Below are 238,079 nucleotides of genomic sequence, written 5' to 3'. Positions count from 1 at the left end.
GGGAATCGAACCCGGGGCCTCCAGGTAAGAGGCAGGCACGCTACCTCTACACTGTGGGGCTGCCAACTTGGGCATTCAGATCATCCATAATTATGATGTTCTCCCTTCATTAATAATTCTTCAAGTTCAGTAAGGAATTCTTCTTTTTCATCTCTGTTACATCCTGTTTGAGGTGCATATACTTGAAATAAAGTGTGATACACATTTCCATCTCATAATCTCATCTGGATGATCCTATCATTCACATAGGTGACATGTGTCCGTACATCTAAATCTTTGCGAAGGAGGAGACTAACTCCATTTTTGGATTCACTCCATGTTCCAAATCTAGTATAACATATAACCATTTCTTAGAGAATTATTTCCACAGCCTTTCCACTTTGTCTCACTCAGCATGAATATCTGAAGCTTGCACCTACGAGTTCTTCACATTTGTTAGTGAGAGTGAGGATGTTGAGGGTTCCAAATCTGAGCTGTTTCTTGGGTAACATCTGCCTCTTGCTGCACCATCGATGTGCTTTGGGTTGTTGGCCATCGTAATTTTGTAAGCTGCTTGAACATTTATCATGTCCGGTAATTTACCGGACGAGTTGGCCATGCGGTTAGGAGCGCGCAGCTGTGAGCTTGCATCCAGAAGATAGTGGGTTCGAACACCTCTGTCGGCAGCCCTGAAGATGGTTTTCCATGGTTTCCCATTTTCACACCAGGCAATGTTGGGGCTGTACCTTAATTAAGACCACGGCCTCTTCCTTCCAATTCCTAGGCCTTCCTGTCCCATCATCGCCATAAGACCTGTCTGTGTCGGTGCAACGTAAAGCAACTAGCATGTCCAGTAATTTTAACATTTTTACATCCGAGGCTTCTTTTAGTATCTATGGGGTTTAAATGAGAGTTAGTAAATAATCATTTCTACAAAACCATTTCATGTACAAATTGAGGGTGAATTTTATATGCTAGCCGACAGTGAACTCTTGAAAATTTAAAACTTTGAAAGATATCTTCCAATTTAAAACCAGAGCAAAACAAGGGTACGTTACTTGTACTTTATAAGAGAAAACTGAAAAGCCATTGGGACCAATATATCTAGCCAGTACATATCTCTAATGCGATCAATTATGTGTTTACTTGTACCTCAATGTGAAACCTAAATCTGGTAAAAAGCAGAATAAAAAATGAAGTTTCATACTTCAGTCTAAACCCCTTAATATTTTTTGTAGGAATGAATTCAGATTTATTTATGGAAAGAGTGAAATCTGGAATCAGAACAAAATTAATTATCAGATTATATGAATTTAACATTGTAATAAACAGGCATGAGAACTTACGAGACATTATTAATGTCTGCTTTAACAATGACTTGCAGCACTGTCGTTCTCAAGGGGGCAATTATGTATGGATTAAATATTTATTGTATCATTTCATGATACGTACTTCATTTGTTTCACTGCCAATACCCATTTTTTGTCTTCTTTCTTTTTTGTATTCCTTCCATGGGAATGTGAAAAACTTAACATTTGGTTTGCTATAACATTCTGAATTATGGCAGTTCACGACACAACAGTTCGTTTAGGACGATTGAGGATGTTCCATATTTCTTCTATATGTAAATTACATGTTACAATATACTTCTTCTTCTTCTTCTTCTTTTATGACCACATAGGATCACTTTAGTCAGTCCGTCGTTCAGGTCTCTTTGAAGGGATTGTTCGGGCTTTGCGGTCCTCCCAGTACTTCTTCAGACGCTCCGATCTTCGTGCCCTTTCCTCAGTTGAAAATGTGCGTGTTGTTGGTTTGTTTTGTGTAAGGGTAAAGCGGAGGTGTGTATTCTTGAGTTTTGTATTCAATTTTATCTTATTTTTGGTGTCTTCTGTTGTAAGGCCTATTTCCTTCAGATCCTCTCTTACTTCTCTGATCCATTTACATCCTGTTGTGGTATTTTTTGAGACGAGATTGTGTTGTACTAGTTGTTTCAGAAGTCTTGAGTCCTGCATCCTCATGATATGTCCAAAGAATCCCAGTCTCCTCTTACGCATAGTATCTGTAATGGGTTCTAGCTCTTTGTACACGACTTTGTTAGGTATTAACCGCCACTGTCCATCTTTCTGATATTTTTTGTTGATACAGGTTCTTCCAATCCTCCTTTCAATTTTCTGAAGTCTGTCAGTCTTTGATTGTTTATTCAGGTAAAAGAGTGTTTCTGCTGCATATGTAGCTTCCGGTTTTATAACTGTGTTGTAGTGTTTTATTTTTGAATTTATTGATAGACATTTCTTTTTGTAGATATCCCATGTTAATTTTTGTGCTTTAGCTAATCTATTTGTTCTTACTTGGATTGAGATTTTTTCATTTAAGTTATGTGTTATTACTTCTCCAAGATATTTAAACTGAGTTACTATTTTGATTTTATTACCATTTATGGTGACTTCTTTTAGCTGTGTTGGTTTTTGGGGCATAATTTCTGTTTTTTCAAATGATATTTTGAGGCCAATTTTATTTGCAATGTTTTGAAGTTCTGATATCTGGGTTTTTGCTTCTTTTATGTCCACTGCTAGTAATGCTAAATCGTCAGCAAAACCCAGGCAATTTGTTTTGATTTTTCGGCCAATCTTTATTTTGGGGGGACATTTTCTAAACCATTCCCTCATTACCATTTCTAGAGCACAGTTAAATAATAGTGGTGAGAGCCCATCTCCCTGCCGTAGTCCAGTTTTAATTTCAAATGTCTCTGATGTTTCACCCCTAAACTTCACTTTTGACTTGGTATTGGTGAGAGTCAATTTTATCATGTTTATTAATTTGGGGTGTAGTCCAAGGTGTCTTAAAATTTTAAAGAGAGATTCTCTATGGATGCAATCATAAGCTTTCTTGAAATCTACAAATGTTATCACCATATCTCTGTTTCTTCTCCTGTTATAGTCCATTATCAACTTAAGACTCATGATCTGATCAGGACAGCTCCTCCAGGGTCTGAAACCTCCTTGATATTCTCCTAGTTCTTTCTCAAGTTGTAAACTTATCCTATTAAGGATGATTATTGAAAATATTTTGTATGTTATGTCTAGGAGAGAGATTCCCCTGTAGTTATTAGGGTCGGTTTTGTCCCCTTTTTTGTGCAGAGGATGAATGAGGGCTGTTGTCCAGTGTTCTGGTAGTTCTTCTTTAATCCAGATAGAGACAAGTTGTTGATGGAGGGCAACTTTTGCTGAGGTTCCTGCATATTTCCAGATTTCCGCAAAGGTCTGATCTTCTCCTGGCGCTTTGTAGTTTTTTAATTTATTCAGAGCTTGGTAGACTTCCTTTATTGTGGGGGGATTGATGTTTTCTGGTGATGTTTTTATCGGGGTGTTGGTGTCCAAATGAAGGAGTTCTGTAGGTTCCTCACAATTTAAAAGCTTGTTGAAATGTTTAGCCAGAATTTCTGCATTGTCTTTATTGTTATGGGCCAGCTTACCATCTTCATCCTTCATCAGTAGGGTCGGGGGTTCATATTTTTGGAGCTGCTTTCTGAAGGTTTTGTAGTAGTCCCTTGATTTAGTTTTACTGAACTGTTCTTCAATTAACTGCAGGGTGTCCTTATGATGTTGTCTTTTTATTCTTCTTAAGACTTGGGTAGTTTCTTTTCTCTGTTTTACTAGCTTTTGATAGGATATTTCTGTCTTTTGGGACTGATGTAATAGCCATGCCTGATGTCTTTTCTCCACTGTTTCATCACATTCACTGTTCCACCATTGGTGTTTTTTACGTGGTTTAATTGGAGCTAGGTCTTCTGCAATTTGTTTAAGGTTGTGTACTAAGTCTTCAAGTTTGTCTGTGATTTTTATTTTTTCAGTTGCTTTCTGGTAATTTTTGTTGTTGATTAGCTGGGTAGGATCTATTTTTCTTTTAGTTTTAAGGGCTTGCTTTTGTTGTCTCCTCTGGGGAGTGAGTTTAATTTTAATTTTAACTACGTAGTGATCTGAACCTGTGTCTATTCCTCGGAGGACTTTGACGTTATAGATCTCTTTGTGGTGGTATTTGTCCATGCAGACGTGGTCCAGTTGCCATTCTCCTTTAGTGTAGTCAGGGTGTTTCCATGTTTTGAGTTTTTGGTTACAATATACTATTATACAGACAAATAACAATTACAGTGATGATTAAAAATAGTGCCTTGTTGCACTCCCTTAGTTGTGGAAAACCAATCCACTCCCTATTTGGACACAGCTCTAGAGCATTTTCACTCTCGTGATAAGAGATTCTGGTACTTTTCTTGTTAGAAATTCCCAAATCTTGTTCCTAAGCAAGCTGTCATAAGAATTTTCTATATCCAAATAAACAAAGATGATATCCCTTCCTTTTTCCCAGGATTTCTGCATAATCATCCTAATAGCTAGAAGAAGTCTGTGGTTGTTCTGTTACCCCGGAATCCAAATTGTTCTTCTAGCTGAGGTTCAATACTCCCTAACCGTTTGTCCATGCTTTTCTCCATGAACATGAAAGAACATGAACATGAAAGAAAATTCCAAGGCATTTCCAGAAAATAATTGGTATCATAAGTAAAACTAACTAATGATATGTCTTTCAATTGTCTAAATATATAATTTGACTGGAATTAATTTTGTTTTACCTATGTCATGGTGCCTTCAAACAGCAGTAAAATAAGTAAAGATATAACCTCACAAAATCCACATCTTAAATCCATTTTCTGTCATCATAATTTCTGCTAGAAGGCTCATAAGGCAGAAATATACCAATATGTTCTGCTCTATACATACAGTGGAACCTCGATATCCCGGATCACCTCGGGAGCTAAATTTTATTTCGAGTTATCAAAATTTTGAGATGGAGAATACTGTTTTCGAGCATGTATAGCGCATAATTGAATCGTATATAACTATGGGTTTATATTGACACATTATTTTTAACATTATTTTAAAATATACAATTTCTATTTTACGGCATCACTTTAATTATAACAGTTATTTTGTTTAGATGACATGATACAGTAATGAAACAAGAAACATACCTCGTCTAACACCTTAGTCTCTTCTGTTTGTTACTGTTAAGGCAATGTATCGGTGAAATTTGGTGAAAATTGTGAAAAAAATCCATTTTTAGTTTTTTACGTTCCCGTAATGTTTATACCTTGTACTTTCTTTTTGAGCTTTGTTTTATTTAAATATCAGCCATGTAAAGCCCTTTGTGGCCATATAAATGACCCGGTGCAAGTGGGCGTTGCCGCCCATCGACACTATTCTCATGAATATCTTTCGTTTTGTTTTTTGAAGATTTTGAATTGAGCGCGTGGGTTGAATGTAAGAAATTTTATTGCTGTAGGTCTTTATGTTGGCTATTCTGATGGACTATCGATATAGTGAGTGGAATTGGCGCTTATTTCATTGATGGAGCTTGTCCATGTGTTGAATGTAAACAAAGAGTTGTGATCTCACGTTTTGTGTTTATCATTCGTATTTTAGGCCTACTCTGCTTTTCTGTAATTTCTTAATTGTTACATTTGTAATAAGTGTATTATAAATGATCCATAAACAATAACAGTATCTACTTAGTGCAAGCAGCTTAGTTTTTGAGGTTGGGATTTGTGAGGTTTTGTAATTATCAGTGTACATAATGGGCAGAAGAATTGAGACTTGTCGTCGCCGGAAGAAACCACCTAGTAAAGTGTTGGATAAAGTGAAAAAATGCCATTTCTAACAGGAATAAAAATGTAAGTACTATTTTACAAGATCAAGTTGGGGAAGTTAAAATCCCCACACCAAATATTGTGCCTGGGGAATGCATAATGTAATTTAGGCTAAGTGTCTGAAGAAAGTGTTTATGTCAAATAAAGAACTGGAGATTGCTGTAACATCAGCAATTGCTGAATTCAACATGGGTTGTGAAGCAAGTGAGAAAAAGGTAGTGTTAGGGGTGTTAAAGTTAGCAGCTCAGGACAGAAAATTAGTGTAATGAGAGACAAGCGTAGAATTGACCACAGTAGAGTGTCTGGGCACGAAGGGTTCAAAACAGCCCAAGGAAACTAAAACTCTCAAAACTGCTAATGAGGCCAGGAAGAAGGCAGCAGAGGGTCCAACATATGGTGCTGGGGAGTTTTAAGTCAACTAGATTCAGATACTGGACTATTGTTCATCTCTAAAATTTCAATCTCAAATTTCAATCCAGCACTTTTCAAGATTCAAAATGCTCTTCATGCCACAGTTTTCAATCACTATACTTGAAACTTTTAGAATAGTTTCAGATACAACATAATAACAAACTGATGTGCGAATTTTAAAATACATGCAATAGTTCAGTGACAATCTAGTTTTATCTCATTATGATCATCATAAAATATATTTAAAAAGTTAAGCCTATGTGAAATAATTTGTTCCTTTCAGTGTAATTAAAATTTGTCAAAACCCACACATCACTTCTTTTATATTGGTCTTTTAAAACCAAGATTTAATTTTATGCCAGATCTGTTGAGCCGTTTGGCATGAGGAGCATTTTATAAATACATCGAAAATTGTTAAAAATATTGATAAATTTATGAATATCTCAAAAACTATTATTGACAGAAACTTGAAACTTTGTATGTTGTATCATGCTGATACTGACATTAAATGATCAAAATTCTAAGGTGATAGAATGAAAACTGTAGATTTTAGGATTTTCAGAGATTCATTGCCTTAACCTTTCCTCCCTTCACGTTGAAACTTCTCGTCACTACCACTCAGCTGAGATTCGTAAATGGAGCTTGTCATCCGCGACTTACGTGACTAGTAATGAATTCACACCCGAGAAACAGCGAGGTTTCGCCGATTTTCCGATCATTAGAAGTTTTAGTTTATCGCTTTCCGTCATATTAGCTCCCAGTATCTCGGTAAACCTTTCTTTACTTGTTAACTGTTCCTCACAGACCACAAATGTTGTGTTGCATAGTTAATGTTGCACAAAATTTGAGTTATAGAGTATTTTTTGCTTCAAGGGAGGAAATATTTGCTTCGAGAATTTGAGAAAAATGTGTAACCAGATTTTTAATAATAGAGAAATAAATACACATGAAGAATAGGACAAACAGCCGTGAACTTTAAGTTACTTCGGCATACTGAAGATTAGAGTATCGGAGGTTCGAGATATCGAGGTTCGTCTGTATTTTTAATAAAGCTTTCTTACTAGTTCAGATCATTCACTGAAATTCCTTCTGTAAAGACAGAGATTATGTTCTATTTTAGGAGTCCATTCCATTGATTTACAACCATTCAGTTTCAGTTCATATATATGAACGAATTTGATTGGCCTTTAAATTCTTTCTTCCAAGGTTATTGAACTAGCAAGTGTATGGCATGGTTGCTGTGATCCTCAGGGCAAATCGAAAGAGTCGTCTATGATGGGAGCATCACCGGGTGATGTGGCTGCCTTGTCTGCGTCTTATGGCGATGGTGATATGGGGGCCGATACCCTTAGTCTGAGTGGCGGCCTGGGACAGAAAGGTGACTTTGATCGCAGAAAAAAGAAGAAGTAAGTATATACTGTTATTTTTGGAATGTGTGTTACCTGTAACTCCCACCTTTTGTCTGTGGCCCATGATCTTCCTTTAACCCTTATGTGGTCGCATGAAAAAACCAACACATTTGGTCATGCACGGTCTAAAAGACTGGGCGTTATTAAAATTAGAGTAGAGGTACTGAAACTGCTTTTTTTTTTTTTTTTTTTTCTTGTGGCCCATTATATAAGAACAGATGAGACAATAAAGTTTAGTTATGAAAGACATTTAGGTAGAAAACTGTAATCAGAAAGTAAATTAAATAATATAACCCTCTTAAGCTTCAATTACTACAAGTGGAATAATATGATAAGTAGTGTTGAGAAATATATGCATTCAAAATCCCAGAATATTTATATAGATATGCACTTACATATATAGGCCTACTCTAAAAACTTGAGTCTGAATGTGTACTGTTGTAGGATGTGAGAAAAGACCATCAACATATCATAAAATATGTTTTCACAGTATTGCTTAAACACTCAAAACACATTATTCCAGTTAAAAAAACTTTTCAACCAAAATTGGTTTGGTTAAACTCCGAGATACTATAGTTTCCTCCATATTTTCTGTATCAGGTTATTTCTCCTGTCTGTAAAAATATACTTGTGTTCAGAAAATGACCTTTCGATCCACAAGAAGTGAAGGTACAAAACTTAATATTGGGCAATAAACTAACGTTAATTTCCATGTCGCCATCAGAACTTTAAAGATTTTGCTAATTTTCCGTAGCTTGTTTACTTTTTGCAAGGATGTTTGTCATTTTCTGCTTCACATCACCGCTAGCTGCATCCACTCTTTTGATGGCAGACTTCGTTTTGTTATTTCCTGTTGTTTCATTACGTTGTACTGAATTTGTTGTTCTTGATGCGTTAGGACAATTTTCTTTATTCCGGGTTATTTTATATACGTTTCTTTTTTCTTTCCTTGAATATTTTTTTAAATATCTTGTGATAGTACATACGAGGGCCATCCGGAAAGTAGTACGCGTTAGCGCCGCATGAAGCGCTGACGACTTGGGTAGCCGCTGAGCAAGGTTAGACCGCGTCAGTGGCTTGTCTGCCTGCTCTGTGCGAGATTGCGTGATGCTAGCATTGCCTGTGTTATGTCTGTGATCGTTTAAAATGTTTAAACAAATTGAGAACCCTGCCAGTCGTGAAGTGAGGGCTATGATTAAATTTCTTAATGCACGATACGTTCGACCTTGTGATATTCATCGCCAATTAACGGAGGTGTATGGGGACAATGTGATGGACGAGTCGTCTGTTCGGCACTGGTGTCGCAACTTCAACCTGGGGAGGGGGAATGCACACGACGAGGAGCGTTTAGGGAGACCATCTGTCATTACAGACCAACTGCTAAGTGCAGTAGACGAATGCATGAGGAACGATCAGCGCGTCAAAATTGATGAACTCTGTGAACATTTTTCTAGTGTGTGTTGAACAATTGTTCATGAAATTGTCAAAGGCCATCTGCATTATTAAAAAATCTGTGCAAGGTGGGTCCCTCGCACTGCAGCCCTGACGTTTCTGGAACATTATTCCGATGAAGGAGACTCTTTCCTGACTTGCATCATTACTGGGGACGTAACATGGGTTTGTTATGCATCACCTGAGAGTAAACGACAGTCAGTGGAGTGACATCATGCTCATTCACCAACCAAACCAAAAAAATTCAAGACAGTTCTGTCCACCAGGCAACCGTTTTCTGGGATCGCTGAGGTGTGCTGCTCATTGATTGTATGGCCCATGGAGACACAATTAATGCTAATGCGTATTGCGAAACATTAAAGAAATTACAGCGACCAATACAAAATGGACGGCGAGGTCTATTGTCTACAGGCGTCATTCTCCTTCATGACAATGCCAGGCCTCATGCAGCTGCGATAACACAACTTCTTTTGCTGCAATTCAAGTGGGAAACCTTCGACCATCCCCCGTATAGTCCGGACTTTGCCCCTTCGGATTTTCATCTCTTTACGAAGCTTAAAGACTTTCTGGCGGGAAAAAGATTTGACAGTGGTGAAGAACTCAAAATGAGCCGTGACTACGTATCTCAATTCTCTGGCGGCGGAGGACTATCACGCTGGAATACAAAAACTCTTCCCACGTTACGACAAATGCCTAAATTTGCTTGGAGATTATGTGGAGAAGTAGTGTAAAGTATGCTCTTTCCAATAAAAATGTGTATATTTGTTAATATTTACTCCTGTGTCTTTATTGCACAAACAGGTACCACTTTCTGGATGGTCTTCGTATATCACACCCTTGCATTGTATTAAGAAGTAAGAGATATTATTGTCAGTATTTGATTTTTATTATTATTATTATTATTATTATTATTATTATTATTATTATTATTATTATTATTATTATTATTATTATTATTATTATTATTATTATTATTATTATTATTATTATTTCAGTTGTATATTTTGTTCTTAATATTTTATGCTGGAAAGTCTCCATGTATGATATGAGTAATTTGTTTTGTACAAATGGATGGGGAAACTGTTATTTTCAACTTGAGTCAAATACAAGGAAACCCTTAGCGAGATTGGTCAAAGATTGTTGTGTCCATGATGCAGCAGCTCTCTGATCATCATGAACTTACTCAAGTTAGAAAGATTTACTTCTATGATAAATTTAAATCATGAGAAAAATAGGGATTTCTTTACAGATTTATTTGCTGAGGGATCTTTAGACAAAAGGAAAGCATGTGTAGTGCACTTTGCCCATTTCTGGTTCTTCTCAAAACATTTGGTTTAATATTTTCAATGTGTTAATGCCAGTAACCTCCAGACGTGGTACTGACAACTGCAGTGTGTATCCAAATGTTTTTTGTGTAACACATTATGTTAAAAATTATCGAAGATACACAATTTTTTAAAAATTATTTTAAATGAAGTATTTTGGCACTTAGCCTATTTAGAATTTCCACTCTATGATTGTCTCTTATTTATTGACTATCCTACTGTATGTGTTACTGTTTACAAAGTATTTTTATGATTGTTCTGTTGGTTGGTAAAGTTCCAAGTTAAATACGCAGAATAGTGGAAATTTCAGGCATGAGCTGCTTGCGGAAGCCATGAAGGCTGGTACACCGTTTGCCCTGTGGAATGGTCCCACCATCGTGGCATGGTTGGAGCTGTGGGTTGGGATGCCAGCTTGGTACGTAGCTGCCTGCAGAGCGAACGTGAAGTCTGGAGCCATAATGAGTGCCCTGAGCGATACAGAGATCCAGCGAGAAATAGGGATCAGGTAAGCAAAATCCTGTTCTTTTTATTAAAGGGCCATTCCATGTCAAAGGACCCCCTTCATCTTCTTCCATCATCCTTGCTCATGGAGCTCCTAGGTTGGGCACTGGATCATTGACCCCACCCCTTCCTGATCCACTTTGACGCTTCATATAGGTGGGCATTTTATGACTGACTGTCATGACAAATATATGCAAATATAGTTGTTGTTGTTTGAGTCATCAGTCCATAGACTGGTTTGATGCAGCTGTCCATGCCACCCTATCCTGTGCTAACCTTTTCATTTCTACGTAGCTATTGCATCCTACATCTGCTCTAATCTGTTTGTCATATTCATACCTTGGTCTACCCCTACCGTTCTTGCCACCTACACTTCCTTCAAAAACCAACTGAACAAGTCCTGGGTGTCTTAAGATGTGTCCTATCATTCTATTTCTTCTTCTCGTCAAATTTAGCCAAATCGATCTCCTCTCACCAATTCGATTCAGTACCTCTTCATTCGTGATTCGATCTATCCATCTCACCTTCAGCATTCTTCTGTAACACCACATTTCAAAAGCTTCTATTCTCTTTCTTTCTGAGCTAGTTATCGTCCATGTTTCACTTCCATACAATGCCACGCTCCACACAAAAGTCTGTTTGAAGTGAGCAAATTTCTTTTCTTAAGAAAGCTCTTCCTTGCTTGTGCTAGTCTGCATTGTATGTCCTCCTTACTTCTGCCATCGTTGGTTATTTTACTACCCAAATAACAATATTCATCTACTTCCTTTAAGACTTCGTTTCCTAATCTAATATTCCCTACATCACCTGCCTTCGTTCGACTGCACTCCATTACTTTTGTTTTGGACTTATTTATTTTCATCTTGTACTCCTTACCTAAGACTTCATCCATACCATTCAGCAACTTCTCGAGATCTTCTGCAGTCTCAGATAAAATAACAATATCATCGGCAAATCTCAAGGTTTTGATTTCCTCTCCTTGGACTGTGATTCCCTTTCCAAATTTCTCTTTGATTTCCTTTACTGCCTGTTCTATGTAAACATTGAAAAGGAGAGGGGACAAACTGCAGCCTTGCCTCACTCCTTTCTGGATTGCTGCTTCTTTTTCAAAGCCCTCGATTCTTATCACTGCAGACTGATTTTTATACAGGTTGTAGATAATTCTTCGTTCTCGGTATCTGATCCTTATCATCTTCAGAATCATAAATAGCCTGGTCCAATCCACATTATCGAATGCCTTTTCTAGATCTACGAATGCCATGTACGTGGGCTTGTCCTTCTTGATTCGATCCTCTAAGATCAGACGTAAAGTCAGGATTGCTTCACGTGTTCCTACATTTCTTCTGAAGCCAAATTGATCTTCCCCCAACTCAGCTTCAACTTGTTTTTCCATTCTTCTGTAAATAATACGTGTTAAAATTTTGCAGGCATGAGATACTAAACTAATAGTGCGGTAGTTTTCACACCTGTCAGCACCGGCTTTCTTGGGAATAGGTATAACAACATTCTGCTGAAAATCGGATGGGACTTCTCCAGTCTCATACATCTTGCACACTAAATGAAATAACCTTACCATGCTGGTTTCTCCTAAGGCAGTCAGTAATTCAGCGGGAATATCATCAATTCCAGGTGCCTTGTTCCTATTTAGGTCACTCACAGCTCTGTCAAACTCTGACCTCAAAATTGGGTCTCCCATTTCATCAGCATCAACAGCCTCTTCATGTTCCAAAACGAAATTATCTACATCGTTACCTTGATACAACTGTTGGATATGCTCCTGCCATCTTTCTGCTTTGTCTTCTTTCCCTAGAAGTGGCTTTCCATCTGAGCTCTTAATATTCATGCACCTAGATTTCCTTTCTCCCAAGGTTTCCTTGCTTTTCCTGTATGCAGCATCTACCTTTCCCAGGGCCATACAGCCTTCGACATCCTTGCACTTCTCCTTCAGCCATTCTTCCTTAGCTACCTTGCACTTTCTATCCACTTCATTCTTTAATCGCCTGTATTCTTTTCTGCCCTCTTCATTTCTAGCATTCTTGTATTTTCGTCGTTCATCAATCAGGTCTAGTATCTCCTGAGTTATCCACTGATTCTTAGTTGATCTTTTCTTCCTTCCTAACATTTCTTCAGCAGCCCTACTGACTTCATTTTTCATGACTCTCCACTCTTCCTCTACTGTGTTTCCTTCGGCCTTTTCATTTAGTCCTTGTGCAACATGTTCCTTGAAACAATCCATCACACTCTTTTCTTTCAACTTGTCTAGATCCCATCTTTTGCATTCTTTCCTTTCTTCAATTTCTTCAATTTCAGATGGCATTTCATGACCAACAAGTTGTGGTCAGAGTCCATGTCTGCTCCTGGGAAAGTTTTGCAATCCAACACCTGGTTTCTGAATCTCTGCCTAATCATAATGAAGTCTATTTGATACCTTCCAGTGTCTCCAGGTCTCGTCCACGTATACAGCCGTCGTTTGTGGTGTTTGAACCAAGTATTGGTGAGGACTAAATTATGGTCAGTGCAGAATTCAACCAGCCGACTTCCTCTTTCGTTCCTTTGCCCCAATCCAAATTCTCCTACTGTACTACCTTCTCTTCCTTGGCCTACCACACTATTCCAGTCTCCCATCACAATTAGATTCTCGTCACCTTTTACATATTGTATTAAATCCTCTATCTCCTCATATATTCTTTTGATTTCTTCATCATCCGCTGAACTAGTAGGCATATAGACCTGCACTATTGTGGTGGGCATTGGTTTGGTGTCTATCTTGGCGACAGTAATTCTTTCACTATGCTGGTCGTAGTAGCTTATCCGCTGCCCTATTTTCTTATTCATTATTAAACCAACTCCTGCATTACCCCTGTTTGATTTCGTGTTGATAATTCGGTAGTTGCCTGACCGAAAATCCTGTTCTTCCTGCCAACGTACTTCACTTATACCAGCTACATCCAACTTTAGCCTATCCATCTCCCTTTTCAGATTCTCTAACCTACCACAACGATTCAAACTTCTAACATTCCACGCTCCGACTCGCAGAATGTCAGTATCCATCTTCCTGATGATCGCCCCCTCTCGTGTAGTCCCCACCCGGAGATCCGAATGGGGGACTATGTTTACCTCCGGAATATTTTACCCGGGAGGAAGCCATCATCAGTACATCATTCATACAGAGAGAGCTGCATGTCCTCGGGAGGTGGTTACGGCTGTAGTTTCCCGTTGCTTTCAGCCGTGTAGCAGTATCAACACAGCTAAGCCATGTTGAGTATTATTACAAGGCCGTATCAGTCAATCATCTAGACTGCCGCCCTTGCAACTACCGAAAGGCTGCTACCCCCCTTTCGATGAACCATTCGTTAGTCTGGTCTCTCAACAGATACCCATCCGATATGGTTGCACCTGCGGCTCGGCTATCTGCATCATTGGGACACGCAAGCCTCCCAGGACCTGCATATTTTTAAAACAGAAGAAAATAATACAGAATTTGTCACAGAATGCATATGAACAATTCAGGTTGTTAACACTAGTAAGAAAATCTAAAATACTTCCTACGAGTTGGCTTGGCTTTTCAACTGTTTTGCAACTGCTCAAGTGTCCTGTTTCCTACTGTAAAATGTTTAAGCAAATCAGTAGAGTTTGCCAGGTGTCTCGGCTAAATGGTTAGTGTGCTGTCCTTTGGTTCATGGTGTCCCAGGTTCAATTCCCAGCCAAGCCAGGAATTTTAAGCCTCATTGGTTAATTCCTCTGGCTCGGAGACTGGGCGTGTGTGCCATCTTCACCATTAGAATTCATCGCAGGTAGGGCCCCATCATCACAGACACAATGGTCACTTGTTTGTAATAGATGTATAGAGCGTTCCAACCTTAAATTGCAGTACAGCGTAGATGGAGCGCGCTGTTGCGAAATCGACTCGTGAAGATCACGCTCGAGTGTGACCCAAACAGGGCGTCACAGTTCCACATATTTCGTTTTGTAATTTTGTAATTTTAAGTTCATTCATTCATAAATTAACATTTTTAGGATGGTAGAATAAATACAGCATACCTTAATCACTGGCGTTGCTCTCAGACATTGGACGTACACCTATAATTTCTGCAAGGCCTGATGTTCCAGCTTTGGACGAACCGGGTTCGGGAGATGAACTTGAGGATGATCCGGACGATGAAGAAAGTCGTATTAAAAACTTTTCATCGTCGACATCGTCCTGTAATTCGTCTGCTTTCCACAAATCTCTTTCATTTTTCTTGACTTCGTTCACGTAATTTGCCCAATTTCTTATTTTTTTATGGCATAAAAATATTAGTTCAGCATTTGGAACAAAACCATGTTCATTACCCGCGTGGACTACGGCAAATCACGGTCCTCGGCTTTTCGGTGGCCTAAGTCCCAAACTCATCCCTTCAATGGTAGCCTGCTGTGCACTTTTCACTGTCGTATCCATCCATCCTTTTGTCACTGTCTGCCCAATATTTACCCACGATTCATCTGTGTAAATTATAGCTTTAATTTGTGCCCTCAAACGTTTTATCTCCCTGAGATATCTGTGCCTCCAATTAATAATTTCATTGGTTTCAGTGAAAGCTGCTTTATTACACCGTCTTAAATAACGGAAGCCTATATCATGTAAGAAGCGATACAAAGTAGTTTTGGAAAATCGTGGCAAAGAATCTTCTCCATTTACCCAACTCAAAATCACGTTCAATGTCGGTGGTATATTAGCAAATGAGAGAGAGTGAACTACCCGACGCACTCCACTTCGCACAATTTCATCATATTTAATTTTCCTTGCATTTTTCTGCTGTCCTTCTCTTTTTTGCCTTTTTTTTTGCGGGAGTTCGCAAATGACCACGTGTGTGTTCCTTCCTTATAGCATAGATTGTTCTTTCGGAACAACCTGTAGCTTTAGCTGTTTCACTGACTGCGCTGCTAATATTCATAGTCTGTAAAAAATAATCCAGGACACTCATTATAATATTGCGTTATTTTCCCATGAGTTTACCTACGGAACGTTTCTTTTTAATTTGACGATCCATTGCACATCCTTCTGCACTTTTTCTTCGAACTAAGAACCCCCCGCACGAGCACGAGCACGAACTGACAACTACACGGACTACACAAACACAACAAACACAATCCAATTGTCCTCAAAAACTATACATTTATCACTGAACTTGTCCGGCTCCATTGCTAAATGGTCAGCGCGCTGGTCTTTGGTCCAGAGGGCCTCGAGTTCGATTCCCGGACGGGTCGGGGATTTTAACTTTCATTGGTTAATTCCAATGGCTCGGGAGCTGGGTGTGTGTGTGCTGTCTTCAGCATTGGAATTCATCACAGGTAGGGCCCCATTCTTGTAGACGCGCAGGTCGCTTATGCGGCGTCAACTCGAAAGACCTGCACTCGGCCTCTTAAATATTATATATATATCACTGATCTTTATTTAATCAGTCTTATAATACTGATTAAATGAACACCACTGCACACGGCTGTCAGTATATTTAAAAGCTCGGCCAGCCGAGTTACTCGTGAAACGTAAACAAACGAGACGTTCTCCCATCATAAATTAAGAGGTAACGAGATAAGGACTCCAGGTATGATTTAAAAATAACCTCCATATCCGAAGACCGTTTGCTTTGCTTTAACCACACCATGATCCTTCTGCACTTTTTCTTCGAAATTAGATCCCCAGGCACGAGCACGAACTCACGAACCACACAAACGAAATACACTTTCCCTCAAGAATTGTAGCCTACATATGTCACTGATATGTATTTAATCACTGTTATACATACTACTACCGGGCGAGTTGGCCGTGCGCGTAGAGGTGCGCTGCTGTGAGCTTGCATCCGGGAGATAGTAGGTTCGAATCCCACTATCGGCAGCCCTAAAAATGGTTTTCCGTGGTTTCCCATTTTCACACCAGGCAAATGCTGGGGCTGTACCTTAATTAAGGCCACGGCCGCTTCCTTCCAACTCCTAGGCCTTTCCCATCCCATTGTCGCCATAAGACCTATCTGTGTCGGTGCGACGTAAAGCCCCTAGCAAAAAAAAATACATACTACTGACGAAATGAGCACTGCACTGCATGCGTCTGTCAGGAAATGTTAAAAGCGCATGTTTGGGAGATCACTACCGGTACTTCAACCAGCCACACAGCCAGCCAGCCGAGTCACGCGCGAAACCAAAATTCAAGGAGATATTCTTCCTATCACAAATTAAGAACTAAGCAAGATAAGAACTTTGAGATTGTTTTAAAAATAACTTCCATATCTGAAGACTCTTTGCCTCGCTTTGACCCCCCATATAAATTCAGTAGGAAAGACGCTGGCCAGCGGCTGACTTTTTCGTGCCTGCACATAAAATTGCCTGAACATGACTGAAAATAAACGCATGTACTGCATTTTGTTATCATTTAAATTTAAAGATAAACTTATCTACATCGAGCTGAAATGTTTCTTTACCAGCAGTGAAAAAATTAGGAAAATAATGAATATAAAACAGGGGTTATGACATAAGTGCTATGCAGTGAAGATTTTGCATTTGGCGAAACTTTCCATTATATTACGATTTTCACACTAAATTACTTTTTTTACATTTTTTTTGTTAACGGCATCAAATGCGCCTTAAAATTCTGTACATAACACGATATTCACCCATTTTAACCGATAACATTCTGATTTACGGATATTTGGCAAACCCGCTGGATTAGAGTAGGACAGCGCTACCCGCAAAACATGGAAGAAGGAAAGAGACGGAATTATCCCATTACTGCTGTACTGCAATTTAAGGTTGGAACGCTCTATAGCTTATAAATGCTGAAGGAGAAGGAGGAGGTTATTATGAAAGGCACTCTATTTCTTAAGGCTACGTCCGCATTGGAGGTGGTTTGCATGGGTAGGTGCCTAGATAGGTATGTAGATAGGAACGTACGTAGGATATATGGTGGCCACACTGCCCGGAGCTGTGTTAGTTGCTCTCAAGGCTAAAAACTTCTCTGTTGAAGTTAGGAAGAAAATGACTTCTTATTGAGAATTCTAGTTTGAAGTACAAACCATTTTACTTGCATTCTTCTTCTTGTTAGGTACACAAAGTAAATGAGCCTAGGTCTGTGAATGGGTCATTTAATCTTCTCTACAAACAGATACAAATTCATCTGGAGACATTTTTTTGAGTATTTACGAATGACTACAGAAACGTTCAATATTCTGCTTACTAAAATTCAAGATACACTGCAAAAGCAGGACACCAGCTATAGGAAATGCATATCACCCAAATAATGACTCATCATCACTTTGAGGCAAGTAAAAGACCAAGGTATCCTTTTGTTTGTAATACACACTTTAATTTTCATTTAAAGACGCAAGTCCAGTGAAAAGTGAACAAAAGTTAGGTAAAAGGTACGGCGAGTACAAAAAAAGTTCACATTTCTGCCTAGATGGAAGAACAGCCCAGTTCATTCACGCTTCGTGACTACTCAGGGAACCGGGCCATTCCATTCGCTTGGATGAATCCTATTACATACAGTAGAGTCTCGCTCAACCGACCTTCGCTTATCCGACACTCCGTGTTATCCGACACTGATAGTCTTAATTTGATCTTTAGGTAGATGCAATTCTGGGACACGGGGTGTAGAGGGTGCGACTGTGGGACAAGCCCTGGCAGTCATGCGGTAGGATTGTTCAGTGTAGTATTGGTTGGGTGCGGATGTTATAGTTTTCATATCCTCTGTGAGTATGGCGAGTAAACATAAGAAAGTGATTGTTTCTGTGGAAGACAAGTAAAGTGGGTTAAAGAGACTGGACAAAGGGGAAACTCTTTAACAAATGGCTTCAGATTATGGTGTTGGACGTGTTACAGTGGGAGACTGGAAACATACGAGGGAATAAATTGAAAAGTGGTGCTCTACCAGAGCAACAAGTGATGCACTGAAAATTAGAAAGAAAAAAAAAACAATGAAAAAAGTGAGTACGAAAAAGTAAGTGAAGCACTATTTCTTTGGTTCACTAAAAACCAGGAAAAGGGCTTGTCAATATCTGGCCCCATTCTGCAAGAAATGGCGGTGTATATCCAGAAGGAGTTTAATAAAGGGACCCTAATTTTACTGCTAGTGCTGGGTAGCTTGATCGGTGGAAAAAAACGGTACGGCCTTGGGCAGCTTAATATCTGTGGAGGAAAACTGTCAGCTAAATCCGATGAGGTTGTGAAATTTAAAAGACAATTTCAAGAAATAATTCTTGCTGAAGGATTAACCGGTGATCAGATTTTTAATTGTGTTGAGACTGGGCTGAATTTCAAGATGCTGACATCAAAACTCTTGTAGCCCAAGCCAAGACGTCTGCACATGGCTACAGGCGTAGTAAGAAAAGAGTACTGCATCTACTGTACAATTGAATTAATAAGTCAATAAATAGAGTCCCGTAAAACATAGTACATAATACACTAGCCTTCCTGTTTGTTTTAGTTCATTTTCAAAGTTATTCCGTATTATCCGACATTTTCGGTGATCCGACGCACTCCAGGTCCCGTTTAAGTCGGATAATCGAGACTCTACTGTACTATCCACTTCATTCTGTATCGATATTGTATAACAGTGTGCAAGAGCATTAACAGAAAACTGTCGAACTTAATAATGAACCAGTGCAAGTGACAACGAATTAAATCAAAGATGTTTTAGTTTAGAATAGTTTTTAATTTGTACAACTTTAATCTTAACTAACAAACACCCCCCTCCCCCATTCATCCTCCCTCACCACTTAAACGTCCCTTACTAACACATTTTAATTTTAATTATGAAATGTTTTATGCGTTTTCACCTAAGCTTTAAGCGAAACAGCTGATGATGATTGCTAAGCAATCGAAACATGTTCTGTAAGTTTTTAAGGCTAAATAATTAAAAAAATGTATCGATCAGGTGGAACCTTTTACTTAATTGTTATCTTGATGGATGAATCCTAGCGACTATCCACCATCTATCTTGATTTACAAGTTTCATTTCCGTATTGATAGTTCACTAATATATAGATAAGATAAGGTTCCACCTTATCAATACAATTTTATTATTAACTACAGGACCAGTTTCGACCCTAAACAGTCATCATCAGCTGTACATTGATACCTTTACATATGTCAAATAATACTTAATGTGCCTTTCTAAATGGAGAAGCCATGGGGAAGCATCATGTCCTTTATAATTATGCCTATAAAACACTTTTGTTGAAATGAATTTATACATCTTGCGTAAATCGATGTTCGAGTCCAGTATAGTTATAGAATAAATCAGTGCTTGCGTTCATAGGCAGTGTGCTCTCTTAGGATGTCCTATTTTGTGTTAAAATGTCTCCACATGTACTGTGTATTTTAATATGCGATTTTAACAAGCATTATGTATTTTAAAGTGTTTAATGTACTTGTAATTTAGAATTAAGTTTAAGTTAAGTTCCACAAACGAATTTTAGGCCTAAAAGATAACTCCACACCTAAGTACCTGATTTGTATTATATTAACCATTTTACTCTCAAACATGCCCAATTTGGACGCTTGGACATAATGCTTCCCCATGGCTTCTCCATTTAGAAAAGCACATTAACTATTATTTGACATATGTAAAGGTATCAACGTACAGCTGACGATGACTGTTTAGGGTCGAAACCAGTCCTGTAGTTAATAATAAAATTGTGTTGATAAGGTGGAACCTTTTCTTATCTATATATTATCCACCATCTAGGTGATAAGCAAGCCACCTCTGTGATGCAGATGTAGCCTAAGCCCTTTAGAAATGAACTTTCTGTTAAAAATATTTGCATAAATCCCTAGAATGTCCCTGAAGAGAGTAACTAATTGCTTCAATCCTCTGCGGTTGGGGAAGAGGTGCCTAAAAGGGGAACCGGGAGTGTGAGTCTCCTTGTGAGGTTTGCGAGGTGTATGAAATTTTTCATTTTCACACCCCTTTTGGCCCTACCCATTCTTTTGCCAATATTTTCCTCCTGATAGTGTTGTACTTTCTCTTAAAACAGTCACTACTGCCATCTATTGCTTCATTATGTTATTTGTCAGAGTATAAGATGTATTCCATTGTATGAGATGCATGCAAAAGAATGGAAGATTTTCTTGGGGGGAGAAATTAAAAAATTAAAGAAAAATATACATAACTGAGGATAAGAATAGTTTACTGACCTTAAGGAGTCTACTTCCTTTGCTGTCTTCAGAAGTTCCTTCCTCATTTAATGCATTAGAAATGGAATCCTCAGATTCACAGAGATGACGACCCTCGCTTCCATCTAGGATGTTTCTGATATCACACTTCAAAAGACACTTCACAACTGAATTCTCATTGATCTTAGACCAGGACGTTTGTCCCATTCACAAAGTTGAGTAATGGTTGGCCATTTACTTGAGATGGATGCAAAAACAAAATGCTCTTTAATTGTTAACTTGGAGGCATCCCAAATCAAATAAGGTTGTTCCTTACCACTTTTTTATCTGAAGGTTTTGCAAGTTGTTAGTTATGTGACAAACTATGACATAAGTCTAGTAATGTGCTACTGTTGGTGGTGCCACCTCATTGCTTATTATTGTTCGTGATTTACTTATGTTAACACTGATGCTTTCACGGCCATGACGTGGGCTTATGCCGTGTCAATCAAACAAGGTGGAGCTCTGTACAGAGAACGTTGCTCCGCATCTTCAGAAGAAAATCTCGACTGTTCACAAGGAAGTCTTCTACAATAATGAGAATTTGTGTTTCACCGTTGGAACTGTAGTGGTACGCTCATTGGTCACCAGATGGCTCATGCTGGCACAGCGGGAAGCTCCAGTTAAGCGTGTGTGCGAGTAACAGAGAGGTTGGATGTGCATTGTATGGAAAAACCTGCACCAGGCGAAGCAAACTTGAGCACGAAAGGTCATGTGATAAATTAAATAAAAACTGAGACATTAACCAATCATGTGTCTGTCACCACAATTCTATTGTTTTTGAGTTATCACTTTAATTTTATGTGCACTTATTTGTATATAAATAATCAGAATAGCCACTGACCCTCTGTGGGTGGAGAATCCAGATGAAGAATACACCCACTGTATCCCCTGCTTGTCGTAAGAGGTGACTAAAAGGGATGACTGAGGGATGATGATTTTAGAACCATGAGACTACTTGGGATTAATACCATTATGTGAGGAACACCATAGCTCGATGTTACTTGCGATTAGTACCATCCTGTGAGAAGCACCATGGATCTACGTTGCCTGTGCTGCTTTAGTAGTTATAACGGGCCGGTGACCTGGATATTGGATGCCTTTAGATAATAAGCATTAACCCAGTACTGTAATTAAGGCAGTGTAAATTGGATCCACTGATTTTTTTGTTTCACTATCATTTTTCATCATCATCATTCATTTTAGATTCTAGTCAGTGGATACATTTTTAAGTTTTAATTTTAATTTAGTTGCACCTCATACCATTAGAGACCGATGACCTAGCTGTTAGGGCCCTTTGAAAAACAATCAGCATCATCGTCATCATGTCCGGCTCCATGGCTAAATGGTTAGCGTGCTGGCCTGTGGTCACAGGGGTCCAGGGTTCGATTCCCGGCAGGGTCAGGAATTTTAACCATCATTGGTTAATTTCGCTGGCATGGGGGCCGGGTGTATGTGTTGTCTTCATCATCATTTCATCCTCATCACGGTGCGCAGGTCGCCTACGGGAGTCAAATCAAAAGACCTGCACCTGGTAGGCCGAACCCGTCCTGGGATATCTCGGCACTAAAAAAGCCATACGCCATTTCAATTTTTTTCATCATCATCATCAGTAGCACACTGAAACAGTTTCAGTGATACATGGACCACACTGTGTTGTTCTGATGAAGCTGACACTCCAGCACAAAGACCATGCTGAAAGTTTTATTAGGAATACGTCTGTGTTTCATTTGTTTCATTTATTCTTTAACTTTTGTAGTTACTTGTTAAATAGTCATAATAATTACAACTCCACGCTTCAGGTGTCTCTAGAAAAAAATCTGGTGCTCTCATTAACTCATTGCGGACCGTGGACGGCGTAAGACGTTTAAGCTTGCTCCTATGTTACGGGCCGTGGACGGCGTAAGACGTTTAATGTTCCGCGCGAAGCAATGCTGTTTATATTCGTCATCTATGCATTCTTACACCTTAGTTAGCGTTACTGGTTGTAGCAGGAAGTTGGTTGACCTTTTTGAGATAACCCTCGCGTTGAGTGGGATTATAGCTGTTTTAGCGGGAATATCTCAGCACTTCCTCGCGTGTCAAGACGGTACTTCAGATTCCAAAGCAGTGCGTGTCGTTCTTACCGAGTGTACTATAATGGCTTATAAAACAAAGTTTCTTACGGAAGATTAATTATTAGATATTGTTCACAACGAGTATTCTGGTGATGAACTTATTCCTGAAATAGACTCAGATAGTGAAAGTGAGAGTGATGAGGAAATTCCGATTCCCGAATCCAATAGGCCTATAAAGGAAAGTGAAGTGCCTGATACATATCATCCTAGTTATTGTCCACCTGTTCCATCGTTTAGAGAGAATTCAGGTATAAACGTTCAAACAGAAAATGAGCAGGATATTTTGAGTTAGGTGAGTATTTTCATGAATGACGTATTTTATCACTGTGTGTGTGAGCAGACCAATCTATACGCGAGTCAAGTGATAGGCGCGGTGTCCCGGTCTTTCACGAAGAATTCGTTCATGCAATTGTGGAAACCGATTATTCCAAAATCCTGATATAACAATGAAGACCCTGTTTTTCATACCCCGATATTTTCTAAAACAGTGTTCCGAATACGCTTCCTTCATATTCTTTCCTTTCTTCACTACAGTGACAGTAATCATTATGCCAAAAGTACAGATAGGCTGTATAAAATTAGACATATTTTGGAACCTGTGACACCTGATATCACACCCTAAATATTTACTAGAGGTTAGCACAAAGTATCATGTTTCTAACGTTTATAGTTCAGGAGTAATGGTCAATTTTATTAAGTAATGCACGTTAAGGCATTCAAGTGTCCCTCTCAGAAACAGGTAGTGAACATGTTATTACTTTACACGATTCTCTATTATTAGTCAAAACTGCCTTCGACAAACATTTTTATTTTGGTAACTGATGAATGTGATATTTATTTACTTGAGTCAGAACCTATGTATATAAATTTTAACATTTTATGATTGTGTGAAATAATAGAATATTTCAGAATAACAATTAAGGAATTCCGTCTTTAAGGGAAAAAATTAAATAATCTTCACCCAGAATCAGGAATTAACTCTCCATCACTGCATGATTCAGGACAGAGTGGGCATTGTCTGTTCTCCTCCACAGTCAAATTGTGTTGGTTCTTTGCAATAGCCTGACCAGTTGAGTAGGTAAACATTCAGCAGGTTTCATCCATGTTTGAAGGAGGTCACAACGAGGAACCCACACCTGTTCTCTGGTTCTTTGTGGAAACATAGTCGGACTGAGGAAACTTTATCTGGATTTCAACCTAGATCTTAGTGGAGTGGGTGAAACGGATTTATTTCCGCCTTCTTTTCTCTCAGCATCTACAACCACTTTCTGCCATAAATAAACCTTGTCTATAGGTAAATAAAACCAAAATTGTGGTTCATGACTACTGTGTCTCTGTACTGTATCTCTTTATTTCTTAAATTAAATTGCGTAAGACTTTTTTTTTTTTTTTGCTAGTTGCTTTACGTTGCGCAAACACAGATAGGTCTTATGGCGACGATGGGACAGGAAAGGAAGGAAGCGGGCGTGGCCTTAATTAAGGTACAGCCCCAGCATTTGCCTGGTGTGAAAATGGGAAACCACGGAAAACCATTTTCAGGGCTGCCGACAGTGGGGTTCGAACCTACTATCTCCCAAATACTCGATACTGGCCGCACTTAAGTGACTGCAGCTATCGAGCTCGGTCATAAGACTTATTACCATTCTAATCTTCAACATTTTTGCTAAGAATCAAATGCTTCCTGGCACTGTAGTATAAATATTAAATATTTATAAATGCAGTATTTCTTTCCTTTTTTTCTTTTTTTAATCACTGGTTAGTCAGATTATAAAAGTAGTTTTTCATGGAGCTACATTATTTGCTTTATTTTTATCCATGTCAAATGCTGCAAAATGTATGTTTATTCTTAGTTTGATTTATTTTGTTGCAGCAATCCTCTACATCGACTGAAGCTACGACTAGCAATACAGGAAATGGTATCCCTCACCAGCCCCTCGGCACCAAAGACATCGCGCACCACATTAGCTTTTGGAGACATGAACCATGAGTGGATCGGTAACTCGTGGTTGCCATCGTTAGGCCTGCCGCAGTACCGTACTACATTCATGGAATGTCTGGTGGACGCTAGAATGTTGGATCACTTGAATAAGAAGGATCTTCGAGGTCAGCTCAAAATGGTGGACAGCTTTCATCGGTATGTTGATCTCTAATGAAATAATAATGATGATAAGATTATTGTATACACTATCAGCATATTCCCAAGTACAAAGAATGAAACTATTTAAAAATGATAATCTCAGACCTATATTTTCTGAGTTAAATATTAAAATTAAAAATGAATTATTAAAATTATTAACAAATTACTTGTGTGTACTGGCCACCATTGCTGCTCTTCTTGATTGAGTCCTTGTTTTCTTCCTTCAATCATAGCCTCAATCACCCACCTCAGTATTGTTTCCTCATCCATCTTGTACATGTACAAACCACCTCATTTTATTTCTCTCCAGTTTGTCTGAAAGCATTTCTGTTTTGGTTTCCATCCTGACATTCTCATTTCTTACTCTGTCCTTTCTTGTCTTACCTATTATACTTCTCAAAATTTCATTTCCCTGGCCTGGATTTTACTCTCCTGTCTTTTCTGTTAGTATCCAGCTCGCAGTATGGGCTTGTAATATATCTTATACATCACCTCTTGGTACTTTCTTCTTCCATATCAAGTTCCTCACACGCTGATGAAATGCATGGCAAAAGTCCAGACACAGACATCCAGGTACGATTTCACTGTCATTTGTTTCTTTCTCACGGTCGATGTGATTGAGCGGTGTACAAGGCTGCCAACTTTTGAATTTATGAACTAGTGGTACATTGTTAGGTGAAAGCATGCTGGCTGGTGACAAAACTATTGGTCTGGATTTTGTTAGGTGTGGCTAGTGAGAAAATCATCGGTCTGGATAGGTCAGATCTGGCTAGTGAGAAAACCATCGGTCTGGATAGGTCAGGTCTGGCTAGTGAGAAAACCATCGGTCTGGATAGATTAAGTCCAGCTGGTGACAAAACCATGGGATTGTGGTTAAGCAAAGGGTGTCTAAGGGCATAAGCTTTAGGCTTTTGGCATTCTGTAAGGGATTACAGGTTGCATTTAGTTGTTTTTATTGTGCATGGGTTGGTAATGGAATGTATTTGTTTTGAGTGCTAGGACTGATGTCATATCCAATTATGTCACAGCCAATGGAAATGCTAGTGCGTGCTTCAGCAATGGAGATTGGTGTGTGCTAAATGAAATTACTGTACTTCTGGGAGCTGCTCTCCTCTACAAGGTGTTCCACATAAGATTTGTACTATTTCAAATTCCTTATAATGCTATAAAACTTAGGCTGCACTTAGTGAATTTCTACCAAACGCATTTCCCTGTTGTGTCCTCATACCGATGTCTATTCCTGCAGCCTGCATCAGTACTCAAAGCTTTCCACAATTTCAAGGTTTTTTCCTCTAGTCAACACCCCTCAATTTGCCCCCAACATCACCACCTTCAGTTTTCTATTACAATATTTTTTATTTCTCTCCTCTATGATTTTCATTATAAATGAAAAACAGAGGTGGGAAGTAATTTCTCCTTTAAGTGAATGATTTCCTTGTTTTCTTTCGCATGTAATGATTCTAAAATGAAAACAGAAAAAGTGTACTGAAAACATGTCAAGCTACAGTTGTCATTGATGATAGAGGTGCTTAGGTAAAAAAATTCAATGGTACTTTTCATTTACAGGACCAGCCTACAGTATGGTATCTCCTGTCTGAAGAGGTTGAACTACGACCGAAAGCAGCTAGAGGAGAGACGGAAAGCAGCAGAAAATGAACTCGTGGATGTTCTAGTGTGGTCAAATGAGCGAGTTATACGTTGGATAATTTCCATTGGACTGAAGGTAATTTCATATTAATAATTGGTGGAAAATTAAAAAGAACACCTGAATGCTCAAGAATTGTGAATTACGGTACAAGTTGGTTGATCATCAGGTACAGTATTAGCAAATAACTGTTCACATTGCAAACACAAATATTGATATGTGAAACACACTTCATTCTGGGTGATAATTCTGTCCTTTATGTTGCATGAAATTTGGCCTTAAGGCTTCGCAAGTCAGTCTTGCCACGTACATACATACATACATACATACATACATACATACATACATACATACATACATACATACATGACTAGATGCATATCACCCAAAATATTCACCCTTTGCCCCGACACACATTTCTCTCTGAAACAACTTTGATGGCTGCTGGCGTTACAGATCACCTCCAGTCTTATCACTGACGGAGCAAGTCTTAGTGTATCACTTAATGACTCCATGCACAAATTTACTTGTTATTTACAGCCTCCACTTGTAGTCTTGGATGATGCGATCACATCGATCTCTCCATTCCACATTGACTGTGTTGCGACTGACTCTTAATAAGTGAGTTGGTCGTGCAGCTGTGAGCAGTTTGCATTCGACAGATGGTGGGGTTGAACCCTACTGTTTGCAACGCTTAAATTGGTTTCCCCATGGTTTACCATTTTCACACTAGGCTGTATTTTAATTAAGGCCATGGCTGCTTCCTTGGTCTTTCCCATCTCATTGCCTCCAAAAGACCTAACTGAGTCAGTGGAACATTAAAATCACTTTCAAAGGTGAAGAGAGAGAGGGAAGCTCGGAAGATAATATTGCTTTGTTGCAAATATCACAGCAGGGGTACCAATCTAATATATTATAGTTATCTCTGTAAACTATTACGGCACAACTAAGTACGTACATAGTGCTTACAGACTGCTTTGCCTTTTGGTATTGAATCTTGCAGCTTCTGTGAATAAACTCAGCACCTCCTTTTGATTCTGTGTCTCTTAGTTGGGCTGCGTAGCTTAGACGGTAGAGCAGTGCTCTTCTGGACCCAACTTGGCAGAGGAGTAAGAGAAGGGAAAGGAATTATAGAAATAAAGGGACATTATGCTGAAATTGTGGAGAGCTGGGGAAGTGAACTGATGCAGGAGAGATCAGTAACAGGGAAATACATTAAACCAGAGTGTGAGAAACCTGGTGTGCCAGTGAAGTATAAAGAGGTGATGTACAAGGTGTACTACTGCCCAATATTGACATATGCAGTAGAGACCTGGACACTAACAAAAGGCAGGAGAATAAAATCCAGGCCAGTGAAATGAAACTGTGATACAAGAAACAAGAAAGGACAGAGTAGAAAATGAGGACGGGCATATTGCGAAATCTTTACGACAGAATGGAGAGGGATAAACTTTAGTGGTTTGGACATGTTGAGAGGTTGGAAGAGGGAAGGATGCCAAAGCAGTTGATAAGAACCCAGATAGACGGACTAAGGCAGTTGAAAATGATAAAGAATACTATTATTAGAAGAAATCTGAATTGCAGCACAGTTAGGGAGGAAAAATGGTGGTTGGATAGAGGAAGATGGAAAGGTGCCAGGAACTTGCCAACCTGGTGGGAACGGAAGAGGGAAATGGTTGATGGTGATGGTGAAGACAATGCAAGCATCTTAAATTATTCACCATATTCTTATACTTATTTTCCTACTACGTGATGCAATTCTGCTTCGTACTATTAAGGCATGTGATTACTACCACTTCACTTAAGTTCACTTTGCTGCTCTGTCAGTGTACAAGCTGTTAGAAGTTAGGGTAAGGTGAAATACACTGAAAATACTAGCCTAGTAACTTAGTTCTTACTACTCGAATATGAAAGAAGGCACTAAACTAGGATGTTCTATGCAAAAGCTGTGGATACATAATGCTAAGATACTAATTAATGTACTGCTTAACTGAGCACAGTTTCAAGTATTTAGGATCCACCATGTCTGTTGATGATAATCTGGATTTAGAAATTTCCTGTCAAAATCAGGCTGCATGGTCTAACTGGAGAAGATTGTCTGGTGTCCTCCATGACAGGAGACTAAATATCCAAACAAAGGGGAAAGCCTATAAATGTGTACCAAGACCTGCAATGCTGTATGCTGTAGAAACTTGGTCAACGGTGCAGCTAAAAGTAGGCTGTATGGGGTTACAAGGAAAGACCGCATCGAGAATTCCTTTGTACGAGGCAGTGCTAAAGTGACTGAAATATCTAGGAAGGTCCAAGAAAGACGATTGGTCTGATGTGACCATATTGCAATGAAACCTTGATTTTCCGTGTTTGGATCGACCATAAAACAAAACTTACAACACGGGAAATCGGAAAATCCAGTAATGAATGAAAACCATAAAAAATTTGACTAGACATCACAAAAATGAAATATGTATAATTATAATCTTACAAATACTCCTAAACCAAACCAAACTACAGCTCAAATGGTCCTTAGTCCACTGAGGGACCGCTGCTAAGCCCGAAGATTATGAGGTAATGCATGGTCAATGTGACTAATCCTTCTGGCTGTTATTCCTGGCTCTCTAGATCGGAGTCGCCATCTCGCCATTAGATACCTGGTCAATTGAAGGTAATTACGTAGGCTGAGTGGAGCTGGAACCACCACTCATATCCAGATAAAAATGCCTGACCTGGCCGGAAATCGAACCTGGGCCCTCTGGGTGAGAGCCAGGCAATTTAGACCGTGGGACCGGCTTCAAACATTACCGGTATGCGAGTTAAAAATCTCGATCCTTTATATTCAATTAACGGGGAAACTGCGTCATTTTCCCATTGAAACTTCTTTCAGTTCAGCAACTTTGATCAGCCAAACTCTTCGAAAAATCTAATAACGGCAAACTAAACAACAATCGACTGCAAGTAGTTTTTAATTCTGTAATTTAATAAAATAAAGCACATTAGATACAAAAGCACCTGCACTTCTTTTCGTAATCTCCCATTGTTATTTGGTCACTGGTGTACTGTTCATAGTCAGTTTTGAAATCAGGTACCATGTAAATTAGGCCTACAGCGAATTTCAAAGGTTATGTTGAACTTGAGAATACTGTTTAGAATTTAGGTATTGATTCTCAAAAGTTCTCGATTGCATTACAGGTATATTCAGCTCTGCTAGTCACTTATCACAATCAAATTGGAAAGAGAAAAAATATCATCAAAACTTCAGAAATTACAGTTATTCGTGACCTTGAGCTCAGCTGGAAAGTGCGCTGCTGCACAAGTCAGTACGAGTGCGACACGATACTGTACAAACTTTTTAAATGCAACATGTGCAAATAAAACTACTGTGGCTTTTAACACATTTTAATACAAAAAAAGTAAAATTCCCAGTCTTATATTAGGACCTGGCAATCTCGAGACCTTCTGTGGCTTTATATATTTAAGGTGCAACATCCATTCTGGTTTCGATAACATAATTGTATACGATAATATTAAAATACTAGGTTTGTGTTAAGAAGGAGCAGTTTCGATTTGTGCCTGAAAGCCCAGTGCCCTGAGGAAAGTGCCAAAAACCTGTTTGACAATACAATTGAAAAAAGTAAAAATATAAACACGTAATCCTGGACATAATGTGGACATTTTACAAGTATGAACATTTGACAAAACACGTTCCGTCTTCAAGTAGAGCTGTCGTAATGCACTCAGTCTCCTTCCAATTGTGGCCACTCTCTGCTTTATGATTTTTGAGGTTTCTCTAAACAGTACCACCCAAATTCAATGTTAAGATGATCCCTTGTACATGTTCACCACCGCTCGCTTTTCCGGTACAGTACTTGCTCTAGTTATCGCAATGAAGGGGCATTAACGCCAAACCGTGCGAGTTGGCCATGTGGTTAGGAGCTCGCATCCGGGAGATAGTGGCTTCGTACCCCACTGTTGGCAGCCCTGAAGATGGTTTTCCATGGTTTCCCATTTCCCATTTTCACACCAGGCAAATGTTAGGGCTGTACCTTAATTAAAGCCACGGCCGCTTCCTTCCCCTAGGCCTTTCCTATCCCATCATTGCCATAAGACCTATCTGTGTCAGTGCGACGTAAAGCAACTAGCATTAATCCCAAGATTCACAAGTACACCGTAGCCGTTCTTTTGTGATAGACAGTTTGTTGAAAAACGCTTGATCGAGGATTTAGCATTGATGTGACTGAAATTTCTGGACGGTTGATCTGGGAAATCATTTCTTCGAGGAACGGATAATGCAGGATTTTTACAACATGGTTTAATTAGGAGCTTGCCGGACCACGTAATTTGAATGGATATTCCGAGAAAATGTAGTTTCCGGAAATGGATAGTCAAGGTTCCACTGTAAGTGCAGGGATGAGAACTATGTGGGAAGGAGAACACTTTTCTTGGACTGGAAAGTAGAAGGGAGAGAGATGGACTCAGAAGAAGATGGATGGATGGCGTGCGGGAAGATCTCGAGGAGAGGAGATTAACCCCTATGCACCCGTAAGTGGACTGGTACATGCTCGAGCGGCTGGGCCAGGAACCCACAAGCAGACTGATACACCGGGATTCAAGGTCGGATATTGGAGACATTTGTGACATCTGTTGGCTTTTTCTGGAAACATTTCTAATTGAAATCTGTTCTTGGTGTCTCAAAATGTCACCAGAGTGCTCTGGTATGCTTCTTTGGCAAAGAGAATTGATTAAAATATTGATCGAGAAATCTGTATTCTGTTGTTGTGAGGATGGCTGAGAAGGAAGTTGCTTGCTCGCGCGAATGCTCAGTAATAGCGAAATTCAAAGCATATTTGATTTTTTAGGCTCTGATTTCAGCAGTCTTAGTGAGGAAGAAGTTATTAGTGATCCTGTGCACGAATGAACACGAAATATATCACCAGAGATCTTTCGCGTAGTAATATTGAACGACATGGAATGCCGAATGAACTTTCTCCCGCCCCTCATGATCCGATTGCGACTGCCGGATTTGAACCTATGATCTTGGTACCTGGATATGAACACTTTACCACTGATCCTCAGACTGAATAATAATAATAATAATAATAATAATAATAATAATAATAATAATAATAATACACCGAGTGAGACATACAGCTGTAAGTTCGTATTTGGGATATAGGTTCGAATCTCATCATTCGCTTACTCGTGATTTGTTTCCTATTAGTTCCTTATTTCCAAATCAGGCAAATGTTAGGCTTAGGTCATATTGGTATTCTATTATTTCCTTATTTCAAAATCATGCAAATGTTAGGCTCGTGTCGTATAATTAAGGCCATAACACGCACTAAAGAACTTCTGAGGTGAGATAAGTTAATGAAAAATGTAAGATTTCAAAGGAATTTTTTTATGTGTTATATTTCTGGATTGTTCCGTTTTTTGTGTCATGAGCAATAGCGTGGAATTTCTCAGTAATATAAAACAGGTCCCGTGATAATACGCGCACTTGATCACCCACTATACAGTTTTAACCAAAAGCTTGCAACACCCAGGTTGCACACTAAAAAGTTGGCGGATTCCTAGCAATGTCAGAGCAAAGGGCGGGTGGGTGCATATGGGTTAACAGAAAATGTAATTTGGAACCATGGGAAATGGAAACAACTTATCAGAAATGTCGAGCCTGCATGATCGGGAAAAGATGATGATGATAATGATACAGTGGAACCTCAATTCCTCTTTTTTGGAGGGACCACGGAAAAAAACGTACAACATGGGAAAACGGAAAATCCGGGAATGAATGAACCGTCAACAATTTGGCTAAACATCACAAAAATGAAATATGTAGATACACTTATAATCTTACATACGCCCTTAAACCAAACCAAGCTACAGCCCCAATGGGCCTTCCGCCTACCAAGCGACCACCCTCGGTCCGAAGGCCTGCAGATTACGAGGTGGTGCATGGTCAGTGTGACGAATCCTCTCGGCCATTATTCCTGGCTCTCTAGACTGGGGTCGCCAAATCACGATTAAATAGCTCCTCAATTAAAGGTAATTGTAGAATGACTGAACCAGCCCCCATATCCAGGTAAAAATGCCTGACCTGGCCAGTAATCGAACCCGGGCCCTCCGGGCAAGAGGCAGGCAAGTTAGACCGCGGGGCTGGCTTCAAACGTTAATTACTGGTACGCGACTTAAAAATCCTGAAACTTTACATTCAGTTTTACCGGGAAATTTTGTCATATTCCTTTGAAAACTTCTTTCAGTTCAGCAACTTTGATCAGCCAAACTCTTCGAAAAATCTAATTAATAACCGTAACGCAAAGCCAAACAACAATCAAGCATAAGTAGTTTTTCATTCTCTAATCTAATAAAATAAAGCACATTAGATACAATAGCGTCCAACATGATGCCAAAATCCTTCCTTTTTAAATCTTCCATTGTAATTTGGTCACCGGTATACTGTTCCTAGTCAGTTTATGGAAATCTTGTACCACGTAAATTAGGCCTACATCGACTTTTAAAGGTTATGTTGAACTCGAGAATATGGTTTCGAAAGTATCAATCCTCAAGTTCTCGAATGCATTACCATACCTATATTTAGTTCTGCCCATTACTAATCACAATCAAACTGGAAAGAGAAAAAATATCATTAACACTTCCGAAATTACAATTATTCGCCACCTTGAGTTCAGCTGGAAAGAGCGCTCACTGTACAAGTCGGTACAAGTGCGAAATGATACTAAGTTTTTAAATGTAACGTGTGCATATAAAACGACTGCGGTTTTTATAACATATTAACAGAAAAATGTGAAATTCCCAGTCTTATATTAGGACAAAAACAGTAATAGGCAATCCCAAAACCTCCCATGGCTTTATGTATCGGTATGTAAGGTGCAACGTCTGTTCTGGTCTCGATAACATAATCATATACAATAATATTAAAATACTACTGTAAATTTGTGTTACTTAAGAAGGAGCAGTTTCGATTCCTGCCTGAAAGCCCAGTGACTATACAGTGCCCTGAGCGAAATGCCAAAAACCTGTTCAGTGATACACTCGAAGAAAGTTAAAAAAAAATCTAACCCTGGACATGTAGACGTTTTGCAAGTACAAACATTTGATGAAACTCGTTCCGTCTTCAAATAGAGCTGTTGAAATGCACTCTGTCTCCTTCCAATTGTCGTGGGCACTCTTTTCTTTACGATCTTCAAATTACCACACTGATGGGATGTCAACACCAAGATCCGTAAGTATGCCGTAGCCATCCTTTCATATGATCCAGTTTCTTGAGAAACGTGTGATCGAGAATGTAGCGTTGATGGGACTGAAATTTCTGGACGGTTGAGCCGGGAAATCGTTTGTACGAGGAACGGATAATGTGGGATTTTTACAACATGATTTAATTAGGATGCTCTCGGGACCACGTAATTTGAATGAATAATACGGGAAAACGTAGTTTCCAGGAACGTATAATCGAGGTTCTACTGTAATGATTTAACTGAGCACAAATATATATAACCAATATGGCTGCACAACAATCAGCTTCCTGCAAAATTAGCAAATGACAGTAAAGAAGGAAAGAAAGACTTACAAATAGAGAAGTATGGTGTGGTCGTTAGTGAGCTTATTGAAGGTGTCTAGAATTGTTCGCCGTTTGGAGGACTGTGAAAGAGGCACATCTGTTTACTATCTGCGTCTGACGAGAAGGTGCGGCACAAGTAACAAGCATTATTGCAGTACATATAATGTGTAACTAAGCAGTACCACTTTGAAACTTCTCAACAGCACTTCACCGCAGACTTATTGTCGGGCCTTGAGACTTAAGATACGTGCATGCGTCCATGCGAATTCTTGTTAGAGGACCATTGTACAGGGGTTCGTGAGATAGACAATCGGGGGAAAATGAAACCAAAGGGTGGAATTCCTTATAATCCATGTCCATGATTTAAAAAAACCTCATGGTATTATCCAAGAGTTTGAAATGTATAAACAAAAAGACAATTTTACAGTATATACAAATGATTCATCTCTTTACTTATGTTAATTTATTAATTTAACTAGGTCTAAATTAAATGTTTAAATGTTAGAATTTAGCCAACCATCCAGAAGGCTATTTACTGAAGTAATGATATTGCTTTCTCCAATTTAGGAGTACGCTAATAACCTGCTGGAATCAGGTGTGCACGGGGCACTTCTTGCTCTGGACGAGAGTTTTGACTCCAACAGCATGGCTCTGGCATTGCAGATACCTACACAAAACACTCAGGTATGATAATACGATGTCTTAAAATAAGTTGTGTGCAAGTGTTTTTTTGTTCATGCTACCGGGCGAGTTGGCCGTGCGATTAGGGGCACGCAGCTGTGAGCTCACATCCAGGAGATGGTGGGTTCGAACCCCACTGTCGGCAGCCCTGAAGAAAAAGAAGATGGTTATCTGTGGCTTCCCATTTTTCACCAGGCAAATGCTGGGGCTGTACCGTAATTAAGGCCATGGCCCTTTCCTTTCCATTTCTAGGCTTTTCCTGTCCCATCGTTGCTATAAGACCTATCTGTGTCGGTGCAACGTAAAGCCAATTTAAAAAAAAGAAAAAAAGTTGTTGTACATTACTGGTGTAAGGTAAAAAATGATTCCTGAGTGATGATCTTTTTTAAAATGTATTTTTAAGGGGTCGGATTGTTTGTGGTTTCTCAGGTCTTATTTATTTGAAACATAAATATCACCTACATTCATTATACTACATGTTGCAAATTACAAAATCATTTAAGACAGTAGAAATTACTTGAATACTCTTCCATTTATCCTTGATAGTCCTTTCAAAATATCCTATCTTGAGGTGTATTATATTCTTACTTAGTTCCAGTCACATAGCATTAAAATTAAGTGATCGTTTACCTCAGCCTTTATTTGTAATGAATTAACAACTGCTACTGGCCACGTTATTTACGCATTTCTTATCGAAGCATGCTCTTCTCTTTCATTTCAAATTTTGTGTACAGTCCACCAGCCGACAGGTATTACTAATCAACTCCAACATGGCCTTCGAATGTCGACGAGAGGGCTCGCTAGTGCACATCGCGAGAAAATGATACTGAAGATGATAGATCGCATTCAGTATAATCGCTGGAGTACATAAATATCTATAACAGGAAAATAATGCATGCTTAATCACTCGTAATAATAGATTCGCCAGTATCCAGTATTCGGGAGATAGTAGGTTCGAACCCCACTGTCGGCAGCTGTGAAAATGGTTTTCCGTGGTTTCCCATTTTCACACCAGGCAAATGCTGGGGCTGTACCTTAATTAAGGCCACGGCCGCTTCCTTCCCACTCCTAGTCCTTCCCTGCCCCATCGTCGCCATAAGACCTATCTGTGTCGGTGCGACGTAAAGCAACTAGGAAAAAAAATATAAAAAAATAAATAGATTCATCAGTGACAGGGTTCTCGCTGTAACCGCAGTTTAATGTAGGAATTTTCAAGGGACAGAAAAAAACCTGCCATTACAGCAGGGTTTTTGCAGTAGCGGATATCTGTTGTACATTCCTAACTGGTAGTTTAACTTCAGAAACTTTGTTCCTTTCCAATACTTGCATTAATCCTGTTCGGATTCTCTTCTCCTTTTGTGTTGTGTTCATACTATGTTCTTAATATTTTACCGCCTGTATTCATCTATGTCTTATGTTTCCTCCCATTTCTTGCATTTGTCTGGCTCTTCTTATCCTGCACTACCTACTTCAAGACTGAAGATCGTTGAGGGGACGTCTCGACAGATCCTCAGTCTAGATGCGGGAAACACTGTGATTGATGAGGGGAATGACCCTCTATTTGAAGGTTGTCCTTGACCTTTTGTGTCCTCTTACTATTGTTACAGAGAAAGTGGCTGTGCGGTGTGAGCTTGCATTTGAACCCCACTGTCGGCAGCCCTGAAGGTAGTTTTCCATGGTTTCCCATTTTCACACCAGGTTGTACTTTAATTAAGGCCACGGCTGCTTCCATCTCGCTCCTATCCTTTTCCTATCTCATCCTCACCATAATACCTATCCATGTCAGTGCAACATAAAGCAAAATTATGAAATTGTTACTGTTGCTGTACCTTGTACACTGACCCCACAGTGTGTTCATCCTCTTCATGCCTCTACAAATGACTTGATTTGTATAAATATTCTTGCCATGTCTTTCAATATGTTCAATTCCAATTTGGTTTTACAGGCACGTCAGATGTTGGACGTGGAGTTCAACAATCTTCTGGCCATCGCCACAGAACGGAGAGTAGAATCGGAGCTACCCAAGTCTTGATATTACACCACTCGACATCCTCACACCTAAGCTCTCGGTCGGACAAGTGATGCAGCCTACGCATGGCGGCCAGTACTTGGAGACTTGTATACTACGATATCGGTTGATGTTTTATTCCATTGTGCGTTCATATTTTTTTTGTAATTCATTTTGATTTTCAGCCAGCGCTGAATCTCTATTCCCCTAGTCTATGTCGTGTCCAGGTGTCGAAGACAGTCGAGTGAAACAAACCCCACGCTACCTCCATCCTCAAAGAATGTGAAGTTTGTAAGTTGTGTATGATGAATAGAATGAAAATAGTGATGTGTTTCGTCGACAACAAAGAGCTTTAAGAATATTAATAAGTAAAATATAACTGCATAATTGTATCAGCCAGTGCCATTACGAGACACACCTGCGGAACATGAAGTCAATATCTCCGCTTACCGTATTGTGTATCGTGTAAGTAATTTGCTCCTAAATATTATATACCAATTCCAGTAGTTCTTAAATGAGTCCTTTCTTTCTGTGTCATCAACCATCCAAGCCCCTGTCCTGTACTTTAAGAAACTGGTGCTGTATTTTAAGAAAGCATACAATTCTTAAATAAAATAGTAATAATAATCAATAATAATAGATTATTATTATTATTATTATTATTATTATTATTATTATTATTATTATTATTATTATTATTATTATTATTATTATTATTTCATGAATTAAATGGGATTGAACATGTTGGAACTTAGAGAAAATTTATGAGCCTAGATACTGTACAAAGTGAAACTGTAATCAGAGACGATATGCATGGCTTACTAATATGATACTATGATACTAGTTGAATGCAATGGTTACCAAAGTTGTTGGCAAATGTATAAAAGTTGAAAAATATTAAAAAAGACATGTACAAAAGTGTTGGCAAAGGATGCTACTTGTCTTAAACCTGTCTAGTATTCCAGTATTATTTTATATTCTGATAATAATGTCCCTCAAAATAAGATATTCCAGACATAGAACTATGTGTTGTTCTCTTTCATGCTACACATCATTAGGTACAGTGATGCAGTAAAATGGACCAAGAAAATTGTGGATGGACTAGCTTATGTAGTGAGCACATTCACTACAGGCCTAATTAACGTGGAACAGTCCGTAAGCTATGTCCGGTGTACAGGGAACAGTGTTTTTCTATGAGCAGCTTTGTTTTATTGATATTTCAAGGCTGATATAGCAGTTTTTAAGAAAATAACTTTACATATTTTTTTAAGTGTCTTTATCATTGAGTTTTACCTCGTAACAGAGGGAATAGTGTCATAGACTATCGTAATTTTATGCTGAATTTTTGTAAACCCCTGCAAAGTACAAGATCTAACTTGTAAACATGACCTGGAAACTATGACATACTACTAAATATCTTTAAGGGAACTTGGATGTCAGTATGTTACCATACGAGAGGTTTAACTGATGGTAGTGGTGATTATTGTTTTAAGAGGAAGAACAAGTAGGCAACCATCCTCTATATAACACTAATCAGAGAAAAACTGGAAGGGATCCGACGCTTCGAAAAATGAAGGTATCGGCCAATGAAGACGCGGGCCACGAAGGGCATGAAAATGAAAGCCTCGAGTGCTCTAATACCATTGGGGTTTGGAAAAGAACAAGAGTTGACCAAGGGAGGTCGGATATGATAGATGAACGTGAGGAGTCTGACACAAGTAAGTGGAAAGAATGCCAGGACTCAGCTAAGGGCCCTGTGGTCGCCAACTCACGCTCCAAAGTTAAGAGCCCCAGGGGCGCTTAACTGATGAGGTGTACATTTGAAAGCAGTTCTCTCAGCAATGGTCAGGTGATTTTATAACTAACTAGCAGTACGCATTGAACTGAGAGTTAGAAATTGGATTTGAACACTGCAATTAACAATTAGCAATAGTAAACAGTCCTCTGAGCCATCTATCTCCAAGTAGTGGAACATTACTTGTACTTCTAACCCTATCCCACCTGAAAAATTTTGTTTGTTTTTTCATATTTGAATTACATTTTTGGGATGGGTGTAAGACCCAAAGGAGAGAAAAATGCTAAACAAATTTAATCTGTCATAGTTTTTTTGGAATGGTACTGGTACAACCGTCATGCTGATTAGGTGTTTAATTAAGCTTGTTTCCCCATTAGATGACACAAAATGTATGAAAATGAAAGTGCCTCTCGGGATGCAGTTCGCCAACGCCCATCGAAACTGAACTGTGAAGCGGTGGATCTCAGTGGTGTTCATGGATGAATCCAGATTCTGTTTGAGGGCACTTAATGCAAGGGAGAGCGTTGGAGTAAGTCCAGGGAATGTTATTCGCCTTGTACTTTCTCTGCAAGGACATCGTTCAGTGGAGGTTCTGTGATGATCTGGACTGGGATTACCACTGATGAGCGCACAGAGCCTTTGTTCGTCGAGAATGGAAGTCTCGACAGCCCACTGGCACATCGAGCAGATTTTAGTGGATCACATGGTGCCTTTTGCACCTGTCACCAGCGAGAACTTTATTCTGATGCTTGACAATGCTTGCCCACACGTCGCCGTTTGTGTATGTGAGTACCTGGAGGAAGTCAGATTTGAGCGCATGGTGTGGCCTGCTCGTAGTCCCGACCTAAACCCGATAGAGCTTGTCTGGGATATGCTTCGGAGACATGCTAGGAGTCATTCCCCTCACACACTGGCTCAACTTCGGGCTGCGCTCGATGAAGAATGGGAACTCGTACCACAAGAGACCATTAGAGATTGCATCCTGAGCATGCGTGATCAAATCACAGCTGTAACTGTGGCTAGAGATGATAATACCCGTTGCTGAGACTGTACTAGCTGAGTACAAATTGGGGAAGGTTGATCACCATGATTTGAGACCAAGAGTGGAGTTCAGGAAGGAAGTGCACTGTCCCCATTATTGTTCATCACTGTTATGGACAATATAATGAAGAACGTCAAGGAAAAGTTAGGTGAACTGAATGCAGTGGCCTTTGCTGATGATATCATGATTTGGGGTGAAACAGACCAGACTTAACGTATGGAAATCCCAGTTCCAGGAATATAACCCTAACATCAGCGAGACCAAGACAGTGGTGATGGCAGTCAACAGAGAAGGGCGTCCAGCAAGTGTTAAACTAGGAGACCACCAGCTAGAGTGTGTGGATAGTTTTCCTTACCTTATCTCCAGTGATAATTTGGTCAGAAAGGAAATTACAAACAGGGTGCAAAAGGGATCAGAATTCTACCAACAAGTAAGAACACTTATGGGATGACATGATTTCAAAACCGGCCAAACTGATGATGTTTAACAGCTATTTCATACCAATATTAACCTATGGTATTGAAGCGTGCACCCTCACAAAAAGAGATTCATCAAGACTGCAAGCATCAGAATGAAATTGCTTAGATCCACCATCCAGAAGACCAAGATGGACAAGCCGGAATAATGACCTCCCTATTAGATCGAATTGGCACATCCAGACAATGGTGGTAAGGGCATGTGACGAGGATGGAGCCTACAAGAACAGCCCGAATAAATTTGGAAAGACAGGTGGAGGGGAAAAGACCTGCAGGAAGAACTAAAACCTGATGGATGGACATGATCAAGGTTGATCTAGTTACCAGAGGATGGACAGTAGATGATGTTCTCCATGACAAGTTGTGTATGGACAGGAAGAAGTGGAAGAGGCTCATTAACAGTACCCAGGAAACTGGAACTGTACAGTGATGATGATGATGACTAAGGCAATGGAAATGTGTTGAAAACATGTGGACAAATGGACTGCATATGAAACTGTGCAGAGCTCCAGGTTTCGACATTTCTAAATTCATGTTGGTGGACTGTTGTGATTGTCACAGTGAACAATCTTTATCAATCATTGCGCTGAAACTTCTCAATTGGGCTAATTAACATACGGTCCATTGCCATAATATTAATAATAGAAGAAATAAATACAATATCATACATTGCTCATTCACTGCAAAATGAGGTCAACGATGTTGTTCTTTCCGTACACTCCCGAAGATGGTACCGATCGCATTGTTTCTTGCACAATTTGCAAGTACAGTCATTAGTGGGGTCGCGATGTCTTGTCTTGTCGCATATTTTGTGATGGAATCCATGCACTGCGAATTGCGTCATGATATGTCGCAGGTCGTAAATTGGACGTTACCAGTCTAGTCATCATAGCATCCGTTGTGCAAAACGTGCTTCATATTTCTTTCTTCTTGTTGTGTAGTTCTTTTAACTCGCTGTGATACACAGGTGTAGAATGTTATAGCATCCATTCTCGAAGATCCTCTATAAAGAACCTTTCTCTCGCCAGCTCATATACCAACCATGAGGGGGTAAATTTAGATATGCTGAGTACTCTTTTTAGATAAATTGCCTTGATCTCTTCCAATTCCAGAAGATTGCTCTTAGAGAGATGGTCCCATATTAGATGATATCCAAAACTCACAATGGGCGAAATCTTTACTCTGCACAGCTTTATCTCTGCATCCACTGAGAGTTTCCTCATGTGTAAGATGCATTGTTATTATCGCAGTTGTGACCTTGTCCTTGATGTGAAGTGTGAATGTGGTTCCTGTAGTTTGTAGCGTTATTCAAAGGTATTTAAAGGATGTGACCGTCGTTAATCTTTCGTTCTTTTAATAAATTATGTCATGTGAATTGCCATAATGTTGTAATGTCATAATATTTTTGTTTTTACCATATTTCAAATGGACTAACATTAAATTTTGTCTGAAATACGTAGTAGTTTTTTGTTGTTGTTTTTTTTCCGTTGAGTGTTCTTATAAAAAGGAAGAGTCTTGCCAGCCTAAGTAGTTCGGATGGTGGAGCAATGGCCTTCTGAGCCCAGCTTGGCTGCTTTGATCCTGGCTCAGTTGAGTGATATTTGAAGGTGCTCAGATACGTCAGCCTCATGTCAGTAGATTTACTGGCACGAAAAAGAACTCCTGTGAGACAAAATTCCGGCACCTCTGCATCTTCGGAAACCGTAAAAGTAGTTAGTGAAACGTAAAAACCAATAACATTACTTATTAAATTGTACCTTAATTAATTTCAGTTAATCATTAGGTGTTAAAATATACACGATATTTCATACTATAATGTGTAGTAAAATCATAATTATGAAAGCTCTTGGCACATACCGGCCAACCACAGCAACAAACAAATAGAAACATGCTGAGCAACACCTGCATAATTGTTGTAATTCGGGTTGACGCAAAAAAAAAAAAACCCAACTCGTTAGTGTGACAGATTGTGTAAAAGTTAACCTGCATAATCGTGCTGGTTAGGTGGGAACGATGTACATTTCTTTTACCTTTTCACCTTATCAAACTTTCTTTCACAAAATAAAGAAGTAATGTAATATTTTACCACAAATGAATACAAATAATGATTTTAACCTAATTCGACCAGCAGTAGCATGAAATACTCCCTTAACACGTAAGAACATAATTACTTGGCAAACTGTTAGCAGATGCATGTGGACAATTTTGTGGGGAAATTTAATTCTAAATCCTACTTGCATACTCCTTTTATGGTATCACTGGTTTGCTTTTTCATTGGATAAAGCCTGCACAGAAATATATAACTGCTAGTGTTATGATGAAAATGTATATGAACATTTTTGTAGAAAATTGGATTCTAAGTAGACTTCACTCTTCGATGGGACTAACAGGGTATTCACTTTTTGTTTTTATTTGGGGGGGGGGGGTTCTGGATGCTCAATTTTTCTGACTTCTTGTACTTAATAATAATCTGGAAGAAGTAAGCTTTCCAATGGTGAGAGTATTATTGAAATCAGTTGAGTGGTTCCCACAAACAAGCAGACACTCAAACTTTCTCCATGTTTTGACTTCACACAAGTTAATATGAATTTTGGAGTTAGTAAGTTTATTTCTTTTCTGTGCTCTTTCCTTAAACCTTTATCTTACTACATGTTTCTTGCCTTCAGTTTTTGTTGCAGACTGTGTTATGTTGCCATACACAAAAGCTGACATTTGGCTATGACAGGTTTTCAATTGGCAGCTGAAGTATGGTACTAGTTACTCAAACATTGTTCTCTACTCGCATGATTCCACTAAAAGGTTTGTGTGCTGTGATCTGCCATGAACTGGAGAATTCATTCCCTAATTTTTACCAGCATTGAAAGTCAGAAGGTTTGAAACTTACCATCTTCAGTAATAAATTTAAGGAAACTTCACCCTTTGGCAGTCTTATTCCTGTCCTTACATCTGTCAGGTTGTTTCCCCTTGTTTTCATTCATCATTGTACTTCATTGTCCATTTATTATAATATTTTCATTTTAGTTTAACCGAGCTCAATAGCTGCAGTCGCTTAAGTGCGGCCAGTATCGAGTATTCGACTCCACTGTCAGCAGCCCTGAAGATGGTTTTCCGTGGTTTTCCATTTTCACAACAGCAAATGCTGGGGCTGTACCTTAATTAAGGCCACAGATGCTTCCTTCCCAGTTCTAGCCCTTTCCTGTCCAATCGTCACCATAAGACCTATCTTTGTCGGTGCGACGTAAAGCCAATAGAAAAAAAAAAAAAAAATCAATTTAAAGTATTCCCCTTTCTTTCAGCATTCACATTTTCTGTGTTTTCCTCTTTTCTGATCTTGTCTCTCCCTTAATATGGTTTAAGATAAAATGACACTCATGAGTCTTCTGTGTTTTCAAGCCAATATTTAGTCATATAGTAAGAAATAATTGGCTGGTATGCAGTCTACTTCTTGTTTCTCTAAGCAGTTTTCAGTCCTTGTGATGAGGACAAGGATGACATCAATGGAAAATTGATGTTTGTTAGCAGAAATTTCAGTGTGTTTCCTGCTAATCTCTCTACCCTTTCATGACAATGTAGTTCACATTTTTGGAGAGCATGAACAGTAGGAAGGTGGTGGTGGTGATTATTGTTTTAATAGGAAGTACAACTAGGTAACCATCCTCTATATAACACTAATCAGAGGAGAAAAGAATGGAAGGGGTCCAACACTTCAAAAAATGAAGGTATCGGCCATAGGAAGACAAAGGCCACGAAGGGCGTGAAAATGAAAGACTCCGTAGGCCTCGAGTGCTCTAATACCACCAGGGTCAGAAAAGAACAAGAATTGACCAAGGGAGGTCGGATAGGATAGATGAAATTGAGGAGCCTGGCACAAGTAAGTGGAAGTAATGCCAGGACTCGGCTAAGGGCCCTGTGGTCGTCAACCCACGCTCCAAAGTTCAGAGCCCCTAGGGCCCATTTAGTCGCCTCTTATGACAGGCAGGGGATACTGCGGGTGTTATTCTACCGCCCCCACCCACAGGGGGATGAACAATAGTAACGTTGAGGTCTTGTATAGCACCTAAGGAAGATAGAAGGGCCTGACCCCCTGTGACGTTATCAACAACTATTGTTATCTTGAACGAGTCAGATCTCTTGGCAGTATATCCATTATAACTTTTATTATAATTTGACTCCATCTTATTCAATACATAAAAAGTGTTGCTTAGATGTAAATTACAACATATATTTCAATCAGAACTAGTTTCGATGCCCCTGTGTGTCATCAGCTGATATAAATTTGTGGAAAAATTGACAATCATATAAGTTTATCTACTTCAAATTGATCACAATTTAAAACCATATTAACAACATGAAACTGTGTTAAAATTATACTATATTTTCTACAAGTCCAAGACTTGCGAGTCTTAAGCCATAAACCGATAAAAACATATGCAAACTGGTTTGCTCACTTATGAAATAACACGGATTTAAGAGAACAACTTAAAAGTAAAATAGTCTTGAAGTACTTTGTGCTTAATTTATCGTGCTTCTTAAAACTTGACGTAAAATCGTAGTAGAAATGATTCAATAAAAACTACAGTGTCCCTTTAATGGAGCAATCCTAGTGAGGTGGAAACGAGCCATAAGTCCTTGGAGATGTTATTAAGGACAACGTTCCCAGTTCAATGCAGACCTCAAAAGATTGCCGTCCATGCGAAGTGCAATGAAGCACAGCAAGCAGTGTTGAGGTCCTCTTTGAACTGGGAACGTTGTCCTTAATAACATCTCAAAGGACTTCTGGCTCGTTTCCACCTCACTAGGATTGCTCCATTAAAGGGACACTGTAGTTTTTATTGAATCATTTCTACAACGATTTTACGTCAAGTTTTAAGAAGCGCGATAAATTAAGCACAAAGTACTTCAAGACTATTTTACTTTTAAGTTGTTGTTCTCTTAAATCCGTGTTATTTCATAAGTGAGCAAACCAGTTTGCATATGTTTTTATCGGTTTATGGCTTACGACTCACAAGTCTTGGACTTGTAGAAAATATAGTATAATTTTAACACAGTTTCATGTTGTTAATATGGTTTTAAATTGTGATCAATTTGAAGTAGATAAACTTATATGATTGTCAATTTTTCCACAAACTTATGTCAGCTGATGATGACGCAGAGGGGCATCGAAACTAGTTCTGATTGAAATATATGTTGTAATTTACATCTAAGCAACATATTTTATGTATTGACTAAGGTGGACTTGAATTACAATAAAAGTTGTAATCTTGGTTCAATACAGACAAAATATGTAGTTTATTAATTTAACTGAATATATCCATTCATCAGCTGGTGGTGTACATACAAGAAGCTGCACCAAAGTTCAGCTCTCTTTTGATTGTCACTAATATAAATACTTTTAGAAATTTGAAGCATCAAACTCTGAAATATAAAGTTCTGCTTCATTTTCATAAGTATAACCCTGCATCTGTGGATGGTCTGTGCAAAAGAAATGTAGAACTGTTTCTCTAATACAACTGTCACCAGGATGTAAAACTATATTCGTTACATATAAATGTTAAACATATTACTTCATGAAACCGAGAGAATGGTGTTTATTAAGATTTTGTACTGCAGCAATGACATACGGTACCAAGTTCCCATAAATGCCAGTATTTTGTCTTTGGCTTTCCATTTCATCTACCTCTAGTACTTTTCAGGGAAAGGAAGAACTACTTTTCTCTCAGAAGATTTCTTGTCATAAAGTATAAAATTACCATAGTCTTTTTAACATATAAATTGTGAAAGAAATGAAAATAGCTGTGGATGATTTTTATATATTACCCTTGTGTAGTTTATGGATATAATATTTATGCTCAAAAATGGTATGTTAATGAAAGAAAACAGAACAAGTGTGCTAAAATAGCCTTAACATGTGTTCCTCCTTATTCATTATATTTCTTTGAACAGTTCTCGCTGTCTCCACTTGTCTACAGTAGTTGCTTGTCGGCTATCTCGTCTTGAGGGTGGTTGATCATACCAGCTTCTTTTCTGATTATCAAACTTTTTATTCCATGTCCTGGCTGTGGTCAGCTTGCACTCCATATATAATTTGCAGTTTATAGCTTGGATAAACAAGAGATATTGACCATAAATGTATTCTCCATTATGTAACCAGTAGGACTTAACGTTTATTTTTGTTAGTATGGCGATGATTTCAGTTTGTTTATTGTCCCAGTGTGTCTTTGTGCTGTTAACAGAGGCAAGATAATCACCAATGTGTTCCCACGGGCAAGTTGGTTCCACACATTGTGTTAGTTAAACTGTTCCACTGTACATGTACCATGTTGACTTGATGTGTTATAAGAGGACTTGTGTATTTGTTTAAAACAAGCTGTGCATCATGGCAGATGATATATACTAGAAATAATCCATGTTGTTAAAAGCCAAATATATATAAATATATATTCCTGTTGACATTAATTTAAGAAATCTGTCCATTAATTTGTTAGTTATTTACCCCCCAGTGTGCGTTGTATGATACTGCAATGTGTGATATCGAGTACTGGGTTTTGTATGAAGTATCCAGGTAAAATGCATTTCATGGGTCTTGCTGTAGTTGACGCGGGGCAACCAGTTATTGAACATGAAATGCGGACTAGTCTTTTCAATGCACAACTTGTTTGTACAGACATCATCACCATCATAATCATCATAACATCACTATTGTATCTAGTTATACACGATGTCATATCATCATCATCATCATTACAGTTATTTATTTACATGCCAAATAATCAGTTACATTAACAATGAGGATTTCATACTAGTAAGACACAATTCTATTTTTGTGGGACTTTGTGCATTACTGGTAGAATATCCTCCAGTATAATCCCTCATTTTTGTTATTGAACTTAATAAAGTTTTTGAATCGCCCGTTGCTTTTTAAATTTTTTTTTCAAATCATTGTGTTAAGAATCAGTCGGGACAAGTATATGTATGTTAGCATTCCATTGGCACAGATGTGGAAGTACAGACTGCCTGGATCCAACTTGTATCTTGATTACTACTGTTTTGCTCCCATTGTACAGATTGTATAGACCTAGCAATAAACTGTACATAATTCAGTATGAATATGCCTATTTTCTTTATTTCTTTGAAACTTGTGTTGAAATAACTTGTGTAGATCTAATTTCTGAATGTATGTTGAGCCTGAAAGCTGATTTGATCTTCAATAGTTCCTCCATCAGCTTATATAGATGGTCTAGGCATCACGGTAGAGGCACACAAGTGAAATTAGCAGTGAGGTAGTTTCCCGTTCCCTTCCACACTGAGCCAGAAGTTGCTGTTCCATATTAGTGCCAAGCCCCCTGAAATGAATGCACCAACCGACCCTATGAGTGATATTTTCACACCATTTGTAACAGGAACTGGCTACGTGAGGAATGGCTTTCTACCTCATACCGTAGTCAAAGCCAATGATAAGACTGAGACAGGACAATGAAAGTAACAAATTTGATCTAGTGCATACCAGAACACATAGTGCACTGTTTCTCACCGGCAAAGGCATTCATTTCTGAAAGGAATGAGAAAGTTCAAATTTTTTATCTTGACATTTTTGTAGTTTTCTTGCTGAAGTGAAGTTATAGTGCAGCGAACTTTTTGATATCAGTCAACAGATTATGGAGTATGGTTAAAATAATAATAATAATTAGAGCTGTCGATCAATTAAAAACTTAGATCGGTTAACGGAATGCCTTTAATCGATTAAAAGATCAGTGAATCAAATTTTAATCGGGTTCACACAGCACCTTTGATAGCTTGTAGAGTGTAGGCTGCACTCCAAAAATTGTCATACTTTACTCTCTCAACCCCTAGAATGCTATTTCTTGCATTTTTTGTCAGTGGAAACAACAACAACTTTGTCTTCCAAACCCTATTCACGAACTATATTTTCAAACTCTTCTGTGCCGTTAGTGGCAGTGTGGTTTTCTCTAACTTGTAATGCTGAATTACAATATTTTGGTGAGCTGTAATCCCCGAGTAGCTACACGTATATGTGGAAGATCAAGAATCCCCTATGAGGTTAAAAAATTCTGCTTTTTTCATTTCATCTAATAATTTTGACCTTTGTACGTAATAAATTTTTTTTAAACCAGGCCTCCAGAGGGAAGATGGTACGTAAGAAATGAGAGCTTCCCATAAAACCTCTTCAGTACCACGATGTAATCCTGCACAATCCACTTTACTAGTTTATTCATAAGTTCACTTTCCTTGTTAGAGGACACAGACTTCACTATTAGGTGTTCCAGAGTTGACTGAGAAGATGAATTAGATGTAGGCACACTTTGGAAGGGGTGAATACGTTGATGGTGATATTGAAGACTACTTGTACTTTCAGCATAACTGAATGATTTTTCACACTTCTTACAAAACTCTGTTTTTCTGTCTGTCGCCTTACACTAGTAGTTTAGTTTAACTCCGGAAATTTCACCAAGTTTTCCTTGCATCGGTTCACAAGCCATATTTGTAACTGAAGTTCACAACCACATAGGAACCGGGATTTAAGTTGTCACATTTTCTACTGTGTCCTTCTAGCGAGTGTTACCTGTCCATTTGCACATTACCTGGAAATTCCTCAATGACAGTCTTTTCAAGTACCTTCCCCACATCTACCTATTATGCCACCTTACTGTTTTGTAAAGGTCCACAAATATACAATAGCCTGACCGGTATTTTCTTTCCCATAGTTTGTAAAAACAATGGTTATAACCCTCTTTTTACAAGAAAGCAATTAAGAAGGCATTATTGCTTTTAACCTTTCTGAAAGAAAGATATGAACATCAGCTTACTTTGATGACCAGTCAGTCATACAATAGTTGAGGCTAGCACACTAAATGGCAAATGAGAATACAATACACAGGTTTTGTGCCACAAAAAATATTTTTCCTTCACCATACTACAGTTTTAATCGGTTTGATTAATCTGCTAAAGTACATTGATCGGTTAATCGGACTTTTAGATTCATCAGTTAATTGGTTTGATTAATTGATTAAATCAACAGCTGTAATAGTAATACCAAACCACAGGAAAGGCAGATTTTAGACATGTTTCAAAAACACAGAGTGCATGAACTTAGACTGCTGGACAGTCAGAACGGACTAGTTAACGCACCACAGTGAGATTCTGACCCTACACATCCGGGAGAAGAATTAACATGTATCAGGAAGATTTGTCAGGTGTTCAGACTGTGCCAGGAGATATGGTTATCAGGCCAAATTCAGGCACTACAGTATAATGGTCAATGCTTATATGCTTTAGAAACATAATCTAGAAAGGGAGTGTCCAAAATAGAAAAGAAAGAGACAAAGTTTTCAAGAAAGATCCTGGGACTTGCATGAGTTCACATTCCAGCTGAGACCAAACAGAGAGCTCTATGAACGGTTTGAGAAATCTCAACAACAGTGAACAAAAGTGACTGGCTTGTTATGTATACCCCTTGTGGGTGGGGGATGCAGACAAAGAATACACCGTGGGTCTGCATTGCACCACTATGCGAGTCCCTACCTAGATGAGGAACACCATAGGTTTGTGTTGCTTATGAGTGGCATCATAATGTGAGAAACACCATAGGTCTGCGTTACGTGTGAGTAGTACCACGATGTAAAGAACACCGTAAGTCTACGTTACTCATCATTAGTACTGCTCCATGAGAAATACCATGGTTCTTACTTTCCCAGAGGTACCATTATGAGGGGCCGTTGACCTGGATTTTGGACCCCTTTAGACAACAAGCATCTTCGATTCAGGATTGTGCTTTGGAAGCAGCACCTTGGTACTATCATTTTAATATAGTTTCTGGGAAGGTGGGGCATTGAAGGTCAAATCCGCTGACTGTTTAAAGTTCATAATCATTATTCATCGGCTCTTTTTTAAAAAAAATTCTAGTCAGTGGATTAATTCTGGAATTATTTTCAACTCTCGATATTGCGAGTTGGATTTGCTGATTATTTTAAATTCATATTCGTCCAATGATTCTTCATCATCATGTTTTGAATTCTGGTCACTGCGTGAGGTTTGGACTTTTAAATTGTTATTACATTTCATCTCATTTTGTACCATTAGGGGCCGATGACCTAGATGTTAGGCCCCTTTAAATAAGAAGCATCATCATCATCATCATCATCATCAAAAGAATATATCCACAAAGAACAGCAAAGATGGTGTTCACAGTCGAGCGAGGAGAACAGGAAAATCATTTGTTTGGAAATCTGCGTTCTGGGTCCCTTACCATTTAATTTGCCCTCCATCATCATGCTATATTTAATTAATGTACTACATATCTGTTGAACACAATATAAATGCATAACTTTCTGGCAGGAGCATTATCACTATGAATACTACCCTTGATTTTCACAGCAAATAATCATTGATTACACATACTACAACATGCTTGTTCAGATTTTCTCCTTTTAGATTTTATCGTGTATCATTTTTGAGTATACAAAACGAACTGTGCACTTCCATTGATGTACTGGAGCGCATCTGAATGTAGCTACAGTATGTGGATCGACATAAGTTGAACCATTGCTTTTGCCTCTAAGAATCATTTCTATGTCTTTTATCTGCAGAAAGTCCCCGTTATTGGCGAGAACCTGCTCACAATTTTTGTACAATTTGGCCATCGCATCAGAACCACTTCAATATTCTGCACTGTGTCATCCACAAAATCAAGGGCATCTAGTCCATATGAAACAATCTTGAAATGTTTTAACTTACCATAACGGAAAAGCAAGCATAACCAAAGATCATATAGAACAACTAGCATTTGTACCTGTTCTTCACACGGGAATTTGCAGTGGATTACATGTACCTTCAGAAATTTATATGAAGTAAAATGGCTTTATTCACACGTCGAGAGAGAAATGATGACAATATCAAAATTTATTGTACGGTACAATTCCTGGTTTGAAGGTGTGCAAAATTCTCCATCGTTCTCAGGTTGCAGATTGTATCTCTGACCACTGGCGTGGCGCTCTGACATTGATGATACCTCCCTTAATATGTGTCATATCGAAAAGAGTAAAATGGCTCTTTAGGTTTTCCCATTGCCTACCTTGAAGTGACATGCTCAAAATATCCCACGAGACTTGGACTAAAAATTCAATTTTTTGCAATCATCTGCGTTATTATCCATTGTACAATAAATACGTACATGGCATAAATGAAAGGAAATAACATATTCTTAAACGATTTAGTTTCTTTTCCAGGTTGCACAATGTTGTTGTTTTCTGTACATTACGTACAGTTTGCCGGCGTTTCTAATACATTGCAGTATTCCTTGTCAAGGCGACTGAAATACCCCTACTCAATCCAAGGTAATCAGTCACCCAGGTAGCAGTCACACTACAAGAGTGGTTCCTGACCTTGGTCTTATATATCCTAGCTTTTCTGGCTGTCGTAAGCCCCCTCGTTGTTTTGTGAGAATTCTGGAAGGCTCAGTACAGTATGTGTCATAGCCAGGTAGTGGAGCTTGCCCACGCCGTTATGTAATTGGAGGTTCGGCCTGCGTGTTAATCTTGTGGTCTGTATGTATTAATCTATGAATGATAGGCATCCAAGAATTATTGATTTTATATCCTTCTTCTAAATTCATATTGTTAGGATGTTTCTTGATTTCAATAGCCTCGCATATTTTCCTTTCCAGATTCCAAGACATAGATGCTAGGATATTGGTCTTGTCAAATTATATTCCATGTCTAGTTTTGTAGGAATGCTTGGCTACTGCTGAAATATCTGTGTTTTGGTATGATGGATGTGTTCTTTTAGGCGGGTGGAGATCAGACGTTTTGCTTCACCAACATAGCACTTTCCGCAGCTACATGCAGTGTGGTATACTCCAGGAGCCTGTAGTTCTGTTGTGTCTTTTACTAGTGGTAGATAATGGACTAGCTTCCGGTATGGTTTAGAGATGGTTTTTATGTCGTATTTGTCCAGTATCTTGCCGATCCTGTCTGTAGTGTTTTTAATGTATGGAAGTATTGCTGTTTTCGGGCAGGTCAGTTCTTCTTTTCCATTGTTTTCTTCTATGGCGGCCTTTTGTTTGTTTTCTTCTGATTTTCTAAAGACTTGTCGGATATTATTCAGTAGCCATTTCTCCTGAGGGTTCTCGTGAAGTGTTCTTTCTCTTCTTCGAGGTGTTGTGCGTCTGATATCGCTATGGCCCTGTTAACCAGTGATGTTTTTGTGATGGGTGCTAATGAGAAGAGGCGTGCAGGTACCTGTCTGTGTGTGTGGGTTTCCTGTATACTGCATGATGTTGCGTTTTACTAGGTCATCCAGGAACGGTAGTTTTCCGTTTACTTCGATTTCCATGGTGAACTGAATATTTATGTGGATAGAGTTGAGATGGTGGAAAAATAGCTGCAGGTTGTTGCTCCTGTGAGGCCAGATCAAGAACGTGTCATCCACATAACGGAAAAAACATTTCAGTTTCAGGGTAGATGTGGCTAAGGCTTTCTGTTCGAAGTGTTCCATATACGTGTTTGCTATTACTGGAGAGAGCGGTGACCCCATTGCGGCCCCTTCTGTCTGTTTGTAGAACTCTCCGTTGAAGTAGAAATAAGTGATGTTAAGGCATTCATTAGCTAGTATGGACATGTCTTCTGGAAGTTTCTGGTCTAATAGCGGAAATACTTCTGTTAACAGCACCTTGGTGAAAAGCGACATGACATCAAAACTTCCTAATAAGTCCGTACTTTTGATTGATTGGTCCTTAAGGAGCTGGATGAAATGTCGGGAGTCCTTCACATAGGTTTCTGTATGTCCTGTATGTGGCTGAAGTAGTCGGGCTATGTAACGGGCGATATCGTGCGTCGGAGATCCTGTAGCGCTCACGATAGGTTGCAGAGGTATGCCTTCTGTATGGGAGGCCATACAATTTAGGTGGTATGGGGTCCGAGGAGATCAGCTTCTTCTGTATTTCGACTGGGATACTGGAAATTTTTACTAGTCTGTGGAGTTTGTTCTTAATGCGGTTGGTAGGGTTTCTTATTTTCCTGTATGTAGAATTGGTGAGCAACTGTTCTATTTTCAGTGTGTAGCAGTGGCGGCTCGTGCTGAATAATGTTGGTGGCACCCAGGCCATTGCAGTAAGTGTAATAGACAAATCTAAATTCGTATTGTATACAGGAAGTGTCAGCTGAGCTCGTGTGAATACGTCCTCCAATCCCGCGGAAACGCTTTTCTCCATGTCCTATCACTGTGAAGTTCTCGAAAATGTACCGAATATAAATATAAATATAAATATAAATAACTGACTTGTACAAAAAAACAATTAAAATTTACAAAAAATAAAGCCCCCCTTCCGCTTATCGAAAAAAAAAAGTTGACTTATCGACACATTCATATTTACAAAGGTTCCGAGACCTGCATACATCTTTGGCAGCCGGCTTTCTTAATGGAGGGGGAACATCATCTGATGGTACTAGAGTTTCTGTTTTCATTTTCGTGACTACCTAACTCGGAAGAATTCACTACCATTACGGAGAAACATAGTCATGATTACTTGTAAGCCTAAGAACTCGCTCATTCGCCTCTTACGAGAGAGAATGTTTTCGGTTGTTGGATAGAAGTTTGCTGAAGTCCTGGTCATTTAGACAAAAGATAGAAAAATATGTATACCCCAATCATAAGGTATGTTGTTTGAAGACTTAACATGAACAGTAAATTGATTTTGTGTTACTTAATCACAATCATCCTCTTTTATCACACATTTATCCTGTATTTAAACTTTTTGGGCTTTCTTTCTACTGAACAGAAGCATCACAACTCTACTGTAGTATGTGAGAATGTTGACATGTAAGAATTTTAAACCATATCAATATCCACACAGTTTTAAAAGTTCAAAAGTTCTCTATTTACACTGGTGAGTACCGTACAATGGAGGGAGCTTTTCCCAAACAGCTGAGATTTCAACAGGCTCACTCGCTGCAGCGATTCTCTTACGGATGGTGGCGCTGTCAAGTATGTTATTTACGAACTCTATGGTCACGGGAATAGGCCAGACATACTGCAAGGCGTGCAGTTCATACAGAATCTTATGGGCGACTCTTAGCCACCCTACCGGAAGAAAGCTGTAGTTAAGTGTGCTCTCCTAATATTCTGTCGTTCACAGATCTAAACAGGGTTGCCAGATCATCAGCAGCTGTGTGGGTATCGATCTTTGGCTCGATATACACACTCAATATGAAGGATGGGATCGCTAATCGCTATATATTACATTACTGTATATCTTTCATTGTGGTGGTTCTGCATCTCTGCAGATCGTATTATGGAGCCGCGCCTGGTGTGTAGTCAGTGCGTGTCATTATCACCGTAGCATTGCCTTTATCTGCGGGCAGGATTATTGTTTCCGTATCTTGACATAGTGTTTTGAGGGCATGAATTTCTTCTTTGGTCAAACTGGATGGCGGCAGCTTTGCGGTTTTCAGTAGACATGATATATCCTGTCTGATCTCTTCTGCAGATTCGGTAGGGAGGTGTCGGGAGGGATTGCCATTTCAACTTTGCTAATTATTTCTTCCATCGGTATCCTATTAGGAGCTACTGCGTATTTGATTCCTGTGAGATTAACTATTACATTATTCTGTAGTGAATCTGGTGGTTTCGGTTTCTGTTTTAGTAGGAGGTGTTCGAATTTCTTGTTTTGTTTGGCAGTGGCTAGTTCCAGTGTACACTGGGATTGTTTATTCAGTTTACCATGAAAATCAAAGTAAATGGAAAACTACCATTCCTGGATGTCCTAGTAAAATGCAACATCAATGGGACTCTGAGTCATGCAGTATAAAGGAAACCCACACACACAGACCTGCACACCTCTTTTCATCACCATCCATCACAGAAACATTGGTTAACCGGGTCATAGCGATATCAGATGCACAATACCTCGAAAAAGAGAAAGAACACCTCACAAGAACCCTCAGGGGAAATGGCTACTTGCTCAATAACATCCGACGAGTCTTTAGAAAATCAGAAGAAAACAAAGAAAAGGCCACCATAGAAGAAAACAATAGAAAAGAAGAACTGACCCTCCCGAAAACAGCGATACTTCCATACATTAAAAACACTACAGACAGGATCGGCAAGATACTGGACAAATACGACATAAAAACCATCTCTAAACCATACCGGAAGCTAGTCCGTTATCTACCACCAGTAAAAGATACAATAGAACTACAGGCTCCTGGAGTATACCACACTGCATGTAGCTGCGGAAAGTGCTATGTTGGTGAAACAAAACGTCTGATCTCCACCCGCCTAAAAGAACACATCCGTCATACTAAAACTCAGATATTTCAGCGGTAGCCAAGTATTCCTACGAAATTAGACATGGAATATAATTTGACAAGACCAATATCCTAGCAGCTATGCCTTGGAACCTGGAAAGGAAAATCCGCAAAGCTATTGCAATCAAGAAACATCCGAACAATATGAATTTAGAAGAAGGATATTAAATAAGTATATCTTGGATGCCTATCGTACATAGATTAAGACCTACAGACCACAAGATAAACACGCAGGTCGAACCTCCAATTACATAACGGCCCGGGCAAGCCCCACTACCTGGCTGTGACACATACTGTACCTTCCGGAATTCTCACAAGACAACGAGGGGGCTTATGACAGCCAGAAAAGCTAGGATATTTAAGACCAAGGTCAGAAACCACTCTTGTAGTGTGATTGCTACCTGAGAGACTGATTACCTCGGATGGAGTAGGGGTATTTCAGTCGCCTTGACAAAGAATACTCCAGTGTATTCGAAAAGTCGGCAAACTGTACATAATGTACAGAAAACAACAACACGGTTCAACCCAGAAAATAATCTAAATAGTTCTACACAACGCAGAGGCTTCACCTCCAAGATATTCTTAAACGTTTGTTGTATACAGTCTTTTGATAGATCTAATATTTGAGAATAATCTTCCTATAAATACCAAGTCCATATGATTACGATGACATCATATGCCTCTGATAACACAATAGTGACTGAGCAGAATCCAAATACCAAGTTTCGTTTAAATAAGTCTAGCAGTTTTCCACTTCTAGGAATATACAACCAGATCAATCATCAATCAACCAATCAATCAATACTGATCTGCATTTAGGGCAGTCGCCCAGGTGGCAGATTCCCTATCTGTTGCTTTCCTAGCCTTTTCCGAAATGATTTCAAAGAAATTGGAAATTTATTGAACATCTCCCTTGGTAAATTATTCCAATCCCTAACTCCCCTTCCTATAAATGAATATTTGCCCCAGTTTGTCCTCTTGAATTCCAACTTTATCTTCATATTGTGATCTTTCCTACTTTTATAAACGCCATTCAAACCTATTCGTCTACTAATGTCATTCCACGCCATCTCTCCGCTGACAGCTCGGAACATACCACTTAAACTGTATATAGGATAATATCTTTTGTTTATTTCCACCTATTCAATACATTACAAGAAGTTGGCATTTACTTTAAAACATTATTTTCATCACTTGTAATAACATACCACTTAGTCGAGCAGCTCTTCTTCTTTCTCTCAATTTTTCCCAACCCAAACGTTGCAACATTTTTGTAACGCTACTCTTTTGTCGGAAATCACCCAGAACAAATCGAGCTGCTTTTCTTTGGATTTTTTCCAGTTCTTGAATCAGGTAATCCTGGCGAGGGTCCCATGCACTGGAACCATACTCTAGTTGGGGTCTTACCAGAGACTTATATGCACTCTCCTTTACATCCTTACTACAACCCCTAAACACCCTCATAACCATGTGCAGAGATCGGTACCCTTTATTTACAATCCCATTTATGTGATTACCCCAGTGAAGATCTTTCCTTATATTAACACCTAGATACTTACAATGATCCCCAAAAGAAACTTTCACCGCATCAACGCAGTAATTAAAACTGAGAGGACTTTTCCTATTTGTGAAACTCACAACCTGACTTTTAGCCCCGTTTATCAACATACCATTGCCTGCTGTCCATCTCACAACATTTTCGAGGTGACGTTGCAGTTGCTCACAATCTTGTAACTTATTTATCACTCTATAGAGAATAACATCATCCGCAAAAAGCCTTACCTCCGATTCCACTCCTTTACTCATATCATTTATATATATAAGAAAACATAAAGGTCCAATAACACTGCCCTGAGGAACACCCCTCTCAACTATTACAGGGTCAGACAAAGCTTCACCTACTCTAACTCTCTGAGATCTATTTTCTAGAAATATAGCAACCCATTCAGTCACTCTTTTGTCTAGTCCAATTGCACTCATTTTTGCCAGTAGTCTCCCATGATCCACCCTATCAAATGCTTTAGACATGTTAATCGCGATACAGTCCATCTGACCTCCAGAATCCAAGATATCTGCTATATCTTGCTGGAATCCTACAAGTTGAGCTTCAGTGGAATAACCTTTCCTAAAACCGAATTGCCTTCTATCGAACCAGTTATTAATTTCACAAACATGTCTAATATAATCAGAAAGAATGCCTTCCCAAAGCTTACATACAATGCATGTCAAACTTACTGGCCTGTAATTTTCAGCTTTATGTTTATCACCCTTTCCTTTATACACAGGGGCTACTATAGCAACTCTCCATTCATCTGGTATAGCTCCTTCAACCAAACAATAATCAAATAAGTACTTCAGATATGGTACTATATTCCAACCCATTGTCTTTAGTATATCCCCAGAAATCTGATCAATTCCAGCCGCTTTTCTAGTTTTCAACTTTTGTATCTTATTGTAAATGTCATTGTTATCATATGTAAATTTTATTACTTCTTTGGCCTTAGTCTCTTCCTCTATCTCGACATTATCCTTGTAACCAACAATCTTTACATACTGCTGACTGAATACTTCTGCCTTTTGAAGATCCTCACATATACACTCCCCTTGTTCATTAATTATTCCTGGAATGTCCTTCTTGGAACCTGTTTCTGCCTTAAAATACCTATACATACCCTTCCATTTTTCACTAAAATTTTTATGACTGCCAATTATGCTTGCCATCATGTTATCCTTTGCTGCCTTCTCTGCTAGATTCAATTTTCTGGTAAGTTCCTTCAATTTCTCCTTACTTCCACAGCCATTTCTAACTCTATTTCTTTCCAGTCTGCACCTCCTTCTTAGTCTCTTTATTTCTCTATTATAATAAGGTGGGTCTTTACCATTCCTTAACACCCTTAAAGGTACAAACCTGTTTTCGCATTCCTCAACAATTTCTTTAAACCCATCCCAGAGTCTGTTTACATTTTTATAACCAGACAGACACCAAAGCGACAAGTTCTACCTCATGTTACCTTGGTGTTCAGATAAGTTAGGTAGGGGTAATTTTAAAGCTGAGAGAAATATGATGCGTCCTCTGATTTTCTCCTGTTAAGGATTCTTCAATTAACTGCGAGGGTGTCTGTCATTGGCTGTAATTTTGTCAGTCATTTGAAGAGTAAGCAAAATTGTGTACAACAATTATTTAAAATGAAGGGGCATTTCACATAAATAGTCTACAGATTTTACATATAATCAATAGTGTAAGAGAAATTTGAAAAAAATTCTTCTGGTCTTCCTATAAACTCCCAGTCTGTTCCGTTATTTTTAAATGATATGTATATTGAAGCATGCTCCTGGATGAGTAGACTCTAAATATGAAGTTTGGTCAACATATAATCAATAGACTGGGCGAGTTGGCCGTGCGGTTAGGGGTATGCAGCTATGAGCTTGCATCCAGGAAACAGTGGGTTCGAACCCCACTGTCGGCAGCCCTGAAGATGGTCTTCCTTGATTTCTTATTTTCATACCAGGTGAATGCTGGGGCTGTACCTCAATTAAGGCCAAGGCTGCTTCCTTCCCACTCCTAGGCCTTTCCTATCCTATTGTCGCCATAAGACCTATCTGTGTTGATGCGATGTAAAACAAACGTTGTAAAAAAATTGGTATAATCAATAGTGTAAAAGAAAATGGAGAAAAACTCTTTTGGTCTTTGTATAAACCCCCAGTCTGTGCAGTGATTTTTAAATGATATGCATATTGAAACCTGCTCTTGGATGAGTAGACTCGAAGTGTGAAGTTTGGTTGAGATCTATTCAGCCGTTTATTCATGATGGTGGAACAAACAGACAAGGAGACACGAAAGCTAAAAGGTGCTGATACAATCTTGAATTGACTTGAAACGGATAAATATATCAAAATCTGGCAAAATAAATTACATTACAGACAACAGCCCCTTAGAATTTTATTTATAAGATGTATGTAAACACTTATTCTTGAAGTCTTGATGATAAGTATCAATACGTAAGATAGCATCAAAATTATCATCCTGTAGAAAAGTTTGGAAAATCAGCCCAATGTGGCCAAAATGTGTGTTTACTCAACATTTATTGTAAAAACCAAGGTGGACTAATTATATATTTTCTTTACTCTAGAGTCAATATAGCGCAAATATGAGTTTCCTAAATTGCAACGAGTTGACGTTAAATGTTCCTCGTAGGTGTTAAGTTTGAAGCCAATATCTTTCTGTGTGGTGCTGGATGACCATCACAGCATTCACATGCATTTTGTAATTTTGTACTTTAAACAGGGGGGTCCATGATAGTTTATACATGGATGCTTACGTATTCATTTAGATTTCTTCAGTATATTTTACTTGCCATTTTGCATGTCAAAAGAACAGCACCGTGTGCACTGCCTGTTTTTTCTTTTGGCCAGTGCCATGTTCATTTTCAAATCACTAAGTAATTTCTCTACAATTAGCTTTAAATTTTTTTGAAGTTCTGCAGTAACATGGTGTTACAACTTTTTGGACAAAATATTAAATTAAATTTTATTTTGGATGTTTTTTTTTTATTGTTTGTCAGACCAAGACAGCTGCAATATGGGGCCGCGAATTGTCATGGGGAAGGATGACCTGTCGAATCGGTTGGTCTCGTCTTTTGTAGCGATACGCAACCCTCACCTTGTTCAACAGTTGGCAGTAGTAAAAAGCATTGATTATGCGTCACTCATGCCCGTTGATCGTCATCAATAATGTCTTTAACCGCACTAATGTTTTCATCCGTAATGCTGGTTCAAGGACGGCGATCGTGTTGATGATTCTTCACACGTTCTCGTCCTTCCTTGTACTTTTTATGCCAGGCAAACAAACGCGTCCTTGACAATGTTTCATCACCGAACTGTGCAGTCAATCTCTGGCAAATTTCCACCGCTATAATTCCTTCAGAGCAATGAATTTTATAATTATGCGTTATGCAGTGGAGGGGTGCACCGTTGCTCCGATATCGTGAGTATTACTGATGAAATGGCGGGAAATATCTAACAGCATGCTCTCCCCACTCCTAACGGTCCCACCTAAACATAGCAGAAGCGCCTACCAATTGTTGATGTTCAGGAACAAAAAATCCCATTTATGTTTGAATCAGCTGAATCAGAAAGTATGGAACCAACTAAAGGGAAAAAAATATTCTAGATGTGGCATTGATTGATCAACAGCCTGATCATGATGATAAGCTAGCCCTTCTTATAACAACATTGTAAGTTTACACTAATTGTTTGCACACTCTTACACTCGATTCTTCTTTTTCTTATTTTACAGTTGATCTTAACACGGCTCCATTTTAACTTTTTAAAATTTATTTTAACTCATTTTGACGACACACTCATGTGGCCTTAAATGTTGTAAAATTAATTTTAACACTGACGATGGTCCTTAAAGTCTGGAAACTGGTTTGGAATTAAAATAGTGTGCTGATACGACTGTTTGTGATTGCTATTTACTAAGATGGCTTTGATATTTTATTATAATTATAATTTGGAGTAGGGGAAGAGTGAAGGAATTTACTAGGAAAATGAATTTAGCACAAAAGTTAGCTAAGGATAACATGATACACTCACTCACTCCGTAAGTTTCTGAGTGACGTGTAGTTCCTGTGCCGATTTCACAATCCTCTTCCTTCCTTTTCGATCTTGAGCCTGCTCTTCCCAGTTATCAATCTGGAGGGTCCAGCATACCTTGTTGATCTTCTTCCAGGTGCTTCGGGGTCTTCCTGAAAGTCTTTTCTCATTAAAAGATCTCTTGTATAGATCTACTGGTGCTCTGTTATCCTGCACCCTCAGTTCATGTCCAGCCCAGCGCAGTCTGTTGGATTCTATCACACCCATTATAGTGTGTTGTTGAGAGAAGGTGTAGTTCTCATAAATAGATCTTTTCTGCCAGCTTTGAGAGACAGGATCAAACCATGGGCCAAATATTTTTCTATAAACTTTATTCTCAAATACTTGCAACTGCTGCTGCTCTTTCTTGGTTGTACTCCATGTCTCGGAACCATACAAAAGTACTGGTCGAATGATTGTATTGTAGATAATCATTTTTGCATTCCTTGTTAAAAACTTGGAGCCTAATATAGGGCTCATAGAGTAAAATGCCCTATTTGCATTCTTAATTCTAGCTTGGTGTTCCTGTTGCCTTTAGTTTTGCTCATCGATTAATACACCAAGGAATTTAAACTCCTTTACTCTTTTAAATATATATTTCCCAATCTTCAAAGGCAGTCTGTCAACCTCCTCATGATTCGGTCTCTGTACAACCATCTGGAGGGTCCAGCATACCTTGTTGATCTTCTTCCAGGTGCTTCGGGGTCTTCCTGAAAGTCTTTTTATCATTTACCCATAAGCCAATTTTTTGCGTCAGTTAGTTACCCTATTATTCGGTGAGATTCTGTGCAGGTAACATCGTAAGAAGAAGTTTTTTATTTACGCGAGTGATCGTGTGGGGACTCGTAAGATTTTGTTGGAAGACGCTCAGTCTACATTTGATGTATGATATAGATGTTGGTTCCCATAGGGAATCTGAAATATTTGTCCTGAACGAGCAAATTTATAATACCAATATAAATGGTCCGTTATTGGACATTATAAATTTTCCAGCTAGCTCATTCTTGGTTGCCAGCGTTTCGCCCTCGTGTGCTAGGGTGGGCTCATCAGTTGGTACCTAGCACACCTACCAATACGCTGGCTAGTGCATACCGTGGAGGCCACTGCGTAGGCTAACTGGAGCCACCGGCAATGCCAATGCACTAAGAGACTTTGTCTCATCACTAAAAATTGATGCCTGCTTGGCCATCAGATGATATAGATGTTGGTTCCCATAGGGAATCTGAAATATTTGTCCTGAACGAGCAAATTTATAATACCAATATAAATGGTCCGTTATTGGACATTATAAATTTTCCAGCTAGCTCATTCTTGGTTGCCAAATATTCTTGGTTGGACAAATATTTCAGATTCCCTATGGGAACCAACATCTATATCATCTGATGGCCAAGCAGGCATCAATTTTTAGTGATGAGACAAAGTCTCTTAGTGCATTGGCATTGCCGGTGGCTCCAGTTAGCCTACGCAGTGGCCTCCACGGTATGCACTAGCCAGCGTATTGGTAGGTGTGCTAGGTACCAACTGATGAGCCCACCCTAGCACACGAGGGCGAAACGCTGGCAACCAAGAATGAGCTAGCTGGAAAATTTATAATGTCCAATAACGGACCATTTATATTGGTATTATAAATTTGCTCGTTCAGGACAAATATTTCAGATTCCCTATGGGAACCAACATCTATATCATCTGATGGCCAAGCAGGCATCAATTTTTAGTGATGAGACAAAGTCTCTTAGTGCATTGGCATTGCCGGTGGCTCCAGTTAGCCTACGCAGTGGCCTCCACGGTATGCACTAGCCAGCGTATTGGTAGGTGTGCTAGGTACCAACTGATGAGCCCACCCTAGCACACGAGAGCGAAACGCTGGCAACCAAGAATGAGCTAGCTGGAAAATTTATAATGTCCAATAACGGACCATTTATATTGGTATTATACATTTGATGTACTCAAGTTTTCTAATACTGGGAGAATGGCATCTAACTTACGATTACCAAAGGGAGAGAACAGTACCATTTAATTATTTCAAAGTGCATAGTAGCCTGCCTGTGTAAATCGTTTTCCGAGGGCATAAACTTTACCATTTTCAGTTCAGCCGTTTATAATATGGGAAATATTTGACCTAGTTACGGGAGTAGATAAGAGAAGCGGTTCCGCGACTGAATGGGCACTGGTTTCACGGTCGTCGGAATTTACTCCGGCTGTAGTATTCTTGTAACTGGCCGGTTGATCTTGACCTAATTTCTACATCGTGAACGAGGGGATGTTTTAGACGACATCCTGAAGCAGAAGCAGCAACGGAAAATACGGCATCACCTTTCTATCCCTCGATGGAGACAAAAGGACTGATCCAAGTCTTTTCTGAAGGCAGCATTATCATCGATATGGCGGGCTAAAAAGCAAGATGGGATCGGCTGTCTCCTGAGGACGAGCGGCCATGAGCCAACATAACAGATGAGTACAGAATTTTTAATGTAATTATGTGAGTGTGAACGTGTTTAATGTTGCAAAAGGGGATAGGTTAGTTAGATATTTAAGTTTTGTAGATATAGCTTTGTTTGGTAGGACTCGTCCCATTTAAAGTAAATGATAGGAAACTTGTTAATTTAAATATAAATTGTAACATCAATGTGGACCGTTTACATGAGGTCGCAGCTTGCTGTCTTACATTTTATTCTGATTTATTTAGCTGAGTGGTTAGCGTCTTTTCTTTACGAGTCAGTTTCTTATTTTAACCTCGTATATATATCTTTTGGATTTGTTTGCTTTCATGTTTGAGACGCTGTGCACGTCTCGGGGCTTAATTGTAATTGTATATAAGGATTCAAATTAAAATCAGGAAGGACTAGATTAATGTATTAGTAATGGGAGCTCAAAGTGTACGGAAACATGCTGTCACGTTTTCTGGGATTTATTGCATGATGTGTGAATGAGAGCGTGTAAGACGGTGGAGTGTGGATCCACGAAGTTGTTAGCGTCATCTTCATGACTATTTTGTAAATCTAGGTTGTAAATTAGTAATTGATTCACGAGTTCCGAATATTAGAATAAAATTTCTGTAAAATGTATTATTATTATTATTATTATTATTATTATTATTATTATTATTATTATTATTATTATTATTATTATTATTATTATTATTATTATTATTGTCCATATGAGTTTCTCGCGATGTGGGATTGAGAAATTTTAGTAACTTTCCGATGTTCAGACATGATCGATTGTCAATGTGGCAATTTCTTAGTTTCAGTTTAACATATTTATTACAGAGTTGGCCACTTTATTATTCACGTATACTTTGTGCGCGAGTGCTTTGATTTGTGACCAGCGCGGTCTTGTTTCTTTCATGCGAGCGAATGTTAGACGACGTCCTTCATATTTCTTCAGTTTTACGCTACTTTAGGACATGAGATATTATTTTGTGTGATTTTGAGTAAGAGGACGCGTTCCTCATCTGAAAGGCCTGCATTTTCTTGATTGCGTGACTTGCCTCGGGTAGACTGTTGAGCAGCGTGTGTAAAGGGTTGGACCCTGTGATTTTGGCATTGCTGCTTTATTTTGGGAGACGTCGATCTCCACTTTGAGTCATTTCGCCGTGTGTTGGTGAGGGTGATACGTTTGTTTACCGAGGAGAGTTTTATTTGAGCGGCCTACACTTAGTGATTTTATTGTTTCTGTCCATGTCTCTACGGTTGTTGTTGTTGACGAGAGTTTTATATCGCGACGTTTGTTTCGGATTTTCTTTTACGATATAACCACGTAGGAATATTTTGTGTCATGTCATCTCTTCCAGGTTACAACGTTGAAATAGGTGTTGGAAGGTAAAGCCTACTCTGTCACTCATTTTTATATTTTTTAAAATTGATTTTGTATCACGTAATTTTCAGGAACCTGCGTTGAATAGGAAGTGTTGTTAAAGTGTAATTAGGTTTCCTTTTATTTTCGTTGAGGCTTTAAGTGGATGTGAGTTGCGTGAATGCCGCATGCTTTCCTTGGTGAACCCTGGAAAATATGATATCATGTTTTTGTTTCTTTGAATATATTGCCATTTACATGTTTTGTTTGGTGTGGTTCCTATCCACAGTGGTTGTTATGCTCAGGAGATTGTTCATGGCTTGAGAGGTATATTTTGTGCGTAGGATGTTTTACCACTCGGCGTGTTATATACAGGGTGTTAGGTGTATACGTGCAGATATTTCTTGTAGCAATAGAGAACGATGTGACGAACCACTATATATCAAACTTTTAGTAATCCGCGGAAGTTATTTCCGAAAGCAAAGTGATATGATGTTTTTAGAATAGGTAGTATGCCTCGTTCTGCGAATGAATAGCTTTCCGTTGATAACAGGCAAGTCACGCGCCATCCGTGCCAAACTGGTTTCTGTTTATGTTTCAGAGCAGATATACTACTGTAACAGCTGAACGCTACCTTTGCATTGCCACGAGATGTTACGTAATATACTTGCCAAACTGGTTTTATGTTTACGAGCAACTGAACTACGATAACAGCTGAAGGCTGCTACCGGTGTTCACCATGTTACGTTACATTCTCGCCAGACTGGTTTTGTTGTTAGTATTTAGTTTCCGTCAGACAACCCTAGTTATCGGTTTCGGACCCTGGAGCTGTATCGAATTGTCAGCGTTAATACTGGTTCATTTGCTGTTACGTCATTTAGGGGATTGGGATATCTGTGGTCGTCAGCCCCGTGGTCTAGTGAGTATGGAAATGACCTGAAAACCTATGTCTTTACGCCAACGAAAGCAGGCATGGGATTGAATTGAATTAGGCAAGCACAGCCAACGTTTTACTTCATACGAATAATGGACATGTTATACAAATAAATAAATTAAACGTACCTACATTTCGTGCCTCCTGCCGGGCTGTGTGGCTCAGAAGGTTGAGGTGCTGGTCCTTTGACTCCAACCTCGCAGGTTCGAACTTGGCCCAGTCCGGTAGTTTTTGAATGTGCTCAAATACGTCACACTCGTGCCGGTAGATTTAGTGGCACGTAAATAGAACCCCTGCGGGACTAAATTCCGGCACCTCATCCTCTCCGAAAACCGTAAACGTAACGCAAATACCGTTATTATTATTATTATTATTATTATTATTATTATTATTATTATTATTATTATTATTATTATTGACTACTCGCCAATAATGTCTGCCTAGAAAATACTTCTCATCGTTTATAACTATGGATCTCGACAGTTGTATGTCATAATTATGATGATTTTCAAAATTGGCTTTAAGTCGCACCTACACAGATATGTCTTATGGCGACGATGGGACAGAAAAGGTGTAGAAGTGAGAAGGAAGCGTTCGTGACCTAAATGAGGTTCAGCTCCAGCATTTTCCTGATGTGAAAATAGGAAACCACGGAGAACCATCTTCAGGGCTGTCGACAGTGGAGTTCGAACCCAGTATCTCCCCACTGAAAGTTCACAGTTTCGCGCCCCTAACCGCACGACCAACGTATTCCAAGCTCTAATGCCGGGTTGAGTACCTCGGACGATAGAGCGCTGGTATTCTGATCCCATCTTGGCAGGTTCGATGGAGGCTCAATTCGGGGGTATTTGAAGATGCTGAAATACGCCAGTTTCGTGTCTGTAGATTTACTTGCATTAAAAAAAGTCCTGCGGTACAACATTCCAGCACCTCGGCGTCTCCAAAACCCGCCAAAGTAGTTATTGGGACGTAAAAAATTACATTATTATTTCGTGCTTGCAAACGAAAAGCATATGTGTAATGGTAAAATAAAGCAAAATAAAAGTGGCCAGTCTGAGTTGCTCAGACGTTTAAAGCACTGGTTTCTTGTTTCCAACAGCAGGCTCGATCTTGGGTCCGTCCGGTGGCATTCGAAGGTGCTCGTCAGCCTCGTGTCGGTAGATTTACTGGCACGTAGAAATAACTCCTGCGGGACTAAATTACAGCGCCTCCAGAAACAGTATGAGTAGTTAGTGGGACGTAAAGCAAATAACATTACCGGTATTATTATTATTATTATTATTATTATTATTATTATTATTATTATTATTATTATTATTGTTACCGTGTTTTAGCGGTAGGTAGAGGTGAAAGAAGGTGCGGGTGTGAACGGGTCTCAAGCTACGAAAGTAAAATTAATTTAAAATTTAACAAGGTTATATTTTCTTTTCAAAATAAGGAAATAACAAGCATGGCAGGTACAAAGTAGCAAGTCAAAAGGGTAGTTACAATATTTACAGGATTCGGGCTTCGCGCCCTGACTTCACAATGCTTGGGCAATCAGCTCAGTTTTACCCCAAACACAAGTTTCAACAGAGGGGCAGAAAACCCCATTCATGCCTAGGAGCCCTTGCTCCAAATTACACTGAAAAGCCTCCACGAGGCATACAACACTCAATTTTCAAAAAGAGCCACTCGCTCTCAACTTTAAGCCTCTCAAAGGCCACACCAAACTCCACCTTCGAGTTGTCCTCACTGGACATAGACACAGGGGTAAAATACCCAACCTACTGAGGTCTATTAAATGAAAAGAAGGTTGATTACATGACCTCCAAAATAACAATTTGAGAGGAGGCGATCTGCACTCCTAATACACTTTGTTTTTAAAACCTAATTTGGCTCTTAGGCCACTGATGCAAGGGCTAATCCCATACTACGGAGGTGACTTTAGAAAAGAAACAAATTTACATAATGTTAAGGAAGAATAGGTTGAGAAAAAAGTTCACCTCAAAACAATATGAGTGGGAGATCGAGAGGGTTAAGCACTCTCTATCCCAATACGTAGTTTAAAAGATAAAATAGATACCAGATTCTTTACATTTTTAAGGAAGGTTACATAACGGAAAAACTTCGGACCCGCCCCGAGAGTTAAACTGCTGAGCTAGCAAAGAAAGAAGTTATTAATTGGCCATTACCTGGTTGTTGACGGCAGCCGGAGAAAGAGGTGCTTCCCGCCCCCTGCTATGTACTATACACACTGAAAGATGGAACAGAAGTGGCCCGGAGACCCTAAAATCAGCAGTTTATATCGTCTCGCGGAAGGTTCGAGGCGTTAGGGGAATGAAAACACCCTCCCACAAAGTCTTTATTGGGTAGGATACAGCAACATATTCAAGTTGGGGGAAGATACCTCGGATTGGTCAGCAATTAATAAAAGAAATTCGGGATTGGGTAAATACAAAACAAGGGGAAAGAGAGGGGTATACAGCCAACTTAAACAATAACAGAAAGAAATTTAACAAGAAACAAACTTTTGAAATAAAAATTTCTCCAAAAAACAGTTCTTTCACTCCGCACTAGGGTGCACTATTGTTGATCTTCAGTAGTGTCCTCTAGAAGAGAAAGTTCACACTTCTTACTACAAGCAAAACAAAAATACGTCGAAAATGACACAGTTCAAAAACTCCAAAATTTCCAGGTAGTGACATCTTCTGAGAAACTTGAAAATTAATACCGTCAATAAAGTTCAGACTTCCTCCAGCAGAGGAGTTTCAACAGGTGCAACTTTTAAATTAGCGGCGTGGAGGTGTACCGCCCGGTACAATTATTATTATTATTATTATTATTCACCTGTTCATACTTTCGTCTTATTCCTCTTTTTACTCTCCTTTTAAGTCGTATACTTGTTATTCATATTTGATGTTTTGTTATTAATATTATTGTTATTTTTATATAATTATTATTTTTATTATTTAGTTTATTTCGTTTATTTATAACATCTCTTTAGCTTCATGTGACACAATACTTTTTCCGTCTTTAATTCACCTTTTGTGTCGTGTGCCGGTGTACTTCTGTCCTGTGCTTCAAGACAGTGCTGCAAGATCTGTGTTTGTTTCCCCAGCCCGGGTGTGTTTCGTTTCTCATGTGACAGAGTTACATCTTACGTTCTGTTACATGTTTAAGTTTGGCCTTGTGATACATCGCCTTTAATCTGCTCTGTAGCCTTTAAAAGTGTAGCATGGCAATGACCTCAGTTCTTGTGTTGTTCACATATCTGGACTAAGAACTCGTCTCACTCGGCACAGCAAGTTCAAGGCCAACCACTTCTATCTGTTTGTTTGTTTATTTATTTACCCAGGTATGTATGTCAACATTGTACTATGTCAACATCGTACCATGAAAACGTACTCAATAAACGGTGTGTTTGGGGGGGTCTCTGTCCTGGGTGGTGTGTTCTGCGGGCCTCCTCTGGGGTCCGTGTTGTTGCTGCGGTTATCTCTCTGCGCGTTCAGGTATTTACTAGCATGTTCAATTCAATTTATTGTATGTACAAGACATACGTCCAACTTGAATTATTTCATCCTCACAACTCTACTTCCTTACTCCAAGGCCCAAGAGCTACACGTATAGCTGACGGCCCACCCACCCCTCTACGAGTGTGGGAATGAAATAACTAATTTGATTGAATTTTTTTTCACATTTCAGTAGTGATGAATATAAAAGAAGCATTTTTTGAATTTTTATACGTGTTAATGATGATGAGTGCTGTTTTAAGGTCATCGGCCCTTAAAAACGCAAAGTGTCTTCTGTTTTAACTCGTAGTGAATAAGAAACAAAATATAAATTTCTCGAACAAACGTAAGGAGCCAAAAAACCGAGCTCGATAGCTGCAGTCACTTAAGTGCGGCCAGTATCCAGTATTCGGGAGATAGTAGGTTCGAACCCCAGTGTCGGCAGCCCTGAATATGGTTTTCCGTGGTTTCCCATTTTCACACCAGGCAAATGGTGGGACTGTACCTTAATTAAGGCATGGCCGCTTCCTTCCCACTCCTAGCCTTTTCCTGTCCCACCGTCGCCATAAGACGTATCTGTGTCGGTGCGACGTAAAGCAAGTAGCAAAAAAAACCTAAACCACATGCAGTATAGGATTGAGCAACTGCCGAAATGCGTTCAAGGTCAATGTCTAGCGTTTTAACAAGCACGTCTTCCGCACTCGCGCACTGAAACTCTCGATTTATAATTTTTGTTACCGGTACATCAATTCCCCTGCTCGGATATATGAGAATATCGACCTATCGAGACTCAAAATACTAAGGCGATACTGTACTGTACTCCCAAGCCATTACGTTGCAGAAATGGCGTAACATCTGACATACCAAAGTAAAACTCGTAGCAATTGTTCAAAGTGATCACCCTGAGCTTCCCTGCAGGCTTCACTTCTCCGAATCCAGTTGCGACGCATTCGAGCCAAGACACCAGGGTTGTGTCCGACTCGTTGGCTGAACGGTCAGCGTACTGGCCTTCCCTTCAGAGGGTCCCGGGTTCGATTCCCGGCCGGGTCTGGAATTTTAACCTTAACTGGTTAATTCCAATGGCACGGGGGCTGAGTGTATGTGTTGTCTTCATCATCATTTCATCCTCATCACGACGCGCAGGTCGCCTACGAGAGTCAAATGGAAATACCTGCACCTGGCGAGCCGAACTCGTCCTGGGATATCCCGGCACTAAAAGCCATACGACATTTCATTTCATTTCATTTCATTTCATTTCAATTCACCAGGGTTGTTCAGAATATCCTCTGCTGCTTAAACAATACGTTCACGGAAGTCGTCCGAAGTGGTTACTTCAGTTCGATATACTTTGTGTTTCATGTTCCCCCAGACATTAAAGTCCATTTGAATAAGGTCTGGAGATCTGGCTGGCCAATTGATAGTTCCACATCGTCCTGTCCACCGTTGATGAAATGTCTGCACCATCGTGTAAAATCCACGTGGTTCTGCGTAGTCGAAGCGACACGTCCTCTGAAAGCTCAAGTAACGTACTGTATCTACAGGAGCAAGGTAACATTAATAAAAAGATGATTAGTCCACGTAACCGACTTCCTACTACACCCATCCAGGTATTAATTCATAACCGGTGCTGGAAATTGCCTTCTCCTACTGAATGGGGATGTTCCACAGCCCATGGGTGGGATATAGTGGGTTCGAACTCCTCTGTCGGCAGCCCTAAAGACGGTTTTCCGTGGTTTGCCATGTTCACACCAGGCAAATGCTGGTGCTGTTCCTTAATTAAGGCCACGGTTGCTTCTTCACGATCCTAGCCCTTTCCTGTCCCGTCGTCGCCGTAAGATCTATCTGTGTCGTGGCGACGTACATCAACTCGTAAGAAAATGGTAATCAGCTGTCAAAGACACTGCACCCGTTGAATATCGTCAGGATGCACTCGTTCTTCATGCAGTGTCCTACGTATGGTCCAAGTTGGTACACCAACGGCACGTGTTATACTACGCGTACGGCGCCCTGGATCATCGTTTACTATTGTTAGGATGCCCGGCTCCATGGCAAAACGGTTAGCGTGCTGGCCTTTGGTTACAGGGGTCCCGGGTTCGATTCCCGGCAGGGTCGGTATTTGAACCATCATGGTTATTTTCCCTGGCATGGGGCTGGGTGTATGTGTTGTCTTCATCCTCATTTGATTATCATCAAGATGCGCAGGTCACCTACGGGAGTCAAACCAAAAGACATGCACCTAGCGAGCTGAACCCGTCCTGGGATTTCCCGGCACTAATATCCATACGCCATTTCATTTCCATTGTCAGGATGTCTTCTTCCGCGTCTAGAATTACACGTGGCCGTTTAGGCCATCGCTTCTGAAAGCGTGATGTAACACAACCTGCATCGCGAATACGCTGCAGTACAGCAAGTATCGTTGCTGGATTCGGCACCCGTCTGTTGGAAAGCCTTTTCTGATAGATTCATGGAGGGCGACCCGTGTTCTGTTCTGCCTCACGATACACTAGCAGCATATCATGGTATTCGTGGTATTCATACACTGGCATTATTCAAATACTACTACTACGAAGTAACTCGCGTGCTAGTACGGACGATAATTCGCCTCTCTGACAGCTGTTATTCAGGTCAAGGTCAGACAGACAGCTCATACCTCTAGTCCGGTGGTTTCATGTAGGGGCGGGAACCCGTCCCACCACACCCCCGTCGCTAGAAACAGCAGACGACCGACCGGCCCGTGACAGGTTTAGTGAATTTGTCAAACTGCTTACGTGAAATATTCTCCCACAGTGTGATTTCAATACCATGGATTCTTGGGAGACCAACTCGCCGTATGCAGAAACACCCCGTGTTGACGTGTACGTAAATAAAGATTCTTACGTCAACGAAAGAATGCGTGGGATAGGATTTCCAAGTGAGTAGTATCAGAACTGAATTGTCAAAGCACATCGAACGTTTTGCTTCATATCAATAAGGGACATGTTATAAAAATAAATAAATTAAACGTACCTCCTTTTCGTGCTTCCAAAGGAAAAGAACTTGTTTAATGGTAAATTAAAGCATTCTGCTTTTGCAGTGCCTATTAAACGTATCAAAATAAATGTTGCCAGGCTGAGTGGCTCAGACGGTTCAAGCTCTGGTTTCATGAACTTAGCAGGCTCGATCCTGGCTCAGTCCGCTGGTATTTGAAGGTGCTCAAATACGTCCGCTTCTGATCGGTAGAATTACAGGCACGTTAAAGAATACCCGTGGGCAAAATTTCGAAACCGCGCGTCTCCATTGGCACGTAAACATTTATTATTATTATTATTATTATTATTATTATTATTATTATTATTATTATTATTATTATTATTATTATTATTATTATTATTATTACTGAGTTAGCCGTGTGATTAGGAGCGCGCGGCTGTCAGCTTGCATTCGTCGTAAAGCCACCTACCAATATTATAATAGAAACTGTGTTAGTCCATTATTACTATTACGAAAATGAAAGTTAAACTCCCCACTCAAACTTCGTAGCTGGTAATCTGTCAGAAAACACTAAAGAAAATAGTGAACTTTTAACAAGTCCGAATTATTATTAATCTTATAATTGCGGACATGTCTCCGGAATTACCGAAACATGTACTTACAAATTGTTTTACGTCGCACCGACACAAGTAGGTCTTGGCAGGTTCGATGGCGGCTCAGTTCGGTGGTATTTGAAGGTGCTCAAATAAGCCAGTCTCGTGTCTGTAGATTTACTTGCATTAAAAAACACTGCGGTAAAAAATTCTGGCATTTCAGCGTCTCCGAAAACCGTGAAAATTAGTTAGTGGAACGTAAAGACATTATTATTATTATTATTAGTAGTAGTAATATTATTATGATTACGGAAGTTCTAATTAAGCGGGTCCATTACAGTCATCACTTTACCTATCGGCACTTACTGTCCAGTAATAAGCCTTCTGTCCGCCTCTGTGGTATAGTGGTTAGTGTGATTAGCTGCCACCCCCCGAAGGCCCGGGTTCGATTTCGAGCTCTGACACGAAATTTGAAAAGTGGTACGAAAGTTGGAACGGGGCCCATTATGCCTCGGGAGGTCAAATGAGTAGAGGTGGTTCAATTCGCACCTCACCCATCCTGAAAGTGGTTTCCCGTAGTTTTCCACTTCTCCAGGCAAATGCCGCGATGTTACCTAGCTTAAGGCCACGGCCGCTTCCTTCCCTCTTCCTTTTCTATCCCTTCCCATCCCCCCGCAAGGCTCCTGTTCATCCTAGCAGGTGGGGCCGCTTGGGCGTTGTACTGGTCATTCTCCCCAGTTGTATCCCCGACCCAATGTCTCACGCTCGAGGACACTGCCCTTGAGGCGGTAGAGGTGGTATCCCTTGCTGAGTCCCAGCGAAAACCAACCCTGGAGGGTAAAAATATTAGGAAAAGGAAGAATAAGCCTTATATTACAAATGCCCGGTGGCAATTCCACAGTACCGGTAGCTCTTTTTCCTTCGAGCAATATTCACGATGGATGAAACTACGGTTTTTGAAATTTGTCTCATTAATAACAATTTCACTGAATACTTATAGTCTTTTCTTTCAGTGTCCACCGTCCTTTCATTGACCTGAAAAGTTTATGAATGAGCATAGACAACTCGCATTGTCTATTGTCAGAAGTTCATCGTAGACTGTCGCAATAACAGCACAGAAATGTTGCGCCCATTTTTCATTACTTATTAACTATTTCCTTTAATTTTGTCAGCTTGGATCACTGAGTAATGCCAATGACGTCTTATAAATCACACACAAATACACAACACTTGATTCGCATGCATGTGCTGGTACGGATCTTCCACGTCACTGTAAGAATTCCGTGTACTTTTCAAACAGACTACCCTAGACCGGTTTTCGAGTACAGCAAGTGGCCAGGCACGTGAGTCAACCTCTCCTACTTGCCAAGCCTTTAGGGGAAGTGCACAACAACATGTGTTGGCCTGCGATAAGAAACAGGTTCAACAAGCCCTATACTCTGCTACTGTACTTCCACTACGCGTGGACAGAATGACGTAACCGGCGCATCCTGCTACGGCCGTTCAAAACACATTAGGTCCTGAAATATTTGGCTCAGTTATGGGCAAACTAATAGGACAAGGTAAAAAGTACATAGCATATATTGTGAGATGTATTTTTCTTTGCCGACTAGCTTAATATCTGCACGTATACTCCTAACACCCGGTATATTGTACAGTTAGGTTAGTTCCCCCCTCCACCCCTTTTGAGCATTAGATCACGTCTTTCCTTGGTTAGGGACCGCACTGCAATGTCAAGTGTGCAGAAATGGGGAACGTACTCATCTGCAGTTAAAGTGAAGCTAGGAGCGTGGTGCGCGCACGCAAGCCCATGTGTTAAAATTAATAATAATAAAAAAACTTCAAATATTGATTTGATATGTTCAGTATGTTTGTCGGCTTACACTGTAAATTTGTTATATTTTCTGAATCTCGAGATGGACTTTATCCAACTGGAAAGAAAAAAAACCTATCTGAGTCATGTAAATATGATTATTTGATGCTTTGCTATTTAAAAAAAATAATTATCTCGTTTATTTTTAATAAACAGATTTTCCTCCAAAACTGACGTCATGCTTCACCTTGCTTTATTTGTAGTTTTAATTGACCTCACCGTGTCCGTATTTAGTTATATGCTCCCCATCAAGATCCAGGGTGTATGTATTTTAGGGCATTATTTTTATCATATTTCGAACTGAGCACGCCTGGGATCGGCTGACTAGTCTGGGGCAAGTTACCTTGATGGTAAAAACGGGGACAATAGGCGTGCCATATAGGGCTCCGATATTTTTCCAGGGTTTACCCGGTTTGCATCCTTTTGGGAGGGAAACTTAGTAAGTCATGTTTAAATTGTTCTTTCCTACCTATTGGTGGTGTTTTATATTGTAATTTGACCTTGTTTTTTATTATTTCTGATCTGGGATTCTCCTCTCCGACCTGGCATTCTCGTTAGTATTGGGAGCTGATTTTATAATTAGTTCATTACTGACCATTTTTCCTAAAACCCATTTTCTTCTGGTTCCGGCTCAGGAACACCTCTGCGGAGGTTCGGACCTGCCTTCGGGCAGAACAACCTTTACCTTACCGGTACCTACCTACCTTCTGCTTGACTTGAAGTGCTCTTAAAGAGTTGATGGTGATATTTACCGATCTTACCTTATTTCACCACTTCATTGAATTTGTGGTGTTATCCTTTTGTTATGCTCCTGCTATTTAATTAGAAAGATTTTGGATTCTGGAGCGATTTCTCCGTGACCTGACCTTGGTCTACCTTGCTGCACTTACGGTTGTGAGCATTTCTTCTACTTGCCTTGGTGGGGAATTTTATCTAACGTTTCCCTCTGGTTTTTATTCTGTTGTTTTTAAGTTCTCCATGTTATTTGATTTGGTATTGACTCAGTTCTGTTCCTTGTAGGTGAGTTCCCAAATGAATTATTATTATTTTGGTGGGTATTTGCTTGATTTTCTGTCCCTGATAACTTATGTACCCTGTTCCGTGCTAACACCACACTAAAGGAATTGGTTTCGTTTCCCTCCATTTATGCTTGTGAATTTACGAGGGCCATCCGGAAAGTAGTACCCGTTAGCGCCGCATGAAGCGCTGACGATTCGGGTAGCCGCTGGGCAAGGTCAGACTGCGTCAGTGGCTTGTCTGCCTGCTCTGTGCGAGGTTGAGTGATGATAACATCGCCTGTGTTGTATCTGTGATCGTTTAAAATGTTTAAACAAATTGAGAACCCCACCAGTTGTGAAGTGAGGGCCGTGATTAAATTTCTTAATGCACGAAACATTCGACCTTGTGATATTCATCGCAAATTAACGGAAGTGTATGGAGACAATGTGATGGACGAGTCTTCTGTTCGGCGCTGGTGTCGCAACTTCAACCTGGGGAGGGGGAATAGGCATGACTAGGAGCGTTCAGGGAGACCATCTTGCCCCAGGGGCTCTGAACTTTGGAGCGTGGGTTGGCGACCACGGGGCCCTCAGCTGAGTCCTGGCATTGCTTCCACTTACTTGTGCCAGGCTCCTCACTTTCATCTATCCTATCCGACCTCTCTTGGCCAACTCTTGTTCTTTTCCGACCCCGACGCTATTAGGTTTGCGAGGGCTAGGGAGTCTTTCATTTTCACGCCCTTCGTAGCCCTTGTCTCCCTTTGGCCGATGCCTTCATTTTTCGAAGTGTCGGACCCCTTCCATTTTTTCTCTCTGATTAGTGTTATATAGAGGATGGTTGCCCAGTTGTACTTCCTCTTAAAACAATAATCACCACCACCACCACCACCGGAGACCATCTGTCATTACAGACCAACTGCTGAGCGCAGTAGATGAATGTGTGAGGAACGATCGGTGCGTCACAATTGATGAACTCTGTGAACATTTTCCTAATGTGTCTCGAACAATTGTTCATGAAATTGTCAAAGACATCTGCATTATTCAAAAATCTGTGCAAGATGGGTCCCTCTCACTGCAGCAGCACTGACGTTTCTGGGACGTTATTCCGATGAAGGAGACTCTTTTCTGACTCGCATCATTACTGGGGACGAAACGTGGGTTTGTTATGCATCACCTGAGAGTAAACGACAGTCAATGGAGTGGCATCATGCTCATTCACCAACCAAGCCCAAAAAAATTCAAGACAGTTCTGTCCACCAGGAAACTCATGGCAACCGTTTTCTGGGATCGCTGAGGTGTACTGCTCATTGATTTTATGTCCCGTGGAGACTCAATTACAGTAATGCTAATGTGTATTGTGAAACATTAAAGAAATTACGTCGGGCAATACAAAATCGATGGCGATAACACAACAACTTTTGCAGCAATTCATCCCCCGTATAGCCCGGACTTGGCCCCTTCGGATTTTCATCTCTTTACGAAGCATAAAGACTTTCCGGCGGGAAAAAGATTTGACAGCGATGAAGAACTTCAACGAGCCGTGACTACGTATCTCAATACGCTGGCGGCAGAGGACTATGTCGCTGGAATACAAAAACTCGTCCCATGTTTTGACAAATGCCTAAATTTGCTTGGAGATTATGTGGAGAAGTAGTGTAAAGTATGCTCTTTCCAATAAAAATGTGTATATTTGTTAATATCTACTCCTGTGTCTTTATTGCGCAAACGGTATCACTTTCTGGATGGCCCTCGTATTTAATGGTTAAACTACCTGTCACATCTTTCTTGGGCTATTAATTCTAAAACACTCCATGATTAACTGATTTATACTCATATACCGTTGTTATTAAATTCAACCATTTCTAAAAATCTAAGCATTATCCTTTCATGATAAAGGTTGTGTACTAATATCTAAAGTTTACTATATTAATTTTATAAAAGTTGGTCATGATTGCAATGATCCATTATAAAGGCACTCTCTCCACATTTACTCCCTTGAGGTAAGTTGACTTGCCTTTTACTTGTATTAATTTCCTTTGGTTTACTGCTTCTGTGTGGTAATTTATTGTTTGGTTTTCTGGGTGTCAGTGTATTTGCACAGTGTGTGTTATTTGGACTTGGATGATCTCTGTGCACTGTGATCCTTTCTTCTGCTTGACTTGCGACTGTCACCCAGTTCGTCATTGTGCCATTATATTTAATCATATTGAATTGGTCCCCTTTATGTGTCACATGTTACAGCGTTACTGTGATTATGTTGATTTATTTTAACTTGCCCAGCTGCACGTTACAAAATATCTTCAAATATCTTGAGTTTTCATAGATTTTTCTCCTGGTTAAGGTGATGTATCGCAGCCAGCAAAATATTTACATTTTCATAGACTTTTGATATGGCATATCCTGGACAGTGGAAGGGGTAATTTTGTACAATTCCTTATTGCAACGCGAGAGTTTGCATTGCCAGACAACAGTGTGTGAGCTCTTACTGTCAGTTGAGTGTTCCAGTTAGCAGGATTATTGTATTCGTCCCATCATTTAGAAAGTATTCTTACAGACGTGTGTTACGATTGTCTTTCTACTGAAGAGGTGTCTTGTATGCTAGAAAATTCTGTTGAATGTGAAAGTGAAGTATCCGATTCATAAGACAATTTTTGCTAGAGACAAGCGAGACTAGTGAGTAGGAAGATCATAAAGAGACAGAGGATGAATTATCAGCAGGAGAAGTTGAAAGAGCTAACCTGCCTTTGAACTCACCTCAGAAGTCTCGATCTCAGTTTGGTGTTTCATCAGTGAAGATGGTTGCTCGAGACGGAACCGAGTGGGAGGTTTTCGATTCGAAATCTTCATCTGAAAGGCTGGAAGACTCGCGTCCGGATAAGCAGTTCGTAGGTGAGTACATTGTGCTTCGCCTTGGAGCCATTTATAAACCAAGGGAAAAACATAATGACAGACAGCTTCTTCACATTCCTACAACTAGCTAAGACAATATTCGGGAGACAGTAGGTTCGAACCCCACTGTCGGCAGCCCTGAAAATGGTTTTCCGTCGTTTCCCATTTTCACACCAGGCAAATGCTGGGGCTGTACCTTAATTAAGTCCACGGCCGCTTCCTTCCAACTCCTAGGCCTTTCCTATCTCATCGTCGCCATAAGGCCTATCTGTGTCGGTGCGATGTAAAGCAAGTAGCAAAAAAAAAAAAAAAAAACCTTTCTAAGAAACTAAAAAAAAAAATAATAATAATTTGTTGATGGGAACAATTAACCCATTCATCATGAAATACCTATTGAGATGAAGAAGTCCAAGTCTGAATTATACTCTACAACCATCTTGCAACAGACTGGGAAGACACAGTGCACTTTGAAGACGATCAAGAACATCCTTCTTCTTAGCACACCGGACGCTCAAGTAACAATGAACAAAGAATGAAAGAGGAAGCCAGAAACTGTAACTTTCTACTTCAGCACAAATCACTGGCTAGATATGGTCGACCAAAGGTCTTATAAATATACCACCAAGGGTGCATGCAGGAGATGGCCATGTCTTTTACAATATCCTACACCTAACAGCTATCAATGCTTGGATCATTCACAAGCAAGTAACAGGGAGGCAGATAAAGCGGAAGAAGTTCATCCTCCATCTGGCAAGTGAACTAAGAAGGCGGAACGAGCAAGAGGAGATTGTAGGACCGTGTCTATCTACAAAGGGGAAGAAGTGCAAAGCTGCTCTGTGTAAAGGCAACAAGTTTAGCAATGTCTGCACCAAGTGCCTCAAATCAGTGTGTGCAAAATGTGCACGAAAAGCAGAATTTGTGTGTGCAAATTGTTTTTAGGAATGACTGATTAACAAAAGGAGTTCAATTAGTTAATTTTGTGAAAACTCCTTAGAGAAACAGAAACATGATGCAGCTGTTTGTAATTATTCATGTGTCCATCAGTAATATGAAAATTTCATACACTAAAAGTCATGCCTGTGTATTGTATGTAAAATAAATTAGTGAAAACACAGTAGAAGAAAATACATCTCTTATTGAGTTCTAATTTGAACATTTCTAAGCATTTCTTATGATGAGTCAAATGACCCTCTACCGCTGTTGTAGGGATGTAAGATTCTCGGCTGTTCTAGTGTGAAGGAGGTTAAATTGTTTGCCCACAAATAAGATGGTCATTAGGTGCCGTCTAATTGCCCTAATCGGAGACTCTCTCAGTTAAACTTTTAAAATATTCATAATGCAGAATAACATAGCAACCATTAAAAAAAAAAAAAATACTAAACCCCATGGCCCAACAGTCCCCAAGGGTTATGACCTACCAAGCGACCGCTGCTCAGTCTGAAGGTCTGCAGATCACGAGGTGTCATGTGGTCAACACGATGGATCCTCTCAGCCGTTATTCTTGGCTTTCTAGACCAGGGTTGCCATCTCACCGTCAGATAGCTCCTCAATAGTGATCACATAGGCTAAATGGACCTCGAGCCAGTCCTCAGACCCTGACCTGGCTGGGAATCAAACCCGGGGCCTCTGGGTAAGAGGCAGGCACGCTACCCCTACACCACGGGGCTGGCTTAGCAATCATTCGATGAACATAAACAAAGATCACCTAGAAGTATATTACAAAACAACTAACTCAGAACACAACACGAGGCAGAAAGTAAACCACAAAATATCACCCAAATCACTAGATAATATGAAGGCGTGAACGTTAGGGATGGAGTGTGAATATTGCTAAGAAATGGTTCAAGGAAGGAAGTGACAAGCAGGCTGCACATCACAAGAAGGATAAGACTTTGAAGAAGAAATACGGAAGTAGCTGGGAGAAAAGAGGGATTGGGGATCTCAGTGCACATGTTGGCAAAGAAAGGCAAGGAGACAAAAATATTATAGATGTTGATTCCCATAGGGAACCTGAAATATTTGTCCTGAATGAGTAAATTTATAATACCATAATAATTAATAATGGAGGCTGAAAGTGAACTTAAACGGTACCCAAATCCAAAGCGTCACAATTCGTCTCAGCGACACATAAACAATGGATTCGACATTAATATCTGTTATTTCTGTTATTTTCCTTTATTTTTACCTGTCATCCCCTCCCATTCCCCATCCCCAGTGGGGGTTGGTATGTTGTATCTCCATAGTATTTTTTTTCCAGATGGTAAGTCATATGTGTACCAAATTTCGTTGACAGCTATTCTGGAACATACCCACATACATCCATAATCTCCGTTATTTTTACATTAATTTTCATCCGTGCTCAATCTTCATAGGCCTACCGATTGCGGCTGAAGTATGACAGGGTGACAGAGTTCAACTCAGCGACCTCGTAAACAACATATTTGACATTTATACGGGTCATTTTAGTTTATTTTTATACTTCACCTGCACCCATACGGGTGTTTTACCCCAACAGTATGTTTTTCAGAATCACACATACATCCGTAATTTCGGTCATTCTGGACATTTTATTTTCCAGCCCTTCTCATCTCCATGCCGATGGGGGCTAGAAATTATTCACCTCAGTGAACCCAAAAAGTATGGACTGTCCAGTAATAATTGTCGTTGTCTATGTCACCCCTCTTTCTGTATTTTTATAATTCACCCCTGCCCCCAGGGGTGCTAGGGGTATTTTACCCCCACAGAAATTTCTTCCAGATACTAAGTCATATGTGTACCAAGTTTGATTGAGAGGTATACTAGAACATACACACATACGTCCTAAAAATCGGTCACATTGGACATTTTCTTTCCTTCATCCGTTCTCACCCCCTGCCGATTGGGACTGAACTTTGTCTTAAACGGCATCCAGAGTGTCACAGTTCATGTCAGCGTCCCCTAAAACTATTGATTTGACACTAATATTGGTTGTTTTGGATTATTTTTATATTTCACCCCTACCCCAGGGGTCTATGGGTCTCTTATCCCCACAGTATTTTTTTCACATAGTAAGCCATACTTTTACCAATTTTGGTTGACAGCTACACTGGAACAAACATACATTCATAATCTCGGTTATTTTGGGCATTTTATTTTTTCACCCTTTCTCTCCTCTATGCCAAAGGGGGCTGAACTTGGACTAAAATTCCTGAGTGTCACTATTCATCTCAGCAACTCTGAAACTATGGATTCGACACTATCTTCATTTACTTTTATATCTCACTCACCCCAACACCACCCCACCCCAAAGGTGGCTGAACTTTGACTTTAAAAAGTACTGGAGTGACACTATTCATCTTAGCGACCCCAAAAATTGTGGATTCGATGATATTTTCTATTATTTTTATACTTCACTCTCCCCCCTGCCCTCATCACAAAGGTGGCTGAACATGGATTTTAAGAAAATCCGGATTGTCACTATTCATCTCAGCAACCCCAAAAATTATGGATTTGACACACTTTTTGATTATTTTTCTATCTCACACCCCTAAGGGTGCTTGGGTTGTCTTACCCCCACACAGTTTGTCTCCTGATACTGTCTTAGGAGGAGATGTAATACATACATACATACGTACATACTGTACAATGATATTTGTATATAGAGATTTTCCCCTAAAGATTTACCAATTTAGATATGAAAAGTTGAATCTGAGTAAAATATGTTTTTAAGAACCTATTTTTTCATATTTCAGAGCCTGTTTAGGCACCTAAAATAATAAAAATTTAGCACTAAAAAGTCATGAGTGAAAGAGAGAAAAGTAGGATCCAGACCAGTGAGATGAAATTTTATGAGAAAGAGGATAGGAGTACCTAACAAAAATGGATTAAAATTTAAGGTCCCAGAGGGAAACTATAATCTAATTTCACTGATTGTGAATATGAAATATTGAAGTCCTTTAGGTTGTTTCAGTTGTTAAATTTGCAGCGTGGCACCGGGCTCATCAGTTGGATTGCCAGACCTTTCCAACACACTAGCAACAGATCACTGTAAGCAGACATTGCCTCCAAGGTATCTCCAAAATGCATTGTATTTGTTAATAACAACAACAACAACATCTATACCATAGACTAAAGTACAAAAGGAAGTTCTGAAGAATCTGTATCTTTATTTTTGAATGTTGGTTTTTAAATTACAAAATAAGATTATGAATTAAATAAAAACACTAAAAACAATATACAGCATACTCAATTAAATACAGTACATTAATAACTGAATGAACTCAACAGTAGGAGCAGCTCGGAACTTGGCAGTGTTCTGGAGGGGGAATTACTCTGCCATCACTCATCTTAGCCTTTAACAATGTATGCTATGTCTAAAGTAACCCTAGTTATACTTAATACAATGCAGTATGCTCTCGTTTTACATCTGGAATAATAGTTATGATTCACATGGAATAATATGTTATTACAGTTTTCTTAATTCAAAGTATGGTTATGGATATTTTATCAATTCTACTAGTAAAGTATATTAACTGGTAACTTACTGTTATGTTTATAATGATAATAAAATTAATAATAATAATAATAATAATAATAATAATAATAATAATAATAATAATAATAATAATAATAATAATAATAAATGTTATGAATAATTCTCATATTCATTATATAATATGTTGTTCTTTACATATTCTGAGACTCAGTAGTTGTTGTTGCCTGCTCATATGACAGTGATGTTTGAGAAAGAATGTATGGAAACTGCATCCAGTATTATCTACATCTATATTGCATGCTTTTCCTTTGTACTATAAATGCTCAAATATCTAATGCTGGGGAAAATTATGACTTTGAGTAGATATTCTAAGCAATGTATTGTCACAATTAACTGAAATGTATAAGTTATGCCCTTTAATAATGATGAAAATTTAGTATCAGCTTGTAGCTTTTACAGAATATTATAATTTGGTTAAATATATCATAGGGGTATATGGTATTCTTTAAAGTAACGTATGAAAAGTAAATTTGATACATTCCATGTCTTGATAAAGTGTAGTCTATCCCATATACAATTTGATTAATGATACACTCGTTTACACAATTTCCTATACGTTCCCATCAGTACCATCCGAGGCACTGAAGCTCAGTGGAAAACTGGTATGGAAATCTTCTTTACTAATATTATGGAGAATGAGCACTAGTTCTTAGGTCTATATACATTAATAATACTTAACAGTGTACAAGCTTGCTGGTAAGCTTTCATTTCAATGTTTTACTAAACATAGTTTGGTCTGTTTGGATAGCATTTTGGTGGTAGAAGTCGGTAGTGAATTCTCAAACCTTTAAGTATATCAGTGAGAGTACAAAAAATTCATGTCACCTCAACAAATACCAGAAACTAAACAACTCTGCTGCTAACTGCCTGTCTATCCCATGTTTGTGAAGTGCCGGAAGCCCTCAGCCTGGCTTGGAATGTGCTATGTGTGTCCATCTGTCATTGTTGTTGTTAAAAAGTGCTGTTTAGCTTGAATTTTTTTTTTAATGATTCAGAAGCCAGTGGATCTTGTGATTGTGTTACACACAAATTATCAAGGACTGATTTCAGTGACTTGGATTTCATAGAAGCTTGAAATAAAAAAACAACAGGAGGCTCATTCCAGAACTACAAGGGTTGAATGCAAAATGCCAGGCTAGAAAGTGTCAGTACAACAGATATTTCTACACTATTAGTTACTCTAGACACAAATGGTGAACAGGCTGTCATAAAGTGAACAAACTGTTTTGTTGGCGCTGCATTCTTTTTATCAGCAGATTTTACACAGGCTGCTTTAGAGCTATTTCTGAAGAAATCTCATCAAATGGAGCTAACATTCCAGTAGATTTGGTAAGTACCCTAAATTCATCAGAACTGAAATGTAATGTTTCCATTACACTTCAAGACAAAACAATGGCAAAGGAGCAGTGTACTGGTACCAGTCCTTAAAATATTGATCAGGTTTCATCACTGGTAGGATTTTCAGTAAATTGAAGAATCTGTGGCTGTATTTGGTTGGATTTCTCTAGCTGAAGCCAGGAGCTAAACTGTAGGATATGACTAGACTGGGGAAAATCACCAATTAGGATTAGAACGAAACAGAATCGGTTACTAAGAACTACAAATGAATACTTCAGGGCCCAATTCAAATGGAGAAGAATATTCACTTGGAAAGAATTACTTCATTATAAATCCAAGAATTTTATTTTAAAAACTTGGATTATACACATTATGGAGTAGTTCTTATTCTTTGTTTAAACATCTTGTGTTGACAATATAATTGATGGCAGTTGGAATGCCTGAAAAATAATTCAACTAAACTTGAACTAGAAATAGGAAATTTCTGTAAGTTAATTTTATAAACTACTCCATTCCTTCTGTGTGATTTCTTACATTTAACAAAACTTTCATGATACAGTGAAAACATTTTTTGGCTTCATTTAATTCAAGATAAATATTAATTTGGAAAGGAGAACTAAAATAGATAACTTTTTTATTGTGAACTTGTTCACTTTCATGAGAGATTTCATTTTACTGGTAACTGTTGTTCTTATCTGCAAACTCAATAGCAGGAAAATATGATTGTAGCTACATACACGATAGTGATCCTGACTTCTGAAGTGCTTTAGAGTGAAGGAATATAAACATCTTATACATACTTCAATGACTAAGTATAAGTGATTATTTAACCTACTCATCTGTGTAAGAACTTATAATGTTCCTATCAGTTTTGATGAATTCTTATTCTTTTACAAATATAGATCTGGATTTGAAACTCTGTTTTCTAAACAGAACAGATCAGGTGTGGTTTATATGGGGTCATCAATATTAGGTAGGCTCGTTTACCTAACTTGAGACAGTGTAATATAAAACATGTAACTGGTATAAACTTTCCATATAACTTAGAATATTATGTATTTTGATATAGGTACGTCCACAATAACTAATTTAACAGGATATTTAAAAAACAATAGAGCGTAACTGAAATATGACATTGTTAATTCCATTTATAGGCAGTTATTCCTGAATTATGAATTAAGCATCCAAAATTTGCTCTTCTATAAATAAAAATTAATCCGTAATTTCACTTACTTCCCTCTCACATTCCAAGAAATGTAGCCTTTGTTTTTATTAACTATGCAAAAGTAATATGAATAGATGTTTATGATTTTTCTATAACTACTTCATTATTTCATGGTAAATATTCATATAAATGGAATATATTTGAATTTAGTTCAGATCAACTTTCTTTTTCACCATTGTTAACTTAGCACATGGCTGGAATACATTTTTATTGAGGGAATTGTTTCATTATAATTTCCATAAAAATGACTACTCTTTCACTGCGATGCATTTGAGTTTTCCTCTTTTCAGTCTACAGAAATGGTTAAACATTTTATTTTATGCTGTTGTGTGCAAAGAATAAAGAACAGTCTAGATGCGTGTTTCAGCATTATCTGCTGTCACTCCAATGCAGTCACCAGTTTTTTCCATAACACCATTCTCTACTCCTTCTACGTGGCGTTCGGCATCCATGGAGTCTAATTCATCCTTGGACAAGTGGTAGACAATGCCAGCACCGTACGCGTCGCCTAGAACGTTGATGGAAGTGCGAATACGATCCCTGCAGCATAAAGAGAAGGCCATGTTTTATATAAACAGTATACACTGATCCAGTTTTTAATCTACTGCAAATTAAATCAAGAATCAATTAATCCTGACTGAATAATCAATTGACAGAAATCTAGAATTCTATTATTTTCATTCAGTCAACTTTAAGAATACAGGAGCACGGTTCAGTAGACAATGTTGCAAGTTGAAACACAACATTACAGCTCCTGTTACAACAATTTAACAATTTTAATAAAGGAAGATTAACCTTTGGATAAAACCTTATACAGTAATATACATCAAAGGCGAGCACAATTTATGTCTAAAAAACCCGAGCAGAAATGTTGCAGATATGTTACTGAACAGTTCCTCTTCCAGAGCAACAGAGAATTATGTGACTTATATCTAGTACTGTCATTGGTTTACACGTCAGTGTTGAGGATACACTCTCGATGACTGAAGAAAGATGGAGTACAAGATGATGATGATGCAGGCACCTGTACAGTATTGTGGTAAACTATTCAGATGATGTCTGATGGCGCCGATGGCGATGTCGTACAAATGGTCCCAATCGAGTTTCAGACAGTCCCAGAATTCCACAAGGAATTCACAAGCTCTCTTTTCAGCATCAACTTCACGTGGCTGATCGATGTGGGACTCAAAAAGCATAGGCCCCTACTCATAAACCATACCGGCTTTTTTTTTTCGCACCGACACAGATAGGTCTTATGGCGACGATGGGATAGGAAAGGCCTAGGAGTTGGAAGGAAGCGGCCGTGGCCTTAATTAAGGTACAGCCCCAGCATTTGCTTGGTGTGAAAATGGGAAACCACGGAAAACCATCTTCAGGGCTGCCGATAGTGAGATTCGAACCTACTCTCTCCCGGATGCAAGTTCACAGCCGCGCGCCTCTACGCGCACGGCCAACTCGCCCGCCCGCTTTAACGGTAATCAAACCCGCGGCCTTCTGAACCAATCATTGAGTCAAGCAACTTCACTGCTGCAGTACGTGGAGTCTTGAAAATAATATATTTTTAGAGTAGTGTAGCGTGATCAAACCCCTCGTGCTATAACTCTGCGTGCACGGGTACGGAGATATCTTAAAATAATAATCATCATCGTATGGCCCCAGCTACCGAGTGCAGACTGTCAGTTTCAACGTTCCGTTCTACTCTAGGCGAATCTCTGTTAGTCCTCTATGCTTGAGGTTTCATTAATTGTTTGGTAAAAACGAAATGTGTCACCAGAGATCTTTTACATGCCGAAATCGTATGACATGGTGTGTCGAATGGAATTTTTCTCGCCCTTCAAAAATCCGACTACCTCTGCCGGGTTTGAATCCGCTACCTTAAGATCCCGAGGCCGACATTCTACCACTGACCCACAGACGGAGCTTCAAACAAACACCTATATATATAAAATAAGAGTTTTGTCTGTACATTGCTCAGAATTTGGAAAGAATGGTATTTCTGTATCGGTCATGTCAACAGTAACCAGGAAGTGCACTTTTTTACTTTTCCGTAATTTCTGTATGTATGTATGTATGTGCACGCATCACTAGAAAAAGGCTATCCACCGGGCGAGTTGGCCGTGCGCGTAGAGGCGCGCGGCTGTGAGCTTGCATCCGGGAGATAGTAGGTTCGAATCCCACTATCGGCAGCCCTGAGGATGGTTTTCCGTGGTTTCCCATTTTCACACCAGGCAAATACTGGGGCTGTACCTTAATTAAGGCCACGGCCGCTTCCTTCCAACTCCTAGGCCTTTCCTATCCCATCGTCGCCATAAGACCTATCTGTGTCGGTGCGACGTAAAGCCGCTAGAAAAAAAAAGAAAACGGCTAAAGAGAATTTAGTGAAAATCGGTATGCAAAGTCGAGAAATAAGTCGCTACAATCTAGGCCATAAATAATTTTATTCACACTGATAGAAATGGTAGTTTATGGGAAGGCCTAAAATTTAATTTTCAAATATTTATGTTTTTAGTAGTCCTATCTTCATAAAAATTGGTATACAAAGACGAGGAATACGTCACTACAATCTAGCCTATGAATAATTTTATTCACGCTTGAGTGAAATGGTAGTTTAGGGGAAGGCCTATAATTTAATTTTTAAATATTTATGTTATTAGTGGTCCTATTTCATTGAAAATTGGTATTTAATTACACTATTAGATACATATATTTTAATGCTATCCTAGCGCTAACATTCCCTTTTTTACTTCCCTTTCCAAGGAAAAGTTATTAAAATGAGATCAACTCCCTTCTCGAATTTTGACTCTGGCCTTGCAACCAAATACTAAGGAGGGCCGAGTTCTCACGGGTAGCAGGCATAGACAGTAAGCAGACATGTAGGTTCACTACCGCAAAAGAAGCGGCAAATACGAAAATCAAACAGTGGGCCTCAATACCTGCTGGGATTCATTACCGCAACCTACCCCAAGTCGCAGCCCATATTTATCCAATTGTGCTACCACTTTCCAAAGTAGTAGGGGGAAAAGTAACGTGGACTTGACCATCAGCAATAATAAACTTCTTAAGGAAATATATAACTGGAGGGTAAGCGAAGAAGAGAGCTGTTCAGATCACAGAATCTTACAATTCTCAGTAGCACAAAACTTGTGTTATGATTCAACAGAAACCACATTCAATGGTATAAAATATATAACTCGAGAAGAGGATCGAGAATTATATCAAGAAATATTAAAGAAAGAAATAGTACGACAGTTCTGCGGAACAAGACACGAAGAACTTACTGAAGATCTTGACAATAGACTGTCAGTGCACATAAATAATTCTGAAGATATGGAGGACATAGTAAATAAATTTAGCACTGCCCAAATAAAAACTTGTATGCAGGTTTTCAAAGTTAGTAGACCATCTGAAAAAAACTATTAGCCCAAAACACAGATCAGTGCCTTGATAGAATGAAGAACTTGCGACAATGCGGAAGAAAGTAAATGCATTTAGAAGAAAATTCCAGAGAACGTTAAATAACAATGTCCTCCGAGATGAGCGCAAAACTGAATACTTTGCTGAAAAAGCTAAATACCAAGCAAAAATCAGAAATGCAAAGATACTGTCTTGGAAAGAATTCTGTAGTAATATATCTTCTAATCCCTGGGACATAATCTATAAATCAGCGTCAGGTAAAATTAAGAACACTCAGATTGTATCAACTCTTATGAACAATGAAGGTCACTATACAAGGGATTTAAAGGAAACGATGCCGTGCATATTAAACCATCTCATTCAGAAAGATGATGAAATGGAAGATACTGTTCAGCAAAAGCAAATAAGGAAGGAAGTTGAGGAACCAATAGACACTCCGGACGACTGGGAATTTACAGAAGAAGAAATAAAATCTGCAATCAAAGACATAGGTCTTAAAAAGACACCAGGTAAAGATGGAATTACGAGCAAAATATTATGGTGGACGTTTGAAAGTATCCCTAAAACGATGACATCTTTATATAATGATTGCTTGAAGAATGCTTGTTTCCCGAAGCGATGGAAAAAATGCGAGAATCATACCAATCACAAAATCAGGGAAAGAGAAGCTTCAGGATCCATCCAAATTCCGACCAATAAGCCTGCTAAATGTGGCGCGAAAAATACTAGAGAAACTTCTAATAAGTAGAATTAATCACTACCTTCATACCAGTAAACTACTGAACGAAAATCAATATGGCTTCACAGCTCAAAAGTGTACTACTGATGCAGCTATGGCACTTAGGGAATTTATAACTGAAGCGTTCAAAAATGGTCAAATAAGCATTATTGTTAGTCTTGATGTAAAAGGAGCTTTTGACTCTGCGTGGTGGCCATGTGTCCTAAAGGCCCTAAAAGATTTTACATGCCCGACAAATTTGTACTACCTTACTAAGAGCTACTTCAAGGATAGAACAGCATTCATGAATTCCAATAGTATCCAAGTCGAAACAGTAGTTAATAAAGCATGTCCTCAAGGTTCATGTTGTGGACCGGGGTACTGGAATGTACAGTATAATGCACTGCTCAGTTTGGAATACGGGAAAAACACCAAAGCTATAGCATTTGCTGATGACCTTATAATTGCAGTCAGGGCTGAAACTGAAATTGAAGCAGAAAATATTGTGAATATGGAATTACGGAAAGTTACTAAGTGATCAGCAGACAACAAAAGCCGTTTCAATGAAAGTAAGTCAAAAGTTATGTTAATTTCAAGAAGAAGAAAAGCAAAGAAGACAATTTACATCTTTATGAATTGGAAACGTCTTGAACAAGTAGACAAGATGGAATATCTAGGATAGACTCTCGCTTCAAGTTCAATGACCACATCAATAAAGTCAGTGAAAAATGTATTAAATTAATAAACGCATTATCAAAATCGGCAAGAATAAGATGGGCTCTAAAACACCAGGCTTTGGAAATAATATATAAAGGAGCAATATTACCAATGCTGATATATGCTGCACCGATCTGGATAGAATCCCGGAAAAGAAATGCAATCTGATTAAATACGTGAGAGTGCAAAGACTTATTCTATCGAGAATAGCAAGTTCGTACCGTACTGTATCTCATGAGGTACTGTGCATCATCACAGGAATTACTCCAATTGATATCAAGGCTAGAGAGGTTATTACTCTATACAATATCAAATCAGGCAAAACAACTATGAATTATGTCATTGATCACCCAGAAAAACCCATGAGATGGCTCCACCCAGCCAAGTTTCCTGGTACCGAAGATCCAAGAATAGCATTAAATGAATATATCCCATGAAAAATTTACACAGATGGAAGCAAAAGTGAAGAAGAGGTGGGAGCTGGCATAGCTATATATAGATCTCATGAATTAATAGATCAATTGAAATTTAAATTGCAAGACAACTGTTCGAATAATCAGGCAGAGCAATTAGCCATATTCAAATCTCTGGAATTCTTAGTAACTACTAGGACAGAGGATGACGAAGATAAGAAAGCAATTATTTACACAGATAGTAAGACAGCAATTGACTCCATTGCGGATTTCAGAAATCATAACCAACTGATTGAGAATATAAGAAAGACTACAGCTATTCTAAAAAGAAATAACTGGAGAATAAAATTTGAATGGGTTAAGGCACATTATAGGAGTTTAAGGCAATGAACTGGCTGATAAAATTGCAAAGGAGGCTGCAAAATTAAGTGAAATCTGTTTCGATAGAATACCCATCTTTACATTGAAGAAAAATCTCAAAGAAGAATCAATTCATGAATGGCAGCAAAAATGGGAACAAATTTCAAAAGGCACACTTACAAAGGAATTCTTTCCAACAGTTGCAGGCAGATTGAAATCCAAAATCAACTTAACACCATATATGACTACAATACTGACGACATGGAAATATTGCTTCGTACTTATATAGACTTAAAATTATACGTAACTCCGAGTGTTCCTGTAACAGCAGCCCTCAGACAATAGATCATATAATTTTCGAGTGCAGTGAAGTGAAAAATATTAGGCAATTCTTGATAAATAGTGTTAATAGAGGTGATAATTGGCCAATGCAGAAATCTGTGCTATTAAAAAAGTATTTAAAGGAATTTTCCAAATTTGTTAATGCACTGGACTTTCAAGCTCTCAGGAAAAAGGAAGACTGATATTGACTGTTATTGGTAAGATTAACGGTCATCTAGAAATTTAATTATTCAAATGTAATTTATGTTTGTGCATTTGTAAGGAAATGTATTGTAAGTGAATGTAGTACTACTCATGTAGTGGAGCATGCAGAGAGTATGTACAGTAAATGAAAAAAAAATATTTGTTTCTGCTAAATTTTAATAAAAATAATTGTCATAGAACTATAAACGTGTAAAATAAGTGCAATAAAAAGTGATACCATCCAATAAAACCAAAGTTCCTCAAGTTGATAGGGAGATGGTCTCAGACATGATGCCTGTAGCTTATCCCCTCCCGTCACGTGACATTCCATTGTTTTCTACTTGCTAATGCGCTTACGTAATCTATAATCTGTTTTATTGATCTCCATTTTTTTAAATATCTATGTATTTAAATTTGTTTATTAACTTTTATAATAATGGATGGTCGAAAAAGTAGTAGTGGAGCGACGTATAGAAAATTAGCGGAAGAAATGAAGTGCTGCCCCAAACACGAAAATTGGGTTCATTTTTCAGAAAGCCTGCTGCTAGTAATGAAAACAAAATATCAGGTAAGATTATATAATATTGTTAAGTGCCAGAACGAGGATTTCCCAGCCGGCTTGAGGGGTGTATTGTTCTCGTCGGCCGGGTTACCTGTGAGTTTATTGGAGATTCAACGAGAGTGTTCTGCCTCTAGCCACCTCGCGAAAATTCTGGCTAACATCACCTGACTATAAAAAGGGAGGCTAGCCGCGGACAGTCAGTCCGAGTTGGGCTCCATGGTGGAGCCAATGTTGGTGCTGGACCCGGGGTCAGAAGTCAGTGTGAGACTCGATGTGTTGGGGTTCGGTGGTTGGGCTGAGGGCGTCAGAAGTGTTGGCTGTTGCTAGTGTCCCACCGAGGTCTGAACGAGGAGCTGTGGTTGTGGTATCGAGAGTTGGACTGAAGGCGTGTGGAACGGAAGACTGTACTACCTGAGAGTACTGTGTGTGGACTGATGATAGCTATGAATGAAGCCGCTATCGTCAGTGTGAGGGTAAGTGGAGCTGTGTTAATATTCGCTGTCGAATACTGCTGAGCTATTGCTGTTTAGTTGTTCATTGCACGTGACTCTGTGAATTATTGGACTGTCTCTGGATAGTTGTCGTGTGTCGTAGCCTGTGCTCAAATCCAGCGGTATACACACAGCTGCTGTATGAGGTGATTGGTCTTGGGTAAGTGAAAGCATGGATTAGCCGTCCCAGGTAGCCTAATAGCAACGGGCCGGACCGCCTGCTGTATCATAAGGGAGAGGGACTTGTAAATAGACAGTAATCAGTACGTGTGGCCATTCATGGTTTTGTGTGTGTGTGTGTGTGTGTGTACATTTCCTGAGATAAATTAAGAGTGGTAAAGCAGGCGGAGTTTTATTCATAACAATCTAAATACAATTCGTAATGGATATCTTGAAAATGTATTCATATATTCGCGTTTCATATGTTTTTAAATTCATATTTATAATTGTTTTTATTTTATCGTTTGGGGTATACGTAAATTACGAGACAATAATCGACTTCGTACGGATAGCTTTCTTTGCGCCCTTACCGTTACCATAGCAGAGAACATCAGCTGGTCTTCATAAAAAGGGTGAAACTTGTGATTTTAACGATCCTGGTACATAGCCGAAGAGATTTCCTGACACTGAAAGATGTTGGGTATGTTATAAAAATGAGAGCAGAAACAAACGTGATCCTGACATCCGTAAAATCTATAGAGAAGGCAGCAATTTAAATACAGATTGATTTCGAAAGGAGTTAAAATGGGACAATAGTTAAAAAATCATGGCTGGCCTAAAGTGAGAGCAAAGCTGCTTTGTACTGTATACCCTACAGATTATTTCCTCACTCAGGGTCAGATTCTGAATTAAAATAATTCTTACTTAAAGATGAAAGGATGGTTATTTGGAAAAACCTTACTGAAAAATTGCCTGGCCATGAAAATTCACCAAACCATAAGTTTTGCTTTTGCTCGTGGAAGGCCCTAGAGTCTGTAAGGACACAGAGTCTTATTCTTTTGCCTTAATTTTACAAATACTAAACTGAGCATCCACCTGATAAAACCAAATATCCGGTCTCTCTGTCCAAATGGTGGAATTTGTACGCTAACCTTATTTGCTTCTGGTCGATCTTCGGGCACGCTTTCGTTATTCACCATATCTGCTGTAGATCACGTCGGGGTCACCACTATGTAACACTCTTGTTAGTATTATGCTTATTGCTCACGGTAAAATGTTTCGTAAAATTTGTTGTACAATTAATTTTATAAAAAATTGGTGAAAACAAGTTGTGTTGCTCATGGTAAAATTATTTTATAAAATCCATGGAAACATCGGGATGACCATCAATGAACTCATTTCTGAACTAAGATGTATATATGCTGCCATCTATCGATAAACTTGTAAACGAATAATCAGCTGTTTAACTTACAGTGTGTTTGAGAGTATGGCTCCAAAAACAAAGCAAAACTTGCTGCTTTGGCTGCAATTATATGTTGTACGGTGGTAAAAAGGAAGAAAAGAAATGCCAGGAAATGCTGGACTCGGGATTGGATCAAAAGAAGAGAAGAATGTACCGTAGAGGATTGCTGTCGTTGGTCGAAAATTAGTTGAGGTTAGAAGACCAGCATTCATATAGGAATTCGGCGATTGTGTTTTCTGCCTCTCTTCTTGCATTTCTGTTGTGGTAAAGTGGCGTTTTAACCTCGTACAAGTATGGATAATTCTGGTATTCGTCTAGTAAAACACTAACAGCTTCCTTAGTCCACCCGGGTCCTGCCATTTTACAAAGAAGTGTTTGTTTACAATCGAGCTTCACAATCTTCTCACGACGTAGCGCCAGCATCATCGTGATGTCAGCTTCGCTGATTGGTTCGTTTCGTAAAATTATTTTTACGGAATAGAACATGTCCTATTTTATGAAAAGTTTTATGAAAGGTTTTATAAAACTTGAATTTGACCGTGAGCAACAGAAATTTTATAAAATTAAATTATTGTACAATAAATTTGACAGAAAATTTTACCGTGAGCAACATGCATTATTGTCTGGATGTAGTCCAAGATATTATACACGTGCACCGTAGACCATTTATTACTTTAAGTTTAATTCTTCTTCTTCTTCTTCTTCTTGAATGGTGTGGTTGGACTCATTTGTTATCGTCCAATCACGAAACCAGATTAATAACTTAAACACTGACACATATATCACTCGTAGTGAACGTTAAAAGTATAGTTGATAGAAAAAACACCATAGGACTCTCACAAAGCACTATGAACTCATACAAGACACAGATTAAGGTGATTTATATCCAACCAAAAATATGACAAACATTTTGCAATGGAAGAGTGAGAACAAAGAGGCTGTTAAAGGATTATAATACAATATGTGCATCATCAAGAAACTGATTTATGCTGTTAACAAGAGTAGGAGAGAATAGTAAACACGAAATACTTGTGGGGAAGGGGATGTCCATGTTAAGCAAAGAGGATAAGAAGCTCTGGCGGGGAATATCAAAAGCAGGACATTGTAACAGGAGGTGATTAATGTCGGTATCAGGCAAGCCACAAACACAGGAAGTTGGGGGAGAAAGATAAAAACTATTTTTATATTGGGGAGTAAGAGCATGATTAAAACGTAGACGAATAATAGATGTGATGTGGCGCAGAGAGTACGTGCCATAATGAAACCACGGTTAGGAGGAATAACAGGTTGTAATAGATGATAAAAATGTCCCTTTTCTCGTGACGATTGATTCCAATCGGACTGCCATTGTTGATACGATATAGCCCGCACTTTATGCATGAGATCAGAAGGAGGGATCACTAGAGAAAGAGGGGAGATTGTTGCGATGCTCGTTTAGCTGCCTGATCAGCAGTCACATTCCCCATGATACCAGAGTGACTGGGGACCCAACCAGAGTTACGTACACGCCAGAACGAATAAGGATATACTTGACGCTATATAAGTACCGATTAGGGGAAGAAAGAGGCGAGCATAAGGCGTGCAGAACATTTTGTTCATCCGTGAAAATCGTAACCTTATCATACACATGTGACCTGATGGTAATGAGGGTTCGTCGAATAGCAAACAATTCGGCGGTAAAAACAGGAAAGGCAGAAGGGAGGGAAAACTCAGGGAGAGTATACAGTTGAGGGATATAAAAGGCTGCTCCAACGCCCTGTATGATTTTGACCCGTCAGTATAAATACTTACTTCCCTTAAGTAGAGGGAAAGTCGAATACGTTTACTTGCAAGACGGGAAAGAGGAGTAGAATGTGTTAGACAAGAAAATGATTCAGAAGAATCAACAACTCATCATTCTCATACAAAAAGAATAACACACTTGTTGCTATGTATGTACGTGTTACCAACTTCAACAAACTAAAAACGTTAAATAGTAAAGAGAAGTAGTTCAAGACTCTGTGTCCTTACAAGTCTTCTCTCGGAAACGGGGGCATTGATAGAGAGATGCAAGACCAGATAAACGAAGAGGAAACTCAGTGGAGCAGTGTTGTTTTGTTGCTGCTCTTTTTCTAGCAAAGCAAGGTAGTTCTTTTAGAGGAGCAAGAGAAATTGGTGATTTTAGTGATCCAGAGAGTGGAAAATTTCTGAATACCATTGATCTCACATCACACTATAGTTCCCCCTTCTTCAGCATATTCAACGTCACAAGAAAGGGCAGATTAGCTATGTTTCCAAAAATATACAAGATGAGTTCCTAGACGTAATTGCCAACTAAATACGGCAAGATATATTTTAGGAGGTAAATACTTTTCATTGATATTTGACTGCACTCCAGATATCAGTCGCAATGAGCAGATGACTCAAGTAGTTCGCTATGTCAAGTTAAATGACTCAGACGTTGTGGAAAGTTTTGTTGACAAGCCATGAGAAGAGATACTGCAAAGAAATAGAACAAGATAGGTAGAACATAAAATACTGAAGAGGGCAATATTATGACAATGGGGCAAAATGATTGGAAAGTACAAAGGGGTCCAGTCAAGAATACTTGATGAAAATGAACTGGCCTATATTCTACCATGTGTCGCTCACTCTTTAAATTTAGTAGGAACACATCTGCCGAAGCTTAAACGTTTTTGGAACCATCCATCCTTTATACCTATTTGTTGTGGTTTCAACTTCAAGATGGGAAATCTTACAAAAATATGTAAACATTAAAATCCCAGAGCAAGACTAGGTGGACTGCAAGAGTAGAGGCAGTCGAAGCTATCTACAAGCATTTTGATAAAGTTATAAAGGCTCTGGAAGAAGTTGAAACTTATAACTTGTCAACACCAGAAACAAAAAACTGAGCCAAAATCTAGTTTAAGGAATACTAGTGCACCCGCACTGTTCAGCAGCATTCGTTTATGAACATTTATTAACAGGCGCGTTATGGTATTCCGCTGTTCGTAGGCAGAATCAATACCTCCTAGATAATAAGGCCTACAACAGCATGGTGATGTCACGCTAAGGAGGCGATGGCAATGCAGAGAAACCACGGAACATAGTTAAACACAGACCTGATTTTAATATTTCTTGCCAATGGAATAATTTATTTACTAACAAATAGTCATTAAATTTTAAAGGATATTGAATTATACTGTCGTTATTACCGTATTTTAGTGACTCTGCCATTAAAGATAAACAGCAAACAGTTGTAAAACACGACAGAATTTTACAATGTTAACTTACTTAGGCCGAATTGCTAACAGCACAACAGGAAGTTACAAACATATTTCAATTTAAATAGGCATTACACGATATTAAAAGAAAACTAGCACGTATAATATTAGCTTAGGACTAACGTCTAGGCTGATGTAGCATCACTGGCAGTATTTGCACATGAGCCTACAATGTTTTCTCCCTTGAAGTTCATGTATGGTTTAATGAGAATTTCGATGTTACCAATTTGTCATTCAGTTCGAAACCTTGAACTTTATGTTTTATGTATTCCAGAAATTATGTAAGTTTCTGTCCTAATATTGGACTACCATTCAGATTGGAACCTACTCTTTTAAAAGTATTGACATGTGGCAAAATGAAATTGCTACTATATCTGATAAATTTGTAAAAACCTCACAGAGCAACAGTCCTGAAGGGCCTTGGCCCACCTAGCAGCCGCTGCTCATCCCGAAGGCCTGCAGATTACGAGGTGTCTTGTGTTCAGCAGGACGAATCCTCTTGGCCGTTATTCGTGGCTTTCAAGACCGTGGCCGCCATCTCACTGTCAGATAGCTCGCAAATGTAATCACGTACGCGGAGTGGACCTAGAACCAGCCCTCAGATCTAGGTAAAATCCTGACTTGGCCTGGAATCGAACCTGGGCCTCCGGGTTAGAGGCAGGCATGATGTCCCTTCACCACGGGGTCGGCCATAAATTTGTAAACATGTGGAGATATCAGAGAGAAGGTTGAACAAATAACAAGAAAATCACAAACATACTCCTTTATGAACTATGAAATGTTTTAACTGTGAGGACATCATCCTCGGTGTTCAGTTCACCAACTAGGACTAGAATTAACTTATTTCTTGAATCTTTCTGCACATTGTTACACTTATTCCTTGTAATGCAGCTATGAAGTTTTGTAATTAAAGAATATACCGCATTTGTATTAGTAATTTTGTCCACATATTCATTAGAAATATTTTATACTTTAATAAAACCGTTTTAGAATAAAGGCTATGTCCTATTCCATGATTGCATTTGCTATGCAGGATGGTTGCCTTGATGTATCCACGTACAAAAAAAAATAAAACTTACGTTCCCTTCATCACAGTACAACAACCGTCAGGTAACAACTTGTTTGTTGGTACAGCTGTGTAAGATTGTGGATTGAAATTCTGTGTATGAGATATGGTTAATAATAATATCTTCAATAGCTCTGTTTATTGCTTCTTTCTCTATTCTACATTTTTGCCTGGTTCTTTTCTTCACCTGCCAGAATGTGACGATAAATATGATGGGCGGTTGGGAAAGATATAAGGCACTGCAGTCTCTGACAGTTATAGTCTTGGAAGAGGAGTAGTTTAAAGTTTTTCCTGAGGACCAGTACCAGTTACTTCCCATAAAATATCACTGACTTTGAAATGTCTGTGGCATACCTGTAAAATAATGTAGCACCTTGAGCGAAATTCGTGCATTTACAGAGTGAATCGGTCTACACCAGCAGCTCTTGTAGGTGGTATGTTTTAATGCGTATAATAATAATAATAATAATAATAATAATAATAATAATAATAATAATAATAATAATAATAATAATAATAATAATAATAATAATACCGTTGAAATACTGTATCCCATGATAGTGAGCTAACATAACCTTATATCTTTGAAGAGTAGATATGCCTACATATCACCAGCTGTTGCGTGTAGGTAAATACGTCATAGGCCTATGCTCATTATGATGGTGTGAGAATGCCGTAGTAATAGTTACTCACCATTGAGTTATTAGTAAATCTGTAGTCTTGTCTTGGAATTGCACGTAAACATATCTGCCGCATAACCTCGCCTTTCGTAAACTTAATGCATGCACTTCGTTATCACTGTCGCAATTCTCCTTACAGTTGAGTACGCAACACATCAGTACCATTACTTAGAATGGTATTAGCAATTGGCACCATTAAACGAATTAAAACTCTTCTAATTTCAGCTTTACATGGCCAAACTCATTGCTGTGTTATTACTGAAAAGGTTCAATCTTGCCTCGCGATGCTGACGTCACAGCACATTCCCAGAACGGTTGTAGGGCCTTGTATCGAGAAGGTGTTGGCAGAATTCATCTATTCTGACGTCATCATCGCCGTCTGTTTGGTAAAAATATATCCATATATTTGGTTTTTTATCCTGCGTTTTTTGATGTAAAGCTTGGTATTGTGTTTAAGAAAGCAATGGCAGTTCTTCTGTATAGAACGGTTGTCTTTTCAACCTATAGGTTAGTCTCGGAAGGAGCTTTCTTTTTTGCCCGGCAGAGAACTTTTTAAAGATACATGACCTTTACTCTTTCTAGTATAGCTAGGCATCGCCCTGTAGTATAAGAGCTAGGTTATCCTTCGATAGGTGTTCTCAGATAATGTCTAAGTTGTATGTCATGATTGAGTCTGTTTGTACGTAGACTTTTTTTTCTCTTAGCAGCATTTAAGTCATTAGGAACGCTCTGCCATGTGTTATATATTTCGAAGCTGGGAAGGGTTAGAAAATCGAAGAGCATCTAGCTGGGAATAATATTCGTCCGTGATCAGAGGAAGTGTATACTCTCTGGTAGTAATCAAACATGGCTGCATGCAATGACATTCCTATCACATATATCATAACATTAATGCGCTATGGTTCTGTAGTGACTAAGGCGATACAGGCAAATCATGCATGCAGGATATGCATTTTGCACTGATTGATGTCATTTAACTGTATTGTATGTATTTCGTTTATGGCTATTGGCTGCAGTACATGTTTATTGATCAGTGTGTTAGTCGCTTAGCAACCTGCAAAGTACAGAATATATTGCGGTTATATGAGTGATTATTTAATGATTTTATTTTGATGATTGCTAGGAGTTGGCTGAAGAGACCTATCGATGTCTTATGATTCACCGGCAGGTAATTCCGAAGAGAATAAAACTACAATGAAGCAATCTGTCCAGTAGAACGGACGGCCGTATTTCTCAAAGCTGTTTTTAGTAAACTCTTTTAATATATAATTATATGAGAAAACTGAAATTAAATGCTTTAACAGATCAGGCCAATCATTTTCTGCAATGAGAAGACTTTACGATTGATAAAGCTGCTAGAATTATTCAAGGCCTTTTAAGCTTTCTTAAAGCTTCTAGAGACTCCTGTATCTCCGCAAATATTTCTGAGGCCAAAGTATTAGCAGAAAATAATGAGATACCAATGGAATTCTCAGAAAAAAAGGAGTAGAGGAAAGAAAAAATGGCCGATGAGCTTTGTGAGGATGAAGTATCCGAACATTCATAGGAAGATTTGTTCAGGATGGCCCTGTTAGAAATAATTGAGAGAGTGGTAATGGAGCAGAGTGCCAGGTTTAAGGCACTGGAGGAAATTAGTGCAAAAGTTTAGTATTTTGTGTTGTGTCCACATTCAAGAAATTGAAGGCCGGAGCAGCGGAATTGGCAGAAGATCTTAACAAGAAAGAATTTATTTTTGAAATTAAAAGTTTCAAACACCATACGCTGGCAATTATCCACATTAATTTATACAAATACATTGGAAGAGGCGTATACCGACTTTACTACAGTCTTTAAATATTCCTCACCATCCCAGTTTTTGTTTCCTCTGGAGAAAGGAGTTTCGGCAAGCTGAAAGTAATTAAAACATTATTTGAGGAGCACGATTGTACAAATCTGAGTCTGACCAAAGGACTGTCGTGTGTCGCTCGTACTGACAAGCTTCACGTACTGTTCGCATGGAGCGCTGAAGCAGGTTGAATTTGTCATCAAACTGGTAAGAACGCTGTTATCCCAAGTATCTACCCCCTAGAAAACATGAATGCGCGCACCAGAACACGACCCGTTTGGTCCAGAGTTCTCCATTTGATGAACAATCTTTATGCTGTTAACTCCTATAAAATAAGAATAGACGTTGACATATACTTACAAGAGCCAGTCGACAGCGAACAGCAGCGAGATGTCAGAAGTAGGCAGACCCAGTGCCGACAGCACGATGAGCATGGTGATGAGGGCAGCGCTCGGGATAGAGGCGGCGCCCACACTAGCCAGCGTTGCCGTCAAGCTAACAAAGAAGAAACAGAACTCAAGATGGAACTTTCATTTACAACACGAGAAAACATCTTACAACTCAGCCACTTACATTTGGAAAGTGAGCGTCACGAAATTTTGTAATAAATTAATAACGTTTGACTTTAAGTCTCACTAACTACTTTTGCGGTTTTCGGAGACGCCAAAGTGCCGGAATTTAGTCCCGCAGGAGTTCTTTAACCTACAGATAGGAGGCTGTCGTATTTGAGCACCTTCAAATACCACTGAAGTCAGCCAGGATAGAACCTGCCAAGTTGGGGTCAGATGGCCAGCGCCTCAACCGTCTGAGCCACTCAGCCCGGCCGAACGAAATTTTGTTCTCGGGTGCATGGGAATTAGTCTTCAAGAATTTGGCCTCTTGTTCACGATACGAATGTTCTTCGGCCGGTAGGTAAGTCGTGTGGCCTTGTCCACGACACGAATATTCGTCAGCCGGTAGGTCAACCGTGTGGCTTGTCCACGACACGAATATTCGTCGGCCGGTAGGTCAACCGTGTGGCTTGTCCACGACACGAATATTCGTCGGCCGGTAGGTAAATCGTGTGGCCTTGTCCACGGGTGCTCCAGCTTCCACTTTACTCAAGTCGAGGTAAGTCAGCACTGTAGATTGGATCTTATCGCACTATACTATTTTTACAGAAAAAAAAAAAAAAACACTGGTGACTTAGAAGAAATTGGGTGCATCCTGTGTTGCATACCTCTTTTGTTTCTCTCTTTATCTCCTAGTTTTTTCGAAATCTTCTTGCAGGTGTGAGCTCTATGTGATAGCTGCTTAGTGTAAATAGTTCAGTGTGTGGGGCGGCCACCTGAATTGACGGTGCGAGTGACGGACTTTCTGTGGAGTCGAGCCAAGGAACAGTCATCAAGGGTTTATGGTAGTCAGCAGCCCTGTGTATAGACCTATCTGCGTCCAGTTGTTGTCAGTGCGCGAGCTGAAGTGAAAGGTGGAGCCTGTTCACGTAAAGACTTCACAGTTGGAGTTCTGCTGTGAGAGACTTGCAAATAGGCAACAGTTCGTGGAGTATGGCCATTCACGGTTGAATGGCATTGAGCCATCCTAAAATGAAATTAGATTGAAACACATACTGCATTTTATTCGTAACAGAACGTTCCGAAGGAAAATATTGTTCTTCTGTATTCCACGTTGTTTCCTTGACCGATTTTATTTACTTGTGTTTTTTATTCTGCGCGGTTTTGTAACGGAATCTGTGTGTGTGTGTGTTTATTTCTGGAGATGACGTCATTTTTCGTTGTTCGCCAATGGCAATGCTAGAAGCCGCTCAACTAATGGAAGATGGCGCGCACTACGTTTTATTAAGTTAAAAAAGCATGGGAACTTCTAGGGATCGGTTGGTGGATATCTGGCTGTCGTAATGAACACATCTCTCGTCTAAAAACAATTCCAGAAAAGATTTGCTTCACTTCTACTTATACTGTTCTTAATGTTGGGCAGCGGATAATAAAATACTAAGCTGAATGGACACTTTCGATAAGAGACAGGTACCTGACAGTGATGACTTCGCCGATACCCAGGGGAATGCCATTCATCTGCGCTATGAATATGGCGGCCACAGCTTCATAGAGAGCGGTGCCGTCCATGTTGACAGTGGCGCCCACTGACACCACGAAGCGCGTCACTCGCTTGTCGATGTGGTTGTTCTCTTCCAGGCAGCGGAATGTGATGGGCAAGGTGGCAGCGCTGGAACAAACAAACAATGTTCAGAGAGTGGCTGCTTGGGGGCATATCAAGCAGGCGGTGGGTGAGTCCAACACGTTATACACTCACAAGGCCGTGAACGAGCCTTTCTGAGAAGCGGCTCGACGTTGTTTGAGAATGTTCCGCTAGATCGCATTGTTTAGACCTGTTATTAGGCGGGGATACATAATTCATCACATTTGAACGGAATTAATAGATATGACACACGTTTCGAAACTACTGTTTTAATAATAAATGTCAAATACCTGTAAATACTCTGCTGCATATGGGCATCCTAATTTTAGCACTTTCCGACTTAAAGGCTTTGTCATGAAATTCTTCACGAAATCAGTCATTTGTAACATGTCTTGCATGATTAAGCGTTGGTTTGAGGAATTTCGCTACAATAATGTCAGGGAGTGGCTCCTGATTACATTCCTCACCTATAAATATTTGTATGCATTTGGGAACAACAAACACTTTTGTACATATTGTATGGCATGCGAAGTTAATTAAGGAACATTTCTTGAGAAGAAAGCAAACTTTCTCGATGGGTAACACAATGCGCCTCTCCTTGCTTCTTAATCAGGCACATCAAAAGGCTGTTGGTACTGATTCCGGAAAGTTCCTCTAGACAAAACGAGCACTGTGCGAATCTGCTTACCATAACCAATGATGTCAGATCTATTGAGACTGGGCATTCTGAAAAAGACCATTTATGGATTGTTTACCTTAGATTTTAGATAAAGAAAATACATAAACAACGTTCCTTCTAGTGGTAAGTCAAGTAACTCTAAAATAGCCCCGGGTAGAAAATTTGAGTTAATCTCTACCTCGGCATGTTGCTTAATTTCTGAATCACTTGTATCCGACGTATTTATCATGCCAGTTTTCAATGTTGTTTCCATGGCATACAAGCATGATCTCACATCTGCCATGCCATTAAATCCACGTTTCCTTCGTAAATGACTGAAGAAAACTTCAGTGCCGTCAGTACTCAGGTTGCGACTTAAAATGTAATGGAAACTCATTGACAATTAGCTAATCGTAGATCTTTACAAGACAGAAGGATGTACTAATGCTTTGAAGAGCTATCTCCACGACGTTCATTCTCGGCAAGGACAAGGCTAAGTCTGCCACCTAGCGGCAGGAAGGCGGAACAGCTGTGCCCACCTTTTTTGTTTTTGGCTTGAAAAAGGACCTGCATTTTACCACCTTGTGAGATATAACGCAGGTATAACCAGATATCAGTACAAAATGATCTTTAGAACTATTCCTCAACCATTTGAGGGGATAAATACACCTTTGTAGGTCAAACGATTTGCAGTTTTCAGTTTACTTATTTTTAAAGAATACACGTACGGGTACTTTACTCTTTAACCTCTTCAGTCCCAAGACTAGACGAAGTGGCCGACGGAGGGAAACGAAACTTCTTGTCTCGAAGTAAACTTTTGACGGATCAGGTCGTGTTTTGTACGTACAGCACATAGGGAAGAGAACGAAATGTCCAATCCGACACAAGTGTGATCCGAATCCACCATAGTTCAGTTCAATAGAACATCCGACCCGAAATCGGAAGGTTGTGAGTTCGGATCACACTGGTGTCGTGTTGGCCGTTTTTGTTCTCTTCGATATCTATCGAAATGGAAGTCGTTTTTTAAAGATTTCTAAAGGTATAAAAATGAAAATAGACGTGAAGTAATGAGGCACTTCCAGGCATCTCAGAAACTTAAAACTTGGTACCAGAGAAGCTGATGACGTCAGGATGCCTAGAAAAAATGACAATTTCCAAAATTCCCCGCGGGGGCTAGGTTGGGGGTTTAAAATTGGGACTCAAAATAAAAAGGCAAGTGTAAGCATTTCATTCAAGCAGTAGGATATATTTCTACAAAGCTATGACCTATTGTTTTCATAGGCTTAAGAGTTTCCTGAAAATGCAAATTAAGTTTTAACAACAAGCCCCGAGAAAATGTTGAGGGAAATTTTGGGAATATTAAGCATAATAATTAGGGCTAGGAAGTAGAAGATCTATACATTGCCTAAAAGAGACGTAAACTACCCAAAAAGGGACCTAAAACTGACATAATAGACGTAGAAATGCGATCCAAATTCATTCAAAATTTTAATTTTAATTTCGTATTTAATGAAGGAATATAACGTTTAAAAATGCAAAGTTCTGGTGGTATACAACATATAGTGCAAAAATATACGAGTGAAAATACTTTTTCTTTCAAACAACACGAGTCTGTCTTCAGAGCATAATGAATTCCGAGTTTGTTAAAAAAGCCACTTGCAGAATTTAGAATGAAATGTATTTCCACCTGGAATGAATTTAGCGAACCCGCAATGGACATCCTGGAGAAAAAAAAAATTGAAAATAGTATAACTGGCTAAGGATTGTCGGTTTCTAGAAACAATCGAGGAACGTCTCTCCACATCAACGCATGTTACTTGAAGCAAACGCTCACATCAGGATTTCATTTATCTTGCTCATAATTTGATGCATAGGTTTGTTAAACATCAGTTTCAGTTTTTCATTTCATTTCATACTAAAGAAAATATGTTTATTTGAGAATGGGCAGTTCGAAAGAAGACGAAGTTACTAAAAAAGACGTATAAACCAAAAAAGGCCGAAGAAGACAAAAAAGGACACAAATAAAACCCACCATTTTCTAACTGAGCGAGATAAAAAGGATTTTTACTCAACTTCTGAGCCCTCTTAGTAATAAAAGAAACTGGATGTGAAACGATCTGTACAGAGGTATAAAAATGAAATCAGACATCAATTAATGAGCCACTTACAGGCATCCTATAAACTTAAAACTTTGTACCAGAGAAGGTGGATGACCTCAGGATCCCTAAAAATCAAGAATTTCCTGAGGGGCCAGGGTCGATGGGAGTTTAACAATTGGGGCTTAACATAAGAATACAACTCTAACCATTTCTTTCACCCAGTCGGATATACATTTCCAAAGCTATGACCTATTGTTTTCATTGGCTTAATAGTTACCTGAAAATCCAAATTAAGTTTTAACAACAAATCGCGAGAAAATGCTGAGGGAAATTCTCGAGATATTAAGGATAATATAAAAGGAACTGGATGTGAAGGGATCAGTACAAAATGGAAATATACATAAATTAATGCGTTTTTTCTTTACGTCGCACCACATAGACGTGTCTTATGGTGGCGATGGGATAAGAGAGGCCTAGGAATGGGAAGGAAGTGGCCGTGGCCTTGATTAAGGTACAGCCCCAGTATTTGCCCGGTGTGAAAATGGAAAATGGAAAACCAGGGCTGCCAACAGTGAGGTCATAAATTAATGACGCACTTCCAGGCATCGTACTAACTTAAAACTTGGTACCAGAGATCCCTAGAAAATCGAAAATTCGGAGAATTCCCCGAGGGGCCAGGCTCAGTGGGGGTTTCAAAATTGGGGCTTAGCATAAGAACACAAGGGTGAGCATTTCTTTCACGCAGTCGGATATCAAAGCAATGGCTCACGTGTTCGCTCTCTCGTTTTCTAAGCCCCCAAATCATATCCGTGATTCTTTGTCTTTTTCGTGTAGCTGTATGTACTAGAGCTCACCTAGAGGCGGTACCGAGCGCCGTGACCCAGGCTTGCAGCATGCCCTGGAAGAATACTGCCGGGTTCTTGCGGGTGAAGGCGTAGTAGATAGCAGGCAGGGTGATGATGGCATGGACCACCAGTCCCAGGATTACTGTGATCATGTAGAGACCCAACTGCTGGGCTGTGGCCGCCAAGTTCTCGATACTCATGATCTTACCGGCTATCAGGCACAGAATACCGAACGGCGAATACCTGCACAGAAAAAGTAGCATGGACAAAAGTGAAACGAAACTCTAGTTGGCTTGATAGTCTCTTGGTGTGCTTAATGAATGCAATTGTTGCTCTCTGTACAGAGTCAAATAACGCCACAAAACATGACTACTTACCACATGACGACACCGACGAGTTTCATAATTATATCATTGAGCACTACGAAGAAATCCACCATGATCCGACCTTTGTGTCCCATTTGCCCGGCCAGCAGACCAAACGCGAGGCAGAACACAATCATACCTAAAAAACAACATACGATATATACAGTATCTTACTCCTCTGTCTTTACTCAGCTTCTACGTCAAAATGACTATAATTTAACCCTTTAACCGCCAGTGTCATACGCGGTGGCTATGCCCTATACCATCAAGCCCCATTCTTGACCTTATGATAAACTATCCCTAATAACTTACGTATTATTTGTGTAAATATAATGTTTTTCTTCCGTTTTGAAGGTAATATTTGGGGCATTTTTTTACAATGTGATTTACGTTGCACCGACACAGATAGGTCTCATGGTGACGATGGGACAGGAAAGGTAGCGGCCGCGGCCTTATTAAAGGTACAGCCACAGCCACAGCATTTGTTTGCTTTGAAAGTGGAAAAGCACAGAAAACCATCGTCAGGGCTGCCGACAGTGGGGTTCGAGCCCACTATCCCGCGAATGCAAGCTCACAGCCGCGCGACTCTAACCGCACGGGCAAATCACTCGGTTCAATCTAAATTAATGAACCCTTGTTTTATAAACTGTGTTAAAGGGATGATTCAAATACACTTGCTATTTTTCTAGACAAATTCATGATAAAAAACGTTAAGAAAAATATAATTTATAGAAAACTATATTATTTTATAGAGGTGATATTTCGAACACGACATATAAAACATTAGAGCTTTCTATACAAATTAAGTAACAACACTTTTTTGATTACTACAGTACATTAGCGCGAAAAAATCACTGATGCTCAAATTACATGAAAATGGCTGCACTTGCCAGCTAGTTTACAATAAAAATGATGACCAATGTCTATTTCACTACTTCACACAAACCAAACGCACCACAATTCACTGTTCACACGAAAAACTACGAGAAAAGAAACTATTTACTAACGCCAGAAGATCACCAGTGCCACCAACTTCAAAACTTGTTGCATAACTATTTCCAGGAAAAGTGGAATGGACAATTAGAAGGAATAAATAACTTGCAAACTATTTTCTTGCCGGAACGTCCCATCAATCGGACGCTGGCGTTTTTACAATGTACTCCGAACGTCCGATTAATATTCCCATCTGTGCACACCGACGTGCCGGAATTTAGTCCCGCATGAGTTCTTTTACGAGCCAGTCACGAGGCTGCCGTATTTGAGCACCTTCAAATACTACCGGACTGAGCCTGCCAAGTTGGGCTCAGCCGTCTGAGCCTCTCCGCCCGTCCTATCTGTGTCGGTGCGATGTAAAGCACACTGAAAAAGAAAGAAAAAAAACAACTTATTGAATTGGAATTAAACTTAGGGTAACTTAAGTCAAATTAAAAGAATGCCACCAAATTAAAATACATTGTTTGCTACACAGTTAAATAGCTTACAAATTAACTTACTATCGATTCACACAACATCTACAATGCTAGGGGGTGGGTAATATTTCTGAAACTGAAGAGGAGAGGACGCACAGCTCATATGGGAGATATGAGACGATGAGATGCTAATTGTCACGTCAATGAAAAGTGAAATAAACTAAAACCGTTAATTGATTTTATCTTTGTGGTTGTTACGTTATTAGGGGCTGCCTGGCCGAGGCGGTAAAGGCGTGCTCGGTCCGCCCGGAAGGACGTGGGTTCGAATCCCCGTCAGGAAGTCGTAAAATTTAAGAAACGAGATTTCCACTTTCGGAGGTGCATATGGCCCTGAGGTTCACTCAGCCTACACCAAAAATGAGTACGAGGTTAATTCCTGAGGCAAATGCGGCCGGACGTAGAGCTAACCACTCTACCGGAGTTAACAATGGTGGAAGTCTTTACCTTCCACTCCTCCGAGGGCCTTCATGGCCTGTACGGAGGTGACTTTGCTTTTTGGTTGTTACGTTATTATCTGGCTGGTCGCCTCGTAGCTCGAGCATATCTTTATTGTTCTTCTTCTTATTATTTATTTTCCATAAATTGTAGAGACAATTCAAGGGTGATGAATACAGAAAGGGCACACGAAGGTGTCTCAGTCACCACTTAAAATTACAGTATTAAAAATACAATTATAGTTACAGAATGTGCTTATATACAGTTACCGTCCTTACATAGACGTATTATTAACATAATATTTACAAAACCTGTTCAACATTCAAGCAATTCGACTCACACATTTTTCAAAATCTCCTACACCGTGCAATTTACGTTCTACCACAGTGTTTCTGTCACCGGTCGCTGGGACGGAGAATTGGAACTACAGTGTGTTTAGAAATATAAATTTTAAAGTTTTTGTGTAACTGAAATATGTTTGTAAATTTTTTTAAATATGGAAACATCACGATAATATGGAACTGTAAATGAACATTGCGAGATACGAGAATTGTTTTCGAAGTGATTTTTTTAAATGTAAATTTTATGTAATTTATAATTGAAATTAATGTCAGCAAGGGTGTAACTTGTCCAAAGGTTGATTTGATGTTTGTAATGTGATTTAAAAATGTAAAAGGTTACTTAAATTGAGTCACCCTGTACCATACGTGTGGTTTCCTATGATGAAATTTTGGTGTTGTAATCGTAATGTTCCAGAACTTGTGCAATTGCTAACGATGTTAAAATGACCGTATATTGTCACGAGATTTCCTATTGGCAAAAAGGTCCAGGAATCTAGGGTAAGTTTGATCTTATTGGTTGATTGTAATCGGGCCATTTCCGGCCTTGTGGCCGGCTTCGAAAAATGATGCGTGAGCTCGGCGTCAATTTCCATCCGACCGCCCAAGCGAGCGTTCCACTCGAGGGCTGCTGCCCTCGGGAGCTCCATCTTTCCGCGGTAAGTGTTATTTCAGTGTTTTTGCAATGTTATTCTCAATGTTTTCTGGTTTCGTTTCATTTAGTTTAATTCCTTTTGTGTTTCGTTATTTCTTTGCTTAATGTCATTTTAAAAGTTTAATTTAATGTGTCCGAGTTTACCCTAGGTTCCAATTGCTGTAGTTTCAATTCTTTCATCCATTAAAAACTTTCGCTTTAAACTATGCCTTTAATATAGCATCACCTTCTTTGTTAAATCAAATTTTATGTAAGTTACTTAAGTATCTCTTGTTTCCGTGTCGTGGAACTGTATTTTGTAAAACTTTCTTGTCATTTTTAATATAGTTGAGCTAGAGGGTGTTTCTTGTAAGTCTTTTCTCCCCCATAACGTCATACGTTCCCATGGACCTCATAGATAGGGCTTCCCAGCACGTTCCACTATCCTGTCTTAGTTGTCATTTTTAGGCCTGTAAGTGTTCCCTGTATTTGGTTTATATGAATTCTCCGCCACTGCGTCATTTTCCTATCTCATTATTATTATTACTCTTATATTACTTTCTATTATTATTCTTATTTTATCATTATTTTTTCTATGTTATTATTATTATTTATGTGTAACTGTAGTTGTCCAGAAATTACGGTTACAGTTTCCATTACGTTGGGTGTAACATTCGCCATTAACTGTCACACGCCATGGGTCGTAATTATTCAGAAGTCAATCTGAATTTAATTAAGGATACGCACAGTTTCGATCCAGTGTAACTTTGTTCCCGAAGGCTCAGAGAGAGTTTTCTATTCCACATGTGGACGATGTTGAGACGGTCACCGCCGATTATTAAATAAATAAATAGGCTTTACTAATCTAAACCGGGATACACATATTTCAAATTAATGTGAAACGTAAGGCATTCAAAACGCTAAGTCAGCGACTAAGAAACATTTTTTTTTTTTTGCTAGGGGCTTTACGTCGCACCGACACAGATAGGTCTTATGGCGACGATGGGATAGGAAAGGCCTAGGAGTTGGAAGGAAGCGGCCGTGGCCTTCATTAAGGTACAGCCCCAGCATTTGCCTGGTGTGAAAATGGGAAACCACGGAAAACCATCTTCAGGGCTGCCGATAGTGGGATTCGAACCTACTATCTCCCGGATGCAAGCTCACAGCCGCGCGCCTCTACACGCACGGCCAACTCGCCCGGTTAAGAAACATTTATAATTCGCTAATTCACTCTTATGTATAAGAATAAAGTATCGGTTGAATGCAATATTAAACACATCAAAGACCTAGAAATTCTGCAGAAAAGAGCATTTAAATTTGTATTAAATTACAAAGCCGTCCATTGATATATTTAAGGAAATTAATATTCTGCCTGTTAGAACCCAAGTTGAGTACTCGCAAACTCTGTGCCTGTATAAATATCAGAATAATATGACATGTTCCAAAAAGATATACATTCCACAAGGTCAAGCCACCAGTTCTATTTGGACTACTCCAACTCACAGCTTATCCTCCCGAAGTAGAGAACTTAAAAAATGTATTTTCAAAGAGAAAACGAGAAAGTACTTACGTGAGCAGTATTTTAAAGACTATAATAACATAACTTAGCGTAAATCTATCTCTTATGATAGACTGCTGAATTGCGTGAAACAGTAAATTACATTATGTGCAATATTATTTACATTAAATTTATATTGTGTTGTGAAAATTATGTACAGTACATTATCTCTCTGTGTGTGTGTGTGTGTGTGTGCGCGCGCAGTATTTTTCACCTAGTACTGTAAAACTGACTTTGTAAAGTACCTAGCTCAATGGAACCTTTTGAAAGCAAATAAATAAAACCTCAACATTTGACCCTCCCATGCCATGTTTTTCCGTTTGGGTTCGAACCATGTTGTTATGAGAATGTAAAGCGTCAAATGCTCTATCTGAACCACCTCCGTATGTCTTGTGGTTCCGGAGGTACTAATCGCACAGGAAATCATGTAGGCCCTACGTCAAAACCGTCACTTTTTGACATGATTATGTGGTATCAAATACAGTAGAGATAATACGCGACACTCTGCGAGATATCGAGGGACAGCGATTAGAGCTCTGTCTAGCAGAGTGACCTGCAAGTTACTGATTCTGTCATAAGAGCACGTGTATTTGTTTGTGAAGTTTTTGGCGTTATTTATGCGTTTGCATTCAGTTGACATAAGTAAATAGTAGCGTGTGTCATTCCTTTATATCTCTTGTCAATATGAATGGAAAGATATGTGCTGCGTTTGGCTGCAATAACTATGAATTGCAGAAGGATTGGCGGTCTTTCTTCCGTTCCCCTCGTGACAAGAAAATGTAAGTAAATACTGTGTTTGCATATATGTTCTTGCAGTTAAAAATATATTTTTGTAGTAGTTCCTAAATTTCTGACCTGCGCGACCCATATTTTAACTGGTTTAAAATATTACGTTATTTTATTGTATAGTGCAGCGGTTAACCTTCAATACCGATGTTTTGTTGTAGGTGTGATCTGTGGATTTTGATTTAATTAAGGAAAATGCATGTGCATATGTCTGTGGCTGGTTGTGTTCCAAGTTACCCCATTTGGAATGACGTAATGCATTGTCAAGCACTGAAGGAAGTATGGGTGATTTAAGAAATGTACATATTTTGTTGAAACAATATGATGATACAAATTTGTTTTACCCTAATATAATGGCAAGTATTGCTTATAGGGAAATTTTGAATGTTTTTGCGGCTAAATTTATAGATTTTCTTTCTGTTAGTAGGCTCCAAGTTAAAAGGAAAATTGTCCAGCTGTTAAATGTAAATTCATTGAATCATGTGTGTAAGGAATGTGCCGATATTTTTATTGACAAGTGTCCTAATGTGATGATACAATGCTTTTAAATGAGAAAAAAAATACAAATCTACCCGTAAAAATTCAGGCAGGTATGCTAAATGAAAAAAGTAATGCATGAATGAAAGATCAAACCCTCTCACAGCAGTCCATTTCACATCTTGATTATATGCCTAATTTCAGTCTTTAAATAATAACCTGTTAAATAATTCTTCATTCATTTATCCAGAATTGCTTTAGCAACTTTGAACTTAATATTTTATAAACCGTTTCTTTCTAGACGTAATTTAATTATCCATTTCCGTTTATACATTTCCATTGATATTTGAATTTAGCGCGAATTTCCAGGTCACGCCACTAGGAGCGCCTTCTCCCATTTTAACAAGGCTAAATCCGGAAGTGTCGCGTATTGTCTCTACTGTATTTGGACGTATGGCTGGGGGCAACCGAAAATTTGTGTAACGTAACGCGACAAAATGTGTGACGGATGTGACGTCACTTTAGTTAATACCGTAGGCCTTGGCCACCAAAGACACTTGCGGCTACAAGTTAAGTGTATTTGTAGTTCTCCTTGATATGACTTGTCACTTGTCTCATATAATAAAATCGTTATCAATATTTGAGTTTTATTTATTTATTGAAAGACATATTCATGATCATAAGTTTTTTGGAAAGGGAACTATTTTTTTTATTAAAGCCCCCTCCCGCATCCTGTATTTACTGTAAGTGTGGTCTTACCGAGTGGCATGCCCCACATTTCCAATTAAATGGTACCTCAACCAATCTGTATAAACCCGAATGTGAGCACATGATACTGTTACAATGAGGTTCGAATATCTGTAGCCTGACGGTGCCATGTCACAACACTGTTTCGTGAAGTAGATCATGTTACGAGTAACTATCGCGAGAGAAACTTCGCCCATGGCTGTCCACAGTAGACGTCCAGCAATATGGCTGCGCTATGTTCATTCATGGCTGCATTTCTTTTCCGAGCCAATAAGTAAACTGCAGCATAGAAAGCATTAATTTGATAGGTAACAAGCAGGTAGGGATTGTTTACAAACTGTGAAGTGATCTCAAGCTGTTATTTTCTTGCATTTTGTGAATTGTAACGTTCCTAAATAAGTAACTTATAACTATTGCTGCCTACTGGTTTATCATTCATGGTCTTTGCCACGTTGCATTTGCATTATATACACGTGACCAATAATAAACATACGCATTTTTTCATACTTCTTAACTGCAGCAAATAGAATACCCATTCTTCCGGTAGGTATCAGATTATAATTCCTTCTTCTTTACAATTTTTTGAAACATTTAATCATTTTAAACCCAGTCTGTCTTAATTTTTCGTATAGGCTTACTTACATGGTTTTAGTTTCATCCCATATCATCCTTTAGTATGTTCAAATAATTCATTTAAAGGTATCGATGGTTAAAGTGATTTTCATTTGTGAATTCTTCTATCTTTTGAAACATTTAGATTACTCGTTAAAACATTAAGACATAATTATTACCGAGCTCGATAGCTGCAGTCGCTTAAGTGCGGCCAGTATCCAGTATTCCGGAGATAGTAGGTTCGAACCCCACTGTCGGCAACCCTGAAAATGGTTTTCCGTGGTTTCCTATTTTCACACCGGGCAAACGCTGGGGCTGTACCTTAATTAAGGCCACGGCCGCTTCCTTCCCACTCCCTGCCCTTCCCTGTCCCATCGTCGCCATAAGACCTATCTGTGTCGGCGCGACGTAAAGCAACTAGCAAAAAAAGACATAATTATATTCTGTGTCTTGTGACGGCGAAGTACCTGCTCATTGGTGACATGGTCCTGAACATTCTGTGGCATATCCACATTTCAAAGGCCCGCAGAGTCGCCTCATTGACCATAAATCAGCACCAGTAACACCTAACATACCAGCGAGCTTCTAATTAGAGGTCATGACACAAGATGTTTTAATTACAGTGTCGATATATCCGGAACTGTCTATTGTGTTAGCCCAGCATCATGGCGTCTTAAGAATGGTGCTTCTGTTAACCAAGAACGTCGTTTTCTGCTTGCTTATTATCGTGCTCTTGGATTATTATTATTATTATTATTATTATTATTATTATTATTAATTATAACCGCATGGTGATAGGCCTGTATTGTGATCTGGTCAGTTTATTTATTCTGTTATGACATGCCTGCTTTTCCTCGAGGATTTATGCTATTATTTCTCCTAAATGTTTAAATGACGAATTAATAATAATAATAATAATAATAATAATAATAATAATAATAATAATAATAATAATAATAAAATGTTTGTACCACAAGTCAGGTAAGAAGTCATCCAATAGACACAGAAGGCTACTTACCCATCACATTGGTTCCGTCCTTGTAGACCAGCAGTGGCTTCTGCATCACCTCAGGTTCACCTGCTGTTTGATTGTTGTCGTGGAACACCAGGGGCTTCTTTACCTGTGGTGACAATCACAAATCGAGGTCATCAAGTAGATTTCTTCAGTAAATATGAAAAAAAAAAAAATGTTCTTCAACTCATTTTTGAAAGAAACATTTCTTTGATATTCCAGTGAACTTGATATCAGACCAAACCAAAACCCAAACCCCATGGCACTACAGCCCTTGAAGGGCCTTGGCCTACCAAGCGACCGCTGCTCAGCCCGAAGGCCTGCAGATTACGAGGTGTCGTGTGGTCAGCACGATGAATCCTCTCGGCCGTTATTCTTGCCTTTCTAGACCGGGGCCGCTATCTCACCGTCAGATAGCTCCTCAATTCTAATCACGTAGGCTGAGTGGACCACGAACCAGCCCTCGGGACCAGGTAAAAATCCCTGACCTGGCCGGGAATCGAACCCGGGGCCTCCGGGTAAAAGGCAGGCACGCTACCCCTACACCACCGGGCCGGCGAACTTGATACCAAGGTGTGGGAAAAGCGGTAGAAGAAGAATACCATTTACCCGAAAGGAAGTAGGTTCGGTTCCTCATAGGGTACTTAGCCCCAGAGTCGTTTAGAAACAAATAGAGGAGCGTGCTTTCTCACCATCTTTCGCCAGTGCATGGGAGATTTTTGAAGTGATATGCCGCATAACTGTCATTCGGATTCCACGTAAAGCCGAGGGTGCTGAGGCTATGATCATGATATCTCTGGCAAAGTTCTGAACAATAATTTAGGTTAGTCGAACGCTTAAATTAAACCCTCCACCAGAAAGGAATAAACAACAATGTTCAGAGATTCGAGGTTCGAATGCCAGTGCTGTCATCTTCCATTTTAAATATTTCTGAATCTGCCTATACCACTTTTTTGGTGATGTTTGATATTTAAACTCTTAGGTTCTTCAGTCTGAATAAAGAAATACATTTATAAACTAACTAAAAAAGAAAACTTATGGTACCAGAATTATAGGGCCTAAGCTAGAATATTAATTAAATTAATTAAACGGAAAAATATCTACAAGCCTGCCGACAGTGGGGTTCGAACCCACCATCTCCCGGATGCAAGGTCACAGCTGCGCGCCCCTAACCGCACGGCCAACTACCCCGGTCCTTTTTTATTGTATGTCTTGTTGGTGATAGGCCTGTATTGTGATCTGGTCAGTTTATTTATTCTGTTATGACATGCCTGCTTTTCCTCGAGGATTTATGCTATTATTTCTCCTAAATGTTTAACTTTGTCAACGATTTTCATTTCCTGTTCTATTATGATTTTATTTACGAGTGGCTTGCCAGTTAACGCCATTTCTGCCTTTTCGAAGGATATTCTGACGCTGATTTACTGTGATTCTTATTCTTCTTCTTATTTCCTTCCCTCCGGTTAAAAATGTGGTATGTGTTAAATTTGTCAAGTCGTCTTTAATTCCCCGAATTAGAGCACTTAAGAAAATTGTCATGTGTTATAGCGAATGTAATTGCACCGCAGAATGACAAGTGTCTGTCTTTGAGCCTTGCTGGTTGTAATCGTTACTCATTGCTTTAACTATCGTAGTACTCATTTCTTCTTAATCATATTTAAAGCTGCAAGAACTATAAAGGCTGCAAGAACTGTCGTAAAGTGTATTATGAAAGTCCTGTAGTAATGTGAACATTAGATACAGCAGTCGATATTCTCTCCTATAAGCATCATATAATTGGGGATTTGTAAGAATGTTGAAGTTGCTAATGACTGGCTACCCTTTGTTAGTCATACGAAATTTCTAAGGGGTCATCTCTCCAGCCAATTGAGGGGCTCTGTTCTTGGGAGAGTGCTTTAACTGAGTCCGTCATTGTTCCGACTTAGTTGTGTCCGACCTCCCTTTGTCAACATTTGTTCTCCACAGTATGGTGTTAGATTTGCGAAGCCTGAGGAGTCCTTCATGAGCCTTCTCTCTTTTCACCGATACCCTCATGTTTCGTAGAGCCGGACCTCTTGCCCAGTTGTACTTCCTCACCAACAACCGACAGATGAAAGAGGCAATGAAGGGAAAAAGTCAGGGCCTCTCGACTTAGGAACAGGAATTGGCAACGCCAGGGCCTCTATTTGTGTCATTTTCCAATGCCAAGGTGTAAAGGAAAATTAACTTCCGCTGCAGTATTCTGTAGGAGTGCGTAAATACTTCACGCAAATATACATTCTTAGAGTATGGTACGGTAAGGTTCACCCTACACACGATGGACATGACCTGTCTTAAGGAACACAGAACGTTGTAAGGTTTTGTTTACTCAACGATGATAGTTTCTTTGTGAGGAATATGTCCTTACTGTTACACTATGTAACGGTACTTTCTTCAGTTACAAAGTATTATCTAGTGATATTTCCAGTCTTGGAAGCAAACGCAGATATCCTTAAAGTAAAATGTTCTGTTTAAGCAACATTTTGTCATGCTAGCGACCCGCCCCCAGCATTACATGGACGCACTTTTGAATTTATTGTAGTAAGTCTTATAAAATTTCATTGCAGACGCCATTAGGTGTTGTTACGTAGCTCGGCCTGTCAGCAGGTGTTTTTTTGGTCACAATTTGCTTTACGTCGCACGTCTTACGGCGACGGTCAGATAGGAGCGGGGAGGATGCAGCCGTTGCCTTGGTACACATTTGACTCGTGTAAAAATGGGAAACCACGGAAAACCATCTTCAGGACTGCCGACAGCGGGGTTCGAACCCACCATCTTCCGAATGGAAACTCACAGCTGCGCGCTCCGGTGTCCGGATAGTTCCCAACTCTGACACTTCCACACACACTGCAAAAATTCCTGACACTTCCCCATAGTCCTTGGACGCGGCTACCTGATTAATGACTCAGAAATAATCTCGACTGGCAGTTCCACACACATCTCCCCCCGCCCCCAAGGCTACTATCCATTTCTCGCAAGTTTATTATACATTATTTCATGCGTCTTGAGCTATATATTATTACGTGCAGTAGTACATTAAAAATGAGAAATTTCCAAGGGCTCCTCCCTATACTAGCCTTTGAAGTGTATGAGTATAGCGCATTTTTCACGCCGGCTCTAGGCCCTTGGGGCAGTGGCCTGTTGTTGGATTCATTTCCTATTATGGATTAGCCAATGGGGTTGCAGTTATAAATTGTTTGGGAAACAAGTACCTACGCAGTCTACTGGCATTGCCGTTTCGATTCTTGCCGTGTTAGCATTGTGACTACCACGGAGTTAGAATTTGATCGGGCATCTAAGGGAAGGTAAACACCAAAAGTTAAGAATGGCGAAAAGTGGTGGTGTGACGTGCGTGTGTGTTTTCAAGTATTCGAAAAAGTGTTATTCATCAGTTCACTACAGTATAGACTAATAGTAATCTTTCTTATTTGGGGTGGTGGGAGGTAGTTTGGAGGGGAATTGTGTCAGTCGAGATTATCTCTGAGTCATTAATTAAGTAGCCGTGTCCAAGGGCTGTGGGGAAGTGTCAGTGTGGGGAACTGTCATGTAATCGCGCGCCCTTAACCGCACGGCCAACTCGTCCGGTAGCTAGGTTATTGAGGTGAATAAACAGTTTACTTTGCTAAACTCAAAATATGGCTTCTAATGTTAAGGTTGATTTCTTTTACAGCAAACGTAAAGAAGCAATTCATTTTTAGTGGTTTAACGGCGTGCTCACTTTGGAGGTTTTCGGTGACATATCGATGGAAAAGTCAGCGGCCGTGGCCTTAATTAAGGTACAGGCGCAGCATTTGCCTGGTGCGAACATGGGAAATGACGGAGAACCATCTTCACCGCTGCCGACAGTGGGATTGGAAGCCACCATCTCCCAAATGCAATCACACGGCGGACTCACTCGGTAAAGACAGGTATATATTGACACGCATTTCTGTAGAATATTTGTGCTCACTTACTTAGGGTCTTGTCCTAGATTGCAGGGTAGCTCAGTCAGTAAAGTGAGCTGAAATGAGCGAGTTCGAACTGGTTTCAGCGCGGTGGTCAGCTTTGTCTCGGTAGATTTACTAACACGTCAAATAACTCCCGGCACCTCGGCATCTCCAGAAACCATAGAAGCGGAACCTAAAGTCAACAACATTAATGTTGCATACACCGAACTCTTCCTCTTCGATAGAAAACCGCATCAAAATGTTAATTCGCACTTTCGTCATGTCGCCTCGACACAGACAGGTTTCATGACGACCATGGGATAAGATTTATTTATTTATTTATTTATTTATTTATTTATTTATTTATTTATTTATTTATTTATTTATTTATTTATTTATTTATTTATTTATTTATTTATTTATTTATTTATTTATTTCAAAAGAGGCACCTGAGCCAAGGCTCATAATGGTGCAGTACAATTAACAGAGATGAGATTTGGGAACATCAGCTTATAGGACAAAAATATAACACACTGTACAATGAATAATAATGTTGTTTGAGTCATCAGTCCATAGACTGGTTTGATGCAGCTATCCATGCCACCCTATCCTGTGCCAACCTTTTCATTTCTACGTAACTACCGCATCCTACATCTGCTGTAATCTGCTTGTCATATTCATACCTTGGTCAACCCCTACCGTTATTACCACCTACACTTCCTTCAAAAACCAACTGAACAAGTCCTGGGTGTCTTAAGATGTGTCCTATCATTCTAGCCCTTCTTCTCGTCAAATTTAGCCAAATCGATCTCCTCTCGCCAAATCGATTCAGTATCTCTTCATTTGTGATTCGATATATCCATCTCATCTTCAGCATTCTTCTGTAACACCACATTTCAAAAGCTTCTATTCTCTTTCTTTCTGAGCTAGTTATCGTCCATGTTTCACTTCCATACAATGCCACACTCCACACGAAAGTCTTCAAAAACATCTTTCTAATTCCGATATCAATGTTTGAAGTGAGCAAATTTCTTTTCTTAAGAAAGCTCTTCCTTGCTTGTGCTAGTCTACAGTTTATGTCCTTCTTACTTCTGCCATCGTTAGTTATTTTACTACCAAAGTAACAATATTGAGCTACTTCCTTTAAGACTTCATTTCCTAATTTAACATTTCCTGCATCACCTGCCTTCGTTCGACTGCACTCCATTACTTTTGTTTTGGACTTATTTATTTTCATCTTGTACTCCTTACCCAAGACTTCATCCATATCATTCAGCAACTTATAGGGATCTTCTGCAGTCTCAGATAAAATAACAATATCATCGCCAAATCTCAAGGTTTTTGATTTCCTCTCCTTGGACTGTGATTCCCTTTCCAAATTCCTCTTTGATTTCCTTTACTGCCTGTTCTATGTAAACATTGAAAAGGAGGGGGGACAAACTGCATCCTTGTCTCACTCCTTTCTGGATTGTTGCTTCTTTTTCAAAGCCCTCGGTTCTTATCAACTGCAGACTGATTTAGATTGTAGATAATTCTTCGTTCTCGGTATCTGATCCCAATCACCTTCAGAATCTTAAATAGCTTGGTCCAATCAACATTATCGAATGCCTTTTCTAGATCTACGAATGCCATGTACGTGGGCTTGTACTTCTTGATTCGATCCTCTATGATCAGACGTAAAGTCAGGATTGCTTCACGTGTTCCTACATTTCTTCTGAAGCCAAACTGATCTTCTCCCAACTCAGCTTCAACTTGTTTTTCCATTCTTCTGTAAACAATACGAGTTAAAATTTTGCAGGCTTGAGATACTAAACTAATGGTGCGATAGTTTTCACACCTGTCAGCACCAGCTTTCTTGGGAACAGGTGTAACAACATTCTTCCGAAAATCGGATGGGACTTCTCTTGTCTCATACATCTTACACACTAAATGGAATAACCTTGTCATGCTGGTTTCTCCTAAGGCAGTCAGTAAATCAGAGGGAATGTCATCAATTCCAGGTGCCTTATTCCTATTTAGGTCGCTCACAGCTCTGTAAAACTCTGACCTCAAAATTGGGTCTCCCATTTCATCAGCATCAACAGCCTCTTCTTGTTCCAGAACCAAATTATCTACATCTTCACCTCGATACAACTGCTGGATATGTTCCTGCCATCTTTCTGCTTTGTCTTCTTTCCCTAGAAGTGGCTTTCCATCTGAGTTCTTAATATCCATAAACCTAGATTTCCTTTCTCCAAAGGTTTCTTTGATTTTCCTGTATGCAGCATCTACCTTTCCTAGGACCATACAACCTTCGACATCCTTGCACTTCTCCTTCAGCCAGTCTTCCTTAGCTACCTTGCACTTTCTATCAGCTTCATTCTTTAATCGCCTGTATTCTTTCTGCCCTCTTCATTTCTAGCATTCTTGTATTTTCGTCATTCATCAATCAGGTCTAGTATCTCCTGAGTTATCCACTGATTCTTAGTTGATCTTTTCTTCCTTCCTAACATTTCTTGAGCAGCGCTGCGGACTCCATTTTTCTTGACTATCCATTCTTCCTCTGTTGTGTTTCCTTCAGCCTTTTCATTTAGTCCTTTTGCAACATGTTCCTTGAAACAATCCCTCACACTCTTCTCTTTCAACTTGTCTAGATCCCATCTTTTTGCATTCTTTCCTTTCTTCAATTTCTTGAGCTTCAGATGGCATTTCATGACCAACAAGTTGTGGTCAGTGTCCACGTCTACTCCTGGGAAAGTTTTGCAATCCAACACCTGGTTTCTGAATCTCTGCCTAATCATAATGAAGTCTATTTGATGCCTTCCAGTGTCTCCAGGTCTCGTCCACGTATACAGACGTTGTTTGTGGTGTTTGAACCAAGTATTGGCAAGGACTAAATTATGATTAGTGCAGAATTCAACCAGCCGACTTCCTCTTTCGTTCCTTTGTCCCCAATCCGAATTCTCCTACTGTATTACCTTCTCTTCCTTGGCCTACCACTGCATTCCAGTCTCCCTTCACAATTAGATTCTCGTCACCTTTTACATATTGTATTAAATCTTCTATCTCTTCATATGTTCTTTCGATTTCCTCGTCATCCGCTGAGCTAGTAGGCATATAGACCTGCACTATTGTGGTGGGCATTGGTTTGGTGTCTATCTCGACGACAATAATCCTTTCACTATGCTGGTCGTAGTAGCATACTCGCTGCCCTATTTTCTTATTCATTATTAAATCAACTCCTGCATTTCCTCTGTTTGATTTTGTGTTGATAATTCGGTAGTCGCCTGACCAAAAATCCTGTTCTTCCTGCCAACGTACTTCACTTATACCAACTACATCTAACTTTAGTCTATCCATCTCCCTTTTCAGATTCTCTAACCTACCACAACGATTGAAACTTCTAACATTCCACGGTTCGACTCGCAGAATGCCAGTATCCATCTTCCTGATCTCGTGTAGTCCCCACCCGGAGATCCGAATGGGGGGACTAGTTTACCTTCGGAATATTTTACTCGGGAGGAAGCCGTCATCAGTACATCATTCATACAGGGAGAGCTGCATGTCCTCGGGAGGTGGTTACGGCTGTAGTTTCCCGTTGCTTTCAGCCGTGTAGCAGTATCAACACAGCTAAGCTATGTTGAATATTATTACAAGGCCATATCAGTCAATCATCCAGACGGACCCCTTGGAACTTCCGAAAGGCTGCTACCCCTCTTTCGATGAACCATTCGTTAGTCTGGTCTCTCAACAGATACCCATCCGATATGGTTGCATCTACGGCTCGGTTATCTGCTTCATTGGAAGATGCAAACCTCCCCACCACGGCAAGGTCACATGGTTCACAGGGAATAATAATAATAATAATAATAATAATAATAATAATAATAATAATAATAATAATAATAATAATAATAATAATAATATAAGACTGGGAAGTAAACGACTTTGGCTATAATTGAAGTGACTAGTGGCAAAATGGGAAACAAAAGAAAACAATTTTCATGGCTGCCGACAGTGGGGTTCGAATCCAGTATCTCCCAAACGTACGGTGACAACTATGTGAGCTAACTCGCTCGTTGGACGTTATTTTTAATATATAGATGAGAGTAGAGAGGATATCAACTCACCGTCTTATATGTTGTCTGTACTTGCTGGAAGCAGGCCTGCATAAGATTGTCAGGAAATAAATTCCTGTAACAAAAGACGCATTTATTAGACAACAGTTTAAAAATTCGTTACACTTCACAAACGAAATTTATCCTAAATATTCCGTTATGTTGTATCATAGAGACTCGAACCCTTTCTATTCCATGAGGATTGTACACAGAACAGGAGATTAATAACACATAAATGTAACGATAGCAATATTCTTTGAAAATGAAATCTCTTGCTGAAATGTATTTTTTCTGTAATTTCTGTAGTTTATACATGAAATAACAATTAAAACAATTTTTTAAATTTTGTCTAAATAGACCAAATATTTATAATTGTAAAAGCAATTTCGTCTATTTTCAAAATATGCCAGATGCAATAAAATTTGAAACTTACTTAGAGGAATTCATGCAAATGTGAGGCAAAATATGATTGTCATGACTTGGACTCCAATCTTCGTGGAATTAAGATTTAAAAAAAGTACCTCATGTCATTGTTTCTCAAAATCTAAACGAGCACGTCAAATTTATTTTGCCTTTTCTGTCCTGACACATTCTCCACCTATTACGACTAGAATGCATTTTACTTAGATTATGCACTAAATTTTACAATGACACTAAAAGCGTTCAAAACCATTGTTGTGTTTTAAATTTCTCCTCGGAACCTTTAAAGACGGCTGCAAATAATCCAAGGCTAAGAATATCTATCAGCGTCAACATTTTTTAAATTTTTTGCGCCATTTTAGTAAATTGCACTAGTACCGCCATAGCGCACAAGCCCTTTTTCTTCCATAATCGGCCTGGATGTGGGGATTTAACCAAGGAGCTCTAGGACTGGATGTTTGTACTGTCCGCACTTCACTGCAGGTTCCTATTCTCGCAATATCTGCCAATAGGTACAGTGTGTCGTCTAAACCGTTCACTGCAAATCACTCGTAAACTGTTAAATATATCACTTTTAAAGGAGCTCATGATCAAACTATCTGCTGATCGAACCATATTAGCTTTGTATAAATGGCAGTCTCCGGCTTCGTGGTTCAATTGTCAGCTCATAGGACCCGAGGGATTTTAGCCGTCTCCGGTTGATTTCCGTAGGTGTTCGGTGATCGTCTTAACAAAAACTATATCACGCTACCAATCACCACACAAACACCCAACTCGGGATGCCTTTAAGTTGAAGGTCATACCCCATCACAGCTGTCATCCAAACTCGGTACGAATATGAGTTACTATCTCGGAAAGATACTGTAGGGATACGATACCCCTGGAGGAGGGGATGACGTGTAAAATAATCAAAAACAGCCGATATTAGTGTCGAATCCATAGTTTCCGGGGTCACTGAGACACTCGGGATGTCGTTTAAGTCAAGTTCAGCACCCATCGGCATGGTGATTCAGAAGAGGTGATAAAGAATATGTCCACATTCACCGATATTAATGTTTTCGATGTCGCTCGGCTGATTGGTGATAGTCCCAGTGACAGCTGGAATCGTGTACGTCATATCTATAATGCGACGCGTAAATACACTTCGTTATAACTTATTTTTCTTATTGTTTGAATGGATTAACTACTTCCCAGAAAATCTGGGCTGCCTCAAGAAAATCTTTAAAGCAAAACAAAATACTTTCAAGCTAAAGCATACAATTATACACATAACAATATTTCCATTTAAAAGCTGACAAAAGAGTTCATAAACAATCAATCAACGCACAATTAAGAAAACTAAAAAAACACTTGAAATAAGTAATACAAATCCTAAAAGTAAAAGGTGTGAAAGAGAAAATTACCAGAATTGTAGATGTACGTGTGTACAATATCTTCCAAAATAGCTCTGAACCAAACTTCGTACAAATACGAATTACTATCTTGAAAAGATACTCGGGGAGTAAAACACGTCCTAGCAAACCTAGGAGGCAATGACGTAAAAGAATAACGGAAAACGACCAATAGTAGCGTCGAATCCATAGTTTCCACAGTCGCTGAGTTGTATTGGGGCACCAGTACCAGTTCAGCTGCGTAGGCATTGTGAAAAGGGGTGATTAAGAGATTAGTTTGATTAACGAGGAAGAAAATAATCTATAATATTTGAGATTAAACACAAAATAACTTCTAAACTACAAAATAGTTCTTAATCATTCAACGTCACAATAACGAAATCTACAAAACTTCTCTTCACATATAATTAACAGGTAATACAATACCTAAAGGAAACAATAAAATGCCCGCGCAGCGCCGGGTAATATAGCTAGTACATTTATAAAATGGAAACACACTTTTCTCTACACAACGTAGTACAGTCATTAAGTTCTGTGACTTGACGCCTGGAGGATAGGCACCCACACCACTCCGTATGTTGCCCACGATGCCGCATTGCACGGCGTACACTTACACAGAACCACATCCACCCTCAAAATAGTCGCTGTTGGCCGTTATGCACGTTTGCCAACGTTGGTACAACTGCTGGAAGCACCATGTTTCGTCTCCATGTTATTATCCGGTTGAGAAACGTCGGATTATCGTCAGCACTACTGATGAGGTCACCACAAATCGTCATGCGATCATCACGTTGGGCTTGCGACAGGATTCGTGGCACACTGTGCTGGGTAACATGAGTCATGTTGAGATCATTCGTCGGAATTTTGTGGCACGTACCATGGCTGACCCCTATTGCTGCTGCGAGATCGTCTACCGATTGACAACAGTTAGCACGCACCAACGTTGCAACTTATTGTATCTTGCGTTCCGTTAGAACTGTTCATGGCCGATCAGTATGTACATCATATTTCAAACTGTCCCGTCCTTGTAGAAAAGGTCGGTGCCACGTAAACACAACACTGCAACTGAATGCGTCCTACTGCATCATTTCAAACGTTTCGGCAGCGGTTTTGCCTAATTTCTGGCAGAACTTGATGTTTGCCCGTTGCTCAAACTGTGACATGTCAAGGTCGGACAGACGCATTCAAGGCACCGTCATAACAACGACCGTACGTCTGCTTCCAGTGCATGCACTCAACTGTTTCTTGCACGGACGAGAGACTAACTGACATGGTGCCATACCACGGCGCCACCTATGCGCTATAGCTCACCACAGTGCCATCATGCGGTCAGTCACAGAACTTAATGACTGTACTACGTATAAACGGACATTGCATTATACACAGGTCTGATTATTTCCAAAATTTACCTCTGTGGGCGGGGGCGGTAGAATATACCCATGGTAACCCTTGTGTGTCGTAAGAAGTGGTGGTGGTGGTGTTTATTGTCTTGAGAGGAAGTACAACTGGACAATCATCCTCTATTAACACAAAACACAGGGAAACCATTGAAGGGGTCCGACACTTCGAAAAATGAAGGTATCGACGTAAGAAGAACAAGGGCCACGAAGGGCGTGAAAAAATGAAAGGCTCCCTAGGCCTCGCAGACAGGGAATGCCGTGGATATTATTCTCCTGACCCTACCCATAGGGGGTCTGTCGTAGAAGCGACTCAAAGGGGGCTGAGGGGCTTTCAACTTAGGAGCCTGGCTTGGCGATCAGGGTTCCCCCAGCTGAGTCTGGCACTGATTAAGGTACAGCCCCAGCATTTGACTGGTGTGAAAATGGGCAACAACGGAAAACATCTTCAGTGATACCGACGTAAAATAATAATAATAATAATAATAATAATAATAATAATAATAATAATAATAATAATAATAATAATAATAAAAATTAACTCATCATTATGATGATGATCACCACCCCTAGCGTAATATCGGTGATAGCTGATTTAACATTCTTCTTCTTCTTCTTCTTCTTCTTCTTCTTCTTCTTCTTATTACTATTTTGTTTTTCTACTGTGTATATTACTTTAAATCACTAAATGCTGTGTGCAGAAAGGTACATGCATCCCTTTATTCCTTCAAGCGTCATAAAAATGTTCCCCCACCGGACCTTAAATTGAAACTCATACAAACACTTCTATTTAATCTGTGACGACTGTGACAGTAAACTGATTGCCCTAACACGCAGCAAAACTACAAGGTGCACAGCTCCGACATGATACTTATATAGTTGGGTTGGTTACGTTTAAACGACCGTAGAAGTTGCCCCATTGTCCAATATTAGGCCTCTTCCTTCATTGAATTGAAATAATAACAATACGTTATTTTATTAATCTGGCCACCTAATCAATACAATACATCTTGTCTTTGTTTAATTACATTGCCATGTTAACAAAAATGGTACATGTTTCGCCTTACATATAGCCATCATCAGCCATGGGTTTAACCTTGAAATAAAATCAGGCACCTGATTAAAGACTTGACGGAAATCAACTTATGGTAAAAGACTAGTACAACGTTGGCCTTAAAGCTTTGCTATGTGTGAGAATTTTACATTTTGTGAATGTATTTGCAATAGTGACATTGGAAGACTATCATTATAAGGAAAATGAATAAAGCAATTTTTTTATAGACAAGTGATAAAATTCCTATAAAATGATGTTGACCGACTAGCGGTCAGGACTAGAATTAGAGAGTTTTCGCACACAAGCCGTTCGCTAACCGGTTGACGCTATATTGACGTCACTGATGAAAGAGCCAATCGGAGCAATTCATCTTACGTTATTGAAATAAGCGGCCCGGTTATCACCAGTCGATTAACGTAACTTTATCTACCAGACGTTTGAGGCTTGTCAGCCTGCTGGCCAGAAGCTGCGTTGCTTCATACAGACAGACTTGTAAAACTAAGATCAGATACCACGAGCGCTCGGAGAAATGTGTTATTTTTAGGACTTCGAGTGCAAATGACACGGATGGGGACAATTTTGTGAATATATAGAAATAAAAATGGTATTTTTACTCTGCGTGGTTCGCATTACACCGTTTGTTAAATAAAATAGCAGTACCAATGTCTAGGATTATGCACAGATTATTGCCGTCTTCACATTTGTCCAGCAACAAAACTGGAAACAAACGTAAATAAAATGAGCGAAATAATTTCGCGTGGTTTTTATTTCAACTCCAGGCAAATATGGCGAAGAAATTTACTTCCACGATGATTACCTTTCAAATGTTAACACTAATTACCTGGGATTTTCTACCCGTCATAAACACCCCGTTATGTAAAGAATTTCCATGAGATATTACATGTTTTCTAATATTCATTAAACAAAAGGGAAAACAACCATATTTCAGGACGTCAGGTACGAATTTCGAGACACCTTGCATAATCCTGGAAATTTATTACTGCTATTTTCTTTAACAAACTCTAAAATGCGAACCACTCAGCGTAACTTTATAACTTTTGTTTCTATATATTGATCAAAGTATTCCCATCCGTGTCAATTGCACTCGAACTCACAAGAATACAATATATTTCCGAGCCCTCGTGATAACTGTTTGTCCGTATGACTCAAAGCAGCTTAGTTCTTGAGCATAGGTAGGCTTAACCTGTACATAAATTGTTCTTCCAGTAGGATTACCATTTCTTGACTCTATTATGATAAAGATACTATTATTAGTTATTAGGCCGGTTAGATGAGTGAAGAATGCCTCGAACTGCTTGAAAAAAAAACAAGCAGGTGAGAACGAGTGGAGAAATGAACAAATAAATTTGAAGAAAGAAAAGCTGGAAATCCAGAGAAGGCAACTAGCATTGAGGAACATAAGTTTGAAGTGGAAAAGGAGAGATTGCACAGAATAGAGATGGGAGAGAATCAGCAGGCCCTGATGGAGTAATCTCCTAGGGAAATAAATAGCCTGTATTATATTTTTGGGGATTAAATTATTCACATTAGATTCACATTTTATTAATATTTTATTTCATTATTAATCAACAGACTCTAATGAGCATGCTAACTGACCAGTTTTGAAACTAATAAACAAAATTAAGGCCATTTAAAGATAATTATTTACTGTAACACAAAAATTCTGCTAAATACCATTATTATATCATTGTCCCTACTATATAACAGCCCCTAATGGGCAGGGTTAGGCCTACTCACATCTTTAGAACTTAATTAAGCCTACTGAATGTTATAGTTATTCAAATTAAATAAACATGTAGTTAATATTCTTATTTTACTGCCTTGGATATTCAACAGACCCTAACGAGCATGGCAAGTGATCTCTTTAGAAGTTATTAAAGCCTATTTATTATAATTTTCACTGTAACACAAAAATTGTGCTAAATACCAATTCTTAAATCAACCATCACCTTCACTATACTGTATATCTTATTATTCACTGTAAGTAAAAATATCCTATAAACTGTTGTATCATAGTATTCACTTTAAAGAACATTTCCTATAAAATACTAAGAAATTATTATTTACCATTATAGATTTTACCATGGAATATTTGTAGCCCATTGTTAGTAGATTGTTATAAATATTAAATTATATATATGGTGTATTAATTATTGAGAGATATTGTTTCAAATACTCAAATATTCTGTCAAGGTTGGGGGAGAAATGTCAAAAATAATCCTGGTTGACTGCCATATAAACATGTATGACAGTTTGTTAAAATAACTGCACTGTTATACATTTTTTCAAGTTCCTCGAGTAACAGTTTTTGATTCTTCTTGAAATCAAGGAATGCAAATTCTCTCAATATTTTCCTGAAACCCCATTCCACACTTTGTCTCACATGACTCATGGCACTATTGAATGCCATTTGATCAGGAGTTAAGTTTTGGCTTGAATACGGTCTAAGGAGCAACTCCCTAAGTGGATATGAAGAATCTCCATACAATACAAATTTCTCACCATTGTTCAAATTCATTGTAGAAGTTAAAATTACGTAGTATTCCAGCATCATACATCCTTCCTGGAAATGGCCCTTTTAAACTAACAATAATACCATCAGGACACAAGACAGATTGATATTTGATACAATGTACTCGCTTGTGTCCAGAAAAGTTGTTTTCTTGATTTCTCACTGGCCTACATATTGCTGTTCAATCAATAAATCCCCAACAATTGTTAACTGGAACATTTTTGATGCAACAGCAGCAGAATAGTTACTTAATTTCTCCCTGTTTAACCACTTCAGATTATGCAAGTTAGTAAGTAGAGGTCCCCACTGCTGGTGAATAAAATTCATTAGACAACTGCAAATAATTGAAATATATGGTGCAGACACTCGAAATGTTCTTTCCAAATCAGTTAACCTATTTGGGTAGATACATGCAGAAAGCTTCCAAAGCTGAAAAATAATGACATTCATTAGATCTAAATACAGTATATGAAGACATGTGAAATGCTAATTCAGTAGATTCAGAGCTAGTAAACGTACCTGTTACAGTTCGGTTCTCTACTGTAATGCTTCTTGGTATATTTAAAGCATTCAACAGTTTATCGAAGCCATCTGTATGAAACCTAAAAGCTATCCTCGGGAGAAAAGTTGTCTATATTAAAACGTGGAAATTCCATTGATCTTATCCGTGGCCTTCCTACTCTCTCCGATAGAGATTGTAGCATCAAAATAGGAATATCATCTTCCAGATCACCAAGTAATGCAAGCTCCATGTTAATACAGCTGTTCGTGAAGTGACCTTCGGCAAGCGGAGAGTTACGATTTCTTCAGATTCTTCTCCGACGTTTAGCGGACGGTCAGAAGGTGCGCGAAAGGTGTTTAATAATAAGAATCAAGATCAAAATCGTATTTTTTAAAAAACATAATCTATATAAATAAAAATGAATCGCTAAATGTGTTGCTAAGCGCAAAACTCGGGAACGGCTGGACCAATTTGGCTAATTCTTTTTTTCATATATTCGTCGAAGTCCGAGTAAGGTTTTTACGAAGAGAAAACTGGGAATAATAACTGCTATTTTATATTCACTATATTTGTAATTTTTTCACTGCTGGTAAAGGAACGTTTCAACTCGACGTAGATAAGTTTGTTTTTAAATTTAAATGATAAGAAGTTGCACTATTTGTGTTTCTTTTCAGTCATGTTCAGAGATTTTTATGTGCAGGCACGAAAAAGTCAGTCGCTGGCCAACTTATTTGCTATTGAATTTCCATGGGGGGTCAAAGCGAGGCAAATGGTGTTCAGATATGGAAGTTATTTTTAAAACAAACCCCACGTTCTTATCTCGCTTAGTTCTCAGTTTGTGACAGAAATAATATCTCCTTGGGTTGTGGTTTCGCGCGGGCTGGCTGTCTGGCTACCTCGATTGTCGGTACTAGAGTTGGGTCGATTCGTGAACGAATCGTTCATTTGAACGACTCAAAATAAAGAATCGTGTGAATCGATTCGCGGTATGAATGAGTAGTCGTTCAAATGATTTGTTGTGAATCGTTGAATTTGGTGACTGTCGTTGTAGCCAACTCCGCACGAAGCTGGCAGCGAAGTTCGCGATGCGTGAGATGAGGGTAATGGTGAGGACGTATGTTTATAACACCTATGACCTGGCCTTCACGCTGTTGTAAGAAAAGCATTTCCGGCCTACAGTATGTATAACACAGAGATGAAACATCAGTTTTACATTTACTGTTTCATAGCCGACTATTCGTCATCGTTCCACATGAGCATTAATAAATACAGCTGGTAATAAGTACGATTTCCTAACATTTTGTACGGCTACAACGTGCTGCGCCGTAAAAGAAATAAAATATTGATGTAACTACATAATGTTTGACTGAGATGAACGAATCGCCTGTTAGAGGGTACAGCAAAGAACAGGTAGAAGGGGATAACAGTAGATCGAAACAATGATGTATGAAAACAATGAGTACATACCTTATGTTGGAAGATTTAGTAGACACATGATGCAAAATATATACTTGGAATTTAACTTGAGTTTATAAATTATAATTGAGGAACACTATCTTCGATAATTTTGTGTACGTAAGGCGTCATCTCGACTCAGTTAAAGTATTTCCAGCTCTGGAAAAAACACGCTCACACGGAACAGAACTACCAACAACACACAGTCGTCTTAACATGAGCTGGTACAGCCTTGCCACCACCTTCCTTGCCAGCAATGGTTCATCAATATACTTATCATATTCTATTATCGTGGCAGCCAGCGGCGTAACGGGGTTTGTGAACACTGGAGTCGAACTCTCCCCACAATAAATCTTCATCTGAGTCCTCTGCATGTTGTTGCTCCTCTGATTCCCTTACTACCTCATCGCAGGAAATTCTTACAGATGCAGCTTTTTGGATAAGCGATTGTTTCGCCTTATTGTACGCTGCAGTAGACAGAAAAGCTTGCTTCTTGAATCTGGGATCGAGCAACGTGGCTTCAGATAAAATGGTTCGGTCTTGAATGTCTTTGAACCGTTTATCAAGTTCGGTTTTAATTTTTGCAACCGCTGTTGACATTTCTTTTGGCTCATTAACATTTTCAATTTTCTCAAAATAATTATTTAAGCACCGAGCAAATAAAATCAGTTTGGAAACAGTCACTTGTTTCTCAGAGCTTACATCCTCGGTGATCTGTAAAAACGGTTTGAGAATTTTGCAAATTTCATCCAAAATATCAAAATCTTCACTGGTGAGAATGATCCCGGGATTCACTGGCGCCAAAGTTGACACAACAGATTCTCTATTTTTCACCACACTTTGAAACATAGCATAGGTGGAATTCCATCTGGTAGGCACCTCTTGCTTAAGAGTTTGCTCTGGAAGTCCCATTTGTTTCTGGATCCCTTTTAATCTAGAAAGAGCACGTGGACTCCGTTTAAAATATTCTACCACATCTTTCACTTTGGTTTTGAGCTCTTTAATATCCGCTATAGCGTTCTGCACTATGAGATTTAAAGTGTGCGCAAAACACGCAATGTGTTGATATCCTAGATTTCTTGCTGCTGCAATCATATTTGGTGCACTGTCAGACCCAACAGCAACAATTCCTGGCATACCCGCTTTATTTCATTGGCATGTTTTCTGCACTGTGGCTTTCGTTGTACACGAAACAGTCTGCACAATTTGGAGTTTCCATCCAAATAATGAACAGTTAAGGCAACATAACTTTCAGACGCTCCTGAGGTCCAACTGTCCGTGGTCACGCAATATGATGCTGGCCTTTATTTTGTCTTTAACATTATTATATGTCGAATCGAGAAGTACATTCCATAAAGTTTTTCGAGAAGGCAATACATAATTTGGATTTAAATGATGCAGCAATTCCCTAAACTCTGGCTGTTCAACTATTCTGAACGAATGATATTGTTTCACAATAAGTTTTAACACAATATTGTCCAACATTTTGCTTTTCGACACTGGAAGAGGTCTGGAAACAAAGTCGCGCATTTTGCTTTGTCCAGGTTTTTGCCTTTTGGCTGGTGGCTGCGATGATTCTTCGGTAGATGTTGAGGGTATAGGTCCAATGGCAGATGTTGAGGGCACCACAGCAGATGTTGAAGGCACAGATGACCTATATTCAACAACTCCTTCTTCTTCGGTATTGGGCTGCGGCATTTCCGGCGTAATAGCAGCAGTAGGATGCTTTGTTTTTAAGTGTCTAGTTGAATTTGAGGTGGTTCCAGCCTTAAAAGATTAACACCGGAACATATTTCACACTTAGCATGACCGGGACTTATCTCTAGAAAGTACTTCCAGATAAAACATGTTTTCCTATTACTCCGATCCATTTTGCTCACATACACAAGAAGCACAAAAGCTAGGCAAACCACCGAGGACTGAGTTGCTCAAGATATCACGTGACCAGTGTTGCCAACATAGCTTTTTCTCGCTAAATGTAGCTTATTTTAATCCTACGTTTAGCGGCAAGAAAAAAACAATCCCACTTAGAGAGATTGTAGGCTTTAGAAAATTGAGAAGATAGTATGTCGATCCAGGTCAATAAAACCTCGAGAAAACGAGTCGTGTTGTAATCATGAGCAACGTGCTCATGTTAACGTTTGTTGGTTGATGCTGCCGCAGAACGACCTACGCGGAGACATCCAAGTAGTTCGTTATCCAATTCATAGCATAATGCAATCTTACATGCAAAACGTCAAAAATATGCAAGAACCTATTTGTATCCATTGTAATTAATATAAGTAAGTAATTCAAATTGAAGAATACCAGGGACACATGCCCTCATGCTTAACCAGCCATTTTGTATCTGTAACCTCTAAGACACCATTCGTTCGCGAAGGTTCAATGGAGGCTCCACATCAATTGAGATTGTGTGTTGGACGTAATAATAAAACTCGTAGACGTCAGGACATGAATAAAGCTCTGATGAGTGTAATAGCTGCCTTTGTTCATCACGTGGTGGCGGAGTGCGGTATCACTGTCGACAGTCTCGCCATTAATCAGAATGATACGAGCAGGAGCAGAGAGAGGGGGGGGGGATCCTACTTGGAAGAATTTCTCCTTTATCACTGTTTTTATTTTCTTAAATATTGGCTTTTGAGAACGATGTTTCTCTGAAATATTGAAAGTGTGAATTTTCCTTTTAAGTGTTGCTGTGAATGATTTATTACGTATTTAACTTTTGGGCATAACCTCAAATCAATCAACCTTCATAATTTATTTAAATTTATGAGATGTCAAATAATCCAGATGTGATAAGTCATTCGCTTGTTGTTTATTCCTCGCAGACAGTGAATATAATTTGCTTCGTAATCCATGTCAGCATGGAATTTCATCTACATGTTGATATCAGTGGCATCCGGAAACAGTCTGGCTGCAATCAGGCGAGGTAATGACAGTTCCTACGGTAGACAACCACACATCAACACGTGGAGGCCCTTGCCATGCGTTCAGAAGTAACCCACTCATTCTCCAATCAACGTGGAGACCGCGGGCGGATACATGATGTATGTTTCCATCATTGTCTGTTCCCTCGATGACGGTAGAAATACTGGAATACACTTTGATGATGTAACATTATGGCACGTGTCGATGATTTCATTCCATCTCAGTTTTAGGCCTATTTACTATCCGTATGCTCACGGAACTTCAAAATACGTGAACTACTCATTTATAATTTTTGGTGAAATCTAGTATTACGAATTACTTTGTTTGACAAAACACAATAATTGAATTTCAATTTGAGATTCAGTATACTTTAATGTTGCTCGTGATATTTTGTATTTACACAGAGTAGTGACTAGTGAAGAAACCTTTCACGCATCTATGGATCTTTGGAATCATTCTCCGTCCGGCTTGAACGAGTCGCGAAAGAACTGGAAAAGAATCGTGAACGAATCGTGAGAATCGATTCGTAATGTATGAATGAATCGTTCGAATCGATTCTTGAAAATGAATCGTAATGCCCAACTCTAGTCGGTACGGATCTCGCCAAGTTATGCTCTCCAGACAGTCGCATGCAGTGTCGTGTTTTGTTATAGTTGGAGACCTTTGTTTACCCGGATTGTTTTTAAATCTTCGCTTTTCAACAAACACTTCTCAACAAACACTTCTCAACAAACAAGTTCATCGATTTCTTTGGTTGACTGGTTTATTTTGTGTGTGCTTCCATACACAGTATACTCATTTCAAGAAAGACTCATGCCGCCTATAAGACGCGGACGGAGCAACTTCGGTCGAAGAATTCGAAATGCTAGAAACCAAGCTAATTTTCATTCTAATCGGACTGCACAACAACGTGAAGAGCGAAATGAAACTGAAAGGATTCGAATATCACAAACCCGTGCAGCGCGTCGTTTAGCTAAAATTCGTGCAAGTTTGCATCGAGCTGCTTTCAGATACGATGTTTCAATTGAATATAGTGCCCACCAATGCGTTGCTATTGGATCTATGCACTCAGTTTGCCAAAATTGTAAGGCATTGAAATACAAAAATGAAGCCGCTGGATTGTGTTGCGGAAATTGCAAAGTGAAATTAGTGCCATTGATTCTACCACCAGATCCATTGTACTCATTGGTATCAAGAACAGGAACAGATTCCATACATTTCCTTACAAATGTCCAAATATATAACAACTGCTTTCAAATGTCTTCATTTCGGGCAACAAATGTACTTCGGGACAATTTCATGCCAACTTTCAAGGTAACATATAACATTGCTTTCTTTTAACATATACCGAGCTCGATAGCTGCAGTCGCTTAAGTGCGGCCAGTATCCAGTATTCGGGAGATAGTAGGTTCGAACCGCACTATCGGCAGGTCCGAAGATGGTTTTGCGCGGTTTCCCATTTTCATACCAGGCTGTACCTCAATTTAGGCCACAGCCGCTTCCTTCCCACTCCTAGCCCTTTCCTGTCCCATAGTCGCCATAAGACCAATCTGTATTGCTGCGCCGTAAAGCGACTAGCAAAAAAGAAAAAAAATCTTTTAACATATAACAAACAACGTGATCGAAGCAACCATTCTAACGGGGAAGTATAAAGGAGAAGACGTTTTGATACCATGCATCTCTATGATTCCGTCTGACATACCATTTTAATTTAAACGACTGCAGTTTCCAGTGCGGGTCGCTTTTGCTATAACCATAAATAAATCCCAGGGGCATTCATTGAGTGTTTGCAGCATTTACCTTCAAAACCCATGTTTCTCGCATGGCCAATTGTATGTTACCTGTTCCCGTGTTGGAAAACCATCAACTTTGTTTGTTTACGCGGCAGGTAATCAAACAAAATATATAGTGTACCTTAAAGTTTTACAATGAAAAATATCTTCATAGTGTTCATTGGAATCAGTGTTTTCTATGATAGTTATTTCTTACGAAGAAAGAGGAGTAACTTTTGCCACATTATCTTCACGCCATCAACTTATCAAATTACTTGATTTGCAACGGGGGATAATTAGCCTATGGCTCTGTGAGGGATTTGAAGACCTGCTGAACAGTTCCCATCTACAGCAGAGGAACAGTGGGCGTTCTGAACCACCTCGTCAGCATTTTGTTTACTGAGTCAGCACCCGAGGTCATTGACCCCGGTCACGTGACTATGACGTCATGCACACGTGCTCTTGTTTGTAAACAAAGCCACATGCTCTTGTTTGTAAACAAAGCCACGTACGTTTTTGACAGCTGCCATCCGCCATCTTGAATCGCTAACCTCAGCGCTGCCCTCTTTAAGGCACTAAATCTTTCGGGCGGGGAATTTGAATTCCACGTGCTTTTTTGTCAGCTGTCAAGCTGCCATCTTTATACAACAACGCATTGCTAACCTCAGTGCTGCCATCTTGACCGGATTAAACCTTATGGGTGCCACTTATGCACGTAGTGGCGGGCAATTTGAAAATTTCCGTCAGCTGTCATCAGCCATCTTGCATCACTAACCTCAGTGCTGCCTACTTTACGACACTAAACCTTACAGGCGGGAAAATTCCACGTGCTTTTTGACAGCTGTCATCTGCCATTTTGCACCAGTGCTGGCATCTTAACAGAGCAAAATCCTCATGGTTGCTACCTTAGGCTAACCTAATTATGCTTTATTGACTTCGGGGGAGTATAGGGAGTCATCTTTCCCCTACCTCGGACTAGATAAGTTGGTCCCAAGGGATTCCATATACGAAAGACTCCATGAACAGGTATGTCTGCCAGGTTTAATTTAGTGAGTATGTCGTGGTCTGAGATTGCAGGATCCACGCCGCGAAGGACACAACTGTACATGGTGGTGCGATCTGGTGGTGTTGATGACGGTTCTCGAGTGGCTTCTGCAGTGGGGCGATCTGGTGGCGGCGACAGAGATGATGGTCCTGGTGCGGAATTGGCGGAGGAGGATGACTGTGGCTCCCGTGGCGTTGCTTCGGCATCGGTGTTGGGGGACGAACTGTTGAAGTAGCGGGAAGGGATGCGAAGGAAAGTAGGCGCATCAAGGGGTGATGACAGAGGACGAATCGTTGTAGAAAGCGGTGAAAGATGGGAAAATGTTACTGTGGTGATAGGCAGGTAAGGATAAGCAAAGGCGGAGGTCGTAGTGGTCGTGGTGAGGATGGTGGTATTTGCCATGTTAGTTAGAGCGTAGCATAGGTTGGGGAGGCTGACTTCCAATGCGGTGTCGGCCTATGCTTTATTGGGTTCGGCAGAGAGCTTAAGTATAGGTGAAGAGCCCCCGGCCGAACAAAAATTAGGTTAGTTGATACGGAGTTCAAGATAGACACTTCTGAGAGGTCGATGAAAGACCGGGATACATTGACTTTAGTGATGGGAAGTGATTTGCAAACCTGCTACTAAATCACTGCTAGTGTGAAATCACAGTTCAACCTGCTAGCGGGTTGGCCTCACTAGCAGGTCTTAACTGCGATTGTGATGTTTCGCAGGCGGCAGCGCTGCGCTGCGAGAAATCCTTAAACTAACGTGATCAACCGACGTAAAACGCACAGCAAGGCCAATAATAGCAGTCAGTAGCAGTTAAGAAAGCAGTAGCAGATAACCTAATCAAGTACCGGCAGCGCTGCGCTGCGAGAAATCGATAAACTAACGTGATCAACCAGCGTGAAACGCGCAGCAAGGCCAATAGTAGCAGCCAATAGCAGTTAACAGACTAGCAGTTAAGAAAGCAGTAGCAACTAATCTAAATCAGTAATCACAGCATCACACTCACAAGTCCAAGTCTAACTGTGACCCACACCTGATCAACCAGCGTGAAACGCGCAGCAAGGCCAATAGTAGCAGCCAGTAGCAGTTAACAGACTAGCAGTTAAGAAAGCAGTAGCAACTAATCTAAATCAGTAATCACAGCATCACACTCACAAGTCCAAGTCTAACTGTGACCCACACCACAGTCGCAGTTGCGGCTGCGCTGTGATTGTAAACATTTATTGTCGACATTGTCATACGATCACAGGAAGGGAAAGTAATTAGAATCTGCGGCCGTGAAAGCCATCTTGCCCATTTTTGAAAGGAGCTATTGTCGTGTTGTGGGATTTATAACCTCCCAACCTGTGATTTATTTTAGTCTTCTCATTATATAATTCATTTTATTGGGTTGTGGCTTGTGGTTGTAGGTCTAAAAGTGAAAAATTGTGATGGTAGCAGTTGAGTTGACTAAGTATTTTGATAAGTGATTTATGACGTTGTAGGCATAATATTTTTCCTACTGTTTTTTGTTTTTACACTATTGTACAGTAGTACGGTACTAAAATTAGTGGTATTGCTAACAAGAGAAGTAGCAGCAGGCGAACACTGAGTGAGTTTTGGGCATTTTATCAGAATAATCTTTTCCTCCTCCTGTCTGACTCCTTGGCTGAGTGGTCAGCGTTGAGGCCTTCGGTTCAGAGGGGACCCGGGTTCGATTCCCAGCCGGTCGAGGATTTTAATCGCGTCATATTAATTCTTCTTGTATCTGTGAGATAGTGGGTTCGAACCCCACTGTCGATAGCCCTGAAGATGGTTTTCCGTAGTTTCCCATTTTCACACCAGGAAAATGCTGGGACTGTACCTCAATTAAGGCCACGGCCGTTTCCTTCCCACTCCTAGGCCTTTCCTGTCCCATCGTCGCCATAAGACCTATCTGTGTCGGTGCGACGTAAAGCAAATAGCAACAAAAATTATTCTAGCTTGGGGACTGGGTGTTTGTGTTTGTCCCAACACTTTCCTCTTCATTTTCACAAAACACGCTACACTACCAATCACCACAGAAACACGCAAATTACATCTTTCCATATAGAGTTGCGTCAGGAAGGGCATCCGGCCGTAAAACAGGGCAAAATCCACATGTGCGACGCAGTTCGCACCCACAATCCCACAGGTGTGGGAAAAGTGTCAGAAGAAGAAGAAGTAATTTTCTCCTCCTCACTCCCTGATTTTCTTCCTTAATGAGTAGGTCTATAATTCCAATATAATTATAGGCTTACCAATGATTTTGATAAAAGACAATTGGTTAACCTTCAAATCTATAAGAGTTTTTTCTGTACATTGCTCAGAATTCAAAAAGGATGGTATTTCTGTATCAGTCATGTCCACAGTAACAAGGAAATGCACTTTTTAATTTTCCGTAATGTCTGTCTGTATTACAGCATCACACTCAAAGGTCTTTTTTTTTTTTTTTTTTTTGCTATGGGCTTTACGTCGCACCGACACAGATAGGTCTTATGGCGACGATGGGATAGGAAAGGCCTAGGAGTTGGAAGGAAGCGGCCGTGGCCTTAATTAAGGTACAGCCCCAGCATTTGCCTGGTGTGAAAATGGGAAACCACGGAAAACCATCTTCAGGGCTGCCGATAGTGGGATTCGAACCTACTATCTCCCGGATGCAAGCTCACAGCCGCGCGCCTCTACTCAAAGGTCTAACTGTGATCCACACCAAAGTCGCAGTTGCATGTATATACACGCATCACGAGAAAACCGCTGAAGAGAATTTAATGAAAATCGGTATGCAAAATCGGGGAATAAGTAGCTACAATCCAGGCCATAAATCATTTTATTCACGCTGAGTGAAATGGTAGTTTGCGGAAAGGCCTAACATTTAATTCTCATATATTTATGTTATTAGTGGTCGTATCTTAATGGAAATCGGTAAGTCGGGGAATAAGTCATTATAATCTAGGCTATAAATAATTGTATTCATGCTGAGAATAATGGTAGTTTAGGGAAAGGCCTAAAATTCAATTCTCAAATATGTATTAGTGGTCCTGTCTTAATGAAAATCGGTATGCAAAATCGGGGAATATATTGCTATAATCGAGGCCATAACTAATTTTACTCACGCTGAGTGAAATGGTAGTTTAGGGGAAGGCCTACAATTTAATTCTCAAATATTTATGTTAATAGTGGTCGTATCGATAAATACTGCATAACTAAAGTTACATAGTGTTAAATTTCCGATCATGTATGTCTTGTATATTGTTACCGTACCGGTTATGATCACAGATATATTCATGAATTTGGATTTTTATTACTAAGTCCATATCAGCGCCGAGTCACGAAAAAAATAGGTAAACAGAATTTAATGAAAATCGGTATGTAAAGTCGGAGAATAAGGAACTACAGTCTACGCTATAAATAATTTTTATAAGCCGCCCTAATAGGCTATAGCAGAGTGGAAAAAAAACAACTAAATGTGAAGGGCTACAATATAGAAAGCTCATAAAATTGATCAACAATAACATTACATAGAACATTGTTTGCTGTGACGTGCTTTGTGTCTTCTGTTGCCACCCATCTCCGATAGTTAGGATTGCTACTGCGTACCGAGTATTTTTTTTAATTTGTTTTACGTCGCAACGAAACAGATAGGTCTTACGGCGACGATGGGATATGAAAGAGCTAGGAGTGTGAAGTAAGCGTTCTTGGCCTTAATTAAGGTACAGCCCCAGCATTCGTCTGGTGTGAAAATGGGAAACCACGGAATACCATCTTCAGGGCTGCCGATAGTAGAGTTCGAATCCACTATCTCCCGGATGCAAACTCACAACTGCGCACTCCTAACCACACGGCCAACTCGCCGGGTCATACCGAGTGTAACAGCCTACCTGAATATTGGCGGAAAGTAGCTGGGGAGTTATTTAACTTTCTTCTTTAGCATGCTATTCCTCTGGTTCATACATTTTCTGATGCTACTGGTACATAATACACTGGTTCATCATAGCATTCGAGCTGCTCAATCCCTTCTTTGAGGCACTGACTCGAATGAGCAGTGTGCATATTTAACGGAAAGTTGGTAGAGAATCTTCACGGATGTCTACGGCCTGGTCATTCCAGCTCTGGAACTTTGGACTGTTAGATCGGCACCTTAGTACTGTCGGTTAAAAGTGAGAAAATCTGCAGTTTTTAATTTGATCGAGTATTTTATATGATAATGTTGCTTTTAATTGCTACATTCCTACTGATTATTTTGTAATAACCTATGTTGACTTCTGTTAGGAAAACCACAAATTCAGTCTTTCTGAAAATCCCGTAGGGAATCACGGGCACATCAACTAGCAATTATAAATAAAATAGTCCTTGTTGATTCGTACGGTGGCGTACTTTTTGAAAAAAGATAATGTATATAACTGTTTAAAATATGATTCTGAAAATGAGTATTTGTTTTCAGCGTTAGCGCGAGTTCGCCCGTGCTCCTCGGTACTCCTGTAGGCCGCAGAGTGATGATGGTCATATTTCGAGTGGCCTTGTATCCTAGGTGGCGTTGGCTGAATCACAGTTAATCACAGTTAAAAATCACTGCTACTTCAAAATAGCAATCACAGTTTGACCTGTGAGTGTAAAATCACTGCTAGTCACACCACTAATTGACTTACACTTGTATTTATACCCAGAGAATGCTTAGATCATCATGTGCGCGCGCACCTCCTGCTATCTACTGCTCATCGATCTGCGCACACATGTGATTGCTGCACACTCTAGCGGAAGAAGATTAGTACGTTAGTCGATGCAAGCATTTATCGATAGGTGTGCGTACACGCTCTAGCGGTAGAAAATAAAAACTTACGTTTACATGATATCGCTTGTAGCTATCTCGACAGATTCTGACCTTATTGCTACAACACGTGTTTAGTATACTGAATGAAACATAACAAGACAAGAATCGAACACTGTACTTGATGTCGAACATGTGTTTAAGACGAATGGAACACGATACTCGGTGTCGTTACTTTCAACATGTTAAGAAAAATAATATTGCTTACTGCAATGTTAACAAGAATTCTGAACAGCTTGCGCAAGATAGCGGCTGTTGTAACCTCCTCCGCCGCCGCTACCCCTTCCTGCTCTGTTAAGACATATCTCTATCGAACGTAGAACGCGATTTTATGCATAAGGCAGTGATTTGCCTTGTCTTGTCTGAAAATCAAAAATTCATACCGCGTAGCTAACTCGCTCAGTAAACAATAGAGCAAAAGTACATCTTCAATGATTTGCCTTGTTTTGTGTGAAAATTAAAAGAACATACCGCCTAGCCAACTCGCTCACCGCATGCTAACACGCTCAGTAATTGCAAATACATGGATTATCGACTAGAACACTGATACACGTCATGCAAAAAAATTAAATTAAAAACCCATACTGCGTAGCCAACTCGCTCAGTAAACGATACAGTAAATGTACATCTTCAATGATTTGCCTTGTTTTGTGTGAAAATAAAAAACATACCGCCTAGCCAACTCGCTCACTGCATGCTAACACGCTCAGTAATTGAAAATACACGGATTATCGACTAGAACACTGATACACGTCACTCTTTTTTTCGAAACACTCGGACAAGAATGTTGCGAGATAGCACTTACACACACACACACACACACACACACACACACACACACACACACACACACACAGAGATATATGAATTTCCTAAGATACTTACATAAGGGGGTAGAGGAAAAAAGATTAAATTCATAATTTTTTTGCATGTAGTCTGCTCGAAGTTATAAAGGCAAATGAGAACAGTACTGCTACTGTGTGTGCGGAAGTGACACGGCAAAAATATACATTACCTTGATCGCCTACACATGATGGATACTGCAATTCAATATCCCGGTCCTAGCGTCAGGAAGGGCATCCGGCCGTAAAACAGATTCTTGCTGAGCAGAAAAGGTAGCAGTCCCCCTAGCATTTGCCTGGTGTAAAATTAGCAGAGCTGACAACCGTGTAGTTTGAACCCCGCTACTGTATAACGCTGTTCATCGTAATAGGCGAACACTGCTCGCAAATCCCGGTCAGGAAGGGCATCCGGCTGTAAAACAGATTCTTGCGATTTAGAATCCCAGTCTTGGCGTCAGGAAGGGCAACCGACCATAAAACAGATTATTGTAATTTAAAATCCCCGGTATATAGACTTTTGGCGTTAAGAAGGGCATCCGGCTGTAAAACAGATTGTTAAGAAGAAAGGGCAGCGGTTGTAGCCACCTGCCTAGCATTTACACTGTAGTTCGAACCCCCGGTATTTAGGCTATGTGCCAGCAGTGGGTTTCGAATAAGGAGTAGGCTATGTTCTAACACCGGGTTAGAGATGCGTAAGCCCCTCTTGCCAAGAAATATCATAGGTGTGTGTGTTTTACAGAAACGTTGTGAGCTTCAAGCTGGCAGCAAGAGTCGACCCAGCGCGGGCGCACGAATGCGATGAATTGGCAACTCTCTTCCGGTACAATGTCTAACCCGCTCGCTCGCTAACTCTATCATAAGTTAATTACACACACACAGCTCTAAGGTGTTGTTTTCGGGCCGGGCTGAGTAGCTCAGAGGCGCTGGCCAGGTTCAATCGCGGCACAAATACGTCCGCCTCGTTTTTACTGGCAGAACTTCTATATTCCGGCACCTCGGCGTCTCGTGTTGTTCTTACCCTAGCTCAAAGGTCGCTAACAGGCAGGGAATACCGTAGATGTGGGCTTGCTCAGTTTCCGAGGATCGCTTCTATATAAAACTCAGCTCAGCGTCCCTGTCTACCTACAGGCAAGGGATACCGTAGATGATGACTCCCTCTCTGTTTGCTCAGGCAGGTGATACTGTAGATGTGGGCTTAGCTCAGTGCCCGAGGATCGCTTCTACATAAAACTCAGCTCAGCGCCCCTGTCTACCTACAGCCAAGGGATACCGTAGATGATGACTCCCTCTCTTTTTGCTCAGCCCTATCTAAGTTCAGAGGTCGAGGATCGCGCGCTGGCCTTGTAACCCCAGGTTCGATCCGCTAGTATAATACATCAGCCTGCAGAACTCCTAAATTCGACGTCTCTGAAAACAGCAGGTTCGATCCTGGCTCAGTTTGGTGGTGCTCAAATACGTTAGCTTCGTGTTGGTAGCAGTACTGGTAAATTCCGGCACCTCGGCGTCTTCAAGTTCGATCCTGGCATAGTCCGATAGTGCTTAAATACGCTAACACCGTTTACTAGCAGAACTCATAAATTCCGTTACCTCGGCGTCTCCAAGTTCGATCCTAGCTCAGTCTAAATGTACTCGGTAAATTTACAGAGAACTCTTGATGCATACATTTTTTATTACAACTGTAGTGCAGACGTTACAACTGTAGTGCACACGTCTGCACATTCCATAGCCCGCCTAGTAACAAGTCTGCGCGAAGCGCAGACAGTTCTCCGTGTGTGTTAAGTGTGTGTGCATATACAATTCCTCTACTTTATCGCCTACCGTTTAGTGTAAAACAAAAGGTAAGATTAATTCTTTGATTATTATTATTATTATTATTATTATTATTATTATTATTATTATTATTTACCATTTCTTTTTTCTTTGTTTTTAGAAAATCACCGTCTGCTGTGAATATTATTCCTGTAACCATTCTTCAGTTTGCAGCCTTCAACTTAAAGTAAGCCTAAACTGTTGGTTAGTGTTTGCATTTTTGTTCGAAAGCAAATTCTACGCTAGGCAATAAAGATCTGTGTAAAGATAGCTAGGCTAGCTGTTGGCGAACCGACTTGCCCTTTCATATCCTATCATCACTATGTGTGAGGCAAGTGCTGTGTATGTAAACGTGAGAATGTGCTAGCTACTTCCAGACAGTTAGATGACATTTATAACAGGTTAGCTGTTAACAAACTAACTTACCCTTTCCTATCTCATCATCACAAGTGCTTCTACGCAAGGCAATAAACATCTTCGAGTTGCAAGTTTTTAAAGATAGCTAGGCTAGCTGTTGACGAACCGACTTGCCCTTTCATATCCCATCATCACTATGTATGAGGCAAGTGCTTCTACGCTAGGCAATAAGCATCTTCGAGTTGCATGTTTGTAAAGATAACTAGGCTAGCCGTTGACGAACCGACTTGCCCTTTCCTATCCTATCATCACTATGTGGGATGCAAGTGCTGCTATCATTCAGACATACATTAATTTCTTTTTCTAGGTACATCGAGAATTATCATCGTTATTTATCCGAGTTGCAGTCTTCAATTGTTATTCATCTAAGTCGCAGTTTTGAAAAGTGCATATCTTAAGGTATGTTTCGATCTTTTTTTATCGATCTCATATGTTTGCATAGCTCTTTAAAATCTAAAAAATAGTATTCTGCCTTTTTTGTAGAAAAATAAAACGCATTAACCAGACGGCTCAGTAATCTTCAGAGATTTAAAAATTTCGGGAAAGAATTTTTCGTGCCTGTGACGACTTCTACCCAGTGTGCTAACTATATCTTGCGTTATTAGTTATGTTGGTGCGTAACTATAACTATGAATTGGGAACTATACATACATGTTTTTCATCGCGTATTCTAAGCGGCATTATACGAAATTCATCAAATATTTTAGATCCAAATTCTTTCTTACTCTTTCGCTATAATGTCTTCGAATAAAAAGTCACTTTTTTGCTGACTATGCATATGGCGCTTAAACTTAACGCTAGTCTTGCATGTTCTTTCATTCTTTTAAAAGATAATCAGGAAATTAATGAAACATTTTACATTTCTTCTAAAATGACGAAACTCTTATGTTCAGACAATATTTCGGAATGGTTTCGCAAACACATCGTTGACACACTGCTAGCTAAATTTCAAAAGTTTGAAGAAGGAGCAAGTAATAAGACACTTGAAAGTATTTTGCATCTTCAAATTAATGTGTGCAAATTCGACCCCTTCAATTCAGCTAGGCGACACATTCAACTCCCTCCAGCGATTGTAAATAAGAAAGCAGCCATCAATATTCAAAATAACGATGACTATTGCTTTCTATGGTGCATCGCCATGGCATTGAAACCAGCAACATGTTATTATTCAAGAACTTCTCAGTATAAGGACATGTTTATCGAGTTACAGCAGTCATTAAATTTTGAAGGTGTTTCTTTTCCTATGGATTTAGCAAACATTTCTACGTTTGAAAAAACAATCCAAATTTTTCTTTTTCTGTATACGGTGTCGACGGAGACCGTATTGTAGGGCCACCTTACTCCGCTTCTTCTCCCATACATCTTCATCTTTTATACGTTTGCAATGAAACTACAAGCCAGTACTGCTTAATATCTAATCTTTCCCGTCTGTTAAACTCTCGACTTTCAATACACCATGGGAAAGCGATGTTTGCAGTACTTTACGACAGATAGCTTGTTAGCCACACATGTTAAAGATTGCACAACACATCCTGCCGTAAACCTTGTTCTGCCAACCACGTAAAATGCAGAAATGAAGTTTGAGAATTATTATCGAAAGGAACCTGTTCTCTTCACGGTGTATGCAGATTTTGAATGTATTACTGTTCCTTTTCAACGTTGCCAACCCGACATGAGCGAATCTTACACGGATTATGTGCAAAAGCACACTCCGTTTTCAGTAGCTTACAAAGTCGTTTCTTCATACGATGCATCTCTACCCTTTTTTTAAGATGTATCGAGGCGAAAACTGCAGAGCTTGGTTGTTGAATGAATTAAAACAGCGGAACGCGTTCATACGCTTATTTCGCAACCAGTGCCCATTCAAATGAGGCTAGATGAAATGACTTTGCATGATGAAAGTGATGAATGTCACATCTGTAAACAGCCGATTATTTCACCACAGATTAAGGTTAGAGACCACTGTCACTTTACCGGGAAATATCGTGGACCTGCACATGATTTGTGCAATCTTTTATATCGTGTACCTAAATTTATTCCATGCTTTTTCCATAATTTGTCAGGTTACGACAATCACTATATCGTTCGTGAATTTGCGCAATTAAATTGTACAAAGTTCACTGCAATTGCGCTAAATCATGAACGGTTTATTTCATTCAATTATCGTGTAGACGATATTAGCATTCGCTTTCTAGATTCCTACAAATTTATGAACTTCTCACTTGATACACTTGTAAATGGGCTTTCCAGCGGCGACTTGAAGTACATTCGTGAGTATTTTCCAGATCCTGAACAATTTAAACTTTGTATAAGGAAAGATGTTCTGCCCTATCACTACATTCGGAGCTTTCAAACATTAGAAGAAACAAAATTACCTCCTCAGTCTGCATTTACAATGTGTTAAGTGAATGTAGCACGCCGTCACTCAGCTCATCGTCATACGATAAACATGCGGTATCTATTTCTGATGAAGACTATTTGCATGCCTGCCCGGTGTGGTCAACGTTTCATCTACAGACCTTAGGTCAATATGCTGACTTGTATTTGAAGGTAGATACACTTTTACTCTGTGATGTGTTTGAGGACTTTCTTAAAATGTTTTTATCTATTTACGGATTAGACCCTTGCTATTACTACACAACACCTGGCCTATCGTGGGATGCGATGCTCAAGTGTACCCGTGTTCAACTTGATCTTCTAACGGATGTCGACATGCTTTTGTTTTTTGAACGCGGCATTCGCTGCGGACTCGTTTCGCTGGTCAAAAGGCATGCCATCGCGAATAATCCCTACCTCGACAACTATAATTCAGAGAAAGAAGATTCTTATCTGATGTATTTCGATGTCAACAATCTGTATGGGTGGGCCAAGTCACAGCCAATACCGTGTAAAAATTTTGTATGGCTAACAGAAATTGAAATTCAACATTTTGATGTTTTTGAGGCTGCTAAAGATCCTCATCGCAGCTACGTGCTGGAATCATCTTTTGCATACCCTTCTCATCTGCACGATTCACATTCTGACCTTCGTTTCTGCGTTGAAAGAATAATTCCACCTAACGATACCTCGAAACACACTAAACTGCTAGCCACTCTTTTTTTTCAAAAAAGCGCTATGTTATCCACATCCAATGTCTTGTTCAATGTCTCGAATACGGCTTACAGTTAGAGTGTATTCATCGTATCGTTGCGTTTAAGCAGGAAGCATGGCTTAAACCGTACATGGATTTGAATACTGAACATCGTCAACGTGCTACAACAACATTTGAGAGTACGTTTTTCAAACTGATGAATAACTCGATCTATGGCAAAAGCATGGAAAATGTAGGCAAACATGGCGACATTCATTTAATTAATCAAAGGAATGGGCGATATGGCGTGCGCAAGTACACCTCAAAACCAAATTTTAAAGTCTATCATGTTATTGATCGTGACCTTATTTCTGTTGAAAGGAAAAAAGCAGAGATCGTCTATGCCAAGCCAATTTATTTGGAATGGCCATACTTGATTTTTCAAAATTAAAAAAGTATGATTTTCATTATGGATTTGCAAACAACAGTTTTCTGATCTTACACCTTTGTATATGGATACAGATAGTTTCATTTATCGTATTCGGAAGACAGACGTCTACGTTGTGATGCGAAACCATTCGCAATACTTTGACACTTCTTTCTTTTCCCATAGTAATCCGTTTAACATTCGGCCGCAAAACAAGAAAGTCATAGGGCTTATGAAAGATGAATGCGGCATGAATATCATGACTGAGTTTATTGGTTTAGTACCAAAAATGTGTACCTATGACACTCAAAATTCGCAGTCTGTTAAAAATGCCAAAGGCGTACGTTCAAGCGTCGTTAGCCGTTTACAACTTCAACACTATCGCGATGTACTTACCTCTAGAAATGCCGCTTTCTGTATGCAAAATAGGATTCAATCACTTAAGCATCATGTGTATACGATTGAACGAAACAAATGTTCATTGCTTCCTTGCGATGACAAACGTGTATCGGATAGCGATCCCCTTACCAGTGTTCCATGGGGGTACAGCATCAACTAAAAACTTGTACATACAAGAAGGTACACGAGAATTTTAAGATAAATCTTGTACATATAAGAATTGCATCGAGAAGGGAAACAGTATACGAACATCACTACGACAAATGATTCAAGGTAAAACTTGTACATACAAGATGTAAATAAATAATGTTCTTTTATTTTAGATTAGGTATTACCTTATCCTCCTCCTCCCGCTCCTTCTTCTTGTAAGTTTTGTTTATTACTCAGAAGAGAAGAGGTTGTATGTCAAGAAAGAAGGTGTTTAGCAGATTCGTAAGTATGTTATCTTCTTAGAGAAGCAGCTTAGTAAGTATGTTGAAGAGATTTTTTTAACAGTGTTCTGTTCTAGTCTTGCAGTGCAGTGATCTGAACATCATCTATAGTATGTAATTCTACTCATAATATGTTTTTAACAGCAGCTTCGTAAGTGTGTGTACAAGTCTAAACATGCACAATGACGTCATCGCTGCAGCACGTGCACACTCTTACCTTGACGTCGTTACAGTAATGCATGTTTAAGCGTGTTCGATAAAGCTGTGTCTTGACAAAAAGAAGAAAGAGCAGCTTAGTAAGTATGATGAGAAGGGAATCTTTTCTGAACAGTGTTTGATTCTAGTCTTGCAATGCAGTGTTTTACAACATCGAACTATAGTATGCGATTTTGTATTCTCAACACTTGTTGTAATATGTTTTGAACAGTAGTATGTAGTCAAGTCTAATCATGCACAATGATGTTATTGTTGCACACTCTTGCCTTCGCGATGCATGTTCGATAAAGCTATGCCTTGACAGAGGAGGAGGAGGAGGTAGAGGAAGCAGAGGAAGTAGGGGAGGAGGAGGTGGAGGAGGTAGCCATAACAGCCACCGCCATCTTGTGTAGTAACCTCTAAGTAGTAATTAGCGTCGGGAGGGGCATCTTGTTGTAAACTCAGGATGGTCTCCTTCAAGATGGCAGATGAGAGGTTAGGTTCGCAAATGCATTCAAGTTGATGATAGCTAACGGAATTTTTTTCAAATTATCCGCCACCACAATTCAAATGTAGTATCTGAAGATAGCAGCACGGTGCTCTGTTTATTAATGATGGCATCTGGATAGAATTTCAAATTGCCACCACCACATGTTAAATGTATGTAGCTAAAGATGGCAGCATGGTGCTTTGTTAATTAAATATGGCGGATAACAGCTGTTTAGAATTTTTCAAATTACCCGCTACTACGTGCGTAGGATAGTAACCGTAAAGATAGCAGCACGGTGCTCCCTTGATTAAAGATGGCGGATGACAGCTGTCAAAAGCACGTAGAATTTTTCAAATTATCTGCCGCTTACATTTCACAGGTAGTAGCTAAAGATGGCAGCACTGAAGTTTGCGTTACAAGATGGAGGACGACAGCTGACAGATTTTTTCAAATTACCCGCAGTACCAAAAAGATAGCAGCACTAAGGTAAGCGATGCAAGATGGCGGATGAGAGCTGTTACGTAGAAATTACCACCACCACATTTCAAAGGCAAGTAGCTAAAGAGGGCAGCCCTGGGGTTAGCGATGCAAGATGGCGGATGACAGCTGTCAAAAAAGCACGTGGATTTTAAATTACCCGCAGTACCGTAAAGATAGCTGCACTAAGGTTGTGGAATTTTTCAAATTGTCCGCCACCACATTTCAAAGATAAGTAGCTAAATAGGGCAGCACTAAGGTTAGCGATGCAAGATGGCGGATGACAGCTGTCACGTGGAAATTGCCCGCCACCACATTTCAAAGGTATGTAGCTAAAGAGGGCAGCACGGTGCTCTGTTGATTAAAGATGGCAGCTTGTCAAAAAAGCACATAGAATTTTCAAATTGCCGCCTCCACATTTCATAGGTAAGTAGCTAAAGATGGCAGCACGATGCTCTGTTGATTAAAGATGGCTGCTGTCGGCTGTCAAAAAAGCACGTGGCTTTGTTTACCAATTCAAATCTCGCGCTAGTATGGTTTAGTTGGCAGCACTGAGGTTTAGGCCCGTCAAGATAGCAGCACTGAGATTAGCGATGCGTTGTTCTCGATGTCAGCTGTCAAAAGCACGTGGCTGTCAAAAAGCACGTGGCATTGTTTACTGATTCAAATCTCGCGCTAGTACGGTTTAGTTGGCAGCACTGAGGTTTAGGCCCGTCAAGATAGCAGCAGTGAGGTTAGCGATGCGTTGTTGTCGATAACAGCTGTCAAAAAGCACGTGGCTTTGTTTGCAAACAAGAGTACGTGGCTTTGTTTAGAAATCATAGCACGTAGTGATGACGTCACGGGGTCAATGACCTTGGCCGGGATCAATGACCTCGGGTGCTGACTCAGCAAAAAAATGCTGACGAGGTGGTTCAGAATGCCCGCTGTTCCTCTACTATCTACGTTACAGTCATTCAGGGTTATTTCTGGGTAGTGATATGCTGTGACCTATTTAAGCATTTCCTTATTCACAATCAAGACATTTATACTGCAGGTAATGAAAACACGTTTTTCCAGTAGTTTGTTATTAACTTTTGGTAGCAGTAGAAAATTAACTAATATGATGTTGATAATGTAGTCATTTGCATTGTTCTGATTTTTGCGTGCAGTACAGACTGAATTTCAGTTCGTTCCATTGTCATTTATTTTTGACAGAACGTCTTTCGGGTCAGCTAGTGTTGAATAAAATAATCTAGAAAGATGGTCAAGTGACCTGTAATTATTTGTTACGTAAGATAAAAGTCAATAGCATATGGATATCAAATGAGATGGTCCATAGAGGTCCAATATCAACATTGTATATTAACCTTCAACTACAGCCCCGTTCTTCTTCATCAAAGTGAACCACAACATCACCATATGCTATTGACTTTTAACTTTTATCTTACGTAAGAAATAATTACAAGTCACTTGACCATCTTTCAACATTATTTTATTCAACGTTGTTTAAAAAAGTACGATTTTGATCGTGATTCTTATTATTATCCAGTCCTAATCGCTAGTCGGTCAACGTCATTTTATAGCAACTTTACCACTTGTCTATAAAAATGTTGCTTTATTCACTTTACGTATAATGATTGTCTTCCAATGTCACTATTGCAAATACATTCACCAAATGTAAACTTCTCACTCACAACATAGCTTTAAAACCAACATTGTACTAGTCTTTTACCATAAGTTAATTTCCTTCAAGTCTCTTCAAGGCTTTTTATAAATTAGTTTTATTTTAATGTAAATCAGGTGCCTGATTTTATTTCAAGGTTAAACACATGGCTGATGATGCCTATACGTAAGGCGAAACATGTACCATTTTAATTAACATGTCAATGTAATTAAACAAAGCAAGGTTTATTGATTTGATTAGGTGGCCAAATTAATAAAATAACTTATTGTTATTATTTCAAATACCATCAATACGGATAAAAAATTATATTCTTCCTTCATTCCACGTTCCGGATCACTACTTGAAATAGCACTGCATCGAGCAAATACCTGCACCTATTCATTCCTCGTCACTGCTTCGAAGTTGTGGAATACGATCCCGGGAGATATTAAAAAGTCCCGCCCGTGCAAGACCTTTAAAATAGCTGACTCCAGTGAATGTAAGAGTGAATGAACCCAAAAATTTGATTATTAGATTGAAGTATCTTAGGCTATCCCCTTTACGCTTTTACTGCCCTCATTTAATGACAATGCATTGTTCTTAGAAATAGATAACGTAGTAACATGCTTTTCAATGAACTCAGATTATAACATACTCGTAGTAATATTCAGTTCATTTTTTCTTACCTCATATTAAGTCAAGTTTTCCTTTAAGCTAGTTAGTAGTTATATTATTTAGTTATTAATTCGACATCTTTCTGTCACTGTCCACTCTGTATTTATCCCATAAATTTTTCATCAATACTAAGGTAAATTAATTGTATTATTGTTATTCCTTATCTGATTTACTCGTCTTATTTCAGAAACTGTAATTATTGATCACCATGATAGTTATCAATGCTGTAAAAGTGTAAAAATTGTGTGCGGTTAAGTGTAGGAAAGGGCCAACAATTCTAACTTCAGCACTTTATAAAGACACAAATAAATAAATAAATAAATAAATAAATAAATAAATAAATAAATAAATAAATAAATAAATAAATAAATAAATAAATAAATAAATAAATAAATAAATAAATATGTAAACACTCGTTAACTGTAACATAGAGATAAATATACCTAACTTTGCCAGATTAAATCAATCAATCAATCAATCAATCAATCAATCAATCAATCAATCAATCAATCAATCAATCAATCAATCAATCAATCAATCAATCAATCAATCAATCAATCAATCAATCAATCAATCAATCAATCAATCAATGAACTTCGTCGCGTAGCGGGGAATATACTCCATGCTTTGATCTCTACTGAACTAAACTCATCGGTAACACCCTACTGATCAACTTTCCTAGTCTGTACCGCCACCAGCAGACCGAATTACAAGACGTTACCACGCCAATCGAATTTCAAAATCGAACATCTCAACTGTTTTTCGTGAGAATACAAGCATAGTCAATGAATACTGGTATAATGAAACGATATGCAGCATTCCAAGTAAGTGTGTCCTGATCCTGATAATGCCCGTGATGTTTGATCACTTACCTGACTATATCGAGGATAGCGTCCATAGTGGATACTTTGGTTTCAGTGTCTCCAGCTTCCACATGGGTCTTGATGCTGGGGTCTCCGGGGTGGATCACCAGCACCAGCACGATACCAACCACGGCGGCGAGCACGGTCGTGGTGATGTAGTAAAGGAGCGCCCTCATCCCCATGCGGCCAGAGCAGCGAGCGTCCAGCTGCGCCATGCCTGTGTACAAAAACTCACCTTAATAAACTTCTAGAGACGAACAAAAACATCTTCTGCTCTCGGTTGACCCATCCGCCCCGACATTCAACTCGATAAAAGAGATGATTGCATGGAACAAAAACGAATACTGTTCGGCGAAATATGTGTGTAGAAGGCGTCCGTCTGTTTGGAGCTTCTGTTGCATTCCGACCAGGTTGTCCAGCTTAAAATAATCTCTATGTATTCGTCGCTGCTGATCACATTAGCCATTGCCGATATGCAGACAGCAAATACAGTGCGGCTGTACCATACACCAGCCTAGAACTATGCAGTCGGAAACGATGTTTACGAATGCAAGGGATGCATTCGACCGGCAGCGCAGAGTAACATGCTGCGAGTGTGACTCTGTTTCTTATCTCTTCATATTCTGAGGTAACCTGCCCGCTGGCAGTACTTCCCCTGTTAAAATCAGTTGGTAGACACCACACACATAACTTATGTATGCGGGACATTTATAAGTAGAAAGTACGGCGTCCGTGAGCCACCTGGTATATTCATCTCACCTCATCTCCGATCCTGTATCAAAGACGCGAAACTAAGAGGTAGACAAACACCTACACGTCCATACACTAAGCAAAGGGACAAATATGGAGAATGTTCAAGCAAATTTACTCTTCCGCCTGCTCTATATACTGTATCTATATATTCAAAGAGTTTATTAAAACAACTTTGGAAAATCCGTCCGTCCGTTCTACTAGAGCGATTTGCTTCATTGTTATTTTATTCCCTCCGGAATTAGGCAAAACAATATGACTACGACAGGCTTATCACCTGCCAGTGAATCATGAGCCATTGATAGGTCTCTAAGTTCAGCCAACTTTAAGTAATCCTAAAATCAAATCATTGAATAATCATTGATCACTCCAATAATTGCAGGCGAAGTTTTACCCTAACCCGCAGTGCACTATGTACTTAGTGGGTTGCTAAGCGACTAACACTTTCGTTAATATACCCTTCCTCTAATCACGGAAGAATACTATTCTCTGCTAGATACTCTTTGCTTCTCTAACCTTTCCCAGCTTCCAAATATATTCAACAGATGGCAGAGCTTTCCTAATAATTTACATGCTGCTAAGAGAAAACAGTCTACGTGCAAGGAGACCCCATCATGAAATACGCCTTAGACATTATATGGGAACGCCTATCGAAGGATAACCTAGCTATACCAGAAAGAGTAAAGGCCATGTATCTTAAAGTTATCTGCTAGCAAAATCTCTCCTTCAAGACTAACGTACGAGCTCACAGGACAACCGTTCTATATAGAAGAATTGCCTCGTACAATACAGTTTTACATCAAGAACTGCAGGATAAAAAAGCGAATCTATGGATAGCTTTTTACCAAACAGACGGCATTATGAACGCAGAATGGATGAATTCTGACTATTTATTTATTTATTTATTTATTTATTAAATTTATTTAATTATTTATTTATTAAGTGGCGAAGTTAGGGCTCTTGGCTCTCTCTTACACTTAACCACATACAATTTCTTATATTTACGGTATTAATCTAAACTATCATTGTAATTCATTTCTGTTATTGAGATAAATAAGTCAGATAAGGAATAACAATAATACAATTAATTAAGATTACTACTGATGAAAAATTATAGGATAAATAGAAAGAGGATAATAACAAAAAAATATCAGCTTATAACCTAACGAATATATCTACAACTAGCTTAAAGGAAAACTTATTCAAATATAAGGCTAAAATAAATTAACTATTACAATCTGAATATACTAAAATCGATGTTACCACGTAGTCTATTTCTACGGACAGTCTATAGCCTTAAATGAGAGGAGTAAGAACGTAAATGGGATAGCCTAAGAACTTCAATCTAGTACGTAACTTTTGGTTTCATTCACACGTCATTCACTCTTTCATTCATTCGAGTAAACTGTATGTACTTTTGAGGAATTTACGGTAGGCTGTTTTAAATGTCCTAGACGACCAAGACTTTTTAATATCTTCCGGGATCGTATTCCATAACCTTGAAGCAGAGACCAGGAATGAATGGCTGTAGGTATTTATTCGATGCGGTGCTATTTCAAGTAGTGAACCGGAACGAGTATTAATTTCGTGGAACGAAGAAAGAAGCCTAAAATTGGACGGTAGATAGTTGGGGCTGTTTTAAGAAAGTAACTGATAGACGAGGGTCATTTGATGGGTTTTTATACAGTCATTTAAACGTAGCCATCCCAACGTTTTGTAGTATGGTGTTATATGAGCATCATGTCGAGCTGGAAGGCATATCGAATGCAAGAGTTCTGTACACATTGTAGTTTTGCTGCTTGTTCGCAGGTTAGGCCAGTCAATAAACTGTCACAGTAGTTAAAGATTGGAAATAGAAGTGTTTGTGCGAGTTTTAATTTAAGGTCCAGCGGAAGAACATCTTTATGACACTTCAAAGGATAAATGGATGCATATACTTTTCTGAACACATTAGTTATATGCTCATTCCAGGTCAGAGTCTCATTTAAGGTGACCCCCAAGGTTTGTGACTATCTTGGAGTATGGCACTTCGGTATCATCAATGATAATTGGAGGGGGATTGTGATTACTATTTAGAGCACATAGTAATTTTTTGTGGCCAATTATTATGCTTTGGGTATTTCGTGGGTTGATGAGTAAGGCGTTGTTCCTGGCATACGTTGTGAGTCGTTGTAGGTCTGAATTCATATGCTGGATCGCTTCGCATATACTGTCTACACTAGTGTGGTAATATACCTTAAGTCATCAGCATACAGATGGTATTTAGAGTGGACAAGTGGGGATGAAATATCATTGATATGCAGGCTGAATAATAAAGGTCCCAGCACAGATCCTTGAGGCACGCCAGATAATCTGATGGCCCATTTGGACGTAACATCGTTTACTGAGATACACTGACCTCGATTTGTGAGGTAAATATCAAGAAATTGAGTGCACTCGGGTCGACGCCAAGGCAGCGCAATTTTGAAAGGAGGAGTTGTATGTTGACTTATCAAATGCACGTCTAAAATCAAGGAGTATGAGTACCGTCACCTGTTGTTTATCCATACAAGCCTGATATCATCTGTTACCCAAAGAAGTGCTGTCTTCGTACTGTGGCCCTTCCTGAAGCCAGATTGCAACCGATCTAGTAGTGAATGATTTGTGAGATATTCAGTTAGTTGCTCGTGTATTAGTCGTTCAAGGGCTTTCGCAAGCGGAGGGAGTATAGATATAGGGCGATAGTCTGATGGATAGTTTGATGTGGTGTTCTGTAATACTGGAATCACTAGAGCGTCCTTCCAAATGTCCGGAAAAGTTCCTGCACACAGTAATTGGAGATATGAGTAATGATCGGTAATACTGCGCCGATGACATTTTTTATGAAGCCTATTGGGATATGATTTGCTCCTTTCGCTTGAAATTTAATGGAATTTAAGACTCGTTTTATTTCGTTTATATTGACAGTTCGCAATGAGAATGTTGGTTCAATATTCAATTAATTGCCATCTTCGTGTAACGGGATTCCGGATTGGGGTCGAGTTTCTTTGATTTGTTTACCAGTGAAATGAGTGTTAAGTGTGTCCAGCGATATTGTTGGTATATGAGGTTCTTTAATTTTTCCTATTCCTATTGAACGTAACTGTTTCCACGCATTAACTGTATTGAGATTTTGGGTTTGATTTCTGATATATTTAAATTTACTGTTTCTAATTAATTGTTTCGTTTTGTTCCGTAGACGACAGTATTGTTCGAAATCCGTTTGCTCTTTTGTTGCTCTGTACCGGCGAAACAAAGCATCACGGCGGGCCATTGTTGCTTTTATCTCAGTGTTTAACCACGGAGCAGGAGAGCGAGTAACCCTTGCCTGCAGAAAGGGAGCATGTTTGTCATAGAGTCCTAGCAATAAGGAGTTAAATCGATGTACATTCAAGTTCACGTCGTGCAATTGTCGTATGTCGTCCCAAGGCAAATTATATGCGTCATGTTGTAGTTAAGTCTATATCAGTACATAGCTTTAAACTTCGGCACCCGCAGTGAGTAGCACAGATAGATAAGATCGTGTGTAGAGATACCAGAGATAGAGATTTGTTTGATTTGTCCATGCTTGATAGCCTTAGGGGGATTATTTGTCACTAAGTAGTCAATTAGAGTGTGGGTTTAGCCGTTACGTGTGTGTACGTGATTAGTTGCATCTAATGGTAAGATTATCATGTCCATTGAAATGAACAGTCTACGCATTCGGTCCGAGTCGCTAGTCTGATTCAGGAGATTTATGTTAAAATCACTGAGGATTATGATGTGTTCGTAACCTGGTATAAGTTTCAGCAGATCCGCTTCAAGTGCGTCTATATTACTTACCTTGGGTGGCTTATATACTACTATTAACACTTTCTGGTCGTTGACAGTCGCCTCAAGGAACATAATATATTCAGTATGCGGGGTGTCATTGGGAGAAGATTTACAGATTATTTTGCTCTTAATGTCGTCTTTACAGTACACTGAGACACCACCGCCTCGTTTACCTGCGCGGTTATGCCGATATAAAGTATACCCATCTATTTTTACAAGCGCGGAATTGATACTGTTAGTCAACGAACTTTCACTCAGACCGATTAAATGTATATTTGTATCGGTAATTATAGAACGGACTTCGTCAAAGTTAGTTAAAAGTGATAGACAGTTAATGTGGCAACATTGCAGGGTTCTAGGAAACTGCGACAAGGCACGTTTCAATAGAATTCCTGTGGGCTCAGGTTGGGGCAGGGGAGCTACTGGTGATTTTGAAAGAGGGTTGTCATTGTCTTGGAATACGTCCAGGTCAATAGCATGCAGGAATTCGTCATCTGCTACAAGCACAGGCTCATTATTATGCGGCATACCGTAACGCGCTTCTTATTAAAAGTTCATAAACCAGCACGGGTCCTCTAGCAAAACTGTACATTTCTCTTTCATCTTGTACTTTGTCTCGTATTAGGCGTACAAAAGTCGACAGTACTTTGCTTAACATAACGGAGAAAACGGCTTAACAGTACTGGATATTAAGGTTCACAGGTAACCGGGGTATTTGGTTTTATTAACAAGAGCATGAGGGGCGTGATTAGCCCAGTGATTTAGTTACTGGCTTTCCCCCAGGACGACTAATGCTCGAATCGCAGTCGATTTCGGTTTGCAATTTTCACCAAACAAATTGCGTACTATCCGGAAAGGCATCTGCTCTTAAATCCGCAGTTAAAGCCAAAATGGATCTGGGTGGCTCCAGTGACCCCGGAAATACCTGGGATAATGTAAAGGAATATTATAGCAGAGAGTAGCGTTCCTTAAACTGGAGTAAATTTGCTCCAATATGAGGAATAATAATAATAATAATAATAATAATAATAATAATAATAATAATAATAATAATAATAATAATAATAATAATAATAAATATTATTCCTGTGGCAATTGCCAGGCTGGTGCAGCCCTTGCAAGGCAGACCCTCCGATGAGAGTGGGTAGTGTATACATTGTGCGGATTATTGTGCTAGAGGATAGTGTTGTGTGTGGTGTGAGTTGCGGCGTTGTTGGAGACCGCACAAACACCCAGTCCCAGAGCACGAGAGGGAGCAATCATCAGGAAGATTGTTACTGACATTCTACGAGTCAGAGGGTGGAACGTTAGACGTTTGAATCGTTGTGGTAGGTTACACTATCTGAAATGAAGGCTGTATGATTGTTAGGGCAGGTTGATGCCACATATAGGAAAATCAAGTAAACAGTAGTATAATTGGATGGTTCTGCGGCCGCCTCCGCCTCAGGGCTACCAGGGGCCCCTCCGCCTCCGCCTCCCGGGAGGCCCTCCCAGAGGCCTCCTCCGCCTCCGCCTCCCGAGGGGCCTTCCCAGAGGCCTCCTCCGCCTCCCGCGGGAAATTTGAATTGCTAAACAAAGCCACGTGCTTTTTGACAGCTGTCATCGACAACAACGCATCGCTAACCTCAGTACTGCCATCTTGACGGGCCTAAACCTAAGTGGTACCAACTTAACCTAACTAGCGCGAGATTTGAATAGGTAAACAAATCCACGTGTTTTCTGACAGCCACGTGCTTTTTGACAGACAACAACGCATCGCTAACCTCAGTACTGCCATCTTGACGGACCTAAACCTCAGTAGTATCAACTTAACCTAACTAGCGCGAGATAAACAAATCCACTTGCTTTTTGACAGCTGTCATCCACCATCTTTAAACTACAGAGCACCGTGCTGCCCTCTTTATCGCAGTAGCTGTAAATTCGTCACCTGTCATCGGCCGTGCTGCCACCTTGGCGGGCCTAAACCTTTGTGCTACCAACTTAACCTCACTAGCGCGAGATAAACAAATCCACGTGCTTTTTGACAGCCGTCATCCGCCATCTTTTATCAACAGAGTACAGTGCTGCCCTCTTTAGCTACTTACCTTTGAAATGTGGTGGCGGATAATTTGAAATAGGCTTTTTAACAGCAGCCATCTTTGAGCACCGTGCTGCCCTCTTAAACAAACTCACGTGCTTTTCTCTGACAGCTATCATCCGCCATCTTGCATCACAAACCTCAGTGCCACGTGCTTTTTTGACAGCTGTCATCCGCCATCTTTTATCTATAGAGCACAGTGCTGCCCTCTTTAGCTACTTACCTTTGAAATGTGGTGGCGGATAATTTGAAAAATGCTTTTTCACAGCAGCCATCTTTGAGTACCGTGCTGCCCTCTTAAATAAACTCACGTGCTTTTTTCTGACAGCTATCATCCGCCATCTTGCATCACAAACCTCAGTGCTGCACTCTTTAGCTAGATACCTTTCAAATGTGGTGGCGGCAATTCGAAAAATTCTACAGTCTCTTGTTTGGAAACAAACCCATGCGCTTTTTTGACAGCTATCATCCGCCATCTTGAATCCAGAGAGCACCGTGCTGCCCTCTTTAGTTGAAATGTGGTGGCGGCAAATTCCATGTGCTCTTGTTTGGAAACAAATTCCACGTGCTCTTGTTTGGAAACAAACTCACGTGCTTTTTTCTGACAGCTGTCATCCGCCATCTTGCATCACAAACCTCAGTGCTGCAGTCTTTAGCTAGATACCTTTGAAATGTGGTGGCGGCAATTTGAAAAATTCTATGTGCTCTTGCTTGCAAACAAAGCCACGTGCTTTTTTGACAACTGTTATCCGCCATCTTTAATCAATAGAGCACTGTGCTGCTATCATGCGGGCAATTTCGTCAGCTGTCATCCGCAATCTTTAACCCACAGAGCACGGTGCTGCCCTCTTTATGACATGTAGTAGCGGGCAATTTGAAAAGTTCTGTTAGCTGTCATCCGCCATCTTTAATCAAGAGAGCCCCGTGCTGCCATCTTTAGCTAGATACCTTTGAAATGTGGTGGCGGCATATTGAAAAATTCCACGTGCTCTTGTTTAGCAAACAAACTCACGCGCTTTTTGTCAGCTGTCATCCGCCATCTTACATCGCAAACCTCAGTGCTACACTCTTTAGGTACATACCTTTGAAATATGGTGGAGGATAATTTAAAAAGAAAAATTCTACAGCAGCCATCTCTCGACGCTAATTGCATAAGGTGGTGGCTATACATGACTCCTTAAGGGTGCTCACGCAAGATGGCTGCTATACACAGGTACTTATGAGACACCCTTGGGATGCTTGCGCAAGATGGCAGTTATACATGGCTCCTTATGAGATGCCCTAGGGATGCTTGCGCAAGATAGCGGCTGCTCTTATGGGACGGCTTAAGTGTCCTTGCACAAGATGGCTTGAGACGTCCTAAGGATGCTTGCGCAAGATGGCGGACACAAGATGGCGGCTATACACAACTCCTTATGAGACGCTTTAAGGGTGCTTGCGCAAGATGGCTGCCGCTCTTAGCTTAGAGGCTAACGTGTCGTGCTAGCTCGATCCATTAAATTTGGGGCTTAAATGCAAAATGTTAAATATCTCGAAAACGGTGCACTGTAGAGCAAAACGGACAAAATTTTTCTGCCAAATACCCAGGTTCGCAGTATGAGGAACAAGAAAAACATTCTCTAATGATGGGATCAACGGTTCAGTTCCTACTTAGGCCCTTTGGCATTCGCTCTGTTTTAGCTTGTATTCAAGCGAGTCTTCGTAAGATGATCAGGTCTAGCTATGGTAGAGAGTATAACGTACCGTGCTGATTCGATTCATTAAATTTGGGGCTTAAATGCAAAATGTTAAATATCTCGAAAACGGTGCATCGTAGAGCAAAACGGACAACATTTTCCCGCCTAATACCCAGGTTCGCAGTATCAGGAACAATAAAAACATAGTCCAATGATGAGATCGACGGTTCGATTCCTACTTAGACCCTTTGGCATTGGCAGCTATCTAATTCTACAAGATGGCGGCTATACATAACTTCTTATGAGACAGCTTAAGAGCTCTTGCACAAGATGGCTGCTGTTCTTATGAGACCCCTAGGTGTGCTTGCGCAAGGTAGGAGCGACAAGACGGTGACTATACACAGCTCCTTATGATACGGCCTAGAGGTGCTCACACAAGATGGTGGCTGCTTTGATGAAGAAAGCTAGCTTTGCATCGTGCAGGTATCTTTACAGCACTAAACCTCATACCTTTAAATGTGGTGGCGAGTAATTTGAAAAATTCGACGTGCTTTTTCTTAACAGCAGCTATCTTTAAACAACAGCGTCTATACATAAGCTGTTAAGGCCTCCTCTTATGTCAAGGCATAGCTCTATCGAACAAGTTTAAACCTGCATCGGGATAGCTAGAGTAAGCACGTGCTGCAGTGATGACGTCATTAAGCATGTTTAGACTTGCAAATCACAAAAGAAACGTAACAAGACTAGAATCGAACACTGCACTCTATGCCGTGAACTTTATCATGTGATCGGAACATTGATTGAAGTGTTTAGAACACTAAATAAGTAATCAAGACTAAAATAGAACACTGTACTCGATACAACATGTGTTTAGAACATGTCAGGGGATACCTTTGTTCTAAGAAGATTAGATTACCGCACATTCCTTGTAGGGCTAATAGGCTAAAGGGCTAATGGGCAAAAGGGCTAATGGGCAAAAGGGCTAATGGGCTAAAGGGTTAAAGGGCTAAAGGAGCAATAACCTCATCGATCGCTATCAGCAAGTACGCTTGTACTTTGTTAAGTGTAGAAAATTAATCTTTATTTGTAAATGGTTTCATGTTCAGAACAAGGAATGGAACCTAGGGGTTACGTCTTACCTAATAAAATCCCCGAGGAGCGATGAGTTACGTTTTTGGAACTAGTGTTTGGAAAACTGAACTTTTCAAGATGATAGCAGAGAGTTTAGCAATGTTCTGTTGTTGGATTATAAATTCCGCGCTACAACATGCATAAGGTGGCAGCCTTGAGGTTTACCGCCGTAAAGATGACTAGAGTGAGGTTAGCAATGTTCCGTTGTTGGATTTTAAATTCCGCACTATAACATGCATAATGTGGCAGCCTTGAGGTTTACCGCCGTCAAAATGGCAGCAGTGAGGTTAGCGACGCTCTATTGTCCTTCAAAGTGAGGTTAGGGTCCGTCAAGACGACAGCTGTCAAAAAGCACGTGGCGTTTACTAAACAAGAGCACGTGGTTGTGACGTCACGGTCACGTAATCAATCCTTAGCTCGGCGTCGTTAAGAGCAGCATTAGGATTAGCTATGCTTAAAAGTCTTGGGAACAGAACAGCAGTATGAATTGCCATGTTTCAAAGCGTGTACACATCACCTATCGATTTTACACGCATCGACCCTCGTACTAAACTTCTTCCGCTAGATCGTGCTGCTATCTTAGCATAACCTATACCCATAAAATTAAAGTACAATGAATAGCCATGTTTCAAAGCGTGTACACATTACCTATCGATTTTGTATGCATCGACTCTCGTACTAAACTTCTTCCGCTAGATTGTGCTGGTATCTTAGCATAACTTATACACATGAACTTAAAGTACAAAGAATAGCCATGTTTCAAAGCGTGTACAGATTACCTATCGATTTTGCATGCATCGACTCTCGTACTAAAACATCTTCTGCTCTCGGTTGACCCATCCGCCCCCTACGCGTAGACATTCAACTCGATAAAAGAGATGATTGCATGGAACAAAAACGAATACTGTTCGGCGAAATATGTGTGTAGAGGGCGTCCGTCTGTTTGGAGCTTCTGTTGCATTCCGACCAGGTTGTCCAGCTTAAAATAATGTCTATGTATTCGTCGCTGCTGATCACACTAGCCATTGCCGATATGCAGACAGCATAGTTCTAGGCTGGTGTATGGTGGATGCCATAAGCTAGAAAACCACGTGTTTGTTATTCCATATTCCACGTCATGCTCGTCGACATCAAACTGCGAACTGAATTTTAAACAACTTTTATTACGAACAAGTTTTCGATAGATCTGATTGTTCTTTTAAGACGAAGTACAGCTTGACAACCAGCCCGTGTCACAACCCGGCAATTCCCTCTCCACTTAAACAGCGAGCCTCCAGTTCTGTTAATATGCTTTCTTGGCGGAAGAAAGAAAGGAAGAAAGATACATACATTGATCTGAGCCTATTTTCGATATAAGAATGAAGTATGAGACGAAAACGCGAAGTGGATAGACACAGTAATACTATTATTTGTGTGGATACAGTCACATAGGACTCTTAAATGGCGAGGAAAGAAGCAGCACGACAACTGGCAGAGTTGGTCAGAGGAGAGTGCTGAAAAATTGACAAATATTGGGGGGAGGGGTAAGGGCGAAGAGTGGGGCAGATACGGCAGAGGAAAGTAAAACACAAAAGTGACAAACAGACTTTGTGATAAGTAGATATCATATTTTTAAGAACTTTATAATTTCAAATTTTAGACATCAATTGAATCTAAAAATGGTCCAGTAGTCAACTAAAGGGTTTTATGCACCTAAAATGTGTTTCTGCACACTCAAATCACACCAATTGTAATATTAAAGTGAATTAATATTAAGCATTCCGGTATATTGCAACAAAAGTAAAAAAATATGGAGATTAGAAACTGTTTTAATAAGTCATAATTGACCTGGATTAAATTTCAATGAATTTATCAAACTCTTTACTCTGTGTTTAGTGAGACATTAATGTCAATTTAGCAGAATATAATTGCCCTATCTTAGGTCAAACCCGAAACGTGTCGGATCCATTGCACACTCATTTTTCCTTCTGTATTAGACTTAAAATTTTTTGACAACCTAATTTTGAAAAAGAAAAGAAACAGAACAGTAGAGAAAAACTGCACCACTCCTTCAATTTGTAGCTTATAAGAACGCTGTTCAGTACCTAGTCAAGTGTAAACCCACTCGATGATATTTAAAACAGATCGTTTTCCTTCATTTTACCTTTCGATGATGAAGTTCATATCTTTCACCTCTCATGATATGCTCGATTTACCTGAGCTTTCGCTCCTTCATGGTCATTAGGATCTTTTTTCTTACTTAAAATGTTCAGGAGTGTTATTTTCTAGCCAGGATGTTCGAAGCACTCGTCTGTACAAGTACATTTCGAAAGCTTCAATCTGCCTCTCCAGCTAAGGCCTGAGTGTCCACTTCATAACCATACAGAAGGACAGGGAAACATAGCATCGCAATATCCGAACCCACCTCTTCCGGAATACCCTCTAAAGACATATCCGACTCCGTATAATTCTGTCCATCTTTTAGATGTTTCCATAGGCATTCCCTTCAAGTTTTCCTCCTAATTATAACGCATTTTCTTGGATATGTACTGATCTCAAAAATATGCATTTTTATGTTCTATAAAACTTCTCCTACGACCCTCTCGTAATACGAAAAGACTCTACCATCCCTGTCTCTTGATGGATTAAGCATGAAAATATCTAATAAAGTCGCTCTGCTAGTTATTCCCCGTTCACTTGATCGCCATCATCCGTTGATTCTGTGTTTTATCACACGCAACTGGTATAAAATTACTGTGTTTATATTTTAGTGCATTCAGGTTAGGTTTATGGTCAGTTTTAATTCGTTTATACTCCCATATGTATGACAGGGAACAAATCACGGCGAGGAATTCTATGCCGTGAGTCGTGTATGGAACATAAAATCTTAATGGTTGAATTTTGTGAGAGAATATGATTGTGTATTAACAGTGTGATGACTGTAACGGAGGAATAGGGCCGTATATCTGTCGGATAGTCATAATTCAGATGGTCATTTTTTATTTACCATAACGAGTCACGTAACACTAACATCCAGTCAGCAGATCTGAATTCTTTAGTTTACATCCAGTAATAATATAAAAAGACACTATGTAGCTGTGGACGTGTGATCATAGTCAGAGCTCTGCACGGAAGTTAGTGTCTTGGCGGATACAAGCTGTATGGCAGTGCTGATAATTTCTAAATAATGACGGTTATTAATTTTCACTCAGGTATACTCACATTTTGCCGGCCCCACAGTGTAGGGGTGACGTGCCTGCCACATATGAGGAGGCCTCGGGTTCAATTTCCAGGTCAAGGATTTTTACCTGGATCTGAGGGCTAGTTCGAGGGCCACTCAGCCTACGTGATTACGATTGAGGAGCTATCTGACGGTAAGATGGCAGCCCCGGCCTAGAAAGCTAAGAACAACGGCCGAGAGGAGACGGCACTTCAGAATCTACAGGGCTTCGGGCTGAGCAGCGGTCGTTTGGTAGGCCATGGCCCTTCGGGGCTGTTGCACCATGGAGTTTGGTTTTTACACTCTAATTTTTGCTCGTGTTGACAGTGGTCTGGCAGAATGGTGATACATAAAGAGCCTTGAGTCCTTAAAGCCGTCAATCTGACCTGAGCCTAACTGCTTGCTGCCCGCAGTTAGTGGAAGGAAGGAACAGAGGTCAATACGTCGGTAGTTGTCGCTAGAGGAAATCCCTCACGAACCAGGTGACAGGCCTGTTGTATTATATTAACAGATCTATCTGTTTTAATGCCTTGGGTGTAATATACTGTAGTTAAATATTTATAATATCCGGGTGCGGATATTGTTTTTTATATCCGCGCAGGGCTGTAATCATAGTCGCGGGTGATGAGTATCGTGTTGCTAGTCTGGAGCAGGCCTTGACGAGTGTCTGTCGTGTATAAGAAACTGCGTGTTATTGTAGTGAAGGATAGTGCGTATTGAAACCGTACAGTGTCCTGTCCAGCTCATTGACACCATAGGTACCTTTCTACCCTATTAAAATCAGTTCAAAGTTCGCATCATTTGTAGGATGATGTGTGCGGGGATCGAGCAGCGTGTGGCCAGAATGAGACCCGCGAAAGATCGCCTGGAAAACAAATGAAAGGTTGGGCTGGAGCCAAGTCATCGTGAAAAAGCCCTCTCAACTTGCAGACAGAGTTGAAGATACGACGCGACGCTACGGTAGTCTAATACGCCCCGAGGTGTGGCCGAGTTTCTCAAGATTCCACCCTAACAGAAGGAACTTCCGGTTTTTATGCTCGTTCCACGGATGCCAACGTCGAATTTTGGCGCGTAAAAATTATAGGATATTTTGATCCAGAAATGGGAAAATTATGGGAGGCACACCAAGGAATAGAGCTGAATTTTCTGCGTATCCCAGAATGAAAATATGGAACACTTCATTCAAGGGGCGAAATGAAGTCACTAGATGTCCAGCTGTAATGTATTACTAACACATGTGAATGTAGAGCGTCCCCCAAGCTAAGAATCGCGCTCAAAGGTGACTCCACCCACCAAGGGACGCTAATGAAATAATTAATGGCGGGAGCCTAATTACGTGAGAACTGCCGAACGCAGTTCGATCACACCTGGCTCAAATGAAAGAGGAAGTAGAGGGTTACAATACGCACCATTTAAATGTGTTTCAATTCCCGAGATGAAAGGAGCTGTTGTCCTTAATAAACCGTGACATGCCTACGCCCCCAGTCTTCCGGCGTGAAAATAATAAAGGCTGGGCTGGCCCTCGCTGAAGACAGTTCCTAGAGGGTCGTTGAGAGAGGACAGTGTGTGACGTTGTGTTCCAGTTTTTACAGTTACCGTCCGCAATCTATTGGCCGCTTACTAAGACACAGTTATTGTGTCCGTCGTGGCCGTGAATTATAAGAGCCTTGTGAAGTGTAGGTGGGAAGTCAAGTAATAGCCAAGCGAGCCTAGACAAATGTCTCAGTGCCGCGTGTCAATTAATTAGGCTGCGAGCATAATTTCTGAATGAGTAGCGGGAGTCGGCTATGAACAATGCCGGCCTGAATGAGTACCAGGTATCAATAAATTGGTATAATCCGAAGCGCTACTCTGAGTCAGGGTTCTCAAGTACTGTGAGTCACCCGATTCATGCTGTAAACGCGCGCCGCGTGTGATTAGAACGACCTACCTGCTTAAGAAAATACATTGTGTAAATTCTGTGCGTGTGCCGCTGTAAACAGAGGAAGGTGTGACGAGTTGTGGAGTGTCACCCTTTTGGATTACTTTAAGATTGTAGCAGTGAACGGGCAAACCAGGACTTGTGCAGACCAGGGTCGAAGGACAACACGCTCGTTTCCAGCGCCGAGGTGATGCGACAGTAAGCTCCACCATGCGTCTCCCGTGAAAGGAAAAACACGTCCACCAAACAGATGAGTTGATGTCATATATAAATTCTTAGCACGGTAATGTATAACCCGGTCATAGGATGAGCTTTTAAACGTTGTAAATAATGCATGTCCTAATATGGAAATTTTATTGTTCTTTATCATGATAACGTAAATTCAAGGGAGCTAACTCTCTGGACAACCTATTTCTTCCTTAGTGATTAGTGTTTCTCGTGAGGAGTTATTATTAGTAATATGTATAATATCCTAGCAAGTATGGGAAACAAGGATAGAAGAGTATTTAGAGTTCCCCTAAGGGTGGTGGGAACAATAGTGTCGATGAGCAGGGAAGACCATATCCAAAGGTGGTTAGTTAATGCCCAATATGGCTATCGTATATGCTGGGGGAGCTCATGGGTCAGTTAGACGATGCATGCGTAGCTTATACGTATACTTATGGCATGGACAGCAAGAGAGAGGACGTCCCGACCGAGAGAGGTACAGAACTGTGTTATGTAGGTAAATTTTTTGAGGGACAATGTGCAAGTTTCCTGTGATTCTTGATCATTTGACCAGAATTGTCTGGAGTTTTTTTAAAATCTGTAACCAGGGTGAGATACAGAGAGGCGGAGTCTTTAATGTATGGTCAAAATATAAAATATACATATTTTTTGCGATGAGCGAAGAAAATGAGAAGGGTCGACAGAGGAATCATGAGAGTCTTATGCCCAAGGAAGTATGATACGCGATATGAGACGTAATGAGAGGGCCGAATGCCCAGATAGTTTTACGATGAGATAATTCGGATGTAATGTTGCCTCCATGCGGCGCTCAACGATAAGAATGAGAGGGTAGAGAATAAATGAGTATTTCTTGGGAATTCTGCGCTAAGACGGAATAAATAAATGAAGTGGGCCAGAAATATGTGTCTCCGGGAAAGGAGAGCTGGCCGTTGTAATTGAGAGGGGTCAGGAATCATGCGTAGTCAATGAATGAGTGACATCAGTAGCGCGAATGACCTTCCCTTTTTTTGCTTCTCTCCCCTCGCAACAAAGCGGCCGTGCCATGTTACTGTAGTTAAAGACTCGTAGATCTGGGTTTCACACCGTGCCTGTTTGTTTTAAATGGTTCGGCTAAGAGCACTTGTGTAAATGATAATATCACGGTGATTTAGAGGGTAGTTAATAAATGATTATGGATCCCCTCCAATATCCGGTAGTATGAGACCGGAGATAATTTGGGGATTTTCAGACATGTACCTCTCAGTCGGAAGGCGTCCAGTTCGAGCCTAGGTCAGAGTGGGCCGCCTTGTGCGAGCTTCCATTAAGCTTGCGCTGGGGCAGAAGATGTTGATAACCATGTTTTTCTTACAGGAATGGCCCCATTTTTATATGATGTGTACATATGATTTGTTTAGTGTTTAGTGTGCATCACTTTGAGTTCAAACAGAACCGATGTTCAACGTTGTTCGTCTTGGTGCCAGATTAGGGAGTCCGGAGTTCATCTCAGTGGCGTGTGTTTTTGTTTGCGTATTATGTAAATATCTGTTTAATATGTCAATTATGTAGCGTAGGGACCGGTTAATTTCGTGCTAAGAATAGAATGTATTATGTAAGGGGACATCGTCTCATATTACACGATGTGATCGACAGAAGAATAAAATTAACGACAACGGTACGAAATAAATGAGGGAAGGATAGTCGATATTAGTCGCGAACCCTCAATTGTACCTTTGTGCTAGATGAACGCCCTCAGGCGAGTCGAATTTAAAGTGTTCATTGCCTTTCTTTTTTTCGTCCGTATGCAGAAAATTCATTGTAAAGGGTTGTTTTCTTTTATGTTATAATTCTGAATAAATTAATTAGTTCTTGTCATTTTTAGCAGTACTATGCAGTATCCAGTAGACAGTTGAACCCTGAGATCCTACTTTCGTACTTATCTAAGGCTCCATCATAAGTATTTGTTTTTCTTCTTGCGAACGTACCACCCCCCAAGTGCTCGAGCTGCCGAGGCAAGTGGGAGGGGAGCCGTTCGAAGCTCGGGCCGCTCTTCACTATAGTCTGATCCTTGGTTGTTACCAGGTTACGTGGAGGCATTATTATGCGTGGATCGTCCATTCGAATCCCGTAAGGATACAGTACGTTGTCTGTGTTGCAGGAGTGTTTTGATGACAAAAAGACGTAGGCCTAGTCCGCGAGCCAAATATTAATCATTAAAATCCCCAATGTTGCCAGGAATCCAACGCGGAGTCCTCTGGACAGAAGGCCACTGGTCTGTCTATTCAGCCGAGGAGTCGGCTACTACCAGACAGTCTTACTGACGGTAGCTGCCAAGAACACAAGGGATGAAGTTTACTGCACAATTCAAAGTAAAATACGGTCTTCAGACATTAGCACAGTGGCGTAGCCGCTGGATTCCCGGTTCGAATCCTGGCTTGAGATTTTCATCTTTTCTTTTAATTTTGGGAGGGTGGAGAAGTCCTCCGCCCCCATGGAGGCCACCTGCCGGCTCCCCTCCAAAAAATAGGGGAAGAGAGACAGAGATTACTCTGGCTCCCAGAGGACCACCTTAGCGTCCTCTGCCGGCTTCTTTGGCTTCCGTGCGGACTCACACATTATCTGGCGGCTGGGAGTAAGCTAAAACCAAAATGAGCCTCAGTCGCTTCGGCAACCCCGGAAATACCTGGGATAAGGTCAAGAAAGTAAATTGAATACTTGCCCGCCAGGTCTGACACCGTGGTTAGCCGATTCGAGTCCCACTGGTCGAAAACTGTATAATCCTTAGGTTATGTGCCAAAATTCTGGATTCAGCTCCAAACCTCTCCGCAGTCTTCATATGTAATAACGGCGTATGGCGTTGTTGATCTTATTAAGCCCTGAGAGATCGCTTGGTAGGCTATTTGCCCTTCCTCCTATCGTATATCACGTCATTGATCTCATTAATTCCTCTGATGACGTCTGGAAGAGAATCCGTTCGTGAAAGCTCGCTACGATGATTTATCTTACTTCATACCGAACCCGTCAAGAAACGGTAGGCGGGTTGGACATACATACATACATACATACATACATACATACATACATACATACATACATACATACATACATACATACGTACATACATACATACATACATACATACGTACATACATACATACATACATACATACATACATACATACATACATACATACATACATACATACGTACATACATACATACATACATACATACATACATACATACATACATACATACATACATACATACGTACATACATACATACATACATACATACGTACATACATACATACATACATACATACATACATACGTACATACATACATACATACATACATGCATACATACATACATACATACATACATACATACATACATACATACATACATACATACATACATACGTACATACGTACATACATACATACATACATGCATACATGCATACATGCATACATACATACATACATACATACATACGTACATACATACATACGGCCTTGACACATGAGGTGATTTTGGAACTGCTGAAGTTTCATCAGAAGTACATCAAAAATGTAGTAACTTTGATTTAGTAAAGATTATAAAAAAATCATAGTTCATGAAAGAGTTTCCAAGTGTTACACCAGTCCAGCCAGGAAATTATTTGATTATTTTGTGGATGGAAACTTATAAATGCCATTATTTTTATTTTTAAAGCTCCAACGTCTGTTGTTTCCGAATTCTATTATTCGTACATCCGATGGCTTTGGTTAACTTATATACCATTGCTGCCTTCGTTGAGCTTTTATACCGATTACTCCATGATGAGAGATTTAAACGAGGATTGGGACAGAGTTGTTATATTAGTAATATATCTTGTTCTCGTTCCCTCTCTCTCGAGCGTATTAGTGGTAATGTCCGTGACTCTGCGCTAGAGTGACTGTACCTTCCTCAGTGAAAACTGATGACAAGAACAATACATCCGTCACTGTCGATGAGATGTCAATGGGAGATGAGCATTGGTACTTTTCCTTCTCGGGGAGTGAGAAAGTGTAGGTGTCAGTGGTGTTCCTAGGGGAACTAGTCTCTCAATCCGTAATTGACCCCCAGGGCAATTCAATAATCCAATCATAGATCCTAAAGTAGTTCTGCTAAGCCAAATAACAATAAAATAACTGTTAAATGTAAAACAGCCTCTCTGGACTTCAACAGTTTCTGTCCATTTCTCAGTTTCACCAGGCTTACATTTTCTCCGACGTTCAGGACGTATTACAGTATCTATTCCTACCACAATCGCTCTCCGTATTAATTTTAATAATCTGTTTATAATCTACACTCAAAAGAAATAGAAGCTTACCTTTATTACTTAGATTCGTGTAAGACGAAATACCAGAAATCTCTAAAATGGTCACTGTCGTCATTGGTCACAGGAATAAGGCACAATAGTGTTGCAAGCCTGTTCCTCAACATAAAATAATGTTCTTTGCACGTATTTTCACATCAATCAATCAATCAATCAATCAATCAATCAATCAATCAATCAATCAATCAATCAATCAATCAATCAATCAATCAATCAATCAATCAATCAATCAATCAATCAATCAATCAATCAATCAATCAATCAATCAATCAATCAATCAATCAATCAATCAATCAATCAATCAATCAATCAATCAATCAATCAATCAATCAATCAATCAATCAATCAATCAATCAATCAATCAATCAATCAATCAATCAATCAATCAATCAATCAATCAATCAATCAATCAATCAATCAATCAATCAATCAATCAATCAATCAATCAATCAATCAATCAATCAATCAATCAATCAATCAATCAATCAATCAATCAATCAATCAATCAATCAATCAATCAATCAATCAATCAATCAATCAATCAATCAATCACATGGTTGAACCTATTTTCGATGTATGTTTCTGCTTATTTGACGTCATATTTGTTTCCTCCTCTCATGTCTTATCTTCTATTATGCTCATGTTCTTCATATTGTTATATTGGAATAATTTTCATTAACTTATGGCGTATAACTTTTTCTTTGCTGTTATGCTCCACAGTTTGTTTTTATTTAACGATAATCTACTACTTAGCGTGGTTTTCTTTTGTTCTGTATTGCTTGGTTAAGTGTAAGAGAGGAGCACTAGCCGCTCACCTGAGACGAGCGAGGAGACGATGAGCGGCAGGATGAACATCTTGAGCAGGCGCATGAGGATCTCGCCGGGGAAGGACACCAGCATGATGGACTGGTCGGAGAACTGCGCCAGGCGGCCCAAGAAGCCAATACCCATGCCCAAAACCACGCTGGCCACTGTGAGCACGAGGAGGAGGTTGCTGCGCATCCAGCGGACAACCTGTGCCAACAAAACATTGTCTACTGAGAACAAAGATTATTCGTTTCTCTTCCCCTGTCTAGCTTCTCCTGAATAATAATAATAATAATAATAATAATAATAATAATAATAATAATAATAATAATAATAATAATAATAATAATAATAATAATAATAATAATAATAACAAAGTAATTGCTTCTACGTTACACCGACTTCTTTTGTTAAAGGTTATCCTAGAAGCGACGGTGTTGGAGTTTTTGTCAGATAGGAGTTCTTTTATGTGCCAGTAAATGACTGACGTGTCTGAGTACTTTCAAATATCACCGCACGGAGCCTGGATCGAACCCGTCAACTTGGGCTGAGGAAGCACTCTATCATCTGAGCCACTCTACGGGCTGTTTCCCCGTTTTGTGCCAGTTACGCGGGGTCAGCTTTTCAAATCATGAGACACCACAGTTTCCTGCCCAAGACTCTTCAGTCAAATCAAATCAAACACTACAGATCTGCATTTAGGGAAGTCGCCCGGGTGGCAGATGCTCTATCTGTGATTTTCGTAGCGTTTTCTTAAACAGTAACAAAGAAATTGCAAATTTATTGAACATCTCCCTTTGTAAGTTATTCCAATCCCTTACTCAACTCCTCTTCCTATAAATGAATATTTGCCCCAATTTGTCCTCTTGAATTCGAACTTTATCTTCATATTGTGATCTTTCATACTTTTAAAGACACCACTCAAACTTATTTGTCTACTAATGTCATTCCACGCCATCTCTCCACTGAAATGAAATGGTGAATGACTTTCAGTGCCAGGAGTGTCCGAGGACATGTTCGGCTAGCCAGGTGCAGGTCTTTTTGATTTGAGGCCCCTAGGTGACCTGCGCGTCATGATGAGGATGAAATGATGATGAACCCAGTCCCCGTGCCAGCGAAATTAACCATTGTTGGTTAAAATTCCCGACCCTGCCGGGAATCGAACCCGGAACACCTCTGACCAAAGGCCAGCACGCTAACCATTTAGCAATGGAGCCGGAAATCTCTCCACAGACAGCTTGGAACATACCACTTAGTCGACCAGCTCGTCTCCTTTCTCCCAAGTCTTCCCAGTCCAAACTTTGCAACATTTTTGTAACGCTACTCTCTTGTCGGAAATCACGCAGAACAAATCGAGCTGCTTTTCTTTGGATTTTTTTCAAGTTTTTGAATCAAATAATCCTGGTAAGGTGCCCATACACTGGAATCATACTCTAGTGCAGAGATCTGAGATATCTTCGTGTCTTTCTGGACAGTTGTTATACGGATGTTCACCACGTTCTCTCTTGTTAGTGGGAATACAGAAAGGATTGCACCTCTTTTGATCGTAATGCTACATGACCAAACCACCTTGAGCTTTTCAGTGATGAGTGCAACCTTGAAGCTTCCCCGCACTTGATCTTTCAGTGAGGTTCCTCTCGACAAGCCCAGTGTATGCATCTTGACTGTCGAAGTTTTGTGTTTTTATTCTGTTAACCGCCCACATAGCGTGGCTAGCGGAACAACAGTTTTCTATACTTCAACCCTGGTTTTTATGGGAACTCTTCCATTACATAACAACCACCTATAGCACTTGTCGAAGCTGTGAAGAAACTTCCCAACGATTCACCGAAAACTGCGATTAGAATTTTCAACGGCCCACTCTCTGGAGGCAAGTTGTAAATGAGTGTCAAAGAGTCGAAATGAGTGATTTACTAGGATTAGGGCGACTCTTTTTTTCTTGCTAGTTGTTTTACGTCGCACCGACACAGATAGGTCTTACGGCGACGATGGGACAGGAAAGGGCTAGGAGTGGGAAGGAAGCGGCCGTGGCCTTAATTAAGGTACAGCCCCAGCATTTGCCTGGTGTGAAAATGGGAAACCACAGAAAACCATTTTCAGGGCTGCCGACAGTGGGGTTCGAACCTACTATCTCCCGAATACTGGATACTGGCCGCACTTAAGCGACTGCAGCTATCGAGCTCGGTAGGGCGACTCTATAGGCTGTCCTAAATGCGTTTTACGTCTTATTTCAAGAACATTCTGGACTAGACGTTTTATTTCGTGATGTAGGGTTTGGCTATCTGGATGCTTCGGCTTTCTGTTGAGAATGATTTGGAATACATTTCATTGAAATGTCAATTAATATAGCTGTAAAATTAGCTCTAGACAATATAATTAAGACATTATCTGCATATAGAAATACATTGGTCTGAAGTCCAACCACACACATAACTGTGCAAAGTTGGGTTCGTTGACGCACAAAGCAGACCTTGGACCAACGGGACAATACCACGAGGAAGAAGAAGAAGAAGGTGAATATTTTGTAGAAGTTGGTTTGGTATTTGATTTCAAATAAGTTTAAACAATATTTTGAAATGTGTTGTACTTCTACACAAGAAAGGGCAGAAAATCAGCTTACAGAGATAATTGCGAATTTCGCTGTGCACCTCGCCACTTAAATGCAATCTTATCCTCCCCTTAATGATCATGTTCCAGAACTATAATTTAAAAACATGGCCACGAGGTCGGGTGGCTCATTCCGGAGATGGTGTTCTCAATTCACTACGGGGGATATAAACCACATACCACGTGTTTGTTTTGTTTTGATATTAAACTAATTCTTAAAATAAACCAGGGAATTATATCGAGCATCATGCTTCGTTGTAGGATATCAGAGTGTGATCTCAGGGACGTATATTTGTGACAGTGTAACATTCTCTCACACTGCTGCGTGCAACAGGTGGCACCACTCCTTGTTACACAAACGAACGTGTGGAGAATGATAATGGATTCTGTAAATGAGCGTGCTAAGATAATATTATTTATTGATGTATCTATTTATTATGTATTTAATTCATCAATCATGACCTCAACGAGCTAGAAGATAACATCGAGGAACTGTACAGAATATTTCGTATTTTTCGAATTGCACATTTATATTGCAGAATAGTAACTAAACACGCTAATAATAACAGTAATATAATTTGAGTACTTTATTTTTCTGTAAAAATATGCATCCAAAAATAATAATACGGTCTAATAATAATAATAATAATAATAATAATAATAATAATAATAATAATAATAATAATAATAATAATAATTGCAACATTAGTAAAACAGCTATTGGAGTTTGAATTTCCGACGCATCAATGACAACACTGGAATCTATGTGAAACTTTACATAGCATTGCAGTTAAATGTATCTTGACTAGATGTCTTCACTAGTGATATTCTAGAGTCACCTAGTGTTCTGTAGCGTAATTAAATTGATGGAGAATGTTCATGTTTTAAGGTTTGATAGCCTGATCGCCTTCAATTGTTTTTCATTTATGTTTTGAGTTGTCAACACTGTCTGCAATTGGATCGATCAGTCAGATTTCTCCCTAATGGCGTAAGATTCCACCAATGACAAAAGGCATGGCATCATTGTTCTAGAGCGGTCAGCCAGACCACTTTATATGCACTTGAGTTTTGAGCCTAGACACTTCAGAAGAAACTTACAGAGTGCTACGTTCACTGGAGAAGGTGTCCCTCTGGATGCCCGGTGCGGCTGGCGTAAGGCTGCGACAACATCAGGTAAAGCAGAACTTTCATCTAACTATATAAACTTTAACTACATATGCTAAAGGAAAGATTTCAGCTTTCCCCTTTAACATGTAACGGTTAGGTCGATCTGCGTTTCCGAAATTTGATGTAGTGTTTTCTTTCTTCTGTGTTAGGACTTAAAATGTAAGTTTTCTAGGCGGTCTGTGGACTTAATATAACTTCCCATGTGGGAACTTCGTAAAAAGTAAGAACGCATTAGTGTGTACCCTCGTTTCCCATATTCACTTCCTTTGCTGGTGACCAAGTTTTCTACTTTCTACATTTTTGTACCCTGTTGGGACTTTATTTTCTTTTCCTTAGTCACCAAGTAGCATGGCTTTTCCTCTGTGTCATTGGGCCCTATGCCCTATTAGGTAGGAGTACTTGAGGTGACTCAGCTTCCATTTTCATTTTTATTCTCGGCCTTTCAATTTAAGCTTCGTTCTCTTTCCTTTTCTTGGCCGTACAGTATGGGCTTCGGCTCCTGCATCTTCTGGATCTTTTGGATGTGGGTCCCCTATGACATATGGGTAAGGAATGTAGAAGTAGAAAGGGTATGGCATGAATGAATACGCTTCTCCCCCAGTCACGGATGACCACCAACTGGGGAGAGCGTATTCGTTTATTGTAATCTAAAACATTACATGTAGTTAAATTGAACGTACTCCAAGCCAACAAACCATTAACCGAAAGCAAGATACACAAAAATTCAAAGATTTTAAAATTCGTCAACAGTTAGATAATGTTAGTATATACTGCAGACCACATACATATTACACATTCTTATAAAAACAGCGAGCAGGCCCCCCCCCCCCACAAGTCAGGGACAACCGCCCACCAGGAGGGGGAGAAGGTCCGCCCGCCGCGACCATTGCACTCACATGCGACCAGGATTATTAATTACAGTAAATCGAATATATTTAACTCCACACGACCGATTGGAAACAATGAACGGACATCCCTCCCCCCCCCCCCAGCCAAGGATGACCTCCAAACCGGGGGAGAGACCGTCCGATCATCGCATCCATCGCTATCACATGTCACTGATTCTGTTCAATTTCGAAATGCAACTCACTTGTAGCTGATACCACATTCAATTATAATTTACAAACAAAGACCTATTCTTTAATTGTTACTTACATATATCTTTGAACGTATACAACCTTATCGTTATGAGGTAGGGTATAGAATTAATTAAGCCCCCATCTAGCGGCGAGGATAGGAATTGTGCCGGCTGCTGAAGCCTGTCCCATTCCGCTGGGGCAATGTTTCATGAATGACAGATGAAATAAAATGATATTCAAGAGTGTTTCTGGAATGAAATATGACAGGGAAAACCGGAGTATCCGGAGAAAAACCTGTCTCGCCTCCGCTTTGTCCAGCACAAATCTCACATGGAGTGACCGGGATTTGAACCACGGAACCCAGCGGTGAGAGGCCGGCGAGCTTCTGCCTGAGGCACGGAGGCTCTATCACCTTCTGAAATAAGGTGTAAGGGCACAGATGCGTGAGTAATCTGAGGATATCCAATTCCTTCCTTTATTAGGTCCTTGACTAGATCAAGCCGACAGCCGCTTTTCTCTTAATTTCCTTCCAGACGGTATTTCATGGAGTCGTATCTTTTTCTGGCTGCGAACAACCTTGCCGAGATTGGAAAAATGGTACATAACAGTTGAATATTTTGGGGAAAGAATCTGAAGTTTCAGTTCTACGAAAAATATACCTTGCACAAACGGAAAGAAACAAGTACCAACACCTTAAAATCACTTTTGAAATATCTATAAGCTTAACATATTAATTCATTTCACAGTTCTAGACAAAATATCTCTTGTACGAAAGGAAGTGACCAGACACGTTTACTCATTGTACGAAATAACTCAGCTTTTCACACACATTCATGCACCAATAACACAGTGCTACACCCACACTGACAGCGAAGATTGTGCGTCTACTACTGCACTCTTACGGCGACTTGAAGAAATACTGGTATTCGCGCCTTCCTGCGTTAAACTAGTGGCATAGAGCAGGCAGTATAAGAGGGTCGAGACCGTTGCCTACATTATAATACAAGGGCTTGAAGTAGAACCCGTAAAACGCTATTGATGTGGTCACGTTGAAGTTCAATGCCGGACCGCTAGGATCGCTTTCTTAACCCCTGTCTAGCAGGTTCGCGCCTTTAAACGTGTTTATTAAGTGAGTTGGTTGTGAATGTGTGTATTCGTCTGATGTTAAGCACTTGCAATTCCAGGAATGGTTTATTCACGAGAAATTAAAGGTAGTGGAATTTCGTTTCACAAGATTCCAGTGAATGTTCAATGTTCGAAACATTATACAGAGGAAGCATTACGGATGAGATACGACTTACAGCTGATGAAACTAGGCCTCTGGTCCTAAGTTTTGGTCCCAGTTACGTCATAAAAATCGAGCGATCCCAAAATTTGTCACTGGACTTTTTAAAAAAAATAATGCTACCGTGACCGGCTATCATTTCAGAGGCCTCTTTAAAATCAGAAATCTTCAATTATGAAACCGGTAAGGAAACTATCCTAAAAAGTAATTTGCCCAACAAATTTGGAGGAAATCAATGTAGCAAGAGCGAAAGATATTGCATTTTCCCCTGAAACAATCTCTGTTTTGAGAAGTATGGAGCTGGTTTGTACCGAGAGCATTAAAGACAGACAAAGTTTAAAATAAACCATGTGTTTTATGGAGCATTTTATGATATGGTGTCTGCAGCACCTCACATGCTACATATTCCAGGAATGTGAACAAACGAGCATTTTTTAGCACCGAAGTGAACGCCTCAGTTGGTTAATTTATGATTTCCTGTCATATATTAAGAAAATTCAAATGCATTCAGAGAAAGTGAAAAGATTCATGAGGGAAATTATCAGGCATTGATCTTGACTACCCAGTCCACTGTCGTCTGCGTAAAATACCTCATAAATATGCATCTGCATTATGTATTGACGAGGAACCTAACGTGCTATAACATCCGAGCTCTTCTTCAGCTACCTAAGATGCAGTCGAAATAACGCTCCATACTAGGATTAATGCGGCATCAAAACGTGTCAGTGTTGAGCTGGGGGATGAAGAGAATACTGTACGAACCAGTTTACTACAATCAAGAGAGTCCCAGATGGATGAAAAAGAACGCATGAAAGTCGCGAATATGTGCAAATTCCGCAGCTTTCAGAGCACATAATGTGTATCATTACAAAACCCTTGCAAGGTAAATCTGCTTGAACAATACTAGATTGTAAAGATCAGCGGCTAAAATGCCTGGTATTTCTGTAGCTACGGTAGCATTGTACTTAGTGCGTGTGGCAGGAATGTGAAGGCTGTTTAGAACATATCTCTTCTCCAGCTACTGAAAGTCCAACATTGTGTCTCATTCGTTTTCAAGATCGAGGAGCCCTCAGATACTCAAAATCATCGTCTGTGGCACTACTACAGTGCACGAACTCTGGTGTGCAGTACTTGCCCCGAAAGGAGTAACTAAAAAGTGTATATATTTTCCGAAAGACATGTTCATCAGTGAAATTTAGTGTAGGAAGTGTAAAGGCGACAAATCACCTCCTTTTCTACTCCAAAAATTTGTGAGACCTCTAGCAGACAACATTGCTTCGATCCATTCTAGTAGAAGAGAGAACGTTTTGAAACTTGATAAACAGCCTCTCAAAATAATATTTAAAAAAATGTTATTTGCTTTACGTCCCACTAACTACTTTTACGGTTTTCGGAGACGCCGAGGTGCCGGAATTTCGTCCCGCAGGAGTTCTTTTACGTGCCAGTAAATATACTGACACAAGGCTGTAGTATTTGAGCACCTTCAAATATCACTGCACTGAGCCAGGATCGAACCTGTCAAGTTGGGGTCAGAAAACCAGCGCCTAAACCGTCCGAGCCACTCAGCCCGGCAAGTCTCTCAAAATAAAAGTTTTGAAAGTTCAGTTCCAAGCTAACGAAGCCAATGACTATAAACAAAGTACTGTCAATACCCGCAAAAACATTCAGCTCTGTTTATTTAGGATATAATTTACTTATTGACATATATGGCCATGCGAACACAAGGGGGCAAAAACGCGATCCTGGTGGGTCCACGCACTGTAATCGGAGTAGTTACACAGCACGACACGTGGCGCTGGCGGCCGACCTATTTACGGTAGAAATGCGTACTTCTTTATGGAAAATATATTGACTTTGATTGCCGATTTATCGTAATTTAGAGTTATGGGGAATGTTACATAGGTTAATATTGTTAAAATGATTAATCCTAAAGGTTACTTCAGTTGATGTTTGCCAAAATGATGTCGTGAAATGAAACTGCGGGGAGATGACTTAGTCCAGCTGACGTTCTGATATTGACTCTGATTGCCGATGTATCTTAATTTAGGGAATAAAGCAGTATGTTACATTGACTAATATTGTTAAAATGATTAACCCCAAAGGCTACATTCATTGACATGTGCTAAAATAACGTCGTGAAATGAAACTGCGGAGGATGAAGTAGTCCAACTGACGTTCCTTAATTGTGAGGAATAATAGTAATAGTTTTTATTATCATGGCATTTAGACACATAGCAGAACTTACCACAATACTTTTGTCTTCTGATGTTAATATTGAGATTAAGAGTCATTGTTCAATAAGAGTTTTAAAATTCTTTAAGCGCTGCTCTCAGGAAGGGGACTAGACAAAACATAAAAGTCTTACTTTTTTCATATTCGTTGTATGCATAACATAAATATTTTGACTCAAACATTTTAAAATTTTAATTATAATATCGTCGCTCCACCGGTAAAACGTTGTATTCCACAAAGCTCTTCCTGTCCATTATTCTCCTTAAGACTGTTCACGCGTCCCAGCCAAGTATGGATACGCAGTCCATCAGAACAATGTCCGTTGTGTTCGTTTTCCTATGCCGACGAGTAAACGAAAATGAACCTTACATGCATTATACACTAGGAGTGAATAAATACGTAATGCAAACACACATTCCTATAGAACGGTACAGTAAGGATAATTTTCCTTTACACATGGGCATAGGAAAATGAACATAACAAAATTTTTTCCGATGGACTCCATATCCATGCGTGGCTGGGAGGCGTGACCAGTCTTAAGGAGAATAATTGATAGGAAAAACTTTGTGGAATACAACGTTTTACCGGTGAAGCGACGATATGTATAGTTTCAGATTACATTTCATTCATACTTTTCACTAGAATATTAAATACCGGGCAAGTTGACCGTGCTAAATTCAGACAATAATTTTTACTTGAAATGCAGTAGGATGGAACAAGTTGGCCGCGCGGCGTGCAGCTGTGAGCTATGAGCTTGCATCCGGGAGATAGTGGGTTCGAACCCCACTGTCGGCAACCCTGGAGATGGTTTTCCGTGATTTCCCATTTTCACATCAGGCTGTACCTTAATTAAGGCCACGGCCGGTTACTTCCCACTGCTAGCCCTTTCCTATTCCACCGGCGTCATAAGACCTATCTATGTCGGTGCGACGTAAAACAAATGGCGAAAGAAGAAGAAGAATTTTAAATAAAAATTCAGCGAGAGAAAAGTATTTTGAGTAAATCAATTGTAAACTGTTCTCTGCTCGGTGATGATTATGCTTGTTGTCTAAAGGGGCCTAACATCTAGGTTATCGGACCCATTGCTCAGCTAACAACACTTCATACGTTGGCCTTACCGTCATAGCAGTAGTGATTCTTACTTGTCAATGCTTAAATGTTAAAGTTCAGATTATCTTGGATGAAAATGTGTTGTGTTGCTGTCATATGGCAAATACGACACCACCTAAAGGATTATTCTATGAAAAAAATCATGGGTAAAAATACCTTATAAGCGTGATTAGCTGCCACTTCCGGAGGCCCGGGTTCGATTCCTGGCCCTGCCACACAATTTCAAAAGTGGTACGAAGGCTGGAACGGGGTCCACTCAGCCTTGGGAGGTCAACTGTGTAGAGGGGGGGTATCGATTCCCACCTCAGATATCCTCGAAGTGGTTTTCCATAGTTTCCCCACTTCTCCTACAAGCAAATGCCGGGATGGTAACTAACTTAAGGCCACGGCTGCTTCCTTCCCTCTTCCTTGTTTATGCCTTCCAATCTTCCCATCCCCAACACAAGGCCCCTATTCAGCATAGAAGTTGCGGCCGCCTAGATGAGGTACTGGTCATCCTTCCCAGTTATATCCCCCGACCCGCAGTCTCACGCTCCAGGACACTACCCTTGAGGTGGTAGAGGTGGGATCCCTCACCGAGTCCGAGAGAAAAGCCAACCCTGGAGGGGTAAACAGAGTAAGAAAGAGAGAAAGAAAGCACGAACGAAGGTAAATACCCGAAGTAGAAACGGAAAACTAAGATGAGAGTATCAAAAATGGCTTTCACGGCCGCAGATCTTAAAATCACAGGAATAGAATCAACTTTTGGGTGGTTAGGCCGTGTGCATTTGCAGAGTTTCGCCCAGACGTGCCATTTGGCCTCATCAGCTGGATTGGCACGCCCCTCCAAGACTCTGCTTAGCAGTGGCAGACCTAGCGCATGGGGAGTAATATATTTTTGGAAACGGAGGCTTCACTCTCCTTTAGCAGGTTAGCAATCGCTAGAGGCATGATTTTTTCGCATTAATTTTTGAACGATTTCGCGAGAAGGATACTAATTTTCGCGTTATTTCGCGAAATAGACATTGCCGTATTGCTTTAATTTCGCTTTAATGAAATTAATCGTTGTTTCCTTAGTTGGTTGGCTGTGGGAAGGTCTCCAGATCCTAACCAATAGAAAAAAAATATCTTTATCAGAAAGAGATCTTAGGAAACGTAGTCTTACTATCACTGATCGTTGATTGTGGAGGTTTAATTGATATACTGTAAATACCTGGTACATACTTTTGAAGCCATTTCTGGAGTGCAGGGTCGTCTACCTTCTCCAGCGGGATGTTGGTTTTAAGTAGCATCACTGTTGTTTCGTGAATAAATTCTGGTTATTCACTCTTAGCTTTCTTTTGCATATCTAACGAGAGCTTTATTGTTGCCTGTCGTTTCAATGTTGGAGTGCTAAATTTACTGTCTCAATGTTTTGAGACAGTATATTTTTCCTTCCACTCGATACGAACATTACAACGTTTACACATTAAAATATTGCTTTCCGAAACGTATAACCCTTCACTCGCAAATTGTTTAGCTCTGCTGTGCACCGTAAAACACTTGTCGAGTGACCCATCGACTGTCTGTGATCACTTTCTTAATTTTACCTGACCACGAAGCCGAATTACACCAGTCAATTGTGCTGCTTGTAGACGTCATTAGGGATTCCAGGATTGCACAATATCGTGAGGAGACAGGTTGGGGTGGGATCACCAGCCACCACAACAACATTTCAAACATTTCGTATGGCAAGAAGCCTGGAACCAACCCCTTTTCTTTGATGCCATGTCTTAAAGAGATTTTCCAGAACATTAATGATAACATATTTCTTTCCTGTTGGTGAATCTTTGTTCGCTCTTCCTTTTCTTTTCATACATAATCTTGGAACAAAATGTCAAGTTCGTTATTCACTACAGATTTCGCTGTAATATCGCGCTTATCGCGAAATAATTGAATTTCGCTTTAAAATGGCCTTATCGCTTTAATTCGCCAACATAATGTCCATATTTTCTTAACCAGAAACATATGATTCGTAATGATATCGCAAAATCGCTTCAAAATATTTTTTGTCGCTTTTATCGTTAATGCGAAAAAATCATGCCTCTAGCAATCGCTATTTGCTAATACGGCGGGGCTTGGTCTGCCACTACTAAGCAGAGTCCTGGAGGGACGTGCCAATCCAGCTGATGAGCCCAAATGGCACGTCTGGGCGAAACTCTGCAAATGCACACGGCTTAACCACCTAAAAGCTGGTTCTATTCCTAAGATGAGAGTGTTACCTGCTTTTAGCCACTCCGTAGTTTTGTCCTAGAGTACCAGAGAATTCGTGAAATGACAGTGTCCCTTTACTCTTTCTTACCTGTTCGAAATACAAAAAAGGCACATAGCAATATATATTCGAATATCACCACACCATTAAAAAACGTATTAACGCATAAATTAAAATCCTTGTTCAGGACGAAGTTACAGCGAGGAAACACTTTGTTCTTGTTTCCATAAAATTCCAAGTACGAAAAGGTGCACAAGAATGTCACAAATTCCAAGATTTGTAAACACAATTTAAACAATATAATCACCACATTAAAAAAAAAAAAAAAAAAAAAAAAAAAACCTCACTAGCGTTTAACTGTCAGATCTCAATATCAAGCCAACAAGCACCTCATTGCGAACACATTGCCAACATTTACGACAGCAAAGCCATATAAATAAAACTGGAAATGCGACATTTTGCGATATGCAGCTTCCTGTCAGTGGGTAGTAAGCCAGCGCTCCAGCGGCATTACGGTGAAACTTTCCAATTACAGCTTTATGGTGGGCTTCACAAGCGATTGTCAAGGCCGGTATAAGGAGCGCAGCGAGGGATCCAGTCGGCCGTGCTACCCGTTTCCATGAGTGCATTTCAAGGCCTTGTGTTATAGTGTAGGCAACGGTCGAGACAGCGGTGCTTAGACCCGTTAGGCCTAACCTGGTCACCTGGTTGAACTGTATTCTCCTCCTGATTGCAGCACCGTAGTTCCGTACTCATCTGCACCAAAATTGGCGTCTCAGCATTCGCAGCTCAAGTAATCTGCCGCCATCACAATACTGACTAATGTATTTCCAACAGATATGTCATACATTTCGTATTACCTTCATTAATGCAAGACCATAGGAACAAGTAGCTTAGTGGACTGTTCACTGCTTCGAATATCTTTAAATGATATGTTTTATTTCAACATAACCCCATGTACACATCTCTTATATCTTTCATAGCAAGACATGAACATCAAAACAAGAAAACGTCAATCAAACATGGACGATCTGTGCTACGACGAAACAAAATTATTTATAATTATATTTGCTTTAAAATTAATTATATTCACCACAGTATGAAATAAAATATTGTACACAAGGGCCACAGTTTAGAACATCTCACTTTCAACAGCTGTTGCGTAAATTACTATTAAACGTGGGCAACCTGAACAGCACGGTAAAAGTCAGAGGTGGCAGAACTCACCATCTGGGATCTGGTGTGCTGCGGGGTCCCCAGGGTGACCACGTGGCTCTGGAACACTTCCTGCTTGTCGTCGTCCTCCCCCGCGGCCATCTCGGTCCTGCAACATTTTCAAAATGTCCCAGTTGAATTTTCTTTTTTACAGTTGCTTTACGTCGTACCGACACGACGATGGGATAGGAAAGGGCTAGGAGTGCTCAGTTGTATTGTTTCCTTATTTCTTCATCCGTTTATTGTCCACTGTTGGTTCTTGTCTCGGACTGTCAGGGATTCTACTTATACCGCCTTGAGACATTTGGTCGGGAATAAAACAGGGGAGTAGGACCAGTACCTCGCCTAGGCGGCCTCACAGGGGCAGATTGGAAGGGATAGGCAAGAAAAAGCGGCCGTGGCCTTAAGTGCCCGGAGAAGTGAGAAAGTACGAAAAATCACTTCGAGAATGGCTGAGGTAGGAATGGAAACCCCCTTTACTGAGTTGACCTCCCGAGGCTGAGTGGACTGCGTTCCATCCCTGGTGCCACTTTTCAAATTTAGTGACAGAAGTGGGAATTGGGATGGTAGTTAATCGCTCTAACCACTACACCAAAGAGGCGGACTAATCGTATTGTAACTCTGAAAAATTTCAAAACTACCGATGTGATTAAACATTTCCGCACCGGGAGTGTCGCTCAGCTGTGAGCTTGCATCCCGGAGACAGTAGATTTGAACCCCACTCTCGGCAGCACTGAAGATGGTTTCTCGTGGTTTCCCATTTTCTCAGCAGGCAAATGCTGGGGATGTACCTTAATTAAGGACACAGCCGTTTCATTCCTTTCCTACCCCATCGTGTCGGTGCGACGTAAAACAAAATGTAAAAATTTTTTAAACATTTTTTTTGCTCATAGCTTTTAAAAGTAGCCACACATGAAAAGTTATATCACCATTGCCCTAAGATCTGGAATATGTGCTAGTACCTAAATCTTTCATTCCGTTCCTGGGTCTCCGCTTATTGGAACACATTAACTATTTATTCTTATATTTCTCAGTCCTCTGGTTCTTAAATTATATTTTGGGAGGTTAATAGTACTTAATTGTTTCTGCTGTTACAGAATAAATAAATAAATAAATAAATAAATAAATAAATAAATAAATAAATAAATAAATAAATAAATAAATAAATAAATAAATGTACTTTGACTCTTTTTATTCAAGTTACTTTATTCCTTGGCAGGATGGTGAGTGAAGCAGCTTTCGGTTGAGAGGGCTCGGGTTTCGATTTCCGGTCACGTCGAGGCTGGTTAGTTTCTTGGATTCGGTGTTCTACTTCATCAGGGGCCAATAAACTAGATGTATGGCCCCTTCAAACAATAAGCACCATAATGTGGTCAGAATTTCAATAAATTCAAATGAAATGTTAAGAAACATTTATGGACAAAATTTAATGCCCCTGGGTTTAGTTTGTTTAGATGAACTTATTATTATCAGGTTTCATTTTGAACTGTATGGTTCAAACACACTATCTTTGAAAAATATGGTATTTTAGATTTAAAGTATTATAAATTTCTATCAGCTCTGTATTATCAATAATTAAATTTGTCTTTAATATTGTAACTGTGCCAGCACTTTAATGTATTGTTCCAATTCGAGCATCACTTCGTGGGACCTTGAAACAATAAAATAAAACAAGCATAATCATCATCATCATCATAATCATCATCATACCTACTGCATATACCACAACTTACATTCACAGAGATAAGCAATATTAAATACATACATCCACAGATGTTTGGCATCAGGAAAGGCATTCGGTCGTAAAATCAGCCAAATCCACATGTAGTGCCAGTTTCAAAGGAGAACAAGAAGAAGAAGAAGAAGAAGAAGAAGAAGAAGAAGTAGATTGAGCAGAAAGCACGAAACGGCACTTCCCTATAACAATGGAGAGCACACCATCTGCAGCCCTCAAGATGGCTTTTCATTTTCACACAAGACATGGCTGTACCTTAATTAAGGCCATGGTCGCTTCCTTCCCACTCTTAATCCTTTCCTATCTCATCGTCGCCACATAATTTACCTATATCTGTGGGACGTAAAAAAAAAAAATGCGAATTCTTCAAATTTGGAGTTAAGACTGGTCAATTGTAAGAAACGGAGTACATCCCAGAATTCGCTAGTATAAATAAAACATATGATTTTATTTTATCTTAGATCTGCATTTGATCTCAAGTGATATTCGACCTCAGACTTTTAATGTAGGCCAAGCAGTGGTGGCGGTAAGTATCCCGCTCAACTCGGAGGGGGGGGGGGGTTCATGGCTTGTGAGAGGCCCATGACTGTTTTTTTAATTCAGTAGTTGAAGAGCGATTTTACATGTTGATAAAGCTACAGCACACAACACAGTATTATTTGTATTACAGAGGGTTATTAGGCCGTCAAAGTGCAGAGCTTCTTTCGTCAATAGGAGTACGGTAGTTATTTGTGAAGGAATGCGGGTTTCCCAACCTGTTCCAATAATAACCATCCCTTGCTGCCACTCACAACAATCAACAAGGCTTTTGAAGTAATTAGCCATTTCCATAACCCAGTAGTCGGCGAAAATATCCTTCTTATCTAAACTCTAAATACTTAAGTTTGGAACCCGTTTATAACTCTCGGCAGAAGTAGGCCTGCGGTGGACGGTTGAATTGTCAATTATTTGGTCCTAGGAATGTCACTATTTCTTTGGTTACTGTAATTGGAATATGCATTTCTTGTGTGTGTGTGTGTGTGTGTGTGTGCGTTCGTACCATGTAAGTGTATTATTTTAATTCCTTCTGATTTGAAAACTGAATCATGTAATTATTATTATTATTATTATTATTATTATTATTATTATTATTATTATTATTATTATTATTATTATTGTTATTATCATTGCGTCGTTATTGTTTATAACCCTGCACTAGAAAATAAACTTGTAACTTTCCTTATCAAGGAACGAGCCGCTACTGAGGCCGAGGATCTTCCGCTCGTTTGGGTTACCATAATCTACATCCTCGAGGCAAAGTGTGTCCGCGCGGATTTCACGAAACTCTAGGAGATGTTCTCTTTTTGGGGGCACGAGAGAAAAATGCGAATTTTAAACAAAGGAAGCCAGTCGTCGCTGTAATTAATAGCAATAAATGCAACTGTAATATTTTAAATAAAAAAAAACGCATCGTTAATTTGTAATTTTCTTTTGGTTTTGTTTGCGACATAGCGGTACATTCTGTCTTCAGGATTTGTTCTTTCGTGTTGCTTCTGGTAGTCTTGGAGGTTGAGGTTAAAGTTGCGTTGTTTATTTGAGATGGTGGCGTGTCTTTTGTATTAAATTAACTTACGAACTGTAATTCGAAATGTCGAAAAGAAAGTCAGGATTATTAAGTCATCCCGGCTGTCGTTTGACTTTCACACCTTCTCAGGAAGGATGTTGTCAAACGGTGCTCAGTGCTGACAACCTCTGTACTTAGGAACTAATGAGTGAATGGTGCTTCGATAGCTGGAGACACAAGCAAAGGGCGTCTGGGGGTGTAAGCCCCTAGGTTAGAAGCCGCGGAGCGGTCCTAGCCATTTAGTTTCGAGTGGAAACACGATTGGTCTGGAGTGGTTCTTGCCGTGAGGACGTTTAGGATAGGATCTGGTCGTGGTTGGTAACGGATTATGATTAACATTATTGACGGGAACGAGATGACGGACCACTTCACACTGGCCAATAGGAATGCAAGTAGCTACTTGAAAAATGAAAATGGCGTGTAATAGTCTTGATTAGTTTATAAAAGTAAATGCACTCATTCGGGCATGATGGTGGGTTCCTGGACATCGCAATAAACATAGAGTTAGTAAATGAATCACTAGAGGTAGCATTGGCGCCACCGTCTACGAGAGAATCACTGCAGCTCACTCCGCTGTACTCATCAATGTAAATTGGGGACTTTTAAAACTGTTTGGATATACATAAGGTTTAAAATTCTTACATGTAAATATTCTCAGATACTACAGTATACTTGTGATGCTTCTCTCCGGTAAAAAAGAAAGCCCAAAGAGCATGGATACAGGAATAAATGCATAATATTAGAGGACGGTGTTCAGGCGCAGTTTAATAACACAAAATCAATTTACTGTTCATATCAAGTCTTCTAACAACATACGTTTAGAAGGAGGACTCGTATATTTCACTATTTTTGTGTAAATGACCAGAAATTTGGTATAATTCTGCCCAACGACCGAAAATGTCCTGTCTCGTACGAAGCGGATGAGCGAGTTTTTAGGCCTAAAAACGTTGGCGAGATTTTGGGGTAGAGTAGAGAAAACATTATCATCGCGAGTTTAGACCCTAACTTTCTGAGCCCAAGTTCGCAAGTTCGAACCTGGCTCAGTCCGATGAAACTTGAAGGTGCTCAAATAAGTCAGCCTCTTGTAATAGATAGATTTAGCGGCACATGAAAGAACTCCCGTGGGAAAAAATTCTGACACCTCAGCGTCTCCGAAAACCGTGCAAGTACTTAGTGGAACGTAAAGCCATTATTATTATTATTATTATTATTATTATTATTATTATTATTATTATTATTATTATTATTATTATTATTATTATTATTATTGTCGATGTTTTCTAAACGCGATTAAAAGTGAAAATATGACACACTTGAGATTTCGGCCTATTGTGGAGATTTTATTTAGCTTTTCCTTAAATGTATGATTTGCTTTAATATTCTTGTAAAATGATTTCCGTTAATGGAAAGGGAGAGTGGTAAATTATATGATTGAAGAGAATTGAAAAAATACAATATTTTTTACAATTTGATTTACATCGCATCGACACAGATGATGGCTTAGGAAAGGACTAGGAGTGGGAAGGAAGCGCCCGCGGGCTTAATTAAGGCACAGCCCCAGCATTTACCTGATGTGAAAATGGGATCCACGGATGCTGACAATGTTGTTCAAACCCATTATCTCCTGACAGCTACGTGACCTAAAGTCTGCAGCCACTCGCTCTGTATCATGCAGTTGATTTTTCTGGATATTTGCTTTCAAAGGCATGGCCATTCAGTGAAAGGAAAATGCCATCCCTTATATTTTGTAAAACATTAATTTCAGTCTTCAATGTAAGATCCAAAGAATCTCATACACGCCGACAGGGGAATCAGTTGCGAATTCAGCCCAAGTAGTAGGCCAATTCACATGACAATAAGTGTCACTCAAAGTATTACTTTTATACGTACGGAAATGAATTTCAAGTAAAATACCTGTGAAATGATATGTCATGGCCCTTTGCGAACCTCTCTATTCAGGCATAAGCTGCTCAGGAGACTGGCATTTTCCTTCAGAGAGGTATAAACTTCAATTTATCGGGAAGCTCCATTAGTGACAGTGCCAAACAATCCAGCTTTTGCCAAACAGCGCGCTCGTTCAACTTCGCACGCGACTGCAGCGCCAATGCTACCTCTAGTGTTTCATTTACTAACTCTATGGCAATAAACACATATCTCCTCCGAGATGCTCTCCAAGTAAGATTTCATTAATTTCCACTTACTATAACATTACAAATAAGATGACAGCCGGGCTGAAGTAATATAAAGTCGGGGTTTAATGACGTGCTTATGGGGAAATACAAATCATTCAAACGCGGAAGAAACGAACTCGAGACAGAATGTTTGATTTGCCCTGCTGGAACATACAAAAATGAAATATCACATGGCTTTTAGTGCCGGGATATCCCAGGAGGGGTTCGGCTCGCCAGGTGCAGGTCTTTCTATTTGACACCCGTAGGTGACCTGCGCGTCGTGATGAGGATGAAATGACGATGAAGACAATACATACATCCAGCCCCCGTGCCATTGGAATTAACCAATTAAGGTTAAAATACCCGACCCGGCCGGGAATCGAACCCGGGACCCTCTAAACCGAAGGCCAGTACGCTGACCGTTCAGCCAGCGAGTCGGACTGGAACATACACATCAGTCGCTAATAAATGTAAGTCGTTTAAGTATCGTAAGGATTGAAATTGGATCGTAATAATCTAAATGACTATTTATAATCATACAGTTCAATACCCTCACGGTATTTTCAGGTACATTGCAAAGGTGCAAATATTCGTGGCATAAAACTGAAAGAAAAAAAGACAACGACCACATAATTGAATGCAGTGATGATGAATAAACTGCCAAGGCACTACATATTTAGTGTTCAAATAACCACGAAGGGTAGTTTTACATGGCTTATTTTTAAGTTGTAAACCGCATGATTTTAACGATAAGGTACGTCTTTTATGGTGAACGTATGGTAAGGGAATCTCTGTGGCTAAGTGAGGGCCAAACTCTGGTGTAGTGTCCTGCCATGAGTTAAGCTGGACTGATAAATGGGTTTAAAGTCGTCAAAGGCCGTTTCCATGTGTTTGGCGTGATATTTCACGACTTCTTTCTCTGATGCGTTGAAGTATGCTTAAAATTAATGCAACGTTTGATTTTCCCACATTTGGTATCGGGAAATGTGGAGGTATTATGGCTGCCAGAAAATATTATTTAAAGTTTTTCAAAGGAAATCTGGAGACCTACGACTTCAGCTACTTCTTGTAGAGTTTCAACCTGGCGTCGGACGATTATTATTATTGTAGTTATTTCTGCAGAAGATCTGGGAGAGTATTGGAGAAGCAGGGCAATATGAAAATAATTGCATTCAAAACAAAAAGAATGGAGTGAAGTCGAACGAACTCAGGTGATGCAGAAAATATTAGATTAGAAAATTAAGTTTCAAAAGATGTAGGCGAATACTGTCACTTGGATATTAGAATAATTAATGATGGCAGAAGTTTTTTAGTAGAAACATCTATAAGAGAATGTCCACACTTCTTGATCAATGGAAAACAAAACAAGTTGAACTCCACACAGTATTGACAACTTCGTAATCACAACATTTACTGTAGTGACATCTTCTGAGAAACTAAAGAATTGATCCAGTTTTTAAAGTTCAGAGTTTCTCCTGTAGAGGAGTACTTATTGGCGCAATATTTAAACTTGCGGCGTAGAGGTGTAGCTCCCGGTACAATTATTATTATTATTATTATTATTATTACTAGCTGACACACCCCGGCTTCACACGGGTGACCTTACATATTAAATATCTCCCGTATATACTACATTACCCGAGTCTCTATCTGGGGACAACCCCAATACATTTTCTTTGGAAGTAACACGTGTCAGCGTCACAGAGTTTACCATGGGAAAAACATTCAACGCTCAGGTACAAGTAACATTTAGAGTTTGATTCTGTGCTGTATTAATGATCATACCTAAACAAACTTTTACTGGAAACTGGAGCCTTTTAAACTTAAATGTTAGGTCGGTGGTTATCATTGGTATTCGAAGAATCAAAACAGTTTCACGGGCTCCACGCCCAGTGAGGATCGTGCACTCAAGTAGATTTTTTAACTATTTGATTAGCAATCTTGTGCCATTGCGTAATTTTGGAGTGTTTCGGTAGCGGAGCATTAATATAGGGGAACCTACCTCTAAGATCAGTTTGCGGAGAGTAGTTCCAAGAGGAGTCAAAGAATTTAAAAGCTCAGATGAATAATGTACCACCTCTTCTATATCCAGGGCGGTATCAACTGAACATTTAGAATGTTCAGCAGTGAATTGCGATTCTACCATAGATTACAAAAGCGTCAGCGGTCAGATTCTAAACTATACGATTTGCTTGAGATAAACCGTTACTTTCAGTTTTATAGGTAGCGCTAGCGGAAGTATCCTTATTACAATGTCACTAACCTTATTACATCACTAATCACAACTTTCTCTTTTACTCGTTAAACTGAAATTTATTTACGTTTTTTCTTTCTAGGCAATGCGATGCAGAAAAAGCACATTGCCCGTCTCAAATATGGCTGACAGTAAGGACAACACCGTGAATAGAAAGTAGAGTGCACATGACCTTCGTGATGGCAAAACAAACTGGGTGACCGCATTAATTCATTAATTAATATATTTCTGTTGCAAGATTTTTCCTGTGCTATTGAGACGATGTGGAATATTTTGATACAAACTGCACCTTTAAATGAATACGGGGTAAATATCGAGCTTTATCCATAAAATAAATTACTGAAACGATAAAAAGTAATTAATGAAGGCACGACTTGCCCTAGAATACGCCTCAGTTAACAATTTCAGATCTCTGCTTGCCATAGATTTGACTGGGCATCACAGACGTACAGTTCCGTATATTACCTACTGAATATCGTCGCTCGACCGGTAAAAGGTTGTATTCCACAAAGCTCTTCCTATCAATTATTCTCCTTAAGACTGGTCACGCCTCCCAGCCACGTATGGATATGCAGTCCATCAGAACAAATTTTGTTGTGTTCATTTTCCTATGCCCATGTGTGAAGGAAAATGAACCTTACAGTACCGTACTGTAGGAATGTACGTTTGCATTACGTATTTACGCACTCCTAGTGTACAATGCATGTAAGGTTCATTATCGTTTAATCGTCGACACAGGAAAACGAACACAACGGACATTGTTCTGATGGACTGCGTATCCATATGTGGCTGGGAGGCGTGACCAGTCTTAAGGAGAATAATGGATGGGAAGAGTATTGTGGGATACAACGTTTTACCGGTGAAGCGACGATATGGTTCCTCGTGTCGGGGACCGAAAATGGCTTCTTACACCATCTACTTAAAATGGCTCCTTGACTTGTATTACATATTTAATTTTCGTTGCCTAGCGACAGTCAATCTATGCATTTAATCCCGGTGACGGCACGATGGATTGTCATTTCCCAGCACACGTTTTCCGACTGTTTTTCATTCATAACTCACCAACGAAACTTTTCAAGAAATGAAGATTTTTTTTCTGCACTGTTGAGACGATTTGGAAGATTTTGGTACAAACTGCAAATTTTAACTCCCTGTGATTTTTGACCTTGAGATTTGTGAAACATACACGTTAGCGTTTTATATATACAGATTATTTTTATTGTAGGCCTACCGGCTGGTACACCTCTACGCCGCACATTTGAATTTTCCGCCTTAAAGTACTCCTCTACAGGAGACACTCTGAACTTTAAAAACTGCATTAACTCATTAGTTTCTCAGAAGATGTCACTACAGTAAATTTTGTGATTACGAAGTTGTCGATACTGTGTGGAGTTCAACTTGTTTTGTTTTCCATTGATCAAGACGTGTGGACATTCTCTTATAGATGTCTCTACTAAAAAACTATGATCATACATCCTGGTGCGAAGTGAAGGAACTTTTCTTGAAGATATTTTGTACTCATAAGTTTTCCTATAACTAAATTTGTTCTTTCATTTGTGGGTTGGCAATATTAATCTTTTCTTTCTGCCAGTTTTGAAGTTAGCCAATCAATTATTTCTGTAATTAATTTTTGACCAATCGTGTCTTTCTTCTTCGATTTTGATGTGTAACTTTTAGCCAGCCAATAAAAGCCTGTGGGTGTGGCTGTTTTATTCATGAAAGGTTTCGAATTTTCCTCGAGCGTATAAAAACTGCTGATTTTCTTGTCTCTCGGATACATCATCAACAGTTAACTTAGTGTCTGGACGTGTAGCAGGAGGCAGGAAGCGCCTCTTTCTTCAGGCAGCAGTCTTCAGTAAAGTAATGGCCGCTTAACATCTTTATTTCTTGCTAGCTCAGCAGTTTAAGACGCGGGGAAGGTCCTAAACCTTTACCATGTAACCTATCTCTTAAACATGTAGAATTCTGTAAAAACTTCATATATCTTTAACTGTAAATCTAGGATAGAGAGTGCTTTACCCTCTCGAGCTCCCCTTCATTTTGGATTCGAGGTGACTACGTTTTCGTAACCGTTTTTCTACTCTTCCTTAATTTGTTAAATTTATTCTGTATGCGAGTCACTTCCATAGTTTGGGGATAGCCCCTGTTTCATCGGCCTAGTGCCTCGCAGGTTTTAAGAAGTTTCATGTAGGAGTGCGAATTCTCGCCTCCATTCATTTTGCATTTTGGGCCATTAACTTAACCTGTTATTTTTTTAAGGCCCAGTAGGTTGGGTACAAGATACCCCTGTTTCTTTGTAAGTGTGCCTTGAGGGCAGTTAATGGTAAAGTCTGTGGTGGCCGTTGATAGGCTCAGGACATTGAGAGCGGGTCAGCTCTTTTTTTGTGGTAAAAGTGCCTCAGAGAGGCTTGATATCCAAAGGTTCGAGCAAGTGATTCATGTTATTAGGGGTTTTCTGCCCTTTGCTAAATATATGGTTGTGAGCTGAGAGCTCAGAAATTGTAAAAATTAGGGCTTGAGGCCCAGATTGTTAAATTGTCTCTAAATCTTGACTCCGGGTCTTGTACCTGATTTGACTTGTTATTTGTAGAAATGTTATGTAAAAATTGTTAAGTTTTGATATTTTCGAAAATATAACCTTTAATGCAATTTTAATTCATATCTCGGCTTTGTGGATTGACCCATTCCAGCCCGCACCTTCTTTCACCTCTGCATTCCACGGGTAACCCCGTAACAATTATTATTATTATATTTCTGCACTGACGGGAAATACAACAAGCTTCATCATTCTCAATTAGAACAGTAATTATGCGGGTATAAATTATCTTCCTGAGGTGACCCGCAGATATATTATTTATGTGAAAAACAAACCGACCAACACACGTGTTGTAGATTGGATTCGACAAGTAATTCTTTACAAAGTTCAGAGGTCAGTTCACTGTGCCATTTGGTCTGTATAGTCAAGACGAATATTATAAAACGTCGTAGAAGTTACGTTATAATCAAATTTATAATGTGAAATAATGTCACTGAGCTGTGACGCTGCCCTTTCTGCAACGGCTCGTTAACTTGAAAATATGCCTTTTTCTTTTTATGTTTAGATTAATTGATGTTCAACTGAATTTTAGTATGGAACTTTATAACAACGCCGAGTTTTTAGAAATCACTGTTTTTTCCAAACAGTCCATGGTATACCATACTTAAAAATCCTGAATTTCTGGCAAAGTTAGGAACACAAAAAATCTACTCTGCGTTTGCCTCGACTGTAAGAACTGTTTTATTGCCAATATTCAAATTCTCTTTTTTAAAAGAAATCAGCACTAATTAGAATTTGCGACACCTGTAACATACACATACCTGCCCGTGCCGCTACATTTCGCCAGAGGTAAATGAAATGAAATGACGTATGGCTTTTAGTGCCGGGAGTGTCCGAGGACATGTTCGACTCGCCAGGCGCAGGTCTTTTGATTTGACTCCCGTAGGCGACCTGCGGGTCATGATGAGGATGAACTGATACACCCAGCCTCCGTGACAACGAAATTAACCAATGATGGCTAAAATTCCCGACCCTGCCGGGAATCGATCCCGGGACTCCTGTGACCAAAGGCCAGCACGCTGACCATTTAGCCATGGAGCCGGACTCGTCAGAGGTGACTTTGGTGATCACCCAGGCGTGGGTTGATGACCACGAGGCTTCTAGCTGAGTCTGGCGTTGATTCCATTTACTTGTGCCAGCCTTCTCACTATCCGACCTCACTTGATCAACTCTTGTTCTGTTAGGTTTGTGAGGCCTGGGGAGTCTTTCATTTTTACGTTCTTAGTGGCCCTTGCCTTTCTTTTGTCGATAATTTCTGTCTTATTCAGCTTAGTCAACCCCGGTTCTGTTTTGTTATTAATGACTTAGCTAAGGGTCTTATTAATGAACAAGATATTGAGGCAAAGTCGACTTTTTATTTATTTATTCATTCACGAAGCATAAGATACAGTTACACTTAGAAAATTTCACTTGCACTGTCAACAGACTAATGAACAAATGTAAACTTTCATGGTAAAATATGACAAACATAACAAAAGATAACAAGATCAGGTACAGAGCCTACTATTAACAACTGTTCAAATCGAAAACCATGAGAATGTCCATGTTCATTGTCAAGTCGTCGTGGTCAAAATGGCGGTATGACCACATCAACTTATCCTTAAGAGACTGTTTACACCCCTCTCGAATGTACTTGTATTTGATGTCATATCAGGCTCTTGTTTCCTATTAACTATGTTAAAGAGGTTTCGGAGGCAGATTAGGAAAGATGGTAGAAGTATTGAGTGCTGAGTGTGGGGAATGTGGGGAAGGTCTTAGAGGGAAGGAACACGGAGAGAGAAGATGCTGCGAGCGCTAATGCCCATTTAAGATCCCATGAAGGAAACTCAGGTGAGCTACCTGTCGCCTGATGTGCAACGGTGACACTTAATACCTGCTGTTCTGTTCCTAACAATTGCAACAAAGGCGGACACTGCTCAGTCTAACTGGTTAATATTCAAGAGGGAGGGTGTTGTTCAGATCGGACAGTAGTAGTTCAAGCGAGGTTGGATGATCGTGAGCAAAAGGTGACGAAGAGCAGTGGGATCAGAAACTTCTGTAGACCGGTAGAGACATAACCTTGCTTGTTTGCGTTTTTATGTGGTTCTTTAATTGTAGTTTCGTATCGAACATGACACCTACGTCACACGTAACTACGGCGATGGGCTTGTCGAGTAGGTAATATGATAACGGTAGACGAGATTTACGTAGGGTTATGGTCACGTGGCTGCATGTTTTGGATCTGGGATAAGTTTCCCCGTACGGCACCAGTTCGGGAGAGCGTTATGTGAGGACTGTAGAAGAGCTGTATGCTGGATTCCTGATCTCCAGAAATATCAAGCAGTCGTCAGCAAAGAGTAAGCTATTTGCTGTTTTGTTGAGTTTGGACAGCAGATCGTCCATAAACTAGGAGAACACTAAGGGACCAAGAGTACTGTCTTGAGGGACACCACAGGTGACTGGTAACTATGAAGATGATTTGACTGATATTACCACTCTCTGCCAACGGTTATGTAGGAAGCCAGCAAGACGGTTCAGAAGACTGCCATGTATATTAATTCTTTCGGAGAGTTTATGGAGCAGAAGTTACCATTTTCTTGATCATTGTTGAGACTTCGCGTAAAGTAGACTTTGACCGAGACTTTGTTTCAAAGTGCCAGTGACTTCACAAAGTCGACTGTAGAGGATAATACAAAGGTGGGCATTCTAAACATAATTCAGTTTGTTTGAAATATGTCCGAATTATCCAGGGCCCATGTATTCCTCGTCGAGTTTAACCCAACTGAGTTATACAGCAACAACGAATTCAAAATTATTTACAGATTCGATAAACGAACTGTGTTAGACATTTTCGCGATGTTCGAAATCTCGACTTTGCAAAGTCTACTTCGGCCAAAGAAAACTTTGCAGAAAGTAGCGTCTATGAAAAACAAAGTTATACTTTGTAAAGTATCCGCTCAAAGTCTTGTTGCACACTGTAAACGTCACATTTACCCTGACGACGAACAGTTGAACACAAAACCAAAATACTTTCCGACAGCAACCAAACAATTAAAGGGGGATTTTGAAGACGTCTGATCTGGAGTATTCTCAGATATAGAGAAATTGACTACCTGAGACTAATTTCCAACAACGACTGTATAGGACAATGTCTCTTCGAAAACATGTGTTGGAAACAAACTTGGAAATCTGCCGATCATCGAGCGAGTGGCTACGTGATGCGGTCTTCCACTTCACACTTCTCAAGCAGGAAGAACTGACGATGTAACTTATCATCAGAGCTAGAGTCCGCCATCTTTGTCAGTGTTTCTGCTCCTCCGTCTGACCACTGTGCAGTCATGTTTTAATTTGGCTTGAATGATGATAGACTTGTAGGTGTCATGACATAGTCTGAAGGCCATCTCCATTCTCCTCGCCCTCTCTTTCGATGCCCTCTTTTCATTTCCATTGGGAGCGAGAAAGCCCCAAGGTATTCTTATATTAAACGTGGCTTTTTCGCCATTTTTTGGGATAGCACTTGATATTAATTAGGCCTAGTTTTACGGTCAGCTGCTCTTTCTGACGTCAAGCCTGCGTGGAGCGATTATGTGCTTTAGAGATGGTTGTTAGTGTGTTGTGTTGAGTATGAAGGAGTTTATTGATATAAAAACACAAACACCCAGTTACCGATCCATGGGCATTGACCAGATACCACTAAAATCCGAGATCCTTCCTGAACCCGGGACCTCCGAGCCAAAGGCCGCGAAGCTCAGCGTCTGACTGTTCTCGTCATGATTTTCCACAGGCCCACCATGTATATAGTTAAAAAGTAATCTGATTCGCGCCTCCTTAGCGCGGATACTATGATGGAGCAGTAGTTAGAGTATGTATGATCCAGAGGAATGGCAAGATAAAAGAGAAAGTTATTTAACATTTTCACAGAGAGATTCTTTGGCTTTGTGAAGTAACTCCCCTAGATCGTGAACCGCTCTCGGCGCGGTTTGGGACAGACAATACTTTCAACTACGATAAAAATAGGAAATTCCTACGGTCTTTCTTACAAAGAATTGTTCCATTAATCATCATTAACAACGGTAGGAAATACGAGGGCAAGTCAATAAATATCTGAATGTTCGCTCTAATTGTCTTTAGGTTGGCTATATGGCGTTGTGTGTTCTCCAGCCGCTAGACGGCACCGTTGTCTACGGCTATGGTAGGTTTCAGCGTTATCAGATCAGTACAGCTTGCGCTGTTGTGACGTAAAAATATGGCCGCGCCACTCTCTCTCCTTGCACCACAGAAGAACAGCAGAACCATGGCAAATGTGCATATGGTTTGCCACGTCATCAACAGTCACTTGTCTGTTATTCAGGATCATATCACCCACTTGTTCAACATTGGCATCAATAATGGCTGCAGATGGACGCCCAGAAGTTTACTCATCCCTGACGCTTGTGCGACCCCTTTTGAACTGTTCAGTGCACTCTTAAACACTTCGCTGTGACAAAACATTGTCCCCGTATTGTGCTGAAAGTCTCACGCTGTTCTTCCTTGGTGCAAGCAGAGAGTGGCGCGGCCACCTTCACGTCGCATAACGCTGAAACCTACCACAGACGTAGACAACGGTGCCATCTAGCGGCTCGCGAGCACACAACGCCATATAGCCAACCCAAAGACAATTAGAGCAAAACTTCAGATAGTTGGTAATTGACTTGCCTACGTAAATTTAAATCGTAAATATTTCCCTTATTATTCGTCGCTGAAGATTTTTTTAACGCGTATAATGTTGGAAGGTTCATTTTCTATAACTTATTTTATTATCAATTTGTCGATAGCAGCAGTATTAACGGAGGTATTGAGAATGAATAACATTAATTTTTAAGTTGTAGAACCCAATCGCTCGATCTGGAATACCGACTTTCATGAAAATCTGTTCAGCCGGTTTATGGCAGTGCCCAGGTTTTGCTAGAGGTTTAACGTCACACTAATACATTGAGTGATTTCGGCGACACAAGGCAGCGGCCGTGGCCTTAATTACGGAACAATATTGGCTGCTATACAAATGGCAAACTACGGGAAACCATCTTTCGGGCTGCGGACGGTGGAATTCAAATCATCTTCCGAATACAAAATTACCGCTAAGCGACCTTAACAGTGCAACCAACTCATTCGTACATACATATATTATATTACGGAAATTTAAATATCGCATTTCTCCCTTATTCTGGATATAAGCTATACATAAATAAATCCTACTTTTCTTCTTTCTGGAATTATTGATATTTATGTTCTGCGGTCTACCATTTTTCTCCTCGCCCTCCATTTCACTCGATCCGCTGCGTAAGTAGGATGGAGATCTACAGAGGACATGCCATTTTGTAGGCAATTCTTCCGTCGATATTTTCAGTCTTCCCTGAAGAAGCTGTCTATGTGCGTTCAGAGCCAGTGCCTTTCCAACGGTGTACTCTTCACAGAAATACCGATGTTCTAAAATCCTGGCCAAGTACAGACAAATCTCTTTATTTATGTAGATGATTTCCTCAGCAAGTACCCCGAGCATGGTAACTTGTTGACTCACGTCACAGTCGACGGCGATGTCAGGCATCACGTCAATGAGATGGTGACCACTGACAGAGGTCTTAAAAGGAAAGTCTTCATGGTTGCCCATGAGACCCGCCCTCATATGGCTCGCAATGTTTTTGTGACATTAGTACAGAACTTTTATTATACGAGGGTCGAGTCATAAGTCATGGCAACTCTATTTTTTCTGGCGAACAGGAGACAACACGCAAAATCTAAGACATGCATTTGGGAAATATAGGGCATGTACTTATGCATAGTGCCTGAAGACAAATTATGACTTCAGGAGATTCTCGTAGGAAAGTGACAGAACACAGGCCATTGGTAAACATTGTTTTATTATGGTAGAGACAGCAAATACACAAGACTACGTACAAAGGACAGGTCTCCACTGGTTACAGACCTTCAAAATAATCACCCAAGATTTCCACCATGCGTTGCCAGCGGTGGGGCAGACGCTGAATACCATTGGCTGCATGTGTATCGCTAACGTGTGACATCTCTCTCCGAAATGCTGTTACGATGTCCTCTTTGTTAGCAAACCGTTGTCCACGTAATGGTTTCTTGACTTTGGGGATTAGATCATAGTCACATGGGCTCTCACACACTGGATGACACACAAGAACACCTTGAACATCGTATGCCAGAATTACCATAACCTTATTGGGCGAGTGATTTTGTCGAACCTTGTGTCTCCGTGGTGACCCCTGACGACGCCATTCACTTGACTGTCTCTTCACAGTTCAGGTTCATAAGCACGTGCCCATGTTTCATCGACTGCAATAATGCGATTCAACATGGCTTAGCCTTCTTGCTGAAACCTCTCGAGATTGATGCGACATGTTTCGTAACGAGTCCACTTCTGTGACGTGGCACAAAGTTTACGCACCTGTAAGTCCTTGTGTAAAATGCGCCGTATTGCTGTATGTTCTTGCAATTCCGCTAGAGTCCAGCGCCTGTCCTCATGTAAACACTGATCGATCACTATTATCCGTATATCTTTGTCCATGGACACTGGACGGCCTGAGCAAGGCAAATCGGCAGCTGATACTCTACCCCGTTTGAACATCTCCACCCACCTCACCACTGTTCTATAGGGCACACCTAATGCTTCCCGCAGCTCTGCATGGCATTGGCTTGAATTTCTGACGCAGAGGACTGCTATTTTAATATACGATAGTTGCTCCTGCTTGTTGACTTCCATTTTGTGACGTTCTTACTCACACACTGAACTTGGGGGCATGCTTAGACCCACACTGTTGTTTACATACACCATCTAGTGACATCATACGCAAGTACATACCGTACGTTTCAAAATGCATATCTTAGATTTTCCGTGTTGTCTTCTGTTCGCGAAAAAGAAATAGTTGCCATGATTTATGACTCAAGCAACGTATTTGGAATAATTTGTAAATTCCTCTCAATCGATGTTTTTACACCTTAAATTTTAATTATTCATTTCCTTAAGTTGCGAGGAAATGCAACTGGTGTGCATGTGAACGCTATCTGTTGGCTTGACTCTTAACTAAACTTTTATCCTGTTGGTGGCGCATCGAGTGACCACTATACGTAACTGCGAGGACTTCTGTAGTCGCCGAGAAGATGGCTACTAAGTCGAATACTTGTACGAATTTATCTCTAAAAAATAGGAAGTACACAGGTTTGGAGTATCATCCTGGCTAAGGATTAAACTTAATTTCAACATCGCCGTGAAAGCAACGAAATTTTGCATTTCAATTCTTATTTAATCTTGGGCACTTATTGCTTTTTATGCCCTTACCAATAGTAGTTTGAACTTTCATTATGTAACTATCTTATATTATCTTAATTGAGAAGGTACTTATTGCGAAACTTCAAATTGAAAGACCAAATACAATTATTTGTGAATTTTAAATCGAAATATTATGTATATCCATTTCTTATGTCAGTTATATCGACACGAAAGCTATACTTGTACTCGCCATTAACATATCATAACTACCTCATTGGGAATATTTCATAACCGTTAGAACAAAACATTCTTCTGTTAACATTATTTCTTGGTAAAATTTGAAATTATGTTATGATTTCAATTACTGGTTAAACCTTCTTCAAATTCTTATGAACTTTTCTCTATGTGGGGTTGGGCCTAATGATGTATCTTCGGATTCATTTCAACAGTACTTATGTAACTGATGTAAACGAAACCTCAAAATTATTCGCTGACTCAATGCCGCTTAACCACATGTTGTAAGATGCCTTGTATATTGTCCACGTTTGTTGCCTGATACTGTCATTTAATTTAATTATGGGTGCTTTTCGTATGTTTAAAAACGATTTTGCTGGTTATAAATGATGATTAGCCAATTAATATGGACGTGTGATCTTGAAACTTATTAACTTCATGGTTATATCCTGAATCGTGACTGAACCGACACTTGTTCATCTATTAATTATTTGTCATTTCTTACTTCAGTACATATTTTTGGGAATGAAATGAGATTTTATTTCTCAATTTCTTGCTCGACTTACCATATCACACATACAAATATACATCATCGTTATAGATCGTTATGCCTTTCAGTGTTCAGTCTGCAAGCCTCTGTGAACTTACTAAACGTCGCCACAATCCTCTATTTGCGACTAGTGCTGTGGCCTCAGTTAGTTCTATGCCTCTTATCTTTAAATCATTAGAAACTGATTTTAACCATCGTCGTCTTGATCTCTCTCTACTTCTCTTACCCTTAAGGTGTATTTGTTGTATATTATGTTTTATTGAATCATCTTTAATTGGGAAAATAACATGTTGATAATCTATCTATCTATCTATCTATCTATCTATCTATCTATCTATCTATCTATCTATCTATCTATCTATCTATCTATCTATCCATAACAGAGACCATTATTCTCCTAGGTAACCTATCCTCCTCAATTTGCCTCACATGACCCCACCACCGAAACCCGTATTTGCGCACAGCTTCATCCATCGAGTTTATTCCTAACTTAGCCTTATCTCTTCATTCCCAGTACCCCCACCATTGTTCCCACCTGTTTATAGTAGCAATCATTCTCGCTACTTCTAACTTATGAATAAGATATCCTGAGTCGACCCGGCATTCCCTCCCGTAAAGCAAAGTTGATCTGAAAACAGACCGATGTAAAGATAGTTTCGTCCGGGAGCTGACTTCCTTCTTACATAATACTGTTGATCGCAGCTGCGAGTTCACTGCATTAGCTTTACTGCATCTCGATTCAATCTCACTATATTACCGTCCTGGGAGAATACACATCCTCTATATTTGAAATTATCCACCTGTTCCAGCTTTGTATCACCAATCTGACATTCAGATCTATTGGATTTCTTACCTACTGACATCAATTTAGTCTTCGAAAGGCTAATTTTCATACCATACTCATTGCACCTATTTTCAAGTTCCAAGATATTAGACTGCAGGCTTCAATCAATCAATCAATCAATCAATCAATCAATCAATCAATCAATCAATCAATCAATCAATCAATCAATCAATCAATCAATCAATCAATCAATCAATCAATCAATCAATCAATCAATCAATCAATCAATCAATCAATCAATCAATCAATCAATCAATCAATCAATCAATCAATCAATCAATCAATCAATCAATCAATCAATCAATCAATCAATCAATCCTGATCTGCAGTTACGACAGTCACCCAGGTGGCAGATTCCCTATCTGTTGTTTTCCTAGCCTTTTCTTACATGATTTTAAAGCAATTGGATATTTATTGAAATTCTCTCTTGGTAAGTTATTCCAATTCTTAACTCCCCTTCCTATAAACGAATATTTGCCCCAATTTGTCCTCTTGAATTCCAACTTTATCTTCATATTGTGATCTTTCCTACTTTTAAGACGCCACTCAAACTTATTCGTTTACCTATGTCATTCCACGCCAACTCTCCACTGACAGCTCGGAACATGTCTCATAGTCTAGCAGTTCGTCTCCAAACTTTGCAACATTTTTGTAACGCTACTGTTCTGTGGGAAATCACCCACGACAAATCGAGGTGCTTTTCTTTGGATTTTTTCCAGTTCTTGAATCAAGTAATCCTGTTGAGGGTCCTATTACTGGAACACTGGCTTTCGACACAATCTGCCATTAAGAGCAAATCGTCAGCATAGGCCAGGCTGATTACTACATTTCCACCAAACTGAATCCCTCCCTGCCACTTTATACATTTCAACAGATGATCCATGTTTTAAGATATTTGTTCGTGACGTCGACCTCTATAGATCTTTTGCCACTACTTGCACCATATGATATGAACCTGCGTGTAATTGGAATTGCGGAAGTGTAGAGTGTTGAATGTGAGGAAAGGAACGTTAAGGATGACACAAACACCCAGTCCCAAAGCCAGGGATATTAATCAGTTACAATTAGAAACGACTGACTCGGCCGGGAATGGAACCCGGGGCCGCCGGGTGACAGGCGGACGCGTTGCCCCTACACCACGCGGCCGGACAGGAGACGATTTACTTTAGAAGCAGAGTTACATACATGTACAAACAGTTTCTTTAAAAAGCTGGGAAAAGTAAACTGTGCACCACACATTAGCGACGTCTCCGTACAGGTGGGAGGAGCAGATAAGCCACAATGCAGCAATTATTACCACTTTTGCAGATTGGTCTTGCACCTGACACAGCGTATTTGAAGATCTCCAAGCCGTCCAGCACTCCACATGTTACTGCTAGTCATCGAAGGGGATGTACAAAAGTCTCCAGCATCCTTGAACCAAAGAGAGGCGGAGAACAGCTGAAGCCTCCTTGAGTAAGGAGATCGTAGTTATCCAGAGAGAATACTCTCTACGGATCAGACTTGGGAGTACCCACATTGCGGGCACATACACGGCCAGGAAGAAGGAGAAGAAATCCTACTGTTAGCAGCCCTGAAGATGGGTTTCCGTGGTTTCCCCATTTTCACACCAGGCAAATGCTGGGACTGCACCTTAATTAAGGCGACGGCCGCTTTCTTCCCACTCCTAGCCATTTCTTATCCTATCGTCGCCATAAGACATAGAGCAAATTTAAAAAAGGCAAAAGAGAATAAGATACTCACGCGTCCTGGCCGCTGGGCTGGTCATGCTTCAGCACGTTGATGGCCCTCCCGACGGCGGACAGCGAGCCCTGCAGCTGCTGCCCCAACGTCGACATGCTAGCTAGCGGAGCCCCAGTTCAGCCTGCATGCTGCCGGATGGCTCCTGTGCACACAGAAAGGACACACACACTGATACGGTGCATCAATCAACTTCTCATTAAAAGTAGTTGGTGGGACGTAAAGCAAATAACATTATTATACTGGTTTCTGGACGCAAAGCTCGACGTCAGGCTCCGCAACTTGCCCGGTATGGAGTTGCTGAACAGCGAAGCATCTATCTGAATTACTTAGGTTTGAGACAGACATAATAAAACGGTTTAAAGAATGGACAACATTCACTTCAGTTTCAGATCATTATATTAATAATTGTTATATAATTATTCACCAATACTGAGATTGCTTTCACTATGACTCTTTTCATCATTACTATGCTAAGAATACTTCATTGACGAACCACTTGTTGTTACCCGCCATTATTTATGAAATCCTGAACAGTAAATGTTTCAAGTCCGCCTCTGTGGTGTAGTGGTTAGAGTGATTAGCTGCCACCTGAGTTCGATTCCCGGCTATGCCACGAGATTTGAAAATTGGTACGAGGGCTGGAACGGGGTCCACTCAGCCTCGGGAGGTCAACTGAGTAGAGGTGGGTTCGATTCCCACCTCAGCCATCCTGGAAGAGGTTTTCCGTGGTTTCCCACTTCTCCTCCTGGCAAATTACGGGATGGTACCTAACTTAAGGTCACAGCCGCTTCCTACCCTCTTCCTTGTCTATCCCTTCCAATCTTCCAATCCCCCACCAGGGCCCCTGTTGAGCATAGCAGGTGAGGCCGTCTGGGCGAGGTACTGGTCATCCTCCCCAGTTGTATCCCCTGACCCAATGTCTCACGCTCCACGACACTACCGTTGAGGCGGTAGAGGTGGGATCCCTCGCTGATTCCGAGGGACAAAACCAACCCTGGAGGGTGAGCAGATTAAGCAGAAGAAGAAGAAGAAGAAATGTTTCAAACTCTGTTGCACATTGATTGTATTATCTCTACTTTTAATTGGTTTTCTTTTGTCCATTGGACATTAACTAAAGAAAATAATCATCCCGAGTGCTTGAAATATGATCCATCCGTTTCACATCTGATCTTTTATGTTTCATGCGTTTTAGCGTATGACGAGTAATTACGGAAAGATTCGCAATTATTACATTTTTCACGAGAGTTAGAGGATAATTCTCATTCACAAAGGAAATTGTCGAGCAGATTTGAAGAATTGGAGACCTATCGCCATATTCTCCGTTATAAGAACAACAAATAAGCGAGTACTGGACGTGCGTTTTCTCAGCTACACGAAAAAGAATAAAATCATAAACATGTTTATAACTCTATTTTAAAAATATTCTGTCGAGATGTCACTTGAGTTTACTGAACAGAGCGCATGCGTGAGTGGATCAGAAACCTTGACAATGTCATATGCTCTCAAAGCTTTGATAGAAGGTTATCATAACCCAGCTTTATTTCAAATACAAATTGTTTATTGCACAGTTGGTGAAGTGAATTGTGGAAATGTGCCGTGTGGTTGTGGAATATTTGAAGTAGAAGGTGCATTGATGTACTAGCCTTCGGTTCAGAGGGCCCGGGTTCGAATCCCGGCCGGATCGGGGATATTAACCTTATTTGGTTAATTCCAATGGTCCGGGGGCTGGGTGTATGTGATGTCTTCATCATAATTTCATCCTCATCACCACGCGCAGGTCGCCTACGGGAGTCAAATAGAAAGACCTTCACCTGGCGAGCCGAACCCTTCCTGGGATATCCCGGCACTAAAAGCCATACATTTCATTCCATTCATTGATGTTGATATGTGTCTCCGACATGTTTGATTTTGGAAGCAAGAGCGAAGCTAGTGCGTTGAGCGCAGGTGCGAAGCTATCCTTATCAAACAGTTGTATCATAATGAAAACTGAACTACAGTGAGCCTCATCAAGACACATATAATTACATCTCAGCATCGTCAAGCATACTGTAAACAGTCGTATGCAAGTCGCCTATAATGGTAACTAAGACATACTCGTGTCTTAATTATTGCCTTTATACGCTTGTTGTATGCTGGGCTTAACGGACGAGTTGTTCCCCCTCTTACGTCATGCAGGGAGTACAGACTCCACCCACAAAAGAGATAAACAGTTCCAATGAATTGAAAGATAAAAGAGTGTATCCAAAAAAAAGTTGGAAAGGTTCTTGAATTGTAAGAAAATTAAAACTTCTTTTTTCTTCTTTTACAGCTTATCCTACATGTGTGGATCGCGAGTGCGAACTGGGCGGGTGCTCTTCCTGCAGGGATGTAGTGTTTCTGTGATGGTTGGTAGTGTGGCCTGTTGTATGTTGGGACGAACACAACACACCCAGCCTCCGAGGCAGAAGAATAAATCACATGCGATTAAAAATCTCCGAATGGCCGGGTATCGAGCTCGGAACCCCCTGAACCGAAGGTCTCAACGTTGACCATTCAGCCAAGGAGTCAGACAAATTTAAAAACATTTTAGACCTCGTAAGTATAATACTACCCAGCCCCGTGGTGTACAAGTAATGTGCTTGTCTCTTATTTCAAGGTCCTGGGTTTATTTTCCGGTCTGTTCAAGGATATTCATTCTGTACTGTCCTCAAACTCTTAGTTACAGAAGAAAGCGCACAGCGAGAAGATGGCGTCCGTGTAGACTGCTTGGTGTCGAGAACCTGATAATGCAAATGCCAGATAGACCAAAAACATGTACATGTTAAACCTACCAGAGAGGGTTTCTTTCTGTCCCTGGTACATACATTAACACAGAATTAATCAGTGGACGTCTCAGCACAAACCAAGTATTCTAAGTAGGCTAGTTGTCGGTGGATGCAGAGTAGGTCTCGGCCCACAAGTGGCCACCGACCGGCAAACCGAGCAGAGGAGGGTTGGCTCTACGCCTCTACATTCGGGAGACGGGACAGGACTGGCCCCAACCGTTGGCTGTCTTGAGAATGGTTTCCATGGTTTTCCATTCTCCTACACTGAGGCGAAGTATAGGCCTTCTCACATTCTCTGTGCATCTCCTTCACTGTAAGAAATCTCCTGGCCTGAGCGATGGCGTTACCGTCTCGCCCTTCAGGGGAGGAATGAAAACGTTTTAGTACTAGTATAGACTTTGTGTTGCATTAGCAAAGATTTCGACTCCATTGGACACGACAATATCCTTGGAAAACACACAATTGCCTTCAAACGCTCGTCAACTGATTGCCAATTTTCGGTTAGATGATGAGATTCAGACTGAAGTGGAAGTCAACAAAACTAAACAATTGTAGCCTCCTGTCGCCAACTATTCAGTCTGGCTATTGATGGCGTTATTAAATAACTTACTGATGGAAAAGTTTGCCATTCTAGTTGAACCCACGTTAAACAAACTTCATTGTGTTGCCTTTGATGATGATATTGCTTTAACACAAAACGATGAATGCGTTATTCAAATGTTGATTAATTTAGCAGAAATTAACTTTGCTTCCTCTGAACTCAAAATTAATCCACAAGAAAGTGTTGTAACTTTTTGAAATAAAAACCGTATTCTCAGACCTCTTCATATGGTATTAAAATATTTCTAAGCTGACGAAGATGAGCACAAAGAAATATTTGTGTAAAATTTAATGAATAAATTGTGCTGGTAGCGCATTCAGTGAATGTAAACAAACTCTCCAGCGTGGAAACCAGACCAAACTACACGGTTGAAAAAAATTAAGGGAACATATTTTTTAACTTCTGGTATGTGAATGTTAATTTGGAACATAGGGTTCCAATGGTCGTACAGCATACCTTGAGACCTTAGGTACTCAGGGTATGTCAAATCGAAGTTATACCCCACCTGTAGGCGTAGCCATGCATGAAAATGTCAGGTGACCCCACAAAACAAAGTGAATAGCGGTGCGTTCGTGTGTCGTTGTGAGGTACACGGACTACTGCGGTCATTTGAACATGTCGTACATAAATCAGCACATCACATGAGACATCTTAACGACGTTCAAGTCGCAAGGGCCGTCACTTTGATTCAGGAAGGATGGACTTTTCATCGTGTTGCTGTGGATCTCAATGTCTCTCCGTCAGTTATTCAACGCTTGTGGAATCGCTACAGTGAGACTGGCCAGTTTACAAGGAGGGTTGGACAAGATCGTGGACGCATGGCAACCCCACACGATGACGATATCTGACCATCTGTGCGTTGCGGCGTCGTTCAGCAACTGCCAGAGAACTGCAACAAGACCTCAGGAGGGTCACTGGAGTCACGATGTCAGACCAGACAATAAGAAACAGCTTAAGAGAAGTGTCCTTACGACCCAGACGTCCTGTTCGAGTGCCCCGTTTAACGCAGCAACATCGCGCAACTCGCCTTCTGTTTGCCCGTACCCACGTCAACTGGCAACTTCGGCAATGGTGACCTGTGTTGTTCACAGATGAGTCCAGATTTCCCCTGACACAGAGTCATGGACGTCAACGTATATGGAGACGTCGTGGTGAGCAGTACATGTCAATTGTCGTCCAGGAAGGCGATCGATTCGGACAAGGTTTTGTGATGTGTGGGGTGGCATCAATATTGATGGCCGTACGGATCTTGTCGTCGTCCGTGGTAATCTTACCGCCGCGGGGTACATCGAGCAGATACTGCTACAAAATGAGTGTTGGTTGCTGCATACGGTGTTGGCCGTGAATTCGTACTCATGCGCGACAATGCCAGGGCTCATTTAGTGCGCATCTCCAGAGCTGTCTTGCGAGAACTGGACATTCAAGAGATGGAATGGCCAACAGTGAATTCCGACCTTAATCCCATCGAGCATGTGTGGGATATGCTTGACACTAGTGTTCGTGGGCGTCTTGTTCCACCACAGACTCTCCAAGACCTCGAACAGGCCTTCATTGAAGAATGGGACCTGATACCACAACTTGACCTCCGTCGACTTATACGGAGCATTCCACGTAGGTGCCAAGCTGCGATAAATGCTGGTGGAGGACATACAGCATACTGAAGCACTCCAACTGTGATACAAATCCACCCTGGAGGACTGTTATCACTTTGTTTCCGCCCCTATTTGGACATTTCCGTTTCTGTTCTGAAAATCAACCTGAATCCATCGATGTTATTTTGTATACTTCAACGGTAAAGAATAAAGGTTTAGTTGGTAATATACCTGGGTGTGAGGTATTGTTTTGTGGGGCATGGCATACGTTCAAAAACATGTTCCCCTAATTTTTTGAACTGTGTATTTCCATAAGAAATCAATACATTTGGTCTGGTCTTGTTTAACCACTACAGAGTGCACCTCTTTATAAGATATGATCCAGGTCTCCTAAGATGTTGCTAAAATTATCAAAGAAATAATTGGACTTCCACACAACTGTCTCAATGGTACTGTTCCAGCACGTTTCATGGTCTAGGACTGATGGGAGTTAGCTGGGAAGTACATATTCAACATGGTAACATCTGCAATCTCCTACTTCATGTCAATGATGCGTGAAAGACTGAGTCTGAGAGAAGCTTAGTGCTCCACAAGTCATCCGTCATGATGAAGCCAGGTCGTCGCTTAAGAAAATAATTACGGAACAAGGCTATGCTAATCACACGTTGAGAGATAGAGTAGTTAGCGTGTATGGTGAAGTTTCTAAGACAAATTTTATGTTACCGACAGGAAAGAGCTACCAGCTTCGGAGTGGACCAATGCCCTAAAAATATCCAGCGACCTCTCAGTAGCGCGCGCAATGCCTGGAAGATGCCCTACCACGTCAGAGTGCAGCGAGTTTCAAACTTCAGGACACGTGTTAGGTTTATGCTCGGAAAGCGGACTGCTTATCAACACCAGACACCACAACGTGAAAACTGCATTGGGCACAGATCTGACGCCTTTAACGTGGGAAGTGTACGAGGATGTCAACCGATGGCTCCACGGAACAATGGTTCTAGACCCAGAGATGTAAACCAAGCTGACGAGGCTGGTAAGGTTCACGAACCATCTCTGCCATACGTATCTGAGCACTGCAACATGCGGCACTTTACTACTGCCAAAACTTTTCTGAAGAGGATGGCGTGCCTCCTAGACGGAGACGCCGTTACGGTGGCTCGGAGAAGTTGCCCGTGGCCTATATTAGGAACTGTCCCGGCATTCAGGAGAATGAAAAACCACGGACAACCATTCTCAGGACAGCCAACAGTAGGGAACAACCCCTCTCTGTCTCCTGAATGCAGAGGCGTAGAGCCACCCCTCCTCTGCTCGGAGTGCAGAGCTGTCGGACTACGCACTAACTGCAGGCTCTTGTGGCCCAAGAGGTGGGTGATATCTCTAATCGCCTAAACGATATTGGGATTACCCAAAAGTAATCTTGGTATTTTACATCATCTTTACCACTTCAGTTCAATCGATTAAACTTCTTAACTTCCACTTTTAGTGTTTGATTAATAGAAATAGTATTAAGTAAACTCTCAAACTTCTTTTGTAAATATTTTACACTCTTTTGGCATTTTTAGCCAGGGTGAAATTATTATTTTTCTTGCAAGATTCCTGTGGTCACTCGTTTTGTACGAGCTGATACCAATTTGGTGAACAAATACCATATTAATTTAAACTAGAATTTAATGGAAGAGGAGGAAAATCCGACTGCTTCCCAACCTTCTTCGCAAGGTAAAAAACTTGTTTGCGCTCCTTGGGGGAAAGTTTCCTGTGGTGAGAGGGGAGTAAGTATTCACATCATCAAGGCCCATGCAGACATTCAGCGATAACCTAACACCCAGTTCCCCTATAATGATGTCAGTTCTGGGAAGACATTGTGAAATTTAATCCACCCATGCACCATTCTTCGGATCTCATTCCTGTAAATCCAACTTCGCTCTGTTCCTGCGATACTCAGTTCAATAATTACAAATTAGATGTTCAGAACTGGAAACGGTTATTCGAAGAAAGTACGGATGACGCTTTGTCTGATGAAGATCGTGTTGCTCTAAATGAAACCTACCCACTCAGAATCTCCAAAGAAGAAGTAACAGATACCTCTACACCTGAACCAGACCGCATTCTTATGCGGGTTATGAAAGTCTTTGCAATAATAGCACTCATAGCCACGAGAATGATCTGAAGTTCCTCCTTTCCTTCAACTTACTGGAGCCGTTCTAATGTACACGTCTGTCGTCTCGAACTAGAGACCCAGTTGTAGGCTGCGAGAGTTTGTCACATTTAAAGAACACCAGAAACGGTTTAGAAAATCTCCCACCGGTCGAGTTGGTAGTAGTGCTGTGCCTGTGGTAGAGGAAGGACGTGTCACTTGTCCGCTTGCGTCTCAACAGTATACACAGCATACGACAGTCGTCGGTGAAGTGTAATACTGTGTTGTATAGCGACAGGGTTTAAATTTAACTGTAGTGAATGGAAGAAAATAACAGGAAAATGTCAACATACCAACGGAAAAACACCGTACGCTGTTTGTGGGATGGTCAGAGTCCCCGACCTTCGCCTATGGAAATTCATCGGTGGATTGATAACACACTCAGGTTAACCGTCGACCAAGTAGAAGCTATTCAACTGAATGCCCAGGAGCGAGCCATGTACATTAAGGTAATCAGTGATTCCATTTATCAGAAATGCTTACAAACTTTTCAGGATCCTGTACAATTTTGCTATGAATCTGGGGAAAGGTGGTATGTCAAGATCACTCCAGCTGACTTGAATTTGACTACGGTTCGTGTTTTCAATGTTCCTTTGGAAGTTCCCTCTGCAATATTCCGATCAGTGTTCAGTAAATATGGAACCGTCAGTGAAGTGCGTAAAGAGCAGTGGTCGTCTTGGCATTCGCGCAGTAACTATGGCTATTAAGAAACCGATTCCCTCAAAAGAAAATGTCGGTGGCCACCCCGGGTATATCTCGTATAATGGACAGGTACAAACATGTCTCATATGTAATGAAACGACCCATTTACGTAACAACTGTCCGAACCGAATGGTTCCAGTAGTAGCCAGTAGTAGCCAGTAGTAAACATTCGCGTAGTGTACTGTATTCTGGGGCAGTCACTGGCGCTAACCCCGAACAGGACACACTCTCCCCGAGCATACAGCCTTCAGCTGACCTTGGGGACACTCCACTAGCCTCAAGCGAACATGTGGACACGGAGCTCATAGCTGATGTGTCAGCTATACCAACACCGGACGAGGAACAAATTACGGATGCCCCTTCCTTACTTATCACATCTGACGAACACTTTCCAGAACTAGTAAATACACAAAAACCCTGAGGAACACAGAACATAGAAATGAATGATGACAGTGAGGCGAACGAGGCTGAAGACTCGCGGCCTGTCATTGCCACCGCTACAGTTCTTAATAAGGCCTCTGAATCAATACGTGAAACACCTGTAGGTACTAAAAACAACAAAATAGTTCAATGTCGCACCGAGACCCCAGGACAGCAGCACGTGCCGATATCCAGCTCTCGAACAGTAGCAAGAAGAAAGACCCGCTTCATTTCACCCCATGTTAGCTAGATACTTCTTGACTTACAAGTTAGGCCGGATTATCACCTCGGTTCAGTGTCTTGTGTAAAATGGCGTTGTTCCTATTGCTGATGGCTCAACTACTGACAGTAGCCAGTGTGAACATTAATGTTATACAATGCAACCTCAAGTTTCAATGTTTGGAACGATTTCTCCGTGCTACTGATGTTGACGTCGCCTTCCTACAAGAAGTTGCCCTTCCGGCGTTACCCATTTCCTCATATTATAACCAGTATATAAATATAGGCAATGCTAATAGGGGAACCGGGTTCTTAACCCGACATGATCTGGACCTCGAAGGTATACAGTGTCACTATTCTGGAAGAATCATATCTGGACATATTAATGATACTACCCTAATAAATATTTATGCACCATCGGGGAACCACAACCGTGTTCAACGCAAGACATTCTTTCAAAGAGATCTACTTCCACACCTGCAAAGTATAAAAGAGAAAACAATCCTTGCCGGGGATTTCAATTGTGTTCAGCGTTTAGAGGACTCAACGGGGCACAATCACGCACCGAACTGACTGATGTTGTGGATGAGCTGAATGTGCCCCTTCCTCACAATATCCAGTACAACTCTTCCTCACGCATTGACCGCATGTATGTCTCACGAGCACTCATTCAACCTAGGAATTATGAGGTGATACCTGTTAGCTCCATCACGCAGTCGTATGCCAAATACAGTACCCACATAAAGTATATTATATAGGGAGAAGATACTGGAAAATGAACTGCTCACTACTTAAGGATGACCAGTGTACGGACACATTTCTGCGCCACTTTTAATTTCGTGTGGCTATTTCTAGCCGAGTGCAGCCCTTGTAAGGCAGACCCTCCGATGAGGGTGGGCGGCATCTGCCATATGTAGGTAACTGCGTGTTATTGTGGTGGAGGATAGTGTTGTGTGTGGTGTGTGAGTTGCAGGGATGTTGGGGACAGCACAAACACCCAGCCCCCGGGCCATTGGAATTAACCAATTAAGGTTAAAATCCCCGACCCGGCCGGGAATCGAACCCGGGACCCTCTGAACCGAAGGCCAGTACGCTGACCATTCAGCCAACGAGTCGGACTCTGCGCCACTGGAATACATGGATACTTCAGAAGTGTAAATATAGTGACTGTGCAGAATGGTGAGACCGGCTAGTTAAACCAGGGATAAGACGAATTTTCAAAAACATAGCGTATCACAAGGACCAAGAGAGACGCGATACAACTGAATTCTATTATACCGTCCTCCGACAGCTCCAGGAGAGGAATAATGCTGGTGAACAAAATTAAAGACAAACTGTTGAAAGTGCAGCAGCTGAAGGATCACATGAAGTTGCCAGTGTCTACCACATAGCACGTGCACAGCGAGGGATGGATGTGAGATTACGTCACCGGAAGATATACGGAGAGTAATTTCTTCATTCTATCGACAGTTATACGCCAGGGAATCTATTGATATAAACCAAGTCAATACATTGCTTCAATCCTGTAACGCCGAACTTACTCCGGACAGCAAATAACTGCTTAGCATGGAAATTACTGATGCTAAAATTCAAGCTATCATAACAAATCTTCCTTCTAATCGCTCTCCAGGAATCGACGGGGTCCCCTATGAATTTTACGAACAATACTGGCATATTATTGGCAAGGAATTCTGTGGTGTTATCCGCACTATCTCGACCCGTCGTGCCCTATGCAAATCTCAACATGAAGGTATTATAGTTCTCATCGCAAAAAAGACATTACCTCTTCAGGTGGAGGACTTCCGGCCGGTCACATTGTTATGTAGTGATTATAAAATATTAGCCAGAGTGTTATTCCGTCGTCTGAAGACTGTCCTGCCAGATATAATTGGAAATGAACAATGTTGCAGTGTTCCCGGGCGTACCATTCTGACAAATCTGCGAACTCTACGTGATATCCATTTGAAAGTCCAATCCCAGCCAATTGAACAACTAAGCTTATGATGATGATGATGCTTGTTGTTTAAAGGGGCCTAACATCGAAGGTCATCGGCCCTCACAACTAAGCTTATTGAACATAGATCTTGATAAAGCATTTGACCGTGTTAGCCATCAATATCTATACATAGTTTTAAAGTATTTTCATTTCCCTGATATAGTGATTGATTACTTTCGAATGTTCAATTTCAAGTCTATACCCGGCGTACTTGTCAACGGATACTTTTCAACGTTGATACCGATAGAATGATCAGTACGACAGGGGTGCCCACTATCCATGCTACTCTTTGTCATAGGACTGGAGCCATTCAACCACAGCTACAAGGATACAGGGTAAATACCTATACATTTTCATTGTGTGTTTACGCTGATGACATCGATGTTAGTCCGATGTGCCAATGACATTGATCATCTTGCTAAAGGAATTTGAATTTAACTCAGCGGGTTGTGGTGATAAACATTTATGTGCTCTCAAAGGTTTGGTATTTAGCTCAAGTGTTCCCCCGCTACCTACACAATTTGAAGGCCAACTCTCAAAATATATAGGTTGGTTCATATGGCAAGGCCAGCTATTTCGAGTACACCGAGACCAACTGTATCTTCCATATAGGCTCGGTGGGTTAGGACAAATAGCACATGAACGAAATGCCAAGCACTACTTTTCTTACAGTCGGACACTTTCTCTGACGCACTGTACAAGGATATCTGGAGATTAACTGACGGTAACACCAGACCTCTGCCAAAAATATTCCGAGATCATCATCTGAAACTCCAATAAGTTGTAAATGATCTAGCTCCAGGAACGAATGCTACAGTATGATACGTCGGGCTGTGAACTTCACCCCACAGCACTCTACACCCTCTGGCCTACGGTCTGGGCAAACTCTCGTCTCACGCACGTTCTCAACTCTTCATCTTTCTAAACAATCTGGTACCAACAGCACAAAATCATCTGGAACACTCGCCATGGTGTACGGTGTGACACCGCCTAACAACATGCACACATGGAGATGGTGTGTCGCCTCATGAACATGGCCCTGGGAGACATCGACGACAGGAAGCTGATACGCCTGTCCGTGACGTCCTTCCCCCAGATCAAACAGCAAGCGATGTTCGACAGTGTTGATGGTGTTATACTCCCGGCTCTCTTGTACCACATGAAGAAAGAGCGGTGGAAACTCAGTGAAAGTGGACAGCTGCAAGATAGGTATGGTCCCTATTTGAACTATATTGAATTATAACAATGTTTCCTTGTGTGCCCATTTTGTTATTGTGATCCTCCCAGTTCTTAGGTTCAGTTGTTTCCTTCGCAGGTATAAGAATACTTCATTTTTATTTTTATCTGAGATTATGTGAGAGGATATGTGAAACGGCTTAGAACTATCATATGTATTGGTTCTTTGGTTCACATTTATTACATGTGTGCAATGTAAATGTCGAAACATAGAATAAACGACAAAAAAAAACATACATACATTATCATTATAGACTGTTATGCCTTTCAGCGTTCAGTCTGCGAGCTTCTGTGAATTTACTAAACGTCGCCACAATCCTCGATTTGCAACTAGTGTTGTGGTCTCATTTAGTTCTATACCTCTTATCTTTAAATCGTTAGAAACCGAGTCTAACCATCGTCGCCTTGGTCTACCTCTACGTCTCTTACCCTCCATAGCAGAGTCCATTATTCTTCTAGGTAACCTATCCTCCTTCATTCGCCTCACATGGCCCCATCACCGAAGCCGGTTTATGCGTACACCTTCAGCCATCGAGTTCATTCCTAAATTAGACTTTATCTCCTCATTCCGAGTACCCTCCTGCCATTGTTCCCACCTGTTTGTACCAGCAATCATTCTTGCTACATTTATGTCTGATACTTCTAATCTATGAATAAAATATGCTGAGTCCACCCAGCTTTCGCTCCCGTAAAGCAAAGTTGGTCTGAAAACAGACCGATGTAATGATAGTTTCGTCTGGGAGCTGACTTCCTTCTTACAGAATACTGTTGATCGCAACTGCGAGCTCACTGCATTAGCTTTACTACACCTTGATTCAATCTCACTATATTACCATCCCGGGAGGACACACAACCTAAATACTTGAAATTATCGACCTGTTCTAGCTTTGTATCACCAATCTGACATTCGATTCTGTTGAATTTCTTACCTACTGACATCAATTTAGTCTTCGAGAGGCTCATTTTCATACCATACTCATTGCACATATTTTCAAGTTCCAAGATATTAGACTGCAGGCTTTCGGCACAATCAGACCAAGTCGTCAGCATAGGCCAGACTGCTTACTACATTTCCACCTAACTGAATCCCTCCCTGCCATTTTATACCTTTCAGCAGATGATCCATGTAAACTACGAACAGCAAAGGTGAAAGATTACAGCCTTGTCTAACCCCTGTAAGTTCCCTGAACCAAGAACTCATTCTACCATCGATTCTCAATGAAGCCCAATTGTCAACATAAATGCCTTTGATTGATGTTAATAATCTACCTTTAATTCCATAGTCCCCCAGTACGAAGAACATATTTTCCCTCGGTACCCTGTCATATGCTTTCTCTACTACGAAACATAAACACAATTGCCTATTCCTCTCGTAGCATTTTTCAATTACCTGCCGCATACTGAAAATATGATCCTGATATCCTCTCTGTGGTCTGAAACCACACTGGTTTTCATCCAACTTCCTCTCAACGACTGATCGTACCCTCCCTTCCAGGATGCTATTGAATACTTTGCCTGGTAAATTAATCAATGAGATACCTCGATAGTTGTTGCAATCCTCCCTGTTCCCTTGCTTATAGATAGGTGCAATTACTGCTTTTGTCCAATCTGAAGGGACATTACCAACACTCCATGCTAATTTTACTACTCTATGAAGCCATTTCATCCCTGCCTTCCTACTATACTCCACCATTTCAGGTCTAATTTCATCTACTCCTGCTGCTTTATGACAATGGAGTTTATTTACCGTCCTTTCCACTTCCTCACGCATAATCTCACCAGCATCATTTTCCTCCTCCCCATGAGCTTGGCTGTTCACAACACCACCAGGATGATTTCCTTTCACATTGAGAAGATGTTCAAAATATTCCCTCCACCTCTCCAGTGATTCTCTGGGATCTGTTATGAGTTCACCTGAATTACTCAAAACACTGTTCATTTCTTCTTTCCCTCCCTTCCTAAGATTCTTTATTACTGTCCAGAAAGGTTTCCCTGCTGCTTGACCTAGTCTTTCCAGGTTGTTACCAAAATATTCCCACGACTTCTTTTTGGATCCAACAACTATTTGTTTCGCTCTGTTTCTTTCAACTACGTACAAATTCCTGTCTGCCTCGGCCCTTGTTTAGAGCCATTTCTGATAAGCCTTCTTTTTTACGTTTACAAGCTGCTCTCACTTCATCATTCCAGCAAGATGTTCGCCTTTTCCCATCTTTACACACAGTTGTTCCTAGGCATTCCCATGCTGTTTCTACTACAGCATCCCTGTATGCCACCCATTCACTTTCTATATCCTGAACCTGCTTACTGTCTACTGTTTGAAACTTTTCACTAATCATATCTATGTACTTCTGTCTAATTTCCTCGTCTTGGAGATTTTCTACCCTTATTCGTTTGCAGAAAGATTTCATCTTCTCTACCCTAGGCCTAGAGATACTTAGTTCAATACAGATCAGATAGTGGTCTGTATCATCGAAAAATTTACGGAAAACTCGTACATTCCTAACAGATATTCTGAATTCGAAGCCTGTTAAGATATAGGGTCTATTATGGATCTGGTATCCCTAGCCTCCCATGTGTAGCGGTGAATAGCCTTATGCTTGAAGAATGTATTCGTAACAGCTAAACCCATACTAGCACAGAAGTCCAGCAAACGCTTCCCTTTACCATTAGCTTCCATATCTTCCCCACATTTATCACACCCTTATCGCCCATTACCACTATTCTATCCTTGCCGTTGACCCTGACCACGATATCACTCAATGCTTCATAAAACTTGTTAACTTCATCCTCATTTGCACCCTCACATGGTGAATACACGGACACAATTCTAGTCCTAATTACTCCAACTGACAAATCTACCCACACCATTCGCTCATTTACGTGCCTAACAGAAACTATGTTGCGTGCAATGGTATTCCTGATAAACAGCCCTACCCCAGACTCTGCCCTTCCCTTTCTAACACCCGTCAAGTACACTTTATAATCTCCTATCTCTTCCTCGTTATCTTCCCTTACCCGAATATCACTTACTCCTAGCACATCCAGATGCATCCTCTTAGCTGACTCAGCCAGTTCTACTTTCTTTCTTCTTTAAGCCCCATTAATATTGATAGCTCCCCATCGAATTCCATTTCGTTCGCCAAGTTGTTTCCAAGGAGTCCCTCGCCTGTCAAATGGGAGTGGGACTCCGTTACTCCCATAGGTCCGAGGCTTGCTTAAAATGTTCTGAGCTCGGTAAATTCATGAAGCAGGATGCTACCCTACTTGTACGTACATAGTCCAAGTGAGGATCTCTCCTCTAACGGGTTATGGACCACGGGTGAATTGTATAGTCCTAGCCGCCTGAGCACAAGGAGGGCCACAACTCAGAATAATTATGTCCGAGATGCCCACTCCCATTCCATAGCAACTGGTATCCCGACTCTCAGGACCACTTACTAGGCCACTCAGCCGTTGCTCGTGGTTCAAGAACTAGGACGTGACTACAGTAACCCACAAACATGAACCATAAAAAAAAAAAAAAAAAAAAAAAAAAAAAAAAATAATAATAATAATAATAATAATAATAATAATAATGTTGGGCGTGCGGTTAGGGGCGCGCAGCTGTGAGCTTGCGTCCAGGAGATAGTGGGTTCGAATCCTACTGTCGGCAACCCTGAAGATGATTTTCCGTGGTTCCTATTTTTACATCAGGCGAATGCTGGGGCTGTAGCTTAATGAAGGCCACGGCCACTTCCTGCCCATTCCTAGGCCTTTCCTATCCCATCGGCGCCACATAAGACCTATCTGTGTCGGTGCGACGTAAAGCAAATAGTATAATAATAATAATAATAATAATAATAATAATAATAATAATAATAATAATAATAATAATAATAATAATAATAATAACAATAATAATAATCCAGGGCTGCTAGTTGGAGTTCCTCCAACAATTCTTGAATTTTTAGCAGAACTGGTAATAGGAATTGGGCCAACCACTAAACCTCGGCGGCGGACTCGTTCAAATGAACAGAAAGCTTGTTATGGCATAATCGTTAAAACTTGCTGGGAAAGTCGGCAGTGTTATTCCTGTCAGTGGACAAGACCGTGTGTCATAGTCGCTGTCAGTCAGCACTCATAAAGGCTGTCAACACATTCACTTAGCAGCGCATTAGAATAAATCGTAAGGTCCAACTGGCCGTAATTTGTAAATTAGGCGGAGTTAACAGTCGTAAAGTGTCCCACCCACGCGTTCTCCTCTGAGAGAAGCGCAGACAGTGTGTGCCGCAAGTCCGTCACCGGCAAAGGAGACTAAAGTCACCAGAATCTGAACTGCATAACTAATGTATGTCGAAAATTTACTTGGTAACTGAAGTTTAGAATTTTAGGCCCTTAAAATTCAGTGTTAAGGCACTAAAATACAATTTCATCGAGATAAAATATGTTCTCACCTACTCGAGTTAACTGCAATAATTAGCGCCCGGATTCATATTCCGACCCTATGGTTGCCAAGTAAAATGACAATCACCACCACCACCACCTTTACTTGTACACAATTGAAAATGAAAAAAACGTTGGCGACTTGTGATTCTGATGCCAACGGCCATACCATGTTGAGTACACCGGTTCTCGCGGTTAAGCAACATTCAGCGTGGTCAGTACCCGGATGGGTGACTTCTTGGGAATACCATGTGCCGTTGGCTCAATTCCCCGCGGTCTAGGAGTAGCATGCCTGCCTCTTACCCGTAGGTCCAGGGTTCGATTCCCGGCCATGTCAGGGGTTTTGCCTGGATCCGAGTACTGGTTCGAGGTCCACTCAGCCTACGTGATTACAATTGAGGGCCTTTGTGACAGTGAGATGCCGGCCCCGTTCAAGAAAGCCAAGAATAACGTCCGAGAGGATCCATCGCGCTGACCACACGGCATCTCCTAATCTGCAGGCCTTCGGGCTGAACAGCGGTCGCTTGGTAGGCCAAGGCCCTTCGGGGTGTTGCGCCATGGGGTTTGGTTTGATTTGGTTTGGTTTCGTGATTCTGATGTGAATATACCTGTGTTTCATTGTGTATATCTTTACATATCTTAGTAATATTGCATATTTTTACATATTATGTGAAGAACGTAACATTTTTTTACATATGTAGGTGTTTGTTTGTTTGTTTGTTTGTTTGTTTGTTTGTTTGTTTGTTTGTTTGTCCAACCCTTGTCCCTTTTCCCTACGGGGTCGGGTGAGACGAATCTGTTGTGGCGGGTTTTTACGACCGGATGCCCTTCCTGACGTCAACCTCATCAGAGGAATTAATGAGATACTAGGAAGGGGGAGAGTGAAACCATGGTGCCGGCACGTAGCCTACTCCTGTCGAATAGCACCCAAGGGGTCTGCTCAGGGCTTAACGTCTCCAACTGACGGACGAATCACCATTAACAGCGTCATATGCCTTCACTCGATATGAGCACTGTGGAGAGGTTTGGGATTTAATCCAGGCTTTTGGCACGCAATCTAGCACCTCCCCTACACTGCCGGCAACATTCTGATGGAGAGCATTTTTTCGACCTACGGGACTCGAACCGACTAACCTTGGTGTCAGACCGTTTAGACTTCAACACGTTAACGATCATAGCCACGAGGCGGTCTTTTGTACATATGTAGGTAATTATTAAAAAAATTGTGTCAGTTCGTATTGAGACTATAGTAAAATACGATTAATTGGCGAATCTCATCTGATATATAATCTATTCAATTGCCAAAGTTGGCTTTAACATTCCTTTAAAATTGTGGTTTCTAATTATGAAATAGAGTGGGTTTGGAGTGCCTCAGCTGCATACAACAGGAGTAGAGTCTGGGGTGGCTCAGTTTCTAACAAACTCTGCTTGCAAGTGGCGAACGGGAAGATACTTCACCGGTCACTTCCTGCGATGTTGAACGGCCCTTCTGAGCCCTAAGATAATATAATCGGGTTTGACTTTCATGGCATGAGGGCAACAGGAAAACAGCTGCAGCAAGTGTGGGATTTACAGTTTAAAGAATTATTTCAAGTATTTTGATTATTTAATACTGTCAAAAATTAGAAAATAGTAGACTATATAAATTATCTAAAGCATGTTCGTCATAAAATGTAGAGGTGTTTAAATTTTGTTGTCTCGTTTCATAACCGTAAGTCGGAATAAAAGCAATAAACGAACATTTTTTGTAAATTTTATGCGGTACTACTGTTACGTAAGTTGTGAGTATTACATATTTTGTAAATATCACATATTTAATTAAATATTTCACTGATGTTTAGTTAATTTGATATTGCATAAAATTCCGGACCAAAGTAATAGTACAACTAATTACAGTGATAAAACATTGAAATATTATTGTAGTTAACTCTTTTATTAAATCTTACGTTATATTTGATAATTACAATTAATTCACCGGCATCATTACTCTGTTTTTGCTGTTATGTTGTTAACATTACAATAAGTTATTTTGCCAATCAATTTTAAATTAACAGTAACCGGATCTGAATACCTGAGTAAAAATATGGTACAAATGACAAAACAAAGGAAAATATAGCTGTTGTGTGTGAAAAATGATAACGAGGAACGGGTGAGAGCAAGAGCAACAAATAATAATAATAATAATAATAATAATAATAATAATAATAATAATAATAATAATAATAATAATAATCTCAGCTCAAAGCTTGTTCCTTCCAGCCAGTAGTTTGATTTCTTGATAAGCTCATGCTTGTTTGATGCTGCTGTGGGTACTACGCCTTCAACACGAGACAGACAAGTTGAGTTTTACTTTTCTGAATGGCATCAGGGAGGATTAACTTCTCTTGCATTACAACGGATACTTTTCTCTCCTGTCCTAAATAATCGGATTCGACGTGTGTTGTCCAAAAAATATATTTAAAGAAAGCCCATATTTAGTAGCCTACGCACGGACTTGAAATGCATTTTTCATAGATTTTTGTAAACATACTGCTTTCTCCTTTTTACTATAATTGTCATTGCAATTACACCTTCTGTTATGTATGAACATTGATAATACGACACACGAGATATGCAAGTCTCACCCTATAATATTCAAAAGTTTCCGTGTCACTTCTGCATGAAAATAAAACAGAAACTACTGAGTCTCTCAGGACCGTCGGTAATTATTAGACGGCATATTTTGTACTCCTTGCAAATATTTAAACTTTTATGATAATAATAATAGGTAATTATTGTAATGTATTATTCTTTACGATAAGCCCTGCTACGGGACACATGCCAATTTAAATTCATCCTTCCTTTTTATTTCCTTTTCCACTCTTCCCAATATCCCTTCATCATTGCACTATGCTTTATTCCTCTTTCCTCTGACCACTTTGGACCGCGTTTCCCTTTCATTCTTTCTCAAAATCCTTCCATTCTTAAAACATTCTTTTTAAAAGGGTATCTTTCTATAGTTTCCTCTTCTCTTATTTTATTTCTTCCTAAATATTTCTGGGGTTCTTCCCTCCAGATCATTCTTGACTTTTCTCCCAAAGCGGTTTGAATATCTGTTTTGTCAATCTGTTATCGTCCATTCTGTAGATACGTCCAATTAGCAATCTACCTTTTCTTGTTGTTTCTGTTATATTTCCTATGTTCTGGTATATTTACTTACTACTTCCTACTTTCCATTGTTCTGTTGTTTTCACTGGACTTTCCTCATCATTCTTATTTCTGGTAATTCCAGTTTATCTACATTATAATTCAGAACTAGACATTCCATTGCGTAAAACATTCTGGTTTATCCACTGTACTGTAGTGTCTTATTTTAAGATTTTTAGATAAGCATCTCTTGTTGTAAAAATGATTAGTGATGCCATACGCTTTTTCCATCTTCTATAAAGTTCCTTCTATTGCAAATAATTCTAAAACATTTTCTGGAATTATTTCCCCTACGTTTTGGAATCCCTTTGCATTATTTGTCCATTTGACACTCCATGTCGTACGGTGTCGGCATGTAAAAGATCTCTGGTGATACATTTGGTGTTTACCCGACAAAATTAATTAAATCTCAGCCATAGACGCCCTAGAGAGATCCGGTTTACTCTGTCTGCCATCTAACGGACCTAGAGTAAAACGGAACGTCGAAATTGACGAGCAGACAACCAGATGGCATCAAATCGAAATGTCTGCACACGGTAGCTGAGGCCATACGATTATTATTATTATTATTATTATTATTATTATCTATTCGACCGTTATGCAGTATATGTTTTCAAAAAGTTTTGAGTTTGTTTGTTTTGTAATAAAGCTTTTTTTTTCTGCAGAGATTCTCATACCTGTTCTCTTGGCTATTTATTCCAAGATATTGATTTCTCTTGTTGCATCTGCCAGGCTCTCTGAAAGTATAGTAAAATCGTTTGCAGATGACAGGAAATTAACTTCAACATCTTTGTTTTTCTCCTCAAAGTTATTGGAAGAATTATAGGCTGTTTTAATTTTTCATTCCAAGTTCTTACAGTTTTTCCAGAATACAGTTCAACAGAATTCGCGATAATCCATCATCTTGCCGTTTATCTTGATATGCTTTGAGATCTCGCTTTACTTTCGAAACTGTGTCTGTAAGTATTTCCCGTATTAGGTTTGCTAATTTAGATTTTACTCCAAATTACCGTATTGTTTTATCTAAAGTTTCTCTATCAACAGAATCAAATGCCTTTTTAAAATCCACAAATATGACTACTAGACCCTATGTCCTTGGAGGTCGTATTATTCATTTTAAAGTAAATATTTGTTCTGAGCAAGATCTGCCTTTCCGAAATCCACCCTGAAATTCACCTATTTGCTTGTCAAGTGTTGTTTCTACTCGGTTCAGCAAAATGTTTGAAAATACCTTGGAAGCGATTTGCAACAGGGATACTCCCCTATAGTTATCGAGATTCTGCTTGTCACCTTTTTCTTTAATGCAGTGGGAGTGTGAGGAGCACTTTCTATTCTTCCGAAATCTTCTCATTTCTCTAAATACCGTCAACGATTAACTGTAGCTCTTGAATGATTTTCCGTTGATACCATTTCAGAACTTAAGTATTATAGAGTCCTCTCCGCTAGCTTTAGTTGTTTCTTTAGGCTGTTAATTAGTTCTTTAATTTATTCGACAGTGGGTGGCAAATCTTATTCTATATTTTCATTTATTTCCGGGAATTCCAACTTATGGTTTGGTTCAAGGAAGTTTAAAAGATTATTATTATTATTATTATTATTATTATTATTATTATTATTATTATTATTATTATTATTGTTATTAACCGCTCCTATGAGACACTAGAGTGTCCCAGGTGGCAGTAATCTGTTACCTTGAGAAACGACTGCAATTAACTGTCCGAATACACTTCAAAGGTCGGTTTCATGGTAAACAATTTATTTAAACATAACTTCTAACAAAAATAATTTTTACCCTTTCAGACCCACTGGCTACAATTGTCTAGCATTTATTTTACAATTCTTTTTGAAAATTGAAGCTCATTTAGACACTTACGAATATTTAAAATAGGGAGGACACCCACGAGAGATAGAATAAGATGCACGTACGGTAACAGTATGAAAAGTGATATTTGTTTTATTGTAATGTCATTCAAATTTTCATATAGTATTTATAGGATAAAATGAGCTTATACATTTTAAATTTCGAAATCTCCCTGTTGTACAGTTATCCCCGAAGAGAATATACCGTACAAATGGTGATTTACTATAGACAGTGGATTACGTCAAACATCTGAACAAATATCTTTTAAAAACGAAACAGGAATACCAAACCGGAGGCAGAAATCAACCAAAAATGTTTGTGACGACTTCAGCCTCAACGATGTGTTTTTTTTGTGAACGGATGGCAGAAACCATAACTGACATTAGCGCGCCGTAGTTGTTACTGTTCTTCTAAAAACATAGTATTGGTCCGAGGTTATTATTTCATTTTGAAATTAAGTCCCATTGCTAATATTCTACGCGCGTCTTGTTATACAATTGATTTGTACCCTACAGTAATTAATACGACTCCATTCTTGATTTCAGAGCAGTTACAGGAGCAAAAGTATGAATGTACATTATTGTAACCAGATGGTCTCAATTTAATAATGATTGATTTCTCAGTTATTTTTAGTGAACTTCGCAATAATATTATTGTATTCTCACAATGCTTCACAAGTGTTGGAAGTTATTTGTTCGATATTTGTTGCCGTAATCAATATTAAACTTTAAAGAGGACCTTCATTATTTGTTTTGAATGAGTAGCGAAGTGTAGACTCATAATGTTTAGGAGACTGCTTGTGGACTCCAATAATTATGTCTTGGAAAGGTGAACTTGAACTGATTTGCAACATCTTGAATTATGTCAATTATGTCTTCTATCCAGAGCAGCTTCCTTATCACATTTTGGGTTTATTAATGCCAGGAAAATTATCATCGAATAAAGAAACTTTGTCTGAAGAGAACCTTCGTAATGTTTTGAGTCAAAAGGACATGCACTCAGAGACTAGACAAAGGAGCAACCTTTGATAGCCACGACGTCCCGTCAATTTCAAGCAAACATTTATGGATATAATAACAACGAAAGTAATGGTGACAGTGGTAGTTCTGATGAGTTATTGCTCATGGAACCGGCGAGATAAATGACTTATTAACGAAGAAAGTAGATGTCAGGTGGCGTCCTCCTCCAATTTCTGTGTTAGTCGATGAATGGGAACCAGAAATGTACTAATAATTCACGAGCTTCTATGAAAACTGCAAAATGCTGAGGGTAATTTTCTATCCTCTGTGTAATTATACATATATACGCTTATAACCATAATTAAAAGAGCTCAAAATGTTATTTTTGATATAATTTGTCACAAACCTATACTAGATAATGATTTCGTAAGTTAGCGAAGTAATTTCGAATACAACATAAGTTGAGACCCGATGTACACAACTGTGACGGAAAATATAATTCTTTTTTTCTAACATCAAAAGTCCTTTTTGAATGTTAAACCGAATTTTTGTTAATCTAGAACAATAATCTTCGTCTTCTGAACTACAGCGAGGCTCAAAATGGGGTTCTAAAGTTTTCGTTTGATATTGCCAATAGAGTATGCTTATTGGAGCTTTAACTTGTGAGTATTGAGCGTATCTATTCTTATTATTGCAATTGTTAGCAAAATAAGAAGAAAAACTTAACTTCATCTTCCTTGAGACACATGTCACAGCTCTGTACACTGTTTGACAAACTGCACGGCAGCAATTTTGAATTCATGGTTTTATAATATCTCGTTGTAGAGGACAGTAGTTGGTTTATCTCCTCAATAGTGCGGTGTTTTCCCAAGCTCCTTGAGGTCTCCTGCCTTTTAACTCACTGATTTCTCACCTTGAGATATTTAAATCATTCCTGCTCTTTCACTAAAACGATTACACACCCTATGCAAACGACATAATCTAAAGGGGATTTTTGTTATAATAAGATAGCTGGGTTGGACGCGACTATTCTGGTCCTACGTTTTCGGCATCCGACTTTGAGGTATGGATACTAACTGAGGCCATGTGCAAGAGATTGCAAGCGTTTGAAATGTGGACTACCGAAGAATGCTGACCAATATGGAAGTTTTGCACCGTGTGAACAAAGAACCAGAAATTCTCACTACCATCAATAGAAGGAAGTAATATTCCATCGGAAATTAATGGTAACAAGGCTTGGCAACTTGAACCGGTGGTTTGGGGTAACAAAGCTTACTCTATTCAGAACAGCTACCAACAAACAACAGATCCCTGATCGCCAACGTTCTGCGAGGACATACCACATGAAGAAAAAGAAGGTGGATAAATAATGTACTTTGCTAAGGATCATTTGATTTCTCCAAAAATATTGTTTCTAATTTTAATTTTGGCAGCGAATTGTTGGGGGCTAGTGAGAATATACCATCATGGAGATTTTTATATTAAACAATACAAATCCACAAATACTTGGCAAGCAAGCAGAGACTTCCTTCACTAAAATCACCACTGTTCGACTCCTTTTTGTTGTATATTGACATTTAATACACCTAAACGTTCCTCGGTGTATAGAGCTTTGAACATCACATCGTGTTTCTAGACATTCTCCCGCACATACACAGACTGACACCTACCGTGGACATGTACAGAAGATGACTAATCGTACACTTACAAGTTTTCACGACGCACAGCACTTTATTATCTTCTGTCATATTGTCAAAATGCTATCCCTAGGCACACTGACTTACCTGAAGATTGCAATGCGCTATGGTAGTTGACTACTGCAGCTGCCCTGCTCGGCGACTGAGGCCCGCACGCACTCCGCGACAGGATCCCGCCAATGAGATAATGGGTGTCGGTCTGTTCCCCTCAGGAAAACCTGCTTAATGCAACCTGCAGGCAGGATATGGGCACTCTGGGCTCAGTTGCCAAACCGCACCCGATTGGTTGTACTACACGTCACTTATCTGTTCCTGCTCGTGTGTGTCCGATCTCGCAAACAAATGGACTCCCCGATTTAAAGCGGCTTCGATAAGTATTTTTTATTTTTACAATTTCTTCTCATACGATAAACTTCCCATACACAAAGCATGACACGAACCACATTTGCAACAAAAAAGAAGCGTTTCTCTTTGCGAAAAGCTAAAGATGATGAATAAGTCTTTCAATATCGTAATTTTGTATCCAGGACAATTGCAATTCTGCGTCAAAGGAACTTAACTTGTAGCCGCAGCATCTTTGGCGACCAAGGCCTGCAGAAACGACTAATCTGACGTCACTGACAGTACACTTTCTATTTCAACACACTCAATTTATACAAATCCATACCCGCAGCATCTTTGGCGACTAAGGCCTGCAGAAACGACTAATCTGACGTCACTGACGGTACACTTTCTATTTCAACACACTCAATTTATACAAATCCATACCCGCAGCATCTTTGGCGACTAAGGCCTGCAGAAACGAGTAATCTGACGTCACTGACAGTACACTTTCTATTTCAACGCACTCAATCTATACAAATCCACAGCCGCAGCATCTTTGGCGACCAAGGCCTACAGTAACGACCAATGTGACGTCACTGACGGTACATTTCTATTTCAACACACTCTGTTTATACAAATCCACAGCCGCAGCATCTTTGGCGACCAAGGCCTACGGTAAAGACAAATGTGACGTCACTGATGGTAGGTACACTTTGTATTTCCACACACACTCTTCATTCAAATCCACAGCCGCAGCATCTTTGGCCACCGGCCTACAGTAACGACTAATGTGACGTCACTGACGGTAGGTACACTTTGTATTTCAACACACTCTGTTCATTCAACGATAACGATTAATGTAACGTATCTTCCGTCACACATTTTTTTCAATTCACATTACACAAATTTTCGAATGACTCCTGCCATTCTAGTAGATGGACTCATATCGGATTGCCAAGCAGAATACAGTGCTCCTCTCCCCCAATCATGGAAGGCTAGTAACTTATCAGAAAGTATTCACTTGTCGTATCGATATATGCAGCAGACTATTTTAAATTCAGAATTTTATTACGTAAAAAATCATTGGTATAGGATTCATTAAAATACAAGGTGTATTGAAATACTTGTAACGAATGCCAGAACGCGTATTTCCGAAGGACACAGGGATGCAGTTTCACCTGTGCGAAGAGACGACTTGTTTCCGAGAAACTGAGGCCAGGTCAATTCCCTTAGAGCAGAGCTGTGCGAACAGTGCTCCCGGTGCAACTGCGTGCCAGTACGTGCGCACAACGGTAGCGCGGGGCTGTCTCTTTCTCGCGTTCCTCACATTTGCTCAGCGCTTGGGTATATGCTTGAAGGTAGCATTCAACTACGGGGAGTCTTCAAACAGCAGTCAGAATGATTCATTCCATATTGCGAAAACCTTGCCATTCTAAATTTAAAAATCATTCAATGGAACACCACGATTATAATCAAGAACACAAGGAAGTCACTCGAAGTTTAAGAGAGAAAATTGTCACACGGTTTATTGACTCTGAACAACTCAAGAATTTGTCTATGTGTGTCAGATGAAGACGTTCCAAAATATTGTAGTTGGAGCCCGTGAAATGTAGTCTCTAACAAATTTCTTACTTTGCGGGTGTTTTATAGCAAATTCTCTCAGCAAGTGAAAAATACGAGACTCCACAAGAAGTTGGCGAAAATGCTATTCGTGTTCAGTTCTACTGACATCTGTGAAAGTCTCCTTTTGGCTTTAAAGCGAGCATCTTGTTGGTGCGCTGTACAGGCCTGCCGTACAGCATGCTTCAAACTTGTGGAGGCTTTTTCTGTGAATGGTTATGGGCACAATGTATTGTATTACACGTGGCCACTGAATATGCTTGCTTTGTGGTAGTACAATTTGTACTGTATGTCTGCCAAGGCTCATACCGTGACAGCACGCGATGTGACTAGTTCTCTGTCTGAGAGGAATGAGGCAGAAGCTACGAACCGTTCTAAACAAACCATTGTAAGCGTAGACTGCGGTAAGGCCTGTTGTAGAAGTTTCGTAATACTTCTACAACCATATATTGAGATAAATACGTCTTATGGCTGGGGGTCATCCCACAATTTGTGAAACGTGACGCGACAAAATTTGGGACGGAGGTGTAACCATAACAACCGTGCAGGCTGTGATATAAGGTATGGATTTATGGTCGCACAGTGTAACCATAACAACCGTGCAGGCTGTGATATACGGTATGGATTTATGGTCGCACAGTGTAACCATAACAACCGTGCAGGCTGTGATATACGGTATGGATTTATAGTCACACAGTGTAACCATAACAACCGTGCAGACAGTGATATAAGGTATGGATTTATGGTCACACAGTGTTACCTAACAGCCGTGCAGGCTGTGATATAAAGTATGGATTTATGGTCACACAGTGTTACCTAACAGCCGTGCAGGCAATGATATAAGGTATGGATTTATGGTCACACAGTGTAACCATAACAACCGAACAGGCAGTGATATAAGGTATGGATTTATGGTCACACAGTGTTACCTAACAGCCGTGCAGGCTGTGATATAAGGTATGGATTTATGGTCACACAGTGTTACCTAACAGCCGTGCAGGCTGTGATATAAGGTATGGATTTATGGTCGCACAGTGTAACCATAACAACCGTGCAGGCTGTGATATACGGTATGGATTTATGGTCGCACAGTGTAACCATAACAACCGTGCAGACAGTGATATAAGGTATGGATTTATGGTCACACAGTGTTACCTAACAGCCGTGCAGGCAGTGATATAAGGTATGGATTTATGGTCACACAGTGTAACCATAACAACCGAACAGGCAGTGATATAAGGTATGGATTTATGGTCACACAGTGTTACCTAACAGCCGTGCAGGCGGTGATATAAGGTATGGATTTATGGTCACACAGTGTTACCTAACAGCCGTGCAGGCTGTGATATAAAGTATGGATTTATGGTCACACAGTGTTACCTAACAGCCGTGCAGGCTGTGATATAAAGTATGGATTTATGGTCACACAGTGTAACCATAACAACCGTGCAGACAGTGATATAAGGTATGGATTTATGGTCACACAGTGTTACCTAACAGCCGTGCAGGCAGTGATATAAGGTATGGATTTATGGTCACACAGTGTAACCATAACAACCGAACAGGCAGTGATATAAGGTATGGATTTATGGTCACACAGTGTTACCTAACAGCCGTGCAGGCTGTGATATAAAGTATGGATTTATGGTCACACAGTGTTACCTAACAGCCGTGCAGGCTGTGATATAAAGTATGGATTTATGGTCACACAGTGTTACCTAACAGCCGTGCAGGCAGTGATATAAGGTATGGATTTATGGTCACACAGTGTAACCATAACAACCGAGCAGACAGTGATATAAGGTATGGATTTATGGTCACACAGTGTTACCTAACAGCCGTGCAGGCTGTGATATAAGGTATGGATTTATGGTCACACAGTGTTACCTAACAGCCGTGCAGGCTGTGATATAAAGTATGGATTTATGGTCACACAGTGTTACCTAACAGCCGTGCAGGCTGTGATATAAAGTATGGATTTATGGTCACACAGTGTTACCTAACAGCCGTGCAGGCTGTGATATAAAGTATGGATTTATGGTCACACAGTGTTACCTAACAGCCGTGCAGACAGTGATATAAGGTATGGATTTATGGTCACACAGTGTTACCTAACAGCCGTGCAGGCTGTGATATAAGGTATGGATTTATGGTCACACAGTGTTACCTAACAGCCGTGTAGGCTGTGATATAAAGTATGGATTTATGGTCACACAGTGTTACCTAACAGCCGTGCAGGCTGTGATATAAGGTATGGATTTATGGTCACACAGTGTTACCTAACAGCCGTGCAGGCAGTGATATAAGGTATGAATTTATGGTCACACATTGTTACCTAACAACCGTGCAGGCAGTGATATAAGGTATGGATTTATGGTCACACAGTGTTACCTAACAGCCGTGCAGGCAGTGATGTAAGGTATGGATTTATGGTCACACAATGTTACCTAACAGCCGTGCAGGCAGTGATGTAAGGTATGGATGTATGGTCACACAGTGTTACCTAACAGCCGTGCAGGCAGTGATATAAGGTATGGATTTATGGTCACACAGTGTTACCTAACAACCTTGCAGGCTATGTCTTATAGCTGGTTGCCATCTGAAATTAGCAGCTATTGATGGATGACCATGATCGGGAGACATATTTATGATCATTTTATTTTCACAAAGGGAAAAGTAGTTTCTTTTTTTCCATCCTCATTGTACATGCAGAATGGTAGCACTGTACGTATAGAAGTGTTTAATAACTTCCGATTAGTGAGTTTGAAAATCACTATATTTTACTGAGATTTACATTTAATTTATCTCTTATAGTGAGTTTTGTTTACATTTATGAAAATGGGTGGATTGCCACGAGTGTTTAGCAAGATAAAGGGGCCAAGAATACATAACATAGCATGCACAAGACAAGAATTTTTCCCGTAGAGGTTATGGTAACAGAGGATATGAACAATTATTCTACTCCAGCTGCTTCCAGGCAGTATTTTTATAAATAAAGTATTTAGGTTAATTTATATTGTGCCGGGCGAGTTGGCCGTGCGGTTAGGACCTCGTGGCTGTGATCTTGTATTCGGGAGATAGTGGGTTCGAATCCCACTGTCGGCAGCCCTGAAGATGGTATCCCGTAGTTTCCCGTTTTCACACGAGGCAAGTGCTAGGGCTGTGCCTAAATTAAGGCCACGGCCGCTTCTTTCCAACTCCTAGGCCTCTCCTATCCCATCGACGCCAAAACCTATTTGTGTCGGTGCGACGTCAAGCCACTAGCAAAAAAAAAAAAAAAAAAGATTCTTTCTTCTTTCTTTATAAATCCGATTTCCTTCCAGGGTTGGTTTATCCCTCGAATCATTTTTGAAATTGTTTAAAAAAAATAGATCTTACTTTTTTGAGGGAAAAAGGAAGATATTTCAATGAGATTTTTTACGTCGCACCGCAAAACAATTATGGGGCCAAAATACACCCAAAATGTTCTAACAGTTTTCAAAGTAAGGCAACATCATTGGGTAAGGATACAGTTTAATCCCATCAACTTTGATACCACTAGACAGGGCAAGTTTGCCGTGTGGTTAGGGGCGCGCAGCTGTGAGCTTGCATCCGGG

General features: G+C 40.0%; 2 protein-coding genes across 2 annotated transcripts in view; one reads left to right on the top strand and one right to left on the bottom strand.

Annotated features, from left to right (window-relative positions):
* Liprin-alpha (PTPRF interacting protein alpha) overlaps positions 1–38,591 on the top strand; it is a 256,453-nt gene extending 217,862 nt beyond the window's left edge. Inside the window, exons 19-24 of the mRNA XM_068226883.1 lie at positions 7,340–7,494; positions 10,585–10,779; positions 24,948–25,211; positions 26,781–26,937; positions 35,000–35,116; positions 37,059–38,591. Of these exons, the coding sequence (XP_068082984.1) occupies positions 7,340–7,494; positions 10,585–10,779; positions 24,948–25,211; positions 26,781–26,937; positions 35,000–35,116; positions 37,059–37,145 (975 nt within the window). The 3' untranslated portion in view covers positions 37,146–38,591. The remainder of the gene's footprint in view (positions 1–7,339; positions 7,495–10,584; positions 10,780–24,947; positions 25,212–26,780; positions 26,938–34,999; positions 35,117–37,058) is intronic.
* A 44,472-nt stretch (positions 38,592–83,063) lies between these two features.
* Positions 83,064–232,723, bottom strand: LOC136867494 (excitatory amino acid transporter). The gene is made up of 12 exons (XM_067144701.2): positions 232,627–232,723; positions 208,651–208,792; positions 187,684–187,780; positions 174,755–174,953; positions 154,793–155,000; positions 123,746–123,809; positions 115,699–115,801; positions 107,637–107,763; positions 107,269–107,502; positions 103,490–103,684; positions 101,825–101,959; positions 83,064–86,568 (listed from the first exon to the last, which is right to left on the bottom strand). Exons 2-12 carry the CDS (start codon positions 208,743–208,745, stop codon positions 86,379–86,381), a joined length of 1,647 nt encoding a protein of 548 aa, XP_067000802.2. The 5' UTR covers positions 208,746–208,792; positions 232,627–232,723; the 3' UTR covers positions 83,064–86,378.
* Positions 232,724–238,079: the final 5,356 nt, after the last annotated feature.

Source organism: Anabrus simplex, chromosome 3 (genome assembly GCF_040414725.1).
Source record: "Anabrus simplex isolate iqAnaSimp1 chromosome 3, ASM4041472v1, whole genome shotgun sequence".
NCBI classification, from domain to species: Eukaryota; Metazoa; Arthropoda; class Insecta; order Orthoptera; family Tettigoniidae; genus Anabrus; species Anabrus simplex.
The sequence above is the reverse complement of the archived record's forward strand: the minus strand, read 5'-3'. Positions and strand labels throughout refer to the sequence as shown.

Coding starts and splice junctions, on each gene's coding strand:
- LOC136867494 (XM_067144701.2), bottom strand. CDS start 208,745: ATGTCGACGTTGGGGCAGCAGCTGCAGGGCTCGCTGTCCGCCGTCGGG. Junction 107,764..115,698: donor GGACGGAACCAATGTGATGG/GTAAGTAGCCTT, acceptor GTTGTTTTTTAG/GTATGATTGTGTTCTGCCTC. Junction 86,569..101,824: donor TTCGCTGTCGACTGGCTCTT/GTAAGTATATGT, acceptor TTTATGCTGCAG/GGATCGTATTCGCACTTCCA.